General features: G+C 42.8%; 5 protein-coding genes, 2 long non-coding RNA genes, 1 other non-coding gene and 2 pseudogenes across 14 annotated transcripts; 4 read left to right on the plus strand and 6 right to left on the minus strand.

Moving 5' to 3' along the window:
* Positions 1-12,461: 12,461 nt before the first annotated feature.
* On the minus strand, positions 12,462-13,090 carry LOC128596581 (osteoclast-stimulating factor 1-like; annotated as a pseudogene).
* Positions 13,091-19,740: 6,650 nt separating this feature from the next.
* Positions 19,741-19,988, plus strand: LOC128597543 (cytochrome c oxidase subunit 7A-related protein, mitochondrial-like; annotated as a pseudogene).
* Positions 19,989-26,678: 6,690 nt separating this feature from the next.
* Positions 26,679-26,793, minus strand: LOC128597973 (small nucleolar RNA SNORA5). The gene has a single exon (XR_008383505.1). It is a non-coding gene; the product is annotated as a small nucleolar RNA SNORA5 (small nucleolar RNA).
* A 148-nt stretch (positions 26,794-26,941) lies between these two features.
* Positions 26,942-118,637, plus strand: ZNF112 (zinc finger protein 112). Of its 4 annotated transcripts, none has more exons than XM_053606229.1 (5): positions 26,942-27,359; positions 27,757-27,845; positions 106,235-106,361; positions 111,761-111,856; positions 114,187-118,637. In XM_053606229.1, exons 3-5 carry the CDS (start codon positions 106,238-106,240, stop codon positions 116,688-116,690), a joined length of 2,724 nt encoding a protein of 907 aa, XP_053462204.1. In that variant the 5' UTR covers positions 26,942-27,359; positions 27,757-27,845; positions 106,235-106,237; the 3' UTR covers positions 116,691-118,637. The 4 variants fall into 4 exon arrangements, with proteins under 4 accessions (XP_053462204.1, XP_053462202.1, XP_053462203.1 ...); XM_053606227.1 differs by lacking the exons at positions 26,942-27,359; positions 27,757-27,845 and adding exons at positions 96,036-96,114; positions 102,894-102,938; XM_053606228.1 differs by lacking the exons at positions 26,942-27,359; positions 27,757-27,845 and adding an exon at positions 96,062-96,114.
* A 4,463-nt stretch (positions 118,638-123,100) lies between these two features.
* Positions 123,101-129,031, minus strand: LOC128596647 (uncharacterized). Its single transcript, XR_008383119.1, has 3 exons — positions 128,981-129,031; positions 123,565-123,776; positions 123,101-123,487 (listed from the first exon to the last, which is right to left on the minus strand). It is a non-coding gene; the product is annotated as an uncharacterized LOC128596647 (long non-coding RNA).
* Positions 129,032-129,122: 91 nt separating this feature from the next.
* ZNF235 (zinc finger protein 235) lies at positions 129,123-147,104 on the plus strand. 3 transcript variants are annotated; one of them, XM_053606232.1, is made up of 5 exons: positions 129,123-129,177; positions 130,371-130,433; positions 133,389-133,515; positions 136,897-136,992; positions 144,145-147,104. In XM_053606232.1, exons 2-5 carry the CDS (start codon positions 130,419-130,421, stop codon positions 146,118-146,120), a joined length of 2,214 nt encoding a protein of 737 aa, XP_053462207.1. In that variant the 5' UTR covers positions 129,123-129,177; positions 130,371-130,418; the 3' UTR covers positions 146,121-147,104. The 3 variants fall into 3 exon arrangements, with proteins under 3 accessions (XP_053462207.1, XP_053462208.1, XP_053462209.1); XM_053606233.1 differs by having other exon boundaries at positions 129,176-129,247; XM_053606234.1 differs by lacking the exon at positions 129,123-129,177 and adding an exon at positions 129,300-130,040.
* Positions 147,105-165,768: 18,664 nt separating this feature from the next.
* ZNF233 (zinc finger protein 233) lies at positions 165,769-187,631 on the minus strand. The gene is given in 5 exon segments (XM_053606235.1): positions 165,769-165,854; positions 165,857-167,584; positions 168,532-168,627; positions 169,406-169,532; positions 185,960-187,631. Coding segments are annotated over 5 exon segments (1,995 nt in total). The 5' UTR covers positions 185,975-187,631; the 3' UTR covers positions 165,769-165,825.
* A 103-nt stretch (positions 187,632-187,734) lies between these two features.
* Positions 187,735-190,101, minus strand: LOC128596646 (uncharacterized). The gene is made up of 3 exons (XR_008383118.1): positions 190,050-190,101; positions 189,473-189,620; positions 187,735-188,253 (listed from the first exon to the last, which is right to left on the minus strand). It is a non-coding gene; the product is annotated as an uncharacterized LOC128596646 (long non-coding RNA).
* Positions 190,102-197,674: 7,573 nt separating this feature from the next.
* ZNF227 (zinc finger protein 227) lies at positions 197,675-219,076 on the minus strand. Of its 2 annotated transcripts, XM_053606237.1 has the most exons (6): positions 219,035-219,076; positions 212,645-212,714; positions 211,801-211,847; positions 209,365-209,491; positions 207,507-207,602; positions 197,675-200,183 (listed from the first exon to the last, which is right to left on the minus strand). In XM_053606237.1, exons 3-6 carry the CDS (start codon positions 211,843-211,845, stop codon positions 198,082-198,084), a joined length of 2,370 nt encoding a protein of 789 aa, XP_053462212.1. In that variant the 5' UTR covers positions 211,846-211,847; positions 212,645-212,714; positions 219,035-219,076; the 3' UTR covers positions 197,675-198,081. The 2 variants fall into 2 exon arrangements, with proteins under 2 accessions (XP_053462212.1, XP_053462213.1); XM_053606238.1 differs by lacking the exons at positions 207,507-207,602; positions 209,365-209,491; positions 211,801-211,847; positions 212,645-212,714; positions 219,035-219,076 and adding an exon at positions 200,947-201,013.
* Positions 202,566-203,765, plus strand: LOC128596652 (cysteine-rich PDZ-binding protein-like). Its single transcript, XM_053606246.1, has one exon. The coding sequence runs from the start codon at positions 203,262-203,264 to the stop codon at positions 203,565-203,567; it is 306 nt and encodes a 101-aa protein (XP_053462221.1). The 5' UTR covers positions 202,566-203,261; the 3' UTR covers positions 203,568-203,765.
* Positions 219,077-252,595: the final 33,519 nt, after the last annotated feature.

Here is a 252,595-nt window from a genome sequence, read left to right on the forward strand (position 1 = left end):
GAGCTACAGGCGCCAAGCCATTTGCCCTGCTTCTGATATTTCCAAGCAAGTGTTACTAGAAGAGTGTCCAGCTGCCTGTCATTGTCAGCCAATATGTAGAGCTGGGGATAGGTCCACTAAACTTTATTTGTCAGAAGGCCAGTGATTCTGGAGATCAGTGAGAGTAGCCTCTCCAAGGCTGTTCTTCCATTTCCAGAATCACGGTTTTATACATAAAAGTGTGAAGCAAAGACCACATCAACTCTTATTATAAATAATAATAAGGCTTGGCGCCTATAGCTCAAGTGGCTAAGGCGCCAGCCACATACACCAGAGCTGGCAGGTTCAAATCTGGCCCAGGCCTGCCAATCAACAATGACAATTACAACCAAAAAATAGCCTGGCATTGTGGCGGCGCCTGTAGTCCCAGCTACTTGGGAGGCTGAGGCAGGAGAATTGCTTAAGCCCAAAAGTTGGAGGTTGCTGTGAGCTGTGATGCCACGGCACTCTACCCAGGGTGACAGCTTGAGGCTCTGTCTCAAAAAAAATAATAATAATAATAATAAGCATAATTCAGTGATCTGTTACCACATTTCTTTTTCTTTTTTTTTTTTTTTTGTAGAGACAGAGTCTCACTTTATCGCCCTTGGTAGAGTGCCGTGGCATCACACAGCTCACAGCAACCTCCAACTCCTAGGCTTAGGCGATTCTTTTGCCTCAGCCTCCCAAGTAGCTGGGATTATAGGCGCCCGCCACAACACCCGGCTATTTTTTTTTGTTGTTGCAGTTTGGCCGGGGCCGGGTTTGAACCCACCACCCTCGGCATGTGGGGCCGGCGCCCTACCCACTGAGCCACAGGCGCCGCCCCTGTTACCACATTTCTAATTCAAAAGTTAATTTCCTAGATCCTCCTAAAGCAAGGACCACATTAAATCTTATTTTAAATAATAATCAGCATAACTGGCTCAGCGCCTATAGCTCAAGTGGCTAAAGCGTCAGCCACATACACCAGAGCTGGCAGGTTTGAATCCAGCCCAAGCCTGCCAAACGACAATGACAATTACAACCAAAAAATAGCCAGGCATTGTGGCAGCGCCTGTAGTCCCAGCTACTTGGGAGGCTGAGGCAGGAGAATCACTTAAGCCCAAGAGTTGGAGGTTGCTGTGAGCTGTGATGCCACAGCACTCTACACCAGGTGACAGCTTGAGGCTCTGTCTCAAAATAATAATCATCATCATCAGTAGCAGCAGCAGCAACAGCATAACTTAGTGACCTATTACAGCATTTCTGCTTCAAAAGTCAATTCCCTAAATCAATGTTCCTAAAGTACTCAAGATGAGCATCTTTAGCATGGGAGCTAAATTTACAAAAGAATCAGAATGGGAAACCTAAGGTAAAGGTCACTTAGGACCTAAAATGACCAGACCGGCTGTGTCATGTCGGCCTTAGCCTGACTAACTCCATCTTATTCTAACTACATGTGCTCTCACAAGGAGCCAAAGAACCCTCAACCTGATACTTTGGTGTGTCTGGTCATTCTTCAGTCAAGAGCACACCAAAAGCCTAGAGCACACTGCCACCCTGACAAAAACAGGATAAGTCTGACTCTGCTTAAGCCACCAGGCAAATGACAGCAGAAAATAAGATTTGTGTTGTTTTTTTTTTTAGCATCACAGCTCACAGCAACCTCCAACTCCTGGATTCAGGCGAGTCTCCTGCCTCCACCTCTCAAGTAGCTGGGACTACAGGCACCTGCCACAACATCCAGCTATTTTTTGGTTGCAGCCGTCATTGTTGTTTGGTGGGCCCGGGCTAGATGCAAACCTGCCAGCTCAGGTGTATGTGGCTGGTACCTTAGCCGCTTGAGCCACAGGCGCCAAGTCAAGATTTGTGTTTTGATGTCAGTATTTATATAAAAGAACATATTTCTCACAATCGAGCATTGCAGTTCACAGTCTAATTAATATAATTTACACACATAATTTTCCAACAATTTAGCACAATTTAAACCATCAATCATATAATTATCTGGAGCCACATCTTAATAGTTCCAATCTAATTACTCAAATTAGCAACCACCCACCTGTATCAGATTTCTCCAGATGATTCCAGAGAGAATCATACTTACATACCATATTTCTTGACATTTAAAAAAACAAAAGGCCTGGGTGGTGCCTGTGGCTCAGTGAGTAGGGTGTCAGCCACACATACCAAGGGTGGTGGGTTCAAATCCGGCCCTGGCCAAACTGCAACAAAAAAATAGCCAGGTGTTGTGACAGGCGCCTGTAGTCTCAGCTACTCGGGAGGTTGAGTTGGAGGCTGCTGTGAGCTGTGACAGCATGACACTCTACCGAGGGCGACAGAGTGAGACTCTGTCTCAAAAAAAAAAAAAAAAAGCCCTTTCTGCTAACACTGGTAGTTCTTAAACTTTGCCATGGGCTGGGAGTAGTGGTTCACATCTTCAATCCTAATACTTTTAGAGGTCCAGGCTGGAGCATCACTTGAGGTCAGTACTTTGGGACAAGCCTGGGCAATACCCAGGCCCAGTCTCTACAAATAAAAAATAAAGTATCCAGGCAGTGAGGATAGCTGAGGCAGGAGGCTCTCTTGAGTTGGAGGCTGCAGTGAACTACAAGGCCACTGCATTCTAGCCCAAGGTAGATCAAGACCCTATCTCAAGAAAAAGTTAAAAAAAAAAAACAGAAGAGAAAAACCCACCCCCTTGCCATGCATCAGAATCCGGTGGAAGAGTTGTTAAGTTCCTGGAGCTTGACAGTTTTCAATGATGCTGCTTATCACAGGGGGACTATCAGAGCTCATCTGTCCAGCTTTTTTTTTTTTTTTTTTTTTTTTTTTTTGAGACAGTCTCACTTTGTTGCCCTTGGTAGAGTGCCGTGGCGTCCGTCACAGCTCACAGCAACCTCAAACTTTTGGGCTTAAGAAGAGATTCTCTTGCCTCAGCCTCTCCAGTAGCTGGGACTACAGGCACTGCCACAATGCCCAGCTATTTTGTTGTTATTGTTGTCATTGTTGTTTAGTAGGCTCGGGCCAGGTTCGAACCTGCAAGCCTCCGGTTTATGTGGCTGGTGCCCTAACTACTGAACTACGGAAGCCGAGCCCAGTATAGTTCTTGATGGGTTCAAACGTGTAAGTAGAATTAATTTATAACATATTTGGCCCCCAAAAGTTTTAAGTTCTTTGTCACTATTTATTTATTTTTTTGAGACAGTGTCTATGTCACACTTGGTAGAGTGCCTTGTCGTCACAGCTCACAGCAACCCCAAAACTCTTGGACTTACACGATTCTCTTGCCTCAGGTTCCCAAGTAGCTGGGACTACAGGCGCCCACCACAGTGCCCGGCTACTTTTTTGTTGCAATTGTCATTATTGTTCTAGCAGGTCCAGGCCGGGTTCGAACCCGGCAACCTCCGTGTACGTGGATGGCGCCTTAACCTCTGAGTAACGGGCGCCGCCCTTTGTCTCAAAAATTTGAAAGGAAATCGACTAAAGAGGGCAAATTCTATTGGGTGCCTGAGAATCACGTGAAGCTCCGCCCCTTCCTGGAGCGTGACCCACCCAATGCTATATAAAGCGTGCCTTTTTCCGGTCTGCGTACACAGCGTCTCGGAGTTCAGCGTCTGGAGCGTTTTGTGTGCTGTGCTAAACGGCGTTCTGCGCTCTGGAAGCAAATTCAGAAGACAGAAGTACAGAACACTTGGGTAAGCGTATCTCTGTTTGATTTGTGTATTCCCGTTTGTATTTTTAGGAGCACGCCACACGTGCACTACCCTCCATTTCCAGGGGCCCCGGAAGCTACTGGTTTCTCAACCATGTCTGCATCTAAGGACAGGGGGGTAACATCTGGGCCCTCCCATGAGCAGTCCCCCAGCCCTTCCTCCCCAAACCGCATCCCAGCCTCACCCCGCTTCTCCCTTTCTTCTCCCTGCAAATCAGGCCCAAGCAGCAGCACGTCACCCGGCACCCAGGGCTGCCCTCCATCTTCCTCCAGGGCTTCACCACATTCACTTCCGTCATCCCCGGGATCCCACAACTTCACTTTTCCCATTACAAACCAGGACGGACAATCACCAAAACCTCTGTGCTCTGCCATGTCCTCCCCTGGGTTTTCCTCAGACTTATCACAATCGTCAACAATTTACCACATGTTCATACTGCCATCACCAAGCAATTCACCCACCCCCCTCAGTGACCCTCCTATGTCTCCCAGCTGCTCTCCAGCCATCCCCACATTCCTGGAACATTCAGCCCCCTACACCCAGGAAACACATAGAAGCTCACAGACTTCAGTGCGTTCAGCCCCCATGTGTCCCATCTCTTCACCCCCAGCCTTTAGGGAATCTCCTATGTCTCCCAGCTACTGTATAGCCCTCCCCAGATTTCTGGGAAATTCAGCCCCATACACCCAGGAAACACCTAGAAGCTCACAGACTTCACTGGTCTCTCCCGTGTATCCCATCTCTTCATGCTCAGGCTTCAGGGAGTCTCTTGTGTCTCCCAGATACTGTCCCACCTTCCCCGGATTTCTAGGAAATTCTGCCCCCTACACCCAGGAAGCACACAGAAACTCACAGTCTTCACTGGGCTTTTCCTTTATGCCTCCCATCTCTTCACTCCCAGCCATCAGGGAGTCTCCTATTTCTCACACTTCTCCAACTGTCCCCAGATGTCTGGAGGATATAGGATCCAACAACCAGCAAACACCTAGAAACTCACAGACTTCACTGGGCTCCTTTCCCTTGTCTTCCATCTCTTCACCCTCAGCCTTCAGGTTATCTCCTGTTTCTCCCACTTTCTCTCCAACCATTTCCAGATTCCCGCAAGATGCAGCTTCCCATAACCAGGAAATACCTAGAAGTTCACAGACTTCACTGGGCTCCTTCCACTTTTCTCCCATCTCTTCACTCCCAGCCTTCAGGTTGTCTCCTATTTCTCCCAGCTGGTCTCCAGCCATTTCCAGATTTCTGATAGATAGACCCTCTCCCAACCAGGAAACACCTAGAAGCTCACAGACCTCAGTAGTCTCTCTCCCCTCGTTTCCCTTCCGTTTACCCCCAGGCTTTAGAGAGTCTCCTGTGACTCCCAGATACTCTGCCACCATCCCCAGGATTCGGAGAAATTCAACACCCTATGCCAGGAAAACACAAGGAAACTCACAGACTTCATTAGGCTCCTCTACCTCATTTCCCATCTCTTCACCCCCAGCCTTTCGGGAGTTTCCTGTGTCTGCCAGTTACTCTCCCACCGTCTTCAGATTTCTGGGAAATTCAGCCCCCCACCCCCTGGAAACATGCAGAAACCCACAGACTTCACTGGGCTCTTTCTCCATGTCTCCCTTCTATTTACCCCCAGTGGTCAGGGAGTCTCCTGTGTCTCCCAGGTGCTCTCCAGTCACCCCCAGATTTCCGCAAGATGTAGCCTCTGAAAGCCAGGAAACATCTAGAAACTCACAGAGCTCACTGGGTTCATCCCCCATATCCCACATCTCTTCACCCTCAGTCTTTAGGGAGTCTCCTGTGTCTTCCAGCTACTCTTCAACCATCCCCAGATGGCTGGAAGGTATAGCCTCTCACAGTCAGGAAACATATAGAAACTCAGAGAGCTCACTGGGCTCCTCCTCCTTCTCTGCCATCTCTTCACCCTCAGCCTTCAGGTTATCTCCTGTCAGTGCCAGTTGCTCTCCATCCCGTCCCAGATTCCAGCAAGATGCAGCTTTCCATCACCAGGAAACATATAGAAGCTCACAGACCTCACTGGGCTCCTTTCCTGTGTCTCCCAACTTTTCACCCCCAGCCTTCAGAGAGTCTTCTGTGTCTTCTAGATACTCTCCCACCCTCCCCAGATTTCTGGGAAATTCTACCTCCTACACTCAGGAAACACATACAAACTCACAGCGCTCACTGAGCTCCTCCCGTATGTCTCCTATCTCTTCACGCCGAGTATTTAGATGCTCTCCTATGTCTTCCAACTGCTCTCCAAATATCTGCACATTTCTAGGGGAGTCAGTACCCTACAGGCAGGAGACACCTGGTAATTCACGGACATCCACCCATTAGTCTTCTCTGCCTATTAACTACATAGCACAGGATCCTACATACACCACCCCCCACTCCACCCTACCCCGCCCGTGGCTCCAATGCCATCTCCTTGAACATTTATACACTCTCGGACTCACAGCCACTCTCCATTCTTTTCCTTTGGCTTTAAGCCATAGACGAACTATTGGCCGACATGATGCTCTTAGTGGCTCTTTTCTCCACATTCCTGGTCATCATGGTCACTCAGTCATCTCTAGGGGAGACTCTACTGCATTCCACCTTCACACACAGGCCTGCCCTTCTACTTGCTACTGCCACGCACTTGCTGACAGAAGGGGTCACTTTACTGGCTATGGTCACCACCCATGCCATGGTCCCTCTTCAGCTAGGCAATGTGACCATCCTACTTGCAGACAATGTTGCTCCAGGGTGGACCTCAGGTTGTCTGTGTCTCTCTGGGTTATAGCACTGGTGACAGCACTAGCATAACCTCCACCTGTTGCTGACACTGTTGGTATAAACCCCTAGTTTGAGATCCCTTTATAAAATGTGACCATTTTATAACTTTACTATGTCTTTGCCATTCACGTTACTTTCCTTTTCTTGTTTTCCTTTTTCCTCTTCTCTTTATCTTTTCCTCAGCTATTTCTCTTTCTTGTTTGCTTAGTTGCCTGGGCTTAGTTGCCCAGTTGCCTGGACCTCACTTCTTGCTCTGGTTTTAAGCCCCTGCCCTCAACTAGTCCTCCCATCTCAGCCTGCCAAAGTGATAGCGTTACAGGTTTGAGCCACCAAAACTGCCCCACATTATTTGTAATTCTCTGTTTCACCCTCGATTTCAAATTTTTAGTCATTCTTTCCCCCTTTTCTTTGCCTGTTTCTCAGGGATGCCTTCCCTACACTTCACTTATTTATAGTGAACAAGTCCGTGGATTTTAGATGGTGTGGCAACCATCATTGCATCTAAATTTTAGAACATTTTTGTCACCCCAGAAAGAAATCCTGTAAACAGGAATCCTTCCTCATTCTGTCTCAAATCCCTATCCCTTACCTCTACTCTCAGCCATAGCTAACAACTCTAGAGATTCACTTCTTCTGGACATTTTTATAAATGGAATTACATAATATGTGTACTTTTGGGATTGACTTTACAGTTAGCATACATAATGTTTTCAAGGTTTATCCACATTGTGACATGGATAACAACTTCCTTTTATGGCCATATGATATTCCTTGCATTCATGTACCCCTTTTGCTATATCTATTCATCAACTATTGGGCATTGGGTTCTTTCGAGTTTTTTGCTTTTGTGAATAATGCTTCTATGAACATTCATTCACGTCTAAGAGTTGATATGGACATGTTTTCTCCTGGTACATAACCTAGGAGTGTAAATTGGTGAGTCACATGGAACCTCAAAGGTTAACATTTTAAGGAACTTACAGGTTGTTTTTGGAAGCAGTGATAGCATTTTACATTTCTACCAGCAGTATATCAAGGTTACTGCTTTTTTGTAAAGACTTTTTTCCCCATTTGTTCAAAAGACTATCCTTATCAACATTTACTGTCATTTTTTTTTTTATTTTGTCCATCTTAGTGTGAACTGGTATCACTGTTTTGACCTAAATTTCCCTAATGGCTAAAGATGCTGAGCATCCTTATTTTCTACTTGTTTTTCTATAAGCTTATTTTCTACTTGTTGATCTTCTTTGGAGATTTATTTGCAAATCCTTTGTCCACTTAAAAAATTGTTTTCTTTTTTATTATTGAGTTATAAGAATTGTTTATATAGTCTGGTTTTTTCTTTTTTTTTTTTTTTTTGAGACCGTCTCACTCTGTCCCCCTGAATAGAGTGCTGTGTGCAGGCTTTTGTGTGGATGTGTGTTTTTTACTTTCTCGAGTACGTACCTGAGAGTGAATTTCCTTGGGTTATCTGGTAACTCTGTGTTTAATTTTTTTAGGAACTCCTAAATTCTTTTTCAAAATTCTGTACCATTTCACATTCCATCAACATTTATAAGAGTTCCAATCTTGACATATGCTCACCATTTGTCTTTTTTTTTTTTTTTGAGACAGAGTTTCACTCTGTCACCCTCTGTGACCCTGGGTAGAGTGCTGTGGCATCATCATAGCTCACAGCAACCTCAAACTCTCAGGCTCAAGTGATTCTCTTGCCTCAGCCTCCCAAGTAGCTGGAACTACAGACACCCACCTCAACACTCACCTAATTTTTCTATTTTTAGTAAAGACAGGGTCTCCCTTTTGCTCAGGCTTGTCTCGAACTCCTGAGCTCAAGCAGTCCACCCACCTCAGCCTCCCAAAGTGCTAGGATTACAGGTGTGAGCTAGCGTTCCAAGGTATATATTCTAAAAATAATTCTTCTATTAGATATATGACTTGCAAATGTTTTCTCTTGTGCCTTTTTACTTTTGAAACGCAAAAGGTTTTAATTTGGTGAGGAACAATTTTAACCCATTTTTTATTTTGTTTTTTGTGCTTTTGGTGAAACATCATGAGTGGACATCTTTGTCTTGTTCTTGATGTCAGGGGAAAAGCATTCAGTATTTTATCATTAAGTATGATGTTAGCTGTGGGTTTTGTACATGGCCTTATTGTCAGGTTCATGAAGTTCTGTTCTCTTCTTGGATTTTAAGGTATTTGTATCATAAAGGGTAGTGGATTTTGTAAAACACTTTTTTTGTCTGTTGAGATCATTATGTTTTGTTGTTTTTTTTTTTCCTTTAGTAGTATAGTGGACTATAGTTCACATTTAGGACTTAGGTCTCCAGAAACATTTTTTTTTTTTTTTTTGAGACAGACCCTTAAGCTGTTGCCCTGAGCTGGTACTCCAAGCTCACAGCAACCTCCAACTCTTGGGCTTAAGCAGTTCTCTTGCCTCAGCCTCCCAAGTAGCTGGTACAACAGGTGCCCACCACAACACCTGGATATTTTTTGGATTTGAACCTGCCAGCTCTGGTGTATGTGGCTGGTGCCTTAGGCATGTGATCTGCAGGTGCTGAGCCAGAAACTTTTTTTCATGACTTTTATTTCTAGTCATAATGAAAATATCTTTGTATTTTTACTTCTGGAGATATTTCCTCTCTTTGGCCTTCCAGTCGCCCCTATAATTGAAATATGTCCAACTAAATGTGTCCAACCTAAATATTGCATTTAGGTTGTTTCCACATTTTGGCTATTATAAATTGAGCTTCAATAAACAGTCTAGTGCAAATGTCCTTATGATAAAAGGATTTTTTTTTCTTCTGGGTAGATGCCTAGTAATGGGACTATAGTATCAAATGGAAGGTCTAATTTGAGTTCTTTGAGGATTCTCCATACTTCCTTCCAAAATTTGGTTTTTCATGTTGCCTGAATTCTTCTGTTGGTCCCTCCTCATTTAAGTTTTCTTTTTCACATCCTTTTCCTCCTTTTTACTTCTCACTTCCTTCTTTGCTTTAAATTACCTTGTCTCTGAGCTTAGGTGTTGAAGTGGCCTCTTGGCATAAAGCTGAAAGGAAGAGAAGGGTAAAGATCAAGCAAGGAGAAATAAAAGGAAAGTAAAGAAAGAAGAAAAAAGAAAGACAAAAAAAGAAAAAAGGAAGGGGGATGAAAGAAAAGAATTGAAGAACAGGAGAGGAGGAGGACAGGAAGACAGAATGAGAGTGATAGGAGAAATGGTATTGACTGGCATGGTGGTAAGGCTAGACCTGTAACTCAAGGATTTTGAGGGGCTGGGCTGGGTGGGTTCCTTGAAATTAAGAGCTTCTTACCAGTCCGAGCAAAGCCATACCCTATCTCTGCCAAATATTGGAAGAGTAAGAAAAGAGCAACAACAAAAAGTAAGCAAGAAAAAAAAAATGAAAGAAAAATAAAAATTCTGCAGTGTAGACTTGCCAATATTGTCTTCTTAGGGTCAAAGGTAGAAGGGCTCCCTAGACCATGATCCCTTGGCCTCCTTGAGTCAGACTACTGCTGTGACTTCTGGCCAGACCAATGCTGTGCCATGCCAGCCCTCTGAAAAAAGAAAAAAATGATAATAAGAATAGATAAAGAATGAAGAAATAGATAAAATGCAATTGTATCAAATAAAGGAGAGAGAGGGAAGAGGATAAAAGAAAGAAGAAAATCCAAAAGGAGGGGATATCTTAGCTGCTATCTGTGCAAATTTATGTGGGAAAGGTAAGAAAAGTCTCTATCGAAAGAAAGAAAGGAGAGGGAGGAGTACAATAGAAAATAAATGAGGCTGAAATACTGTAACCAAAAATACAGGAGCTGACTGGGCACAGTGGCTTATGCCTGTAAACCTAGCACTCTGGGAGGCAGAGGCGGGTGGATTGCTTCAGCTCAGGAGTTCAAGACCAGCCAGATGGAGGCAAGACCCCGTCTCTTCTAAAAATAGAAAAACTGAGGTAAGAGGTTTTCTTAAGCCCAAGAGTTGGAGGTTGCTGTGAACTATGACGCCACGGCACTCTACCCAGGGCAACAGCTTAAGACTGTCTCAAAAAATAAAAAATAAAAAATTACAGGAGCCCTTACAATTGATGAAAGTAAAAATGGAAGTTAAAACTAGAACCAACCAAACACATTTGCCAAAACAAAACAAAAAAAAGCCCAAATAGCCAAAAACAGCAGCAACCTCAACAACAGTGAAAAGGAAAACAAATACTTAATAAATATATACATAGCAAAGGGACCAACTTTAATAGAAATATATATATGTTGCTGGGACACCAGGTGGTGGTGGTGTTTTAGGAGGCAGAGAACACATCCGGAAACCTCTCTCTAGTTTCTGGGCATGGTCCTGATTCCTAAGTTAATTGACCTCAGTGATCTCCTGATTGTTTCCTCATGATTCAATCCCCTCTGGTTTGAGATCTTTAAGCTCTCCAGAATCCTTTGGAGGCAGGTCTCACAGTGCCCCCTGACAACAGCTCTGGGAGGTGCGGGAGCCACTGAGCCTGTCCCAAGAGTGGGACCCAATCTAAGCAGGCAGAACAGAGAGGGCTCTACTTTAGGCCCCTGCTGAGAGGCCCACCCTCAGGGCCTTCCCACAATGGCAGCCTCCTGGCAGCCAGGACCTTCCCAGTATGGCTCCCTCACTAGCTACCAAACCGCTGGTAAATCCACTCCACCCAGTTTTCAAATCTGGATACTGTATACTGTTTGAGTCTGCCCACTCTTCCAAGCTTTCCACTCAGTGTGCAGCTTCCCTTGTATGTGTATGTGTGGGCCAGCTGTTCCTGCTAGCTCTCAGTTGCTTGACTACTGAGTCAGACCTCCATAGCTCTGCATCACCTGCTGTCTCCTGCAGACCAACAACCTGCTGTGCTCCTGGAGCTATAACTCCAGGTAAGGTCTCCGTGCCAGATATGGCTGGGTTCTCTTTTTTTATCCATTCATACTAGGAGGGGTCAGCTGAAAGATCCTTCTAGTCCACCATCTTGCTCTGCCCCCTGGCTGGAGAAATTTAAACTATGACATGAGATCTCCCTGAAAGTCTTCTCTAGTGAATCCAATGAAGTTCCAGTAAAAGTGAAGGTAGCAGCTGATGAAATGGAAAAAGCAAGTGAAGTTGATGTGGAAGAGGATATCCAGCATCTGATAATGCACATGAAGTCATTTTCTGTGGAGAAATACCAGGTATGCTGAGTGGTGTAGCCAGTGCTGAGTTCTTTCTCAATTTATATTTTAGTAAGACTAAGAAACAGACCAAGACTGACTCTTTTATCAGAAAGAATGATTAAACCAGGAGAAAAAGTAAATGTATTGATTTTGTATGATGCGAATACTATATGTCTTTTACTGTGTTTTGATTATATATGATTTTGCATGATATTCTTTAACAAAAGCTGTACATGAAAGGGAAGTACATGTATGTATCAGTACAGTAGGTCCTTATGCTGATGGATTTGTTTCAGTTCTTTGTGTAAGCAACTTACAGAGGTTTTACTGTAATACTGTTATTTGCTAGGATAATGATAGTATCTTAACTTTTTTCTTTTTCTTTTTTTAAAGTCTCTTAAAAATGTTTATTTTTGTCAGAATAGTTGATGATTTTTTGGTAAGCATTTTCTCCTCTTGAAAGATCCATTCAAAATATCTCAATCCTTGAGGTAAAGAACTTTTAACTAAAAAAAAAATTTTTTTTTTTTAAAGAAAAAAGTCTTAAAATTTCTTTAGTTTGGTAAATAGAAATTTCTTCTTCTTCTTCTTCTTCTCTGCCAAGCCTGAATATATTTATACAGAAAGTATCTAGACACTTATTCACAAACCAAAGATGAGAACTATTCCTTTACATGTTCTACTCAAACACAGTGCAACACTGCTGTGTTGTTATATACTTTAAAAAAAAAAACAAAAAACTGTTACCAGCAATCTCCTGGCAAAGACAAAGTTTTTGAATGGAAAAAGCAGCAGAAACTTAAGATCTTAAAGCTCCAAAAGGAAATTAATCTGAGTCTTTTCATTATCAAGATAGTCGTTGGCATTGCTTAATGTTCGAATAGCATCTGTTTCCTGTTTGTTTTTCAGGAAAGATGAACAGGCAGCGTTATTAGCCATGTTGAAAAGTCTTAAGTCTGTTCTAGAACCTTTTTCCAGAAGCAACTGGATAATGTTTGCATAATCCATCTAGGCAGCAGTATCAAAGCTGGGTCTTCCAACTTCTCTAGGCTCCATTCAATATTTGGTTGAGTAAATAGCACTTCCACTAAATCTTTGTGACCCTCATGACAAGCCCAGTATAAGGCTGTGCTCCCAGCTTTGTCTAATCCCTTAATACCCACTTGGTGTTCCAAACATTTTCTCACCAGCTCAAGTTGCCTCTTTGCAGATTTATGCAGGGGGAATTCTGCCTGCTCAGCCACATGGTTGCTTGGAATTAGTCCAGTCCTGCCTTCAGAGGTGCTCTTCCACCAATTTATATCAGTCATGTCAGTAATATAAATGTTATCACCTTCAAAGTACAGTTCATCTGGAGTTCTGGGTTCAAATATATACAGAGCTGTGGAGATTTTTGCTTGTCATAGTTTGATTGGTTTGGGTGGTAGCTTTGACATCTTTTCCTTGAGTGGTTCCTAAAGACCACACCCAAAAGTCAACTGATCTCCCTGCTAGCCGCCACTCCGGGCATCCCAAAGTTTCTTTTTGTCTGGTTTGTGGTGGTGTGCCTTCAAGACCTGTACCCAGCCCATGCACACAACAGGGGGACTAGGAACTGGATGCTGCCTCACCAAGTGTTTATCGGCTCCTGGCTGGCAGCTGTACCATGGCAAGGTGTGTTGCATGTACAGCTGGGTGGCAGAATGGACCAGGGTCAGTGAGGCCGCATGTGTCCCCCCTTAATTTTTTTTCTAATGATTACGGCTTAAAATGTTTTATCTTGTCCTAATCCCACCTCCTCCTTGAATCTGGACCTGCCTTGTTAATTGCTTTAGTCAATAGAATGTAGGAGAAGTGATGTTGAGCCTGTTCCATGCTCTTGAAACCCTGGCGCCATGTGACCATGCCTCAGTTGGTCTGCTGGAGAATAAGTGATGGTGAAGACAGAGCTTAGCTGATCATGCGCAAAGCTCAGATGAGACTGGCTACAATGTCCCACACCAGAACTTCCCAAATAGGCCCAACTCAGTTTGCCAGCCAGCACATCATGTATCCCAGTGTGAGGCACTCTTCCAAGCTATTTATGTCTGCAAGTATCATGCAGAAATCAAAGATATATTTTCTGTATTTTATACCTTACCACTTTTGAATTTACATGAAGCTCATTGTCCTTTTTGGCCTCCAAACTCCAATCTAAGTAGCAATTATTATTGTCACATGACTGGTATGGGCCCAATAAGGAGACAGAAACCACACAGTGATTTAAATAGGAGATGTTTAAATATAAAGAATTATTACACTTCTAACGAGTTCTTGGTTTATATTCACTGTAAAACAATTAGAACCAGAGTAATTCTAACCTGTGAGCTGCCAATTAGAAATGAGGTGTTTAAGAGAAATCAAAAGAAATCTTAGGAAGAATTTATAAAGAAAAAAGATAGTTTTACCTCCCTGTGTAAAGAGTAGTCAGTGAAAAGCCTTTAATCATTTTGCTACAAAAGATTTGGGGAAGGTTTCCATATGATTTATGTAGAATATGCATATATATTTATACATAAATACATATGAATGATACATATTAATAGGGTATTATATGTTGAGCGTAGTGAGACATGATGGATCACAAGAACCTTTGAAGATACTATATAAAATTTTAGGACCAACCAACAATCCTATTTCCTGATAATGTCCCTCCCTTCACATCACTGTCATGTAGGATAGGTCTGTCACGTACATGCACATACAACCTGCCCAACTGTATACATGGTGGACCTAAAGCAACAGTCGGGACTAAAATGGAGATAATATTGTGAAATGTGGTCCTGGAGGTGAGGGGGAAGCTCACATGTGTACCTTTGAGATAGGCTTTTAAGAGACATCCTTTTTATTTTCCCCAAGGTTCTCTGTCTTTATGAAAAGTCCATTAAGATCCTGCAATCCATTTTCTTAGCTTCTCCCATTGAAAGTTACTACAGAATCTCAAACACCCATGACTGTGAAAACCAGGAGTAGGGAATGTGGCAGTGGCCTGGCACCCTGGAAAACAAGATTGTGCCCTAGAACTGGCTCGGCGCCTGTAGCTCAAGCGGCTTTGGTGCCAGCCACCTACACCTGAGCTGGCAGTTCGAATCCAGCCCAGGCCCACCAAACAACAAACAAACCAAAAAATAGCTGGGCGTTGTGGCAGGCGCCTGTAGTCCCAGCTACCTGGGAGGCTGAGGCAAGAGAATCACTTAAGCCCAGGAGTTTGAGGTTGCTGTGAGCTGTGATGCCATGGCACTCTACCCAGGGCGACAGCTTGAGGCTCTGTCTCAAAAAAAAGAAAAAAATGACATAAATACCAAGATCAAGTCCATCTGGATATTGTTTCTGGTTCAAGGTAGTTTCTGAGTCATTTTATTGAAAGTGAGTTTACTTCATAAAGTATTATAAGAGAAAGAGAGATTCTGAGCGGCCCAGAATTGGCTTACAGCAGTGGTTTCCCAATTATTTTGACTGTAATCCATAATAAGAGAATTTACACTGAATTGGTATGCACATACATAGAAATAGACACAGAATTTTTATCAGCTGATAACTTACGTGGAATATACTCTGATAAATTGTTTTGTGTTCAATTAATCTATTTTGTTTTTTTAATGAAGGCTGATTATGACACAGTAACTTGATTTCAGAAGTTACCAATGGAGTTGTATCCTGCAGTTTGAGAAAAAGCTACAGGGATATACAGATTTAGGCAAACAGTCCCCATGTACAGACTCTAGACATAGTGGCACTTCAGTTTCACGTGATTATTAAAAACACAGGAACTAAAGCCAGATTGGGAGGGCTTGAATCCCAGTTCTTACAAGCTGTGTGATTATGGGCAAGTGATTTACCCACTCTGTGCCTCAGCTGTTTCATTTTTAAAAGGAGATATAATATTGGCAACTATCTCAAACTAAACTAAGGGAACACATAGCTGTATACGGGCTGCTGAGAAATTGAAATGAGGTTATACAGTTATCAAAAAGTAATAAGCTAACACTTAGATTACACTTACTTTAGTACTATTAGTACTATTAATAAGTGTCATCTAAGCCAAAGTTCTCCTTTGGTTTCTTTAACATTTGTTTGAAGCAAACATGGGCTTTTTTTCCCAGAAGAACCAAGGGATCAAGGCCCTTGGCGATGTGTGAACTTTATCAGTCTCACTCTGGGAAACAGGAGGAAAGAATGAGAGCTCAAATAGGAGGGAAGAGAGGATCACTACCTATACCGAGGCCCCGGGCCAGGGAGTGCAGGGTTTGGGGAGAGCCACATGCTCCCATTTATCTGTAAAAGCTCATTAATTGCCTGGTTCTCACCTGCATGTGCATCCCTGAGGAGTTTTCTCTCTGGTGGCCAGAGTTTCTCATTGTGCTCCAATTGGAATGGACTAATTGGAATAGTTTTGTCTGGTTTAAAGCTGTTGATTTCAGGAAACAGGTCCAGTGGTTTAATGCTCATTACTAACCCACTGAGACGAGGTTCCTGAAGTTCTCAGCATCACATCTTGGTACAGGTTTATCTGAGCCTTGTCTAACAGGGCCAGCCCTTCTTCAGTGAAGACTGAAGTGGGGTGAGGCTAAGTTTCTCTCCTGTCCTCCACATTGCCTGCCACCCTGTTAACTACCTGTAGTCATACAAAGAATGTTACAGTAAACATCCATGAACATCTGTCTTTTGAGTGCTTATAAGAACATTTCTACAAATAAATCCCCAGACCAAATATTACTGTATTACTTGGGTAATATGTGTTTTATACTTTGATTGATATTGTCAAAACTGTCCTCTGAAGAGGTTGTGTAAATACACAGGCCAGTAGTGTTTGGGAATTCATTTCCCATTACACACCAAGACTTGGTAGTTTCACTTTTTCATGGCAGATTAATCTATTTCGGTCAGATTATAAAGGATTAAGAAAGGGCTTGGCACCTATAGCTCAGTAGCTAGGGTGCTAGCCACATACACCAGGGCTGGTGGGTTCAAACCCAGCCCGGGCCTGCTAAACAACATTGACAACTACAACAAAAATATAGCCAGGCCTTGTGGCAGTGCCTGTAGTCCCAGCTACTTGGGAGGCTGGGGCAAGAGAATCTCTTAAGCCCAAGAGTTTTAGGTTGCTGTGAGCTGTGATGCTATGGCACTCTACCAAGGGTGACATGGTGAGACTCTCTCTCTCAAAAAAAAAAAAAAAAAAGGATTAAGAAAGAAAAGAAACTAAAAGCATTGGCTCCTGAATTCAAAATATAAAAAAAGAAAAAGTGAAATTATTGAGAGCATTTACATATCAACTAAGGACTAAGAAAATAGAGTGTGAAATTTCTCAAGTGTGTTAAAAGTAATGTGGAAATATAGAAAAAAGCTCTTATTCTTAAAAGATGTAAATGGATTACTTAGGGGTGAATTATAACGATACCTTTAGTTTACTCTCACCTGGGTCAGCAAAATAAAATACAGATAAGCATGTGTTTATATATGTATATTATGCATATGTTTGTGTGTAATTGTTAACTGACAAATCTAGGTGAAGATTATTCTTTCAATCATTCTAAAAATTGAGATTTCTAAAAATGTTGAGGGGAAAAAAGTAGTAATAGCCATCCCCTGACTGAGAAACCAAGTTTTTACATAAAATAATTACTGACTGTATCACAATGCCCATATTTCAGTGTTTGCAGATATGTTCTCTCGGTAGACTCTGTATCTCTAAAGTGGAGCTTTCAAACCAAAGTTGTAAGCAGTTATAAAGGATTTCACAAAGAATTTTTTACTGACAGGGTGGCACCCGTAGCTCAATGGGTAGAGTGCCCCCCGTAGCTCAATGGGTAGATTGCCCGCCACATACACCAAGGCTGGCGAATTTGAACCTGGCCTGGGCCAGCTAAACAACAGTGACAACTGCAACAAAAAAAAATAGCCAGGCATTGTGGCGGGCACCTGTAGACCTAGCTACTTGGGAGGCTGAGGCAAGAGAATCACTTAAGCCCAAGAGTTTGAGCTTTCTGTGATGCCACGGCACTCTACTGAGGGCAACATTGTGAAACTCTGTCTCAGTAAAAAATTCTTTTTTTTTTTTTTTTTTTGACAGTTGCTCAATTCTCAAAATCTGACAGTGATAAAAAACAAAAATTAAGGGAGTTGGCCCTGTTTTCAAAATAGCACCGCTCCCATAGCACTGCTTGTGCCTTCCTCTGTGGGAGGCAATGAAATGGAGTTGAACTAGTCATTTGGGAAATGCAGATACCCTCCCCTTGGGGCATTCCACTGTAGGGAGAAGGGGTTAGGAATAGACGTTCACCCACCTAACAGTTCCTCCTCCCTTCTCTGTCTCAGGGTCTAGGAAAACAAACAGATTTCCCCCGGGTTGCCACAGGATGCAGGTGCAATAATAGTCCAAAAATATCAATAAACAAAATTTATAAATAATTGACACATACAAAAATCTTAAATTGTTTCCTTAGTGCACAGCCCCATCTATGAAGTATTCTTATAAAACCTTGAACTTGAGTCTAATCAACCATCACTTGGTTCCACTTACAAGAAATACTGTGGATAGAGGAATGCGTTGAAAGACACTAAAAAGAAGCAAACAAATAAATCCAAATATAGGAAAGTACACAGGACAATGAACTTAGTTTCTATAAGTCAATAGTATATGGGAAAAGAGGGGCAGACTTCTCTCGATTAAAGATGAAAAAAACTTGGTGCTCATAGCTCAGTGAAGTAGGGTGCTGGCCGCATACACCAGAGCTGGCAGGTTCAAACCCAGCCCGGACCTGCTAAACAACGATGACTGCAACCAAAAAATAGCCGGGCATTGTGGTGGGTGCCTGTAGTCCCAGCTACTCGGGAGGCTGAGGCAAGAGAATCGCTTAAGCCCAAGAGTTTGAGGTTGCTGTGAGCTGTGATGCCATGGCACTCTACCGAGGGTGACATAGTGAGACTCTGTCTCAATGAAAAAAAAAAAGATGATGAAGAGATGGCCGGGTGTGGTGGCTCACACATGTAACCCTGGCACTCTGAGACATCCAGGCGAGTGAATTGCTTGAGCTCATAAGTTCAAGAGCAGCCTGAGCAACAGCGAGACCCTCTCTGTACTAAAAACAGAAAAATCTTGGGTGTTGTGGTGCACGCCTGTAGTCCCATCTACTTGGGAGGCTGAGGCAAAAGGATCTTTTGAGCCCACGAGTTTGAGGTTGCTGTGAGCTATGACGCCATGGCACTCTACCAAGGGCAATGGAGTGAGACTCTGTCTCAAAAAAAAAAAAAAAAAAAGATTGAGAGACATAACAACCAACTATCATATACAGGCCTTAAGACTCTGATTTGAACAAACAAACTTAAAGTTTTTTGAATACTCAGGAAAATTTGATTATTGTCTGGGTATTAGATGATACCAAGAGTTACTGATTATCTCATTAACCCATTAACCCATTTTTTAAAAGAAACAAACACTGAAATATATAGGAATTTTTGCCTCTAAATCAGAGCTCATAGAATGAAATATATAGGGGTATGTGCTAAATTAGGTTGCCCTTTGGAAATATGCTCTTCCACACTCTCCAATCTCAGAATGTATTTCCTTACCGTCTGGCTTAGGATTTGACCATGTGATCTGCTCTAGCTACCAGAATGAGACAGAGGTCAAAATGTCCCAGTGCTAAGCCTAGGCTTTCAGCGATCTTACATGGGTTCACTTGCTCTCGTGCCCCACTGCTATCACAGTAAGAGCACACCTGAGCTAACCAAAACAATAATTGCTACCACCAGCAGAGTGTTTCCAAATAAATATTGATAGCATTGGTTGGGGGTTCCGGGTGCAGTGCTTAAGGAAACTGTTACAAGAGGCTGGAAAATGGTGACCCAGGTGATGTAGTAGTGAACATTTGGTAAAAACTGTTGTTGGCGGTAATTTAAAAGACAGAACATGTATGTAATTAATCTGTGGACTTGAGAAAGATGGTTTCCAGTTAGAAGGATGAAAGTATGAGCTCCTGGAACCTTGGAACTACAGCTGAGGAGGCAGGGTCCTTTTCTGGAGCGGTCGCACAGGTAGTGGGTGAGAAGCCGGGCTCTGGGTGTCATGTATTACAAGTTTAGCGACTTCACACAGAAGTTGATGGGAGCGTGGGCTTTGGACGCCTATAGTCTGCAGGGATTACCACAGAGGCACCACTTATCTTATTTGCCACACCAACTAAACTGACCTCTGATTCCACTGCATATGACTATACTGGGAAAAACAAGGTTCCAAAGCTGCAGAAGTTTTTCCAGAAATCTGACCGTGTGCCTGTCCACCTGAAATGAGGCCTGCCCGACCAAATGCTTTACAGGACCACCATGGCGCTGACTGTGGGAGGGACCATCTGCCTGATCACCCTCTACGTGGCTTCACAACCCAAAAACAAATGAGTTAGGCTGCAGAGGACTGGTTTGCTTTTCGGCATAAACCCTTTGAATTTTCCTTATTTCTGTTAAAATTCTTTTCTTTTACTTGGATGACCCACTTGACTTTTTTGCAAGAAAAACAAAGATATGAACGCAATATTTTGGTTTATGAAATGCTCATTTGACAGTTAAAACTATTGTTTAAAGAAATGACACTATGCTCTTGTGTTTGTGCTCCTGATTTCCCTGGAGGTTCTGGATGAAGGTTGCACACGGGGTCATTAACATCAGTCTGTGCTGAGAACCTCGGGGACTTAGGATTGCATTTTTGAGCATGGGGTGCAGAAGGCTTTCTGGATTTGGATGTGACTAGGGAAGGGAGACAGATGCCAAGGCCAGGTGCATGAAATGAGGGTTCGAGTTAGTAGTCACTTAGGGGATTTTTCCATTTGCAGTAAAATGTTAATAGCAATTATTTGTTGGGCAGTTCATTTCAAAGGGTTATTTGCCTCATCTCAGATCTTTCATGAATTTTATGTGTAGTTGTATATTTATTCCACCACAGGAACAGAGACCACCTGTTTAGTGTTGCACTTTAGTGCAGCTGTGCCACAAATTCTCCTTTATCTTTTAAAATGTGGTGGCTTTAAATTAGAATGTATTTTGACAGTGGAATAAATACGTGAAGAAAAAAAAAAGAGAGTATAAGCTCCTGTATTATAGTTGCATATAATAAGTTACTATACAAAAATGATGAGCTCAAAAAAAAAAATCAATACAATGAAAGCATGCTACCTGGGATATTTTAAAAAATACTTAGGGAAACAGAGTGTAAATGTCTAAACAACAAATAAGTGAGGTGAATGCCATGTTAACCAGTTTGATGTAAACATTCCAAATTGTATATAAAATCATCACATTGTACCCCATAAATGCAGTAATGTACATAGTTATGATCTAATTAAAGAAATGCTTGGGGACAGAATAAGTGAAAAAAAGATGGATAAAGCAAATGTGGCAAATGTCAATTGTTAAAACTGTAATGGACTGTCAATGTTGGTTTATAATACTACTTGTTCTTTTTGTGTATTTTCATAATTAATTTCATGATTAAAAGAAAGTCCTTGCTCCACACTGTTGGTCTTTTTGATGTGTCAACTTGGATAGGCTACATCCCACAGTTATTGACTCAAAAATGAATCTAGTTGTCTCTGTGAAGATATTTTGTAGATATGACTAAAGATCATAATCAGTTGCCTTTAAAGGAGATTGTTCAGGGGTCCTCAAACTTTTTAAACAGGGGGTCAGTTCACTGTCCCTCAGACCGTTGGAGGGCCGGACTATAGTTTAAAAAAAAAACAACTATGAACAAGTTCCTATGCACAGTGCACATATCTTATTTTGAGGTAAAAAAAACAAAATGAGAACAAATACAATCACACCACCTCATGTGGCCCGCGGGCCATAGTTTGAGGACCCCTGTGTGGGTCTGATTCAATCAGTTGAAAGGCCTTATGAGCAGAGTGAGGATTCTCTGGGAGAAGAAGAAATTCTACCCGTAGATGGCAGTTTCAGTCTGCCCAAGAGTTCTAGCCTGCCCTTCTGCAAGGGCTGCCCCACAGATTTTGGACTTGCCTAGTTAGCTCCCACAAACACATAACGGCAATTTTTTTACAATAAATCTCTTACCATATATCTCCTCCTGCTTCACCCTAGCTGGTTGAACTCTGACCAATACATACCCATTCAAATCTTAAATATGAACCAGATCAGTGCTACTCAGCCAAGCATGTATAAACTGACAATGTGTTCTGATGCTAATGTGGTTGTACCACATTACCCTAAAAGTTTCTGAACTCTTAGTCTTGACTCTGCGCTTAGCACTCGGAACAGTGATAATCAGTTTATAGACTGGCACTGGTAAGTGAATCACACCTGGACTAACACCAAACTAGACATTTTGATGTCTCTGTGTCCATTTCTTCATTTCTATGAAGGGTGTCACACCACCTACTTCGCATAGTTGTTATAAACAAAAGAAAGTAATACTTAGCAGTCATTAAAAAATCTGACCTTTCATAAAATAGAGGTGTCTAGTTCCCCAGAATGAAGGCCATTATTTAAAGAGAAAGGAAACTTTAACTTAGCTGGAACTTAATCATACTTCCTTTTGGAAAGGCAGGATTTTGTGAGAGCAGAACTATAAAGAAGAAAGAATCCTTAAGCTCATGGATTCAAGTTGTCAGTGAATATTGGTTCCTTCTTATCTATATATTTTCTCATACCTTCTTCTCTCCTAAGATGTCTTTTCTCATTCTCAACAGATAAAACTCCCAACTCCTCAGAACGTCCCCTCACCCTGGTCCCCAATCCCACAGCCTGTGTAATTCCTGTCATTGTCCTAAAGCTTTGGGATTTAAACCTGCATATTATTTTCCTTCTCTCAGACCTGTTGAAGGGGAATACCCAGGAAAAGTAAAGTCTAAGAAAACAAAGGCTTCTCAGAGAAGCCCAAGGATACTCCTGCAGGGTCCTCCCTATGGTAACCCAGCCCTTAAGAATTTGTAAAACGTAGCTTCCTAGGTCCTCGAAACTAATACTTGCTGCTTGCTTCAGCTTCTGTAAACTCTGCGCATGATTTGACACCTCCAGTGAAAAATAACACAGTAATTCCTTTATCTACTTGTGAGTTGAATAAAAGAACAGGGACAGAGCTGATGGGGGAGGGGGGCTCATTAAGGCTGATGGCCTGCTGCAAATGAAAATTCCTTCCCCTATAATCTTTGCTGAGAGTCCATTGGTTTCAATTCACCAGTCCTGCAACGGATTGACCTCACTTCTAAAAAAGAGACTTCAGAATTGCCAATTTGTAGGGATGGTGCCTGTGGCCCAGTGGGTAGGGTGCCGGTCCCATATGCCAAGGTTGGCAGGTTCGAACCTGGCCCCAGCCAGCTAAAACAGCAACAACAACAACAAAAAGCCGGGTGTTGTGGCAGACACCTGTGGTTCCAGCTACTTGGGAGGCTGAGGCAAGAGAATCACTTTAATCACTTTAAGTCTGAGAGTTTGAGGTTGCTGTGAGCTGTATGCCATGGCACTCTACCGAAAGCAACAAAGTGAGACTCTGTCTCAAAAGAAAAAAAAATTGCCGATTTGTAGAGCAATCTTAGGATGATAGGGACGTTCTTCTGTTTCTATTTTCACATACTTGTTCCTATGTGGCTGGGGCCTGTGGTGTGAAAAACCTGCAGTTGCCTAAAACTTTTAGCTTCCAAAAATCTCTCTCCAGCTATTATCCTATTTCCCGAAGCCCCTTTTTGCTAATATTGATGACACACCTGTGACATAGAAGGTACATCCTCTGCTCTGGAAATGCTCATGATATACAAAGTTACAAACTCAGACTGCAGGTAAACTGAAGCAGGTGGACAGAGACCCTCTAACTTGCCACCATATATACATATATACATATTAGTGGATTCTCTCCTCTGCCAGCTTCCAGCTGGGTTCAGCCAATGGGTAAAGCCAGTAAGAGACCCGAGTAAGGGCAGCACCTGTAGCTCAGTAGGTAGGGCGCTGGCCTCATGTGCCAAGGGTGGTGGGTTCAAACCTGGTTCTGGCCAAACTGTAACAAAAAAATAGCTGGGCCTTTTGGCAGGTGCCTGTCTCTACAAAAAAAAAAAAAAAAAAAAAAAAAAAAAATATATATATATATATATATATATATAGAGAGAGAGAGAGAGAGAGAGAGAGAGAGAGAGAGATCCACGTAAGATAAGAGTGAAGTCAGAATATATACTCCCTCTGATTTTTCCCTGGTGGTTGCTTTGGCCTGGGTATGTTCCATATCCTTTGATCAAGAGTCATGGCCCCTTGAGGGTCAGGCAGCCCTCATCTCATATATAACTCTTTCTCTAGGTTCTGGTAACTACTGTCTCCCTTAGCCCGTCAGTCATAGGGGGAGTAAATTACCCGGTTATTACTAGCTCTGATATGCTGCAGTATCCTTTGTTGATTACCACAATCTGCCTACACCTTTGTAAACTTTCCATTTATTAAGGCCTCCTCAAGTTACTCAATTTGAGTGTGCAGTTCATTTCCTGCTGGGATTCTATCTGGTAAACCCTGTAAAGCCTTCGCAGAGAAACTGACTGTATAAAATTGTCACTTTAGGTACTGGGGAAACTCTGAACATTCAAAAATAAAAGCCAAAAACCATGATTCATCTTATGGATAGTACTTTTCAAACTATCTACGAGCAGTTTATTATCATTATCACTGTTACTTTCAATCTGTCAAGAGACTGATACTGTGGTAGGATACAGTAAAAAAAAAATTACTAGAAAAAGGAAATTAAGCCATATAAACAAAAGCCCAATATTTATTATATTAGATTAATAAATCATACACATTTTTAAACATTTGCACTCAATTATTGAAATTATATGTTCACACACCAGTAACATTTAATTCTCCAGCTGGCACCAGTCCCCAGGTTCCCCTTTGAGTTACAGCTCACAGTATTACAGAATCAGGTTAAGAGGATACAAAACTTCTTTTTGGTAAATTTGTGGATACTTTTCTCTCCTTTCTTGCCTCTCAGAGAGAGCACTAATCACCCCTTATTCAGGGCTTCAACAGAGAATTGTTCAACTCATTGATTCAGCACAAATTATGTAGTTTTACAATAGTTAAAACCTACCAAGAAACACCTTTTCTTTCCCCTGTCAAAAACCACTATAAATATTGAAAAAAATAACCACACCTTGGTCCTTTATCCACTGTACCTGGTAAACATCCTGCTATTTAGCAAGTACTGAATATTCTTGACATTAACAAAAGCACAAAATCAAAGGACAGGAAGCACTTGGGTATGTACCTAAGCACAGGGATTACAGGGGTAGAGCGGCTAAAATGTCAGAAATACCAGTAGTGGCCAAAATCCTGAAGAATCTTGGATGCTATGCTGAAGAATTTGAAGACCGTGTTTCTATTATAATAATTATTATTATTATCATCATCCTTTGGGTCTGGGTTTAGATGTTACTTCTTCCATTCACCCACCACTGATATATCTACATCTATGCAACATTTTCATGAGCAAAGAAATTCAATCAATAATATAACAGCATGTTTAGGCTCAGTGCCCACCAATGGCAGGTTCAAACCAACCGGGCCTGCTAAACAGCAATGACAACAACAACAACAAAAAATAGCCTGGCGTTGTGGTGGGCACCTACAGTCCCAGCTACTTGGGAGGCTGAGGCCAGAGAATCGTTTAAGCCCAAGAGTTTGAGGTTGCTGTGAGTTGTGACGCCACAGCACTTTCTTGAGGGCAAGATAGTGAGACTCTGTCTCAAACAAACAAACAAAAAAGCACCCCAGCATGTTTGGGCTATCAAATTGGGAAAAATTAAAGAAACGATTTTTATTTTTTTTTAGAAACGATTATTTTTAACTTCGATAGGTAGAGATTGGAAGTACAACTTTGCTGGGAGACAGGGTAGTAAAAATTAAATAATCCTAGGCAACTATCTAAAATTATTTCATTGTCTAGTGAGGTGGAAAGTTATCCTCAATAGTACATGAAGTTTGAGGAAAAAGAGGATGTCAAACTATTATGATGCCTTTCAGGGTAGAGGATTTTAAAAAAATGCTTAGGTACTATGTAAATGACGAAATAAATAAGCCAAGATATTAATTATGCCTGTTTGTGAGTGCTAGGATTACAGGAGACTTTAATTTTGTTTTTGTGGGGCAGCACCTGTGGCTCAGTGAGTAGGGCGCAGGCCCCATAGAGCAAGGGTGTTGGGTTTGAATCCAGCCCCGGCCAAACTGCAACAAGAAAATAAAAAAATAGCCGGGCATTGTGTGGGGCGCCTATAGCCCCAGCTGCTTGTGAGAGAACCAGACCAAGGCCATATTTGAGAGAACCAGACCAACGCCATCTTAAGGGTTCAGCCATTTTGGCTTCCCTCAGCCATTTTGTCCAAAACTGATGAGTCACCATGAATTGCTGGTTTTTGTACCTTGAGTCATCAGTGTCCAATCAGAAACTGCCTTCTGGAATGGGCCATATGCAGGACCAGTGGCAACCAATCCAGAAACAATCCCTTTGTTTAACTCATATCCGCCTACTTTGCTGTGCTATCCTATAATATACCCCTGTTCCAGAGCTCGGGGCTCCTGGCTCGGGTCCGTTGTAGCGGAGACCCAGGGAGCCCAAGCTCCAGCTTGCAATAAAACGGCTCTTTCGCTTTTGCATTGGACTTGGCTCCCTGGTGGTCTTTGTGGGGGATTTTTGAGAACTGGGCACAACACTTGGGAGGCTGAGGCAAGAGAATCCCCTAAGCCTAAGAGCTGGAGGTTGCTGTGAGCTGTGACGCGACAGCACTCTACTGACGGTGACAAAGTGAGACTGTCTCTAAAAAAAAAATTGTTTTTGGGATTTAATATTTTTTCCTTACATCAAAATATGCACTACTTTTGAAAGAAACACTTCAATGTAATTTACACCAAAGCATCAATACTACTTTATTCCATGGTGATAGAATTATGAATTTATATGTCTGCGAATATTGACAGATTTGCTACAACACAAATTTAGTACTGACTATAAACATCCTTTTGTGTGTGTGTCAGTAACCAAATTTATTCCTAAGCCGAGACACAGGAACACGGCCGGTGAGTCTGTCTTTCTGTGGCAGCCTTCCGAACAAAGACGGTTAAAGAAGGACGCAGCGCTGCCCCAAGTACCCGCCGCCCTCAGTTTAGCAGGAGGCAGGACTCCAGGCGGCCGTTCCCTTACGTAGTAAGACCGCGACACAGAGGGTTCTGGGAAATGTAGTCTGGCACCCACCAACTCGCTCACTTCCGTTTCCGGCACACCACTTCACCGAGTTAGTTTGTTCAGCAATGCTGAGGAGTATTAGAAAAGGGCGTTTCTTTGGGGGGGGGGGTCACCCATCCGGCCACCGCAATTAGGGTCGACTTTCTGAGACCTAGGGAAAGGGGCGGGCTGTGGCGTTGTGTCGGAGCCAGGGGATTTCGATTTTCGACGAGCCTGGCCTGGAGGATGGGTTTGAGGTGACGGATGCACCCAGCAAATCCGGGCGGGGTGGGAGGGCGGGGCCCGTGCTGGCAGTGCCAGGCAGCCCCAGGCTTGGAAGGAGCAGTTTGAGGGGGGCAGATCGGGCTTTGAGATGAGCATCTCTCAATTTGGGCGACTGTAGTGTGGGCAGTCACAGATCGATGATATGTAGAATTCATTCGGAATAGCCGCCCGCCCACTATGTCCTAATGTCAGAGTTTGGGGTTTGTGAAGTCATTTCTATAAAGGGGTGCAGAAGTTGATTTCCTTGTGTTTTGTATGTATTCCCTTGAAAATCTTTAAACACGATTTAATTCGTGAGAGATGCTCGCTGGCATCTTGCTGGCTCTGCTTTTGGTTTATCATCCCAGACACACAGATTGAATTCCCTTCTTAAGTGTCACACAGCATGTGAGACTTACAGGTCTGAATTCAAATCTTGAGATTGTGTCTTGATTCTCACTGTTTCCTGAAAGCTACAGTGAGTGTAGAATCGTAGACAAGACTTGTGAAGAAAGTGGTAGGGGTAGATTCCAGGAGAAGATTAAGGGATTCTCCCTGTGGTGTGTTGGGAATCATTGATTAAATCCTACTATCTTATGGTTCATTTTTCCTTCACAGCTCTGCCTACTTGAGACTGTTCTTTTCTCCGAGGGATCTGTATAGAAGAGGAAGGAACAACCCCTGATTTCTTGCCAACAGAGCTTCAAGTGAGTAGACTTTTGGTTCTTTTTGCTATTGTTTCATGGCAATGCCTTGTGTCTTCCCAAACAGAAGCTAGCTTTCCTGATTCCATTCTTCATCCCATAGTTTCACCAAATACACGTTTAGGCCCCTTTGGCACAAATGCCATCTCCCGGAAATTTTATAAGTTAGATAGTATTAGTCCTATGTCCTAGCTGAGAGTGCTGAGGCTTGAAAAGGCTAAGACACTTAACAAGTCTGACCTGATCAGGCAAAGTTATAAGCAGAAGTCAGTTCCTCTGCACTTGTACTTCCTTCTGTACTTTTCTCATCTCAGATCTTCATACAGCTAATTTATTTTTATGGGTCTTTGATCACTTGATTTAATGTTGCCCTTCCCACAATTGCCATGTGAGTACTATCTTATAGAACTTACATTCTCATTGCTAAACAAGAATCTGACATATTTGCTTTATTTTCTTCATAGCCCTTTTTGCAATCAAAGGTCACCTTATTTGTAGACTAGTTTACCTATGAGAATGCAAGTAACAAAGAACAAATTCCATCTTATTTACAGCTGTAGCCCCGGTGTTTTTTATTGTGTCTAAGTTGTACTTCATCCCTGAATATATATTTGTTAAGTGAATAAATTCCTATATTTCTAGGTTAGTTCTGGGTTGGATGAACAACAGCAAGGGTAATAATTTATAGAGGATTTTCTATGTGCCAAGTATTGGGATATGAGCTTTATTTATAGAAGTATAGGTGTGTGAAAGAGAGAAAGACTTAATTCTTTCAACTATGCAAGTAGAAATTATCTTTATTTAACAAAACAGACTTATTCACAAGGTTAAGTCATTCTTCCAGTGTTGATACAACTGCAAATTAGTTGAACCAGTATTTGAACCTAGGCCTTTGTGCAATTGCATCTTTGAGAGACAAAAAGTGCAATTTGGCAAAATTCTTTTTCTCCTATTGCTGTATTGATTAATGACATCATAATTTACCCATTTTCCTCAAACTTCAACCACACATTCTCATTTGATTTTTCCTTTTCATCTTTCCACATAATTATTCTTCTGGTCTTATTATTTCTACCTTTGCTATATTACTTCTTTATCCCATTACCCTTCTCCTCAATTATTTCTGTCATCCTCTTTCTCTCCCCCAATGGGAGCTCCACAGTCAAGAAATGTATTTTTCTTTGTATCCTAAGTAAAAGGTTTTTTGTATTCTAAGGTAAGGTTTTTAGTATCTTAAGGTAAGGTTTTTTTTGTACCTAGTTTACTAAATGAACAGAGAACAAAATCCCTTCTGCTCTAAAGTTGGTATCTCATGCCTGTAATCTCAGCCAGCACTCTGGGAGGCCGAGGCAGGCAAATCGCTTGAGCTCACAAGTTTAACACCAGCCTGAAGTAGAGTGAGACCCCACCTCTAAAAGTAATCAGGCATTGTGGTGGGCGCCTATAATCCCAGATACTTGGGAGGTTAAGGCAAGAGAATGTTTTGAGCCCAGGAGTTTGAGGTTGCTGTGAGCTGTGATGCCATGGCATTCTACCAAGGGTGATGAAGTGAGACTCTGTCACACACACACACACACACACACACACACACACACAAAAAGTTGGTATCAAAAGAACCTGGGATGCAGGTATCAACAGGCTGAAATCAGGATAATCCCATTCTTCCATTTAAATATATATATATTTTTTCATTTAAATATTCATTGAGCACCTGCTTTGTACCTGGGGTAGGCCAAAATCCCAGCCACTCTCCTAAGAGCTCACATTCAAGTGTGTTCAGAAAGACAGTAAATAAGAGAAATAGATGGTAAATCAGAAGGTAAGTTTCATAGAGAAAAATGGAGTACAGAAGGGACTTGGGGAGTGCCAGATTGCGATTCTATGTAGGATAATCAGGGATGAGTTTCACTGAGAGGGTGATGCTTAAATAGGGACCTGAAGGAGGTGAGGGGGACAGACTTCTATGGAAAGAAAGTTCTAGGCCAGAGGAACAACAATGAAGGCACTGAGATGGGTGCATGACTGGTCTAGTTGAAAAATAATAATGCAGCCAGAGGGACTGAACTGAATGAGAAAGAAGAAAGATAAATGGGAAATTACGCCTTAGGAAGCCAGATAGTAGTGTAAGGTCTTTTGACTAGAGGAGTGACATAATTTTATCTATTTCATTTATTTATTTATATTTTAGAGACAGAGTCTCATTTTGTCACCCTTGGTAGAGTGCTGTGACATCACAGCTCACAGCAATCTCCAACTCCTGGGCTTAAGTGATTCTCTTGCCTCATCCTTCCAAGTAGCTGGGACTATAGGTGCCCACCACATGCCTGACTATTTTTTTGTTGCAGTTTGCTGGGGCCGGGTTCGAACCTACCACTCTTGGTATATGGGGCTGGCACCCTACCCACTGAGCCACAGGGGCCGCCCACTTTATATATTTTAAAAAGATCTCGGGATGGTGCCTGTGGCTCAGTGAATAGGGCACTGGCCCCATATACCAAGCGTGGCAGGTTCAAACCCGGCCCCAGCCAAACTGCAAACAAGAACATCAACAAAAAGTAGCTGGGCATTGTGGCGGGCACCTATAGTCCCAGCTATTTTTTTTGCTGTTGCAGTTGTCATTGTTGTTTTAGCTGGCCCAGGCAGGGCTGGAACCCGCCAGCCTTGGTGTATGTGGCTGGCGCTGAGCCTTCTTCTTTTTTTTTTTATTGAGACAAGAGTCTCACTAGGTCACCCTGGGTAGAGTGCCATGGCACCCTAGCTCACAGCAACCTCAAACTCTTGGGCTGAAGTGATCCTCTTGCCTCAGTTTTTTCATTTTTAGTAGAGGCAGGGTCTCACTCTTGCTCAGACTAGTCTCAAACTCCTGAGCTCAAGCAATCCACCCACCTCAGCCTCCCAGAGTGCTAGGATTACAGGCGTGAGCCACTGTGCCCGGCAGAAAAGGAGTTCTTGGACTAAGGTTCATGTGCATAATTTAGTGGGTCCCTGAACTTGAATGGGAAAAAAACTTACACTAGCATACTGAAAATTAGACTAACTTATAATCCTGATTTTTAGAATCCTTGAGGACATATTTTATTTTTCATAAACCCCACAGGATTGCATTACAAAACTTTTTCACTCCAGGTCTTTCTTCAGGCCCATATGTTTATGGGGTCTCTCCACCCTTCTGAAGTGCCCTGTATTGCCACAGTGAGACCTCCACAATGCTTCTGTGACTCTCCCTAGCCTTCTGTAACATTCTTGCTCTCTTAGTTGTGAGTCCCTCCAGAGCAGAGACTATATGTAACAGCTACTCAGGAAATATCCTTTTTTTTTTTCTTTTATTGAGACAGGGTCTTGCACTATTGTCTAAGCTGGAGTGCAGTGGCAGAGTCGCAGCTCACTGCAACTTTGAACTCCTGGGCTCACGTGATCCTCCTGTCTCAGCCTCAGGAGTAGCTTGGACTACAGGCATGTGCCACTACATGCAGTTAATTTTTAAGTCTTGAAATCTACAGAATGGATTAGTATCCAGAGGCTGTGAACCATAGCAGAATCGCGGAAGAAAGGGACTCAAAGTTCCCTCTTGAACCTACAGGTCTGCAGAGCATGAGACTCAGTCTCTGGACACAGGAGGTAGAGGCATGTACTTCTGACCTCAGGTATCCATCTGACGCTTCTTAGGGTTTGGAGTATCTCAAGAATGAAGAAGGTCTGGGTTTCTGCTTCTCTAGCTTAGGAAGATCAGAGAATAAATAAAATTGCTGCTGTTCTCAGAAAACCTAGAAAAGACCATGGAGGCTTTGCCCTCAAGGCCTGCAGAAAGAGATGAGAATGAAGGGTTTGGGGTAAGAGAGAATCTGAGCAGGTTATGGAAAGAGAAGGTTGGCTGAATGAGGAATTGCCTTGGGTGAGAAACCAGGCTGTAAGGCAGGCAGGCAGCTAGCCAGACCACCTCCCTCTCATGGCTTCTTTCTTTTCTTATAGCTCTTCATTCTCAAGCCTCAGCCCTTTCCCAAAACATGGAGGCTGAGCCCACATTTCAGGTGGGTCGAGTTATTCTTTCTTTCCAGGAATACTACCTCAGGCATCAGAGAGTAAACATATGTCCCTCCCTTGCTATAAAGAAACCAAAAAAAAAAAAAAAAAAAAGAAAGAAAAGAGGGGGAAAAATGTGATTATATTACATGTTTCATTGGATTTATTCACAAAATAGCTATGTGAGAAAGATGATTAGATTCTGTTTTATTCATGAATAAATAAGCAGCTAATTCTGATTTTAAACCCAGGTCAGCACCACTCACTCCATAATCTGCCACTCTATCCTATGTGCTACCTGTCAATAATAGTTTCCTATCAGGGTCTGAGCCCAAATTATGCCAAAAGATGACTCACCAAAGGATCAATCCTCCTTCTCTGCATGGTTCTTCTCTGCTGTGGGACCTCTTACTCATTTATGGCTGTAATATTCCATGTAATGTACCCTACCAAAGAGTATATCATGAATAAAATTAGAAGACAACATCCTGGGAGTCTGGAATTTTGGTATGTGCTAGTCAGAGGGTACCTGCATCACCAGCCTCCAGTGCAAATCCTGGTCACTGAGTGTCTAATGACCTTGCCTGGTTGACAACATTTTGCATTTTGTCAAATTTAATTTTAGAGGAATTAAACACAGGCCTGTGTGACTCTAGTAGGAGGGGACTCTTGGAAGCTTGCACCTGGTTTCCTCCCTTCTTCAGCCCCTGTATCTTTTCCCTTTCCTGAATGGGCTTTATTTTTTCTCCCACTGTATTGAGCCCTCACCATGAGTGTAACTCTCTGTCAAGTCCTGTGAGTTCTCCTGTGAATCACAGGACCCAGAAACAGTCTTAGGGCCTGCCAGCGCTGCTCCATGAAGGCAGGGCTGTGTCTTTCTCACTTATCTAATTACTGGTGCATAACCTTGTTTTCTAGGGGCTGGATATTTCTTGAATGAGTGATAATGGTGGCATTTATGCACTAAACCTTTATGTATTCACCTTGCCTTCCTTCTTACTAACCATATATCCATGTTTTTTTTTTTTTTAAAGAGTCAAATTGAGGTAGTGCCTATGGCTCAGTGAGTAGGGCACCAGTCCCATATACCGAGGGTGGTGAGTTCAAACCTGGCCCCAGCCAAACAGCAACAACAACAACAACAAAAAAAAATAGCTGGGCATTGTGGCAGGCGCCTGTAGTCCCAGCTACTCGGGAGGCTGAGACCTAAGCCCAAGAGCTGGAGTTGCTATGAGCTGTGACACCATGGCACTCTACCGAGGGCAAAAAAGTGAGACTCCTCTCTAAAAAAAAGAGTCAAATTAGGTAAAAAAAAAATCAGCTCCCCAGAAGGAAAAATACCCTTTTATCATAAAGACACTTGTACTAGACTATTTATTGCAGCTCAATTTACAATCGCCAAAATGTGGAAACAGCCTAAATGCCCACCAACCCAGGAATGGATTAACAAGCTGTGGTATATGTATACCATGGAATACTATTCAGCCATTAAAAAAAATGGAGACTTTACATCCATCCTATTAACCTGGATGGAAGTGGAAGACATTATTCTTAGTAAAGCATCACAAGAATGGAGAAGCATGAATCCTATGTACTCAATTTTGATATGAGGACAATTCATGACAATTAAGGTTATGGGGGGGGAAGCAGAAAGAGGGACGGAGGGAGGGGTGTGGGGTCTTGGTGTGTGTCACACTTTATGGGGGCAAGACATGATTGCAAGAGGGACTTTACCTAACAAATGCAATCAGTGTAACCTGGATTATTGTACCCTCAATGAATCTCCAACAATTAAAAAAAAAAAAAAGTCAGCTCACTCTTAACTTGTAATATCTTGTCACAGATGTAGGGACAGACAAAGATGTTTAGGCTTTCTCGCCCCGAGCCTTGGGTGTGGCATGAGATAAAGCTGTCTGGGCTTTCTCAAGCATGGCCTTGCCAGAAGGTGTCATGTGTTCCTAGACAGCCACAACTGTGTACCGTGATGTCATGCTCAGGAAACTGCTGCTTGACATGTTGCCAGTTTTGTTCCCCTGGGTATAAAAGTGTACAGGACCTTCCCCTTGTGCAGATGGCAGATAATAGATTATGGATGATCTATGGAACTCAGCTCCCTAGCCAGCAGGAGCTAGAGAAGGGCAGACCTCCCTTGAAGCTCGTCAGCTGCTGTGGGCTGAATAAAGCATATTGTACCTACTCTCCATGCCTTGAGTTTCTCCCCGGTCTGTCTATTAGAACACTGGGGCTGGGTACCTGTAGCTGAGTGGTTAGGGTGCTGGCCACAGGCAGCGGGGCTGGTTTTTATTATTATTCTTATTATTATTGGCTAAACAAAAAAATAAAAATAAACAAAATAGCTGGCCATTGTGGTAGGCACATATAGTCCCACCTACTAGGAAGCTGAGACAACAGAATCCCTCGAGTCCAAGAGTTTCAGGTTGCTGTGAGTTATGTCAGGACACTCTCCCGAGGGTTACAAAAGTGAGACTGGTTAAAGTGAGACTCTGTGTGCAAAGAAAGGGAAGAAAGGAAAGAACGGAAGGAAGGAAGGGAGGAAGAAAGAAAGAAAAGGGAAGTAGTGTGAAAAAGCGAAGAATATATGGTCACATTTATAAAGGGATCTCAACTTGAAAGTTTACACCAACATTGTCGGTGTCAGGTGGAGGTCATGCTAGTGCTGTCAGCAGTGGTGCCACCCACAGAGATACAGAAAGTCTGGGGATTCACCATGGAGCAACATCACCTCCAAGCGGGATGGTCACACTGCCTAGCGGAGGAGTGACCCCCGCATGGGTGGTGACCATGGCCACTAAAGTGACCTCTTCTGCCAGCAAGTGCGTGGCAGTAGCAAGTAGAAGGGCAGGCCTGTGTGTGAAGGTGGAATTCAGTAGGGTGTCTCCTACAGATGGACGAGTGACCATGGTGACCAGGAATGTGGAGAAAAGGGCCAGGAAGAGCATCATGTCGGCCAAGAGTTCGTGTGTGGCACGAAGATAGAGGAAAAGAATGCAGAGTGGCTGTGAGCCCCTGGGAGTGTGTGGATGTAGAAAGAGATGGCGCTGGAGCCACTGGGGGGAGGGTAGGCTCCTGTCCTATGTAGCCAATAGTCGGGGAAGAAGAATGGGTGAGTGTCAGAAATCCGGGCATGGTGGAAGAGCAGCTTGGAGGTATAAAAGACTCCCTCAACGCTAGGGGTGGAGAAATGGGAAACATGGGGAAACAGCCCAGTGAACGATGTGAGTTTCTATGTGTTTCCTGGGTGTAGGAGGTGGAATTTTCCAGAAATCTGGGGATGATCAGACAGTAGCCGGGAAGCATGGAAGACTCCCTGACCGCTGGGGGTAAAGAGGTGGGGGCCATGGGAGAGGAGCCCAGTGAAGGCTGTGAGCTTGGAGGAGGTTCCACGCTATGGGAAGCTGCATCTTGCAGAAATCCGGTAACGGTTGAAGAAGAGCTGGAAGAAACAGGAGACAGCGTGAAGGCCGGGGTGGGGGAAGAGAAGGGAGACATGGGAGAGGAGCCCAGTGCACGCTGTGAGCAGGGAGGAGGTTCCACATTATGGGAAGCTGCATCCTGCCGAAAGCCGGTAACGGTTGAAGAAGAGCTGGAAGAAACAGGAGACAACGTGAAGGCCGGGGTGGGGGAAGAGATGGGAGACAAGGGGGAGGAGACCAGTGAGGTCTGAGAACGTCTGGGCCTTTCTGGGGTATGGGAGGCTGCATCCCGCAGATACCTGGTAATGGTCGAAGAAGAGCTGAGAGAAACAGGAGACAAAGTAAAGGCCGGGGTGGGGGAAGGGAAGGGAGACATGGGAGGGGAGCCGAGTGCAGGCTGTGAGCTTGGAGGAGGTTCCACATTATGGGAAGCTGCATCTTGCAGAAATCCGGTAACGGTTGAAGAAGAGCTGGATGAAACAGGAGACAACGTGAAGGCCGGGGTGGGGGAAGAGATGGGAGACAAGGGAGAGGAGACCAGTGAGGTCTGAGAACGTCTGGGCGTTTCTGCGGTATCGGAGGCTGCATCCCGCAGATACCTGGTAGTGGTTGAAGAAGAGCTGAGAGAAACAGGAGACAGCGTGAAGGCCGGGGTGGGGGAAGGGAAGGGAGACATGGGAGAGGAGCCCAGTGCAGGCTGTGAGCTTGGAGGAGGTTCCACATTATGGGAAGCTGCATCCTGCCGAAAGCAGGTAACGGTTGAAGAAGAGCTGGAAGAAACAGGAGACAACGTGAAGGCCGGGGTGGGGGAAGGGATGGGAGACGAGGGAGAGGAGACCAGTGAGGTCTGAGAACATCTGGGTGTTTCTGGGGTATCGGAGGCTGCATCCCACAGAAATTCGGTAATGGTTGAAGAAGACCCGAGAGAAACAGGAGACAGCGTGAAGGCCGGGGGTGAAGAGATGGGTGACATGGGAGACATGGGAGGCGTGGGACAGGAGCCCAGTGCAGGCTGTGAGCTTGTAGGAGTTTCCACATTATGGGAAGCTGCACCTTGCAGAAATCTGAGGATGGCTGGAGAGTAGCTGGGAGACATAGGAGGGTCACTGAGGGTGGGGGGCGAGCTGCTTGGTGATGGCAGCACGAACATGTGGTAAACTGTGGATGGTTGTGGTGAGTCTGAGGAAAACCCAGGGGAGCACGTGATAGAGCACAGAGGTTCTGGTGATTGTCCATCCTGGTTTGTAGTGGACAATGTGAAGTTGTGGGATCCTGGTGAGGATGGAAGTGAAGGTAACGAAGCCCTGGTGGAGGATAGAGAGTAGCCCTGGGTGCCTGGTGACGTGCTGCTCCTCGGGCCTGAGTTGCCGGGAGGAGAGAGACAGAAGCGGGGTGAGGCTGGCGTGGGGTTTGGGGAGACAGCGGTCGGGGAATGCTCCTCCGAGGGCCCAGATGTGACCCCACTCTCCTTAGATGCAGACATGGTTGGGAAACCGGTAGCCTCCGGGGCCTTTGGAAATGGAAGGGTGTGTGTGTGTGTGTGTGTGTGTGTGTGTGTGTTGTGCTTCTAAAAGTACAAAAGGGAAAACACGAATCAGACAGACAGACAGAGAATCACTTACCCAAGTGTTCTGTCCTTCTGTCTTCTGAATCTGCTTCCGGATCGCAGGACGCTGTAAGCACCAGCTGCACGCAGAGCCCCCAGAACGCTCCGAACGCCAAGCTCCTCTGGGAGGATCTGAGCCCAGCGCTGGACAGGTGCGCCTTAAATAGCATAGGGTGGAGCGAGGAAGGGGTGGAGCCTCCGGTCTCCTTTCAAACTCTCAGCTGCCCAATAGAAATTGGCCACGTCATGACCCGGCGACCGTAGCTCAGGGGCTAGGGCGCCGGCCACAGACGCCAGGGCTGGCGGGTTGGAACCCGACCTGAGCCTGCCAAACGACAATCACGAATACTCCCCCCGCCACCAAGTAATCATAATAAGAATAAAAAAAAAAAAAAAATAGCCGGGTGTTGTTGGGGGCGCCTCTAGTCCCAGCTACACGGGAGGCTCAGGCAAGAGAATCACCTAAGCGCCAGAGCTGGAAGTTGCTGTGAGCTGTGACGCCTCAGGATTCTCTCGAGGGTGACAAAGTGAGACCCTGCCTCTAAAAACAAACGAAAAAAAAAACCCAACACTTGTTTTATGTATGTATTATTTTCTTCTTCCATTACAATTCTTTCTTCTTTTCCCAGATTCCTGAGATGACTTATGACTTTTGAAAATTGTACCTCTCTTTCTTTTCCTAAACGAAGTGTTTCCATCTCAAATAAATTTTGGTGAGATGCCATAATTTGCTGTTGTCATTTTATTTTCGGCTTGATGAATATTCTCATTTCCTTAATTGAACACAATACGTATTTTGAAATATTTATTGATTCTGCCACAAAGTAAATGTTTTCTTTGCTACAGAGTGTCACTATGTGGCCCTGGGTAGAGGGCTGTGGCATCACACAGCTCACGGCAACCTCCAACTCCTGGGCTTAGGCGATTCTCTTGACTCAGTCTCCCACGTAGCTGGGACTACAGGCGCCCGCCACAATGCCCGGCTATTTCTTTTGTTCTTGTTGCAGTTGTCAGCCTCGGCGTCTGTGGCTGGCACCGGAACCACTGTGCCAAAGACGCCAAGCCTGCCACCAAAATCTTACGAATTCCCAGTAGTTTCTTTAGACCCTGGAAATAATTCTTTGCTGCTTAGTAAATGATTGATATTACGTCACACCAACATGCGTTTCTGAAGGGTACCCACGGCTTTCATATTAAGATCAAATGTAGTGAAACCCTCTATTCTCATATTCAGCCACATCATTTCTTCCTTACCACAATCGGCACCGTGAATGTCAGTTACATTTTTTATTTGAACGTTTGTTCCTCTAAAATACCCTTTGTGCTCAGGGGCTTGGGCAGGACCATGTGTGTAGAGTGCAAGCTGTGAGGTGGCAGGGCCCCTGAGGCTGGGGAGAACGTCCAGGGGACGAATCCCCCTCTACTAACCCTCCTCAACAGGTAACAACATATTTTCTCTACGCTTCAGCTTTCAACCCAGCAGAAGAAAAACACGTTTTCCTTAAAACTTTAACTTTTAACTTCACAGCTGCACTTCAAAGCAGTCACGTACATCTTCTTGTAGATACGCAGTATTGCCCACAGGTGACAGGTCACGCAGTAATGACAGATTACGTTTCCCTGGCAATTTGTGCCTCTTCCTCTTCTCATAAGGAAGTTGAAAACGTGCCTTACTTCCTTGAAAAACAACTTGGTACTGCCTCCTTCAAAATACAGCTGTTCGTGCACTCGGGTGCTCGGGATACAGGAAAGTATTCCCAATCCCATCTTTGCCTCTCAACTTCATCTCTGTCTCTCCCGTCTTTGTCTCTCGTGTTTCATTTCACTATTTCACACCGGTCCCACTCTGGTTCGTATACTTTTCTGGCTGGTTCACGAAACAACCGGACAAGTCCCTTGGGGAAAACAGTCTTGTCAGGTTTGGCCACCAGAAGTCAGGAACTTGTCCCCTGCTTCTGCGTTCCCGCTACTAAAAAACCATTGCTGATACCACGTCAACGGATTCAATGAGCAAGACAAACAGATGGAAGCGAGTCAGACAGCAGGATTTAGTAAGCACGGGCTAGAGGAAGGATAGCACATTCTCAAAGTCAGCAGAGAGCAGACTGCTCCAATAAGGAACAGCAGCCCCCAAGGGCTGGGGTCTGTCCTTTCATCTTAATCCCTAAGAATAAGCTTCGCTGGGTGTGGAATACACATGGCTATTCCTGGACAAAAGAGAAGTCCCAGAATGGCTAATCCCTCCCTTTTATGTCCTTTTCAGGCAACTTCCAGGTGTTGCTATGGTATGTGTAAACTGCTGTGGGGTTGTTCCTGTGACTGGTTAAAGTGACACTCTGTGTGCAAAGAAAGAGAAGAAAGGAAAGAACGGAAGGAAGGAAGGCAAAAGGAAGGAAGGGAGGAAGAAAGAAAGAAAAGGGAAGTAGTGTGAAAAAGCGAAGAATATATGGTCACATTTATAAAGGGATCTCAACTTGAAAGTTTACACCAACATTGTCGGTGTCAGGTGGAGGTCATGCTAGTGCTGTCAGCAGTGGTGCCACCCACAGAGATACAGAAAGTCTGGGGATTCACCATGGAGCAACATCACCTCCAAGCGGGATGGTCACACTGCCTAGCGGAGGAGTGACCCCCGCATGGGTGGTGACCATGGCCACTAAAGTGACCTCTTCTGCCAGCAAGTGCGTGGCAGTAGCAAGTAGAAGGGCAGGCCTGTGTGTGAAGGTGGAATTCAGTAGGGTGTCTCCTACAGATGGACGAGTGACCATGGTGACCAGGAATGTGGAGAAAAGGGCCAGGAAGAGCATCATGTCGGCCAAGAGTTCGTGTGTGGCACGAAGATAGAGGAAAAGAATGCAGAGTGGCTGTGAGCCCCTGGGAGTGTGTGGATGTAGAAAGAGATGGCGCTGGAGCCACTGGGGAGAGGGTAGGCTCCTGTCCTGTGTAGCCAATAGTCGGGGAAGAAGAATGGGTGAGTGTCAGAAATCCGGGCATGGTGGAAGAGCAGCTTGGAGGTATAAAAGACTCCCTCAACGCTAGGGGTGGAGAATTGGGAAACATGGGGAAACAGCCCAGTGAGCGATGTGAGTTTCTATGTGTTTCCTGGGTGTAGGAGGTGGAATTTTCCAGAAATCTGGGGATGATCAGACAGTAGCCGGGAAGCATGGAAGACTCCCTGACCGCTGGGGGTGAAGAGTTGGGGGCCATGGGAGAGGAGCCCAGTGAAGGCTGTGAGCTTGGAGGAGGTTCCACGCTATGGGAAGCTGCATCCTGCAGAAAGCCGGTAACGGTTGAAGAAGAGCTGGAAGAAACAGGAGACAATGTGAAGGCCGGGGTGGGGGAAGAGATGGGAGACAAGGGAGAGGAGACCAGTGAGGTCTGAGGAGGTCTGGATGTTTCTGGGGTCTGGGAGGCTACATCCCGCAGATATCTGGTAATGGTCGAAGAAGAGCTGAGAGAGACAGGAGACAGCGTGAAGGCCGGGGTGGGGGAAGAGAAGGGAGACATGGGAGAGGAGCCCAGTGCAGGCTGTGAGCAGGGAGGAGGTTCCACATCATGGGAAGCTGCATCCTGCCGAAAGCCGGTAACGGTTGAAGAAGAGCTGGAAGAAACAGGAGACAACGTGAAGGCCGGGGTGGGGGAAGAGATGGGAGACAAGGGGGAGGAGACCAGTGAGGTCTGAGAACGTCTGGGCCTTTCTGGGGTATGGGAGGCTGCATCCCGCAGATACCTGGTAATGGTTGAAGAAGAGCTGAGAGAGACAGGAGACAAAGTAAAGGCCGGGGTGGGGGAAGGGAAGGGAGACATGGGAGGGGAGCCGAGTGCAGGCTGTGAGCTTGGAGGAGGTTCCACATTATGGGAAGCTGCATCTTGCAGAAATCCGGTAACGGTTGAAGAAGAGCTGGATGAAACAGGAGACAACGTGAAGGCCGGGGTGGGGGAAGAGATGGGAGACAAGGGAGAGGAGACCAGTGAGGTCTGAGAACGTCTGGGCGTTTCTGCGGTATCGGAGGCTGCATCCCGCAGATACCTGGTAGTGGTTGAAGAAGAGCTGAGAGAAACAGGAGACAGCGTGAAGGCCGGGGTGGGGGAAGGGAAGGGAGACATGGGAGAGGAGCCCAGTGCAGGCTGTGAGCTTGGAGGAGGTTCCACATTATGGGAAGCTGCATCCTGCCGAAAGCAGGTAACGGTTGAAGAAGAGCTGGAAGAAACAGGAGACAACGTGAAGGCCGGGGTGGGGGAAGGGATGGGAGACGAGGGAGAGGAGACCAGTGAGGTCTGAGAACATCTGGGTGTTTCTGGGGTATCGGAGGCTGCATCCCACAGAAATTCGGTAATGGTTGAAGAAGACCCGAGAGAAACAGGAGACAGCGTGAAGGCCGGGGGTGAAGAGATGGGTGACATGGGAGACATGGGAGGCGTGGGACAGGAGCCCAGTGCAGGCTGTGAGCTTGTAGGAGTTTCCACATTATGGGAAGCTGCATCTTGCAGAAATCTGAGGATGGCTGGAGAGTAGCTGGGAGACATAGGAGGGTCACTGAGGGTGGGGGGCGAGCTGCTTGGTGATGGCAGCACGAACATGTGGTAAACTGTGGATGGTTGTGGTGAGTCTGAGGAAAACCCAGGGGAGCACGTGATAGAGCACAGAGGTTCTGGTGATTGTCCATCCTGGTTTGTAGTGGACAATGTGAAGTTGTGGGATCCTGGTGAGGATGGAAGTGAAGGTAACGAAGCCCTGGTGGAGGATAGAGAGTAGCCCTGGGTGCCTGGTGACGTGCTGCTCCTCGGGCCTGAGTTGCCGGGAGGAGAGAGACAGAAGCGGGGTGAGGCTGGCGTGGGGTTTGGGGAGACAGCGGTCGGGGAATGCTCCTCCGAGGGCCCAGATGTGACCCCACTCTCCTTAGATGCAGACATGGTTGGGAAACCGGTAGCCTCCGGGGCCTTTGGAAATGGAAGGGTGTGTGTGTGTGTGTGTGTGTTGTGCTTCTAAAAGTACAAAAGGGAAAACACGAATCAGACAGACAGACAGAGAATCACTTACCCAAGTGTTCTGTCCTTCTGTCTTCTGAATCTGCTTCCGGATCGCAGGACGCTGTAAGCACCAGCTGCACGCAGAGCCCCCAGAACGCTCCGAACGCCAAGCTCCTCTGGGAGGATCTGAGCCCAGCGCTGGACAGGTGCGCCTTAAATAGCATAGGGTGGAGCGAGGAAGGGGTGGAGCTTCCGGTCTCCTTTCAAACTCTCAGCTGCCCAATAGAAATTGGCCACGTCATGACCCGGCGACCGTAGCTCAGGGGCTAGGGCGCCGGCCACAGACGCCAGGGCTGGCGGGTTGGAACCCGGCCTGAGCCTGCCAAACGACAATCACGAATACTCCCCCCGCCACCAAGTAATCATAATAAGAATAAAAAAAAAAAAAAAATAGCCGGGTGTTGTTGGGGGCGCCTCTAGTCCCAGCTACAGGGGAGGCTCAGGCAAGAGAATCACCTAAGCGTCAGAGCAGGAAGTTGCTGTGAGCTGTGACGCCTCAAGGATTGTCTCGAGGGTGACAAAGTGAGACTCTGCCTCTAAAAACAAACGAACAAAAAAACCCAACACGTGTTTTATGTATATATTATTTTCTTCTTCCATTACAATTCTTTCTTCTTTTCCCAGATTCCTGAGATGACTTATGACTTTTGAAAATTGTACCTCTCTTTCTTTTCCTAAACGAAGTGTTTCCATCTCAAATAAATTTTGGTGAGATGCCATAATTTGCTGTTGTCATTTTATTTTCGGCTTGATGAATATTCTCATTTCCTTAATTGAACACAATACGTATTTTGAAATATTTATTGATTCTGCCACAAAGTAAATGTTTTCTTTGCTACAGAGTGTCACTATGTGGCCCTGGGTAGAGGGCTGTGGCACCACAGAGCTCACAGCAACCTCCAACTCCTGGGCTTAGGCGATTTTCTTGACTCAGTTTCCCACGGAGCTGGGACTACAGGTGCCCGCCACAGTGCGTGGCTATTTTTTTTTTTTTGTATTGTTATTGTTGTTTGGCAGGCCCGGGCTATATTCGGGTCCGCCAGCTCTGGTGTATATGGCTGGCTGCTTAGCCAATTGAGCTACATGTGGTGAGCCGGTGATAGCTATTTGTAAGTGCTGTAAAATTATTAGTCAGCTTGAACCTTTAGGACTAATACAGAATAGTGTTTCAGTAAGATGGGGCTCCTTCTGACTTGGCTTTGCTTGTTAGTTTCTATGTGAGCAATTCCCTAACATATGGATTGTAAGAGGCGGACTATTTTCTGGGCCTCCACGTTCACCAGATTTTACTCCATTGGATTCCTTTTTTTTTTTTTTGAGATAGAGTCTCGCTCTTTTGCTCCAGTTGGTTTTAATGGCATCATAGCTCAAAGCAACCTCAAACTCCTGGGCTGAAGCCATTCTCTTGCCTCAGCCTGGGACAACAGGTGCTGGCCACATTGCCAGTCTATTTTTATACATGAGGTCTCACTCTGGCTTAGGCTGGTCCCCAACCCATGAGCTCAGGCAATCCATGTGCCTCGGCCTCCCAGAGTGCTTGGATTACAGGCATGAGCAACGGGGAGCAGCCTTTCCATTGGATTTCTTTTCATGGGGACGTGGGAAAATTAATGTTTTAAACCTCGATCTTTAGAAGACTTGCAAGCTAGGATAACTGATGTTATTGTTGGTATTACTGAAAATTATCTTGAAAATGCTTTCCATGAACTACAGAATCTGGGGTGGCACCTGTGACTCAGTGAGTAGGGGGCCGGCCCCATATACCGAGGGTGACAAGTTCAAACGCAGCCCCAGCCAAACTGCAACAACAACGACAAGAACTACAGAATCATACCACCCATACTATTTTTTGTATACTTAATGATAGTGAACATGTTCAAAATTGTCAAGAAGAAGAAAAATTTAAATGTTTCTTCTTTTTTTGTTGTATTGAGATTGGGTCTCACTTTGTCCTTCTTTGTAGACTGCTGTGGCGTCACAGCTCACAGCCACCTCAAACTCTTGGGCTCAAGTGATTCTCTTGCCTCAGCCTCCCAAGTAGCTGGCACTACAGGTGCCAACCACAATGCCTGGCTATTTTTAGAGATGGGGTCTCGCTCTTGTCCAGGCTGGTCTCAAATCTGTGAGCTCAGGCAATCCACCTGTCTCAGCCTCCCACAGTGCTAAGATTACAGGCGTGAGCCACCTCACCCAGCCTGAAGTATCTCTTAATCCCATTACCTCCTTATCCCTCCCTTCTCCTCAGTCATTTCTATCATCCATCTTTTTCCTAAATGTGAGCTCCACAGACTTATATGCTTATTTCCTAAGCACTTGACATAGTACAAGTTCAGCATATATGAGCTTCCCAGCTAGAATGTTAGCTACATGAATGCAAAGTCTTTGTCATGTTTACTATTGCATTTCAACCCTCAGCTTAGTCCTTGGCAGGTAATTTATTGAGTGAATGAACTAGAGGAAAAAATCCATTCTGCTCTACAGCTGGTATCCAAAGGACCTGGAACGCAGTTACCAGTAGGCTTAAGTTCAGGGGAGTTCTGTTATCTCATTTAAATATTTATTAATCACCTGCTGTGTGCTGAGAGTCGGCTGAAATCCCATCCCTTGGAGCTCACATTCTAGTGTTTGCAGAAAAACAGTTAACAAGAATAGACCACAGGTCAGATGACAGGTTCACTGAGAAAAAGGAAGCAGAAAAGGGGCTTGGGGAGTGCTGACTTGTAATTTTAAGTAGGATATTGAGGGATGAATTTTAGTGAGACGGTGGTACTTGAACAGGGACCTGAAGAGGGTAAGAGGTCTGCAGATTTCATGAGCCAGTGTGAAGAGTAACCAAACCAGAGTGGGAATGGTGGGGAATGGGAAAATAAGACACACAAGGAAGAGATCACACAAAAGATAAACGTGATGGGGCCAGGAGAGCTGTAGTCGGTCTAGCAGAGCTCATGGCTGCTGCCAGCACTGAACCATGTGAATGGCTTTATTTATATAGTACCTAAACTAGGTTGCTATACTAACAATGTTGCAAATAATCAGGGAAAGTGAGCGGGAATATTTTCATCTTACAAGGTTGACAGATAGTAATAATACACAGGGTAAAGATTCACTTAGGGAGAGAAGGCTATGTGCCTTTTGGCAACAGATAGGAAAGTATATAGAAACTACATGACCTCTGGCAGAGAGCACAAAGAGAAAGAACTATTGTTTTAGGGAGGAGAAGCAATTTGTGGGTCATTCCTTGAACACACCTCCCAGGCTGTGGGGGTCTTGCCACCTCACGATCCACACTCCACATCTCCTCCCTTTTTATTTTTTAGTGTCAATTAGTAAACAAATAATTTTGGCAGTGAAGAAGCTTTTTAGTTTGATCAGATCCCAGTAATGTATTTTTGGTATTGCTTCAATTGCCCTGGGGGTCTTCCTCATAAAGTTTTCTCCCAGGCTAATTTCTTCAAGTGTTTCCCCTGTACTCTTTTCAAGAATGTTTACAGTTTCATGTCTCAGGTTTAAGTCTTTTATGCACTGCGAGTCAATTTTTGTGTGGGTCCAGTTTCAGTCTTCTACAAGTTGCCAGCCAATTCACCCAGCACCATTTGTTAAATAGGGAGTCTTTCCCCCATTTTAAGTTTTTGATAGGTTTATCAAAGATCAAATGACGATAAGTGTCTGTATTCATCTCTTGGTTCTCAATTCTGTTCCATACATCTATCTCTCTATTTTTGTGCCAATACCATGCTGTTTTGATCACTATAGATTTATAATATAGTCTGAAGTCTGGTAGCATGATTCCACCTGATTTGTTTTTATTTCTGAGTAATGTCTTGGATATTTGAGATTTTTTTCTGTTTCCATATAAAATGAAGTACCAGTTTTTCCAGATCTTTAAAGTATGACAGAGGTGCTTTAATGGGAATTGCATTAAATCTGTAGACTGCTTTAGGTAGTATGGACATTTTTACAATGTTGAGTCTTCCCAGCCATGAGCATGGTATGTTTTTCCATTTGTTGACATCTTCAGCTATTTCTTTTCTCAGAGTTTCATAGTTCTCTTTATAGAAATCATTCACATCCTTAGTTAGGTACACTCTCAGATATTTCATTTTCTTTGGCACTGCTGTAAAGGGAATAGAGTCCATGACTGTTTTTTCAGCTTGACTATTGTTGGTATATATGAATGCTACTGATTTGTATTGATTTTGTAGCCCTTGACGCTGCTGTATTCCTTGATCACTTCTAAGAGTTTTGTGGTTGAATCCCTGGGGTTTTCCAGGTATATGATCATACCATCTGCGAAAAATGAAAGTTTTATTTCCTCTGACCCTATATGGATACCCTTGATTGCCTTCTCTTGCCTAACTGCAATGGCTAAGACTCGCATTACAATGTTAAAAAGCAGTGGAGATAGTGGGCAAGTTTGCTTGATTCCTGATCTGAGTGGAAATGCAAAGCAAGTAGACTGCCCTCAAATGGGAGAGGATATTTGCAGGTTACATTTCTGACAAAGGTCTGATAACCAGAATCCACAGAGAACTCAAACTTATTAATAAGAAAAGAACAAGTGATCCCATTTCACTATGGATAAGAGACCTGAACAGTAGCTTCTCCAAAGAAGATAGGTGCATGGTCTACAGACACATGAAAAAATGCTTGTCATCTTTAATTATCAGAGAAATGCAAATCAAAACCACTTTGAGATACCATCTAACTCCCATAAGAGTAGCCCACATAACAAAATCCCAAACTACAGATGTTGGTGTGGATGTGGAGAAAAGGGAACACTTCTCCACTGTTGGTGGGAATGCAAACTAATATGTTCCTTTTGGAAAGAAGTTTGGAGAACACTCAGGGATCTAAAAATTGACCTGCCATTGGATCCTGCAATTCCTCTACTAGGAGTATGTCCAAAAGACCAAAAATCACTTTGCAAAAAAGGTATTTGCACCAGACTATTTATTGCAGCTCAATTCGGAATAGCCAAGTCATGGAAGGAGCCCATGTGCCCATCAACCCATGAATGGATTAATAAATTGTGGTATATATATACCATAGAATACTATGCAGCCTTAAAAAATATGGAGCCTTTATGTTTACATGAAGGGACCTGGAACATATTCTCCTGAGTAAAGTATCTCAAGAATGGTGGGAAAATTATCCAATGTACTCAGTACTTCTATGAAACCAACTTATATTTACTCACACTTTCTTATGAAAGATAGAACACAACTATAGCCCAGGATTAAGGAGAGAAATGGAGTGTGAAGGGAGAGGAGGGAGGTTTGATGGAGGGTAAAAGGTGGGACCACACCTATGGAGCAGTTTGCAAGGGTACAAGTCAAATCTGTCAAGTGTAGAACATAAATGTCTTAACACAATAATCAAGTAAATAGGTGAAAGCTATGTTTGTTTGATGTAATCATGTCAAATTGTATAAAAAAATCAACACATTGTACCCCACATATGCATAAATGTATTCATGATCTATGTGTATGTGACTTAATAAAAAAAAAAAACAAATAATTTATTTGGAGGAGTTCCTTGACTCCGACTCTGCAGAAGCATAACAAGAAACAACAGCTATTATAGCTGTCAAAGGCTTTTCAGAGGAGACTGTCTTGCCACAGCATCGCACAAGATCATTTCCCCCATGGGTCAGCTTCTTTAGTTGTCCCCATGTTGGAGGCTTCTGTCTTCTGCCACATCATGACTTGGCAGTAGATCATTTGGGGTGTCAATCTCAGCTTCTTCATTGGTGGCACGGGAAGATCTTCTGGGTCCATGTGTGAGCAACTGTTCAGGGAGCCAACAAGAGCTGTCACCTGCTCTAGGAAAAACACAAACATGTCCTCTCCCCAATATTAGAACAGGGTTAGGCCCTTTCCAAATACCAGTCAGAGGGTCCTTCCATAGCACCTCAGGATGTTTAGAATTAGGTGCATTCCAAAGTTGCTTTGCTGCTGTGTGCCCCTGGATATCAACATTTCAAAAATTTAAAGTAAAGAGGGTGCGAGAGAGAAGGTTATGAGGTGTATTGGAATACACCTTCTCCTCCTTCTTTAACTTTTCAAGTTGAAATTGAAGAGTGCGGTGTTTTATGTACACTTGAAAAAAATGTGTATTTTATAGTGTAGCAGATAGACTAGACTATTGCCCCCTAGTAGAAAAGTAGCCCCCAGGCCTGACACGGTAGCTCATGCCTGTAATCCTAGCACTCTGGGAGGCCAACGTGGGTGGATTGCCTGAGCTTTCTGGTTCAAGACCAGCCTGAGCCAGAGCAAGACCCCATCTCTAAAAAATAGCCAGGCATTGTGGCGGGTGCCTATAGACCCAGCTACTCTGGAGTCTGAAGCAAGAGAATCACTTGAGCCCATGAGTTTGAGGTTGCTGTGAACTATGACACCACAGCATTCTACCAAGGGCAACAAAGTGAGACGGTCTCAAAAAAAAAAAATCATAAAGAGAGCATGATAGAGAAAATTATGTGGTGTATTGGGGTGTATCTCCCACTTGTTTAATTCTTATTTGAAGTTTGAGAGTATGATGCCACGTTCAACAATTCCTTGTTCTTGAGGGTTAGATGGAATACCTGTTTTTAGGGCAATAGAAAAGTTAGAACAGGCTCAGCGCCTGTGGCTCAAGTGGCAAATGTGCCAGCCACATACACCTGAGCTGGAGGGTTCGAATCCAGCCCGGGCCGCCAAACTACAATGACGGCTGCAAGCAAAAAATAGCCAGGCATTGTGGCAGGTGCCTGTAGTCCCAGCTACTTGGGAGGTGGAGGCAGAAGAATTGCTTGAGCCCACGAGTTTGAGGTTGCTGTGAGCTGTGATGCCACAGCACTCTACCCAGGGGACAGCTTGAGGCTCTGTCTCAAACAAACAAACAAACAAAAGAAAATGGGGATGATATTTATTTATTTATTTTTGGTTGTAGTTGTTGTTTTCAGGCCCAGGCTTGATTCGAAACCGCCAGCTCCGGAATATGTGGTTGGTGCCCTAGCCACTGCACTACAGTCCCTGAGCCAGGTTACTGCTTTTTCATACATGTATGCTCTTCCGCATTTGCTATCATCTGTTTTTCTGTTTTTTTTGACCATTCTATTGAGGGTGAACTGGTATCCTCGTTGTTTTGATGTTCATTTCCCTAATGGCTAAAGAGGCTGAGGATCCTTTAATACGCTTACTTTCTACTTGTTCATCTCCGTTGGAGAAATGTTTTTGCAAATCCTTTGTACCATAAAACATTATGTTTTCTCCTTTTGTTATTGAGTTATAGTGTCTTTTTTTCTTTTTGAGACAGAGTCTCACTATGTCCTCCTCAGTAGAGTGCGTAGTGTCACAGCTCACAGCACCATCCAACTCCTGGGCTTAGGCGATTCTCTTGCCTCAGCCTCCCAAGTAGATGGGACCGCAGGCACCCACTGGCTATTTTTTGTTGCAGTTGTTTAGCTGGCCTGGTCTGGGTTGGAACCCACCACCTTCAGTGTATGTGGCTGGCGCCTTACCCACTGTGTTACAGGCGGCAGGCCAGTCTTTGTTTTGAGACACAGTCACACTCTGTTTCCTTGGGTAGAGTGCTGTGCCATCATACATTACAGTAACCTCAAACTCTTGGTTTCAAAAAGTCCTCTTGTATTTTTCTCCCATGTAGGTGGGACTACATGGGAGAAATGCCTGCCACAATGTCGGGCTAGTTTTTCTATATTTCATAGAGACGCGGTCTCACTCTTGCTCAGGTTGGTCTCGAACTCCTGAGTTCAAGGAATCCACCCGCCATGGCCTCCCACAGTTTTAGAGGCCTGAGCCACCACTCTCAGCTCGGAAATAAATATTAAAATGGAATATATTTAAATAAATATTTAAATGGGGTCTCTCGGTACAGCGCTGTGGTGTCACAGCTCACAGCAACCTTCAAATCCTGGCCTTAAGTGATTCTCTTGCCTCAGCCTCCCAAGTAGCTGGGACTACAGGGGCCTGCCAGAACACCTGGCTATTTTTTTTGTTGCAGTTTGGCCAGGGGCTGGGTTCAAATCCACCACTCTCAGTATATGGGGCTAGCATCCTACTCACTGAGCCACAGGCCCTGCTCTTGTTCTAACTTTTCTTTTCTTTTTTTTTTTTTTTTGAGACAGGGTCTCCAGCTGTCCCCTTGGTAGAGTGCCGTTGCATTACAGCTCACAGCAACCTCCAACTCCTGGGCTCAAGTGATTCTCTTGCCTCCACCTCCCAAGTAGCTGGGACTACAGGCACTTGCCACAATGCCTGGCTGTTTTTTGCTTGCAGCCGTCATTGTAGTTTGGCAGCCCGGGCTGGATTCGAACCCACCAGCTCAAGTGTATGTGTCTGGCGCATTGCCGCTTGAGCCACAGGCGCTGAGCCTGTTCTAACTTTTCTATTGCCCTAAAAACAGGTATTCCATCTAACCCTCAAGAACAAGGAATTGTTGAACGTGGCATCATACTCTCAAACCTCAAATAAGAATTAACAAGTGGGAGATACACCCCAATACACCACATAATTTTTAAGTTAAATTTCTAAAAAGAATATTTCTGAAGTCAAAAAAACTAGATACATCAAGCTTTCTTATCTTTTTTACAAATTCTTCCTATCACATCTACTTACAAAGTTACAACTATTTTAAATTGCACAGGAACTTTGAAGACACTCTGTACTACTTTCATTGAGTAAACAAATCCTCAAATAAGGCAACCTTTGATTGCAAAAAGGGCTATGAAGAAAAGAAAGCAAGGCTGAGCACAGTGGATTACACCTGTAAATCTAACACCGAGAGGTACAGGCAGCAGATCACCTGACCTCAGCAGTATAAGTGAGACCCCCATCTCTACTGATAATAGAAAAACTAGCCAGCAGTTGTGCAGAGCACCTGTAGTTCCAGCAAATGGGGAGGCTGAGGCAAGAAGATTGCTTGAGCCCAGGAGTTTGAGGCAGCTGTGAGCTACAATGCCACTGCACTCCACACAGGGTGGCAGAGTGAGACTCTGTCTCAAATAATAAATGAATACATAAATAATAAATAAATAAAGCAAACATGATAGGTTCTTGTGTGAGAATCTAAGTTGTAGCCAACAGAACATACACGCCAAGTCTGGGAAGGGCAACCTAAAATACTGCCGCGGACCACCCTGTCGGTGGGCTTCAGTCTGAGGGAAAGCAGGGAAACAGAGTCAGGTTGGTTGAAAGGTCGACGCAGGAATGACAGTCTGGCACACTATGGGTGAAGTATGCAGCTGCGCTTTACTGAGTTTTAAGTACGGTTTTTATACAGTTTACACAAAGCATTACAGGTTACACAAAGTATTGTTACAACTTGCTGACCTTTACAAGTTATATTTTAAGTTTGCAAACGTGGGTAGTTATCCATTACTACTTCTCAATGTTCTGTCCTTAAGGGGAACAAAGGTTAGTGGTTATCAGTGAAACCTGCTTGCTTCCTCTTATCTGAGGAATGTTAACATACTGCAACTTCTTATATTTAAACTTAAGTAATAGTAAAGGTATAACTTGTTTAAAAGTTCTTCTATGGTATATAAATGTTAATTTCATGTTGATTATATATATGTTTTTATTTAGTGTTTATTATTAATCATATGTGATTATTCCATTGTGCGTTGATTGATTAAAAAGTAAGTGAAGTAAGATGTTTTTTAAGGAAAGTTTTACTGTGGGTGGTGATGGTGTATATCGTGCTGGAACATCTTGTTTAAACATCTTGTTTGTTGTGCCTGCATTGTCTTAGCCCACTGGCGTTTATGGTGGGGACTTGCTTTTGTGCAGGCTTACTTGGAGCCACTGAGTCTGGCACAGTCATACTTCTAGTGCTGTTTCTGGATCAACTATCATTGTGTTCATTCTGACAAGACTTATTGCTTACTTATCAGGACAAACAGACATTCAGCTTAACATACACGTACACTGTAACAGAAAGCCATACCCTTAGGTTAATGCGACAAAAAACAGCATGCTGGGCAACATCTCTGTCGCTGCGCACACTGGGGGTGCTGGGGGCTTCGCTCCGGGGAGCACAGACCTCCTTTCCGTCGTTTTACAACGCGGACAGCGCCACCTCGCTGCGGCTTGGTGCCGAGGGTGCGGCATATCCCCCTTTTTTGTTATTGAAACGCATTTCAAAGAGTTCTTGGCGTATGGTATTGACAGAAGAAAATAGACAGCGAATAAGACATGGTAACAGTAACACAACACAGAATATCAGGCAAGCAATAATAGCTATGAACACAATATACTGGACCCAGGTTAATGGATTTAGTGCCTTAAAATTATCATTAAGAGACTGAGCCAGAGCATCTAGTGATGAGACAGGTAAATGAGCTTGACTTATAGCTGTAATGTCTTCCCGTAAATTAAGTAAATCATGTGTTATATCATTATCTTTCCAAACTCCTTGAAGATGTGCCTGCACTTTGGACCATGATTCAGACAGGTTATATGGTAAAGGAGTTACACAAATGGCTTGAAAAGCAGAATGGCATTTAGTTTGTAGCTTCTGTTGTATAAATTTAATATCCTGCCCCAACGCTAGAACTACTTCTTCTAATACATTTAGTTTTGCTTCTAGCTTATTATCAATGCTGGCCTGTGTCAGCAAGGCTAGAGTTACATTATTGCTCAAAGTATTGACAAAGTGCGCTGTATGAACTTGTTGTACTAAGGCCGTAGTGGCGACAGCAAAGGTGGTCACTATAGAAATTAAAGCTAAAATGCCTAGAATTAATGCTGCTACAAATCTTTTAGGTCTAATTAGCTCATTAAGTGTTTGTAATACTTGTAAAGCAGAATTATCATACCAAGGATCATCTTGCAAATCTACAGGCAACATCACATAAGAAGGTCTTTTTACAATTAACACAGAATTAAACACCCTTTCTTTAAACAAATCAGTAGAAGTAATGCAGTTTGTTACTTTACATGCAGTACAGGTTACATGGTAAGAATTTTTCAGTTGAGTGATTGTAAGATAAGTGTTAGGAGCCAACAATAATGCATACGGATAACCAACACAGACTCTAACTGATACTGCCGTGGGTTTGCTCCTACCCGGTTTCTTTTCTAATATCATATCAGATGCAGCAACAAGTCTAAACAAATCATAATGTATTTGAGTTTTATTTTGATCTTGTGCAACCCATATGGGCTCGACTAAACCGGGTGAGAACCATCGTCTGATAGGTTGAGAGGCATCAGACCACTTATACTGGTGATATTTCTCTGGATTGTTAAACAAATATTCTTCATAATCATAACAGCAAGAAGTAGCAGAATAATCCCAGATTATTACTTTTGAGTTAACAGGAAAATGTTTACTAGCTGCATTCGAAAATCCACAAGAAAGCCAAGTAGGAGTTTTTGTCAATGACGATTCCCAAAATTGATTTATATCTCTATATTTTTCTTTACAATTAGGAATAGGTAACCAGCTTACATGTAGAAAAGTTTCATCATAAGTGGGAGTTCCTATAGTTTGTAATTCATATTCTCAAATATAACGTTTATCTGCATCATTAGGGTCTGGGGCATCAGTTAAGAACACTCTATAACTGGTAGGTAAACAAAAAGGAGGGGCTTTGCCTCTTAACGTAAAGCAGATGGGTGCAGAATCTGCTCTGCCAGTGAAATTAACCAAAGTCGAGGCGTGACCCCTGGACTCTGAATCTTGTAGGCCTCCCAATCGGAGGGTATCATTAGTTAGAATCTTAATAGGATCTTGATCTAACCAGCCCACCGGGTGGAGTAGTGGTGGGTTGGGAATGTATGCCCAATAGGCTGCACCATCCGCTACAGGACTAGATATCAGAGACATGAAGGCTGTAAAATACATTACAGGAGTCAAAGGGTTATTCTGTGCTAACAATAGTTGCTTAGCTTGTTTAACTAAAGCTCTAACTTGAGTCCACGTGATCTTGGATGCTCCTTGCGGCTGGACTTTTACTTTGTTCATCTGTTGCGCCAGGCTCCGTATCCGACGCAGGCGTCTCTTCTTGCGCCGAATCCTCCGGGGGAGATGGTCTGATGAGTCGATCTGGGATCCAGATGGGGGATTCGGCATCCTGGGGAAACACACAAGCATATCCTCGTCCCGAGGTGATTAAAACATCGGGGCCTTTCCATTGTCCTGATAATAAATCTTTCCACATTACTCTTGGAAACACAGCGGCTGATTTTGGCTGCCAATGAATTAATGCTGGTGTCTGATTGTTAGAATTTATATTTAAATGATTTAAAACAAATAAAGCATGAGATAAAATATGATGAGGAGAGAAATATGTATGAGCCTTTTGCAGGCGTTCAATCTGTAATTTTAATACTTGATTAGTTCTTTCCACAATAGCTTGACCCTGGGGATTGTAAGGGATCCCCGTTGAATGAGCTATTTTCCATTGAGTACAAAAGTTGGTAAATGCTCGAGAAGTATAGGCAGGAGCATTATCTGTTTTTAATTGAAGAGGGACACCTAGCTGTTGAAAACAGTTAAACAAATGTTGAACAACATCCTTGTAAGCCTCGCCAGTTTTTGCAGAGGCACAAATATAATGTGAAAAAGTATCCACAGTGACATGTACATATGTTAATTTTCCAAAACTGGGTACATGTGTAACATCCATTTGCCATAAAACATTGGGGCGGAGGCCCCGAGAATTAACTCCAAATTTTAAAGGGTGATGAGTAAGGGGGCATGCTTTACACCGCAAGACTATTTGTCTTGCCTGTTCTCTGGTAATATGAAACATCTTTCGTAATGCGTTAGCATTTTGATGGTGTAAAGCATGACTATCTTCAGCTTCAGTAATTGATGCCACTACGGTTCGTGTTAAGAGATCTGCAGTGGCATTTCCTTGGGCCAAAGGCCCAGGTAAATTTGTGTGTCCTCTTATGTGGCTAATATAAAACTGGTTATTTCTATGTTGAACTAAAGTTTGTAGTCTTTTTAATAAAGGTAAAATAGTTGAAGTTCCTGTTAAAAGAGCAGTCTCAAGGGCTGGAAAAAGGGAAGCAACATATTTAGAATCTGTATATAGATTAAACTTTTGTGTAAAGTTTTCGAAAGCAGTGATTAAAGCCCATAGTTCTGTCTGTTGAGCAGAAGATTGTGCCACTTCCTTTATGAGAGGTGGCAAGCCTGGGCTAAAAACCACAGCTTTTCCTGTTGAAGAGCCATCTGTGAACAGAGTAATTACTTCAGACAGAGGCTGTCTGGAACACATAAGAGGAAACACAAGTGAAACTGTTCTTGCAAATTCAATTAAAGGATGTTTTGGATAATGATATAAAATTTGACCTGTGTATCCTTGTAAAGCTAAAACCCAATCTTCATTGTTCTGAAGTAACTGTTCTATTTGGTTTTTATTATAAGCAGTTATAATTACATGAGGTTCTTTACCAAATAATTCTCGTGATCTCTTTCTTCCTTTATCTATAAGTAATGAGATTAAAAACGGATAGTCTGCAACAATTTTAGCTTGTACATGTGGTAAATGAATCCATTCTAAAATGCCTTCCTGCCACAGGCAGGCTGTAGGAGTATATTCAGTAGAAAAAATAAGTAAAGACCATGGGCTTTGATAATTAATCTGTTTAACTTTAGCTTGACTAAGGGCTTGTTCAACAACTTCTATGGCCTGTAAGGCCTCCTTAGTTAATTGTCTCGGGGAGCGTGGATTTGGGTCCCCCTGTAAAATTGCAAATAAGGGGCTAAGAGTTCCTGTAGTAATCTTCAAATAAGGTCGAATCCAATTTATGTCCCCTAAGAGTTTTTGATAATCATTAAGTGTTTGTAGTTTATCTCTTCTTATCTGTACTTTCTGTGGAGTGATATAATCTGAATGAATCCACTGACCTAAATAGCTAAGAGGCTTATCTCTTTGAATTTTTTCTGGAGCAACAATTAGGCCAAATTTAGTTAATTGTACTATGGCTTGTTCTAGCATAAGCTGTACTTGTGCCTGGTGTGGATGAGCCAATAAAATATCATCCATATAATGAATGATGTAAGCATCTGGAAATTGTGCTCGCAGTGCTGCTAAAGCAGCGGCTACGAACTTCTGACACAATGTAGGACTATTTTTCATACCTTGAGGTAAAGTTTTCCATTGATACCTTTTAAAAGGTTCCCGTAAATTTAGTGAAGGAACACTAAAAGCAAAACGAGGGCAATCTTCAGGATGCAGGTTAATGGTAAAAAAGCAATCCTGTAAGTCAATGATTATAATTGACCACCCTTCAGGTACAGCTACAGGGGACGGGAGTCCAGGTTGCAAGGCTCCCATGTCTTCCATAATGGCGTTTACTGCCCTTAAATCCTGTAAAAGTCTCCATTTGCCAGATTTTTTCTTTATCACAAACACAGGAGTGTTCCACGGGCTAGTGGATTCTTCTAGGTGCCCTCTATCCAATTGTTCTTGTACTAAAATTTGTAATGCCTGTAGTTTTTCTATTGTTAGGGGCCACTGACTAACCCATACAGGCGTGTCCGTTAACCATCTTATTTTACAGGCATGATTTTCTGCAGTGGCCCCTATGAAAAATGCTGGTCATTTAACTGATCAGAAGTAACTAGTTTCATATCCATAACATGTAAGAGGTCTCTGCCCCATAAAGTATATGGTAAAGAGGGTAGCACATATGGCTGCATAAAACCTGTTTTTCCTTCATATTCCCAAGCAAGATAAGCCGTACTTTGCATAACTCCAGAGACTGAACCAAGACCAACTAAAGAACAACCGGTTTTCTGAACTGGCCAAGCTTGGGGCCAGTCAGAAGCTGCAATACAGGTTCTGTCAGCTCCTGTGTCCATTAATCCTTTAAATATTTTTCCTTCTATCTTTATTTTTAGAAATGGTCGATCATACAGATCATGTATGAGAGCTACATATTCTTGATCAGTAGATCCAAATTGACCTTGTCCTCTAGTTGCCTTTAAATGAGAAGCCGGTAGTGGCACATATGGTAGCAAAAGTAATTGTGCAATTCTTTGTCCTTTGTGTATTTGAGTGGTTTCTACTAAAGCCTTAACCATAACTTTAATTGTGTTTTGTGTGTCTGAATCAATTACTCCTGGAATAACTTCAAAATGTTTAGTATAATTGGAACTTCTCCCTATTATAAGACCAACTGTTCCTGGTAATAACTGTCCTTTGACGGCAGTAGGAATTAAAGTGACACCGTCCCACTTAGATAAAATTACATCTTTTTCACTAGCAAGATCTAAACCAGCACTGCCAGGAGTTCCTCGTGGAAGGTCATGAATAGTAAATTCAGGGGCTTGAGGATTCAATGTAGATAAAGGCTGTGTTTCATTAACTACAGCCTGCTCTCCCTTGGGGTCTGGGCTGGGAGAATGCCCCTTATCTAGTTTTTTGATCTCTGTATGTTCTGCTCTCCAGCAGCAGCATCGCCCTTGTCGGACAAGGGGGTTCCATCCTTATGAAACTTAGATTTACATTCATTTTTCCAGTGTCTGCCCTTCTTACAGCGAGGGCATAAGCCTGGGGGATCCCCCCTTGGCTTATTGGTGTTGGACCGTTTACAGTCCTTCTGAATGTGTCCCGGTTTTCCACAACTGTAGCAAGTAGGTACTGTATGTGGCGGGTCACAACTATAACAAGTATTGCTAGGGTTTTGTTGTCCCCTTCCTCCTTTATTAAAGGAATTTTTCACATATGAGCTAAATTTCTGACCTTGCATTGCTGCAGCAAATGCCATACCTTGGACAATTGCTGGTGAGGCATCTATACATGCTTTAACATAATCTTGTAATGTGCCTGTCTTTCTGACAGGGCGTATTAGATCTTGGCACAGCATGTTGGCATTTTCCCAAGCCAATTGCTTGAGCAATAATGTTGTTCCCTCAGATGGTGGGAGCATTCTATTGATGGCTTCTTCCAGCCGAGAAATAAATTCAGGGTATGCTTCTTCCACGCCCTGCTTTATGCCTGCTAAGGTAGTACTTTTGGTTCCCGGAGGAGGGAGCTTACGCCATGCGGCAACAGCATTTTGTGTAACCAATTCTAGAAATTGGCGCGGGATAGTGGTCTGAGCTTCAATAGAGGCAAAACCATCTGTACCCAGCAACATTGCCATGGTGGGCTGTAATCCTCTCTTTCCCTGATACCGCTTAATAGTTTCTCTTGATCTATCCTCATATTCTGTTCTCCATAAAACATATTCTCCCAGAGAGAGTGTAGCTTTGGCTGTTTGCTGCCAATCATAAGGAGTGAGCCACAGGCTGCTTATTATTTCTACAACCTGAAGAGTATAGGGGGCAGAGGCTCCCGAAGTACGAACTGCCTGGTGCAATTCTTTTAGTGTTTTTAAAGGCAGAGGTTCCCAGACCGGTGTTGCATTTTCGTCAGCAGGCAATTTGACTGGAAAAGCGAAAGTAAAATCACCTTGCTGACGGGCTTCATGCACAGCAGCCTGAAAGCCCGTAGGGGGCAGCGGGGGCCACGGTGCACGTGGGCGAGGAGCCCGTGGGGCTGGTCTGGTCCTAGCCATGTTAATAAATGCTGCCGGGGGATTTTGGCGATGATTGGGAAGATCACCTTCCGCATCTTCCTTTGCCATCTCATCCATCAAATCCCACTCATCATTATCAGACAAATCATCATTTTGTGGCGGTGGCGGCAATAGCTCTTTTAGAGTCGGTGCGGAGGGGACTACTCCCTCAGTACATGGCGCCAGCTCAGGCTCCGCAAGAGCCTCTGGAGGTACTTCATCATAAATGGGTGCTGCTTTAACTTCAGGGCTTTCAGCCTCAGAAGCGGTTTCCCTTATAAATGCCTCCAAAAATGTATTGTCAGTTAAAAGTTCTCTAATTTGCAACCATAAGGAAAAGGCTTGTGGGGGCAAAGTTTGCTCCCCATGCACCTGCACATGAGCTCACATTTCCCGTCCCACTCTTTTCCAATCAGATAGAGATAGCGATCCCTCCTCCACGAACCAAGGACTAACCAATTTTATAAAATGCATAAGCTCCTCCAACCGTTTGAGGGACACATGAAATCCATTCTTAACCAACAAACGCTGCAACATGACACTTAACATGCGTTCCTCCTTAATCAATGCGTGCCCCATGGTACCTGCTGATTGCTCACACTTAACCGGTCAGCCTTTACCGGCGGGACTGCAGCTCCCTGGTGAGAGTCGCCTTCAACCTGAGAAGAGAGAGAAAAAGAGGGGAAAATTACCTGTCCTTCAAGTCCCTGTTCGGGCGCCACCTGCCGCGGACCACCCTGTCGGTGGGCTTCAGTCCGAGGGAAAGCAGGGAAACGGAGTCAGGTTGGTTGAAAGATTGACGCAGGAATGACAGTCTGGCACACTACGGGTGAAGTATGCAGCTGCGCTTTACTGAGTTTTAAGTACGGTTTTTATACAGTTTACACAAAGCATTACAGGTTACACAAAGTATTGTTACAACTTGCTGACCTTTACAAGTTATATTTTAAGTTTGCAAACGTGGGTAGTTATCCATTACTACTTCTCAATGTTCTGTCCTTAAGGGGAACAAAGGTTAGTGGTTATCAGTGAAACCTGCTTGCTTCCTCTTATCTGAGGAATGTTAACATACTGCAACTTCTTATATTTAAACTTAAGTAATAGTAAAGGTATAACTTGTTTAAAAGTTCTTCTATGGTATATAAATGTTAATTTCATGTTGATTATATATATGTTTTTATTTAGTGTTTATTATTAATCATATGTGATTATTCCATTGTGCGTTGATTGATTAAAAAGTAAGTGAAGTAAGATGTTTTTTAAGGAAAGTTTTACTGTGGGTGGTGATGGTGTATATCGTGCTGGAACATCTTGTTTAAACATCTTGTTTGTTGTGCCTGCATTGTCTTAGCCCACTGGCGTTTATGGTGGGGACTTGCTTTTGTGCAGGCTTACTTGGAGCCACTGAGTCTGGCACAGTCATACTTCTAGTGCTGTTTCTGGATCAACTATCATTGTGTTCATTCTGACAAGACTTATTGCTTACTTATCAGGACAAACAGACATTCAGCTTAACATACACGTACACTGTAACAGAAAGCCATACCCTTAGGTTAATGCGACAAAAAACAGCATGCTGGGCAACATCTCTGTCGCTGCGCACACTGGGGGTGCTGGGGGCTTCGCTCCGGGGAGCACAGACCTCCTTTCCGTCGTTTTACAACGTGGACAGCGCCACCTCGCTGCGGCTTGGTGCCGAGGGTGCGGCAAAATACGATGGTGGGCAGTGCCTATAGCTCCGTGGGTAGGGCACCAGACCCATATACGGAGGGTGGCAGATTCAAACACGGCCCCAAAGGGGCCTGAATTCTGGTTATAACATCTCTTGACCAGGCCTTAATTGTTACGTTTCCTAACCTTTGTAAGCATCAGCATTCTCAGCTGTGACACAGGTCTAATGATATCCAACTTAAAAAATTACTCAGCATATCAATTATCTATTCATTCAAATATACGAATGAATAGATAATTATACTACATGACAGGCATTGTTATAGGCACCAGGAGTAGGGTAAAAGCTCTCAGCGTAACACCTCACACGTAATAAGCACTCAGTTAATGGATACCAATCAGTGTAATTACTTTTCCTCTGTATTTCTCCCTTAGTACAGCCTCAAAACTGAAAGTCAGTGATTTATTGACCATATGACTCACTACTAAAAGCCATGGAGAGAATATGACAGAAACTGAAAGATGCTTCAAGCCTTAGAAGAAACACATTTCGGGGGAATGCAGCTGTGGCAAAGGGGCCTGAATGGGCATGTGTGAAAAACGCAGGCTAAAGAATGAAGTCAGGAAAGCTGGCCTCCATTTGGGAGGGCAAATGTCATTACCATAAAACAATAATAAGTAGAAATCAAGTTCTGTTCACCTGAAGCTATGCTGACAAGGGACCATAAGATAATTTTCCCACTTCTGGAAAGATATGAGAAAGAACCAGTCCCACGAAGCAAGGCTGTGAAAGAAAAATGAGACAAGACATAACACCAGTTAATCAAAATTCCCAACCCAACAAAAGGAGAAACCTCTGAGCAACAGCTGGAGGTAATCCACCCCTTCCCTTAATCTATCCTTCCAGTTATCTGCCCCTATAACTTGCGTGAGAAAGTTCTATCCACTATTCTACATTCCCTGTAATTTTTCCAGGGACAAGAATCAAGATGCAGTCTAAAATTGGGGATTTACAGGTGTGAGTCTCACACACTCTGCCACACTTAAGAGTGGAACTAAAGCTGTGTGTCCCAGATGCTACAAAAGGCAGAGCCACCAACAACAGCGAGCACCTCTCACGACTTGTACTGTGCCTATCAATTTTCAAAAACTTACATATATAACATGAGAAATCACCTTCTGCACCCCTTTATACAAATGACTTCACAGAAGGAAAACTGACATTACCACACAAGTGGGTGGGCGGCTACCCTGAACGAATTCTACATGTCATCGACCTGCGTCTGTTCCGCCTGGACTCACCCCAAATGAGAGATGCTCACCGAAAACCCACGTCTGCCCACCTCCGATTGTTCCTTCCGAGCCTGCTACTACCTTCCTTTCGCCCCCCACCCATCTCGACCCTAGACGCTTAGCGCTTCTGCTTCCTCAAACCCACCCTCCACGTCCAGCACGTCGAACATCAAACGCCCCTGATTTCGCGACCCTCAGCCGCAGGGCGCCCTTTCCCGCGGTCTCAGAAAGCCGAACCCTATCCCGGCGGCCACAGGCCCGTCTCCAATACGCCTCAACAGCCCGGCCAGAGCCGAAGAAACAACCCCGGCCGAGTGCGGCCCGGAAACGGAAGTGGGCTGCTCGGTGCTGCTGGACCGCATTCCCCAGAGGCCTCCGTAGTGGGATTTCAGGGAGGTTCGCAAAGTGATTCCTTTAAATCAGCGTATGTCTCCAAAGAGTCTGGCCGACTGCCAGGCAGAGGGAGGTGGGTACGCCCGCGAGGTTCCTGTGATCAGCTCGGGGCCACAGCTGTTCCTGTCTTTTTTATTTATTATTATTTTTTTTTTTTGTAGAGACAGAGTCTCACTGTACCGCCCTCAGGTAGAGTGCCGTGGCATCACACGGCTCACAGCAACCTCTAACTCTTGGGCTTACGCGATTCTCTTGCCTCAGCCTCCCAAGCAGCTGGGACTACAGGCGCCCGCCACAACGCCCGGCTATTTTTTTGTTGCAGTTTGGCCGGGGCTGGGTTTGAACCCACCACCCTCGGCATATGGGGCCGGCGCCCTACTCACTGAGCCACAGGCGCCGCCTGTTCCTGCTTTTTTTTTTAAAACATCTTTACTCACTACTAACACTGGCATTGTAGGAAATCTGACACTGTTCTCAGATGTACAAATGCATGATTTATTCCACAGAAAATATAAAGAATGATTAATTTACCTTTTTTTTTGGACATTTTATAAATTTAATTGCAAGAAAAGGCAAACTCTACTAATAACAAATCCAAAAACAACTTTAAAAGCAAATTTATGATGAATACACGTTAATGAGTTAACATGGCTGATAACAATTCTAACAAATCAAAATTTAGCAACAGTGGTCTGAAGTTTGGGCTGGCTGGGAGATGGCCTTTCATCTCAAAAAACAGAGGGTTTTTTTTGTTTTGTTTGTTTGTTTGTTTGTTTGCAGTTTGGGGCTGGGGCCAGGTTTGAACCCACCACGTCCAGCATATGGGGCCAGCGCCCTACTCCTTGAGCCACAGGCACCATCCTTTTTTTTCTTTTTTTTTTTTCTGGCCAGGGCTGGGTTTGAATCTGCCACCTCAGGCATATGGGGCCGGCGCCTTTCTCCTTTGAGCCATATGCGCCGCCCCATAGAGGGGTTTTGCTAGTGAATCTGCATCTCCTGGGCAGCAGTTCGGGGCTCCAGTGTTCAGAATAGTCATTTCGTCCTCTGTATAATTGATTCCAGAAGTTTTTCAATCTTTTGCGATTTTATAAACTTGACATTATCTCATTCAAACTATTGGCATCTTCATGCCTATCATACATACCCTAGTACACTAAAAACTACATAACAGGTCAAATTTTGAAATGTGCAAAGGATAATTTCTAGTTAATATGAATCACCACTCACAATATGCCTTGGTCAAACTTCTTTCTCTCTCAACCAGCTGTGTTTCAGGCTCAGCACCTACGGCTCAAGCAGCTAAGGCACCAGCCACATACACCTGAGGTGGCAGGTTCGAATCCAGCCCCGCCACCAAACAACAATGATGGCTGCAACCAAAAAATAGCTGGGTGTTGTGGCAGGCGCATGTAGTCCCAGCTACTTGGGAAGTGGAGGCAGGAGAATCGCTTGAGCCCAGGAGTTAGAGGTTGCTGTGAGCTGTGATGCCACAGCACCCTACCCAGGGCAAAGGCTTGAGGGAAAGAAAGAAAGAAACTGTTTCAGAGAAAATAAAAATGAGAACCTTAGTTTTCTCCAGAACCTATTTCTCTCTCTCTGAAATTTTATGCACTCTCAAAGTATCTCACTTTGGTTTGATCTGATTCTTTGTCCACAGACGACTATCATCAGACATTGCATGCACATAAAAAGCCATAAAATAAAAAAGACAGTTTCTATCCACAAAATTTGGTATCTAGTTAACTTGCAACCTACTACTCTCCATTGATTATTTACTACAAGTGTTACTACAGAGATATGTCTGATCATGAAAGCTACTTGGCAGACCGATAAAATTATCCCAATTTACACACTAAAAACTGAGGCTTTCCCAAATATCTCATAGTTATTTACAGACAAACCTAAAATATTTAACACAAACAAATCTAAGTAATTGTTGCTACAGACTCTAGAAAATGCACCTAACAATATTGAACAAATCTTTGCACGGCAACATATTCTCTGGTCCTCGATCTTTCTGACATTTTCAGGCCAAAGATCTCTTTGACTTCTTTATAAAGCTTCCAGGAAGAGCCCAATTTCTCATGGGCAGATTCTCAGGACATCACTGTCACCTTCTCCTATCCCATCAAGAAGGAAAAACAGTCAAAAAGGCTCCAGCGAGGAGATAGGACTGTATATATAAATGAGGGCATAATTTCCAACATCAAAAAACCGGATTTCTTCCATCTTAACATGCAGGAAAATTCCCACATGCTCAAGCCCAGGGCTTGCAAGAATCCTACATTCTGGGATGGAGTTGGCACAGATTGCTCCTGCCTTCATGGTGATGATACAGAACCCATGCTCAGGGGATAAATCGCTCTGCTTTCTGTCAGCTGACTCCCTGCAGACACCCAGAGACCTCTCCCACGTCCACCTCCCAGTAATGTCAGCCAGTGGAGAAGCCGGGTATACCCAGGACACAGGCCATGTGAGTGAATCTCCTAGGATCTTCCATCATGTCCTGATGCCTCTTTGCATGCTGGATGCTCTGTAGGTCCTCAGAGATGGCAAAAAGGGAGCTGGCGGTGGCTGCATCCAGGCTCATATCTTCCCGGAACCGCTGGAGCTCACTGCTCACATGCATCGCGTGCTCCAGGAGGGGCCCGTGCTGCTTGCTGAGAAGGGTCAGTGTTCTCATCTGCCATTCTTCCATGGGAGGTTTCTCTGTCGACGCTCGGCACATGGGGCAGATCAGTTTCAAACCCTGCCTTTCTTTTCTTTTCTTTTTTTTTCTTAAGAGACAGAGTCTCACTTAATCGCCCTCAGTAGAGTGCCATGGTGTCACACAGCTCACAGCAACCTCCAACTCCTGGGCTTAGGCGATTCCCTTGCCTCAGCCTCCCAAGTAGCTGGGACTGCAGGTGCCTGCCACAACGCCCGGCTATTTTTTTGTTGTTGTTGCAGTTTGGCCAGAGCCGGGTTTGAACCCACTACCTTCAGTATATGGGGCCAGCACCCTAAGCACTGAGCCACGGGTGCTGCCTAAAACCCTGCCTTTCTTTTGCCCAACTTCAGATGCAATCAAAACAGAAGATGCGCCCACAAGACAAGGAGACGGGATTGGTGAAGAAATCTAGGCAAACTGAGCAGGTCTGCCTCTGCATACACACTTTTGGCCATGGTCCCTGGGCGTCACTCCTTGGCAGGCAACTGATCTGAAATGATGTTGTATCTGCTTCTTGGGAGTTCTTAGAAATCTTCAATATACAATCTGACCTGAATATCAGGATGTAGTTGTCTGCAGACTTCCAGATGACGTGTTGGCTGGGACCAAAGCTTCTCCTTATGGGGGCCGAGCCCAAATGGGTCTTTAACAGGATCTGGGAGTGAAGTTATGCCCCTAATCCATACTTCTTTGAAAGTCACCTTGAGTTGGAGATTTCCAGTGGAGGTCTTGGAGATCCCAAGGCTGCAGCTCTTTGGCTCCTGGCCTGGTTGCCTCTCGATTTTCTTTGTTGTAAATTCCATTTAAACGTTTATTTCAGAGGCCGAGAGAAGTGGTTCAGGCCTCTAATACTCTGGGAGATCAACACGGTGGATCCCTTGAACTCAGGAGTTTGAGACCAACCTGAGCAAGTGTGAGACCCTGTCTCTATGACATATTGAAAAACTAGCCCGACATTGTGGCGGGGGCGTGTAGTCCCACCTACACGGGAGAAAAAGGCAAGAGAACTTCTCCAAACCAAGAGTTTGAGGTTACTGTGAGCTATGATGGCACAGCACTCTACCCAAGGCAACCAAGTGTGACTGTGTCTCAAAACAAAGACAGGCTCAGCACCAGTAACACAGTGGTTACGGCGCCAGCCACATACACCAAAGGTGGTGGGTTTCAACCCGGACCGGGCCAACTGAACAACTGCAATAAAAATAACCAGGAGTTGTGGCAGGTGCCTGTAGTCTCAGCTACTTGGGAGGCTGAGGCAAGAGAATCGCTTAAGCCCAAGAGTTGGAGGATGCTGTGAACGGTGACACTACAGCAGTCCACTGAGGGCGACACAGTGAGACTCTGTCTCAAAAAAAAAAAAAAAAAAGAACAACAAGGACTACATAACTCAATAACAAAAGGAAAAAATATAATTTCTTAAGTGTACAAAGGCTTTGCAAAAACATTTCTCCAAAGAAGATTAACAAGTAGAAAATAAGCATATTACGGGGTGGCACCTGTGGCTCAGAGGGGTAGGGCACCGGCCCCATATGCCGGAGGTGGTGGGTTCAAACCCAGCCGTGGCCAAAAACTGAAAAAAAAAAAAAAAAAAGCATATTACAGGATTCAAGGCATCTTTAGTCATTAGGGAAATGAAGGTCAAAGCAACGACCTTTGACCCAGTTCACCCTCAGTAGGATGGTCAAAAAAAAAAAAAAAAGACATGATAGCAAATGTAGAAGAGCATACATGTATATAAAAACAGGAACCTTGATACTGCTGGTGAGAATGTCAAATGCTAAAGCCACTTTGAAAAATAGCTTGTAAGTTTAAAATGTTAAGGAACATTAACCACTTAAATTCCTAGGTATGAACAAGGAGAAAACATATCCACAGGAACTCTTGAACATGAATGTTTATAGAAGCGTTATTCAGAAAGACAAAAAGCTAGAAACAACCCCATGCCCAACAGTTCATGAACGGATAGATCAGGGTACACAGATGCAATGGAATATCATATGGCCATGAAAGAAAGGAAGTTACTATACATATCATAATGGGGATGAACCTTGAAAACATTATGGTAAGCATAAAGTCAATCTCAAAAGTACACATATTGTATAATTCCATTTATAAAAATGTTCAGAAGAGGGGAACCTATAGAGTTGTTACCTATGGCTGAGGGTGGAGGTAGGGGATGGGGATTCGATATAGAATGATGAAGGATTCCTGTTGACAGGATTTCTTTCTGGGCTGATAAAAATGTTCTAAAATTTGCTGTGGTGATGGTTGCTACACCATCTAAAATGCACTGAAGTGTTCACTATAAATAGGTGAAGTCAATTTTAGGGAAGGCATCAACACTGAGACACATGCAAAGAGAAGGGAAAAGAAGGAGCAAAACTTTGAAATCAAGAGAGAAATAGAATTACATGTAGTGTGTGGCAGGTGTAGTGTCTCCTGATTGCAATGCTACCATTTTGATAGGCTGAGATGGGAGGATTGCTTGAGGCCAGGAGCTCAAAACCAGGCTGAATAAGAAGAGAGATCCTAGCTCTAAAAACCCCCAAAATATTAGGTTCACATGTGATGCATGACTGTAGTCCCAGCTACTGGAGAGCCTTAGGCAGGAGAATCATATGAGCCAAGGACTATGGGATTGTAGGGATCTGTGATGACACCACTGCACTCTAGCTTCAGCAACCATGCAAGACCAAGAAGAAAGAGAAAGAAAGAAGAGGAAGAAGAGGGAGAGGAAGAGACAGAGGAGGGAGAAAGAGAAGAGAAATAGGAAAAGAAAAAAGAAAAGGGAAGTAGTGTAAAAAAGTGAATAGTAAGTGATCACATTTATAAAGGGATCTCAAACTGAAAGTGTACACCAACATTGTCGGTGTCAGGTGGAGGTCATGTCAGTGCTGTCACCAGTGGTGCCACCTACAGAGATACAGAAAGTCTGGGGATTCACCATGGAGCAACATCACCTCCAAGCGGGATGGTCACACTGCCTAGCGGAGGAGTGACCCCCGCATGGGTGGTGACCATGGCCACTAAAGTGACCTCTTCTGCCAGCAAGTGCGTGGCAGTAGCAAGTAGAAGGGCAGGCCTGTGTGTGAAGGTGGAATTCAGTAGGGTGTCTCCTACAGATGGACGAGTGACCATGGTGACCAGGAATGTGGAGAAAAGGGCCAGTAAGAGCATCGTGTTGGCCAATAGGTCGTCTATGGCACGAAGGCAAAGGAAAAGAATGGAGAGTAGCTGTGAGCCCCTGGGAGTGCGTGAATGTACAAGCAGATGGCATTGGAGTCACTGGGGGGGATGTAGGATCCTGTGCTATGTAGACACTAGTTGGGGAAGAATAATGGTTGGATGTCTGTGAGTTACTAAGTGTCTCCCGCCTGTAGGGTACTGACTCCCATAGAAATGTGGGGATAGCTGGAATGTAGCTGGGAGACATGGGAGAGCATCTGTATAGTGGATGTGAAGAGATGGGAGAAGTGGGGGAGGGGCCCAGTGAGTGCTGTGCATTTGTATGTGTTCCCTGGGTGTAGACGGTGGAATTTCCCAGAAATCTGGGGATGGTTGGAGAGTAACAAGGAGGCATGGAAGATTCCCTGAAGGCTGGGGTTGAAGAGCTGAGAGACATGTGATAGGAGCTCAGTGCACTCTGTGAGCTTGTAGGAGGTTCCACATTATCGGAAGCTGCATCCTGCAGAACTCTGATAATGGTTGAAGAAGATCTGGGAAAAATGGGAGACATTGTGAAGGCCGGGGGTGAAGAGATGGGAGACCTGGGGGATGAACTCCTTGAAGACTGTGAGCTTCTAGGAGTTTCCTGGGTATAGGGGGCTGAATTCCTCAGAAATCTGGGGATGGTGGGAGAGTAGCTAGGAGACAGAGGAGACTCTATGACTGCTTGGGACGAAGAGATGGCAGACATGGGAGAGGAGACCAGTGCAGGCTGTGAGCTTGGAGGAGTTTCCACATTATAGGAAGCTGCATCCTGCAGAACTCTGGTAATGGTTGAAGATCTGGGAGAAACGGGAGACAGCGTGAAGGCTGGGGGTGAAGAGATGGGAGACCTGGGGGATGAACCCCCTGAAGATAGTGGGCTTCTAGGAGTTTCCTGGGTATAGGGGGCTGAATTCCTCAGAAATCTGGGGATGGTGGGAGAGTAGCTTGGATACAAAGGAGACTCCATGACTGCTCGTGGTGAAGAGATGGGAGGGGAGCACAGTGAGCTATGTGAGTTTCTATGTGTTTCCTGGGAGTAGGGTGCTGAATTTCCCAGAAATAAGGGGATGGTGGCAGAGTCTATGGGGGACATACAAGACTCCCTGAAGACTGGAGATGAAGAGATGGGAGACAAGGGAGAGGATACCATGACAGTCTGAGAATTTCTGGGTGTTTCTGGGGTATCAGAGGCTACATCCTCCAGAAATCTGGTAATGGTTGAAGATGAACTGAGAGAAACAGGAGACAACGTGAAGGCCAGGGTGGGGGAAGGGATGGGAGACACAAGCGATGAACCTCCTGAAGACTGTGAACTTTTAGGAGTTTCCTCCGTATAGGGGGCTGAATTTCCCAGAAATCTGGGGAGGTTGGGAGAATCACTGGGGGACATAGAAGACTCCATGACGGTTGGGGATGAAGAGATGGGAGACAAGGGAGAGGAACCCATTGAGTTCTGAGAATTTCCAGATGTTTCTAGGGTATTGGAGGCTACATCCCGCAGAAATCTGGTAATGGTTGAAGAAGTGCTGAGAGAAACAGGAGACAACGTGAAGGCCGGGGGTGAAGAGATTGGTGACATGGGGGACATGGGAGAGGACCTCAGTGCAGTCTGTGAGCTTGTAGGAGTTTCCACATTATGGGAAGCTGCATCTTGCAGAAATCTGAGGATGGCTGGAGAGTGGCTGGGAGACATAGGAGGGTCACTGAGGGTGGGGGGCGAGCTGCTTGGTGATGGCAGCACAAACATGTGGTAAACTGTGGATGGTTGTGGTGAGTCTGAGGAAAACCCAGGTGAGGACATGGTGGAGCACAGAGGTTCTGGTGATTGTCCATCCTGGTTTGTAGTGGACAATGTGAAGTTGTGGGATCCTGGTGAGGATGGAAGTGAATGTTGTGAAGCCCTGGTGGAGGATAGAGAGTAGCCCTGGGTGCCTGGTGACGTGCTGCTCCTTGGGCCTGAGTTGCCGGGAGGAGAGAGACAGAAGCCTGGTGAGGCTGGCATGGGGTTTGGGGAGATAGCAGGGGGGGAATGCTCATCCGAGGGCCCAGATGTGACCCCACTCTCCTTAGATGCAGACATGGTTGGGAAACCAGTAGCCTCCAGGGCCCTTGGAAGTGGAAGGGTGTGAGTGTGTGTGTGTGTTTCTAAAAGTACAAAAGGGAAAACACGAATCAGACAGACAATCACTTACCCAAGTGTTCTGTCCTTCTGTCTTCTGAATCTGCTTTCAGATCGCAGGACGCTGTAAGCACCAGCTGCACGCAGAGTCCACAGAACGCTCCGAACGCCAAGCTCCTCTGGGAGGATCTGAGCCCAGAGCTGGAAAGGCGCTCCTTAAATAGCATAGGGTGGAGTAAGGAAGGGGTGGAGCTTCTGATCTCCTTTCGGACTCTCCGCCGCCCAATAGAAATTGGCCACGTCATGACTCCGGGCCTCTAGCTCAATGGGTAGGGCGCCAGCCACATACACCAGGGCCAGCGGGTTCGAACCTGGCTGGGGCCTGCCAAACAGGCATGGCGACTACAGCAAGAAAAGAAAAAAAAAGAAAGAAAGAAATAGCCGGGTGTTGTGGGGGGCGTCTTCATCCCAGCTGCTTGGGAGGCTGACGCAAGAGAATCTTTTGAGCCCAGTAGTTTGAATTTGCTGTGAGCTGTGACGCCATAGCACTCTATGGAGGGCAACATTGTGAGACTCTGTCTCAGTAGATTTCCTGTTAAAAATTTGTGTCAAAGAACTTAAAACTTTTGTGGGCCAAATATGTTATGAATTAATTCTACTTAAACACTTGAACCCATCATGGCTAGATTGATTGGCTCTGATTGTGCTCCTGTGATGGGCAGCGTCATTGGAAATTGTCAAACTCCATGAATTTACAGCTCTGATTCTGATGCATGGCATGGAGGGTTGGGTTTTTCTCTTCTGTTTTTTGTTGTTGTTTTTTTTCTTGATATAGGGTCTTGATCTGTTACCTGGGCTGGAATTCAGTGGCCTCCTCATAGTTCACTGCAGCCTTCAACTCAAGAGAGCCTCCTCCCTCAGCCAGCCCCTACTGCCTGGCTACTTTTTTTTTTTTTATTTATAGACACTGGGTCTGGGTGTTGCCCAGCCTTGTTCCAAAGTCCTGACCTCAAGTGGTACTTCAGCCTGGGTGTCTAAAACTATTAGAATTACAAATGTATGCCACTGTGCACAGCCCCTGGCAAGGTTTAGGAACCAGCAGTGTTAGAAGAAAAGGCCTTTTTTAAAAAAATGTTCAGGAATATGACGCATACATATACTCTGTTCTGGAGTCATCTGGAAAAATCTGATACAGGTGAGGGCTGTTAATTTGGGTAATTAGGTTATGTTAAATTGTTGTACAATTGTGTGCGTGTGTGAATAAGATATTTATTATACTAAGAATCGCAATACTCATGTGTGACAAATATGTGATTTTTACATAAATCTGGACAACAAAACAAAAATCTTATTTTCTTCTCTTCCTTGCCTGGTGGCTGTTTCAGGGTCAGACTGGTCCTGTTGTTTTCATGGAGGCAGTCAGGCCTCACTTCTTGGTGTGCTCTAGACCGAAGAATGACCAGATGCAAGTAAGTGTCAGGATGAGGCTTCTTTGGCTCATTGCTTGGGAAAAAAATCACAAGCACAGCCAGTGCTGTGGAGTGACCACAGGCAGGAAGCAATTTCATGAGCAGTTTTTAGATAGAATGGAAGGAGTCTGTCTCCTCAAGTGGAGAGAGATAAACGGTCTCACTGACTCCCTGGTGACTCTCCTCAGGAATTCCAGCATTGTTTCTATTCATGGGCCTTGTCTGGGGGAGGACTTTTTTTTTAACAATAATAATATAAGCAAATAAAGTTAAATCATAACTTGTACATTGATGTGTTTATAGGGTTCATTGTACTGCTCTGATATACAATATGAAATGCTTACATTGAACTAAGTAACACATCCATCACATTTATACTAATTTCTTAATAGTTTTGAAATGTACCATTGCATCATACACATTAGGTGAGGTCCCCCCAAATACCCTCCTTCCTCCCATATCCCTCCTTGGTGGGAGGGCTTTGGGAGGTGTGGATGTTACCACATGGTTGCATCTGGGTATGGGAGCTCCCTCTCCAAAAGCCAAGCTGGGGGTGGAGGATGAATTGCAATACAGCCTAAAGATAATCACATGATAATTAGCCTTGGGTTACTCAAGGTCACGTTCCAAATGCTATTATGCCTGGGCTGGAGAAGCTGTTCCCTGGTTCACTCAGGTGTAGACATTGATTGGGATTGGATTAAGGATGGGACAGCACCAAGATGCAGTGCTCTCCCTTCTCCTTCTTCCAAGTAGGGCAATTGCTCCTGGTAGCCCAAAGCAAGAGGCCTGCCCTTATCCCTGGAAGAGCCAGACATCCTAGCTGGATTTATTTGTTAAAATATCTATTTAGTTTGTAAAGATATTTTTCCATTTACCGACTTCTGGTTAAAATTTCTTTTAGAGCCAATGTTTATGACTAGATAAAGGACTCATGCAGGAGATCTCTGACTCAGGCCATTTTCCCCCTGCCAAAAGCTCTGGCACTTTCCACTCCCTCTGCATGCCCCTCTGTCCAAGAAAATGTGATTTTGTCATTCATCTGTGTCCCGTGGGCTCAATTCTCGAATCGCTGAGACCAAGGACTCACTGAAGAAAGAAATTTCAGTAACAAAGACATAACGCAGTCATCTTTTCTGTTTTTTCTTAAAGTCTCCCTAAGTCTCACGTGGCCATGTGGCCGCCAGGACTGGACCTTTGTCCCAAGACAGAAAACTTGGAACACTTAGTTTCTTTCACAATAGGCAGGGGGCAAAGCCGGAGTAGGGAGAAAGGGGCCTTGTGGGCTAGGATTGTGCGCTCTGCAGCTCTTGGCCCAAGTTGGGGAACACATTCTTAGGCCTTACCATAGTCATCTTTTTTTTTTTCTTTTTCTTTCTTTTCTTTTTCTCTTTTTTTTTTTGAGATAGAGTCTCACTTTTTCGCCCTCGATAGAGTGCTATGGCATCACAGCTCACAACAACCTCCAGCTCTTGGCTTAGGCCATTCTCTTGCCTCAGCCTCCCAAGCAGCTGGGACTACAGGCCCCCGCCACAGCGCCCTGCTATTTTTTGTTGCAGTTTGGTCAGGGCTGGGTTTGAACCCGCCACCCTTGGTATATGGGACCAGCACCCTACTCACTGAGCCACAGGCACTGCCCCATAATCATCTTTCTAAATGTCAGAATTCAGAGGCTTAATATCAAGAACATAGGTTCACTGTTAAATTTAGCAAATTCTAGAAATGTTAAAGAAGTGCTGGTTCTATAATCTTTAAACATTTGAACTTTAATAACAGGTTTAAGAATCATTTTATCTACCCGGCTCGGTACCTGTAGCTCAAGCAGCTAGGGCTCTAGCCACATACACTGGAGCTGTCAGGTTTGAATCCAGCCCAGCCCTCCAAACAACAATGACAACTACAACTTAAAAATAGCCAGGCATTGTGGGGGATGCCTGTAGTCCCAGGTACTTAGAAGGCAGAGGCAAGAGAATTGCTTATGCCCAAGAGTTTGAGGTTGCTGTGAGCTCTGACCCCACAGCACTCTACCCAGGGTGACAGCTTGAGACTCAGTCTCCAAAAAAAAAAAAAAAAAATTATCTACCCAAGAAGAGTAAAGTCACTTGAATAAGAAGGGATTTGAGGGTTTTTTTCCTGATAAGTTACTTAATGTAAGCACTTACACCCATCTCCCTTGCCAATTAGTTAGAGTTCTTTTGTATATTTTTGTTGTGAAATACAGGCATATGACATACAGATTTTGTTTGCCAGCTTTTAAACACTTCTAAACATATGTTTTTATTTAGAATATTAGTTTTTTTATTAAATCATAGCTGTGTACATCAGTATGATCATGGGGCACCATACACTTGGTTCATAGACCATTTGACACATTTTCATCACATTAGTTGACATAGCCCTCCTGGCATTTTCTTAGTTACTTTACTAAGACATTTACATTCCACATTTACCAAGCCTCACATATACCCTTGTAAGATGCACCACAGGTGTGATCCTTTCAATGCCCCTCCCTCTACCCACCTCCCCCTCCCTCCCCACCCTTTCCCCCTTCCCCCTATTCTTAGAATATTAATTTTTTAATTATCTAATTTATGTATCTTAGCAATTCACCTACTTTTGCTGCACAACAGACATGGAAACACCAAATTTCTCAAAAACAAAATTAGAGCTAATGAGAATTAAAGTTTTTAGTGTGCAACCAAAATAAAGTACGTGGAGCACAGTGATTGGGGACAACGGGTGTATGGGAGCAGAACCTCAAGACTCCCAGGAGAAATCTCCTGGCAGTGCTGCTAGGAGTGTTGGAGCACTGCACTCCCAGCTCCACTCATTAGGCTTCCCCAACATTACATAGCACTTACTGGAGCAGTCTAGAATCCCTTTCTGGTCACATTTTAAACTATTTGAAGTTAACAGAATTGGAGAATTGAATCTTTCTTTTTTTTCTTTTGAGATGGAGTCTCACTTTATCACACTCAGCAGACTGCTGTATCATCACAGCTCACAGCAATCTCCAACTCTTGGACTTAAGTGATTCTCTTGTCTCAGCCTCCCAAGTAGCTGGAACTACAGGCGCCTGCCACAATACCAGGCTATTTTTTGTTGCAGTTTGGCTGGGGGGGGTCCCTACTCTATATGGGGCCAGCACCTTACCCACTGAGCCACAGGCGTCGCCCAGAGAATTGAATCTTTTGAGAGTGAATAGTGGAGTAAGTTAATTTGTGTCTTAAATAGGAAATGGGTATTTTTGTTTCTAATTTTTCAAAAATGTTTATAGGCATGAAGAATAGTTTAAGCCTCCTGGACAGGAGCTGAAGATGCTGCACAGGCAAATTCTTTGAACTTTGGGGAAGGAGGTTGATGAAGAGAGGTAAGACAAAACAGTTTTAGGTAGATTAGAGATCTGAATTCCAGCCATAGTTACCCGCCTGGAAGGGTCTGTGTCTGCATCTGAGGTGGAAGAGGAACATTTCTTTTCATACTCTCGTTCCTCATTTTGTAACTCTTGTTGGAGTTCATGGGGAAGGGTTTCTTCTGCTGGAGCAGAGGGGATAGACCCAGTACAGATTGGAGAAGGGGTTCTGATTGATTAATATGAACTTAATAGGGTGGCGCTTGTGGCTCAGTGGGTAGGGCGCTGGCCCCATATACCGAAGGTGGCGGATTCGAACCTGGCCCGAGCAAACTGCAACAAAAAAATACCTAGGCGTTGTGCTGGGCCCCTGTGGTCCCAGCTGCTGGGAAGGCTGAGGCAAGAGAATCGCCTAAGTCCAGGAGATCGAGGTTGCTGTGATCTGTGTGACGCCATGGCACTCTACCAAGGGCTATAGAGTGAGACTCTGTCTCTATAAAACATATATATATGAACATGATAGTCACTGATTTTAACATAGATTTAAGCATTTGAATAAAGAGTTTTTGCTCCTTTGAGCCTGATTGCCCCATAATTTGTTACTTCCAACAAAGACTGCCCCCGCACTCCCCAAAATTTACTTACCAACTATGCAGTTTCACCTCTCCATTCTCACGAGGGTGCCTCACCTACTATTTGTAGGTGCACACCTACTATTCTGTGCTCTGGTCCCTGTTCCCAGCACCACCTGTCTGGAACCAGCACGGCAAATGGGAATGAACTAGAATTGAATGGGTGGGGAATGAGGAAAATACAGCAAAAGAGAAGACACAGAGACAAAGGGATCGGGAGGACTGAGCTGATGGCAGCAGCCAGCACCAAAGCACAAAATCAGCTTTGTCTTATAGCGTTGCAGGAAGACGAGGCCCAACGGAGAAAAAGAGCACCCAAACAGCACGTATATAAGAGGAAGAGCTTTATTCACCAGTCGGGGCTTACAGCATAGAAGAATTCCAAATGGCCACGCTCCACGACTGGCGTGGTCTTGCCCTTTTTATTGACAGTCAAAAAGTTTCAACCCATGGGTACCCTTCTCATCGGCCAGTTTGAATCAAGTGGGAGATGCTATTCCAGCCCCAGAACTACAGGATTTCACAGAACTTAGTTAAGTTTACAAATTCCCAAGAGCTGGGTCACCATGGAGAGGACCTTTCAGGTGTATCCTTGTGGTCTCCTAGACCTCACCCTTCTCAGGTATCCTCTCTCATTCCCCCTTTTTGAGACTCCAATATATTTTAATTTGGCGTCTCAATATCAGCTTGTTTCTGCAGGTGCCAATATTAAATACTTTTTAGCACTGAGGTTTTAGGGACTGTGACTCTTCTTGGGTTCTCTACTCAGGCCTTAATAGTACCATGGTGGTGGGCTAATATACATACGAGTTTTTACTTTTCCCTGTGACATTTCCCCCCTTTTCCCAAAGTTCAAAGTCCAATTAAGGCAAGTCCCTTGAGGAGTTTCCTCAAGGTTCAGCCATGTGTTGACCATCCAGCTCCCAGTATGCGGCTGGAGCAGGGCACGTTGACTGTCTTAAAAGTTACCTTTACTTTCCAAGGGGCAGTAAAGCCCTATTCAGCCAGCTGTGATGATTCCAGGTGAGGATTCCTTTCACCTTCACTGCTGTGCATGTGGTGCATGTGTAAAGTCTTTTCTACCTTGGTTTCAGGGGGACCAGGTTCTGATTCTGGACCTAGACTTGGTCTTCTTGATCCTCCAGAGAGAAAGGATGTACAGACACAAACGACTAAACAGAACACAGTTAATTACCCCAGTGGAGATTTTCCTCACTACTTTTTCTAGGGTTTTTGTCTATTCAGTTCAGTCTTTCCTAGTTCTTTTAGGAGTTTCTGCTAAATTGCAGAGGATTAACAGAGACCTCTTTGAACAACACCAGTGGCAAGGCCTGTATCCTATTAAGCTTTGCTTCCTAGCAATTTACCAATTCTGTTCCTATGGTCCTGTTCATGCACTTTACCTTGTCTAAGCTTTGAGGCCTATAAGTTATTCAAAGGTTTCGCTTATTTGGGGGAAGGCTTTTAGCTATTTCAAGTCTGATAGACTATCACCAGCAAGAACTTCTTCCCTCTACACCTGGGCATTTCAGTAAAGTCTAGCTGGAAGTCCTCAAAGGGCATTGCTCCATATGACTGGATTCCTGGGGGGTACTCTCAATCCTTGGCATGCCTTGAACTGGCTGCAGGTGATGTACCATTGACTGACGGTCTCGGCCAGGGCTGCCAGGGGAGAGATGTAGAAGTAATGGCCCAGCAACTTCACCAAGAACTCCTGTCCCATTTGGGTGCTCTCATGCATCGCCATTACCATGGTAGCTCCTAGAAGCTGGGGGACTGCTACTTGTCTGTCTGGTATCTTTATCCATCCTCCATCTGCTTCCTGGATCCCCTCTGCTGCCAACCATTCCTTCTCCTCCCAGGAGTAGATAGGGTTGAGCTCCAGAACCATGGGATGAGGGGAGCTGCTCACAACATCTGGTATGGCTGGGAGGCAGCCCTCTTTGCTTCAGTATCGGCTCTGATGTTCCCCCTTAGTGATGGTGGAAGCATCTCCTTGATGTCCACGTCAGTACATCACTGTCAGTACATCACTGCCACTTTCAGGGGATTCCATACTGCCTCTAGCAACTGAAGTATCTCCTGCTGATACTTAATGTCCTTTCCCCCAGAATTTAAGAGTCCCTTTTCCTTATATAATGCCCCGTGCACTTGGAGAGTCAGAAAAGCACACTTAGAGTTGGTGTAAATATTTACATTTTCCTTGGCTTAGTTCTAAGGCTGCAGTCAAGGCAATTAACTCAGCCTTCTGAGCCAATGTTCCTTGGGTAGGGGCTTAGCCTCTACAGTGTCTGTTAAGGTAACTACTGCATATACAGCCTGCCGCTCACCTTGCACTGTCACATAACTGCTTCCATCTACATACAAGGTCCAGTCTGCATCTGTCCAAGGCTGGTCACGCAAGTCAGGTCTGCTAGAATACACCTTATAACTTCCACACAGTCATGTTCAGTTTCTCTTCCACTGACTGGAAGGAGCAGGGATGGGTTCAGGGCGTTGTTACATTAGAGAGCCAAAAATGTCCCTTAGTGTCCATTAAAGTGACCACAGAGTGGGGTACTTTCACTCTGAGATCTTACCCTAGAGTCAGCTTATTGGCTTCTTGCACAAGGAGAGCAGTAACAGCTAGAGCCCGTAAGCAGGGTGGTCATCCTTTTCCCACTCCATCCAGCTTAGAGGGGTAAGCTACAGGCCTTGGCCAGGACCCAGCCAGCTGGGTTAACACACCTACAGACATCTTTACTGTCTCTGAGATATACAGAGTGAAGGGGCTTGGCCAAGTCTGGTAGCCCCAATACAGGTGCATTTATCAGCCTCATCTTTAGCTAGGAGAAGGCACGTTCCTGTTCTCCTCCCCATTCTAAGGGCTCTCCTTCCTCTCCTTTAGTTGCCTCATACAAGGGCTTAGCCAAGATAGCCAAGATGGTAAAGTCGGGAATCCAAAGGCAACAGAAGCTAACCGGGCCTAAGAATTCCCAAACCTGCTTTTGGCTCATGGGGGTGGGGAGGCTATTAATGACCTGCCTCCATTTCATATCTAGATACCTCTACCTCTGCTGGATAATAAATCCTAGATAATGTACTTGCCGCTGGAAAATCTGGGCCTTTCGTTTAGACACTTTGTAGCCACATACCACTAGATGGCATAAAAGACAGTCCATGCCTCGGGCACAGCCCTCCTGGGTTGGATGCCCTGAAAGGAATTCATTGACATATTGGAGCAGCACACATACTAATTCCTCCAGGAATTTCTGGGGGTCAGGAGCCAGTGCTTCTTCAAAAATCATGGGTGTTTTGAACCCCTGTGGCAACCTGGTCCATGTGTACTGGATCGCAGTTTCCATGTCTGGTCTCTCCACTGGAAAGCAAGCAGCCTGTGGCTTCCTGGAGCCAGCCTTATACTGAAAAAGGCATCTTTTTTTTTTCCTCCTAGAGACAGAGTCTCACTTTATTGCCCTCAGTAGAGTGCTGTGGCATCACAGCTCACAGCAACCTCCAGCTTTTGGGCTTAGGTGATTCTCTTGCCTCAGCCTCCCATGGAGCTGGGACCACAGGCACTCACCACAATGCCCAGCTATTTTTTGTTGCAGTTTGGCCATGGCCAGGTTTGAACCGCCACCCTTGGTATATTTGGCCAGCAAACTACTCACTGAGCTATAGGTGCCACCCAAAAAAGGGCATCTTTTAAGTCCTGGCAAGTGGGCCACTTGGCTTCTGCTGGCAGCAGACTCAGTGGAGTATACAGATTAGGCACAGTAGTATGCATTGTTACAGTTATACCATTTACTGGTAAATTCTCATTTTAGGTTTTAATTTTTCCTGAGATATCTACTTAGACAGAGTAGGTAACATTTAATACTGCACAAAATTTTCCAGTGTAGCCAACAGGTGATCTTTGTTGAGTCTTAAGACTTCAGAGCAAATATAACTAGTATATATAATTCTATACTCTTTGGCCAGTCTCTTAGTCCCATTTAACAGTTCAATTTGGGAAAACAGTTATGTCTCATTTTATGAGTTGACAGTACAGACAAGGCTGGGATTTGATACAGGTGGGCCACAGCCTCTTTGCTCTTTGAATCATTTTTCTCTCTTCAATTTCTCTCTTTACTAAAGACAAAGTATAGCAGAACTAACTTAGTTGCCAATATAAACTGTACCTTCAGTATACTGATTATTTCCATAAAGTGCAGTAAGAATAATTAATTATTAGCCATCTAGGCTCTTCTTTTCTTTAAAATTGACTTTGCTGGAACCTTTTATAAGGAATCTTAGGCTGGAGTTTCCTGAAAGCCTTTCATGAGCCCAGGTTTCATCTGTGCCATTACATACCTGTATGCATTGGGTAAATTCCCGTTCTGTTGAGGTCCCTGTGATAAAGAGTAGCCCTCCCCCAAGAACCCAGGTTTGTCTCAGCCTGTTTCAGCTTTAGTCCCCCACATGTTCCCCCTGGTTAGTGTCAAAGGCAGGTTTCAAAACAGAACAAGGAAGTTCCCGAAGTTCCCAAGAACTCCTAGCAACAGGTAAAATAATGGGAAAGCTTATCCCCATAGAACAGGGAAGTTCTCCCAGTTCCCCGAACCCCCTAGCTATGGTGAAACAATGGTGATAGAAGTTACCTGCGCAAAGTTCCCAAGGAGCTGCATCCCCCTAGTAGCCCCCATGCCGACCACCACATAGTACACCACACGGTCACCATGCGGTCGCCACGCTGTAGCCCCCTGACTGTAACCCCACCTCAGCTAACTGCCACATTTCTGATTTTGTTTCTGCTTGCTTGCATGGCAACAAAAAAGGTATAAAAGTCAACCTGCCCCTCACTTCGGGGCCATCTGCTATCCCAGCAACAGTCCCCTGCACAGGTGTAATAAATCACCATCCAATTTATACTTGAAGTGGGGTCCAAGTCTTTCTTCCAGGTGGCAAATAATTACAACAGTCCTCAAGCACGTTTTGATTCCCATACCCATCAGCAAGTGACTTTTGTTACTTACTACAGATCCCACAGATCAGGAAATGTTACTGATGCGTATCTGCCCAGTTTTCCAAAGGGCTTTTTCTATTGGCCTTATAAAGTCAACCTTAATTCCTTAACTTAGTCTGGACACCTCTGGAAATGCTATTCCAATCAAAGTCTTGGTAGAATAACCAGTGCCTTCATCATGTCCTATCGAACAAAACAGATTCTTATTGAACTTATGCAAATACCTGTATTGTCAGAAATTAAGAATACTTACAAATGGCTTTCAAATTCCAGAGAAATCAAGGAGAGAGGAAAAAATACATGTTTCAAATTCTGCTCATAACTACATGCCTTGCTTGAAAAGCTGCAGATAGCTCAAAAGACAGAAAATGGGTTTTTTTCTTCACTTCTGGAAAACAGAATATAGACAGAATCAACAATATTTTGAACAAAAAGTCATAACAAACTAGCCCAGTTCCACGTAACTGATTTCTGTTCTGTTTGAAGTTAGGTTAGCAATACTCATAGACATGTTAACTTTCCAATGAAAGTTCTAAAAATCTGCTTTTACTCCGAAGATATTCAATTTCCAAAGATATCAGGAATTTGAATTTGAGAGAATTCGTCAGTCTCTCTTAATATTTCTTTTTCTTTTTAGGATAAACTTTGGACTCAGCCAGTTACATAAAAAACACTTTCCTTTTTAGTTGAATTAAAATTATTACCAACAATATATGTTAGGATAGACCAATGCTTTACAGATGAGGACAGACCAATACTTTACAGGTGAGAACAGACCAATGCTTTATAGATGAGGACAGAATAATGCTTTATACATTAAAACAGACAAATGCTTTATTATATAGCAACATATTTATATCCATAACCCATATAAAATGAATCACTATTTCATATTTGACAACGTTTCCTATACATTTTTAATAAATCAAATAAGTAATTTGTTTTCCTATGACCTTTCAGTGGTCTTGATATTTCAAGAAGTCCAAACTACAGTTGTGCTTTTTTGGGGTTTTCTTTTTACATTGGCCCAGGCTGAGTTCGAACCCACCAGCCTTGGTGCGTGTGGCCGGCACTACAACCACTGCGCCATGGGCGCCAAGCCCCAAATTTAGAGTTTTGATTTTGGAAGGTTTGTTAAGTATCAAAGGCCTAAAACATTGGTTCAAATAAGATTACAAGACAAAATATTTTAAAGGAAATACATAGTCAACTGGATAACATGTAAATTCTTTCACAAATTCTCTTTTATGAGCTTCATTTAACCTGAACAGAGAATCTCAAAGCATTGTAAACTTTAACTTTTGCCCTGCCTTTCACTTCCTTACACAACCATTCTGTTTCAGGAAAAAATGTATCACACAAGATTCTTTCTTTACACAATGCCATTCTCCTTTCTGTCTAATTTTTCTTACTCTCTAAAACTCACTTCCCACAAAACAGGATCCCAGTTTACTATGAAGTCACCCATTCACTCGGCCAAACTGATAATTAGAAAGTTAAAAAAGCAAGAATCTTATCCTTTGACAAAGACTCAGTTTCCCCAATAATTTAAACAACCAAATTATTATATTTTACAAATAAGAGACATTTTATGAGATATAACATTGACACAGGATATTCTCACTCTGGGCTGGACAAAGAACCCTCATTTTTCAGGCTCAGGTGAGCTCAGACATCAGACTCTCATCTCTAGGCACAAACATGTTGCAGGCCATGCCCTCTGAGTCCCAGCAAAGTCATGAAGAAAGCAGCCTGAAACCTTTTGGATGCCTGCACCCTGATTAAGGGGCACACCCTAATCCCCTCCCCAGACAAAAACCACTGTAGAGACCTAATAACCTTGTCCAAGGTGAGGGACTGCATTCATTCATTTGCTAGAACACCCATTCAGTTTGTAAAGGTATTTTTCCATCTATCAAGTCCTGGCCAAAATATCTCTCAGGGCCAACTATTTACCCCTAGACAAAGGACTCATGCAGGAAACTTCTGACCTGGGCCTCCTCCCACCTTCCAGATTTACACTCTCTCCCCCAGAGCTCCATCCAGAGCTCACCAGGCTGCCCAAACCGTAACACTTTCCAAGGCATGGCCCCTCTGCCAATATCTCTGGCACTCTCCACTCCCTATACATGCCCCTCAGTCCAACAAAATCCCATTTTATCACTGATCTGTAGCCTGTGGGTTCAATTCTCAAATTTCTGAGACCAAAGACTCACTGAAGAAATTCCAGTAACAAAACTACAACTATCCTTTCTAATGTCTTTTCATTTTCCCCCAAGACCCACATGGCCATGTGGCCACCGCCAAAGACAGAAAGCAGAAAACCTGGAACTTCCAGTTTCTCTCAGAATTGCTAGGGGGCAAAGTGGACCAGGGAATAAGGGCATACTCACACATTAATTTCACCCTGTGAATGTGGGTGGGGGTAGGGGGTTGTGGAGGGTGGGGGGTGGGGATGAAACCCCACCTATTGTTACCCATCTCAGTCATTCTCCAAGCACTCACATGCATATCATTTCTTAACCTGGGTAGCCTCCATTTTCCACTGGAGCTGCCACTTAGCCATAGGAGGCAAACCAACACTCCGCTAGGTGCTGTGAAAGGAGGTCCAACTCCACACTCAGAGTTCTCTCAGTCACACCTCTCAACAGACCTGCTGGTGAGCTAACATCCAACGAGTTGATCAGGAACCTTATTCCACTAAAACTGTAGTGGAACCCCCAGATCGATCATACCTTGCCTTAGATGTCTCCCTGTGTAGGTACCTATTCCTGCATGCCAGTTACTCCTGGTGTTTGATTCCTTGAAGACCCACCACGGGGGTCCTTTATCCACCCAGTCGAGGCATCCACACAGGGAGGCCAAACTGCCTTCCTGGCGCGCTCAGTGGTTCACACTGGCTGGTTACCCAGGCTGATCAGGGGTGTCCAGAGGATTGGCAGCAACTACTAGGTTCATGTTCTCTCCAAGGGTGATCTTGCTTCCCAGTCAGAGAACCAAGATGTTGCAGGAAGACAAGGCCCAATGGAGAGAAAGAGCACCCACACACCACGTTTATAAGAGGAAGGGCTTTATTCACCAGCCAGGAACTTAGGGAATGGAATTCCAAATGGCCATACTCCCCTACTGGCTTGGTCTTTCCCTTTTTATTGACAGTCAAAAAGTTCCAATCCATAAGTACCCTTCTCATTGGTCAGTTTCAATCAAGAGGGAGATGCTGTTCCAGCCCCAGAACTACAGGATTTTTTTTTTTTTTATTGTTGGGGATTCATTGAGGGTACAATAAGCCAGGTTACACTGATTGCAATTGGTAGGTAAAGTCCCTCTTGCAATCATGTCTTGCCCCCATAAAGTGTGGGCACCAAGGCCCCACCCCGCTCTCTCCGTCCCTCTTTCTGCTTTCCCCCTCCATAAACTTAATTGTCATTAATTGTCCTCATATCAAAATTGAGTACATAGGATTCATGCCTCTCCATTCTTGTGATGCTTTACTAAGAATAATGTCTTCCAGTTCCATCCAGGTTAATACGAAGGATGTAAAGTCTCCATTTTTTTTTAATGGCTGAATAGTATTCCATGGTATACATATACCACAGCTTGTTAATCCATTCCTGGGTTGGTGGGCATTTAGGCTGTTTCCACATTTTGGCGATTGTAAATTGAGCTGCAATAAACAGTCTAGTACAAGTGTCCTTATGATAAAAGGACTTTTTTCCTTTTGGGTAGATGCCCAGTAATGGGATTGCAGGATTAAATAGGAGGTCTACCTTGAGTGCTTTGAGGTTTCTCCATACTTCCTTCCAGAAAGGTTGTACTAGTTTGCAGTCCCACCAGCAGTGGTAAAAGTGTTCCCTTCTCTCCACATCCATGCCAGCATCTGCAGTTTTGAGATTGTGTGATGTGGGCCATTCTCACTGGGGTTAGATGATATCTCAGGGTTGTTTTGATTTGCATTTCTCTAACATATAGAGATGATGAACATTTTTTCATGTGTTTGTTAGCCATTTGTCTGTCATCTTTAGAGAAAGTTCTATTCATGTCTCTTGCCCATTGATATATGGGATTGTTGGCTTTTTTCATGTGGATTAATTTGAGTTCTCTATAGATCCTAGTTATCAAGCTTTTGTCTAATTGAAAATATGCAAATATCCTTTCCCATTGTGTAGGTTGTCTCTTTGCTTTGGTTATTGTCTCCTTAGCTGTACAGAAGCTTTTCAGTTTAATGAAGTCCCATTTGTTTATTTTTGTTGTTGTTGCAATCGCCATGGCAGTCTTCTTCATGAAGTCTTTCCCCAGGCCAATATCTTCCAGTGTTTTTCCTATGCTTTCTTGGAGGATTTTTCTTGTTTCATGCCTTAAATTTAAGTCCTTTATCCATCTTGAATCAATTTTTGTGAGTGGGGAAAGGTGTGACTCCAGTTTCAGTCTTTTACATGTAGACATCCAGTTCTCCCAACACCATTTATTGAATAGGGAGTCTTTCCCCCAAGGTATGTTCTTGTTTGGTTTATCGAAGATTAGGTGGTTGTAAGATGTTAGTTTCATTTCTTGGTTTTCAATTCGATTCCAAGTGTCTATGTCTCTGTTTTTGTGCCAGTAACATGCTGTCTTGACCACTATGGCTTTGTAGTACAGACTAAAATCTGGTATGCTGATGCCCCCAGCTTTATTTTTATTACTAAGAACTGCCTTAGCTATACGGGTTTTTTCCAGTTCCATACAAAATGCAGAATCATTTTTTCCAAATCTTGAAAGTATGATGTTGGTATTTTGATAGGAATGGCATTGAATAGGTAGATCACTTTGGAAAGTATAGACATTTTAACAATGTTGATTCTTCCCGTCCATGAGCATGGTACGTTCTTCCATTTGTTAATATCCTCTGCTATTTCCTTTCTGAGGATTTCATAGTTTTCTTTATAGAGGTCCTTCACCTCCTTCGTTAGGGATATTCCTAGGTATTTCATTTTCTTTGAAACTATGGTGAAGGGAGTTGTGTCCTTAATTAGCTTCTCTTCTTGACTGTTATTGGTGTATACAAAGGCTACTGACTTGTGGACATTGATTTTATATTCTGAACATTACTGTATTTTTTGATGACTTCTAGGAGTCTTGTGGTTGAGTCTTTGGGGTTCTCTAAGTATAAGATCATGTCGTCAGCAAAGAGGGAGAGTTTGACCTCCTCTGCTCCCATTTGGATTCCCTTTATTTCCTTGTCTTGCCTAATTGTATTGGCTAGAACTTCCAGCACTACGTTGAATAGTAAAGGTGACAGAGGACAACCTTGTCTGGTTCCAGTTCTAAGAGGAAAAGCTTTCAGTTTTACTCCATTCAGTAAAATATTGGCTGTGGGTTTGTCATAGATAGCTTCAATCAGTTTTAGAAATGTGCCACCTATGCCTATACTCTTCAGTGTTCTAATTAGAAAAGGATACTGGATTTTATCAAATGATTTTTCTGCTTCTATTGAGAGGATCATGTGATCTTTATTTTTGCCTCTGTTAATATGGTGGATAACGTTTATGGACTTGCATATGTTAAACCAGCCTTGCATCCCTAGAACTAAAGGATTTCACAGAACTTAGTTAAGTTTATAAATTCCCAAGAGGTGAGTCACCATGGAGAGGATCTTGCAGGTGCATCCTTGTGTTCTCCTTGAGAAGACCTGTTCTCCTAGACCTCACTCTTCTCGGGTATCCTCTCTCCTTAGTATCTGTACAGGGTTGTCCAGTGGAGAGTAGCATAAACAATATGGGGAAATAGCATAAACAAAAGACATAATTTTGGTCTTACAGTACAATTGGAAGATATAAAGGACTTTAGTAAAGACAAATCATCTTGTTAATGGTTTCTACTCAACTTCATTAACATATGAAAAGAAGTAATAGACAACCTACCCAATGGGAAAGGATATTTGCATATTTTCAATCAGACAAAAGCTTAATAACCAGGATCTATACAGAACTTAAATTAATCCACATGCAAAAAACCAACAATCCCATACATCAATGGGGAAGAGAGATGAACAGAACCTTCTCTAAAGAAGGCGAATGGCTAGCGAACACATGTAAAAATACTCATCATCCCTAATTATTAGAAAAATGCAAATTAAAACCACCCTGAGGTATCATCTAACCCCAGTGAGAATGGCCTATATCACAAAATCTCAAAACTGCACATGCTGGCGCGGATGTGGAGAGAAAGGAACACTTTTACACTGCTGGTGGGACTGCAAGCTAATACAACCTTTTTGGAAGGAAGTATGAAGAAACCTCAAAGAATTCAACCTAGACCTCCCATTTGATCTTGCAATCCCATTACTGGGCATATATCCAGAAGGAGAAAAAAACCTTTTATTATAAAGTCACTTGTACTAGACTGTTTATTGCAGCTCAATTTACAATCGCTAAAATGTGGAAACCGCCTAAATGCCCTTCAATCCAGGAATGGATTGGCAAGCTGTGGTATATGTATACCATGGAATACTATTCAGCCATTAAAAAAATGGGGATTTTGCAGCATTTGTATTAACCTGGAGGGAGGTGGAACACATTATTCTTAGTGGAAGCATTACAGGAATAGTGAACTATGAATCCTATGTATTCAACTTTGATAGGGGGACAATTAATGACACAGTGGGGCATGGGGGAAGGGGAGAGCAGACAGTGAAGGAGGGAGGGGGTGAGGGAAAGGAAAAGAAAAAAGAAAAGAAAATAGTGACTAATTCTCACATAAATTGGATTTAATTTTGACTAAAGTGTATTACTTAAACATTTATTTTTAATTCAACTTGTTAGTACGTGGTTTAGGATATGCATCCTTATTTATAAGTGAAATATGTTTGTAATTTCCCTTTATAATAATATATTTTTTCCGATTTTAATATCCAGATGAAGTAGAATGATTTTGGAGTATTTCTTCTTTTTCTATTCTTCATAAGATGTGGCATGATCTGTTTTTTGAAATTATTTTTTATTTTTATTTATAAATATTAGTTGTCTATTTTTTGAGAGTTTGGGGAAAAAAATAAGAAGAAGTTAACTGATGACTCCATACTGAACCTCAGAGTCAAAGCATTCTATAATAGACATACTCTTATTAGACAATGTGAATGTTACTTTTTTGCATCATTATTATTATTGCTCACTAAAAAAAACATATGAAAAGAAGGAAGAAGGTCACGATCTCAAGGATCTCACCATAGTTGACAAAACAAAGAAAGAACTTTGTGAGTTTCTACTCAACTTCATTAACATATTACAAGAAGTGGGAAGGCAAAGATGAAAAGGATCTCTGCCTAGTTAACTGGCCAAAGAAAGAGCTACTTGACTTCTGGCAGAAGGGAGCATGAACAAAGGAACATGGCTGTTTCAGGAATGGCGTTGAAGCAGTTGGGGGTTCATTTCCTGAATGTTCCCTGCCTTCTCACAGTCTGCTCTCCACATTTGACCACATATATTTAACATGAAAGCATATTTTTTATGAATCAGTTTGAACCATGTGAATTCATGATTATTCAGAAAGAGGGGTATAGATTGTGATGGGAGATGGAATCCAGATAACTGTAAGGAGTTAAACTACAGGAAATATGTACTTCTGACTCTCCTTCTAGGCAGGAAATAATTTTTTAAATGACACTTCTAAAAATGATACCAAAGTATTGAGAATGGTAATGTGAAACAGCAAATACACATATGCTAAAGTCAACACTTACCAACATTTTACCACACAGGCCTCACCTTCTATTTTTGAATTTTGTTACTGAAGAAGTTTAATTCGAATTCATATAATTGCCATTTCCTTCCAATTTTTCTATGGAGCATGTTAAATTAATGATATTTTCTTACATAATCACCAAATCACTACCGTATAACACAAAATTAAAAATTCTCAGTATTGGGTGGCGCCTGTGGCTCAGGGGGTAGGGCACCAGCCCCATATACCGCTGGTGGTGGGTTCAAACCTGGCCCCGGTCAAACTGCAACAAAAAATAGCTGGGTGTTGTGGCAGGCACCTGTGATCCTAGCTACTCAGGAGGCTGAGGCAAGAAAATCAGCTAAGCTCAAGAGATGGAAGTGCTGTGAGCTGTGACACCATGGCACTCTGCTAAGGATGACAAAAGTGAGATTCTATCCTTTAAAAAAAAATTCTCATACCTAATATGCTTCCCAATTTGAATTTCTATTTATTGAAGAAAATGCTGTTAAGGCAGGTTTACTTCAATCAATATCCAGGCAGATTACTTTGTTGCTATGTCACTTGAAGGTCATTTATTCTAAAACTATACCCACACACACACCACTACCATCATTTTGTTTTAACTCATTCAGACAGAGAAACCACAAAGTGGAGATATGATCAAGGCCACAAAAGAGGATCTTTGCCGCATGCACACAGCTGAAGTAACACTATCCTTAAATAAAGTAATCTTATTAACATGGTAAAAAATCACACCCACCAACCCCACACCCATTTACAAATACCATAGCAAACGCCTGGATGTTGCCTTAAGAGGACAGGAAAAGGGAATGTTATACCCAGGAATCTCTCAAAGACCACATCACCAGACAAGTCGAATTAAAGAGTAATTCTTTTATTGAAGAGCCGACCAACAACTGCCTCAGAGTCCCAACATGGGGTTTCTGAGAACAGCCCCGAGTTGTCTGAGGCTCTGAATTTTGTAAAGCAAAATTTTTCCAGGGGGCAAACAAGCATAGTTACAAAAGCGAAAACAGAAGTTAGGAGAAATCACGAGGGTAATGTGGCTTAGTCAGTTTACAATACTATGACCACAAGAGCACTTAATAATTCTTTTTTTTACAAAACAAATAAAATCTACAATGTCCTAAAGTAGTGTAGGGAGGGGGACTCACAGGTGGGGGTCATAAACAGCATGATCACAAAAAAAGCAATACTCACCAAGGATATAATCACAAGTGCAGTCAGTAACTTACATCACTAACAATTTTAGTTGAATATATTCACAGTTATATAATGGAAGGGCAAACAAGGGGTCCCTGTTTCAAAGGTAAGGGAATATAACAGAAAAGGAGTAAACAGTAAAGTGGAGTCAAACGTGCTCTGTTAACATTTCCATATCATCCTCCTCCTTTCTCCCCTCCCCATATTCATCTTATAAGGTTACATGTGAAACTTACTAAATGTAGAATATAAATGCCTTAACATAGACATTTAATGTCTTGAATAGCCATTATAGAATATAAATGTCTTAGTTATTCTAAGAAAATGCCAGGAAGGCTATGTTAACCAGTCATTTAAAAATATGTCGAATGGTATATAAAACCAGTGTATGGAGCCCCATGATTGCATTAATGTACACAGCTATGATTTTATAATTAATTTAAAAAATAAATTTTTTTTTTTTTTTGGTTTTTGGCCAGGGCTAGGTTTGAACCCACCACCTCCAGCATATGGGACCAGCGCCCTACTCCTTGAGCCACAGGTGCCGCCCTAAAAAATAAATAAAAAATAAATTTCCATATCATATACAGATGGCACGAAGACCACCTTAACATAATCACGAAGGATGTTGTCACAAAAATAGCTAGTGACTTTCTACACAACACTAAGAATTCTAACAGTTCTAACCAGGTACACTTAAAATACCATGTAATGGGTGGGGAGGCAAGTGGAGCCAGATTTTTGTTTAAAGCAGTAAAATGTAGCAAAACAATAGAATGGAATCAGGCATGCTTTGCTTTCCCACTGATTCTCAGGAAAAAGAATTATATCAAAAATGGAGTTAAGCTTGATTTTCTTTCACCTTGACAGGGAGATTTGCCATTCTGGGACTTCTCCTTTTTCCAAGAAAAACAACGTATATTCTACCCCAGGGTAGCACATACTTAGGGATTAACATCAAAGGACAGACATTAATTCTTGGGGACTGCTGTTCCTTATTGGAGCAGTCTTCTCTCTACTGAATTTGAGAATGTACTATCTTTTTTCTAGCCTATGCTTACTAAATCCTGCTGTCTGGCTCACTTCTATCTGTTTGTCTTGCTGGTTGAATCCCTTGACATGGTATCAGCAATGGTTCTTTAGTAGTGGGAACCCAGAAGCAGGGGAAATGGGCCTGACTTCCGGTTTCCAAACTGACAGGACTGTTTTTCCTATGAGACTTGTCCGGATGTTTCAGGAACCAGCGTGGGATCAGTGAGAAATAATGAAATAAGACGCCAAAGGCAAAAACACGAGAGACAGAGATAAAATTGAGAGGTAAAGATGAGATCAAGAATATTTTTTAGTATCACCAGCACCCACGTGCACAAACACCTTTCTTTTGAAGGAGGCAGTATCAAGTTCTTTTTTAAGGAAGTAAGACACATTTTTTTTTTTTTGAGACAGAATCTTACTATGTCACCCTCGGTACAGTGCGGTGGTGTTACACATCACAGCAATGTCCAACTCTTGGGCTTAAGCAATTCTCTTGCGTCAGCCTCCCGAGTAGCTGGGGCTACAGGCACTCGCCACAACGTCCAGCTATTTTTGTTGCAGATTGGCCAGGGCCACGTGGAACCTGCAGTCCTCAAGATATGGAGTCGGCACCATACTCACTGAGCCACAGGCATCCCCCGGAACTAAGAAATATTCGACGTATTTATGAGAAAAAATAATTTTCTCATAAATATTCTCCCCTGGCAATTTCTCACATAAACACAATGTATTATTACTGTGTAACCTCTAACATATGGTCAATACTACACATCTACAAAATTAGCTGGAAAATGTATGTGACTGCTTTCATGTGCAGCTGTGAAGTTAAAAGTGGCGTTCGGAGCGTTCTGTGGACTCCGCGTGCAGCTGGGGGTTACAGTGTCCTGCGATCCGGAAGCAGATTCAGAAGACAGGACAGAACACTTGGGTAAGTGATTCTCTGTCTGTCTGTCTGATTCGTGTTTTCCCTTTTGTATTTTTAGAAGCACAACACACACACACACACACACACACACCCTTCCATTTCCAAGGGCCCTGGAGGCTACCGGTTTCCCAACCATGTCTGCATCTAAGGAGAGTGGGGTCACATCTGGGCCCTCGGAGGAGCATTCCCCGACCGCTGTCTCCCCAAACCCCACGCCAGCCTCACCCCCTTCTGTCTCACTCCTCCCGAAAACTCAGGCCCGAGGAGCAGCACGTCACCAGGCACCCAGGGCTACTCTCTATCCTCCACCAGGGCTTCGCTACCTTCACTTCCATCATCATCAGGATCCCACAACTTCACATTGTCCACTACAAACCAGGATGGACAATCACCAGAACCTCTGTGCTCTACCATGTGCTCCCCTGGGTTTTCCTCAGACTCACCACAACCATCGACAGTTTGCCACATGTTGGTGCTGCCATCACCAAGCAGCTCACCCCCCACCCTCAGTGACCCTTCTCTAGCCTAGGCATAATTGGATTTGGAACGTGGTCTTGAGTAACCCGAGGCTAATTATCAGGTGATTATCTTAAAGCGATATTGTAATTCATCCCCCACCGGCAGTTTGGCCTTCAGAGGGGGAGCTTCCATACCCAGATGCAACCCTTAGGTAAAATCCACACCTCCCCAAAGCCCTTCCCCCATACCAGGCACTGGAAAAGAAATAATACTAGAATTCCTGAGGAGAGAGTCACTGATTGAGTCAGTGAGACTGTCTGTCTCTCCACTTGAGGAGACAGACTCCTTCCATTCTACCTAAAAACCTGCTCATGAAATTGCTTCCTGCCTGTGGTCACTCCAAAGCACTGGCTGTGCTTGTGATTTTTTCCAAGCAAGGAGCCAAAGAAGCCTCATCCTGACACTTATTTGTATCTGGTCATTCTTCAGTCTAGAGCACACCAAGAAGTGAGGCCTGACTGCCTCCATGAAAACAACAGGACCAGTCTGACCCTGAAACAGCCACCAGGCATAGAGGAGAAGAAAATATGATTTATGTTTTGTTGTCCAGATTTATGTAAAAATCACATATTTGTCACACATGAGTACTGGGATTCTCAGTCTAATAAATACCTTATTCACACACAATTTTACAACAATTTAAGACAATATAAACCTTTAATCAGATGATCTAATTATCTGGAGCCACACCTTAGGAGTTCTAATCTAATTACCCAAATTAGCAACTTTCACCTATATCAGATTTTTCCAGATGTCCCCAGAACAGACTCATACATATACATCATATTCCTCAACATTTAAAACAACAAAAAGCCTTTTCTTCTAACACTGCTGGTTCCTCAACCTTGCCATGGGCTGTGAATAGTGGTTCATGTTAGTAATCCTAATACTTTTTTTGGTTTATTTGTTTGCAATTTGGGGCAGGGGCTGGGTTTGAACCCACCACCTCCAGCATATGGAGCCAGCGCCCTAATACTTTTAGAGACCCTGGCTGAAGTAGCACTTGAGGTCAGGACTTTGCAACAAGGCTGGGCATTACCCAGACCCAGTCTCTATAAATAAAAAATAAAGTAGCCAGGCAGTAGGGGGTGGCTGAGAGGGTAGGTTCTCTTGAGTTGAAGGCTGCAGTGAACTGTGAGGAGGCCATGGCACTCCAGCCCAGAGAAGAGATCAAGACCTATATCAAGAAAAAAGAAAAAAAGTAATGGAGAGAAGAGAAAAAACCAACTCCCTCCACCCTGTGCCATGCATCAGAATCAGAGCTGTAAGTTCCTGGAGTTTGACAATTTCCAATGACACTGCCCATCACAGGAGCACCGTCAGAGCTGATTAATCTAGCTCATCATGGGTTCAAGTGTTTTTTATTCCCCTTTTATTAAGTCATATACACATAGATCATGAATACATTTATGCTTTTGTGGGGGTATAGTGTGTTGATTTTTTTTGTTTGTTTGTTTTTTGTAGAGACAGAGTCTCACTTTATGGCCCTCGGTAGAGTGCCGTGCCGTGGCCTCACATAGCTCATAGCAACCTCCAACTCCTGGGCTCAAGCAATTCTCTTGCCTCAGCCTCCCGAGTAGCTGGGACTACAGGCGCCCGCCACAATGCCTGGCTATTTTTTAGTTGCAGTTTGGCCGGGGCCGGGTTTGAACCCGCCACCCTCAGTATATGGGGCCAGTGCCTTACCGACTGAGCCACAGGCGCTGCCCATAGTGTGTTGATTTTTTTAATACACTTTGGAATGGTTACAAGTGTTTAAGTAGAATTAATTCATAACATATTTGGCCACAAAAGTTTTAAGTTCCTTGTCACAAATTTTTTCCTTTTTCTTTCTTTCTTTCTTTTTTTTTTTTGAGACAGAGCCTCAATCTGTCGCACTGGGTAGAGTGCTGTGACATCACAGCTTACAGCAACCTCCTGGGCTTAAGTGATTCTCTTTCCTCAGCCTCCCAAGTAGCTGGGACCATAGGCACCCACCACAATGCCCAGCTATTTTTTGGTTGTAGTTATCATTGTTGTTTGGCAGGCCGGGGCTGGATTCAAACCCACCAGCTTTGGTGTACGTGGGTGGCACCTTAGCCGCTTGAGCTACAGGCACCCAGCCATGTCACAAATTTGTAACAGGAAATCTACTGAGGAGGGGCAATTTCTTTTCTTTTTCCTTTTTTATCAAGACGCAGTCTCATTATGTTGCCCTCTGTAGAGTGCCGTGGTCACAGCTCACCGCAACCTCAAACTCTTGGGCTCAAGCGATTCTCTTGCCTCAGTCTCCAAAGTAGCTGGGACTACGGCACCGCCACAACACCCTGCTATTTTTTTTTTTTTTTCTTTTACAGGCAGGGTCTCGATTTGACCTCGGTAGAGTGCTGTAGCATCACAGCTCATAGCAACCTCCTGCTCTTGGGCTTAGGCAATTCTCTTGCGTCAGCCTCCCGCGTAACTGGGACTACAGGAGCCTGCCTCAGTGCTGGGCTATTTTTGTTGCAGTTGCCACTGCTGTTTTAGCTGGCTTGGGGCCGCATTAGAACTCGCCACTTTCTGTATATGGGGCTGCCACCCTACCCGCTGAGCCACAGGCGCTGCCTGAAAAAAAAATTCTTTTTGCGGGGAAAGCGATGTGTTAGGTGATACACTGCTTTCTTTTTTTTTTGACAGAGTTTCACTTTGTCGCCCTTGGTAGAGTGCTATGACATCACAGCTCACAGGAACTTCTAACTCCTGGGCTTAGACAATTCTCTTGCTTCAGCCTCCCGAGTAGCTGGGACTGCAGGCGCCCGCCACAACGCCCGGGATGCACTGCTCTTCACAAGGATGATTACTGAGGCTTTTAATCTATAATCCAGGAAGATAAAGCCATGGAGCATAGAGCAATTAGCTAGACCTAAAACAAACTGACTTCTCATCACAACTACCATGTAAACACTGCAACCCTTTTCTACAAAATGACCCTAAACTAATCTCACATAAAAACAATTAGCGTGGGGGCACCAGAACCTAGCTTTGTGGCCAAAAGGAAAAATAGCAATTCAGGGTTAGTTGATAATAGCAGGAAACTCAGTGTCCTTCCTGTGCTGCTTTACTCTTTTTACTCTTACTCTTTCTGTAAGAGTAAAGAGATTCACCCCATCCATGTTTGAGATTCAATAGGTTTGAATAAGCCATCTGAAATTGATTGCAAATCCTCTGCACCCCATCCATGTTAGCTCTCAATAGGTTTGAATAAGCCATCTGAAATTGATTTCCCTTCCTTGGAACTCGCGACAGTGCTGATCTTTTTTCCACCTGTAGCTCTCAACAGATACTGATCTGCGGGCTCAAAGTCCTTCACAGTGCCTTTCTTTGGAAGGGTTTAGTTCTACCATCATACTTCTTCAAGGTGATGTACACGCTGCGCGACGCCCTGCCCTTCTGAAACAACTTGGTCAGCTCGGTCAGGAACTGCTTGCTCTCTAGGAGCACCATGACAGCGCTGACGGCTCCACTAGGTCCGGTCCATAAAGTCAAGAAATTGTAAAAGAAAAAGGGAGGTGGGGGCGGTTGAGCTCGACTAGCAGTATAGAATTAATTCAGACTGAATATCGAAAAGAGAATAGTAACTATGCAAATACTGACATCTCCGAAACAGAGTGAGCCAATTTGCAGGAAGCACTTCCCTGCAGAAGATTCTGGGAATTGTCCAGAAGATCCACAGCGTCCGAAACTCTTACGCTCCAGGAAAGGCACCTTTAATATACAGTCTTCTGGAGAAAAAAAAAAAAATATATATATATATTATATACATACTCAAATATATACATGTATATATGTACGCGCACATATATAAAATTCACAGCTTTTTTTTTTTTTGAGACGGATTCTCACTTTGTTGTCCTTGGTAGAGTGCCGTGGCGTGATAGCTCAGCAATCTCAAACTCTTGTGCTCAAGCGATCCTGTTGCCTCAGTTTTTCATTTTTCGTGTGGGGGTGGAGGGCTGGAAGGGTGGCTCGCTTTTCATCAGGCTGGTTTCGAACTCCTGAGCTCAGGCGATCCACCTGCCTCAGCCTCCCAGAGTGCTAGGATTACAGACGTGAGCCACCGCGCAGGCCTAATCTCACAGATTTCTGTGTCTGGGAACATTTCGGACCTACGAAGGTAGAGCTACAGAATTCGTCCTGCCCGACCCTCACATTGAGAAATACAATCCAAGTCCTCGGTTTAGAAGTCCGCACTTCTACCCTCGGAAGGCGGAGGGCGGGCGTGTCCCGGGAATTCTGGGAAGTGTAGTTGGGACGCCTGTGGACTGGGATAACTTCCGCTACAGGAGGCTGTGCTGTGTCCCTTTTCCCGTCGGGAATTCTGGGAAGCGTAGTTCAGGAGGTCTCTGTAGACAGAGTCACTTCCGCCCCAGGTACGCGAGGCCGTGGCCTTCGTTCCTCCCAGAAAGGTGAGCCCTCCCCTCCCGGTATCCCTCTCCCTGCGTCCACACCAATCTTTCAGCGTTTTGCTGTGGCCAGAAGTACCCGGGCTGTCGACCTTGGGGAAGAGAATGCACCTACGGCGAAGGGCGGGGCTTGTGTTCCCTTTGAATGAGCCTTCTCAAGTGTGGGGTTGCTTGCGCATCCCGGGCTTAGTGCTGGGACCAGGGGTTGTACATCGGGGGGATTGAGGGTCCCCTGGTTTCTGTACTTTCCCAACCCTTTTCCCGATCAGCCAGCTCCGCGACCTCCTAGCAGCATGTTAGGCAAGTATCCTAATCTCTCACTGCCTGTTTCTCCTTCATTAAAATCGTATTAGCATCTACTTAATAGAGTTATTTTGAGAGTGAAATAAGGACTTAGAACAGAGAAAGCACGTGACCCACAAAGCCTAAAATATTCACCGTTTCTTTACAAAAACTGGTTTACTGACCCCGATCTAGGTGAAAAAGAAATGAAGGAAAAGCACATGCAAGGAAGGGTCTGGAGATCAAGTGATTTACGTGGCTGGAGACTGTAGGGGGAAAAGGGTTTCTAGGGAAAATGAGCAGATAAAAATGGAAGAGTTGGGCAGCACCTGTGGCTCAGAGGGGTAGGGCGCTGGCCCCATATACCGAAGGTGTGGGGTTCAAACCCAGCCCCGGCCAAAAACTGCAAAAAAAAAAGGAAGAGTCCTCTCTATGTGGCTTGCTAAGAATTTCAACTTTATCCCTAAGACAGCTGTGCACATGTTTTAACCACCAGGTGCCTACGAAGGCATCCACAACTCACATCACTGTTCTTTCTTCTTAGTGACAGCTCCAGGAGTATATTATAATAGAGAGAAACAGGGAGCTGGGAATCAGCGGGCCTGGGCCTGCTCTGCTCCTGGCTGGTGTTTTCTCTGTCAGTTTGTTTGTGAGGCTGAATTGCCTAGTGGTTAATTGCATCAGCTCAGCTTGCAAACTATTGCCTCTAATTTATGTTATATTCTGTGGTTTGTAACCCTCTCTGCAAACTGTAGTAGGGAGGGATTCATAAAAGCTATTCTTTGGCAGATCCCGATTTTTAGATCCTGGATTGCCACCTGGGCACTGGTGTTATTTTTAAAAAATTTCCGTGATAACCAGTGATCTGGCAGATTGAGAACCACTGTCCTGGTAATTGAGAACACAAAACTCTGGACTAATAATTCAGGCTGTTCTGCTGGCTGAATGGATAATTATGAGCAAGTAACTTAAAATCTTGGTGCCTCAGTATTCTTAACTGTAGAATTGTCATACAGATTGTCTCACCCACTAGTGAGGATTAAATGAGGCTGTTCCTCTAAAGCACACGATTTGGCTCTTGACTTCTTCTCACCACCTCTTCTGCTTCCTCTTGTTAATGAAAAAGAACCCAAACTCTGCAAAATAATTTCTTTTTTTTTTTTTTTTTGTAGAGACAAAGTTTCACTTTATTGCCCTCGGTAGAGTGCCGTGGCGTCACACGGCTCACAGCAACCTCCAACTCCTGGGCTTAGGCGATTCTCCTGCCTCAGCCTCCCGAGTAGCTGGGACAACAGGCGCCCGCCACAACGCCCGGCTATTTTTTTGTTGCCGTTTGGCCGGGGCTGGGTTTGAACCCGCCACCCTCGGCATATGGGGCCGGCGCCTTACTCACTGAGCCACAGGCGCCGCCCCTCTGCAAAATAATTTCTAGAGATTTTTTACTGAGCCAAGTATGAGTGACCATGGCCAAGTGTCATACCCAGGAAGCCAAAAGCAAGTGGACTTGCTGTGGTTGGGTTACAGTTTGGTTTTGTATATTTAAGGGAGAAAGGAATTACACATAAATTCATAAATCAATACACAGAAAGTAAACATTGGTTTGGGCCTAAGACATCTCAAAGCAGGGGATTATAAATTACAGATGGGTTTAAAGATTCTTTGATTTGTAATTGATTAAAATCATGAAGCTTCCTCTAAAGCAGTGGTTCTCAACCTTCCTAATGCTGTGATCCTTTAATAAAGTTCCTGTGGGTCATGACCCACAGGTTGAGAACCGCTGCCCTAAAGGCTTGGAATGTTTTAAGTTAACGAAGTCTGTTGATGAGAGAGAAGGCCCAGACATAGACTCATTAGATCTGCTGGGTAAATTGAGGACCTGCAGTTGTGGTTCAAGCTTCGTCTTGCATAGCTTGTACCTCCAAGAAGGGAAGACAGCATGACGAGGCATGTCTGATTTTCCTTCTCATGGCCAACAATTGAATGGCCAATAATAGGGGTCCATTCAGTTAGCTGGGAGGAGGGATGCTCAAGATTTTATGTTAGTTCATATTCTTTTGCTCCAGGTATCCTCTAACATTCTGTCATACTCTGCTAACTTCCCTGTCTTTTGAGGGAAGCTCAAATACAGCTCAGTCATCCTCTGGGGTTAAGATCAGGCCTTGTGTTCTCCATTGAACCTTTCCATCCTACTCCTCCATCAAGTCTGGGTTGGGGAGCCCCTTCCATGCTTTCCCAAAGGACTCTGTTCTGGCATCTATCTGGGAACTGTATCCCTCTTAAAAGATGATCTATAAGTATTGGATAAGTGAAAGAAAACAGATCTTTCACTGCTGATTGTGCAGCACGTTCATACTTGGACTTGTTAGTTGTGCATACATCTGGTGGATTCTACAGCAGTGGCCATGTGGGAAGGGTTTTGGGGTGGGGGGGTGTCCTACTGGAGTAGCAGACCTCTCTGAGGTGGTGTTGAAAGGCTCTGCCTTATCCACTCACAGTTCATGATTAGCTTTTGTTTTTTCTTCTTGAGACCAAGTCTTACACTGTTGCCCTAGGGGGGGTGCTGTGGCATTCCAGCTCAATGGTAGCTGGAATCCAGCCCACGCTCAAACTTTTTAAACAGGGGACCAGTTCACTGTCCCTCAGACCGTTGGAGGGCCGGACTATAGTTAAAAAAAAAAGAAAACTATGAACAAATTCCTATGCACACTGCACATATCTTATTTTGAAGTAAAAAAACAAAACGGGAACAAATACAATATTTAAAATGAAGAACAAGTAAAGTTAAATCAACAAACTTACCTGCATTTCAATGGGAACTATGGGCCTGCTTTTGACTAATGAGATGGTCAATGTCCAGTACCATATTTGTCACTGCTAGTCATAACAAATGATGCAAGTGTGCATCAGTTAGTCTAGATCTGGTTGGAGATTTCAGATGTTTCATTCTGGAAAAAGTCTGTTCACAGACATAAGTGCTGCCAAAGATGGTTGCCATTTTGAGTGCATGGTTCCTGAGATTAAGGTATGTCTCACCCGGGAGAGATGCATAGAAATTAGGAAGGCTGCTTGACTTGAATGTGTCTTTCAGAGAGTCACAATTCTGCAGTTCAGCCCGTTCCATTTGGTAAATCGTATCCACATTTTCTTTTTCTTTTTAATTTTAATTTTAATTTTTAATTTCAGCTTCCTTGTTCATTCTTCTTCGTTTGAAGTACTCTTTTTTGTTGTTCATTTTCTTCTTCCTCTGGCAATGTTTTTGATGTTAGTAGAGACAGGGTCTTACTCTGGCTCACTGCTGTTCATACTGGTCTCGAACCTCTGAACTCAGGCAATCCACCCACCTTGGCCTCCCACACTGCTGGGAGTACAGGCGTGAGCCACCACGCCCGGCCTGTATCCACATTTTCAATGTCAATAGAAAATGGGTTACGGAAAAGCTGTTATGTCCTGTTCATGGATATGAAGCTCTTTAAATCTAAATTGGAACTCCTTTTGCAACTTTTCCAGTGAATCCACACATGTTTTATTTGGGAATGCAACCAATGGATTTTCCGCTAACAGATTTTGTGTTGTGGGGAGATGGCAGAAATTTTCCTCCTTCACTTGTTTGATGAGGAGGCCTAATTTAACTTCAAATGCTTTCACACGTGATTGCATATCACAGAAGAGCTTCCCCTTTCCTTGAAGTTGTACATTGAAACTATTGAGTAGCTCTGTTACATCTGTCAGAAAGGCAAGGTGCCATTTCCATTCTGCATCATTGAGCTCTGGTACTTCTTTGTTTTTTGAAAGCAGAAAAGCTGTAATCTGTGGAAGTAAGTCATAGAAATGTTTCAAAACTCTCCCTCAACTCAGCTAACAGACTTCTGTGTGGTACAGAACATCTTCACAGGTAACGTTTAGCTCAGATAGAAATTCCTGAAATTGTCCATGGTTTAGTGTATTACCTGTAATGAAGATAACACAAGATACCACGGTTTTCATAAGAGTCCCACTTCAGTGATTTACTTCACAGTGTTTGTTGGTGGATGAGGCAGTGTATGGCTATTGGATGAGAATGGTTTTGTTTGTCCACCTCTTGGTTAATGTGAGCAATTACTCTTTTTTTTTTTTTGTAGAGACAGAGTCTCACTTTATGGCCCTCGGTAGAGTGCTGTGGCCTCACACAGCTCACAGCAACCTCCAACTCCTGGGCTTAGACGATTCTCTTGCCTCAGCCTCCCGAGTAGCTGGGACTACAGGCGCCCGCCACAACACTCGGCTAGAGCAATTACTCTTTTCTTAGACCCCACCCTGCTAGGAGCACCATCAGTTGTCACACTGGCTAGTTTTGCCCAGTCCAGCTCCAAATTATTCACAGTTTGGCAAAACTTTTCATAAAAATCCTCTCCTGTAGTTGTTCCTTTGATGCTTTGCAGTGCAGCAAGCTATTCCGTGACTTCAAAATAGTCATTCATCCCACGAATAAAAATTAGAAGTTGTGCAGAATCACGAACATCATTACTTTCGTCGAGTGCCAAGGAAAAGTAGGAAAATTTTTTGTGGAGTTTTGCAAATGCTGATGCAAATTGTCTCCCATTTCTTCAATCCTTCATGTAATTGAGGGTCCTAAAAGACTCACTGTACTAAATAAATCGGCCTTCTCTGGACACATGTCTTTGGCAACAGAAAGAAGGTATTCTTTAACAAATTCTCCCTCCACGAATGGTCTGCCAGTACACGCTATTATCTTGGCAACTTGAAAACTTGCTTGCAGTGATGAAGTATTTAGCTGTTTCTGCTTCACAAAAGTATTTTGCTGAGTTGTCAATGTATATTTCATTTTTAATATTTTATCTTTTCTCACTTCTCTGACCAATCATTTATCTTTATGTTGAGCTTGATAGTGTCGACACAAATTGTATTCTTTGAACACAGACACTATATTCTGGCATATCAAACACACAGCTCTTTCCTTGTACTGCATGAAAAAGTCATCATAAGTCCACTGTTCTTTGAATATCCTATACTCCTAGTCAATTTTTCTCTTTCTTGATATCAGTTTCCTAGGGATTCCAAATTGCTACCAATAAAATACACACACATATATATATATGCAGCGCTCCAAAAACAATATACCAGCAATAACTTTGCTCACACAGAGACATATAGACTGCACTGCCCATCAATTCAGCCTTGCCAGTCCACATCATTTCAGCCTCACCAGTGCCCATATGGTGGAACTCCACTTTTACCTCAGGCTTACGCTGGTGCAGTGCGGGAATAGGCACAATTACAGAGCCGGTTCCTCCACCACCTTTCTAGTTCACACTACCCTGTGCGAACTGCACTGTGATCTGTGAACTCGCACAGGAATCTGATGAGAAGGTGAGAAGACCCATGCGATCAGATTCCCCTGCAGGAAAAAAGAAAGCACGTATGCTTTTTTTCTTCCGAATCTAATGCAAGTTCAGCCATAGAAGCATATGGCTGAACTCGCACTGCTCAGAGATCGCAACAGTGTGAACTGGGGCTTACACAGCACACAACATACAACATCATACACAACTGAATAGCAATCAGAATATAAATGCACTTACTGTCAGTTAAATTGGGTTTCCTACTCCTCGGTTGTCTGCAGAGCTGGATTAAGTTCCCATGGGGTCCTAGGCAGATTACCAGTTTGGAGGCCCCCATGCGATAACACTGAGCACTGACCATTTACATTAACACTGACCACTGACAATTTGCATTAATACTGAGTGCTGACAATTTGCATTAACACTGAGCACTTCCAATTATCATTACCACTGAGCACTGACTATTTGCATTAGCACTGAGCACTATTTGCATTACCTCTGAGCTCTGACCATTTGCATTACCTCTGAGCACTGACTATTTGCGTTATCACTGTGATGCAACCCCCCTAGAAACCACCCCCAACCAACTAACCAACTTAAAAAAAAAGCTCTCCTAACTTAAAGAAAAAAAAGGCTCTTCTAACTTCAAAAAAACACGCCCCCATCTGCAAAAAAAGACCTAAATTCAGAAAAAAGGCCCCCCTTAACCCCCAAAATGAAGGCCCTACTAACTGCAAAATTAAAAAAAAACCAGACCTCCTAACTTCAAAAAAAAACAAAAAACCCTAACTTGTTCTTACCTCAGACCTTAGGCAGCAGCAGGCTCTGCACAGGCAACCTGGTGACTCCTCTGATTACACCAGAGACAGAGAGTAGGAGGGGAGTCAAGAGTGTGGGGCACATTCCATACATGTGCACTGCTGGCCGGGACGAGTGGGCTGCTAACCAGGACAGGCAGCTGTGGCAAAAACACCTGGCGGGCCGGATAAATGTCCTTGGCAGGCTGCATGTGGCCCGTGGGCCGTAGTTTGAGGACCCCTGGCTTAGAGGATATATGTGGCCACATCTGCTGGGGGAGAGGCACCTTTTTCTAATTTGCACAAAGATACATTTCACTTTCTCTCATGGCTTCTTTCATATTACCCTGCTCTGCTTTCTTAGGTCTCTGACTTATGCTAGAAAAAGGAGAAAATGACCAAATTCCAGGTGAGTTGATTTTCATTTCTGTCATCTTACATGTTACCTCATTCACATCAGTGAACACATTTTTTTTTCCCCTCTCATTATCAAGGGTAAAGAACAATAGTAGGTATTTAATATTGCTTTTGTTTTTGCCTTTTCTAAAATTTCCTTTTAGTTTTTAATTTGCTTAATTAATTTAATTAAGCAAATTTAATAAATTAATTTGCTTTTTTTTTGCAGTTTTTGGCTGAGGCTGGGTTTGAACCCACCACCGTCTGCATATGGGGCCGGTGCCCTACTCCTTTGAGCCACAGGTGCCACCCCTAGTTTTTAATTTATTTAGTTGTCATTTTTATTTCACAGATAATAGCATAAAAGAGAATACAAATAAATAAATACAAATAAAAAATCCCACTCATTTCTTCTGGTTTTTTATTTTCCCCATGGCATTTTCTAAATATGCATTTCTAACCATACTTGCAGTAATAATTTTGAATTGGGATTTTTTTTCCCACTTAAAATAATAGCACTTTTTTTGAGACGGAATCTCACTTTGTCGCCCTCAATAGAGGGCATGGTGTCATAGCTCACAGTAACCTGAAACTCTTGTGCTCAAGCAATTCTCTTGCCTCAGCTTCCCAAGTAGCTGGGAATACAGGCACGCCCCACAATTCCCGGCTATTTTTAGAGATGGGGTCTCAGTCTGAGTCAGGCTGGTCTCAAATCCAGCCTAGGCCCGCCAAACAATAATGCCAACTGCAACCAAAAAATAGCCGTAGCACTCTACCCAGGGCAACAGCTTGAGACGCTGTCTCAAAAAACAAACAAACAGGGCAACGCCTGTGGCTCAGTGAGTAGGGCGCCTACCCCATATGCCCAGGGTGGCGGGTTCAAACCCAGCCCCGGCCAAACTGCAACAAAAAAATAGCCAGGCGTTGTGGCGGGCACCTGTAGTCCCAGCTGCTCGGGAGGCTGAGGCAAGAGAATTGCAGAAGCCCAAGAGTTAGAGGTTGCTGTGAGCTGTGACGCCACAGCACTCTACCTGAGGGCGGTAAAGTGAGACTCTATGTCTCTATAAAAAAACAAACAAACAAACAAAAAAACCTGGTTTTGGGCTGTGCCTGTGGCTCAAATGGGTAGGGTGCCGGCCGCATATGCTGGAGGTGGTGGGTTCAAACCCAGCCCCGGCCAAAAGAAAAAAAAAATTGGATTTTACTTCTCAAATTTGCTTCTGAATTATCAAAGTTTGTGTGTGTGTGTGTGTGTGTGTGTGTGTGTTTTTAAGTATTTATGTCCACAGGTATAGTCTAAGGTGGAAAAATCTTTTTGGGGGGAAATACCATTATGTTTTCAAAACTTTAAAGGACATTATTTTTCAACATTGCTTTTTTGTTTGTTTGTTTGTTTTGAGACAGAGTCTCAAGCTGTTGCCCTGGGTAGTGTACCATGGTGTCACAGCTCACAGCAACCTCCAAGTCTTAGGCTTAAGCCAATTCTCTTGCCTCAGCCTCCCAAGTAGCTGGGACTACAGGCACCTGCCACAAAGCCCGGCTACTTTTTGCTTGTAGTTGTCATTGTTGTTTGGTGGGTCTGGGCTGGATTTGAACCCACCAGCTCAGGTGTATGTGACCCCAGCCACTTGAGCCACATGTGCCGAGCCTTTGGTATTATTTTGTGGAGATAATCAACAGAGTTCCAGGAACTGAGGTCTATGTAAAAGAATTTTTTCTTAGAGTCTCAAGATGCCACCTGGGAAAAATGCTGTGGCATCACAGGTCAGAGCAAACTCCAATTCTTGGGCTTAAGTGATTCTCTTGCCTCAGCCTCCCAAGTAGCTGGGACTACAGGTGCCCCCAACAACGCCCGGCTATTCTTCTGTTGCAGTCGTCATTGTTGTGTTACCTGGCCCAGGCCGGATTTGTACCCACCAGCCTTGGTGTATGTGGCTGGCACCCTACCCACTGAACTATGGGCGCTGCCAAAAAGATTTTTTTTTTTTTGAGCCAGAGTCTCACTATGTTGCCCTTGGTAGGTAGAGTACTGTGGCATCACAGCTCACAGCTTGCCTCAGCCTCCCAAGTAGCTGGGACTGTAGGCGCTGCCACACGCCCGGCTATTTTTTGGTTGTAGTTGTCATTGTTGTTTGGCAGGCCCAGGCTGGGTCCAAACCGCCAACTCTGGTGCATGTGGCTGGCATCCTAGCCTCTGAGCTATAGGCGCCAAGCTGTAAAAGAATGTTTTTCAACGTTGTTTATAATAGGTAACCAGAAACTAAGTGGGCATTGATTGAATCAGTTAATGATATTCCAGATCATCAATTCCTTGAATTACTGTGCAGCCCTGAAATGAGATAAAAGTCAAGATGAAAATATTAATAATGTAGCTAATGTTTACTGGGTACTTACTACGTGCTACACACTGTTGCTAAATGGTTTGTATGTGGTTACTCATTTTCTTACAAGAACCCTGTGGTATAAGCTTCTCTGCATGTAAATGAGAGAATAAGAAACCTGTCCCAAAGGCTGGGTGTGGTGGCTCACAGGTGTAAGGTGGGTGGATTGCCTGAGCTCACAAATTCAAGGCCAGACTGAGCCAGAGTAAGATCTAGTCTCTAAAACTAGCTGGGCGTTGTGGTGGGTGCCTATAGCCCCAGCCACTCGGGAGGCTGAGGCAAGAGAATTGCTTAACCCCAAGAGCAAGGTTGCTGTGAGCTATGGTGCCATAGCATTCCACTGAGGACGACAAAGTGAAACTGTCTCAAAGGAAAAAAAAGAGAAAAGAAACCTGTCACCGATCACACAGCTAGCACAAGGCAAGAACATTCAGATGTGGACACAGGCAGTCAGGCTCCAGAGCTGTGCCCGCCACCACAGCCAAACACACTGCCGTCCTCAGATGTGGCACAGAGGGGGACTTACCTACTTAAGCAATAAGGGTGACTAATAGCCTGTAAATTTGGCAACTATGTGATGTATATGAATGAGTAAAACAGAGGAAAGGGCTACCATCAGATACTGTTGAAACTAGAGCTTTTGTGGGGAAAATGTCATTATTGGCAAAATTTAAAATATTAGTAATCCAGGATGCAACAGAGTTCCAGGAGCTTACCTATGTGAGTACTAACAAATGACAACAATTTGAGGTGCGAGGATTTTTTTTCTCTTACAGCCCTTTTGATAGATGGAATTAGCAGTATGGAAGGCAAACAGAAGGCAGCTACTTATATTTGACTCAAGTCCTTCCGAATCCAGAATAGGTTCCTATCCTTTACATCTCAGCACTGCCCTGCTCTCATAGTCTGCGTGTGTTTGGTATTGTAGGAGATGGTGACATTCAAGGACGTGGCTGTGGTCTTCACAGAGGAGGAGCTGGGGCTGCTGGATTCTGCCCAGAGGAGGCTGTACCGAGATGTAATGCTGGAGAATTTCAAGAACCTGCTCCTAGTGGGTGAGGACAGGTGCCCTTTGTAACTCAGTGGCAGCCTCCTGAGGTGTCTTTGTGCTCAATTGTTTGAAACTATGACTCAGTTGTTCAAAAATCTAAAAACGATTTCAGGAGTCCCACCTGTGCAACAGAGACAAGATGTTTCTGATGGTTCTCTCCAGGCAAAGGTTTGTCCTTCCTTTTCAACTGTACAATGGGCAAATGGTGGTCCTGCTCCATTGGTTTGTCATCAATCCAGTTTATTAATTTGCTCAGCTTTTTTTTTTTAAAGACAAGGTCTCACTTTGTCCTCTAGGCTGGTGGAATGCCGTCATAGCTCCTGTAACCTCGACTTCTTGGGCTCAAGTGATCCTTCTGCTCTCAGCCTCCTGAGTAGCTAGGATTAAAGACACATGGCACTATGTTCAGCTAGTTTTTTTAACTTTTTTTGTGAGGATAGGAGCTCACTGTTTCCCAGGCTGATCTTGAACTCCTGGCCTCAAGTAATTTTCCCGCCTTGGCTTCCCAATGTTCTGGGATTATAGGTGTGAACCACCATGCCCTACCTCCAGCTTTTTTGTTTTTCAAGGCCCCAGCAACTGTTCATTAACTTGACTTTTTGCTGGGCACAGTGGCTCATGCCTGTAACCCTAACACTCTGGGATGCCAAGGTGGGTGGATTGCCTGAGCTCACAGATTCAAGACCAGCCCTGAGTAAGTGCAAGACGCCTGCCTCTAAAAATAGCCAGGTATTGTGGCAGGCTCTTACAGTCCCAGCTACTTGGAAGGCTGAGGCAAGAGAATTGCTAGAGCCCAAGAGTTTGAGGTTGCTATGAGCTATGATGCCACAACACTCTACTGAGGGTGATAAAGTGAGACTCTGTCTCAAAAACAAAAAACCCTTAACTTTATGGTTTTTAGATTTGTTTATTTGAGACAGAGTCTCACTCTGTTGCCCTAGGTAGACTACCATGGCATCATATTTCATAGTAACCTCAAACTCTTGTGCTCAAGCAATCCTCTTGCCTCAGCCTCCCAAGTAGCTGGGACTTTAGGACTACAAGCACCCACCACTACACTGGCTAGTTTTTCTATTTTTAGTAGAGACAGGGTCTCCGTCTTGCTCAGGCTGGTCTCCAACTCCTGAACTCAGGCAATCCACTTACCTTGGCCTCCCAGAGTGCTAGGGTTATAGGCATGAGCCACCATGCCCGGCCTTATCTTGACTTTTTGGAGGCATTTTTGTTTTTTTCTTTAACAGTGTATTCGTGAATAACTTTAAACTTACAGTAAATTTGCAAAAGTAAAATAACAAGAACACCCGCATAGCTTTGTACCTCGATTTACTGCTAGTAACATTTTAGCCCATTTGCCTTATATTTGCACTCATGTTCTTTCTCTAGATTTATGTGTATATGAAAATATATGTATGTCCATATTTTGTCAAAACTACTTGAGGGTAATTTACATACACTATGGTCCTTTCTCTCTAAATCAGTAGTTCTTAACCATCCTAATGCCACATTGTATTTTCATTGTTAAAAAGGGGTCGTGACCCACAGGTTGAGAACCGCTGCTCTAAATACTTAAGTGTCTATGCAGAGTTGAGAGTCCCCAAATGCAAGTTAGGGACTTACTGCTGACACCAAATGCAAGTTGGGGATTCCCCAAGACCACTCTTAGGCTCAATAATTCAAAGAAGGACTCTGATCTCACTGAAAGCTGTTATCCTCATGGTGGTTATTGCAGGGAAAGGAAACATATTAAAATCAGCCAAAATCAACCAAGAGAAGAGGCCCATAGGGTGGAATCCAGGAGAATTCCAAGCCTAAACCTCTCTCCCAGTCGAGTCATTACAGCATTAACTCTTCCCAGCAACAATGTGTGACAATACACTTGGAGTATTGCCACCCAGAGAGGCTCACCTGAGTCTTGGTGTCCAGAGTTTTTATTGGAGCTTGGTCATTTGGATATGGTTGACCACCTGGGTGCCTGATCTGAGACTCCACCCCTCCAGAAGTTATGATTATACCACATGGCTTAAAGCCCCCATTATAAATCACATTATTTAACTATGTGGCGTGGCCCAAGGCCCCTTGGTAAACAGAAGACACTGTCATCAGGCATGATAGTCCAAGGACTTAAAGATTACCCTCAGGAGCTAAGGGCAAAAGCCAGACCTCTGTTTGGACAAGGTTAATCTTTTCCTGCACAGTTTATTTTGTAAAAAAAAGGAATTTTCTCTCATATGTCCCCAGTATAGCTATAATACATGTACTTTTGTCTAATCTATGACTTATGCTCTCATTTTAATTATGAAATCACTTATATATATGTATATATATATATTTTTTTCTGACAGTCTTACTATGTCGCCTTCGGTAGATTGTTATGGCATCACAGCTCACAGCAACCTCAAACTCTTGAGCTTAAGCAGTTCTCTCTTACCACAGCCTCCCAAGTAGCTGGGACTACAGGCACCTGCCACAACATCCAGCTATTTTGTTGTTGTTGTTGTTGTTATCATTGTTGTTTAGCAGGCCCACACCGGGTTCAAACCCACCAGCCCCAGTGCATGTGGCTTGTGCCCTAACCACTGAGCCACTGAGCACAGGCTCTGAGCCAAGGTCCTTTTATATTTCTTTTTTTTTTTTTAGAGACAGAGTCTCATTTTATCACCCTTAGTAGAGTGCCGTGACGTCACAGCTCACAGCAACCTCCAACTCCTGGGCTTAGGCAATTCTCTTGCCTCAGCCTCCCGAGTAGCTGGGACTACAGGTGCCCACCACAACACCCAGCTGTTTTTTTTTTGTTGTTGTTGTTGCAGTTTGGCCAGGGCCAGGTTTGAACTCGCCACCCTTGGTATAAGGGGCCAGCACCCTACCCACTGAGCCACAGGTGCCACCCTATTTCTTTTTCTTTGAGACAGAATCTCATTCTGTCACCCTCGGTAGAGTGCCATGGTGTCACAACTCACAGCAACCTCCAACTCTTGGGCTTGAGCGATTCTCTTGCCTCAGCCTCCTGAGTAGCTGGGACCACAGGCACCCGCCACAACACCCGGCTATTTTTTTTTGCAGTTGCCACTGCTGTTTTAGCTGGCTGGGGCTGGGTTTGAACCTGCCACCCTCTGTATATGGAGCCGGCATCCTACCTACTGAACCACAGGTGCTGCCCCTTTTCTTTTTCTTTCTTTTTTTGCTGTTTTGGCCGGGGCTGGGTTTGAACCTGCCAAAATCGGTATATGGGGCTGGCGCCCTACTCCTTGAGCCACAAGTGCCGCCCCCCCTACTCCCACTTAAAGCATATTTTTCTCTTTCTATAACAGGATCTAGGCTAGAGTCTTGTCTGATTGCCACGTCTCTTTAGCCTTCTCTCATTTAGGACATTTCCACAGCATTTCTTTGTCTTTTAAGACAGTGACTATTTGGGCGGCGCCTGTGGCTCAGCGGGTAGGGCGCCGGCCCCATATGCCGAGGGTGGCGGGTTCAAACCCAGCCCCGGCCAAACTGCAACAACAAAAAAAATAGCCAGGTGTTGTGGCGGGCGCCTGTAGTCCCAGCTACTTGGGAGGCTGAGCCTAGAGAATTGCCTAAGCCCAAGGATTTGGAGGTTGCTGTGAGCTGTGTGACCCCACAGGGGCGATAAGGTGAGACTCTGTCTCTACAAAAAAAAAAAAAAAGACAGTGACTATTTTTTAAGAGTATTGTCATCCCTCCCCCCTATTTTTAATGGAGCATTACTAATGTTTCCTCAGAATTAGGTTCAGAAGATCCCTGCAAGCGGTAACACTACACAGGTAGAGTATCCTTTTGAGGGAATCACATCTGGAGGCAAATGATGGTCATTTATCTCTCATGCCTGGCCGTGGACTCTTATTCTAAAATGGTTTACAATTGGCTCCGTGCCTGTAGCTTAGCACCTAGGGAGCCAGCCACATATACCAGAGCTGGCAGGTTCGAATCTGGCCTGGGCCTGCCAAACAACAATGATAACTACAACCAAAAAATAGCCGGGCGTTGTGGCAGGTGCCTGTAGTCCCAGCTACTTGCAAGGCTGAGGCAAGAAAATCACTTAAGCCCTTCAGTTTGAGATTGCTGTAAGATATGACGCCACGGCACTCTACCCAGGGTAGCAGTTTGAGACTATGTCTCAAAAAATAATAATAAAATAAAATGTTTACAATTTATTACTGTCATTATTTTCATGGTAATGTTGCCTCAAATTTGGGTCCTCTGAGCCGGCTTCTGTGCCCTTGTAACATGCCCCCAATCTTTTTTTATTTTCTGTGAGCACTTTTTTACTTTATGGCAGTGTATGATGTTCTCTGCTCGTCTTCTGCTTTGTCTCAGCTCTGGAATTATCCTTTGCTTTTATCAGGGAATGGCATTTCACATCGAAGTCTGAATGCTAGGTCTTTGTCTCTTGGTCTCAGGAGACACAGCTAGGAGAGATGTATTTGTGTATGCAGATGTATCACGTACATCCAAATACACATACACACATTTAAATATGTATATATATGCATAATGTTCAGTTTCATTAAAAATAAGAGAAATACCAATTAAAATTCTACTGAATTATCATTTTTCACCCATGAGATTGGCAAAAATTAAAAAACTCAACACTGTACCTATTTTTGGCAAAGTTGTGGCAAATATAGCACTCTCATACATTGAAAGAAATAATGGGAAATGATACAACCCCTACGGAGGGGAATTTGACTATATGTAACATAGCTGGGTTTTCCCTTCCCCAGCAATCCATTTCTAGGAGTTTTCCCTAAAGGCAGTCCATTTCTAGCAATCTGCCCTAAAGATAGTGCAAAAGAGTATTAATAGTCTACTACAATTCATGGAAGAAAGAAGGAAAAATGAGTACCTAACACAGAATTTATGTATCTGCTTATCTTTGTAAGGAGAAATACAGGAAGGAAGGATTAATCAGAAAATCATAGGCTGGGCGTGGTGGCTCATACCTGTAATCCTAGCACTCTGGGAGGCCTAGGCAGGTGGATTGCTTGAGGTGAGGAGTTTAAGAGAGACCAGTATGAGCAGGAATGAGAGCCTGCCTCTACTAAAAATAGGAAAATTAGTCAGGCATGGTGGTGGGCACCTGCAGTCCCAACTACTCAGGAGGCTAAGGGAAGAAGATAACTTGAACCCAGGAGTTTGTGGTTGCTGTGAGCTATGATGCCATGGCACTTTACCCAGGGTGACAGAGTGAGAGCCTGTCTCAAAGAAAAAAAAAGGAAAATCATGAAGCTAGTTTCTTAGAGTGGATGGGAAGTACTAGGGTGGAAGGGATATAAGAGAGAGCCACACTTGGTCTGAGTATACTTATTTGCCAAGTTTTGACAAATTGGGAAAAATTAGATATCATCAAATTTAAAACCTTTTGCTTTCCTTTCTTTTCTTTTATAGCACATCAGCCCTTCAAACCAGACCTAATAGCCCAGTTGGAGAAAGAAGAAAATCTTCTGGTGGTGGAAACAGAAACCCCAAGAGATGGGTGTTCAGGTGAGAACTGTGTAGCAGGAACACAGCAGCCAGAGAGCCCCTTCTAGAACACCAGTCAGAACATGTCATTTCTCTGTTTAAACTCTTCAGTGGGGGCGGCACCTGTGGCTCAGTCGGTAGGGTGCCGGCCCCATATACCGAGGGTGGCGGGTTCTAAACCCGGCCCTGGCCAAACTGCAACCAAAAAATAGCCGGGCGTTGTGGCGGGCACTTGTAGTCCCAGCTACTCCTGAGGCTGAGGCAAGAGAATCGCTTAAGCCCAGGAGTTGGAGGTTGCTGTGAGCTGTGTGAGGCCACGGCACTCTACCGAGGGCCACAAAGCGAGACTCTGTCTCTACAAAAAAAAAAAAACTCTTCAGTGGCTCCCAATTTCACACCTAGTCAATTCAAAGTACGTCAGAGGTACCTGTCCCCTCAACTCCCTTTGATTTTCCACATTCACTTACTATGGCTTGTTCAGTCTTTTCCAGTGGCATTGCCCATTGCTGCCCCTCAGACTTGTCAGTTAGAACATCTGTAAGTTGACCACTCAAGGGACTTTAACAAACTGGTCAACATATGGAACTAGGCCTGCTGTTCCAATACATACATGTAGTACATGTCTGATCTATGAAACTTAGGTCAAATTAGGAGGTGGTCAATATAAGGTGGTCAGCTATGGAAGTTCTACTGTTTATATATGGATATATATTGGGTGGTTTTGATAACACTCAAAACTATAAACGTGGGCGGTGCCTGTGGCTCAGTGAGTAGGGCACCGGCCCCATATGCCAAAGGTGGCGGGTTCAAGCCCAGCCCTGGCCAAACTGCAACAAAAAGATGGCTGGGCGTTGTGGCGGGCGCCTATAGTCCCAGCTACTCGGGAGGCTGAGGCAGGAGAATCGCGTGAGCCCAAGAGTTAGAGGTTGCTGTGAGCTGTGTGATGCCACAGCACTCTACCGAGGGTGATACAGTGAGACTCTGTCTCTACAGAAAAAAAAAAAAAAAAACTATAAACGTTATGATTAACTCTGTTTGGTAGCCCAAACTTCTCATACACTTTATCTGATATGCCTCCTATAAAATATGTTACATATTATTGTAAAAACTGAAAATTTTGCTTTTGAGAAGCCAGAGACATCACTAAACATCTCTTTTTTTTTTGAGACAGAGTCTCACTGTGTCGCCCTTGTTAGAGTGCCATGGTATCACAGCTCACAATAACCTCAAGCTCTTGGGCTTAAGCGATTCTCTTGCCTCAGCCTCTCAAATAGCTGGGACTACAGGCGCCTGCTACAACACCTAACTATTTTTTGTTGTTTCAATTATTAAGCTGGCATGGGCCAGGTGCAAACCTGCCAGCCTCTGTGCATGTGGCTGGCGCCGTAACCACTGTGCTACAGATGCCAAGCCACCTAAACATCTCTTAAAATTACCAAGCTGAGTACTTACGGATATACCTTCAAGTGTTATCCTACAATCAAAGCCCCAGAGCCTAATAACACAGAGTCATCAGCGTGAACTTTCCTTTTCTCCTTTTTTTTTTTTGAGACAGAGTCTCACTAAGTCACCCTGGGTAGAATGCTGTGGCATCACAGCTCACAGCAACCTCCAACTCTTGGCTTAAGCAATTCTCTTGCCACAGCCTCCCAAGTAGCTGGGACTACAGGAGCCCACCATAATGCCCAGCTATTTGGCCAGGCCAACTGAGCTACAGGGTGCTGCCTCTTTTTTCCTTTTTCTTAAGTTGAGAATAGGATGGAGCTTATAGATGATATTATTCAAGAACTCTCTTTTTTTTTTTTTTTTAACTTTTTTTTTTTTTTTTTTTTTGTGGAGACAAAGTCTCACTGTACCGCCCTCGGGTAGAGTGCCGTGGCGTCACACGGCTCACAGCAACCTCTAACTCTTGGGCTTACGCGATTCTCTTGCCTCAGCCTCCCAAGCAGCTGGGACTATAGGCGCCCGCCACAACGCCCGGCTATTTTTCTGTTGCAGTTTGGCCGGGACTGGGTCCGAACCCGCCACCCTCAGCATATGGGGCCGGCGCCCTACTCACTGAGCCACAGGCGCCGCCCTCAAGAACTCTTTTGAGACGAGTTCTTGCTGTGTTGCCAAGGCTGGAGTCCAGTGGCCTCAAAATATTTGGGATTTTAGATAGTTGGATTAGGGGTACTCAACCCATACCTCGTATAACCAAAGAAGAGGCATTTTCTAAGAATTCTTAGAAGTAGTGACATGAATTTTCTTTTGATTCATTCAAGTTTCATTTTATGACCTACGTGTAAAATCTTGAAATCTCCAAATAAAGCATTCACTTGTGTGTGTCTGAATTCTCTTTATCCTTATAGGAAACAAGAATCAACAAAAGATGGAGAGTATTCAAGAAGTGCAATTAAGCTACCTATCCCCCAAAGAGCTTTCTTCCTGTCCTTGGCAACAAGGTGCCAATCGGTTAATCAGGTGTCAAGATTCCATGAAAAATTTTCAAGAAAGGAATTCTCAGTTACAAGAACAAGGTGATTCCCTCTCTCAGGTTCAAGCAGGAATACCAATTCATATTTCTGAAGATGAGAACTATACATTGACTCATATAGAAGATGGTTCTAATTATATAAAAAGTCGAGAGCTTCCTTCTTGGAGGGCCCAACATTGTTGGAGGAAGATGTATCTGACAGAGTCACATAATTGTCAGTGTAGATGTCAGCACATTTTCATGAAAAGTAATTTTTGTAAGTGTAACAGCATCAGTTGGATCTCATGTCACAAAGATAATTTAGGAGTCCACAGAAAAGAAAAAAATTACAGCTGTCATGACTGTGGAGAAGATGCCATGAAGGTATCCTTACTTAATCAGGACTCAGTTCAAACAAGACAAAATCCCTTCCCATGTACTGAGTATAGAAAAGCCTTCAGTAATGACTCCTGCTCTGAAGTTCATCAGCAGTTTCACTTGCCTGAAAAGCCTTATACATACAGTCCATGTAGACAGGTCTATAGGAATAGTTCAGTTCTTCATATTCATGAGAATATTCAGAGAGAAGATGATGTTGTTGAGAGCTCACATCTGCAATCCCATCAGAGAGAGCATATGGAGGAGAAACAGTGTAAATGTAGTGAATGTGGTGAGAACTTAAATCAGTACTCCTCTGTTAACACATACGAACTTACCCACACAGGGGAGATGTCCTATAGGTGCAATATTTATGAAAAAGCTTTTAGTCATAGCTTAGACCTTAATAGTATTTTTAGAGTTGAAACTAGAGAGGAACCCCCTGAATATGAGAGTGGAAATATCTTTAATGAGAATTCATGTCTTCAAGTCCATAAGAAAATCCACACCAAAGAGAAAATATACACAAGTATAGAGTGCGGGAAGGCTTTCATTTGTAGTTCAAATCTTAGCATTCAACATAGACTTTGCATGAAAGGGAGTCCCTATAATTCTGAGGAGTATGGTAATGGCTTCAATCTGGCCTCACATTTTCAAGACCTTCAGATAGTCCACAGTAGGGAACAACCATATAAACATTATGTCTGGAGTAACAATTTCAGTCAAAATTTGTATCTTCAAGGCCATCAGAAAATTCACATTGGAGAGAAAACTTACAAGGAATGTGAGAATGTCTTCAACTGGAGTACAAAACTTAAAGATCATCAGAGAGTTCACACTGGACAGAAGCCATACAAATGCAATACATGTGGCAAAAGCTTCAGTCATAGATCAGTTCTTAATGTTCATCAGAGAGTCCACACGGGAGAGAAACCTTACAAATGTGAAGAGTGTGATAAGGGATTCAGTCGGAGTTCATACCTTCAAGCCCATCAGAGAGTCCACACTGGAGAAAAACCATACAAATGTGAGGAATGTGGGAAGGGCTTCAGTCGGAATTCATACCTTCAAGGCCATCAGAGAGTTCATACTGGAGAAAAACCATACAAGTGTGAGGAGTGTGGTAAAGGCTTCAGCCGCAGTTCACACCTTCAAGGCCATCAGAGAGTCCACACTGGAGAAAAACCATTCAAATGTGATGAGTGTGGGAAAGGGTTCAGTTGGAGCTTTAATCTTCAAATTCATCAGAGAGTTCACACAGGAGAAAAACCCTATAAATGTGGAGAATGTGGTAAAGGCTTCAGTAAGGCCTCAACTCTTTTGGCCCATCAGAGAGTCCACACAGGGGAAAAGCCATACCACTGTGATGAGTGTGGTAAGAGCTTCAGTCAGAGATCATACCTTCAAAGTCATCAGAGTGTACACTCTGGAGAGAGACCATATATATGTGAAGTATGTGGGAAAGGCTTCAGTCAGAGAGCATATCTTCAAGGTCATCAGAGAGTCCACACTAGAGTGAAACCATATAAATGTGAGATGTGTGGGAAAGGCTTTAGTCAGAGTTCACGGCTTGAAGCACATCAGAGGGTCCACACAGGAGGGAAACCATATAAATGTGAGGTGTGCACAAAGGGCTTTAGTGAGAGTTCACGCCTTCAAGCACATCAGAGAGTTCATGCAGAAGGGAGACCCTATAAATGTGAACAGTGTGGTAAAGGTTTCACTGGGTATTCAAGTCTTCAAGCCCACCACAGAGTCCACACTGGGGAGAAACCATACAAATGTGAGGTGTGTGGAAAGGGCTTCAGTCAGAGGTCAAACCTTCAAGCTCATCAGAGAGTTCACACAGGAGAGAAACCATACAAATGTGATGCATGTGGTAAGGGTTTTCGTTGGAGCTCAGGTCTTCTAATTCATCAAAGAGTCCATAGTGGTGATAAATTCTATAAAAGTGAAGTGTATGGTAAGGATTACCCTTCAGCAGAGAATCTACACAGAAATGAAGATTCTGTTTTGTTTTGAAGTCATTAAGTGGGAGCTGACATTTTCCAGTCACTAGTTTTTTAAATAGTAAAATAATCTTGTAAAAATGAAAATATAATGTTTCTGCCAACTTCAACATTCATAATGGTCAGAAGGGTTCCATAAGGGATTTTTGTCAGAATGTTACCATCAATCATTGCATAGGAGATAGGGTTTTCTAAACCAGTAAGTCTACAAAACAGTGACATTTCATAACTCAGTGGAAGTGCTCCATACTTTTTGCTAAATGAGTAAAAAGTATGTAAATGTTGAAAATTGTATTAAGCTATCCTGCAAGCAATCTTAATAAAGTCATTTCAAGTAATAATGTATTTACTTGTAGAACATCAAGCAGTATTGCAATCTGAAATAACATGAATTTGGTTGTAACCTTATTGGAGTTGGTTCCTATCCCATGTACCATCTTTAGCAGGGATGTGCTGAATTTTTGTTTGTTTGTTTGTTTTGAGACAGAATCTCACTTTGTCATACTTGGTAGAATGCCATGGCGTCATAGCTTACAGCAACCTCAAACTCTTGGACTCAAGCAATTCTCTTGTCTCAGGCTCCTGGGTAGCTGGGACTATAGGTGCCCGCACCAATGCCTGGCTATTTTTAGAGGCAGGAGTCTCACACTTGCTCAAGCTGGTCTTGAACCTGTGAACTCAGGCAATCCACCAGCCTCTGCCTCCTAGAATGCTAGGATTACAGGCATGAGCCACTGCATCCAGCTGACATGCTGAATTTCTTAACATTTGGCCTCCAGTTGAAGTTTATGTGGGCATGTATATGCATACATGTGTGCACTTTAAATGATAGCACAAACTAATAATGGTTCTGGTTAACTTTGGAAAAATGGAACACTGTATTTAACATAATTGAATTTCTACTCCTGCTATGTGTATTGAGGCAGAGTTTTACTGTAATATTTGGAAAGTGTCAGAAATAGTTACTGATTGCTATCATTTTTTTAATAAATGTCAAAAAAGTTACAGTACTTGCCTTTTTACTCTCTGTGTTTCTATCAAAGTCTATTTGATCTGACTGATTTCTAAGTGTTGACAAAGCCAAATCTACTTAGGAAAAGTTTCTGACGAGTTTGAAGGACTTTAATTTTGTCACGTTCTCTAGCCCCATACTTCTCCACTCACACAAAAAGGGAAAAGTCTTGGGTGGTGCCTGTAGCTCAAGCAGCGAAGGCGCCAGCCACATACACCAGAGCTGGTGGGTTTGAATCCGGCCCAGGCTTGCCAAACAATGACAACTATAATCAAAAAATAGCCAGGTGTTGTGGCGGGCACGTGTAGTCCCAGCTACTCGAGAGACTGAGCCAAGAGAATCACTTAAGTTTAAGGTTGCTGGGAGCTGTGACACCATGGCATCGACCCAGGGCAACAGCTTGAGGCTCTGTCTCATTAAAAAAAAAAGGAAAAGTCTTGAATTTTTCTACACATTTTGTCAAATATATTGACGATTAGGATAGCATTGTTATTTGCTTGCTAGTCTGTCTTTAAAAGCTATGTGTTTCATTGGTGACAGTGAAAAATATATGCTTGTCATCCAATATATATAAAAATATTTAATATCAGAAAGTAAAATTTACAGATGGAAATAACAGAATGTATGACTAATTTTTATAATGAGGAAGAACTGTACAATACCAGTTATTTTTTGAGACAGTTTCACTCAGTTGCCCTCCATAGAGTACCATGGCGTCACAGCTCACAGCAATCTCCAGCTCTTGGGCTAAGACGCGATTCTCTTGCCTCAGCCTCCCAGAACCTGGGACTAGAGGCGCCCACCACAACGCCTGGCTATTTTTTGTTGCAGTTTGGCCAGGGCCGAGTTTGAACCCTCCACCCTTGGCATATGGGGCCAGCGCCCTACTCACTGAACCACAGGCACCGCCCAACAATACCAATTTTTTAAACTGGAAATAAATGTCCATCAATAAGAATTTGGCTGTTTCTATATGTTCATACATTATGGAGCTACAGAAAATAGGGAATAAGTAAAAAATGATAAGAAATGGTCATGCAGGGCGGCGCCTGTGGCTCAGTTGGTAAGGCGCCGGCCCCATATACTGAGGGTGATGGGTTCAAACCCGGCCCCGGCTGAACTGCAACCAAAAAATAGCTGGGCGTTGTGGCAGGCGCCTGTCGTCCCAGCTACTTGGGAGGCTGAGGCAAGAGAATCGCTTAAGCCCAGGAGTTGGAGGTTGCTGTGAGCTGTGTGATGCCATGGCACTCTACCGAGGGCCATAAAAGTGAGACTCTGTCTCTACAAAAAAAAAAAAAGAAAAAAGAAATGGTCATGCATATTTATTGAAAATGTGAATTCTAGGGCGGTGCCTGTGGCTCAGTGACTAGAGCGCCAGCCCCATATACTGAGGGTGGCAGGTTCAAACCCGACCCTGGCCAAAACTGCAACAAAAAAAAAAAAGAAAATGTGAATTCTACCTTCATGACATCCAGGTAATTTAAGCATTTACATATATGTTCAATACATGCTCACAGACAATGTGTGAAAGATACACATGTGTGCAGTGGGTTTTTTTTTTTCATTTTTGTACTTGGTTTAAAAACATAATGAACATTTGCCAGTTTTACCAAAGAAATGATCAACTATTGAAATATTATTCCTTCTACTTAAGAACTCATCATATGAATGCTCTATTTCATTATTTGGCATTATGGCCAAAATTAAAGAAGAAAATCTCTGACACTAATTTTTAAAATTTTCTGGATTTTTTTTTTTGAGACAGTCTTACTTTGTTGTCCTCAGTAAAGTGTTGTGGAATCATAGCTCACAGCAATCTCAAACTCTCGGGCTCAAGCAATCGTTTTGCCACAGCCTCCTGAGTAGCTGGGACGATAGTCACCCTTCACAGTGCTGGCCTATTTTTAGAGATGGGGTCTTGCTCTTAGGCTGGCCTCAAACTCCTGAGCTCGGGCAATCCACTTGGCTCACCCTCACAAAGTGCTGGGATTACAGGCATGAGGCACTGAGCCCAGCAATTTTCTGGATTTTTTGAGGGTACAGAAAAATTAGCTGTTTACAGCTTTGTGTGAAATTTCTTTGGTCTCAAAGTTCACGGAGCCTAGGATGTGCTACTGGAACCCAGTAGTAGAAATTCATCACGTATTCTTCTGTCAGATTTGCTCCTGTTGGATGAATAGAATGACCAAAGCACTGGCTTAACCTGGTTTCCAAGGTGCTGGTTCAAATCGCACAGTATCATCAGAAAACCAGGGCTTCTAATGCATTTGTTTGCTGTTATCACAAGGAAAGATCATGAGAGCTCATGGAGGATGCTTTTAGTTATAAGGATCAGAAACTTCAGTATTGCTTAAACCAATTTTTTTTTTAGTTCATGTAAATGATAAGACACAGATAGGGTAGGACATGGGTCTGGGTGAGACAGGTGACTTTTATATTGCTTTTCTCTGATTATCTCATTTCTGTCCTTTTGTGCGAACTCTAACCTTCAGCTTGCTCATGATATGGCATTATCATCTACTTTTTTGTTCACAGCTGAGGGAAAAGAGCTTCTGTCTCATGTTAGTGTGTAAAGTTCTGGCTCCCCAAAATGGATAAAATTTTGGCCTTCCAATCCCCTCTTAAGACTGAGACTATGACTCAGCACCCCTAGCACAGTGCTTACAGCTCTGGCCACATACACCGAGGCTGGTGGGTTCAAACCCAGCCCGGGCCTGCTAAACAACAATGACAACTGCAACGAAAAAAATAGCCGGGCATTGTGGTGGGCACCTGTAGTCCCCGCTACTCAGGAGGCTGAGGCAAGAGAATCACTTATACCCAAGAGTTTGAGGCTGCTGTGAGCTGAGCTGTGATGCCACGGCACTCTACAGAGGGTGACATAGTGAGACTCTGTCTCAAAAAAAAAAAAAAAAAAAAGACTGAGACCTACCAAGACAATTGTTATCTACAAATAGGCTTGCCTAATCCTAGTGACAATAGACTACCCTGGGTAAAGGGAAGAATATGAGCAGATAATCCTGTGGCACAGGTACATGTGGTGACCAAAAGCCATGGATTGAGCTGGGACATTGAGAAAAATTCTCTGGTATTCCACCTTCCGCTCTAAGCATGAGGTATAATAACAATAGAGAAATTTGAAGCCGGTGGTACACTTAGATAAATATTGCAACAACAAAACCCAATTTCTGAGTAGATCAATTCAATTCTCCACTCTAACATCCTAGAAGAACAGATATGTCCAGAGAGAAAACAAAACAAAACTATTTACTTCAGTGTCTACTATTCTATATATGTTAGTTGTCATTTGATTAAGAAAAAAGAATAAAAAGTGTGGATGAGCTGCCAAGAGACAGCAGACCAATTAATAAAAATACAGAGATGGGCTCGGCACCTGTAGCTCAAGTGGCTAAGGCACCAGCCACATACACCAGAGCTGGTGGGTTTGAATCCAGCCCGGGCCTGCCTAACAACAGTGACAACCACAACCAAAAAATAGCCGGCATTGTGGCGGGCGCCTGTAGTCCCAGCTACTTGGGAGGCAGAGGCAGGAGAATCGCTTGAGCCCAAGAGTTAGAGGTTGCTGTGAGCTGTGATGCCACAGCCCTCTACCCAGGGTGACAGCTTGAGGCTCTATCACAAAACAAAACAGAGAAATAACCATATTTTGGAATTACCAGGGAATTTTACATAACTGATGTGCTAAGGGCTCCAGTGAAAAGGGCAGACAACATGCTTGAACAGATGGGACATTTCAGTGGAATTTAGTAGTCAAATGGGAAATCCTAGGAAGAAAATTTATCATAATGTTTTTGCTTTTATCAGAATGCTTTTGAAGGATAAATTAGCTCAACACAGCTGAGGAAAGTGTCAGAGAACTTGAATATAAGACAACTGAAATTAAAATAAAACAAACTAAAATACGGACAAGATATGACGAAAACAGAATAGGGGCGGCGCCTGTGGCTCAGTGAGTAGGGCGCCGGCCCCATATGCCGAGGGTGGCGGGTTCAAACCCAGCCGGCCAAACTGCAACAACAACAAAAAAAAAAGAAAACAGAGTAACAAGTGGACATTGTAGGGTCTAATATTTGCATAATTGGGGATCTGAGGTGCAGAAGACAGAGCAAATGGGAAGAAAAGACACTTAAAGAGATAATGGCTGAGAATTTTCCAAAAGTAATAAAATATCTCACCCAGATCCAAGAACTTCACAATACTGAAGCAGGATTTAACACACAAAACTAGGCACATTATTGACTAACAGCTCAAAATGGACAATGCTAAGTAAGTATTAGTGGCAAACAGAGAAAAAGAATACCTTACAAACAAGAAGCCGAGATGAGGAAAGCAGACTTCTTATCAGAAACCATTCAAGCCAGAAGACACTGGAGTTACATCTTTAACTTTTTTTTTTTTTTTTTTTTGAGACAGAGTCTCACTATGTAGCCCTTGGTATAGTGCAGTGGCATCACAGCTCACAGCAACCTCAAACTCAAACTCTTGGGCTTAACCGATTCTCTTGCCTCAGCCTCCCAGTAGCTAGGACTACAGGCACCTGCCACAACGCCCAGGTGTTTTGTTTTGTTTTGTTGTTATTGTCATTGTTGTTTAACAGGTCCTGGCCAGGTTCAGATCCACCAGCCCCAGTGCATGTGGCCAGCTCCCTAACTGAGCAACAGGCATCGAGCCACATCTTTAATATTTTGAATCAAAAGTGCTGCCAACCAAAAATTATAAGCCCAGCCAGGTGCAGTGGCTCATACCTATAATCCTAGCACTACTGGGAGCACTGGTACCACATGTGCTTATACTTAAGGCGGGTGGATCAACTAAGCTCAGGAGTTCCAGACCAGCCTGAGCAAAGAGAGACCCTGTGTCTAATAGAAATAGAAAAACTAGTCAGGTCTGTAGTTCCAGCTATTTGGGAGGCTGAGACAAGAGAATCACTTGAGCCCAAGCATTTTAACTTGCTGTGAGCTATGACATCATAGCACTCAACCCCAGGGTCACTGAGATTCTCAAAAAAAAAGAGAAAAGAAAAAAGAAAAAAGAAGCCCAGTGAAAAAAACTCTCAGAAAATATGCAAAACAAAGACGTTTTCAGGCGAAGAGAAGCTGGTAGACTTCACTACTAGCAGACTTGCACTAAAAGAAACATTAAGGGAATTTATACACACAGGAAGAATAGCATACCAAAAGTAGGTTATCAAAAGATGTGGCTCAAAGGAGTAGGAGTAGCCAGTGCCCCATATGCCGGAGGTGGTGGGTTCAAACCCAGCCCCGGCCAAAACCCACAAAAAAAAAAAAAAAAAAAAGCTATACCAAAAGAAATAAAGAACTGTGAAAATCATTAAGATGAAAGTAAATGCTAGTGGCTTGAGTTATTGATGGGAGTGGCAGATAGCTTACAGGAACTGGAGGTGCTGATTAAACCTGATCAACATGACAGCCTCCCAAAAAGCATCAAGACTTCGTGGCACAGCCCATGAGGGAAAAGCCAGGGCGGAGCTTAGCTGGGGTTGGTGAAGTCCTGGGCAAGAAGCTGGAAGAAAGGGGCTTTGACAAGGCATATGTGGTCCTTGCCCAGTTCCTGGTGCTCAAGAAAGATGAAGACCTCTTCTAGGAACCTCTGCAGAACACGTGTGGCACCAATGCTAAGCAATCCCGAGATTGCTTTGGACGCCTCCAACAGTGGTGTGACACCTTCTCGTGATGCTCTCTGGGGATCCCTCAGTCTCCAGCTCCAGCATTCAGTCTCCAGAATTTGCAGCTGAGAGGGGACTCCTTCCCTGTCCTCTACAAAGGAAAAGATTGCTATTGTTGTGGTCATCTCTGATGTACTCCAGGGTCTTTTGGGAGTTTTCTTCCCTTACCATTTCAACTTTTTTGGAATTCTTGCTCTCTCTTCTCTTTCCCCTACAAGTTTCATGGTAGCAGTCAGCTTTCCTGAGTGGATTCCTGCTCCCTTCCCTGATCTTCACTTTTAACCTCTAGTCTGTTTGATGCCATTTGGCTCCATTTTTGGCAAAACAGTCACTGTCATTTGTAAAGTTTTTTAGATTGATCGAGTCAGTTGCCTTCATAACTGGAATTAAAAGATGAAAGTAAATACAAAATCATTTTTATTTCAATCACTCTAAAATACAATTCACTAAAGCGAACATAGGACTGAGGTTTTATGAGTTTATAACATACATGAAAGATGTTTTGTAACAATACCACAAACAGGGCAGACAGAAATTGGAAATACACTGTTGTATTCTGTGCATGAATTGGCATAATGTTATTTGAAGACAGATTGAAAAGTTATAGGTATTGATATATATTTTAAGCCCTAGGGAAACTATTTAAAATGTTTTGAAGTGGTACATCTCATAAACCAATAGTGGAGATAAAATAGAGTGAGAGGCCTTCCAGTTCCAAACTGGCAGCATAGAAGCAAGCTGGCTTCACCACCCCCCTCCCAAAATATATATATATACAGCACCAAGACTGTCACCAGCAATAACCAACTGAGAACGCCAATATAAAATGGACACAGTTCCCAGGACCACAGAGAAGTAAAAAATCTCCAAGCAGATGGTAAGAGAATTGGACTTCCAGATCTGCAATGCTCTTCCCTTCTGGTGCCTGCAGAAAATCCCCACATACACACACACTCATGGGTTCTACCCTGAAAAATGTGAGATCCAGGTAGACAACCAGCTTCCTCACCATCTTGGGTACCCAAGAGTCTTGTCTCTGCCTCAACTCAAAGGAGCAGTGGAGCATCAGGCGTAACTGAAGAGAGAAATATTCCTAAGGACAGTCAGAGACAAACGGGGAAAGTGGGACTATCATCCCCAGTCCTGGAAACTGCTTTGCAAGTTGGCCAAAGGAGATGCCAAGTCAGAGAGGCTGTTAAGCATCACACTGTAGGTGGTTTGTTCCACAGGTCCCTTGGGCACAAACGACTAGCCAGTCTTATCACACTACCAGGATTTCCCCTTTGGGTTCTCCTCCATTCACCATGGGCAGCAGTGCTCTGATTGTCTACAAGAACCAAGGCAAACCTGGGTTTTGGGTGCCATTTAGCACCAAAAAATAGGCAGAAACCTAACCAGGAAGAAAAGTGAAAGAAAACAATAGGTAAATTACAAAGAATCTCTAAGACAACATGTGAAACAAAAACCAAAATGGCCAGAGAAGACTGGAATAAATAACTAATATTTCAATACAAAGACATAGATGTGTAGCCACAAGAAACATCTAACAGGGAATTATGACCTCCTCCCAAAGACAAAGCAAAGAACCAGTAACTGAGCCTAACAAGATGGCAATATGTGAACTCTGACCAAGAATTCAAAATTCCAATTTTAAGGAAACTCAGCAATTTCCAAAATAAAACAGAGCAGTAATTCAGAAATGTATCAGAGAAATTTAAAATAAAATCAAACAGAAATCTTGGAACTGAAAAGGCTAAAATGACAATAAAGCATTTAGAATATTATATAAACTTAGTTGAAAAAGCAGTGGCAGGAGAAGATTGGGAAGATTGGAGAGATTGACTCCAATTTCAAAAGATGTTCTACTGACTCTGCTTCAAAAGTCAATTGACGGGACAAACTTCACTGTTGCCTTAAGAAATTGCCTGCTTGGCGCTTGTGGCTTAAGTGGCTAAGGCGCCAGCCACATACACCTGAGCTGGCAGGTTCGAATCCAGCCCAGGCCCACCAAACAACGATGGCTGCAACCAAAAAATAGCCAGGTGCTGTAACAGGCACCTGTAATCCCAGCTACTTGGGAGGCAGAGGCAGGAGAATCGCTTGAGCCCAGGAGTTGGAGGTTGCTGTGAGCTGTGATGCCACAGCTCTTTACCCAGGGTGACAGCTTGAAGCTGTCTCAAAAAAAAAAAAAAATTTTTGCCACTTCTTCAGCAACAATCACCCTGATCAGGTCAATAGCCATCAATACTGAGACAAGACCCTCTATCAGCAAAAACATTAAGGTTCACTGAAGGCTCAGATGATGGTTAGCATTTTTTAGCAATTAAGTACCTTTTAATGAAGGTATCACTTTGTTTCATTAGATATAATGCTATCACATATTTAATAGACTACTGCATAGTGTAAATATAACTTTTATATGCACCAGGAAACCAAAAACTTCATGTGCCTTACTTTATTGAAATATTCGCTTTATTTCAGTAGTCTGGATCTGAACTTGCAATATCTCTGATGTATGCTTGTATTAAAACTTTCCCTATCCTGACGTTGTAACTACATATTATTAAAATAGTATAATAGCTACCTATTACTAAGTGGTGTAATGACTTCTGAACCAACTACCCAAAGTTAGGTCAAATTTCAAAATTTAAGGGCACAGACCTTTCAAGATTTCCCTCATTCCAAGCTGCAAATTAGCATCCCAATGCTACCCTCACTTCTGATCACTAATCCCTCAGGTTTGATACTTCACTAGAACTCAGAGAACTCAGGAAAGCACTAAATTTATTAATTATATTTTTGAGACAGAGTCTGCCCTGGTCTGTTGTGGTGTCCTAGCTCATAGCAACCTCAAACTCTTAGGCTCAGGTGATCCCGTGCCTCAGCCCCCTGGTAGCTGGGATTATAGGCACCCACCACAACACCAGATTAGTTTCTCTATTTCTCGTAGATATGGGGTCTAGCTTTTGCTCAGGCTGATTTCTATCTTCTAAGCTCATGTAATCCACCCACCTTGGCCTCCCAGCATGCTAGTATAACCCACATTTTATTTTATTATTATTTTTTATTTCAGGTTAATGTGAGGGCACCAACAACTAGGTTACAATGTGTACATTTTGAAATCCACATTAAAAAATTTAGGGCGGCGCCTGTGGCTCAGTGAGTAGGGCGCCGGCCCCATATGCCGAGGGTGGTGGGTTCAAACCCAGCCCCGGCCAAACTGCAACAAAAAAATAGCCGGGCGTTGTGGCGGGCGCCTGTAGTCCCAGCTGCTTGGGAGGCTGAGGCAAGAGAATCGCGTAAGCCCAAGAGTTAGAGATTGCTGTGAGCCGTGTGACGCCATGGCACTCTACCTGAGAGCGATACAGCATGACTCTGTCTCTACAAAAAAAAAAAAAAAAAAAATTTAAGTTCAGGCTCGGTGCCTGTGGCTCCAGCGGCTTAAGGCGCCAGCCACATACACCTGAGCTGGGGGGTTCAAATCCAGCCCAGGCCCACCAAACAATGACGGTTGCAACCAAAAAATAGCAGGTGCTGTGGTGGGTGCCTGTGGTCCCAGCTGCCTGGAAGGCAGGGGCAGGAAAATCGCTTGAGTGCAGGAGTTGGAGGTTGCTGTAAGCTGTGATGCCACAGCACTCTACCCAGGGCAACGGCTTGAGACTCTGTCTCAGGGAAAAAAAAGATTTAAGTTCAGGGCTTGGTGCCCATAGTACAGTGGTTACCGTGCCACCCACATACACTGAACATGGTGGGTTCAAGCCCCACCCTGGCCAACTAAACAACAATGACAACTGCAACAAGAAAATAGCCAGGCATTGTGGCATAGTAGCTGTAGTCCCAGCTACTTCGGAGGCTGAGACAAGAGAATCACTTAAGCCCAAGAATGGAGGTTGTTATGAGCTGTGACACCATGGCACTCTAACAAGGGCGACAAAGTGAGACTCTGTTTCAAAAAAAAAAAAAAAATTAAGTTCAATAGCTGGGCAAGGTGGTTCATACCTGCTATCCTAGCACTTTGGGAGGTCAAAGCTGGAGGACAGTTTAAGGTGGCAAGTTCTAGATTAGCCTGGGCAATATAGTGAGACCCTATCTCTACAAAAAACAATTTAAAAAATGAACCTGGTGTGGTTTGGTAGTATGCACCTGTTTTCCTAGCTACTTGTAGGCTGAGGCTGGAGGATGGCTTGAGCCCAGTTTGAGATTGCAGTGACCTTTGCTTGGGACAGCAAGCCCTGTCTCAAAAATAGAGAAACAGGGTGGCACCTGTAGCTCAGTGGGTAGGGTACCAGCCATATACATCGAGGCTGGTGGGTTCAAACCCAGCCCAGGCCACCTAAAACAACAATGACAACTGCAACAACAACAAAAATAGCTGGGCATTGTACCAGGCACCTGTAGTCCCAGGTACTTGGGAGGCTGAGGCAAGAGAATGGCTTGAGCCCAAGAGTTTGAGCTTGCCCTGAGATGTGATACCACAGTAATTTACCCAGGGTGACAACGTGAGACTCCGTCTCAAAAAAAAAGAGAAATAAAGAAAAAGAGAGAGAAAGGGAGAGAAGGGAGGGAGGAAGGAAGGAAGTTCGTTCAAGGTATTTCTCTGGCCTAATCAATGTTTGTATAGCATTTTATTTATTGATTGATTGATTGATTGATTTATGTTTGGCCGGGGCTGGGTTCCAACCCACCACCTCCAGTATATGGGGCCAGTGCCCTACTCCTTTGAGCCACAGGCGCCCCCCTGTATAGCCTTTTTGTGGGTTTTTACCATATTGGAATGAATAGCTCATTCCACAAAACACTGCCAAGAGCCCTTACATGCCTTATGGAATAAAGGTGAACACTTTACTCCCTTCTCTCCTCCCATTCCACCCTCAAGACATGCACAGCTTGGACACTAAAGACTGGAAAATTTCCTCCCTCTCCACCTGCAATAGTTTCTACACCAACGTGTAGAAACCATCTTCATCAGCATGCCTTATTCCAGGATATTCCTGCCCAAGCAAACTGCTTGAACGATCATTACAGGAACTTCTATAACGGCCCATTGACTGTTCAATCTCTTCCAAGGATCAACGGATTGAACCTTATGATTCCTTGCCTCAAAAATCCATGTTATCCATGTTATTTCTATCAGTCCTTGACTGTAGTATCATGATCATTACTCAACCCTGATCAGGTCCCCTGCCTTGAAAGACCCACTCGCCTTAAACCTAACTTCCAATTTTCAATACATTCCAGCCTTGTCTTGACTCTTTGTCGAAGTATTGTTCTCCCTTACTGCGATATAAACTGGTTTTTGGTTTTACAACAGGTTGAATTGGTGATATTTGGGGAGCTGGCACTCCATACAAGTTTGAGATACAAAGTTCCTCACGTTCCGTGTCCACCGCAGCTCAGTCTAAGTCATTTTGACGGTTCCATTTTTAGCTTAGCCTTTTGCTTCCCCTAAAACTTTTGGTTTTTAACTTATCTTAACAAGACAAGCTTTGTCTTTCTCCTATATATTTTTTCTTATGAGCTTTTAAAAGTGAATAAAACAAAAAGGAATCTACCAGTTACAGCACAGAACTCACTCACTCCGAACCTTTCGTTGTACAGAAAAAGTCCGCCTGCGCCAGGCGCCATCCTTCGGGCCTTCTGGGAAATGTAGTCCAGGAGGCGCGAGAACGCGCAGGCGCTTCCGCTTAGGGATTCTGGGAAGTGAAGTTTAGTAACTGCGTGCAGGCGGAGGCACTTCCGCTCCAGGAAGGCGAGGTCGGATCCGGAATTGCTCCCGCGGCGGTGAGTCAGTCCCGGGTCCCAGCGACCTCCTCGAGCCTCTTGTCCTGGGCGTGGGGCCAGCAGTGACCTGGTACTTGGGTTGGGTTGAGAGGCTGCGGCCGCAGGTGGAGGGCGGGGCTGGGAAGCGGCGGGAGTTCGCGTCCCTTGGGCGGAACCTGCCGGGTTGGGGGCAGGCTTGCATCGAGCTTGGAGTTTGAGGGGCTCTCGCGCTCTCCCGTGCCCCGACTCTCCTCCCAGACATACCAGCCAGTTCTCTCTCCCCTTTGCTGCAAAATGTTGGGCAAGTTACTTAATCTCTCCTTGTCTTAGTTTCCTCACGGCCGTAAAGGGTTAATGCGTTTCCGATGTTCTTGTGATCAAATGAGATTAGAAGGACAGAGCGCTTAGAAACAGTATCCCGGGCGGCGCCTGTGGCTCAGTCGGTAAGGCGCCGGCCCCATATACCGAGGGTGGCGGGTTCAAACCCGGCCCCGGCCAAACTGCAACCAAAAAATAGCCGGGCGTTGTGGCGGGTGCCTGTAGTCCCAGCTACTCGGGAGGCTGAGGCAAGAGAATCGCCTTAAGCCCAGGAGTTGGAGGTTGCTGTGAGCTGTGTGAGGCCACGGCACTCTACCGAGGGCCATAAAGTGAGACTGTCTCTACAAAAAAAAAAAAAAAAAGAAAAGAAACAGTATCCCATACGTAGCAAATTGTTGGATGCTACCGTTAATTCTGTGGTGGTACTTAACACAGGCGCCTATTGTTTGGAAGGTTGTCGGAGCCCGGGATGAGGTCAGAACTCCAGCTGCAGAATGACTGTCCTTTCTCCATCTTTGCCCCATGTGGGGCTGTACCTGTATTCCTGGACTTTTCTAGCTTAGAAAGTAAGTAGAAATGCCAGAATTCGAAGCCAAGCATTTTGGCTGCATTCCATTATACTGCCTATCTGTCTCTCATTCCTGTAATACACAGGTTTGGAAGGAAGAATCAGGGAGCTGCAAGAAATATTTGGGTTAAGACTGTTTTACCGATATTTCATGAACAAAAGGAATTGGCCCGAGGGTCCACTGTTAGCTGGGATCCAGCTCCTATTCTCACCCAGCTGTGTGCAGCTTTGTCTGCCTATGAAAAGGACTTCTCTTTCTGTTCTCATGAATTGCCATTTGGACTAATGGCATTCCTAGCCTAACTCATGATGTCTTTTCCTCCCCCAGTTTCACCTTCCCAGAACTCTGCCTTTTCCCTGAAGGAAGAGGAGAAAAATGACCAAGTTCCAGGTGAGTTTGGTTTGCCTTTTTGCTCGTTAAAATGACATCTCATTTCACAAAGACTGGACGTGTTTTTCTCTTGCTTGTGAAAAAAAGAAAACAAGGGCATTTGAAAAATTGTTATATGCCAGGTTCTTACCTTTTACTTCCAAATAATATTAATAGTATTAAAATTATATCTTGGCCGGGTGAGGTGGCTCACACCTGTAATCCTAGCACTCTGGGAGGCCGAGGCAGGTGGATTACCTGAGCTCAAAGACCAGCCTGAACAAGAGCAAGACCCCATCTATAAAAAAAAAATAGCTGGGTGTTGTGGTGGGTGCCTATAGTCCCAGCTACTCTGGAGGCTGAAACAAGAGAATCTCTTGAGCCCAAGAATTTGAGGTTGCCGTGAGCTGTGACACCAGGGCACTCTACCAGAGGCAACAAGTAAGCTTTGTCTCAAAAAAAAGAAAAATTATATATTAAAAATGGAAAACAACTCCCACATTCTAAGCATGTTTACATATCATTTTTCCAGAGTCTTTTTCATTTGTATTCAGTTATACATTCATAATCATACTTTAGGTATAATTTTGCAATGTTAAAATTTAATCCTATATCACCTACTTTTTTTTTCTTTCTTTTTTTTTTTTCTTTGAGACGAGTCTTACTCTGTCACCTTGGGTAGAGTGCTGTGGCATCATAGCTTACAGCAAGCTCAAATTCTTGGGCTCAAGCAATCCTCTTGCCTCAGCCTCCTGTGTAGCTGAGACTACAGGCACCCCCACAATGCCAATTATTTATAGATACTGGGTACTCAACTTTTGTTCAGGCTAGTCTCGAACTCCTGAGCTAAGGCAATCCACCCACCTTGGTCTTCCAGAGTGCTAGGATTACAGATGTGAGCCACAGTGCCTGGCCTTCACATAAATTGTTAAATAGTTTCCCATAGTTTTTACCTAATTTTATTTTTTCTAATTCTCCATATTTATGTGGTATATGAATTTTGCCATTTAAAGACATTGGCAATAACTGCGTTCTTTTTTTTGTTTAAGACAGAATCTCACTATGTCACCCTGGGTAGAGTGCTACAATGTCACAGCTTACAGCAACCTCAAATTCCTGGGCTTAAGTGATTCTCTTGCCTCAGCCTCCCAAGTAGCTGGGGCTACAGACACCCACCACAATGCCAGACTATTTTTTTATTGCAGTTGTCATTGTTTAGCTGGCTCAGGTGGGGTTCAAACCTGCTAGCCTGGGTGTAACTGACTGGCGCCCTACCCACGGAGCTATGGGCACCGCCAAGGTGCATATTTTTTAACAATGCAATTACTACTTCTTGGAATTTGTCGTAAGGAAATAACCTGACAAATTGGCTAAGATCTATGTAAAACTGTGTATTTTGCAGCATTATTTATAATTTTAAAATTTAAAACTATTGAATTATGCATTATTTAGAATAATTAAATACCTTTTTTTTTTTTTGTAGAGACAGAGTCTCACTGTACCGCCCTCGGGTAGAGTGCCATGGCGTCACACGGCTCACAGCAACCTCTAACTCTTGGGCTTACGCGATTCTCTTACCTCAGCCTCCCAAGCAGCTGGGACTACAGGCGCCCGCCACAACGCCCAGCTATTTTTTTGTTGCAGTTTGGCCAGGGCTGGGTTTGAACCCGCCACCCTCAGCATATGGGGCCGGCACCCTACTCACTGAGCCACAGGCACTGCCCACTTTTTTTTTTTTTTTTTTTTTACAGTTTTTGCCTGGGGCTGGGTTTGAGCCTGCCACCTCTGGCATATGGGGCCGGCGTCCTGCACCTTTGAGCCACAGGCGCCGCCTATTTTATTTTATTTTTATTTTTATTTATTTATTTATTTTGAGACAGAGCCTCAAGCTGTCACCCTAGGTAGAGTGCGTGGCAACACAGCTCACAGCAACCTCCAACTCCTGGGCTCAAGCAAGTCTCCTGCCTCTGCCTTACAAGTAGGTGGGACTACAGGCGCCTGCCACATTGCCCGGCTATTTTTTGGTTGCAGCTGTCATTATTGTTGGGTGGGCCTGGGCTGATTCGAACCCGCCAGCTCAGGTGTATGTGGCTGGCGCCTTAGCCACTTGAGCCACAGGCGCCAAGCCTTAAATACATTTTAGATCATTACTTTTATGGAATACCATGCAGCCATGAATGGGATGAAATGGATGATGATAGTAATGGCTGATATTTATTGAATACTTACTATAACATCAGACACTGTCCTAATCTCTTACTTATTTAATTCCTTCAAGGACTCTATAATGTAGTTCCTATTATACAGATGTAGACATTGAGGTACTGAAAAATTAGGAAACTTGTCCAAGGTCACAGAACTAGAAATGGACAGAGGCTTGAAGTGTGAAAGCAGTCTCCAGGGCCTGTTCTCTTTTTTTTTTTTTTTTTTTTTTGTGGTTTTTGGCCGGGGCTGGGTTTGAACCTGCCACCTCTGGCATATGGGACCGGTGCCCTACTCCTTGAGCCACAGGCGCCACCCCAGGACCTGTTCTCTTAACCTTGGCTCTCAGTGCTGCTGCAATTGACAGATAAAGCATGTTCTTGAGAACATGGAGAATAAAGTGCCCCAGAGTTTTAATGAAGGCCTGTTGAATTGGCCGGCACTGATAAAGTAGTGGTACTACGCAGGAAGAGAAGGAGATAGGCACTGCCAAACGTTATTGAGAACAAGTTAACATTTTTAATGAAATCTGGCTTTGTCAAGTTGTAAAATGTGCATACACCATGATTTAACAATGGCAGTTCTAGGGACTTAAATATATAAAGGGCACCGTGTTATATGTACTAGATATTTTTCTTTTTTCTTTTCCTTTTTTCCAGTAGTTTTTTTGGTTTGATTATGAAGAGGGAAGAATAGGAGCTCTACTAAAAGAGTGGTTCAGGCGCCAGTGGCCATTGGGTATGAGATTGAGGTTACGTGTGCTCGATGTTGTAGGAGGCAGTGACATTCAAGGATGTAGCTGTGGCCTTCACCGAGGAAGAGCTGGGGCTGTTGGACTCTGCCCAGAGGAAGCTGTACCGAGAAGTGATGCTGGAGAACTTCAGGAACCTGGTCTCAGTGGGTGAGGACAGGTGCCCCCTGTAATTTGGCAGCCTTTCTCAACCCCTGTGCATTTTAAGATGTTTTGTAGCATCCCTGGCCTCTGCCCACTTGTTCAAGGGTTTGGGACTTCTCAGAGACCAGAGTTTTCCCATTCCTTTGGAGCATAGAGAAAAGATATTTCGGTTCTTTCTTCTATGGCAAATGTTTGTTATGTATGAATGAACTGTTGAGCTTGGCTGTTCTTAGCTCCTTATTTCATATACATATATCTTTTTTAAACTTGTGGGTCATGAAATTAATAAGTTTCATCAGCATTTTTGTAATAAAGTAAAATAGAGCAATAATATCAGAACTCTTTCGCCAGAAATGGTGAGCAATAACTGCAGCTACTTGCACAAAGGGACGTGATGAAAACAGACATCAATTAGAACAGGTCCTTTATTATTATTATTATTTTTATTCTTTGGCATTCATTGAGGGTACAAAGAATTAGGTAACACTGATTGCATTTGTTTTTGTTATTGTTGTTGTTGTTGTTGTATTTTTGCAGTTTTTGGCCGGGGCTGGGTTTGAACCCGCCACCTCCAGCATATGGGGCTAGTGCCCTACCCCTTTGAGCCACAGGCGCTGCCCTATTTGTTTGTTTTTTTGTAGAGACAGAGTTTCACCCTAGTGGCGTCACACAGCTCACAGCAACCTCCAGCTCCTGGGCTTAGGTGATTCTCTTGCCTCAGCCTCCTGAGTAGCAGGGACTACAGGTGCCCACCACAACACCCGGCTATTTTTTTGTTGCAGTTTGGCTGGGGATGGGCTCGAACCTGCCACCCTCCGTATATGGGGCTGGCGCCCTACTCACTGAGCCACAGGCACCACCTGCACTGATTGCATTTGTTAGATAATGTGTCTCTTATGATTGTGTCCCACCCACCCCCAAGAGGTGTCCCCCATCCCCCTCCCTACTTTCCTCTCCCTACTTGCTCATTCCCCTACCCTCCCCCTTGCACTAGCTCATCTACTGCCTTCATATTAGAATAGAGTACATCAGATTCTTGCCTCTCCATTCTTTTTTTTTTAGAGACAGAATCTCACTCTGTTGCTCTCGGTAGAGTGCTGTGGTGTCACAGCTCACAGCAACCTCCACCTCTTGGGCTTAGGTGATTCTCTTGCCTCAGCCTCCCGAGTAGCTGGGACTACAGGCGCCCACCACAATGCCCAGCTGTTTTTTGTTTCAGTTTGGCTGGGGCTGGGTTCAAACCCACCACCCTCGGTATATGGGGCTGGTGCCCTACCCACTGAGCCACAGGCGTCACCCTCCTTGCCATTCTTGTGATGCTTTACATCACAAGATGAATGTGTTTCGCCTCCATTCAGATTAATATAAAAGATATAAAGACTCCATCTTTTTTAGTGGCTGAATAGTATTCCATGGTGTACATATACCACAGCTTGTTAATCCATTCCTGGGTTGGTGGGCATTTAGGCTGTTTCCACATTTTGGCGATTGTAAATTGAGCTTTGATAAACAGTCTAGTGCAAATATCCTTATGATAAAAGGACTTTTTTTCTTCTGGGTAGATGACTAATAATGGCATCGCAGGATCAAATGGGAGGTCTAATTTGAGTTCTTTGAAGATTCTTCATACATCCTTCCAAAAAGGTTGTATTAGTTTGCAGTCTCACAAGCAGTGTAAAAGTGTTCCCTTCTCCACATCCACGCCAGTAGCTTTGAGACTTTATGATGTGGGCCATTCTCACAGGGGTTAGGTGATCTCTCAAGGTAGTTTTTTTTTTTTTTGAGACAGAGCCTCAAGCTGTCACCCTGGGTAGAGTGCTATGGCATCACAGCTCACAGAAACCTCCAACTCCTGGGCTCAAGCGATCCTCCTGCCTCCCCCTCCCAAATAGCTGGGATTATAGGCACGCGCCACAACGCCCAGCTGTTTGTTTTGTTTTGTTTTGGTTGTAACCTTCATTGTTTGGTGGGCCCAGGCTGGATTCGAACCTGCCAGCTCAGGTGTATGTGGCTGGCGCCTTAGCTGCTTGAGCCACAGGCACTGAGCCAGTCTCAGGATTTGATTTGCATTTCTCTGATGATTAGGGACGATGAGCATTTTTTCATATGTTTGTTAGCCATTCTTCTGTCTTTTTTAGAGAACAAAGGTTCGATTCATGACTCTTACCCTGTGGTATATGGGGTTGTTGATTGTTTTTTTGTTTTTGAGACAGAGTCTCAAGCTGTTGCCCTAGGTAGAGTGCCGTGGCATTGTAGCTCACAGCAACCTCCAACTAGGACTCAAGTGATCCTCTTGGCTCAGTTTTTCTATTTTTAGTAGAAATGCAGTCTTGCTTTTGCTTAGGCTGGTCTCAAAGTCCTGAGCTCAAGCATTCTACCCGCCTTGGACTGCCAGAGTGCTAGGATTATAAGCATGAGCTATGGAGCCTGGCCACGGTGGGTCTTTGTGTTGATTAATTTGAGTTCTTTTTTTTTAAGAGATAGAGTCTCACTTTATCGCCCACGGTGGAGAGCCGTGGTGTCACACAGCTCACAGCACCCTCCAGTTTCAGGCTTAGGCGATTCTCTTGCCTCAGCCTTCTGAGCAGCTGGGACTACAGGTGCCCGCCACAACACCCGGCTATTTTTTGTTGCAGTTTGGCCGGGGCTGGGTTTGAACCCGCCACCCTCGGTATATGGATCTGGCGCCCTATTCACTGAGCCACAGGTGCTGCCTGATTAATTTGAGTTCTGTGTAGAGCCTAGTTATCAAGCTTTTGTCCAGTTCATAATATGCAAATATCTTTTCCCATTCTGAAGGTTGTCTGTCTGTTTTGGTGATTGTTTCCTTAGCTGTGCAGAAGCTTTTCAGTTTAGTTAAATCCCATTTGATTATTTTTGTTGTTGCAATTGCCACGGAAGTCTTCTTCATAAAAATCTTTCCCCGTACCAAGAACAGGTCCTTTTGTTTTTTGGGTTTTTTTTAGACAGAGTCTCACTTTGTTTCCCTTGATAGAGTGCCTGGGTGTCATAGCTCCCAGCAACAATCTTCTTGCCGCAGGTTTTCATTTTTAGTAGAGACGGGGTCTCACTCTTGCTTAGGCTGATCTTGAACTCATGAGCTTAAGCAGTCTACCAGCCTCAGCCCCCAGAGTCCTAGGATTACAGGCATGAGGCACTGCGCCCAGCCTTTGAGATCAGGTCCTTTAATCTTTTCTTTCAATAGCTTATATAAAATAGTAGTATAGGTCTAGTGATAGTAAATGTATTTCTTACAGTGTGTCATAATAAAAAATGTTCGATAAATACTGCATGGGAGGGCAGGGAAAAGCTTTACATTATGGGATTAGAATGAAATCTTTTGGTACTCTTTGCCTTTAATATTTCCACTTATTGATCTTGTCATAGGATATCAGTCCTTCAAACCTGATATGATATCCCAATTGGAGAGAGAAGAAAAGCTTTGGATGAAGGAGATCCAAACCCAAATGGGTAGACATTCAGGTGAGAACTGGGCAGCAGGAGTCGTTGTAGATAACAGTCCAGTTATTCTGCCTGTATTCTGGATCATCTCTTCTCCACCCAGTAACCAGAGAGACCTTTTGAAAACATCTGTCAAATCATGTCACTTGTCTACTTCAGACCTTCCACTAGGTTCCCATTTCATTCAGAGTAAAATCCAATGTATTTAGGGGCTTGTAAGTCCATCTAAAGTTTGTCCATTCATCTTGCTTTACCAATCTCTATTTTTCTCTCTTGATTTCCTACTTCCCAGTGTCTCTGCTAGGCTCACTTTTTCCTCGGATCTGACAATTACTATGCATTAGAGTCTTTCACTTTCTTTTCTCTGGCTGGAATGATGTTATCCAATAAACGTCCAAGCTCTTTTCTTACTTCCTTCACATCTTTGCTCAGAATTCATTTCATGAGAGGTCTTCCCTGACCAACCTGTTTAAAACACCATATTCCCAGCTGGGTACCTGTGGCTTAAGCCACTAAGGTGCCAGCCACATATACCTGAGCTGGCAGGTTCGAATCCAGCCCAGGCCCGCCAAATAACAATGACAGCTGCAACCAAAAAAATAGCTGGGCATTGTGGCAAGCGCCTGTAGTCCCAGCTACTTGGGAGGCGGAGGCAGGAGAATCACTTGAGCCCAGGAGTTGGAGGTTGCTGTGAGCTGTGATGCCACAGCAGTCTACCCAGGGTGACAGCTTGAGACTCTGTCTCAAAAAAAAAAAAAAAAACAAAACAACATATTCCCTTCACTCTCCATGTCTTTAACTTGCTTTAATTTCTTTTTCTGCAGTTTTTGGCCAGGGCTGGGTTTGAACCCGCCACCTCTGGCATATGGGGCCAGCGCCCTACCCCTTTGAGCACAGGCACCGCCCAACTTGCTTTAATTTCTAAGCACTATACACACCAGACTTACCAGCAAATATGTATAAATGTATATATATATATATATATATATTTTTTTTTTTTTTTTTTTTTAGAGACAGAGTCTCACTTTATTGCCTTTGGTAGAGTGCCATGGCATCACAGCTCACAGCAACCTCCAGCTCCTGGGCTTAAGCAGTTCTCTTGCCTCAGCCTCCCAACTAGCTGGGACTACAGGTGCCTGCCTGAACACCTGGCTGTTTTTTCATTGCAGTTTGGCCATGACCAGGTTCAAACCCACCACCCTCAGTATATGGGGCCAGTGCCCTACCCACTGAGCAACAGGCTCCACCCTATATTTAACTGTGGTAAAATATACATAACAAAAGCTTTAATGTTATAATCATTTTTGAGTATATGGTGGCATTAAGTATTTTCACATTATTTTGCAACCATCACCACCATTCATCTGCAGAACTTTTTCGTTGAATTCTGTACATGTTAAACAATTTCATTCTCCTCTCTAGCCCCTATTAACCAGTGTTCTACTTTCTACCTCTGTGAATTTGGCTATTCCAGGTACTTCATATAAGTGGAATCATATAATATTTTCACTTTGTATTGGGTTTATTTCATTTATCACGTTATCTTCAATGTTGATCCATGTTGTAGCATGTGTCAGAATTTTCTTCTTTTTTTCATGCTGAATAATCTTTCACTACAGTACAGTCGACACTTGAACAACACAAGGTTGGGGATGCTGACCTTCCATCGCAGTCAAAAATCCTAGTACAACTTTTGATTCCCCCCAAAATTAACTGTTGGTAAGCAGCTGTTGACTTGAAGCCTTACCAATAACACAGTTAACACATATTTTGTATATTACATGTGTTATGTTCTGTATTCTTACAATAAAGTGAGATAGAGAAAAGATATTATTAAGGAAATTATGAGGAGAAAACATACATACTATTAAGTAGAAGTAGATCATCATAAAAATCTTTATTTTCTTCACATTGAGTAGGCTGAGAAGATGGAAGAGAAGGGGTTGGTCTTGCTGTCTTAGGTGGCAGAGGCTGAAGAAAATCCTCAGATAAGTGGACACATGGTTCAGATCTGTATTGTTCAGGGGTCAACTGCATATACCACATTTTCTTTATCTGTTCATATGTTGATAGACGTTTACTCTTGGGGTATTATGAGTAATGGTGCTGTGCATATTAGTATACAGATAATCTGTAGAAGTCCTTAATTTCACTTATTTTAGGTGGAAACTCAGAAGTAGAATTGCTAGATCATATAGTAATTTTGTGTTTAATTTTTGAGGAACAGCCACGTTGTTTTCCACAATAGTTGCATCATTTTACGTTCCCACTGCAGTATACAAGGGTTTCAATTTCTACACATTATTGTTAACACTTGTTATTTTCAGGGTTTTTTGGTAATACCCGTTCTAATGGGTTTGCAGTGGTATCTCATTATGGTTTTAATTTGCATTTTTCTAATGGTTAAGCACCTTGTCCTATGCTTTTTGGTTGGTTGTATATCTTCTTTGAAGAAATGTCTATTTAAGTCCTTTGCGCATTTTTGAATCAGAGATTGTTTTCTTGTTGAGTTTTGGAATTCCTTATATATTTTGGATATTAATCCCTTATCAGATAAGGGATCTTCTCTCCCATTTTGTTTGTTGCCTTTTTTACTCTGTTGATAGTGTCTCTTTTTTTTTTTTTTTGAGATAGAGCCTCAAGCTGTCACCCTGGGTAGAGTGCTGTGGCATCACAGCTCACAGCAATCTCCAACTTCTGGGCTTAAGCGAGTCTCTTGCCTCAGCCTCCCAAGTAGCTGGGACTACAGGTGCCCGACGCAGTGCTGGGCTATTTTTTGGTTGTAGTTGTCCCTGTTGTTGGCAGGCCCAGGCTGGATTTGAACCCACCAGCTCAGATGTATGTGACTGGCGCCTTAGCCACTTGAGCTACAGGTGCCGAGCCAATAGTGCCTTTTGATCCATAAAAGTTTTTAATTTTCATGAAATCTAACTTGTGGTTTTTTTCTTTTGTTTCTTATGTTTTTGTTGTCATACTCAAGAAGTCTTTACCAAATTCAGTGTTAGGAAGCCTTTACCATATGGTTTATTTTGGGAATTGTACAGTTTTAACTCTTAAATGTAAGTCTTTTATGAATTTTGAGTTGATTTTTGCATACAGTGTAAGATAAGGGTCCAGTTTCATTTTTTGCACATGAATACCTTGTTTTTCCAACACTATTTGTTGAAAAGACAATCCTTTCCCCATTGACTGGCTGGTACCCTTGTCAAAATCATTTGCAGGGTTTTTATTTCTGGGCTTTCTAGTCTATTCTATTGGTCTATATGTCTTTTTTTTTTGTTTTTTTTAAGTAGAGACAGAGTTTCACTTTATTGCCCTCGGTAGAGTGTCGTGGCATCACACAGCTCACAGCAACCTCAAATTCTTGGGCTTAAACGATTCTCTTGCCTCAGCCTCCCAAGTAGCTGGGATAATAGGCACCTGCCACAATGCCCCACTATGATGTTGTTGTTGTTGTTGTTGCAGTTGTCATTGTTTTAGCTGGCCAGGCCAGGTTCGAACCTGCCATCTTTGGTGTATGTGGCCAGCGCCCTACCCACTGAGCTACAGGTGCCACCAAGTGTTTTATTCTTTTTGATGCTATTATAAATGGAATTGTTTCCTTAATTTCCTTTTAGATTGTTCATTGTTAGCATGTAGAAATGCAACTGATTTTTGTGTATAGATTTTGTGTACTGCAACTTTGCTAAATTTGTCTATTGGTTCTTAACAGATTTTTTTGGAGGGGGTGAAATCTTTAGGGTTTTCTACATACAAGATCATGTCATTTGCAAATAGGTAATTTTACTTTTCCTTTCCCAGTTTGTTTTTTTTCTTGCCTAATTGCTCTGGCTAGGTCTTAACAGTAAGTAGTGCTGAAAACAGGCATCCCTGCCTTGTTCTGATACTAGAAGAAAAGTTTTGTCTTTTATCCTTGGTTATAATGTTTGCTGTGGGCTTTCATATATGGTCTTTATTATATTGAGGTAGTTTTCATCAATTCCTGGTTTGTTGATTGTATTTTATCATCCCAGGATGTTAAAAATCCTGGGATGCGCCTGTGGCTTAAAGAAGTAGGGTGCCGGCCCCATATACCAGAGGTAACAGGTTCAAACCCGGCCCCAGCCAAAAAAAAAAAAAAAAATTATGTCTTTATATATCATGTACCCTTAATATAGATTTATAATTATTTTATATGTTTTTGTCTTTAAAATTGGATAACAGTATTAAAAGTGAAGTTAGGAACACAAATTAGATAATACAGGGCGGTGCCTGTGGCTCAGTGACTAGGGCGCCGGCCCCATATGCCGAGGGTGGCGGGTTCAAACCCAGCCCCGGCCAAACTGCACCAAAAAATAGCCGGGCGTTGTGGTGGACGCCTGTAGTTCCAGCTGCTTGGGAGGCTGAGGCAAGAGAATCGCATAAGCCCAAGAGTTAGAGGTTGCTGTGAGCCGTGTGACATCAGGGCACTCTACCCGAGGGCAGTACAGTGAGACTCTGTCTCTACAAAAAAAAAAATTAGGTAATACAAATTTTTATATTTGTTCATAGATTCACCTGTAGTCAAAACCTTTATATTTTCATATGGCTTCAAGTTACTATGTAATGAAAGTCCTTTAATTTCAATTTGAAAAACTCCCTTTAGCATTTCTTGTAGGACAGGTCTAGCACTAATGAACTCTCTTAGGTTTTGTGTATTTGGGAATGTCTCAGTTTCACTTACATTTGTATATTTCACTCACAGTTTTGCTTCATATAGTATTCTCAGTTGACAGATTTAGAGGCATTTTTTTTGTTTGTTTTCAGCATTTTTTTTTTTTTTTTTCTAGAGACAGAGTCCCACTTTATGGCCCTCGGTAGAGTGCCGTGGCCTCACACAGCTCACAGCAACCTCCAACTCCTGGGCTTAAGCGATTCTCTTGCCTCAGCCTCCCAAGTAGCTGGGACTACAGGCGCCCGCCACAATGCCCAGCTAGTTTTCAGCATTTTTTTTTTTGGCCAGGGCTGGGTTTGAACCCGCAACCTCCAGCATATGGGGCTGGTGCCCTACCCTTTGAGCCACAGGCACCGCCCTAGTTTTCGGCATTTTGAATATATCATCCCATTGCCATCTAGCCTGCAAGGTTTCTGCTAGAGAGAGCCACTGATAATATTATTAAGGATCTCTTGTATGTGATGAGTTGCCTTTGTCTTGCTTTCATGAGTCACTCTTTGTCTTTGAACAGTTTGATTTTAATGTGTTTCAGTGTGGGTCTCTTTGGATTAATTCTAAGTGGAATTCACTGAGCTTCTCATATTTGTGTATCCATTTCTTTCCTCAAATTTTTTGAGTTTCATCCATTATGTTTTCATTTAGCTCTCTTCCTGTTTCTCTCTTCTTCTGAAACTCCTATTTGTACAATTGTTTGTTTCATGATTAGCCATGAGTCTAAGCTCTGTTCACTTTTCTTCATTCTTTTTGATACTTTCAAATGATTGTCTTCAAGTTCGCTGATTCTAATACAGTTTTTACTTGCAGTAGTTTTCAATTCTGTTACTATATTTTTCAGCCTCAGAATTTCTCTTTTGTTCCTCTTTAATAGTTTCTGTCTTTGCACATCATTCTCCTGATTTAATTTAAAGGTCTGACCGTATTTTCCTGTAGCTCCTTGAGCATAACTAATATAGTTGTATGAAAATCTTTGGTAAGTCAGTCAGAGGCTTGTGCCTCTTTAGGTTTGATTTCTAAAGATTTATTTTGTTCCTTTGAATAGATTCTATTTCTCTATTCCTTTGTATGCCTTGTGTCTTTTGTTGAAAATCAAGCATTTGAAAAGACCTCTCCAATCTTTGTAGACTATCCTTTCCAAAGAAGACTTTAACTAATTAGGAGAGCATGTTCTAAGCCATGGGATCTGTTGGGGTGAGGGTTTAAGGTCTTTTCTGAGCATGTATCTTGCCTGAACATGTGTGTATGTGTCTGTTCTACACACATGAATGCTTTTAAAGATCTTAATTTTCCAAAGAGTCTTACCCTGGCTTTTTGGGATTTTATGTGTTCTATTATATTTCTACACACATAATCACTTCTCTAGGCCTTTGGAAGTCTGTAGTGTCCTTGCAGATTTCATGAGCTGTGCCCACTGATGCATTCCATTGCTTTTTCTCATCTTGGCTCTGAGTCAAGAAGACAGACTAGTTTCTCATACAACCCCCAGACAGGTTAGCATATTGCAAATAGAGTCTAGTCTACTCTGTTCGTTCTGGTGGAGGTTATTGAAAGCTAGGCCACTGCTTACTTGATTCATGTCATGCCACAAGAAAAAAATACAAAAACATTGAAAAGTAGGTCTATAATAAAAGAAAAGTAGCTGTGTATACTAGAGAATGGAGAAAAGCACACCTACAGGCCCAGCAAGACACATGCTCAGAAAAAGACCTGAGAAGAACTTAAACCCTCACCAGTTTTGGCTAATACCAAATTTTCTACTATTTTTTGTTTGTTTGCTCGTTTGTTTTGTCATGAAAATTTTTTAATTTATTTTAAATTTTCTTCCGTTTTAGATATGGCCTTTTTTTTTTTTTTTAGCGAGAGTGAGTCTTACTTTGTTGCCCTTAGAGTGCCTTGGCATCATAACTCACAGTAACCTCACACTCTTAGGCTCAAGCGATTCTCTTGCCTCAGCCTCCCAAGTAGCTGGAACTATAGGTGCCTGTCACAATGCCTGGCTATTTTTAGAGACAGGGTCTTGCTCTTGCTCAGGCTGGTCTCGAACCCGTAAACTCAGGCAATCCATCTGCCTTGGCCTCCCATAGTGCTAGGATTACAGGCGTGAGCCACCCCACCTGGCACCTTTTTCAGAGTCCTTGTAAATTTATTTTACCCAGTCTGTAGTTTTTTAATGTTTCCATGGGGAAATGAGAGCTTAGAGCAGGCGTCCTCAAACTTTTTAAACAGGGGGCCAGTTCACTGTCCCTCAGACCATTGGAGGGCCGGACTATAGTTTAAAAAAAAAAAAACATATGAACAAATTCCTATGCACACTGCACATATCTTATTTTGAAGTAAAAAACCAAAATGGGAACAAATACAATCACACCACCTCATGTGGCCCATTGGCTGCTGTTTGAGGACCCCTGGCTTAGAGCCTCTTAGTTCACTACCTTGCTGATGTCAGTCTCTCTGTCCTTAATTCCTTTTCTCTCTTCTTTCAGGGGATAGGAATCAAAATGAGGTGGAGACTCTTCATGAAGCAGGATTAAAGTGCCTTTCACTGGGAGAGTTTTCATGCTGGCAAATCAAGAGACACGTTGTGAGCAAATTAACCAAAAGTCAAAACTCCATGATAAATATTCAAGGAAAGAGTTCTCAGTTCCCCAGGCAATATGATTCCTCCTGTCAAGTGGGAGCAGGAGAATCTATTCAGACTTCTGTGGATGACATCTGTCTAGTGAACCTTACCAGAGATCATTCTAATATCACTGAAAATCAAGAATTTCCAACTGAGAAAGTTCAGAATTCTTGGAGTAAAATATGTCTGAATGAGACACAGAATTATCAAAGAATCTATAAGCAGACTCAGATGAAAAACAAATTATGTATTTTTGCTCCATGTGTTGACATTTTCAGTTGCATTTCACACCACCATGATGATATGGTGCACAAAGGAGATCAAGCTCTTAGCAGCAGGGATTATAGCAAAGATATCCTAAATGTGTCACCTCTTACCCAGTGTAGTATTCACAAAAGACAGAAAACCTACCAAGGTAATGAATGTGAAAAAACCTTCAGTAATGGCTCTAATCTTGAACTTCACAAGCAGATACACTTGGGAAAGAAGTCCCCTACATGTAGTCTACATGAGAATGATACCAGTTACAGCTCAGGTATTCCTGTTCAACAGAGTGTTTGCACAGGAAAAAAACGCTATTGGTGTCATGAATGTGGGAAGGGTTTCAGTCAGAGCTCAAATTTGCAAACTCATCAGAGAGTCCACACAGGGGAAAAACCCTATACATGCCATGAATGTGGAAAGAGCTTTAATCAGAGCTCACATCTTTATGCTCATTTGCCTATTCACACAGGAGAGAAACCATACAGATGTGACAGTTGTGGGAAGGGCTTTAGTCGCAGCACAGATCTTAACATTCATTGCAGAGTTCACACTGGAGAGAAACCTTATAAATGTGAGGTATGTGGGAAAGGCTTTACTCAGAGATCACATCTTCAGGCCCATGAAAGAATCCACACTGGAGAGAAACCATATAAGTGTGGGGATTGTGGTAAACGCTTTAGTTGTAGTTCAAATCTTCATACCCATCAGAGAGTGCACACTGAAGAAAAACCATACAAATGTGATGAATGTGGTAAGTGTTTTAGTTTGAGCTTTAATCTTCATAGTCATCAGCGAGTCCACACAGGAGAAAAACCGTACAAATGTGAAGAGTGTGGTAAGGGTTTTAGTTCAGCCTCAAGTTTTCAGAGCCATCAACGGGTCCATACAGGAGAGAAACCATTTCAATGTAATGTGTGTGGTAAAGGCTTCAGTCAGAGTTCATATTTTCAAGCCCATCAGAGAGTGCACACTGGAGAGAAACCATACAAATGCGAAGTGTGTGGGAAGCGCTTTAATTGGAGCTTGAATCTTCACAATCATCAGAGAGTACACACAGGAGAGAAACCCTATAAATGTGAGGAATGTGGTAAGGGTTTCAGTCAGGCCTCAAATCTTCAAGCTCATCAGAGTGTTCACACTGGGGAAAAACCTTTCAAATGTGATGCATGTCAGAAGCGATTCAGTCAGGCCTCACATCTTCAAGCCCATCAGAGAGTCCATACTGGAGAGAAACCATATAAATGTGATACGTGTGGTAAGGCCTTCAGCCAAAGGTCAAACCTTCAAGTCCATCAGATTATTCACACTGGAGAGAAACCATTTAAATGTGAGGAGTGTGGGAAAGAATTTAGTTGGAGTGCTGGTCTTAGTGCTCATCAGAGGGTCCATACAGGAGAGAAACCCTATACATGTCAGCAGTGCGGGAAGGGCTTTAGTCAGGCCTCACATTTTCACACACACCAGAGAGTCCACACTGGAGAGAGGCCTTACATATGTGATGTCTGCTGTAAGGGCTTCAGTCAGAGATCACATCTTGTCTACCATCAGAGAGTCCACATTGGAGGGCATCTATAGTAGTATGAAGTGTAGTATACCTTTCATCTCCATTTGGAAGTCCAAGTTGATTATGGAAAGCTCCTTCAGAACTCAGAAGCTTCAAAGAATCTTCCCAGGAAGGCTCTAAAATGCTATATTTTAAGGACTCAGTTGGGGGATGAATTCTTTACAAATACCAGATTTCACAGATGAGAGAAAACTTTGTTCTATCAATATGGTTAGCATTTATACAAGAGTTCCAAAGCATCCCAATTACTGAGATGCAACACAGAAGAGTCTTACTGGAATCTACCCAATAGGACTTTAACGGAAGTATATACTTTAACAAAAGTATGTGATTGACAGATGAATTAATGTCAAGTGAAATGTAATCTCCGTGTAGGAAGATGTTTTTCACCTCTGTATATCTACCATGTAGAACTATGCTTGGCTTGTAATAGAGCCTAGCAATTATTGAAGAAAATGGATAAAATCCATATAATTAGGACAAATATTTGGAAATTGTAGTCAGTTCCTTATCCTAAATTTATATTAATTTATAAATCAAAAGGAATTCTGCAAGTAGCCTTAATAACAAACATTTCAGGAAACAAGTACATAAAATCATGTAGTACTGCCATCCACAGTGAATCAAGTTTGGAGGAAAGACAGGAATGGCTGCCATCCATCCTTCAGCCTCAGTTCTCTGTACAGTGTTATCAATTGTGTACAATATAATTTTTAGTATCATTAGTTTATACATGGTGGATTGAAAAATACTGTTTTATGAATAATGACACTGCAAGTTATGCAGTTGGAATTTTCGAACCCTGATATATTAAGGTAGAGTTTTACTGTAACTCAAAGTATTAAAAGAAATTACTAGTGACAAAAGGTTTCTTAGTAAACTTGGATTGCTAATAATTGGTTTCTTACTGTTTTCATGCAGGCTTAGGTTAATTGCTTTGTTCTCTGTAGTCCTTCCATCAAGACTTCTTTAAAAAGAGCTTTGGCAGATTTCAAGCACATTTTGTCATTCTTCTCCCTAAAATGGGGGTGGGAGAAGAAATTTGTTGAGTTTTGATTAAAGTATTAAATGTAATGATTTAGATGGATTGCCATACACTGTGCAATATTCTGTGTTGAGCATTCTGTGCTCAACAGTTTCTTCTGGTATGTGTGAACAACATAAGGTTTTTTGGAGACTGGCTGGTGAAAAATATCAAGATACCCTTGGGCCTGGCAGTCCTAGCACTGGAAGTTTTGCTTAGCATATTATAACAAAAGAGAACAATTTTATAATAGGATATTTATACTAAATTTTTAAAAAAGAAAAATGTCAGTAAAATGTTTAAAATGTATCTTGATGTGTTCTTTTATGGCCACTAAAATGATAGAGATCTATAATGACAGGGAAAGTACTCTAATTTTTCATGAGAAAAGTAGGCTTGAGCTTTCCTAATATCCAATTAAAGTCTATATATCTAAAGACGTGATTAGAGGCATTGAGACAATGTATATGTGTATTTTCATTAATATGCTAACAATGCGTTTACTCTGGCAGGGAGGACTGGGATAATTGTTACTTTTTCAAAAAAATGATTTACAGTGACTATTAGCAGTTTTACCAAAGCAGTAAAACTGAAAACTATGCATAAATGAAGAACCCTTAGGTCTGAATCTTAATTGCTTTATCTCATATGATACGTAAACCTGGGTGATGGATGTACATAAAAGTATGTCTGTTGTTGCATTGTTGGTAATAGCAATCTAACTTTCATCAGTTAGATTGTCAAAATATTTTGTGGCTTATCCAAATAATGAATTACTATGCAGAATGAAATAAGATAAATTTATAATTATTGAATTAGCAGATACCCAGAATCTGGATACCCACTTTGGAAAAGTGGGCAGAGATAGAATTGTGTATGACTGAGTATATTGTGTGTGTGATACGTATGTGCGCATGTGATCTTGTTACTTTTCTTTTTTTAAGACAGTCTCACTCTGTCAACCTGGGTAGCGTGCCATGGCATCACCATAGCTCATACAACCTCAAATTCTTGGGCTCAAGGGATCCTCTTGCCTCAGCCTCCTGAGTAGCTGGGACTACAGGTTCCCACCACAACACTGGGCTGGTTTTTCTATTTTTAGTACACATGGGAAGGGGGGGTGGTCTCACTCTTGCTCAGGCTAGTTTCTAACTCTTAAACTCAAGTAATCCACCTGCCTCAGCCTCCCAGAGTGCTAGGATTACAGGTGTGAGCCACTGCCCCCAACCTGACCTTGTTACCTTTAAGGGCACCAGCCACATATGCGGGGGCTGGCAGGTTCAAACCCAACCTGGGCCTGCCAAATAACGACACCTACAACAACAACAACAAAAATAGCTGGGCATTATGACAGGCACCTGTAGTCCCAGGTACTTGGGAGGCTGAGGCAAGAGAACTGATTAAAGCCCACCAAGAGTTTGAGGATTCTGTGAGCTGTGATTCTATGGCACTCTACCAAGGGCATAATGAAACTCTGTCTCAAAATAAATAAGTCCCTAAGCAGATGCAGTAACACCCAACTTGATAAGCAGAGTGTGAGCTATGATGAGGCCACTTTGAGATGAGAACAAGAAGCTATGACCAATAATGTTCACATAAGTAAGTCCTCCCCATATCTTTCAGGTCAGTCACCAGAGTGGATGCTGAGGCAAAAATGCCCAAGCTCAAATGATAGGCATGCTACTAACTGGTCAAATAATTTTGGTTAAGTTAATTATGTCATCTGCGAGTTGAGGATAACTATAGCACCTCTCTCATAAGATTGTGGGAATTGGCTCAGCACCATAGCACAGTGCTTATGGCGCCAGCCACATACACTGAGGCTGGCAAGTTCGAAACCGGCCCAGGCCAGCTAAACAATGACAATGCAACAAAAAATACCTGGGCATTGTGGCGGGTGCCTTTAGTCCCAGCTACTTGGGAGGCTGAGGCAAGAGTTTGAGGTTGCTGTGAGCTGTGATGCCAAGCACTCTACCAAGGGCAACATAATGAGACTCCATCTCAAAAAAAAAAAAAGAATGTGGGGATTGAACATGTGCACAGAGGGAGGCTGTTGTAGCTTCACTGAGGGGGAGCCCCATTTCCTGGCAGCTGCGGAGGAGAAGCTATTCTGCACCCTAAGGCCATCCTTGCAAATGTGCTTGTACGGGTGGCCTGTGGCTCAGTGAGTAGGGCAAGGGCCCCATATACCAAGGGTGGTGGGTTCAAACCCAGCCACGACCGAACTGCAACAAAAAAATAGCTGGGTGTTGTGACGGGCGCCTGTAGTCCCAGCTACTTGTGAGGCTGAGGCAAGAGAATCGCCTAAGCCCAAGAACTAGAGGTTGTTGTGAGCTGTGATGCCAAAGCACTCTACCGAGGGCAACAAAGACTCTATCTCTAAAAAAAAAACAAACATACAAGCAAATGTGCTTGTAAAAAGCCTAAACTTGGGAGACTTTCATTTTTTATAATTGTGAAATTCTGACCAGCAGCTTTGTGTATTTTTCACTTAGTACTTTTTTTTTCTTTTTTTAGTGACAGGACAGTTTATCAGCAAGGAAAGATTGGTAGAAAGATTGATAAGCAAAGAAATGAGAACAGAACCTGCAGCAGCAAAGGGGGCGGAATCAGAGTGGAAAAGCCCCACTTAATACTTTTTTTTGACATTCCTTATTTGATATTTACTTCTTATATTTTTGAGACACTCTCACTCTGTCACCCTGGGTAGAGTGCTGTAGCATCATAGCTCACAGCAAGCTCAAAATCTTGGACTCAAAAGATCCTCTTGCCTCAGCCTCCCAAGTAGCTGGGACTATAGGCATCCACCACAATACCCTGCTATTTTTAGAGATGGGGGTCTCACTCTTGCTCAGGCTGGTCTTGAACTCATGAGCTCAAGAGATTCACCCACCTCGGCCTCCCAGAGTACCGAGATTACAGGCATGAGCCACTGTGCCCGACCAATAAATTCTTAATGAGTAACGATAATGGACTCAGCACCTGTGGCCCACCAGCTAGGGCGCCAGCCACATACACCGGAGCTGGTGGGTTCAAATCCAGCCCAGGCCTGTTAAACAACAATGACAACTCCAACAACAACAACAACAACAAAAATAACCAGGCATTGTGGCGGGAGCCTGTAGTCCCAGCTACTTGGGAGGCTGAGACAAGAGAATCGCTTAAACCCAAGAGTTTGTGGTTGCTGTGATGCCACGGCACTCTACCCAGGGGGACAGCTTGAGACTCTGTCTCAAAAAAACAAAAAATAAGTAACGATAATGGCTGTTTTTCTCATTTAACAGATGAGGCTGAATTTTCAGTGAGATTAAGTTACCACGGTTATAGAGCTAGCAAGTGGCGTAGCTGGACCCAAATCCAGCTCTGGTTTTAGAACCTGTACTCCTCACCCTATCACTGGGCTTCTCTAACAACAAATGTAGAGTGGATCAGTTTCCCATGTCTGCTGTAAAAAAACAGCACAGTATTTGGCCCAGTTGGTAGCCGGTAATCATAGCATTCTGGGAGGCTGAACTGGGAGGATCCCTTGAGGTAAAGCACTCCAGACCAGCCTGAGCAAAAGTTGTACTAGTACAAAAATTAGCCCAGCATTGTGGAAGGCTCCTGTAGTCCCAACTACTTGTGAGAATGAGGAAGGAAGATCCCTTGAACCCAACAGTTGGAGGTTGCTGTGAGCTAGGCTGACACCATCACACTCTAACGTGGGCGACAGAGTGAGACTCTGTCTCAAATCTAGTGGCTCAAAAGAAACAAATTTATTCTCACAGTTTGGCTGCCCTCCAGGTATCAGCAAAGCTGGGTCCTTCAGGGGTCCTTGGGGAGAATCTGTGCTTTGCCTCTTCCAGCTTTTAGACGCTGCTTGGGGGTCCTTCCTCAGTCTCCAAACCCAGCTGCACAGAATCTTTGCTCTGATTTCCTGACTTCCTTTTAGAATGCCCTGTGATTACACTGGGTCCACCTGGGTAATCCAGGATACTCTTCCATATTTAAGATTCTTTTTTTTTTTTTTTTTGTAGAGACAGAGTCTCACTTTATGGCCCTGGGTAGAGTGCTGTGGCCTCACCCAGCTCACAGCAACCTCCAACTCCTGGGCCTAAGTGATTCTCTTGCCTCAGCCTCCCGAGTAGCTGGGACTACAGGCGCCCGCCACAACGCCCGGCTATATTTTGGTTGCAGTTTTGGCCGGGGCCGGGTTTGAACCCACCACCCTTGGTATATGGGGCCGGCACCCTACCGACTGACCCACAGGTGCCACCCTCTTTTTTTTTTTTTTTTTTTGAGACAGAGCCTCAAGCTGTCGCCCTGGGTAGAATACCGTGGCATCACAGCTTACAGTAACCTCCAACTCCTGGACTCAAACAATTCTCTTGCCTCAGCCTCCCAAGTAGCTGGGACTACAGGCGCCCGCCACAACGCCTGGCTATTTTTTTTTTTTTTTTGTTTCAGCCATCATTATTTGGTGGGGTCAGGCTGGATTCAAACCCGCCAGCTCAGGTGTATGTGGCTGGTGCCTTAGCCGCTTGAGCCACAGACACCAAGCCCATATTTAAGATTCGTAATTTCAGCTGGGCACAGTGACTCACACCTGTAATACTAGCACTCTGGGAGGCCGAGGCAGGTGGATTGCTTGAGCTCACCAGTTCAAAACCAACCTGAGAAAAAGTGTGACCCCCGTCTCTAAAACACAGCTGGGCATTGTGGTGGGTGCCTGTAGTCCCAGCTACTTCTGAGGCTGAGGCAAGTGAATCGCTCGACCCTAGGAGTTTGAGGTTGATGTTAACTCTGGACCCCAAGGCACTCTACCTAGGGCAACAAAGTGAAACTCTGTCTCAAAAAAAAAAGATTCTTAATTTCATCACATCTAGAGTCCCTTTTGCCATAAAAGGCAACATATTTACAGATTCTGAGGATTAGAACATTGATAGCTGAATAACAATCCATTGTATGTTACGTGCCACATTTTGTTGATATTCATCTATCAGTGGACACCTGGGTGTTCCCACTGTCTAGCTGTTGTGAATAATTCTGGTATCCATATGGGTGTGAAAATCTCTCTTAGAAATTCTGTTTTCAGGCAGCACCAGTGGGCTCAGTGGGTAGGGCGCTGGCCCCATATACTGAGGGTGGCGGGTTCAAACCCAGCCCCAGCCAAACTGCAACAAAAAAATAGCCGGGCGTTGTGGCAGGCGCCTGTAGTCCCAGTTACTCAGGAGGCTGAGACAAGAGAATCGCCTAAGCCCAGGAGTTAGAGGTTGCTGTGAGCTTTGATGCCACAGAACTCTACTGAGGGCAACAAAGTGAGATTCTGTCTCTAAAAAAATAAATAAATAAGAAAGAAAGAAATTGCTAGATCATATGGTAATTCCATTTTTAATTTTTCAGAAACCACTTGCTTTTTTTTTAGAGACAGAGTCTCACTTTGTCACCCTCAGTACAGTGCTGTGGCATCAGAGTTCACAGCAACCTCCAACTCCTGGACTTAGGCGATTCTCTTGCCTCAGCCTCCAGAGAAGCTGGGACCACAGGCACCCACCACAACACCTGGCTATTTTCTTGTTGCAGTTTGGCTGGGGCTGTGTTTGAACCCGTCACCCTCAGTATATGGGGCTGGCACCCTACTCACTGAGCCACAGGTGCCACCCAGGAACCACTTGCTTTTTCTTCATAGTGGCTGCACCATTTTACATTGCCGTGATTTTACATTGGCTACATTGTGCTCAAAGGTTGCAATTTCCTCACATCCTTGCCAAAAGCCTAATTCTTGGGGGTGGAGACAAGATGGCTGACTGAAGCCAGCTTTCCACAGAGGCTCCCGTCCAGAAGGAGAGTTAAAGGACAGAAATTTAGCAAGTAACCTGGCAGATTTGAGCTGCACCAAGAGAGAAGGTTGAAGAACGTACATCAACCCTGCTGAGGCTAGCTGAGACCCAAAGGATACAAACAAAAGGTACAAAATCCATCACCAAGCGGATGGGAGTCCCCTCCCCCCATGAGAACAGCTCAGAGTACCCCATAAACAAATGAGCAGAATTCAAAAATCCTCCCATTATACTCCATGGGACAGACCCTCTAAAAATGAACCTACTTCCCCTACTAGGGTGCCATGGCACTCTTCTGCCAGGCATAAAACTGTAAAACTGTATATGTTATCTACCTGCAATTCTGAGCTCCCAGCACTCCCCTCCACTCTCACTCTGAGGTCTGGAGGCCTGTCCCCCAGGAGTCCGGATTCTTGGGTGATTTCTCAAGGGGTGTGGACAGGGCCTGGACGGCTGCTGGTCAGTGCTGATTCTGCAGCACGGGAGTGAAGAGAGGATGGTCTGCTGAGAGGGAACTACGCTGGAGCAGCGGTGCCCTGAGGTGCAGAGCAACAGCCGTTTGGGGCAACAATGGGGCTCACCGCTGGATATTCTGGAGTCACAGCCCCTGTCTCTCTGGGCAACCAGAGGAGGCTGGGCATCTTCTCAGGTGGCAACCACTGGCTGAACAGATCTGGGACAGAAACACAGGCCCCATGAGTAAAGGGTTTGCCTGAGGCAGGACCGGCCTGGGTGGAGCGGGGGACTAGAAAACACATGTGCAGTGCTGCAGATTCCCAGGATGGAGCTGATCCAGAGGACTGCTTTACTGAGCCTAAGACGCAATCGGCCCTCAGGGGATCGTCAGCCTAGACAAAGGAGGGCAGAAGGCTAGAACTGACAGCTAATCGTGCTGCGAATACAAACCTGCAGGAGCAAAGACAGGACCTGAGGCACAGGTTCTATGAATTCAACACAGCTTCTCTTCTGCAGGGGAATTTAGCCAGGACAGAAACAAATTCTGCAAAGTAGTTCTGTTCTGTCAGTAACATCAATCAGGGGCGGGGCTGGAACTGAGTGAACACCCCAGCCTCCATCAAGCGCCCGAGGTTGTCAGGCCTCACCTCCCCCTGCCAGATAGAGGCAAAGAGCAGTGGCCTGGCTGAGGAGACATAGATTTCCTTGTGACTCAGGCAGGTGCAAACCCCTGGAGTATCTGCTCATTGGAAGCAACTGGGTCACAGCCTTGTGGGGTTATCAGTGACTGGGTGTGACAGAGGTGCAAGGTTGGGAAGGAGGCATCAACCTTCCCAGACTAATCTATTTGCTGGGTGGGTCCTCCTGACTTTATGCAGCACTGGAGCAAGTCATATTTGAGTTGTCAGCAGACCCCTGCGATCTAGTTGCCAGACACCTTTTAAACTCTTCCACCTGAGACAGGTGCTGACTGAGACAATGGATTTGGACCTTTTGATCTGAGCCAATCGCCTGAGGACTATCCAAGTGGTGCCCTGGATGTGTGGTTATAGGAATGATTTTCCAATTGTTGCCTGTGGAGGGCGGAGTGACTTAATTGCTACTATTTCTCCACAGCTGAGACTTCAACCCAGAGTAACTGTTTCACTAGGGTCGGACAGAGACCAGCTGAAAATAAGACAGAGCCACTTAGCCTCACCATACCAAACAGGTCCCCAGTTTCTCAGGCCGTAGCGCTATACAGGTCCTCTGCAAAGCTCCAGGGGAAAAGTCAAATAGTATAAAAATAATCATGGGGGGGAACAAGTGGAAAAACTCTGGTAACATGAATAACCAGAGTAGATCAACCCCCCCCAAGGAAAGAAATGGCAGATGTAACTGAAGATCCCCTTCATAAACAGATGGCTGAGATGTCAGAAATCGAATTCAGAATTTGGATTGCAAACAGGATTAATAGAATGGAGGAAAATTTGTAACTAGAAGTTCAAGGAGCAATTCAAAAGTTGGAATTAGAAACTCGAGGAGAAATTCAAAGTTGTCTCAAGAATTCAACGAATTTAAAGACAAAACCACCAAAGATTTCCACACATTGAATCAAGAATTTTCAGTCCTCAAAGATCTGAAAAATACAGTAGAATCCCTCAGTAACAGAGTGGAGCAAGCAGAAGAAAGGATTTCTGACATTAAAGCTTTTGAATGCTCCTAAACTCTCAAAGAAGAGAAATGGAGAGCAAAAATGAATCATTCTCTCAGAGAGCTCTGGGATAATTTGAAGAAGGCTAATATTTGCCTCATTGGAATCCCTGAAAGCGATGAAGAGGCTTCGCAAGGCACAGAGGCCCTTCTCCATGAAATTATGAAAGAGAATTTTCCAGACATGCCAAGAGATTCTGAAATTCAGATAGCAGACAGTTTCAGAACCCCAGCATGACTCAACCTGAATAAGACATCCCTCAGGCACATCATAATTAACTTCACTAAAGTTAATATGAAGGAGAAAATTCTGAAAGTAGCCAGACGTAAGAAAACCATTACCTACAAAGAGAAGAATATTAGAATGACTGCAGATCTCTCTGCTGAAACTTTTCAAGCCAGAAGAGGGTGGTTATCGACTTTTAATCTCCTAAAACAAAATAACTTTCAACCCCAGATCCTGTATCCAGCTAAACTGAGTTTCATTTATGATGAAGAAATTAAATACTTTAATGACATTCACATGTTGAAGAAATTTGCCATAACCAAACCAGCTCCTCAGGATATTCTCACTTATCCTCCATAATGACCAACCCAATCCTCTACCACAAAAGTAAACTCCAGAAATTTTACATCAGAAACTTTTGATCAAACTCCAACTTCCACACTTTCAAAAAACTTGATACCCAAAATTTTTACCAGACTTATCTATATCCTCCATTAATGTGAATGGCTTAAACTCTCCTCTAAAGAGGCACAGGTTGGCTGACTGGATACAAAAACTCAGGCCAGATATTTGCTGCATACAGGAATCACATCTTACTTTAAAAGATAAATACAGACTCAGGGTGAAAGGATGGTTGTCCATATTTCAGGCAAATGGTAATCAAAAAAAAGCAGGTGTTGCAATTCTATTTGCAGATACAATAGGCTTTAAACCAACAAAAGAAAGGAAGGATAAGAATGGTCACTTCATATTTGTTAAGGGTAAGAATACGATGAGATTTCAATTATTAATATTTATGCACCCAACCAGAATGCGCCTCAATTTATAAGAGAAACTCTAACAGACATGAGCAACTTGATTTCCTCCAGCTCCATAATAGTCAGAGATTTCAACGCTCTTTTGGCAGTGTTGGATAGATCCTCCAATAAGAAGCTGAGCAAAGAAAGTTTAGATTTAAACCATCTAACATTTGGATTTAGCAGACATCTACAGAACATTTCATCCCAACAAAACTGAATACACATACTTCTCATCAGCCCACAGAACATACTCCAAAATCAATCACATCTTAGATCACAAGTCTAACCTCAGTAAATTTAAAGGAATAGAAATTATTCCTTGCATCTTCTTGGACCACCATGGAATAAAAGTTGAACTCAGTAACAACAGGAATCTGCATACTTACACAAAAACATGGAAGTTAAATAACCATATGCTGAATGATAGCTGGGTCAGAGATGAGATTAAGAAGGAAACTGCCAAATTTTGTTGGAACAAAACAACAGTGAAGACACGAATTATCAGAAACTCTTGGATACCTCAAAGGCAGTCCTAAGAGGGAAATTTATAGCACTGCAAGCCTTCCTCAAGAAAACGGAAGAGAGGAAGTTAACAACTTAATGGGACATCTCAAGCAACTGGAAAAGGAAGAACATTCCGACCCCAAACCCAGTAGAAGAAAAGAACCAAAATTAGAGCAGAATTAAATGAAATTGAAAACAAAAGAATTATACAACAGATCAATAAATCAAAAAGTTGGGTGGCGCCTGTGGCTCAAAGGGGTAGAGCGCCAGTCCCGTATGCCGAAGGTGGTGGGTTCAAACCCAGCCCCGGCCAAAAAAAAAAAAAAAACAAACAAAAAAAAGATCAAACCTAGATTTCCAAATTAAAAAAAAAAAAAAAGGGCGGTGCCTGTGGCTCAGTGGGTAGGGCGCCGGTCCCATATGCCGGAGGTGGCGGGTTCAAACCCAGCCCCGGCCAAATTAAAAAAATAAATAAATAAATAAATAAAAATAAATCAAAAAGTTAGTTTTTTGAAAAGGTCAATAAAATAGATAAACCTTTGGCTAACCTAACCAGGAAAAAAAGAGTAAAATCTCTAATTTCATCAATCAGAAATGACAAAGACGAAATAACAACAGACTCCTCAGAAATTCAAAACATCCTTAATGAATATTACAGGAAACTTTATTCTCAGAAATATGAAAATCTGAAGGAAACTGACCAATACCTGGAAGCATGTTACCTTCCAAGACTTAGCCAGAATCAAGTGGAAATGTTGAACAGGCCTATATCAAGTTCTGAAATAGCATCAACCATACAAAATCTCCCTAAAAAGAAAAGTCCGGGAGCAGATGGCTTCACGTCAGAATTCTACCAAACCTTTAAAGAGGAACTAGTACCATATTACTCAACCTGTTCCAAAATATAAAAAAAGAAGGAAGACTACCCAACACATTCTATGAAGCAAACATCACCCTGATCCCCAAACCAGGAAAAGACCCAACAAGAAAAGAAAGTTATAAACCAATATCACTAATGAATATAGATGCAGAAATATTCAACAAGGTCCTAACAAACAGAATCCAGCAACACATAAAAAAAATTATACATCATGACCAAGTCAGTTTTATCCCAAGGTCTCAAGGCTGGTTCAATATACATAAATCTATAAATATAATTCAGCACATAAACAAATTTAAAAAACAAAGACCATATGATTCTCTCAATTGATGCAGAAAAAGCTTTTGATAATATCCAGCATCCCTTCATGATCAGAACACTTAAGAAAATTGGTATAGAAGGGACATTTCTTAAACTGATAGAGGCCATCTATAGCAAAGCCACAGCCATATCATATTGAATGGAGTTAAATTCAAATCATTTCCACTCAGGTCAGGAACCAGACAAGGTTGCCCATTGTATCCACTGCTCTTTAACATTGTAATGGAAGTTTTAGCCATTGCAATTAGGGAAGAAAAGGTGATCAAGGGTATCCATATAGGGTCAGAATTCGCTCTTCGCAGATGATATGATTGTATATCTGGAAAACACCAGGGATTCTACTACAAAACTCTTAGAAGTGATCAAGAAATACAGCAGTGTCTCAGGTTACAAAATCAACATTCATTAATTGGTAGCCTTTATATATACCAACAACAGTCAAGCAGAAAAAACAGTTAAGGACTCTATTCCATTCACAGTAGTGCCAAAGAAGATGAAATATTTGGGAGTTTATCTAACAAAGGATGTGAAAGATCTCTATAAAGAGAAGTACGAAACTTTAAGAAAAGAAATAGCTGAAAATGTTAACAAATGTAAAAACATACCATGCTCATGGCTGGGAAGAATCAACATTGTTCAAATGTCCATATTACCCAAAGCAATATACAATTTTAATGCAATCCCTATTAAAGCTCCACTCTCATACTTTAAAGATCTTGAAAAAATAATACTTCATTTTATATGGAATCAGAAAAAACCCTGAATAACCAAGACATTACTCAGAAATAAAAACAAAGCAGGAGGAATCACACAACCAGACCTCAGACTATACTATAAATCGATACTGATCAAAACAGCATGGTACTGGCACAAAAACATAGAGGTAAATGTATGGAACAGAAGAGAGAACCAAGAGATGAACCCAGCTACTTACCATTATTTGATCTTTGACAAGGCAATTAAAAACATTCAGTGGGGAAAAGATTCCCTATTTAACAAATGGTGCTGGATGAACTGGCTGGTGACCTGTAGAAGACTGAAACTGGACCCACACCTTTCACCATTAACTAAGATAGACTCTCCACTGGATTAAAGATTTAAACTTAAGACATGAAACTATAAAAATACTAGAAAAGAGTGCAGGAAAAACTCTTGAAAAAATCAGTCTGGGCGAGTATTTTATGAGGAGGACCCCCCAGGCAATTGAAGTAGCTTCAAAAATACATTACTGGGACCTGATCACTAAAAAGCTTCTGCACAGCCAAGAACACAGTAAGGAAAGCAAGCAGACAGCCCTCAGAATGGGAGAAGATAATTGCAGGTTATGTCTCCGACAGAGGTTTAATAACCAGAATCCACACAGAACTCATACATATAAGCAAGAAAAGAACAAGTGATCCCATCGCAGGCTGGGCAAGGGACTTGAAGAGAAACTTCTGTGAAGAAGACAGGCGCATGGCCTACAGACATATGAAAAAATGCTCATCATCCTTAATCATCAGAGAAATGCAAATCAAAACTACTTTGAGATATCGTTTAACTCCAGTAAGATTAGCCCATATCACAAAATCCCAATCCCAAGATGTTGGCGTGGATGTGGAGAAAAGGGAAAATTTCTACACTGCTGGTGGGAATGCAAACTACTACGTTCCTTTTGGAAAGATGTTTGGAGAACACTTAGAGATCTAAAAATAGACCTGCCATTCAATCCTATAATTCCTCTACTAGGTATATACCCAGAAGACCAAAAATCACATTATAACAAAGATATTTGTACCAGAATGTTTATTGCAGCCCAATTCATAATTGCTAAGTCATGGAAAAAGCCCAAATGCCCACTGATCCATGAATGGATTAATAAATTGTGGTATATGTACACCATGGAATATTATGCAGCCTTAAAGAAGGATGGAGACTTTACCTCTTTCATGTTTATATGGATGGAGCTGGAACATATTCTTCTTAGTAAAGTATCTCAAGAATGGAACAAAAAGTATCCAATGTACTCAGCCCTACTATAAAACTAATTTATGGCTTTCATATGAAAGCTATAACCCAGTTATAACCTAGGAATATGGGGAAGGGGGAGAAGGAGGGCAAAGAGGGGGGACGGAGGGAGAGTGATTGGTGGGATTACACCTATGGTGCATCTTACAAGGGTACATGTGAAACTTAGTAAATGTAGAATATAAATGTCTTAACACAATAACTAAGAAAATGCCAGGAAGGCTATGTTAACCAGTGTGATGAAAATATGTCAAATGGTCTATAAAACCAGTGTATGGTGCCCTATGATCGCATTAATGCACACAGCTATAATTTAATAATTAAAAAAAAACTAATTCTTGAGCAAGCAGTGTTCAAGACCCTTCCAAGTCTACTTGTTTTTCTCTCCACACCTAAATGTCCAGCCATTCTCTCCCACAACAGCCTCAAAACTTTTATCCATATTCTTTTTCGATCATGTACCAAGGCTTGGGTGCCTGCCCTTAACTTTCAGCTAGAGTGCCCTGTTTTTTCCTCACCAGACCAGAATGTTGTGCCTGAGAATACAGGTATGGAATATGGCCACCAATGTTTAAGTTTTGGTGCTGCCACTTAAGGGGTATGTGACCTCATACAGGTATGTGAACCTCTCTGTTTTGTCACAGAATGACATAGAATGTCATTTTGTTGTAGAATCAGGCTAATACTGAGGATATTATGAAGAATAAATGAGTTAATACATGTTCAGCTGTGGAAACAGTACTTGGCACATAATAACATAAGCCACATGGCCTGCTCAGTAAATGTTAGCCATTATTAACCTCAGTGGGGTTATTAATACACAGGAAATATTTATTAGAATTACTTTGTTTCTAAGTAAACTCGAATAGTACCTTAGATTATTAAACAATTATCAGTAATTCCATCACTTTTGAGTACTGCTGGTTTCTGCATTCCCTGAAAAATAAAATAAGAGATGCCGATCTACACATGCTTTGCTTCTGTTTTATTTTTTAAAATCATATTCAGGAATTCCAGAGACAATCTCATGGAGCCACCAGCATGTTTCCAGCTGCCTCCTGGCACCTTGCTAAGCTCCTCTCTGCTGCGGAACATTCAGGGAACATAACCTAGTCTCTGCCCTGCAAGACCTGCAGCCCTGGGGTGGAGACAGATCAGAACCAAGAGCTACCAGACAGTCTTAACTCCAGGACAAAACACTCATCACGTTATCTCTCCATTCTCTTCTTTGCCCCTTAGCATACTCATAAAAGTGCCATCAAATCTAAGATTATTTAATTTTTTAAATAGATTTCTGTTCTCTGGTAAAATATCCCTTTTTTTTTTTCTGTTTTCTTGAACATGAACATAAATAACTGTGTCCATGTCTGAAAACACCAAATATGTGGATCACCTGGGGGGTCAGGTTCTATTGTCTTGCACTTGAATTTTGGTCATTTAATCTTTTTGTTCTGGAAAGTCTGATTAATTTTGGCTATACCTGTTGACATTGCTTATAACAATTTGCGGAGGCTCTGTAAGATATCTTTATCCACAGAGGATTTATTTTCTTCTGGTAAATAAGAGTATCAATACACCATTTTTATCCAGTTAGGTTGCATATCCATTACTCATGAGGGTTAGGGAAATGAGCCATCTCCATGTACCTTTGGGAAGACAGCTGCACAGTATACACCAAATCTGAAAATGACAGTTCTTTGATACAGCACTAACTCTAGAAATTTCTTCCAAGGAAATAACAGTACAAGTCCATGAAGGTGAGTGTTACTATTCTAATTTTCTTTTCCGTTTTTTTTTTTTTTGGAGAGACAGAGTCTCACTTTATGGCCCTCGGTAGAGTGCCGTGGCCTCACACAGCTCACAGCAACCTCCAACTCCTGGGCTTAAGCGATTCTCTTGCCTCAGCCTCCCGAGTAGCTGGGACTACAGGCGCCCGCCACAACGCCCGGCTATTTTTTGGTTGCAGTTTGGCCAGGGCCGGGTTTGAACCCACCACCCTCGGTATATGGGGCCGGCGCCTTACCGACTGAGCCACAGGCGCCGCCCTATTCTAATTTTTTTTTTTTTTATCAAACTGCTGTTTAGAAGACACAAACTGAGCATCTCATCAGTAGAAAGTTAACACATAACACAGTATATGGATAGTGGAATACTGCACAATTAACATACAGATCTGCGTTGACAGAAATTATTTCCAACATATCAAATAGTGAAGAAAATTAGGTTACAAAATAGTATGCATATTACCCTAGCTTTAAAAAAATAGAATGTGTATTCATAGGCATAGCGGGACGTTCTGAAAAGTGTTCAGTTTATACATGTCAATAGTGTTTCTATTACTCATAATAATGCCTTTTCTGAATTATTTTGCTTGTTTCTAGGCATATATCTAAAAGAATGGAAATAAGCATATTGAAGAGATATCTGCACCCCGGTGTTTCTTATAGCATTATTCACAAATATTCAAGATACAGAATCAATCTGAGTATCCATCAAGGAATGAATGGATAATGTGGCATTATTCAGCCATTAAAAAGAATGAAATTCTGTAATTTGCAGCAACATGAATGGAATCAAAGTCCTTTACCTTAAGTGAAAGAAGCCAAGCATAGAAAGATAAACATCCTGTCATCTCACTCATATGTGGGAACTAAAAAAGTTAATCTCATACAGATACAAAGTAGAATGGTGGTTACCAGATGCTGGGAAGGGCTGGGGGTGGGATAACGAAGAGAGGTTGGTCAGTGGGTACAAAAACAGAGTTAGACAGAAGGAATAAGTTCCAGTGTTTGATAGCACATTAGGGTGACTAGAGGTAAGAATATAATGTATATTTCAAAATAGCTAGAAGAAAAAAAATTGGAATGTTCCCAAGACAAAAATATGATTAATGTTTGAGATGATGAATATTTCAACTACCCTGATATAATCATTACAAATTATATACATGTATCAAAATATCACATGGACCCCATACTAGGTACAAATATTACATTAATATATTTTTTATTTTTTGGTTCTAGCTTTATTTATATAGTATACATATATATATATGTATGTGTGTGTGTGTGTGTGTGTGTGTGTGTATTTTTTTTTTTTTGCGATTTTTGGCCGGGGCTGGGTTTGAACCCTCCACCTCCAGTATATGGGGCTGGCACCCTACTCCTTGAGCCACAGGCACCACCATAATATATTAATAAAAAACAATTTCAAGTATTAGTTTCATTTTTAAATAACTGATCCAAAGCCCTCTTTCAGTCAGGCCTATGTTCTGTCCTACCTGTTTTCTTTTTTTATTTCTGGCCAGGGCTGGGTTTGAACCTGCCACTTCCAGTATATGGGGCCAGTGCCCTACTCCTTGAGCCACAGGCGATGCCCCCTACCTGTCTTCTTTTTAATTATGTATACCAATGCATCCTCCTTTTTGTTTCAACCAGTTTGAGTTGGGTTTTCTATTTCTTAGAACTGAAAACATCTGAACTAATATACCCAACTGTGTGCTCTAGGGGTCTGCCCCAATATCTGATGGTGACAAAACAGAGCATTATTGGCCCTGTATTTCTTAGGGTAAAGTGAAACTTGAGATATCATGGAACTTAAGTACCTATTGTCCTGGAAGGTAAGGTCTGGGAAAAATATTGTGGGAATACCCTCCACACACACACTAAATAGACACCTAGCTGAGTAAACCCTCCAACCAAGCAAACCTGAAAACCACAGAAGCATCTGAGAAGTATGGGGTGTTGTCCAAAACGCTCTGCACCTTTAACAGCTTAGTTCAACATCCAGATTGCACACTAGGAGATGCTCCCCTTCTTTGCACAGCCTTTTCTCATGAAGCTTTATGGAATGAAAAACCAGTTGGGGCCGAGCACAGTTTCTCACTCCGGTAATACCAGCACTTTGGGAGGCCAAGGCAAGAGGAACACTTGAAGCTATGTGTTCAAGACCAACCTGAGAAACAAAGTGAGACCAACCCTGTCGCTACAAAAAAAAAATAGAAAAAATTAGCCAGGCATGGTGAGGCCTGTAGTCCCAGCTGCTCAGGAGGCTAAGGCAGGACTGCTCAAGCCCAGGAGTTTTGAAGTTTTGAGGTTGCCATGACCTATGATGCCACTGCCCTCTAGCCTGGGCATAAAAGACTATTTTTCGTTCAGCCTGTTTCTATCACAAAAGCCACTCAAAAAGAAAGTCTGTAAAACTTACACTATATACTGACAGTACACTGTATAGAGGAAGTCTTAAATGATAAGATTAAAACTTAGTCCATTACTATTTTAAAAGTGAAGCTGAGACTGGCCAGGCCCAGAGGCTCACACCTATAATCCTAGCACTCTGGGAGACTGAAGTGGGTGGATCGCTTGAGCTCAGGAGTTCCAGACCAGCCTGAGCAAGAGCAAGGGCAAGACCCCATCTCTAAAAACTAGCTGCACGTGGTGGGATGGGCTACGATGGGCTGTAGTCCTGGTCTACGATGGGCTTAAAGATGGGACGTGTGGCTGAAGCTCTTACTATACATGTCACACTATGTATAAGTGTAAGTTTTGCAGACTTTCTTTGGGGGGGGGTGCCTTTTGCGATAGGAAGAGGCTGAAGGGGAAAAAAAGCCTTTTTTTGCCTGAGGCTAGAGTGTAGTGGCAGAATCATAGCTTATGGCAACTTCAAAACTTCAAAACTGGGCTGGGCTCGGCACCTGTGGCTCAAGCGGCTAAGGCACCAGCCACATACACCTGAGCTGACAGGTTCAAATCCAGCCTGGGCCCGCCAAACAACAATGACGGCTGCAACCAAAAAATAGGTGGGTGTTGTGGCGGTTGCCTGTAGTCCCAGCTACTTGGGAGGCAGAAGCAGGAGACTCGCTTGAGCCCAGGAGTTGGAGGTTGCTGTGAGCTGTGATGCCACAGCACTTTACCCAGGGCGACAGCTTGAGGCTCTGTCTCAAAAAACAAACAAACAAAAACTTCTAGGCTTGAGGCAAGAGGATTGCTTGAGCCCAAGAGTTTGAGGTTACTGTGAACTACAACAACCATTACACTCTACAGAGGGCGACAAAGAATGTCTCAAAAAAAAGTGAAGCTGAGCCAAGGACAGAAGCCAATTGCGAAAATATTACTCGAATTGTAGTTTTTGTAATTTTGTATATATTTTTAAGTGATCACTTCCTTGAATTCATTTTTAAGGCTTTGTACAAGAATCCTTTTCCTATTACAATTAATATGACTAGTTGGGGTTGAACTCATTAAAATTTGCAAATATTTGTCCTATCCAAGAGCACCTGCTATTTGTTAGGTACTGGCTCAAGGTCATAATTGTACACCAGTAAACAAAGTTCCTTACATTCTAGCAGAAATGTATTTTGTTTATGTTCATTGTTATACTTTGGTTAAAGTCCCAACCTTACTTATAATTTTTAAAGGTCTCTCTACTGTGTAGTCTCTATTAAATGTGAAGACTCTGATTGAAACTCTTACTGTACCATTCTTATAGAGATTCTCTGCTATGTTTTCTTTCTTTCATTCTTTTTTTTTTTAGACAGTCTCACTATGTTACCCTTGGTAGAGTGCTGTGCTGTCACAGCTCACAGCAACCTCAAACTCTCGGGCTTAAGTGATTCTCTTGTTTCAGCCTCCCAAGGAGCTGGGATTACAGGCGCCTCCCACAATGCTTGGCTACTTTTTGTTGCAGTTTTCATTGTTATTTAGCTGGCCCGGGGCCAGGTTCAAACCTGCCAGCCTTGGTGTATGTGGCTGGCGCCCTAGCCACTGAAGCACCGACCCCTTTGCTATGTTTTCTTGACAACTGTGACATTTTTGTCTCTGCATAAAGCACTGGTCATAGACATACAAAAAATGTCTACACTAACGAATTCTTAAAACATGACATTTTATAAATATTCCCTGCTGTGTGGATTTTCTAAGGGAAATGAGAAGTCCAAGTCTTGAAGAACATCTTTACCACATTCATCATGTATACTGGATTCATGACCATTATGGACTCTCTGATGAACCTGAAGACATGAACTCTTACTAAAACCCTTACCACACGCACATTTGTATGGTTTCTCTCCAGTATGGACTCTCCGATGGGCCTGAAGATGGGACGTCTGGCTGAAGCTCTTACCACACATGTCACATTTATAGGGCTTCTCTCCTGTGTGGATCCTCTGATGAACATGAAGGTAGGAGTTCCAGATGAAGCCTTTCCCACATTCTTCACATTTGTATGGTTTCTCTCCTGTGTGGACTCTCTGGTGAGCCTGAAGATGTGAACTCCAACTGAAGCCCCTCCCACATTTATCACATTTGTAGGGTTTCTCTCCAGTGTGGACTCGCTGATGGTCTTGAAGATGCGAACTCTGACTAAAGCTCTTCCCACAGGTCTCACATTTGTATGGCTTCTCTCCTGTGTGAACTCTCTGATGGGCCTGAAGATGAGCGATCTGACAGAAGTCCTTACCACATGTGTCACATTTGTAGGGTTTTTCTCCTGTATGGACTCTCTGATGGGCTTGAAGGTGGGAATTACGGCTGAAGTTCTTATCACACACATCACATTTGTAGGGTTTCTCTCCAGTGTGAATTCTCTGATGGGTTTGAAGATTTGAGGCCTTACTGAAGCCCTTCTCACATACCGTGCATTTATATGGTTTCCCTCCAGTGTGAACTGTCTGACGCAGACCAGAATTCTGATTAACCATCCTGTCATGTGCCTCCCATTTGTATGTTTTATCTCTAGGGTGGGCTCTCTGAGGGGCTTGAAGTTGTGATGTCTGACTGAAGCAGACTTTATCATACACATCAGTTTTACAGGTTCTCTCTGCAGTATTGTGTACACACTGAATGTTAAGATCAAAGTTATGATGGAAACTCTTCTCATGCTTGCCAGATGTATACAGCTTCTCTCCTGGGTGAATAAGCTCATGGGTGGGAAGAGAGAAGTTCTGAGCATATACCTCACATCTGTGGGTTTTTTCTCCTGTGCTGAATCTCTGAGGAGGGTGCAGATGCAAGCTCTGACTGAAGCCTTCAACAAACTCATCATTCCTACAGCACTTTTCTCCCGTGTAAACGTTCTGATGCTTGGGAAGCACTGAACCTATGCCCTTCCCATGCTCAATACATACAAGGGGCTCCTCGCCTAACAGCAATTGCTGGTGAAGTTCAAGATGACACCCAACATTGAAGCCTTTTCCATTCTTATCAGAGGTTTGCTTTCCTGACTGGATTACACTACACTGGGATGATTTCTTCATGAAATCTTTCCCACAATTATTGGTGCTAAAAGCTTTCTCTCTTTTGCATACTCCCCTATCATCACGGTGGTGAGAAATCCTTCTGCTAATTACACAGCGATCGCATTTGTAGAATTTATCTTTCACATCAATTTGCTGACACCTATTCTGATAATTCTGGGACTCTCTCAGATACATTTTCCTCCAGAAATCCCAGGTAGTACTAATTGGAATCTCTTGATTTTTGATACTATTGGAACTCTTCCCTCTAAGTTTTATTGTACAGTTCTCATCTTCAGGGACCTGAATATTTTCTCCTGCTGATTCCCTCCAGAATGGATCACTTTGTTTTAGCCACCTGGATCTCTTGCCTTGAAGATTTATTATGGAGTCTTCATTTCTGGTTAATTTACTTGTAAATTGTTCCAATATTTGCCAGCACATAAGATCTTCATGTAAAAGGTATCTTAATCCTACTTCTTGAAGAGACTCTATTTCATTTTGATTCCGGTGTTCTAGAAAGATAAAAGAGAATTTATAAACAGAGCCAGGTGTGGTGGCTCTGGCCTATAATCCTAGAACTCTGGGAGGCTGAGGTGGGTGGATTGTTTGAGCTCAGGAGTTCGAGACCAGCCTAAGCAAGAGTAAGACCTCATCTCTACTAAGATAGAAAAACTAACTGGGTGTTGTGGGAGGCACCTGTAGTCCTAGCTGCTCAGGAGGCTGAGCCAAGAGGATCACTTGAGCCCTCACGTTTGAGGTTGCTGTGAACTATGATGCCACGGTATTCTACCCAAGGTGACAGAATAAGACTGTGTCTCAAAAAAAAAAAAAAACCACCCAAAATATAACACATGAATATGTCATCGGGTGATGAATGATTAGTCACAAAATCAGGTTGAGTAAGGAGATGAGTCTTTTCAACATGGTAGTCAGCAGAGGCTTCTGTGATGAGAGGATAGCTGAGCAGACACACACGAAGAAGGTGGGGAGCTGAGAGGACGTCCAGGCCAAGAACATCCCAGGCAGAAGGACAAGCAAGTGACAGGACTGTAGGAAGAAAGATGCACTTTTGGCAGTTCTAAGAAACAGACAGCAGTCCCATGTGGCTGGAAGAGACTGAGTGAAGGGCAAAGGATAGGAAACCAGTTCAGAGAAGGAGTGGCCAGGTCACATTAGGATCCTGAAGGCTCCATATGAACTTGGGACTTAAGGAGTGAGATGGAAAGTCATGGAAGGGTTTTAAGCCAAACAATAACATGATTTGACTTACAGATATGGCTGCTGTGTGGAGAAGGGGCTGTAGGAAGACAGAAGTAGAGGCAGGAAGGCAGTGAGCAGATGCTGCACTAAAGCACTGTGGGGAATTCTGGGGGCCTGGGCCAGGCTGGCAGCCAAGGAGGTGGTGAGAAGGGAGCACTGGGCTAGACCCTGCAAACACTCAAAGCTGCATGGTTCTCACCTGAACACCCATCTCCTTGGGTCTCTGCCTCCATCATCCAAAGCTTCTCTTCGCTTCCTAACTGTAACAACATATCTAGTTTGAAGGGTTGATAGCCTATGAAAAAGAAATAGCATATGTATAAAGTGAATGCATTATAGGCAAAAATTTTAATCACAATACTACAATCTTCATATGCTCTAAGTAGTATTTTTTCAAAACTCTGATCATGAAACATTGTCTAAATATATTTTAAGTTGTGATCCAGTAGACTAATACAAATAAAACTCACTGAATCAAGTGATCAGATGATCTGATGCTAACCATTATCTACTTTTATCATATCTCCTTTTCTGTTTTACTCACTCCTTTTTGAGAGAGAGTCTTACTTTGTCGCCCTTGGTAGAGTGCCATCATGTCACAGCTCCCAGCAACCTCAAACTCTTGGGCTTAAGTGATTCTCTTGCCTCAGCCTCCCAAGTAGCTGGGACTACAGGTGCCTGCCACAATGCCCTGCTATTTTTTAGAGATGGGGTCTCGCTCTAGCTCAGGCTGGTCTCAAACTCATGAGCTCAGGCAATCCACCAGCCTTAGCCTCCCAGAGTGCTAGGATTACAGGCGTGAGCCACTGCACCCAACCCTACTCACTACTTTTATTTCACTGTAGGTAGCTCCATTTCATTAAACACAATAATGATGTAACTCATCAATTGATTTTAAAACTCACCAAGATGTCACAACTATAATTTGATTAAAAAAAAAAAAAAAAAGACAAAGTATCCCACAGGAATTAAGAAATTCAGACCCTCAAGTTCAGGGAGCATTTCAAGAATCTCAGTGAAACTAAGACACTCCTACAGGCTGACATTCAGTTACAGAAGGTGCCTATCCTCACCCACTGACAGCAGGTTTCTAAAGTTCTCCAGCATCACATCTTGGTACAGCTTTCTCTGGGCAGGGTCCAGCAGCCCCAGCTCCTCCTTGGTGAAGACCACAGCCACATCCTTGAAAGTCACTGTCTCCTACAACATCAAGCACATGTACCTCCATTTTATGACCAGCATCCACAGGGAAAGGGGTAGTATTCAGTGGGTGGAAAGGACAGGTGTCTGAGGGTCTTAAGACAATTTGAAGAAGTTTCCTCCTCTTCTCCAACCACATGGCAATACCATACACTAATTTTCCAGTTATACCAAAAGTATACACAATTAAAAAATTACCCACTGTATATTTAACTTGGTGCTGTTTGTTAGTATTCCAATCGCAGATGCCCTAAAACAAAACTATAATTTTTGTAAATCATGGGGTATATACGTTCTATAACTTCAATGATACTACCAAATTGTCCTAGAAATTGTAGGTCAATTCAGTTCCAAAAGGGTCTGATAGTTTTAGACTTTCTTACCCACCTTTACTAAGCCTGCGTACTCTTTGTTATAGTTTCACAAAGCCTTCCTGGGGAATTATGCAATTGGCCCTCTGTACTCTCAAGATACATGGCACCTATCTAAGACATTATCTGTGACAGGAAGGACACAAAATCATCATACAAAACTCAGTAGCATCTCTATACACCAACAACAAACTAGTAGAAAAAGAAATCAAGAAAGCAGCTCGGTGCCTGTAGCTCAAGCGGCTAAGGCGCCAGCCACATACACCAGAGCTGGCAGGTTCAAATCCAGTCCAGGCCTGCAAAACAATAATGACAACCAGAACTAAAAAATAGCCAGGTGTTGTGGCGGGCACCTGTAGTCCCAGATACTTGGGAGGCTGAGGCAAGAGAATGGCTTAAGCCCAGGAGTTGAAAGTTGCTGTGAGCAGTGACACAATGGCACTCTACCCAGGGCGATAGCTTGAGGCTCTGTCTCAAAAAAAAAAATAAAGAAAGAAAGAAAGAAAGAAATCAAGAAAGCAATCTCATTTACAATAGCTACAAAAAAAAAAAATATTTAAAAGAAATTTAACCAAGAAGGTAAAAGATCTTTACCAAAAAGCTATAACACTGATGCAAGAAACTGAAGAGGAGACACACACAAAAAGAAAGACATTCCACATTCATGGATTGTAAGAATTAATATTGTGAAAATGCCCCTACTTCCAAAAGCAATCCACAGATTCAATGCAATCCCTATTAAACTACCAATAACATTCTTCACAGAAATAGACAAAACAATCCTAAAATTCATATGGAATCACAAAAAACTTCAAAAAGCAAAAAACAATCCTGAGCAAAAAGAAGTAACCTGGAGACATCAAACTACTGGATTTCAAAAATACCCTACCAAGCTATAGTAACCAAAAAAGCACAGCAAAAATAAAAAAAAACAGATACATATGCCAGTGGAACAGAATAGAGAACACAGAAATAAATACATGTATTTACAAACTTTGGCAAAGGCTCAAGAACACTCACTGAAAGATAGTCTCTTCAATAAGTGATGCTGGTGGCTTGGCACCTGTAGCTCAGTGGTTATGGCGCCGGCCACATGCATGGGGGCTGATGAGTTCAAACCCAACCTGGGCCTCCTAAACAACAACAACAATAACAAAAAAATAGCTGGGCACTGCAGTGGGTGCCTATAGTCCCAGCTACTTGAGAGGCTGAGGCAAGAGAACTACTTAAGCCCAAGAGTTTGAGGTTGCTGTGAGCTGTGATACCACCGCACTCTACTGAGGGTGACATAATGAGACTCTGTCTCAAAAATAAATAAATAAATAAATAAATAAATAATAAAATAAAATAAAGTGATGCTGGAAGAATTAGATATCCATATGTAGAAAAATGAGACTAGATCCCTATCTCTCACTTAAAAAAATAAACTCCAAATTGATTAAAGACTTAAATGTAAGACCCCAAACTATGGAACTACCAAAAGAAAACATACAGAAAATACTTCAGGACATTGGTCTGGGCAAAGATTTCATGGACATTTCAAAAGCACAGGCAAAAAAAAAGTCAAAATAGATAAATGGGGGAGTATGGAAAACTAAAAAGCTTCTACCCAGCAAAGAAACAATCAACAGCATGAAGAGGCAACCTACAGAACAAGAGAAAATATCTCTCTCCAACTATTCATCTGACAACAGGATGATATTGAGAATATACAAGGAACTCAAAAACTCAATACCAAAAAAACAAACAGTTTAATTTAAAAATGGACAAATGAGCTGAATAGATAGATATTCTTCAAAAGAAGACATATAAATGGAAACAGGTATTAAAAACATGCTCAGCATCATTAGTCATCAGAGAAAAGCAAATCAAAACCACAATAAGGTATCATTTCACCCTAATTAAAATGGCTATTGTCAAAAGGAAAAAAAATTAAAATGCCAGTGAGGAGCTGCATTACTTTTTTTTCCCCCCATAAAACAGTATGGAGGTTCCTCCCAAAAAACTACACATAGAACTACCATATGACCCAGCAGGACCAATCCTGAGTACATACAAAAAGGGAAGGAAATCACTATGTTAAAGAGACGTCTGCACTCCCATTTTACTGCAGCACTACTCACAATATATGCAATCAACCTAGGTGTTCATGAACAAATAAATAGAGAAAATGTGATATATATACACAATGGATACTATTTAGCCATAAAAAAGAACAAAATTCTGTCGTCTGTGGTAACATGGATGAGCTTGGAGGACATTATGGGACGTGAAATATGCCAGGGACTGAAAGATAAATACCATGTGTTCTCACTCATGGGTGGAAGCTCAAAAAGTTGACCTCATAGAAGTAGAGAGTAGAGTAGTGGTTACCTGAGATGGGGAAGGGTAGAGGAGATGAAGGCAGGGCCAAAGATTTATTAATGGATACAAAAGTACAGATGTATAGAAGGAGTAAGTTCTACTGCACTATAGCACTACATAGTGACTACAATTAACAATAGTTTATTGTATATTTTCAAATAGCTAAAAGAGCATTTTTTCTTTTTTCATTTTTTTTGTGTTTTTTTTTATTGTTAAATCATAGCTATGTACATTAGTGCAATCAAGGGGTGCAATATGCTGGTTTCATATACAATCTGAAATAATCTCATCAAACTGTTCAACGTAGCCTTCATAGCATTTTCTTGGTTATTGTATGTAGACATTTGTATTCTGCATTTACTAAGTTTCACCTGTACCCATTCTAAGATGCACTGTAGGTGTGGCCCCACCTATTACCTTTCCTCCACCCTAACCTCCCCACTCCCTTCCCCTTCCTTGGCCCTTTCCCCATATTCTTGTGCTATAGTTGGGTTATAGCTTTCATGTGAAAGCTATAAATTAGTTTCATAGTAGGGCTGAGTACATTGGATACTTTTTCTTCCATTCCTGAGCTACTTTGCTAAGAAGAATATGTTCCAGCTCCATCCATGTAAACATGAAAGAGGTAAAGTCTCCATCCTTCTTTAAGGCTGCATAATATTCCATGGTATACATGTACCACAATTTGCTAGTCCATTCATGGGTCGATGGGCACTTGGGCTTCTTCCATGACTTGGTGATTATGAATTGGGCTGCAATAAACAATCTGGTACAGATGTCTTTGTTATATTGTGATTTTTGGTCTTCTGGGTATATACCTAGTAGAGGAATTATAGGATCGAATGCCAGGTCTATTTTTAGATCTCTAAGTATTCTCCAAACATCCTTCCAAAAGGAACATATTAGTGTGCATTCCCACCAGCAGTGTAGAAGTCTGGGAATGTACACTAACATCCACGCCAACATTTCTGGTCTTGCGATTTTGTTATGTGGGCTACTCTTACTGGGGTTAGGTGATATCTCAAAGTAGTTTTGATTTGCACTTCTCTGATGATTAAGGATGATGAGCTTTTTTTCATGTGTTTGTAGATCGTGCGTCTGTCTTCTTTAGAGAATTTTCTCTTCAAGTCCTTTGCCCACACTGAGATGGGATCACTTCTTCTTTTCTTGCTAATACGTTTGAGTTCTCTGTGGATTCTGGTTATTAAACCTTTATCAGAGGTATACCCTACAAATATTTTCTCCCATTCTGAGGGCTGTCTGCTTGCTTTACTTACTATGTTCTTGGATGTGCAGAAGATTTTTAGTTTGATCAGGTCCCAGTAATGTATTTTTGATACTGCTTTAGTTGCCTGGGGAGTCCTCCTCATAAAGTATTCACCCAGGCCGATTCCTTCAAGAGTTTTCCCTGCACTTTCTTCAAATATTTTTATAGTTTCATGTCTTAAGTTTAAATCTTTTATCCAGTGAGAGTCTATCTTAGTTAATGGTGAAAGGTGTGAGTCCAGTTTCAGTCTTTTACAGATCGCCAGCCAGTTCACCCAGCACCATTTGTTAAATAGGGAATCTTTTCCCCACTGAATGTTTTTAATTGCCTTGTCAAAGATCAAATAATGGTAAGTGGCTGGCTTCATCTCTTGGTTCTCTATTCTGTTCCAGACATCTACTTCTCTGCTTTTGTGCCAGTACCATGCTGTTTTGATCACTATCAATTTATAGTACAGTCTCAGGTCTGGTAGTGTGATTCCTCCTGCTGTGTTTTTATTGCTGAGTAATGTTTTGGCTATTTGAGGTTTTTTTCTGATTCTATATAAAATGAAGTATTATTTTTTCAAGGTCTTTAAAATATGACAATGGAGGTTTAGTAGGAATTGCATTAAAATTATATATTGCATTAGGTAGTATAGACATTTTAACAATGTTGATTCTTCCCAGCCAAGAGCATGGTATGTTTTTCCATTTGTTAACATCTTCAGCTATTTCTTTTCTTAAAGTTTCATAGTTCTCTTTGTAGAGATTTTTCACGTCCTTTGTTAGGTATATTCCCAAATATTTCATCTTCTTTGGCACTACTGTGAAAGAAATAGAGTCCTTGACTGTTTTTTCGGCTTGATTATTGTTGGTATATATAAAGGCTACAGATTTACAGGTGTTGATTTTGTAACCTGACACATTGCTGTATTCCTTGATCACTTCTAAAAGTTTTGTAGTAGAATCCCTAGTGTTTTCCAGATATACAATCATATCATCTGTGAAGAGTGAAAGTTTGATCTCTTCTGACCCTATGTGGATACCCTTGATCGCCTTTTCTTCCCTAATTGCAATGGCTAAAACTTCCATTACAATGTTAAAGAGCAATGGAGACAATAGGCAACCCTGCCTGGTTCCTGATCTAAGTGGAAATGATTTCAATTTAACTCCATTCAATATGATATTGGCTGTGGGTTTGCTGTAGATGGCCTCTATTAGTTTAAGAAATGTCCGTTCTATACCGATTTTCTTAAGTGTTCTGATCATGAAGGGATGCTGGATATTACCAAAAGCTTTTTCTCCATCAATTGAGAGAATCATATGGTCTTTATTTTTTAGTTTGTTTATGTGCTGAATTACATTTATAGATTTACGTATGTTGAACCAGCCTTGAGACCCTGGGATAAATCCCATTTGGTCCTGGTGTATACTTTTTTTGATGTGTTGTTGGATTCTGTTTGTTAGGATCTTATTGAATATGTTTGCATCAATATTCATTAGTGATATTGGTCTATATTTTCTTTTCTTGTTGGGTCTTTCCCTGGTTTAGGGATCAAGGTGATGTTAGCTTCATACAATGTGTTGGGTAGTATTCCTTCTTTTTCTATACTTTGGAAGAGGTTTAGTAATATAAGTACTAGATCTTTTTTTAAAGGTTTGGTAGAATTCTGACATAAAGCCATCTGGTCCTGGGCTTTTCTTTTTAGGGAGATTTTGTATAGTTGATGCTACTTCAGAACTTGATATAGACCTGTTCAACATTTCCACTTCTTTCTGGCTAAGTCTTGGTAGGTGGCATACTTCCAAGTGTTGGTCGATTTCTTTTAGATTTTCGTATTTTCTTGTAATATTTGTTAAGGATTTTTTTTTTTTTTTGCAGTTTTTGGCCATGGCTCAGTTTGAACCTGCCACCTCCGGCATATGGGGCCAGTGCCCTACTCCTTTGAGCCACAGGCGCTGCCCTCATTAAGGATTTTTTGAATTTCTGAGGGGTCTGCTATTATTTCGTCTTTGTCATTTCTGATTGATGAGATTAGAGATTTCACTCTTTTATTCCTGGTTAGGTTGGCCAAAGGTTTATCTATTTTATTGATCTTTTAAAAAAAACCAACATTTGGATTTATTGATCTGTTGTATAATTCTTTTGTTTTCAATTTCATTTAATTCTGCTGTGATTTTAGTTATTTCTTTTCTTCTGCTGGGTTTGGGGTTGGAATGTTATTTCTTCTTGAGTTGCTTGAGATGTCCCATTAAATTAATTTCCTCTCTTTCCGTTTTCTTGAGGAAGGCTTGCAGTGCTATAAATTTCCCTCTTAGGACTGCCTTTGCAGTATCCCACAGGTTCTGATAATTTGTGTCTTCATTGTTGTTTTGTTCCAAAAATTTGGTGATTTCCTTCTTAATCTTGTCTATAACCCATCTATCCTTCAGCATACGGTTATTTACCTTCCATGTTTTTGCATGGGTATGCAGGTTCCTGTTGTTATTGAGTTCAACTTTTATTCCATGATGGTCTGAGGAGATGCAAGGAATAATTTCTATTTTTTTAAATTTGCTGAGGTTGGATTTGTGGCTTAGGATGTGGTCAATTTTGGAGTATGTTCCATGGGCTTATGAGAAGAATGTGTATTCAGTTTTGTTGGGATGAAATGTTCTGCAGATGTCTGTTAAGTCCAGGTGTTGAATGGTTAAGTTTAAATCTAAAATTTCTTTGCTTAGCTTCTTTTGGGAGGATCTATCCAGCACTGCTAGAAGGGTGTTAAAATCTCCAACTACTATGGAACTGGAGGAAATCAAGTTGCTCATGTCTGTTAGTTTCTCTTATAAATTGAGGTGCATTCTGGTTGGGTGCATAAATATTAATAATTGAAATCTCATCATATTGAGTATTGCCTTTAACAAATATGAAGTGTCCATCCTTATCCTTCCTTATTTCAGTTGGTTTAAAGCCTATTGCATCTGCAAATAGGATTGCAATGCCTGCTTTTTTCTGCTTTCCGTTTGCCTGGATATAGATGACCATTCCTTCACCTTGAGTCTATATTTGTCTTTTAATGTAAGATGAGATTCTTGTATGCAGCAGATATTGGGCTTGAGTTTTTGTAGCCAGTCAGCCAACCTGTGCCTCTTTAGAGGACAATTTAAACCATTCACGTTAATTGAGAATATTGATAAGCCTTTCGATGGTCCGGTGGACATTTTTAATCCTTTTGCAACTGTGGAAGTTGGAATTTGATCAAAATTTTCTGGGTGTGTTTACTTTTGTGGTGGAGGATTACACTGGTCTTATGGAAGATAGGTCTGAGGATATCCTGGAGAGCTGGTTTAGTTATGGCAAATTTCTTCAACATGTGAATGTCGTTGAACTATTTAATTTTGTCATCATAAATGAAACTCAGTTTAGCTGGATACAGGATCCTGGGTTGAAAGTTATTTTGTTTTAGGAGATTAAAAGTTGATGACCATCCTCTTCTAGCTTGAAAGGTTTCAGCAGAAAGATCTGCAGTTATTCTAATATTCTTCCCCTTGTAGGTGACGGTTTTCTTTCATCTGGCTGCTTTGAGAATTTTCTCCTTCATATTAACTTTAATGAAATTGATTATGATGTGTCTGGGGGATGTCTTATTTGGGTTGAGTTGTGCTGGAGTTCTGAAACTGCTATCTGAATTTCAGAATCTCTTGGCATGTCTGGAAAGTTCTCTTTCATAATCTCATGGAGAAGAGACTCTGTGCCTTGTGAAGCCACTTCGTTGCTTTCGGGGATCCCTATAAGACGAATATTGGTTTTCTTCGAATTATCTCAGAGCTCTCTGAGAGAGTGATCTGTTTTTGCCCTCCATTTCTCTTCCTCTTTGAGAGTTTGGGAGCAGTCTAAAGCTTTGTCTTCAATGTCAGAAATCCTTTCTTCTATTTGCTCCTTTCTGTTATTGAGGGATTCTACTGTGTTTCTTGGATCTTTGAGGGCTGCAACTTCTTGTCTCAATGTATCAAAATCTTTGGTCATTTGGTCTTTGAATTTGTTGAATTCTTGAGATATCTTTTGGGTTACTGCTTGGAATTCTATTTCGATCTTATTTGCTATCCAGATTCTGAATTCAATTTCTTTTTTTTTTTTTAACAAAAAAAATTGTATTTACTTAGAAGCATTCAGAATGTCAACAAAACAGCTGCAACTTTTTTTTTGCAATTACAGAGTGGTATTCAGTTAACAGAACAACAATTATTTCGTATAAGCTGCATCAGAGACAACTGAAGATGAAAAAACTACCATCCCCATATATAACTAATTTGTGCTGTGCACCAACAAGAACCTGCTTTAAATTTCCATGCCAATTTACAACCCCCATACTGTACCAGGCAAGGTTAGTGGCTATTGAAAATACCACCAGGACAGGGCTATCTAAAGACACAGTCGGTAGTGTGTTAACTATACAAAAAAAGACACTGTACAGTTTAAAAACAAATCTTACACAGCCTTACCTTTCAATTTTTTTCTTTAAAAGGAGTGAGTTGTGTACAGGGGGGTTAAATGCTTTATAGACAAGAAAAAAAAACTGCACTAGAACCAACTTATTCATCATCATCATCTTCTTCATCTTCATCTTCTTCATCTTCCTCCTCCTCTTCATCCTCTTTGTCTTCCTCATCTTCCTCCTCTTCCTTCTTTTTCTTGCTTTTTTCAGCCTTGACGACTCCCTTTTTCGCTGCATCAGGCTTTCCTTTAGCTCGGTATGCAGCAATATCTTTTTCGTATTTTTCCTTCAGCTTTGCAGCCTTCTTTTCATAAGGCTGCTTGTCATCCGCAGCAGTGTTATTCCACATCTCCCCCAGCTTCTTTGCAACATCACCAATGGATAGGCCAGGATGTTCTCCTTTGATTTTTGGGCGATACTCAGAACAGAACAAGAAAAAGGCCGAAGGAGGCCTCTTGGGTGCATTGGGATCCTTGAACTTCTTTTTTGTTTCCCCTTTAGGAGGGATATAGGTTTTCATTTCTCTCTCATAATGGGCCTTGTCCGCCTTTGCCATATCTTCAAATTTTCCTTTCTCTTTAGCAGACATGGTCTTCCACCTCTCTGAGCACTTCTTAGAAAACTCTGAGAAGTTGACTGAAGCATCTGGGTGCTTCTTCTTGTGCTCCTCCCGACAAGTTTGCACAAAGAATGCATATGATGACATTTTGCCTCTCGGCTTCTTAGGATCTCCTTTGCCCATGTTTAGTTATTTTTCCTCAGCGAGGCACAGAGTCGCCCAGTGTCCGTCCGGCTCTCACTTGCCCCGGCGCTGTCTCTATGGAGCTCAATGTACTGCAATGGCTGTGAGAGCCTGAATTCAATTTCTCACATCTCAGCTATTTGTTTGTGCGTGGGATCTTGTGCTGTGTCTGCCCCATTGATTCTTGGGGAAGTTGATCTACTCTGATTATTCATATTGCCAGAGTTTATCCATTGATTTCATCTCATGATTGTTTTTCACCGTTGCCTCTAGCTGTCCTCAGAGTTGAGGAGGTGCCTCTCCAAGATTAAACCCCAGTGGGATCACTCTATTGTTGCTGGATCTTTGTAGGGAGTGACCCTGTGTACTCCTCTGGGGCTGCCCCAGCCAGGGAGCTCTGGTTGTGGGAGCAGCTCCGGAGTGTGAAACACCCGGATCCAGCAACAGGGCTGGAGTGGGGGTGGGGGTTGCACACAGTTCTGGGAGTGCCTGGTGCCCAGTGACTTTGGCTCAGAGAGCCCAAGGCTCCAGCAGTCTCTGGCCAGGAGAAGGGCTCTGCACAGAGGCAGGAGGGCCCTGGAGGGCACGAGGCTACCAGAGTCCCTGGCCAGACGAGCAGGCCGGTGTGGAGGCAGGGAGGGTACAGGAGGGAGGACACGGGGTTGCACTGCTCCTGGAGTTCCTGGTCAGGGCATGTGGAGGCCCAGTGGGTGCAGCTTTTACCAGGGTCTGGGCGGGGCAGATCGTGATGGTGGCACAGCTCTTACCAAGGTCCTGGCTCTGATCGCTGATTGTGCGCAGCACTTACAGAGGTCCGGGTGCCAATAGCTGATGGTGCGCAGCTTTTTAGGTCCAGGTGCCGCTACATGTGGTGTTTTTACTTGAGGTTCTTCGGATACTTCATATAGGATACTGGTCTTTAGTTCCAACCACGTTTCTACTACACGACCCAGCAATTCCGCTCCTAGATGTTTACCCTGGCTTGCCCAAAGTTCCCGATTTCCTCAGTTTCATCAGATAGATCCTCTGCTTTTTGACATTCAGAATCTGATTGAGGCAGTGGAGGTTCAAACTGGCGTGGTGGGGCGCGCGGACCGCGGCGGTTCCCAGCCAGAGGCCCCAGTGGCAGCAGAGTGGCGTGGACTCCACCAGCCACCGGGCAGGGGTGAAGGCCTGGGCTGGGCCTGAGAGCGCCAACTGAGGCAGGAGACCCCAGCTGCGTGGTGCCCGAGCTTTTTTTTCTTTTTGAGACAGAGACTCATTTTGTCACACTCAGTAGAGTGCTGTAGTGTCATAGCTCACAGCAACCTCAAATTCTTGAACTCAAGCAATTCTCTTGCCTCAGCCTCCCAAGTAGCTGGGACTACAGGTGCCTACCAGAACACCTGGCTATTTTCAAAGATGGGGTTCTGCTGTAGCTCAGGCTGGTCTCAAACCTGTGAACTCAAGCAATCCACCTGCCTCGGCCTCCCAGAGTGCTAGGATTACAGGTGTGAGCCACTGTGCCTGGCCCCTAGAAGAGTAGATTGTGAATGTTTCCAACACAAAGAAATAGAAAAGGATATATAAATAGCAAAAAAAATATATATATATATATGAAAAAGCATTTGACATTATTTATCATGATGGTAATACAGATGACAATCACACTGAGATGTCATTTCACACAAACAGCTAAAATTAAAAAATCTACAACATCCAATGATGGCAAAAATAGATGTAATGAAGCTTATATGCTGCTGGTCAGGTTGTACAATTGTATACATTCATCTCTTCTATAAACCCAATTATTACACTTCCCAAAGTTTACCCAAGTGAAAACCTACACACAAATCCTCACGAGAGACTGGGAATGGTGGCTAATGCCTTGTAATCCTAGTACTTTCGGAAGCCAAGGCCAGAGGATTGCTTGAGAGCAGGAGTTTGAGACCAGCCTGAGCAGGACCAAGACCTTGTCTCTACAGAAAAGTTAACTGGGCGTGGTGACATGCACCTGTAGTCCCAACTACTCAGGAGGCTGAGGTAGCAAGATCACTTGAGCCCAGGAGTGGGAGATTGCAGTGAGCTATGACTATGGCCCTATACTCCATTCATGGCAGCAGAACAAGAATAAATAAATAATAAATAAATAAATATAAATGCTCACAGGAGCTTTATGCGTAACAACAATCAAAAGGTACAAACAATCCAAATATCCTTTAAAAGGAGAATTTTGTTTATCCTTCTCAATATACAAACTAATATATTCATAAAATGGAATATAACTTCACAGTAGAGAGGAATGAAATACTGACATAAGCAATGACACAGATGAATCACAGATGATTCTCAAAATGCTTATGCTAAGGCTGGGCACAGTGGCTTACACCTGTAATCTTAGTACTCTGGGAGGCCAAGGCAGGCAGACTGCTTGAGCTCAGGAGTTTGAGACCAGCCTGAGCAAGTGAGAGACCCTGTTTCTACTAAAAATAGAAAAAGCAGCCAGGCATAGTGGCAGATGCCTGTAATCCCGGTTACTTGGCAGGCTGAGGCAAGAGGATAGCTTGAACCCAAGACTTTGAGGTTGTTGTGAGCTACTGTGAGAGGATACCCTGAAAAAGTAAGGTCTGAGACAGCAACTCTCAACCTGTGGGTTGCGATCCACAGAAACTGTATTAAAGGGCTGCGGCAAGGCGGCACCTGTGGCTCAGTGAGTAAGGCGGTGGCCCCATATTCCGAGGGTGGCAGGTTCAAACCCAGCCCCTGCCAAATTGCAACAAAAAAATAGCCGGGCATTGTGATGGGCCCCTGTACTCCCAGCTACTCAGGAGGCTGAGTCTAGAGAATTGCCTAAGCCCAAGAGCTGGAGGTTGCTGTGAGCTGTGACGCCACAGTGCTCTACCAAGGGTGACACAGTGAAACTCTTGCCTCTAATAAAAGGGGGTGGGGGGCTCTGGCATTAAGAAGGTTGAGAACCACTGGTCTAAGAGAACAGGTCTTCTCAAGGAGAAGGGGTAGACTTGCGAGGTCCTCCCCGTGATGACTTAGCTCTTAGGAATTTGTAGAAACTTAACTCCCTGGGACCTAGAAACTAACACTTGCTTCCATTTCTGTAAAAGCCTGTGGCTCTGTAAAAACCAGAGCCAGCCTCTTCAGCTTGATTCAAACTGACCAGTGGGAAAAGTAACCATGGACCAGAACTTTTTTTTAAGACAGAGTCTCACTTTTTCTTCTGAGACAGTCTGAAGTTGTAGCCCTCGGTAGGGTGCACTGACATCACAGCTCACAGCAACCTCAAACTCCTGGGATTAAGGGATTCTATTGCCTCAGCCTATCAAGTACTGAGAGTGGCGGGTTCAAGCCCGGTCCAATTGCAACAAAAAAATAGCCAGCCATTGTGGCAGGTGCCTGTAGTCCCAGCTATTCGGGAGGCTGAGGCAAGAGGATCCCTAAACCCTCCAAGAGTTGGAGGTTGACATGAGCTGTGACACCACCGCACTCTACCAAGGGTGACAAAGTGAGACTCTGTCTCTAAAAAATAATAATAATAAATAAAGTTAAGAAATACTAATGAGTGGATACTAAAAAGAAAAATGGAATACTTTCAACTCAAGACATAAATCAACAGTATATAAATCTTTTTTAAAAAGAAATTTTAGACTTTTTTTGAAACTCAGAATGCTGCTGAAATTTTTGTGGATTTTCTTTCTTTTTTTTTTTTTTGTAGAGACAGTCTCACTTTATGGCCCTTGGTAGAGTGCTGTGGCCTCACACAGATCACAGCAACCTCCATCTCCTGGGCTTAAGTGATTCTCTTGCCTCAGCCTCCCGAGTAGCTGGGACTACAGGCGCCCGCCGCAACACCCGGCTATTTTTTGGTTGCAGTTTGGCCGGGGCCAGGTTTGAATCCGCCACCCTTGGTAGGTATACGGGGCCAGCACCTTACCGACTGAGCCACAGGTGCCGCCCTGGATTTTCAATTACCATAAAAACAAGGGTGGCTTGGCACCCATAGCTCAGTGAGTAGGGTGCCAGCCACACATATCAAGGCTGGTGGGTTTGAGCCCGGCACAGGCCTGCTAAACAACTGCAACCAAAAAATAGCTGGGCTTTGAGACAGGCACCTGTAGTGCCAGCTACTCAGGAGGCTGAGGCAAGAGAATCGCCTAAACCCAAGAGCTGGAGGCTGCTGTGAGCTGTGACACCACAGCACTCTACCCAGGGTGACATAGTGAGATTCTGTCCCCCCCAAAAAAAACTCAAGGGTGATATATTCCATAAACATAAATAAATTTTAATGGCTTAGCAAGCATTATAACTGTATCTACAAACACATGATGAATGTGCTTATATTGTATGTATTATAAAATATATTATGGAATTATTAAAGTATGATTTTCAATTATAAACTATGCTGCTTTTTTTTTTTTTGAGACAGAGCCTCAAGCTGTTGCCCTGCATAGAGTGTCATGGCATCACAGCTCACAGCAACCTCAAACTCCTGGGCTTAAGCGATTCTCTTGCCTCAGCCTCCCAGGTAGCTGAGACTACAGGCGCCCACCACATCGCCCGGATGTTTTTTGGTTGTAGTTGTCATTGTTGTTTGGCAGGCCAGGGCTGGATTTGAACCCGCCCCCTCTGGTGTATGTGGCTTGAGCTACAGGCACGGAGCCTACACTATGCTTCTTGAGGGAGAAAGATTTTGTTTTATTTTATTTTATTTTTTATTTTATTTATTTTTTTTAGATACAAAGTCTCACTTTATCACCCTTGGTAGAGTGCTGCAGCATCATACACCTCACAGCAACCTCCAGCTCTTGGGTTTAGGCGATTCTCTTGCCTCAGCCTCCCGAGTAGCTGGGACTACAGGCGCCTGCCACAACGCCTGGCTATTTTTTTGTTGCAGTTTGGCCGCAGCCAGGTTTAAACCCGCCACCTTTGGTATATGTGGCCGGCGCCCTGCCCACTGAGCCACAGGCACAGCCCAATTTTATTTGTTTTAAAGTAAATTTATTTCAGGTTGATGTGAGAGTACAAACAACCAGATCAAAATATTTGATTTTGTTAGGTAGAGTCCCTCTTGTGGTTATGTCCCGCACCCCATGCCCAACCCTCTCCCCACCTCCATTGTTTCCCCTCCCCCCAACTTGAATCTAAATGAGTTTTTCTCCTATGTAGGCATGCATCAGATTGTTTACTGGCTTTGTATTAGTATTGAGTACACTGGATAATTGCTTTTCCATTCTTGTGATACTTTACTAAGAAGAACATGTTTCAACTCCAGCCAGGATATTACAAAAGATGTGAAGTCACTATCATTTTTTATGGCTGAATAGTATTCCATGGTGTGCATGTACCACAATTTGTTAATCCACTACTGAGTTAATGGGCATTTAGGTTGTTTCCATATATTGGTGATTGTAAATTCAGCTCCAATAAACAATCTAGTGCAAATATCCTTATGATAAAATTTCTTTTTCTTCTGAGTAGATGTTAGTAGTGGGAATGTGGGGTCAAATGGGAGATCTAATTTGAGATCTTTGAGGATTCTCCATACTTCTTTCCAAAGAGGCTGTGTTAGTTTGCAGTCCCAGATATGTGTATTTTTGGTAGATTTTTCTTTTTTTTTTTTTTTTTTTGAAGTTTTGGCCGGGGCCAGGTTTGAACTCGCCACCCCTGGTATATGGGGCCGATGCCCTACTCCTTGAGCCACAGGCACCACCCAGATTATCTTTCCTTTTTAAAAGCCCATGCACAAGTGTTACAAATCAAAGCACTGTTTACCAATCTGCATGCTTGTTTGTAGCTTCTGAAAGATTAGACAAAAAAGGGAAACCCTTCTGAAACGAATACATAAAAGAATACCAAAGCATAAAAAATAATACTGAGAAAATTGAACATTATGCTTATACTGTGGTTGAATTTTTTCCTTTTTATTACTACTTGGGGTTAGAATAGAATTAGGTTACACTGATTGCGTTTCTTAGATAAAGTCCCTCTTATAACTGTATCCCACCCGCAAGAGTCACCCCCAAGGGAGATGCCATACATCATGACCCCCCCCACCTCTATTCCCTCCTCCCCACTGTGATTGTTGTTGTTATACATAAAGATGTATAAAGACATAAAAATAGTGTGAGGGAAATATTAACAGATGATATTTATTTATGTATTTACTTATTTAGAGACAGAATCTCACTTTGTCCCCCTTGGTAGAGTGCTGTGGAGTCATAGCTCACAGCAAGCTCAAACTCTTGGGCTCAAGCAATCCTCTTGCCTCAGTTTTTCATTTTTAGTAAAGATAGGGTCTCAGGGCAGTACCTATGGCTCAGTGGGTAGGGCACCGGCCCCATATACCAAGAGTGGCGGGTTCGAACCTGGCCCTGGCCAAACTGTAACAAAAAAATAGCTGGCCACTGTGGCAGGTGGCTGTAGTCCCAGCTACTCAGGAGGCTGAGGGAAAAGAATCGCCTAAGTCCAAGAGCTGGAGGTTGCTATGAGCTGTAACGCCACAGCACTCTACTGAGGGCGACAAAGTGAGACTCTATCTCTAAAATAAAAAAAAAAAGGCTCAGTGCCTGTGGCTCAAGCAGCTAAGGTTCCAGCCACAGACACCTAAGCTGACGGGTTCAAATCCAGCCCAGGCCCGCTAAACAACGACAGCCGCAACCAAAAAAAAAAAAAAAAATAGCCAGGCCTTGTAGCAGATGCCTATAGTCCCAGCTACTTGGGAGGCGAAAGCAGGAGAATCGCTTAAGCCCAGGAGTTGGAGGTTGCTGTGAGCTGTGATGCCACGGCACTCTACCCAGGGTGACAGCTTGAGGCTCTGTCTCAAAAATAAATAAATAAATAAATAAAAGACAGGGTCTCAAGCAATCCACCAGCCTCAGCCTCCCAGAGTGCTAGGATTACAGGTGTGAGCCACCACATCCAGCCAATAGATGATTTTTAAATATTAATGTGGGTTTTAAACATTTTTGTATCTGAATTTTTAGACTATTATTTATGAAACAAAAATGACTATAAACCACCACTATTATTTATGAAACAAAAATGACTATAAACCACCACTAAAAACAAAAGTAAAGACAAAAACAAAAACCAGAACCAATAAAAAAACAAGTAACTGGGCAGACCAAAAACACCTATTTTCTCTCCTTATTCTGCCCAACAAAGAGAAAAAAGATACATCTAATCTTTAAGAAAAGAGATGTCATTTTAAGAGATAAAAACCAAAACTCAACTCACCTGAAACTTGGTCATTTTCTCCTGCTCCTTCTGAGGAAGGCAGAACTGGGGAAAAAAAAAAAAAAAAAAAAGCAGTGAAGCTGCTCTGTGAGAATTTTTAGACGGTGACCCCCTCCTTTGCTACATAGCACTAGTCCTTCAGCCAGGGCCCCTTATGCAGGGAACAGCCTGCCTAACTGTAAGTGGCAAGTCTAACACAAGAGTCCTTTGCAGCTCCCAGGCTTGTTATTCTCATAGTGAGTATTATGGGAAATGAAAGGCAATAAATGTACTGGCTATAAAAGTATTCTCTGGGTCCACTTTGATTCCAAAGGTCTGGAATAGAATCCTGGCACAACTACTAACTCAGTTTTTTTTTTTTTTTCTAGACAGAGTCTTACTTTTTCACTCTACACTCACTTGTAGAGTGCTGTGGCATCACATCTCACAGCAAATCAAACTCTTGGGCTCAAGTCATCCTGTTGCCTCAGCCTCCCAAGTAGCAGGAACTTCAGGCACCAGCTATTTTTAGAGATAGGGTCTTGGTCTTGGTCAAGCTGGTCTCAAACTCCTGAGCTCCAGCAATCCACCCAACTCAGCGTCCCAGAGTGCTAGGATTACAGGTGTAAGCCACCACACCCAGCCACTACTAACTCAGTTAAAGCTAACTAACCTCCCTATGACCAAACTGGTCACCTACAAGATGAGAATAATAATTTCCTTCAAAGTATTGTTGAGAGGGTCAAATATGGGAGTAGATGGAAATTGTTATCATTGATTTTCTTGCAGAAAATCAGGTAATATCATGCATCATAAAATCGTCCTTGCAAGTATCTTTTCCCATCATTTCCAATTAAGGATTCTTTTATAACTTCCAGATTTCAGAAACTATACAATGCTTTGTCTTATGAAATTTCACCTTCAGGAGTCACCAGTAGCTCAGTGGGTAGGGCGCCAGCCACACACACAGAGGCTGGCAGGTGTGAACCCAGCCCAGGCCAGCTAAAACAACAATGACAACTGCAACAACAACAACAACAAAAACAAAATAGCTGGGTGGTGTGGCGGGCACCTGCGGTCCCAGCTACTTGGGAGGCTCAGGCAAGAGAAGCGCTTTAAGCCCAAGAGTTTGACGTTGCTGTGAGCTGTGACATCACAGCACTCTATCCAGGGCAACAGCTTGACACTCTGTCTCAAAAAAAAAAGTATGAAATTCACCTTCATCTCTGAAAAGTAATTCTGATTGGCTATATTACTTAATACACCTTGTTGTCCTGTAATGTTATTTGACACCAGCATCTGGTTTTGTAAAAGGTATAAATACATGTAAATTTTTTTCACATAGCCAGAAAAAGATTACCACCTTCACTATGACCTAGGGATAATTACGGGAATAATGTATTAGTCCTGGTTTGTTCTTAAGTACATTTGAAATATTTCATGTTTGAGGACGTGAAAGTATTATTGCTAACTGTACATCAACTTGTGAATACTCTGAAAAAGCTGTGGCTTCTGGCTCGGCGCCCATAGCACAGTGGACACAGTGCCAGCTACATACACTGAGGCTGGTGGGTTCGCACCCAGCCCCAGCCAGCTAATGACAACCGCAACGAAAAATAGCTGGGCATTGTGGTGGGCACCTGTAGTCCCAGCTACCTGGGAGGCAGAGTCAACAGAATCGCTTAAGCCCAAGAGTTTGAGATTGCTATGACAGCACTCTACCAAGGATGACATAGTGAGACTCTGTCTCAAAAAAAAAAAAAACAAAAAAACAAAACTGTGGCTTCTTTATATAGCCAAAAGTCACTTGAGGCAAAGGACAAGAAAAATCTATATGAATCATTTTTTTTTTTTTTTTTTGGTAGAGACAGAGTCTCACTGTACCGCCCTCGGGTAGAGTGCCGTGGCGTCACATGGCTCACAGCAACCTCCAACTCTTGGGCTTACGCGATTCTCTTGCCTCAGCCTCCCGAGCAGCTGGGACTACCAGGCACCCGCCACAACGCCCGGCTATTTTTTTGTTGCAGTTTGGCCAGGGCTGGGTTTGAACCCGCCACCCTCGGCATATGGGGCCGGCGCCCTACTCACTGAGCCACTGGCGCCGCCCTATATGAATCATTTTTATTGTTTGTCACCTAATCCATGTTTAGGATTTCAGTAAACAGTGTACCAGAGCTATATGCCCCTGTATCCAGCACCAAGTTGAACAGCTACACCAGCCATAAACACTTAACTGAATAACTTCTCTCTGTAAACCATTGGTGGGCACACTAGAAAGAATATGACATAGTTCCTGCAATAGAGAAATCAGCAGCCTAGGAAGGAAGATCAATTGGAAATCAAGAGCAAGTCAAATTCCAAATGAGCAAATAAAATTTATCACCATCTCTTCCTTAAACTGCAATTGTTTGTTACAAGGCCTAGTTTTCTCACTCACAGACCATCTCCTAGTTAATATGGGAAAACTTTGGAATTGTCATTAATATCCTTTCTCCCTTGGCCTCTGTATATTTATGATAATCTATTATAAATCCTCCTGACTCTATGTCTGGGATTTGCATTAAAATACTCAAGCAACGCTCGGCGCCTATAGCACAGTGGTTAAGGCACCAGCCACATATACCGGAGCTGGTGGGTTCAAGCCTGGCCCAGGCCTGCCAAACAACGACAGCTACAACCAAAAAAAAGCCGGGAGTTGTGGCAGGTGCCTGTAGTCCCAGCTACTTGGGAGGCTGAGGCAAGAGAATCGCTTAAGCCAAAGAGTTTGAGGTTGCTGTGAGCTGTGACACCAGAGCACTCTACTGAGAGAAACACAGTGAGACTCTGTCTCAGGGCAAAAAAAAAAGAGTATGAACATAATGTCATATAACAAGAAATTAATTAAATAAGCATAGTCTTCAGGTCTTTTATGTAAAGTCCTAAGTTATCTTTTTAATTTATTACCAAATGACTCTCCCTCCGTCATAGGGACCACCATTTCTTAGGGCTGAAGGAGAGTACGGCATAAAGGCCCAGGCTGCTTGGGTTCAAAGTGCCAGTTCAGGTTCTTTCGTATCAGTAAAATAAATTCTTTGCCATCAGTACCCTAATCTGTAAAAGAGGAATACTAAAGTTATCTTTGTCTGTAAGAGGATTAAATTAATTAATGCATATAAGGCCTATAGAAAAGTATCTGGCACTCAGCATGTTAACAAAATATTATTCATCAACCTCCTGATTCTACAAATATGTGAGTATTTTTCCAGTAGAATTTGCTAATGAGTAAAAGAAATCTGTTCTTCAAACTAAGAGAAATGACACCCAGCATGCTAAGTCCTCTCAGGTTGGGACTATGTTACTGGGAGCAAGGGGGTTAACTCTCTCCTCCTCCCTGCAGTCCATTTTGGCATGCTTTGGTTGCTGCATTTATTTATTTATATATTTATTTATTTCAGAAAGTGAAGGAGGCTGGAAGATATCAACACTGTGTCTCTGGTCCTGGATAAAATTAATAAAAGAACCCAAGCACCAGGTGGAGGTATGACACACTCATACCTTTAAAGGGGAAAAAAAAAAAGATGAGAAGAGAGTTGACCCCTAGGAATCCAGGAACAGCCGCTCTGGATGCAAGTGGCAGAGAAGGGCTGGATGTAGGCCAGAGGTGTTGCACCAAGAGCTCAGAACCAAGCCGGATGCGCGCTTCCTGGGGAAGAAATAACAGATTGGCAACAACCGGCCACCTTTTACCATCTGCCTCTATCGGCCTAAGTATTTTTACATCTATTTTATGCAAATCTCACAACACCCCTGTATATTACTACTAAACCCACTTTACAGAGGAAAGAGTGAGAACTTAACTCAACTCAACACTATATTGACAAAAGGCGGCAAAACGTGTGGAAGGTGGGGAAAGCGAAGGAACTTCAGAACCCGGGAGACCCTCAAACTAGGAGATGTGCTAGCGGGGGTCGTCCCCAACTTGGGGACAGGAGAACAGCCCTAAAAACCAAGGGACGCAAACAGTAGTTCCCAAATTCCGTGGCATCTCTTCCCCGAGGGCGAGGGCTGACACCTGCGGATCCCATGGCCCGGCCAGAAAATCTTGGAGTAGAAACAGGGGCTGGTCACTTACCTCCCAGAAGAGATTGACGCCAGCAGCTTTGACCTCCCGCAGCGGAAGTAAGATTGTGCACAGCTCCTGGACTACATTTCCCAGAATTCCAGGGCAGAGCACTGGCTACAGCACCGCCCCCCGACGGAAGTGGCTCTGGCTACCCGGCACTCCCGGACTACAATTCCCAGCATCCTTATTAAGGCGCTCGCTTAATCTAGTAGGTTGCTGTTTTTATTTACTTATTTTTTTAATATATAAGCAGATTCAGTTCTCAGGTGCTTATTAGCCTTTTATCTTTCTCTTCCCTCTTCCTTCTCTTTCCATCAAATTACACTACTAATAAGTGTGACCGTAAAGTGAATGTGGATGTTTGGAGAAAAGGGCAGAGTCATAAACTTTTTATGATTCTATTGCCTTCTTAACTTTGCTTGTATCCGGATGCATCTAAACCCTCCCCCCCCCCCATGTTACCTGGCATAAGCTATTCATTCTAAGATGCTAAAGATTCGCAAGAAGGAAACATACCCTCTGATCAGGCCACAAAAAACTAACAAAAATTTCCCACTTCCGTTTTGTTTTGTTTTTTTAAGAGTCAGAGTGTCTCACTTTGTTGCCCTCGGTAGAGTGCCGTGCCGTCACTGCTCACAGCAACCTCTAGCTCTTGCGCTTAGGCAATTCTCTTGCCTCAGCCTCCCGAGTAACTGGGACTACAGGCGCCCGCCACAATGCCCAGCTATTTTGGCCAGGGCCGGGTTCGAACACGCCACCCTCGGTATATGGGACCGGCACTCTACTCACTGAGCCACAGGCGCCACCCTGTTGGTTTTAATTGTTCATTTTGTCTTACTGTTTTTTAATTCTTTTTGTTTTATATTTATCTGTTTATTTTTAAGACAGAGTCTCAAGCTGTCACCCTGGGTAGAGTGCGGTGGAGTCACAGCTCACAGCAACCTCAAACTATTAGGCTTAAGTGATTCTCTTCCCTCAGCCTCCCAAGTAGCTGGGACTACAGGCGCCTGCCACAACACCCGGCTATTTTTTGGTGGTAGTTGTTATTGTTTGGCAGCCCCGGGCTGGGTTGGAACCCACCAACTCCAGTGTATGTGGCTGGTGCCCTGCACAATGAGCTACAAGCGCCGAGCCTGCCCAGCCATTTTTGTTGTTGTTGTTGCAGTTGTCATTGTTGTTTTAGCTGTCCTGGGCCAGGTTCTAACCTGCCAGCCTACGTGTATGTGGCCCACGCCCCACTGAGCAACGGGAACCACCCTATTCTTTTTGTTTTAATTGCTCATTTTATTTTCTATTTATTTTTTATTTTTGTTTATTTATTTATTTTCGAGACAGAGCCTCAAGCTGTCGCCCTGGGTAGAGTACTGTGCTGTCACAGCTCACAGCAACCTCCAACTCCTGGGTTTAAGCGATTCTCTTGCATCAGCCTCCCAAATAGCTGGGATTGCAGGTGCCTGCCACAACGCCCGGCTATTTTTTAGTTGTAGTTGTCTTTGTTGTTTGACAGGCCCGGGCTGGATTTGAACCCGTCAGTGAGCTGCGATGCCACAGCACTCTATGGAGGGCAACATAATGAGACTCTGTCTCAAAAAAAAAAAAAATCATGAGGAATAGAAAACACTTTACAGTACTTGCACTGCATTTATCAATACCAAAAGTTTATGTTGTCTGTCCCATCTGTAGATGTCATGAGTATATATTATGTGATTTCACATTTTCTTTTAATGTCATGATTTTTCTTCACACTTCTTTTGAATACTTCTAGTATCACTAGTGTTACATTGTGTTATCCGAAGTTTACTGTGCTAATCATGAAAAATATGTGATCACCTCAAGCTATCACTTTTACTGCGAAACAAAACTTACAGAAGAGGGCAGCGCCTGTGGCTCAATGAGTAGAGCGTTGGCCCCACAAACCGAAGGTGGCAGGTTCAAACCGGGCCCTGGCCAAACTGCAACAAAAAACATAGCCAGGAGTTGTGGTGGCCGCCTGTAGTCCCACCTGAGGCAAGAGAATCCCCTAAGCCCAACAGCTGCAGGTTGCTGTGAGCTGTGATGTCACAGCACTCTACCGAGGGTGACAAAGTGAGACTCTGTCTCTTAAAAAAAAACTTACAGAAGACATGAATTGTTCACATTAAGATCATCAGTTAAGCAGCAACACTTGAGCTCACTGATAGAGTCAAATGGAGGGACCCGCCCAAATTGAACCCATATGCCCAGGAAGAAATGAATGCATAGAATGCCCCACCAAGGAAAGAGGGAATGTGCCAATCTCTACCCTTCCAACCTTTTAAAATTCCCATCCACCTTAACCCCCATGCTGACTTCCTTCTAGAACTCAGTTCACCTGCACCCAGGTGGGAATAAAGGCTGCTGTTGCCCACACAGAACCTGGACTTCATTTCCTTTCATTCATGTTTTGGAATAATCTCTTACTTTCGGTCTTTGACTTCTCACCATAATAGCAACAGGTAGCAGCTACAGAATTATTAGTGTAGGAAAGTCTGTACTATAGTTGATTCTATGCGATTATAATTTAATGTACATCTATATATGTTTGTTTACATTTTTTTCAATGTTGACAAGCTATGTTATGGCTGCAGGGGCTCTTTAAACCCTCTAACAGCAAAAACAGCACCTCTGATAAGAGTAAGCAAGCATGCAGGTAATGATACCGGAATTTCTTCTTCAGTAGATCCTTGATCTCAGGGATTCAAAGAATGAATCCACCAACCACAGATCAGGGGTAGGACAAGATGTATTTTATAGAAAAGAATACAGAGAAAAAGTACCAAAGCTCCTGGCACAGGGAAAACTCAAGTCATAAAAAATCTCCCCTCTGGGTCCTTTTGATACCAGAATTTCGTCTTCAGTAGATCCTTAGTCTCAGTGATTTGAAGAATGAATCCACGGACCACAGATCAGTGGTAAGACAGGATTTCTTTTATGTTGTTTTTTTTTTTGTTTGTTTGTTTTTGGCCAGGGCTGGGTTTGAACCCACCACCTCTGGCATATGGGGCCAGTGCCCTACTCCTTTGAGTCACAGGCACTGCCTAAGACAGGATTTATTTTACAGAAAAGAATACAGAGGAAAAAAACACCAAAGCTTCTGGCAGAGAGAAAAACCCAAGGGGAAAGAAAGCTCTCTCTGGAACCAGAAAAAACCTTGTATAGCTAGGGCAGTTCTTAGTAATAAAAACAAAGCTGGGGGCATCAGGATATCAGATTTTAGGCTGTACTATAAGGCCATAGTGGTCAAGACAACATGGTACTGGCACAAAAATAGAGACATAGACATTTGGAATCAAACAGAAAACCAGGAAATGAAACTAACATCTTACAACCACCTAATCTTTGATAAACCAAGCAAGAACATACACTGGGTGAAAGACTCCCTATTCAATAAATGGTGCTGGGAGAACTGGATATCCACATGCAAAAGACTGAAACTGGACCCACACCTTTCTCTACTCACAAAAATTGATTCAAGATGAATAAAGAACTTAAATTTAAGGCATGAAATGATTAAAAAAACCTCAAAGAAAGCATAGGAAAAACACTGGAACATATTGGCCTGGGGAAAGACTTTATGAAAAAGACTGCAGTGGCAATTGCAACAACAACAAAAATAAACAAATGGGACTTAATTAAACTGAAAAGCTTCTGTACAGCTAAGGAGACAACAACCAAAGCAAATAGACAACCTACACAATGGGAAAGGATATTTGCATATTTTGAATCAGACAAAAGCTTGATAACTAAGATCTATAGAGAACTCAAATTAATCCATATGAAAAAAGCCAACAATCCCGGGTGGGCGCCTGTGGCTAAAGGAGTAGGGCACAGGCCCCATATACCAAGGATAGCGGGTTCAAACCCAGCACCACCAAAACTGCAATAAAAACAAAAAAAGCCAACAATCCCATATATCAATGGGGAAGAGAGATGAATAGAACTGTTTCTAAAGACGATAGAAGAATGGCTAGCAAACATGAAAAAATGCACATCGTCCCTAATTATTAGACAAATGCAAATCAAAACCACTCTGAGATATCATCTAACCCCAGTGAGAATGGCCCACATCACAAAATCTCAAAACTGCAGATGCTAGCATGGATGTGGAGAGAAGGGAACACTTTTACCGTGCTGGTGGGACTGCAAACTAATACAACCGTTTTGGAAGGAAATATGGAGAAACCTCAAAGAACCCAAGCTAGACCTCCCATTTGATCCTGCAATCCCATCACTGGGTAACTACCTAGAAGGAAAAAAAATCCTTTCATCATAAGGATAGTTGCACTAGACTTTATCAGAGCTCAATTTACACTCACCAAAATGTGAAAACAGCCTAAATGCCCTCCAACCCAGGAATGGATTAACAAACTGCGGTATATGCATACCATATTCAGCCATTTAAAAAAATGGAGACTTTATAGCCTTTGTATTAACCTGGATGGAAGTGGAACACATTATTCTTAGTAAAGCATCACAAGAATGGAGAAGCATGAATCCTATGTATTCAATTTTGATATGAGGACAATTAATGACACGGTGGTGAGTGGGGAAAGGGGAGAGTAGAGAGAGGGAAAGGGGGTCTAGGTATGTGACATACCTTTTGGGGGCAAGGCACAATTGTAAGAGGGACTTTACCTAACAAATGCAATCAGTGTAACCTGGTTTCTTGTACCCTCGATGAATCCCCAACAAAAAAAAAAAAAGAAAAAAAAGCTCGCTCTCTATCTGCCTGGATTCTTGGTCTAGGATAATTGCATAGGTCCTTCGTAGTTACATTAGGCCGGGACTTGTAACAAATGAATGGATACAGTCCCTTCCGCTGGGGCAACAAATGATGCATTAATGAATGGATATAGTCCATTCATGAAATTGACCAGGCCTAGGAAACTGGGGGGTTCCCTGTTTACCCACAAGTGCAAAAGGAGAGAGACTAAGGCCTGCAGCCTTCCCAGCAGTTGTCAAGCCCCTCACACTCCTGCTGGGCTCCACCTGCCTACCCTCCAACCCGCTGGTTCCTCTGCTGGCTGCCACGGCACCAACACCGCCAGGGCAGAGGCAGCTAGAGGGGTATATATATAGCCCAACAAATAAATAGATTGTTCCCAGGCCTAGGAAACTTACATGAAATTGAACAGGCCTGTGAAATAGAGGGTTCCTGGTTCAGCCAGTGCAAGGGGAGAGAGACAGAGGCAAGGAGACACCAGGAGGGGCTCCCTGAGCTGGCAACCTGGAGGTGTCCTCCCTAACAATTGTCAGGCACCGGCACCTCCCCCAACCCTCTGGTTCCTCTGCTGGCTGCTGCAGCATCAACACCCCCACAGAGGAGGAGGAGATGGCAAATCCTCCCCTCAGCTCGGCTGAGCTGGCTGGGGGGCACCTGCCCTGTATCAGTAACAGAGACCAAAGGAAGACTGTCTCTTAAAAGAAGATTAAAAAAATATATATGCGTATTTTTTTTTTAAGTAAAAGTTTCAGGTGTTGCAGAAAAAATATCCCAAAGTGAATTCGGTTCCATAAAAAACAGCATTTGGCAGTCTATGCTGCCTTAAAAAACCCCAGTCAGGATAACCCTAGGAGAAAATCACCCCCTCCAATTAAAAAACAGACAAGAAAAAACCCCACCCTTTATACTCTTCCTTGTTCAACTTCCACTGCTTATTCCTTGAAACACATCACGAATAACAAGATAAACAACATCCAGCTCACTTCTTTGCCCCTATTACCAAGGATTTTGGCTTAGGAATCTTCACCTCTACTACAACCAAGGAATTGGGTGTAGTCACTCTTATAAGACCAGTGAGCTGCCCAGACCAATAATTTCTGGGTCAGGTGTCTAGGAACCTGCAAATCATCCTCGTGCTTCCTTTGAGCGGGCTAAAGGCTCCTCAAGGGGACGGTACACCTGGCCGAGCCCAGAATGCTTCCTGGGTTGGGTACAGGGGGGCTCTTCCAATCAAAAATAAAATACCCCAACACCTATAACTGAACGTCTAACAAGTAGCAGCAGGCACAGAAGTATTGGCTACATCAGAAAGATGCACATCTACCCCCTTTGCGTAAAGCTAAGGGAGGTGAGAGCCAAGTGAGCATCTGACCCCTCAGTACACTCTTCAGACTGAAGCCGCAGTGCAGAGAAAGACGTTCGGTCCAAGGGTACTGTCTGCTGTATCTGGATAAATGAAGCTGCTGGGCAGCCTGGTTCATGGCGGTTTTATGGAAGCTTCTCCCGCTTGTGCAGTTTTTAAGTATAGGTTACTGTTCAATTCAACTTTGGCCCATAGCTCTTTCCTAGTCAGTGGGCTTCTTGCAGCAGCTCATTGGTCTTAGAGGAGTGTCTACACCCGAAGAAGCCTCTGTACACTCCCAGATTTTCACCCCCTTGGGAGACAGTACTTAGCGTTTGTGGATCCCTTGATAAATCGCAGCGACTCCTCCAAAACGCCCTTCCAGAACGCACGTTTGGTTGTCAGCAGAGGTAGCTCATCTCCCAGGCTGCAGCTACCTGCACGCCGAACGCCAACAGGGTGCCGGTGCCGGTGGGAGCCGCAGCCGGAGGACGCGGTCGATTTGCCCCAGGTAGGGCAGCTCCCTGTGGGCGGCCGCTGCCCGGCGCCGGCTCTTGGGCGAGGTGGGGGCGGGGGGTCAGCGACTGGGGAGGGTAGCTCTGAAAGTTATTTTTTCATCGATGAAAGGAGTTTTAAAATCCCTAAATTGTATTTGTCTGTAGATAAGGCGTGATACTGTGTTTTGAGCCACACAAGTTTATGTGTGTGTGTGTATCTGTATCTTTCTTTCTTTTTGGAAATTCTGTAATATTAAGTAGTTTATTTTGTCAATTAATTAGGGTGGGATGGTAGAGGATTTTGTCAACTATGTACACACAGTAACTACTGTTTCTTAGGCAAAGATGAGTAACATTTTAACATAGTTGTAAGATTCCATGGCCAAAGAAACATAACTTTGTACGGCTATAATAAAAAGCAACTAATTTTTTAAAGAATAAACATTTTAAAGTCAGCAAAACAATAACCCAAACAGATTATCAACTGGTGAATAGGTGAGAAAGGTATTTGGGAGATTTTACATAATTTTTCTGAAAGTTTTAAACTTCAAAGTAAGTTTAAAGAAATGTAAAAATATTTATGAAGGAAAAAAATCCCATTGTTTAGTGACAACTAGAAATACCTATTCATCTATGCCTTTTTTTTTTTTTTTTAATACAGAGTCTGACTGTGTCGCCTTTGGTAGAGTGCCGTTAGCAACCTCTAACTCTTGGGCTTCAGGGATTTTTTTTTTTTTTTTTTTTTTTTTGTAGAGACAGAGTCTCACTTTATGGCCCTCGGTAGAGTGCCGTGGCCTCACACAGCTCACAGTAACCTCCAACTCCTGGGCTTAAGCAATTCTCTTGCCTCAGCCTCCCGAGTAGCTGGGACTACAGGCGCCCACCACAATGCCCAGCTATTTTTTGTTGTAGTTTCATTGTTGTTTAGCAGCCCCAGGCTGGGATTGAACTTGCCAGCCCTGGTGTATGTGGCCAGCACCCTAACCATCGAGCACAGAGCCAGGAGGAAAGATTTTTTTTTTTTTGGAGGAAAGATTTTTAAAGTAGACCTTTGCAGTCAGTAATTTTATTCATTTTTATAACTTTACAGCTTTAGCAAAAATAATGGCAACTGTAAGTATAATATCAAAGGAAAAAGAAAATCCAAAACCCTTCCTGGGAGACAAAAAACGAGTTAGCATATGGCAAATATCCTTTCTCACATTACATTCAGGCAACACATTCGCGTTGACAGATGATCATTTATACTAATTGGATCTTACCAAGAGGGTCATGTTCTTTATTTCTCCTCTATAAGTTCTATTCCTGTGACAATGGCTGTCATCATTTTGATGGATTTGTATAAGATTCTGACTCTGAATCTTTCAATATTATTACAGGTCTATCACCAGCACGAACACTCCAAAAACTTGAACATGTGTATTCTGATAAAACTTGGTAATACACTTTTCATTTCTAAAGTTATTTGCCAGTATGGACTTTCTGATGATAGGTAAGACGCGAACGGTGACGGAAGTCCTTATCACATATGTCACATTTGTATGGTTTTTCTCCAGTGTGGACTCTCTGGTGGGCTTGAAGGCGTGCACTCTGACTGAAGCCCTTACCACACTCTACACATTTAAACAGTTTCTCCCTAGTGTGAACACCCAGGTGGACTCGAAGATTTGAGGGAAGACTGAAGGCCTTACCACACTTTTCACATATATGGGGTTTCTCCCCCGTGTGGACCCTCTGATGATGGCGAAGATTCAAGCTCCTACCAAAGCTCTTCCCACACTCCTCACATTTGTAAGGTTTTTCTCCAGTGTGGCCTCTCTGATGGTATATAAACTGTGAACTGTATCTAAAGCCCTTTCCACATACGTCACATTTGTATGGCTTTTCCCCAGTGTGGACTCTCTGATGGGACTGAAGACCAGAGGACTGACTAAAGCCCTTACCACATATACTGCATTTGTATGGTTTTTCTCCAGTATGGACTCTCTGATGTACTCGAAAATCTATAGCCTGACTAAAGCTTTTATCACACTCCTCACATTTATAGGGTTTTTCTCCAGAGTGAACTCTCTGATGAGCGTAAAGATTTGATCTCCAACTGAAGCCCTTCCCACACTCCTCACATGTATATGGTTTTTTTCCAGTATGAATCACTTGGTGTAGTTTAAGATTTGATCTATAACTGAAGTCCTTACCACACACATCACATTTATATGGCTTTTCTCCAGTGTGGACTCTCTGATGGGTTTGAAGCTTTGAAGACTGACTGAAGCCTTTCCCACATGTTTCACATTTGAATCGTTTCTCTCCAGTGTGGACATTTTGATGGACTTGAAGATTTGAAGCCTGACTGAATCCCTTGCCACACTCCTTACATTTATAGGGTTTCTCTCCAGTGTGAACTCTGAAATGGATATGAAGATCTGTATTACGGGTAAAGCCTTTCCCACATGCCTCACATTTGTATGGCTTCTCTCCAGTGTGGACTCTCCGATGGCATATTAACGGTGAATTGTGACTAAAGCCTTTACCACATATGTCACATTTGTAGGGTTTCTCCCCAGTGTGGACTCTTTGATGTATGTGAAAATGTGCAGCCTGAGTGAAGCCCTTACCACATTCCTCACACTTATAGGGTTTCTCACCCCTGTGCACCCTCTGATGGACACGGAGATTAACACTCCAACCGAAGCCCTTACCACACTCCTCACATTTGTATGGTTTTTCTTCGGTGTGGACTCTTTGATGGCATTGAAAATTTGAACTTTGACTAAAGCATTTACCACATTCTTCACATTTATAAGGTTTTTCTCCAGTATGCGTTCTGTAATGAATGATAAGACCTGTGCTGCTACTGAACCCCTTGCCACAACTGTCACATCTATAGGACTTTTCTCCTGTATGATGAAAAGAATTCTTACTGAAGCAGTCCCCAGATTCATGACATTTATCAAGTTCCTCTACTGGGTGAATTCTCTGAGTTTGTAGACGTGAGCTTGGACTGAAGCATTTCTGTCCTATATGAACATTCAGATGTAGAGGAAGTACTGGGCTATCACTCAAGCCCATTCCACAATCACTATGCAATTGGGGTTTCTCTAACAGTAACTGCTGATTAGTGCCATCCCTAGTGTTTTTGCCACATTCTTTACATGTGTAGGGTTTTTGTTCTGTGTCAGTTTTAATATGCTCATTAGATGATGATTTCTTCATGAAGTCTTCACACACATGAAGGTTATTTTTCAAATCAATTTGCTTACCTCTACTCAGATTCTGTGACTCACTCAGATATGTACTCATGAGAGGATCCTGGGTTCTTAAAATTGAAAACTCTTGATTTTCAATATAAATAGAGCTATATCCTTTACAATTGATTATAGTGTTCACATTTTCAGAAACCTGAATACAGGCACCTTGTAGTAAGTGGGAACTCTTCCTCTGAAGACACCTGGTTAATTCACTTGCAACCTGTTTCCAGATTTGCCAGCAGGATAGCTCTTCATGTGAAAGATATTTTAACGCAAATTTTTGAAAAGTCTCCATATTATCTTGATTCTTGCCACCTATTTAAAAAAAGGCAATATTTAGAGATAAGTAAACTCTTCGTTCAGAAATATCAGGATTTCACACTTAGGACAAGGCCTTAATAAATCAGGGAAAGGGTCAGCTTGTCCTTTAGTCATCAGTCTCCTTTCCACTAAATGTAAATGTGACCCATTTAGAATCATAAGTCTAAGCCAGGCGTGGTAGCTCATGTCTATAATCCTAGCACTCTGGGAGGCTGAGGTGGGGGGATCACTCGAGCTCAGGAGCTTGAGACCAGCTTGGGCAAGAATGAGACCTGTCTCTACTAAAAAATAGAAAAACTCCTAAGTGTTTTTTTTTACCATCAACCCATAAATGGATCAACAACTATGGTATATGTATACCATGGAATACTATTCAGCCATTAAAAAATACAGACATCTCTTTTACATTTACTTAAATGGAACTGAAATATGTTCTTCTTAGTAAAGTATCGCAAAAATGGAAAAAAAATCCAGTGTACTCCATACTAATATGAAATCAATATATTAACAATTATAGGGCGGCGCCTGTGGCTCAGTCGGTAAGGCGCCGGCCCCATATACCAAGGGTGGTGGGTTCAAACCCGGCCCCGGCTGAACTGCAACCAAAAAAAAAAAAAAAAAATCAAACAAACAAAAAAAACAATTACATGATCATAAGAATAATACAACACTAATATAGACCAGTTTGAAAGTAGAGAGAAGCAGGAGGTGGGAGGATATTTGGCAGAAGGAGGGCAGCCATGAGGCAGGATCTCACCTAATGTGCACATTGTGAGGTGGTATAACATGCCCCCTGGGTGAGGGGCTCTTCTATAAATGGAACTTTACCCTGGAAGTGAGAACAACATAACTTAAAAATTGTACTCTCATTTTAATTTGATTTAATTTAAAAAATTAAAAACGAGGCAGCGCCTGTGGCTCAAAGGAGTAGGGTGCTGGCCCCATATGCCACAGGTGGCAGGTTCAAACCCTGCCCTGGCCAAAAACTGCAAAAAAAAAAATTAAAAATTAGCCTATTATAGCAAGGGCCTGTAGTCCCAGCTGCTGGGAGGCTGAGGCAGAGGGATCTCTTGAGCCCAAGAGTTTGAGATTGCTGTGAGCTATGATACCATGGCACTCTACCCAGGGTGACAGAGTGAGACTCTGTCTCAAAAAAAAAAATAAGGCACAGTGCCTGTAGCTCAAGCAGTCTTGGGATATGGATTACCCAAAATAATCAAATAGTCTTTATAATAATTTTATAGTCTTTAAAATAATTAAATAGTCTTTAAAAAGGGAGGTAGGAGGGAACCCTCACAGATTTTACCTTATGCATCTCTCTTCCTTTTGCTGGTTCTAATTTGTATCCTGGCTGGGTGCAGCGGCTCACACTGGTAATGCTAGCACTCTGGGAGGCCAAAGCAAGTGGATTGCTTAAGCTCAAGAGTTGGAGACCAGCCTGAACAAGAGTGAGACCCTGTCTCTACTAAAACAGACAAATTAGCTGGGCATTGTGGCAGGCACCTGTAGTCCCAACTACTTGGGAAGCTGAGGCATGAGGATCACTTGAGCCAGAGAGTTTCAAGTAGTTGTGCGCTACAATGAAGCCATGGCACCCAGGTTGACAGAGTGAGACTATCTCAAAAAAAAAAAAAAAAAAAAAAGTATCCTTTTTGCTATAATGAAACTGTAATTGTTTCTCTTCTGATTTGCTCAAGCTTAAAAAAAAAAAACAGACTGTAACTGTGAATACACTACTTTCCCAAGTTCCATAAGCCATTCTAACAAATTATCACAGGAACTCTCAAATTTATACCTAATTGGTCAGAAGTGGGCCAAAATATCTGAGTCCTCAAACTTAAAGCTGATGTTCAAGGCTATCCTATGAAGGACTATGCCCTTAGCCTATAAGAGTATGGCCTAGCTTCTGGTGTTTAGTGTCAAGTAATTGCAACATGTAAATAGCTTCTCATATTACTTGTGTTATCAGCTAAGATTAATACCATTAGGATGTAAGTTGTACAGGAAAAATGATTTAGAAATTCTGCAATTTTCTTTTCCTAATCAGAACTCTCCTCATCTCCATAGGCATATCAGTCCCTTTGGACTTCCAGAAATGTTTGCTTCACAACTGCTAAATAATTATTACATGTAGGTGACACCATCGTTTAGGTATTAGAGGGAAGGGAAAGTAAGTGCGAAGTTGGCTGTATGAATGAAGCTGTTTTCACCAAGAAGCCAAGCTGAAATTGCGAGAGGGGAACTGCCTGCCACATTAGCACCGATAATTTTTTTTGAAGACAAAGCCTCAAGTTATTGCTCTGGGTAGAGTGCTGTGGTGTTACAGCTCACAGCAACCTCCAACTCCTGGGCTTAATCGATTCTCTTGCCTGATTCTCTTGCCTCGGCCTCTCAAGTAGCTGGGACTACAGGCAATTGCCACAAGGCCCAGCTTTTTCTTGGTTGTAGTCGTCATTGTTTGGCAGGCCCAGGCCAGATTCGAACCGCCAGCTCTCATGTATGTGGTTGGCACCTTAGCTGCTTGAGCTACAGGAGCCACCAGCATTGATATTTTCTTTCTTTTTTTTTTTTTTTTGAGACAGAACCTCAAGCTATCACCCTGGGTAGAGTGCCGTGGCATCACAGCTCACAACAACCTCCCAACTCCTGGGCTTAGGCAATTCTCTTGCCTCAGCCTCCCGAGTAGCTGGGACTACAGGTGCCGCCACAACACCCGGCTATTTTTTGTTGCGGTTTGGCTGGGGCCGGGTTTGAACCCACCATCCTTGGTACATGGGGCTGGCACCCTACCCACTGAGCCACAGGTGCCACCCAACTATGAATAGCTTTTACTTCCAAGGTTAGAAGGTTTAAATCGTTACATATCCAAAGATGTCTAAGAAATCAGGGTTATGTTAGACATTCACTGGAAGACAATGTTACAAAATAATAATCCACTAATCACACTAGTGTGTTCTAAACCTAAGGGCTATCTCTACCTAAGGATATGACACCCACTTGTCTCCACTCTCCCTAAGATTTTAAAGAAATCTTTATAGGGGCTTCTGCAGGTAGGGGAGTGATGGCGGAAGAATGGTGTGCGAAAAATGTGAAAAGAAACTTGGTACTGTTACCACTCCAGATACATGGAAGAATGGAGCTAGGAATACCACAGAAAGTGGTAGAAGAAAGCTGAATGAAAATAAAGCCTTGACTTCGAAAAAAGCAAGATTTGATTCATACGGAAAGAATAAGTTCTCCACTTGCAGAATCTGTAAAACTTCTGTACACCAACCAGGTTCTCATTATTGCCAGGGCTGTGCCTACAAAAAGGCTATCTGCTCCATGTGTGGAAAAAAGGTTTTAGATACTAAAAACTACAAGCAAACATCTGTCTAGACATATTGATGAAGTTTCTGGATTTCTATGTGATTTCACTTTTCTGCTTTGAATTTTCAAGGCATAACATAGATGTTCAACTTACAAAATAACACGTTTTTAGACAAATAATTAAGTTTAAACCAGAATGACTGGTATTCATTCTTTTGCTCTCAAGACTTTCTGAACAGCAGCAATGTAACTAGTCTTCTGCCTTAAGTGGTTTTCTTTCTTTCTTTTTTTTTTGTGAGACAGAGCCTCAAGCTATTGCCCTGGGTAGAATGCTGTAGCATCACAGCCCACAGCAACCTCCAACTCCTGGGCTCAAGAGATTCTCTTGCCTCTGCCTCCCAAGTAGCTGGGACTACAAGCGCCCACCACAACGCCCGGCTATTTTTTTTTTTTGGTTGCAGCTGTCATTGTTGTTTGGTGAGCTCAGGCTGGATTCGAACCTGCCAGCTCAGGTGTATGTGGCTGGTGCTTTAGCCGCTTGAGCCACAGGCACCGAGCCTGATTATTTTTTTTTATAAGCATTTTATTGAACTAGAATAAGTGGCAAATTTAATGAAAAACATTTCCCAATTCTGTATTCTGTATGCATTTTATTTAAGATTATTCATGTAATTCTTATCCCCTCTCCCCTATTTATAAATAATACAAAAGTGAGAAGAAGATTACAGATATTTTGCTCTAAACTTGGCATGCAGACTTGAAATTCTTCTCTCCTTTTGTTATTGGTGGCATAGTTCTTAGAATCAGTGGACTCTTTTTTTGAGACAGAGCCTCAAGCTGTCACCCTGGGTAAAGTGCTGTAGCATCACAGCTCACAGCAACCTCCAACTCCTGGGCTCAAGTGAGTCTCTTGCCTCCGCCTCCCAAGTACCTGGGACTACAGGCGCCTGCCACAACACCCGGCTATTTTTTGGTTGCAGCCATCATTGTTTGGCAGCCCCGGGCTGGATTGGAACCTGCCAGCTCAGTATGTGGCTGGCGCCTTAGCCGCTTGAGCCACAGGCGCTGAGCCAGAATCAGTGGACTCTTAATTAATTGCAGTTTCACAGGATGATTAAAGGTTTGAAGCCATTATTCCTGAATGGCTCATTAATAATTAGCCCAGAACCAAATCAAAGACAAGTTGGATTCTTCCCATATATGAACAAGAGCACAAACGAATACACTGGATTTCAGAAAAACATGCATGTATAGTACACATATTGAATTGTCATGAAAACCAAAAGAACAGTGTCTGTCCATATTGTCATGTATAATGAAAATGAATCACCACTCTTTAAGAAAAGCTCTTTGAAGTAAAACCAAACTTTTTTTTACCTCCTCCCTTGCCTTTCAAAAAGAAATAAATGGAACAAAGCAAAAAAAAAAAAAGTCTTTATAGGCTGGGCATGGTGGCTCACACCTGTAATCCTAGCACACTGGGAGGCCAAGGCAAGTGGATTGACTGAACTCACAGGTTTGAGACCAGCCTGAGCCACAGTGAGACCTCTAAAAATAGCTGGGCATTGTGGTGGGTACCTGTAGTCCCAGCCACTTGGGAGGCTGAGGCAAGAGAATCATTCAAGCCCAAAACTTTGATGTGGGCTGTGATGCCACAGCACTCTACTGAGGGTGACAAAGTGAGCCTCTGTCTCAAAAAAAAAAAAAAATTTTATAAAAACAAGTTCTTTTAATCTATGCTTCTTTGACCTATAAAGAATGTTTTTATCCTCGTTAGTATAGTGGTGAGTGAAAAAAAAAAAAAGAATGTTTTTAGGCCAGGTGTCATGGCTCCTGCCTGTAGTCCTAGCACTCTGGGAGGCTGAGGCTAGGGGATTACTTGAGCTCAGGATTTCAAGACCAGCCTGAGTAAGAGCAAGACCCCATCTCTAAAAAAATAGCCAGGTGTTGTAGTAAGTGCCCGTAGTCCCAGCTACTCAGGAGGCTGAGGCAAGAGGATCGCTTGAGCCCAAGAGTTTGAGGTTGCTGTGAACTACGATGCCATGGCACTCTACCCAAGTGAGACTATGTCTCAAAAGAAAAAAAGAATGTTTTTTTTTTTTTTTAATTTTTTTTATTGTTGCAGTTTGGCCAGGGTTGGGTTTGAACTCACCACCCTCAGTATATGGGACCAGCACCCTACTCACTGATCCACAGGCACTACCCGAAAAAAAGTATGTTTTTAAATATTATTTTTCCATGGAATATGGCTGCAAAATCCTGAAACATGTTGATGTTAAGAGGTAAAAAAAGACCTTTGAGAAAGAATTGCAGAAAATACTATCAGACTTGTTAAAAGAGACTTTGTCTGTTATGCAAAAATGATTAACTTAGGATAATTCCCAAGACAAAGCCTGCATATAAAAATGCAACCAGTAAAGTGAAGCAAGTATCTAACACTCCCAAACTCATCAAACACGAAACAGCATGTAGACCTAAAAAGGAAAGATGGACAAAAAAAGATGAATTCTACCTACCAACTGCTGACAGAATTTGGTGTCTAGTTTGTCATGTTAGCAGGTAAGCCTCTCTGTTCTATTCTGGGGGTGGGGAGAGATTATATAAATTTATATCCTCTAGAAATAATTTTTACTTTTAGTTTTTAAATGGATAGGCCTGAGGAATATGCAAATCAAAGAGAAAGGCAAGAAGGAGAAAGGAAAGGGGGACAAAAAAGTGAAGTGAAAAGGGCAGCTGAGAGAAAGAATGGAGGGCATGGAAAGGATAGGTGGAGAGAGAACAAGCTAGCTGCGTGCACAGAAGAGGTACTCTTCCTGAACGGAGAAGGCTGGTATCATGGGTTAGGAGAAGCTAGGAGGAGAGGGTCTTCACTCCTATTCAAAAGAATAATTATTTAAATTATTCATTCATTGCTCGGCACCTGTAGCTCAGTGACTACACACCAGCCACGTACACCAGAGCTGGCAGGTTGAAATCCAGCTCAGGCCTGCCAAACGACAATGATAACTAAACCAAAAAATAGCCGGGTTTTGCGGTGAGCACCTATAGTCCCAGCTACTGGGAGGCTGAGGCAAGAGAATCAGTTGAGCCCAAGAGTTTTAGGTTGCTGTGAGTTGTGATGCCACAGCACTCTATTGACATAGTGAGACTCTGTCTAAAAAAAAAAAAAAAAGATCATTCATTCATTCAACAAGTACAGGAGAACCTCTGTAAGTTGAACAACCAAAGGCCTGTACCAAACTAGTCAACATGTAGAGGTGGTCTATATAAGGAACTAAGCACACTCTACTGATACATAACTGTAGTATATGTCCAGGCTATGAAAATTAGGTCAACATAAGGATGTGGTCAATATAGGGAGGTCAACTATGGACGTTCCACTATATTATTAGGTCAGAAGGTGATTAGTGAGTGCTTAGATAACAAAACAAGGCAGGATAAAGGGATGGAGAATGAGAAGATGGTATTTTAAATATATACAGTAAATTTAAACACAGAAGGCCTCACTAATAAGATAAAACTCAAGTAACAATTTGAGTGGAATAAAGGAGGGCTGGGGAAACTCTATACTAAGGCAGAGAAAAGAGCTAATCAAAGGCCAAAAAACAGAGGAACTTAGGGTATCTAAGATACACTCTATGGGCAGCCAATACAGCCAGGATGATCTAAGCAAAGGGAAAGGGATAGGAGATCAAAGAGAAACTTGGTGAGGAGACCAGATCAGACAGGGTCTTGTGGTCTTGTATAATGACTTTGTGTGAAATAGGAAGGGTTCTGAGCAGAGGAATGGTATGATCTAATTGTGCTTTTTATAGCACCACTCTGGCTACCATGTGGAGAATGAATGAATGGATTACAGAAATGCAAGGAAGGAATCATGGAAACCACCATGGATGCTATTGTCATAATCCAGGTGAGAGATGACAGCGCTCAGACAAGGATGGTAATTATGGGTGTGGCAAGATGCAGATTAGCTAGTACCTGAAAGAAAAGCTACATAGTTCTCACCAGAATGCCCATTTCTTTGGGTTTCTGTTTCCATTACCCAAAGCTTTTCTTCTACTTCCAACTGGGATACCATATCTGGTTTGAAGGGAAGATGCCCTGTGAAATCATAGAAAGATAAATATATACTTAAGATGAAAACACGACAGAAATATATTGTTGTCTGTATCTTACGATCCTTAGAACCTTTAAAGTGATATTTTAAGAACTTTTTGGATCATGAACTGCAATAAGCAATTTAGGTCATGGCCTAGTTCATATACATATATATATATGTGTATATATATATATATATATATATATATATATGTATATATCAAATTAGATTTAGCCAATGTTTGTTGTCATTGAATTTCCAACTCAATCTCATATCACTCAATGAAAATGGTCAGTGTTTTTTTTGAAATGTGTGTGATTCTTGAAAAGGAACTCTGATATTGTCTATTTTATTCTATTTCATTGGAAAAAATCAATAAAATGCATAAAGTTGATTTCATGGCCCACCAATGGGTCTCAATCACAATTTGAAAGACAAAGTATTCAAAAGAAAAAGTATAGAAGATAAATTATCCGTTTAAAACAGGGTTTCTCTAGGCTGGGCATGGTGGCTCATGCCTCTAATCCTAGCACTTTGGGAGGCCTAGGCAGGTGGATTGCTTGAGTTCAGGAGTTCAAGACCAGCCTAAGCAAGAATAAGACCCTGTTTCTACTAAAAACAGAAAAACTAGCCGGGTGTTGTGGGGAGTGCCTGTAGTTCCAGCTGCTCAGGAGACTGAGGCAAGGGGAGGGCTTGAGCCCAAGAGTTTGAGGTTGCTGTGAGCTAAGAGACCACCATGGCACTCTAGCCTAGGGCAACAGAGTAAGGCTCTGTCTCAAAAAAAAAAAAAAAAAAACAAGAAAAATAGGGTTTCTCAGTTGCAGCCCTACTGTTTTGGACTAGTTAATTCTCTGTCGTGGAGGCTGTCCTGTGTATTATACAGAATGTAGTAGCAACCCTAGCCACTACCCAATAGATGCCAAGAGTACCCTTCCCCCAGCTGTGACAACCAAAGTCTCTAGATATCGCCAAATGTCCTTTGGGGAAAAAATCATCCCTACTTGAGAACTAGTGATTTAAAAGACAGAAAAGTGCCTAAGCAGAAAGAGCAGAAAAATCTATCCCTATTATCCTAGGGATTAGAAAAACTTTTGTCTTTAAAAGCAGGGAACCAGGCTCAGCGTCTGTGGTTCAAGCAGCTAAGGCGCCAGCCACACACACCTGAGCTGGCGGGTTCGAATCCAGCCCGGGCCTGCCAAACAACAATGATGGCTGCAACCAAAAAATAGCCAGGCATTGTGGCAGGTGCCTGTAGTCCCACCTACTTGGGAGGCGGAGGCAAGAGAATTGCTTAAGCCCAGGAGCTAGAGGTTGCTGTAAGCTGTGATGTCACAGCACTCCACCTAGGGTGACAGCTTGAGGCTCTGTCTCTACAAAAAAAAAAAAAAAACAAAAGCAGAGAACCATTTCAAAAGATCCAAAGCTTGAGGACGGCTCAGCGCCTGTGGCTCAAGCAGCTGAGGTGCCAGCCACATACACTTGAGCTGGCAGGTTCAAATCCAACAGCCTCGGCCTGCCAAACACAATGATGGCTGCAACCAAAAAATAGCTGGGTGTTGTGGCAGTGCCTGTAGTCCCAGCTACTTGGGAGGCAGAGGCAGAGAATCGCTTGAGCCCAGGAGCTGGAGGTTGCTATGAGCTATGATGCCCCAGCACTCTACCCAGGATGACAGCTTGAGGCTCTGTCTCCAAAAAAAAAAAACCTGAGGACACAGAGACTGTCAAAGCAGTTGAGGTTAAGTGTCAGAGGGTTCCTATCCTCACCTACTGCAACCAGGTTCTTAAAATTCTCCACCATTACATCTCGATACAGCTTCTTCTGGGCAAGGTCCAGCAGCCCCAGCTCCTCCCTAGTGAAGACCACAGCCACGTCCTTGAATGTCACCGCCTCCTACAACATCAGGCACATGTACCTTAATCTTACAACGAACCTCCACTGAAATAAGGATGCTACCAACTGTTACAGATTCTGAGAGTCAATTTTTAGTTCCAACAGTTGTCCTACTCTGTTTGTCTCCCCATGTTTCCAGAGTTCACAGGCCTTCGGCAATCTTCCAGGACAGGTATATAATAGCTCTTCCTCTGTTTTCATTCACAGCTAGTTAAGGCACAGGCTCTGGAGTCAGGCTACCTGATAACAAATTTCAAGGCTATGTCCTTTATGAGTTACAGGACCCTGGGCAAATTCCTTAATCTCTCACTATCTCAATTTCCTCTTCTCTATGACAGTATCTAAATCATAATGTGTTTGAAAGGATTAGATTAGTGAATATATGTAAGATACTTAGAATGGTGCCTGGCACATCACAAATGTTCAATAAATTTGAACAATTATTATCCTAATATTATGATCTCTTTCATCTCATTTTATGATTGCATAAGTATAGTCCTTGGAAATGATAATTTATCTTTAACCAATCCAAATCATATATAATTAATTAGAGATTTTTAACTTGTAATCAGTATCGCAAAAATCATTTTAGAGAGATCTTAGTCAAGAAGCAGAAATTATAAAGTCCTGGAATATTTACTTTTAAAATTTTGAAAGCAAGCCTGGCCTGGTGGCTCAGCCTGCAACCCTAGACCTCTGGGAGGCTGAGGAGGGTGGACTGCTTGAGCTCAGGAGTTCTAGACCAGCCTGAGCAAAAGTGAGATCCTGTCTCTACTAAAGATAGAAAAAATAGCCAAGGGTGGCGCCTGTGGCTCAGTGAGTAGGGCGCTGGCCCAATATACCCAGGGTGGTGGGTTTAAACCCAGCCCCGGCCAAACTGTAACAACAACAAAAATAGCCAGACATTGTGGCGGGCGCCTGTAGTCCCAGCTACTTGGGAGGCTGTCACAAGAGAATCGCTTAAGCACAAGAGTTTGAGGTTGCTGTGAGCTATGATGCCACAGCACTCTACCAAGAGTGACAAAGTGAACTCTGTCTCTCTAAAAAAAAATAATAATAATAGTACTACACCAACTCATACTTCGGATGATTTGTTTACAAAATACCTGAGGGAACCATCATGAAATTTAGACATGAATCTCTTCAACTTAAAAGAGTTACTAAAACTGGGGCAGCACCTGTGGCTCAGTGAGTAGGGCACCAGCCCCATATACTGAGGATGGCGGGTTCAAACCCGGCCCCAGCCAAACTAAAACAAAAAAATATCTGAGCGTTGAGGCGGCTGCCTATAGTCCCAGCTACTCGGGAGGCTGAAGCAAGAGAATCGCCTAAGCTCAGGAGTTGGAGGTTGCTGTGAGCTGTGTGATGCCACGGCAAAAAAAAAAAAAGTTACTAAAACTTTTTGAGGACATGGGCGGTGCCTGTGGCTCAGTGGGTAGGGCACTGGACCCATATACCGAGGTTGGCAGGTTCAAACCCAGCCCCGGCCAAACTGCAACAACAAAAAAATAGCCAGTAGTCCCAGCTACTTGAGAGGCTGAGGCAAGAGAATAGCCTAAGCCCAGGAGTTGGAGGTTGCTGTGAGCTGTGTGATGCCACAGCACTCTACTGAGGGCGATAAAGTAAGACTCTGTCTTTACAAAAAAAAAAAAAAAAACTTTTAAGGACAAACAATGCAGAATTCCACTAGAATTGCATTTCAAGGGCAAAATTTCTATGTAGCAAAAGTATCAACTGCATTTACTTTAAAGTAGTAAAATTCTTAAGTCTGAATAAGGAATAGTTTTTATTTTATTTTACAGGCTATTGCAATTCAATGGCACTTAAAATGCAGATGATATAATAAAGTGAAGAAAACACAATTTAAAATTTCATCTATTCCTACATTGCAAATACACAGTTACAAATCCATATGAAAAAGACTTATGGGAAAGTGGAAAAGGCTAATTTAAAAGTAGGGTAGTAGTGTAGATTATTTTTGACTGTTTAAGTTTCTATTTTTGTTGTTGTTGTTACAATTTTTGGCCAGGGCCAGGCTTGAATGGGCCACCTCCGGTATTATGGGGCCGGCTCCCTACTCCTTGAGCCACAGGCGCCGCCCAAGTTTCTATTATTTTTTTCTGAGATTGTTTGTAAAATAATAAAGGTGATAAACGAAAACAAACAGAACATACACATATCTGCCATACAACATACACTGAAGATCTGTTGTTTTCTTTAACCATTCCAGAAAAAGAGAAAAAAGATGTGCCTAATCTTTGAGAAATAAAGTTACATCTGCAGGGAATAGAAAGGAACATCTTACTTACCTGGAACCTGGTCATTTTCTCTGGGTCAGAGTCACAAGAAGGCATTACTGGGGAAGACCAAAGAAGCCATGAGTTACAGACCTAAGCTGCCATTAGTGTGTGTGTGTGTGTGTGTGTGTGTGTGTATTTTTGTGGAAATTATACAAGACATCCAGACAACATCCAGACAGATGCAGTCACATATAGCTTCATAAGCACAGTATGAACTAAATTCCGGCTACTAATAGGATTTCAGTTGAATACCACTGGGCAGTGAACCATCTGCATAGCCAAATGCAGTATCTCTACTATAAGAGTTTCTGATCGTGGGGATGGTAGGAAATGAAAGACAATGTGAAAAGAAGTTGCCTCTAGAATGAAGTGCCTGGGTTTAATAGCTAGAAATGATACTTACCATCATTGTAACCTTAGGGATATTAAAAAAACCTCTGTGCCTCAATTTTGTCATTTATACAATGAGAACAAGATAAGAAGTGCAAATTGAAGCTGGGCATTGTGACGGGCACATGTAGTTCCAGCTACTCAGGAGGCTGAGGCAAAAGGATTGCTTGAGCCCAACAGTTTGAAGTTGGCTTAGCATCAGCCACATACACGGAGGCTGGTGGGTTCGAACCAGGCCTGGGCCTGCTAAAGCAGCAATGACAACTCAACAATGACAAAAAAAGCCGGGCATTGTGGCAGGTGCCTGTACTCCCAGATCCTTGGGAGCCTGAGGCAACAGAATCGCTTAAGCCCAAGAGTTGGAGGTTCTCTGAGCTGTGACACCACAGGCACTCTAGCGAGGGTGACACAGTGAGACTGTCTCAAAAAAAAAAATAAAAAAAGAAGTGTAAATTATACCTACCTCATAGGATTGTCCCAAGAATTAAAAGAGTAGATGCAAAGTTCTAAGAACCAGGAGTCTTCTTTTGTAGCTACAAAAAAAGCAGATGATACAGTACATCATAAACTTTGTTTGCAACATTGCTTTCTTATGAAAGTCACCTTTAATTTCCAAAAAGCCTAATTTGAACTTAAAATGTCTTCTTACTTTGTAATTTGTTGCCTAGCTAGTAATACTTTATTGATACTGGTATTACTTTTCTAGAATCATTTCAGGTCAATTTACTTCATGAAGACAGAAAAGGATCACTGGTAAATCCTTTTTATCCTATGAGCATGGAGATAAAAATACATACCAAAGAGTAAGAACAAACCAAAAAAAAAAATCAAGAAAGGCCAGGCACGGTGGCTCACGCCTATAATCCTAGCATTTTGGATTGCCTAAAGTGCTCACAAGTTCAAGACCAGCCTGAGCTATAATGAGAACCCATTTCCAAAAATAGCCAGGGGTTGTGGCGGGCGCCTGTAGTCCCAGCTACTTGGGAGGCTGAGGCAAGAGAATCACTTAAACACAGGAGTTTGAGGTTGCTGGGAACTGTGACGCCACAGCACTCTACCCAGGGTGACAAAGTGAAACTCTGTCTCAAAGAAAGAAAAGATCAAGAAACATTAAAGATAAATTAAGAGGCTATGACATTTGTCTAATACGAATGTGAGAAGAACAGAATGGAGGAAATGACAGAGTGCCTTAATTTCAAGAGATAATTGCTGAGGATTTCCTACAACTGATAAAAGACATGAATTCACAGAAATTCTGAAGAATATAATACATTCTGAATTAAATATATAAAATTCTGAAGAATCAAATACATTCCTAAACAGAACAAATCACAGCACAATTTAGGAATGCAAAAGACTAAACAAACACAAAAAACTGAAAACAACAAAAACAATCTTACCTACAAGAAACAACAATTAGAATAACAGAAATAAGGTAACAGAATGGAGACTTAAAACAAGTGAATATTGGCTCAGCACCTTTAGTTCAGTGGTTAGGGTGCCAGCCACATACACGGGGCTATGGGCCTGCTAAACAACAATGACAACTGCAACAACAACAAAAAAATAGCCAGGCATTGTAGCGGGTACCTGTAGTCCCAGCTACTTGGGAGACTGAGGCAAGAGAATCACTTAAGCCCAAGAGTTGGAGGTTGCTGTGAGCTGTGATGCCATAGCACTCTAGCAAGGGTGACATAATGAGACTCTGTCTCAAAAAAAAAAAAAAAAAGAGGGCGGCGCCTGTGGCTCAGTGAGTAGGGTGCCGGCCTCATATGCCGAGGGTGGCGGGTTCAAACCCAGCCCCGGCCAAACTGCAACAAAAAAATAGCCGGGTGTTGTGGCGAGCGCCTGTAGTCCCAGCTACTCGGGAGGCTGAGGCAAGAGAATCGCGTAAGCCCAAGAGTTAGAGGTTGCTGTGAGCTGTGTGACATCACGGCACTCTACCGAGGGCGGTACAGTGAGACTCTGTCTCTACAAAAAAAAAAAGAAAAGAAAAACACACACACACACACAAAAACCAAGTGAATATTATCCCCAAAGTGAAGAAACAAAATAATTGTCACCCCTGTATTCAATGAAAAAAACAATATTTTAGTTGAGCAGAAATGAAGAAAATGTATAACTATGTGAACCCTGAAAGGTGAACTTCAAGAAGTGATGGTAAAAAAACATTTGTAAAATACTGGCATCATCATCTTTGTTTAAAAAAAAACTCCAAGGGGGGCAACACCTGTGGCTCAAAGGAGTAGGGCGCGGCCCCATATGCTGGAGGTAGCAGGTTCAAACCCAGCCTGGGCCAAAAACTGCAAAAAAAAAACAAACTCCGAGGGTGAGGCCTGTGGCCCAGTGGGTGGGGCGCCGGCCCCATATACCGAGGGTGGCAGGTTCAAACCTGCCAAACTGCAACAAAAAAAATGGCCAGGCGTTCTGGAAGGCGCCTGTAGTCCCAGCTACTCGGGAGGCTGAGGGAGGAGAATTGCCTAAGCCCAGGAGTTGGAGGTTGCTGTGAGCTGTGACACCACGGCACTCTACCGAGGGCGATAAAGTAAGACTTTGTCTCTAGAAAAAAAAAAAGGAAAAAAAAAAACAACTCCGAGAAGTATAATGACAAATTTTGAGGGTGGTTATACTAAAACAGGGACCAAAAAACCTAGCCTATATTTTAAAAAAAGGTACTTCATTTAATTGTAAGTATTTTTTTAGTCTCTATATTTTTCAGAATAAGAATACCTAGTGAATAAATTTAGCATTTGTTGAGAAAGAGTAAATTTTTTGTTTTTGAAACAGATTGTCATTTTGTTGCCCTCAATAGAGTGCCATAGTGTCACAGCTCACAGCAACCTCAAACTCCTGGGCTCAAGCAATTCTGTTGCTTCGGCCTCCCAAGTAGCTGGGACTACAGGGGCCCACCACAAGCCTGGCTATTTTTAGAGAGGGGGTCTCACTCTTGCTCAAGCTGGTCTTGAACCTGTGAGCACAGGCAATCCACACACCTCAGCCTCCTAGAGTGTTAGGATTACAGGCATGAGCCACTGCACCTGGCAAGAGAGTAATTTTAAAAAATTAAAAGAATGACACAAAACCATATAAATTCAAAACCAGTTGAGAACGAATAAAAGGGAATAACTGAAGACGAAAAAAACAAAAAGGAATGCAAAGCATGTAAATTAAAAACACACACTCATATATGGTAGAAACATACACATGCATATTAACAAACAGATTTTTCCAGACTGCATTAAAAAAAAAATTCAACTATATTCTAACAGACACTGTTAAAATATGATAAAAACACCTGAAAGAGGCTCAGCACCTGTGGCTCAAGCAGCTAAGGCACCAGCCACATACACCTGAGCTGGCGGGTTCCAATCCAGCCCGGGCCACCAAACAACAATGACAGCTGCAACCAAAAAAAAAAATAGCCGTGCATTGAGGCGGGCACCTATAGTCCCAGTCACTTGGGAGGCAGAGGCAGGAGAATCGCTTGAGCCCAGAAGTTGGAGGTTGCTGTGAGCTATGATGCCATAGCACTCTACCCAGGGCAAGGGCTTGAGGCTCTGTCTCATTAAAAAAAAAAAAGCCTGAAAGAAAAAGAACGTAAAAAGATAAATAATGTACTGAGTAAATGCCGAAACAAACCTTTAGTTTCAGAAGTCATGGCAGAATTTACAAAAAGGTGACCTGACACCTACGGTGCATCTTACAAGGGTACATGTGAAGCTTACTAAATGTAGAATATAAATGTCTTAAAACAATAACTAAGAAAATGCCAGGAAGGCTATGTTAACCAGTGTGATGAAAATATGTCAAGTGGTCTATAAAACCAGTGTATGGTGCCCCTTGATTGCATTAATGTACACAGCTGATTTAATAATTAAAAAAAAAAAGAAAGAAAGAAAGAAAAGGTGACCTGGCCAGGTCGGTGGCTCACACCTGTAACCCTAGCACTACTGAGAAGCTGAGGCAAGTTGATTGTTGGAGCTCACGAGTTGAGACCAGCTCTAAGCAAGAGTGAGACCTCATCTCTGAAAAATAGCTGGTTGTTGTAGTGGGCACTATAGTCTTAGCTACTCGTGAGGCTGAGGCAAGAGACTCACTTGAGCCCATGAGTTTGAGGTTGCTGTGAGTAGTAACACCACAGCACTCAACCCCAGGGAGACTGAGTGAGATTCTGTCTCAAAAAAAAAAAAAAAAAAAAGAGCAGCACCTGCAGCTCAGTGGGTAGGGCACCAGCCCCATATACCAAGGGTGGCGGGTTCAAGCCCAGCCCCGGCCAAACTGCAACAAAAAAACAGCCAGGCATTGTGACGGGTGCCTGCAGTCCCAGCTGCTCCGGAGGCTGAGGCAAGAGAATCGCCTAAGCCCAGGAGTTGGAGGTTGCTGTTAGCTGTGATGCCATGGCACTCTACCGAGGGCTATAAAGTGACACTGTCTCTAAAAAAAAAAGTGCCCTGATATTTGGGATATGTCTAAAATACTCTAGTAAAACATAGGGAGAATAGATAGTTTGCAACAAATTTTGAAATTAAGTGTTGATTACATGGGATTCACTGTATTATTCTCTTTAGAGTTGTATATGGTTAAAATTTTCCATAACAAAGGGAAAAAAAAAATAACTACACAGAATACTAAACCCGTTTTGAGAAACATCTATACAGCACATATTAAAGAAAACCACATGAGGTGGCACCCATAGCTCAGCTGGCAGGGTGCCAGCCACATACAGGTTCAAACCCACCAGGCCCAGGCCTGCTAAGCAATAATGACAACTGCAACAAAAAAATAGCTGGGCATTATGGCGGATGCCTGTAGTCCCAGCTACTTGGGAGGATGAGGCAAGAGAATCGCTTAAGCCCATGAGTTTGAGGTTGCTGTGAGCTGTGATGCCACAGCCCTCTACCCAGGGCGACAGCTTGAGATTCTGTCTCAAGAAAAAAAAAAAAAGGAAACCACAATAAAGTGTTAACGGTTTCATTGTAAGTAATTTTGTTATTGTTTGTTCATTTTATATTACCTGCATTACCTATAACATTACTGTCCAATATTGAGTCATATGTGTAGTTTTAAATTTTCTAGCAATGACATTTTAAAAAGGCAGAAAAAAAAGAAACCAAGGCTCCGGGCCTATGGCTCAACCAGCTAAGTCACCTGCCGCATGCACCTGAGCTGGTGGGTTCGAATCCAGCTAGGCCCGCCAAAACAACAATGATGGCTACAACCAAAAAAATAAAAATAAAAAATAGCCAGGTGTTGTGGCAGGCACCTGTAGTCCCAGCTACTTGGGAGGAGGAGGCAGGAGAATCCCTTGAGCCCAGGAGCTGGAGGTTACTGTGAACTGAGATGCCATAGCACTCTACCCAGGGCGACAGCTTGAGGATCTGTCTCAAGAAAAAAAAAGAAAAGAAAAAAGAAACCAAAACAAGTGAAGTGAACAAAAATAAAAATTACTTTTAACCATATATTTTATTTAAGCCAATTATCCAAAATATTACCATTCCAATTACTCAATACAAAAAAGTACTGCTGAGCCAATTTGCATTATTTGTACCATCTTTAAAATCCACTGTGTATTTCACATTAAAGACTATGTTAGTGTGGACTAGCCAAGTGTCCATAAGGTATACGTGGCTTATAGCTACTGAACTGGATAGTGTACCTCTATAATCATTTCTGCTATAACTAGGATGTGACATATTTTATTTGACATGGAATGAAATTAAATAAACGAGATCTTTTTTCCCTAAAAGTTCAAAATTCATCTACGCAGCTTTCCAGGTCTTCCACAGTAAAGTCTATACCCACCTTCCTAGGGCTGATTTCCTTTGGCTATATGGATTACCTACAATTTGACATAATTTTAGATGACTATATCATTTGGGGTTAAAAATCACAGGCTCTGAAAAAAAAAAAAAAGCTGCAGCTCAATTCCAAAACCACTCTTAATAACTAAGTTGAATGACTTTGGGAAAGTAATATAAATCTCTCTGCCTCATTTTCCTCATCCTTAAGAGAAGGACCTACTTCATCAATAGTCCACAGAAAAACGCCTTAAAATAAAAATGGTCAGGGCGGTACTTGCGGCTCAGTGGGTAGGGCGCCGGCCCCATATACCGAGGGTGGCAGGTTCAAACCCTGCCCCAGCCACATTGCAACAAAAAAATAGCCGGGCGTTGTGGCGGGCGCCTGTAGTCCCAGCTACTCGGGAGGCTGAGGCAAGAGAATCGCTTAAGCCCAGGAGTTGGAGGTTGCTGTGAGCTGTGTGAGGCCACGGCACTCTACCAAGGGCCATAAAGTGAGACTCTGTCTCTACAAAAAAAAAAAAAAGAAAGAAAGAAAAGAACATAACAGAAAAAAAAAGAAAAACAGTAAGAGTTCGGGAAAAGCTGGTTCTCCTAATAGATGTGACAGAAGGGCCCTGGCTTTCTCCTCCATCCATGACCTTATTTCTCTCTTCACTGGGGTCTCCAGTAAAAGGGGCGCTTGTGCGGGAATTACTGTATCGATAGCAAAAGACACCTTGTTATCAGGGGCCACCACTATGCTTTCCAAATGTATTGTTTCATTTAATTCTAATTACATCTCTACCCAGCAACTACTCTTTATTGACGTTTTACAGATGAGAAACTAGAACGCAGAGATAGTAAGTAACCGGCTCTGGATCATACCGACACAGCAGCGCAGCTCGGTAAGTGGGGGAGGACAGATGAGGGAATACGAACTTCCACCCTCTGCCTCCCTGCCTCCGCCGGCGGCCGCCACTTCTCCATCCTAAGACTGACAGCTGGGTAGCGATTAGTCTCACGCTCAGGCTGAAAAGGCGCGGAGTGATAACCTGGGTGCAGTGTTGACTCACCTCCCGAACCGAAAGACGGTGGCGGCCTTAGTTTCCCGGGGCGGAAGTGGCTCTCACTACCCAGAGCCCCCGAACTACATTTCCCAGAAGGCCCGAGGGGAACCGGAGCCACAGCCCGCCCCCTAGCGGCCCGTTTATTACCGACTACACGTCCCAGAAATCCAAGGGGCGGAAGAACCCTCTGTGCCCCGCCCCCTTAGAGATTAACCGAAAGCAGGGTGAGACCAGAAAAACAAAAAGACAAAAAACGGAGAAACAAAGCCAAAAGAAAACCTTCTACACGCCGGGCGCGGTGTGTCACGCCTATACTCCCAACATTTGGGAGGCTGAGGCGAGTGCATTTCCTGAGCTCAAAGGTTCGAGACCAGCCTGAGCCAGAGCGAGACACCCCCCGCCCCCGAAAATAGCCGCGTGTTTTGGAGGGCTCCTGTAGCCCCAGCTACTCAGGAGGATGAGGCAAGAGAATCGCCTCAGCCCAGGAGTTAGAGGTTGCTGTGAGCTGATGATGCCAAGACACTCTATCCAGACCTGTCTCAAAAAATAAAGAAAGAAAAGAAAACTAATTTTACGTAAAAAGAATGAAAGACCAAAGGGGGGGGGGGGAAGCAAGGAGTCAGAATACATTGTGGATGACCACTTTTGTTAATTGCACAAATAAGATTTGCCAGCTGCAGAGAACTAGATACTGCATAAAAATACAAGCTTTGGCAAAGACTTGGATGACCAACTTCTCAAAGCAATTGAGACCATCATAATCATTTCTCAGGGAGTTTCTGAATTTGAAAGATGAACAAATGTTTTACTTTAACGTTTAAGGCATGGTCATCATAGAGTATTAAAATTAGCTGAGTGTGGTGGAACACAACCTTCCAGCTACTTGGGAAGCTGAGGTGGAAACATCACTTTCTTTTTTTTTTCCTTTGAGACAGAACCTCACATTGTCACCCTCGGTATGCCATGGCGTCATAGCTCACAGCAACCTCAGATTTGGGCTCAAACGATTCTCCTGCCTCTGCCTCCCAGGTAGCTGAGACTACAGGCTCCCGCCACAACGCCTGGCTATTTTTAGAGACCGGGTCTTTTTCTTGCTCAGGCCAGTTTCAAACCCCTGAGATCAGGCAATCCACCCGCCTCTGCCTCCCAGAGTGCTAGGGTTACAGGTGTGAGCTGCCAGGGACGGTGGGAAGCTGAAGTTGAAACATCACTTTCTTATACACCTAATGTGTTCCTGTACCTATTCCAAACTATTTAAATTCTGGGAACTTCACTACCTTTTCACCACAACTTCTTAAAGTAAATACTATGATTTCTTTTGTTTTTCTGTTAAGAAACCAGACGCAGAAAAAGGTTAAGTAATTTATCCCATGTTACTAAGTTATTATGTATTAGAGACCGGTTTCAAAATTTGGCGTTTGACAGCCAGAGCCTGACCGCTAACCACTGTATTAGCCACATCTTGTATAACAAACATGAACAGAATATTTCACTTCAATCAACTATTTTTCCTTCCTGATGCCAGAGAGATATGTCCTAAGATGGTAAGTCTATTATTTTCAAGTATCTATCTTGTGCCCTTAAGGTCCAACTTTACCAAGTCAAACAGGAATCTTCCCAATGTTGTTTCCCTTCTCAAACCCACTTTCCACTCTACATGTCCACCATACCAAATCGTTTGTACTCCAACCAAAAAAAAGGCCTCTAACTCTATCTACTGTTTCTTCCTTCCTTTTCACATATTCCCTGCTACGGTGAGAATTCTTGTGGGTTTTTGTCTTGTAGATTAATAAAGCAATGTGCAGTGGCCCAGATTATAGACTTGGGATCAAATTGCCTAACTTAAAATACTAGTTCTGCCATTTATTCTGTTCATTTTTTTTCATCTGTAAAATGGAGATCATAATAGGGTTGAAACAAGGAACAAAGAATAAATACTTGACAAGAACTAGAAACTCTGCCTCATTCATGACTACCCTATAAAAAGTTATCAAATATTATCCTCAGATAATAGAACACATAAATTAGCAATAGTAGATTTCTAAATAAATTTGTTTGGGGCTGGGCACCTGTAGCTCAAGGGGCTAGGGCGCCAGCCACATACACCAGAGCTGGCAGGTTCAAATCCAGCCTGGGCCTGCCAAACAACAATGACAAATACAAACAAAAAATAGCCAGCGTTGTGCCTGACGCCTATAGTCCCAGCTACTTGGGAGGCTAAGGCAAGAGAATCACTTAAGCCCAAGTGTTGGAGGTTGCTGTGAGCTGTGACACCACAGCACTCTACCCAGTGCAACAGCTTGAGACTCTGTCTCATAAAAAAAAATTTTTTTGAAAAAAATAAAATAAAAAATTTGTTTTGGTATCAAATACTGTATTATCAATAATTTTACATCGGCTCGGCACCCATAGCAAACTGGTTATGGTACCAGCCACATGTACCGAGGTTGGCGGGTTCCAGCTTGGCCCTGGCCAGCTAAACAACAATGACAAATGGAACAAGAAAATAGCTGGGTGCCTGTAGTCCCAGCTACTTGGGAGGCTAAGGCAAAAGAATTACTTAAGCCCGGGCGGCGCCTGTGGCTCAAGGAGTAGGGCGCTGATCCTATATGCCGGAGGTGGCGGGTTCAAACTCAGCCCCGGCCAAAAAAAAAAAAAGAATTACTTAAGCCCAAGAGTTTGAGGTTGCTGTGAGCTGTGACACCACCGCACTCTACCCAGGGCAACATAGTGAGACGCTATCTCAAAAAATAAATAAATAAAAAATAAAATCAAAAATAATTGTACATCAACTTTTTTTTTTTTTTTTTTGAGACAGTCTCACTCTGCTGTCCTTGGTAGAGGGCTGTGGTGTCATTGCAGTTCACAGCAACTTCAAACTCTTGGGCTCAAGTAATCCTCTTGTCTCAGCCTACCAAATAGCTGGGACAAGAGGCACCCCCCACAACACCCTGCTAGTCATTTTTCTGTTTTTAGTGAACAGGAGGTCTTGCTCGTGCTCAGGCTGGTCTCAAATTTGTAAGCTCAAGCCATCCACCCACCTTGGCCTCCCAGAGTGCCAGGATTACAGAAGTGAGTCACCACACCTGGCCTGTACTTTTGAATGTTGTTAGAAAATTGGAAGATTCTGTATCCCATGAAAAGTGAGATAAAGAATCACTAATATAGGGCGGTGCCTGTGGCTCAAAGGAGTAGGGCGCTGGCCCCATGTACCGGAGGTGGTAGGTTCAAAACTGCCCCGGCCAAAAACTGCAAAAAAAAAAACAAAACACCACTAATAGATACTAAAAAACCCAGAAATAGATACTATTTCTCTTTATTGTTTCCTAATTCCATTTCAGGAATTACAAACACAATCTGAATTGAAGGCCCACGTTTCAGGATATTAGGCAGCTACACCAATTGTAAAGACTGAAAACTCCTTGCCAGTCTTCTATTGAGGGCTAAGCGCACAGGCACAGTAAAGAATGGGAGATACTCGCCTGCAACAAAGTGACCAGCAGACTAAGGGAGAAACAGAAGATCTAAAAGATCTTAAATAGGCTTGGCTCCTATAGCTCAGTGGCTAGGGCACCAGCCACATACACCGGGGCTGGCAGGTTGGAACCATGCCGGGACCTGCCAAACAACAGTGACAACTACATCAAAAAAATAGCCAGGCATTGTGCGGGGTGCCTGTAGTCCCAGCTACTTGGGAGGCTGAAGTAAGAGAATTGCTTAAGCCCAAGAGTTGGAGGTTGCTGTGAGCTGTGACGCTACAGCACTCTACAGAGGGTGACTTAGTGACACTCTGTATCAAAAAAAAAAAAAAAAATTCGGGCTGCGCCTGTGGCTCAGTTGGTAAGGCGCCTGCCCCATATACCGAGGGTGACGGGTTCAAACCCGGCCCCGGCCAAACAGCAACCAAAAAATAGCCGGGCGTTGTGGCGGGCGCCTGTAGTCCCAGCTACTCAGGAGGCTGAGGCAAAAGAATCGCTTAAGCCCAGGAGTTGGAGGTTGCTGTGAGCTGTGTGAGGCCACGGCACTCTACCGAGGGCCATAAAGTGAGACCCTGTCTCTACAAAAAAAAAAAAAAAAAAATTCTACTGACTCCTTGACTGGGATTTGGTTTTGGATTCCAATATTCAAGCTTCCCCTGTCCCTACTTGGCAAAAAAGGATTTCCTATAGAAGAAGAGAAATTGATACAAAAAGATAGGCAAAATATTGACAATGGTTGAAGATGACTGATGGTTAGAGGTTAGGTTTTATTACACTATTTTTTCCATGTTTGTGTATGTTTTGGAATAAAAATTTTGAGGAAATATCATATGTAATATGGCACCAATGCACAAATACACTGAAAATGTTAATTAACCAGGCTTCCAAGCAAGGTGGGGGTGAGTAATAGCTTCTGTGCAACTGGGCGCAGTGAGATTGGGGACAGAAGACTCCAGGCATCTCTGGCTGGTGGAATCTGCCCAGAAACTTCCCTTTGGTGACATAGGGAGTCAGCGAGAGACTTCTGGACCCCACAAGGAGGACAAAAATGGTGGGCAACTGGCAAGTATAGGTGTGTTTGTTCGGTCAGAGGCAGCCTGCAGCTATAACCATAGCAACAGCGAGACTGCAAGCAGGAAAAGCCTTACCTGTGGGCTGTTTTGAATTTTTTGGACTTGGGCACTCAAATGAACTGCCTTGGGAGATCTTGAGTCAGTGTGCGGACGACTTTGGGTGTTGTCTGGGCCCGGGACTGAACTGCTGAGCTGGAAAAGAGCTAATATCATTCAGCTATGGGCTGCCTGCACACCTCTGTGGGGGAGTTGCCCTTGCAGGTTGCTGTGCAGGGATCATCTGGGAGATCTAGGACACAAAATAAGCCTCAACAGAATCAAAAGAACTTAAATTTTACCGTGCATCTTCTCAGACCACAAGGCACTAAAAGTGGAACTCAACTCCAACAAAAACATTCAACCTCACACAAAGGCATGGAAGTTAAACAACCTTATGCAGAATGACAGTTGGGTGCAGGAAACAATAAAAAAGGAAATCATTAACTTCCTTGAGAATAACAACAATGAAGATACAAGTTACCAAAACCTGTGGAATAGGGTGGTGCCTGTGGCTCAGAGGAGTAGGCGCTGGCCCCATATACTGGAGGTGGCAGGTTCAAACCCAGCCCCGGCCAAAAATTGCAAAAAAAATAAAAAACCTGTTGGATACAGCAAAAGCAGACCTGAGAGGAAAATTTATCATTTTAGAAGCTTATATTCAAAAAACAGAAGGAGAGTGCATCAACAAACTTATAAGCCATCTCATGGAATTGGAAAAAGAAGAACAATCTAAGTCTAAACCCAGCAGAAGAAAAGAAATATCCAAAATTAAACAAGAGATTAATGAAATTGAAAACAAAAGAATCAGTCAGAAAATTAATGAAACAAAGATTTGGTTTTTTGAAAAAATAAATAAAATAGATAAACCTTTGGCAAGACTAACTAGAAATAAAAAAGTAAAATCTCTAGTAACCTCAATCAGAAATGATAAAGAGGAAATAACAATTGATGCCACAGAGATTCAAGAGATTATCTCTGAATACTACCAGAAACTCTATGCCCAGAAATTTGACAATGTGAAGGAAATGGATCAATATTTGGAATCACACCCTCTCCCTAGACTTAGCCCAGATGAAATAGATCTTAGCCTGAATGAAACAGACCAATTTGAAGCACTGAGATCAAAGAAAGAATAAAAAATCTCCCAAGAGGCTTGGCATTTGTAGCTCAAGAGGCTAAGGCTATAGCCACATACACCAGAGCTGGTGGGTTCGAAACCAGCCCAGGCCTGCCAAACAACCAAAAAATAGCCAGGTGTTGTGGTGGGCGCCTGTAGTCCCAGCTACTTGGGAGGCTGAGGCAAGAGACTTGCTTAAGCCCAGGAGTTGGAGGTTGCTGTCAGCTGTGATCCCACAGCATTCTACGCAGGGTGATAGCTTGAAGCACTGTCTAAAAAAAAAAAAAAAAAAATCTCCTGCCCCAAAATGCCCTGGTCAGATGGCTTCACACCAGAATTCTATCAAAGCTTCAAAGAAGAGCTTATTCCTATATTGCAGAAATTATTCCCAAAAATTGAGGAGGAAGGAATCTTCCCTGCCGGGAGCCAAAACATATCACAAAAATGCCCCTTACTATCTTGATTTTACAGGCAAACTGTTCTCAGGAATTCAACCGTAAACAGCAACGGTACTTTCCCCTTGCGTATCTCCTCAAAAATGCACCCCCCGCCTTAGGGTCCTTCTCCTAGTAATTTTCCAGAAACTAGCCCCCTCCCCGCCCTGTTAGGAATAGCCCTTAGTTACTTCCTCGTTTGAATGCTTAGAAGCCCAGCTGAAACAATAAACTCTTCGGAGCTTGATCAGACTCTTGACTTGCTCTCATTCTTTCGTGTCTCTTGTCCCCTCATTCGACTGACCCCTTTGTTTCCCAGGTCCCCGTTGAATTCCCCGCGGGCCGGGGCAGTTGGGTTTGAACCCACCACCTCTGGCATATGGGACTGGTACCCTACTCCTTTGAGCCACAGACGCCACCCATAAGGTTGTTTTTTTGCCTTTTTTTTTGCAGTTTTTGAACCTGCCACCTGGCATATGGGGCCGGCGCCCTACTCCTTTGAGCCAGAGGCACCACCCCAAAGTATGACTTTTTTGATGATAAGCTATAATCTATTGGCTAGGATTTTGTTGAGAATTTTTGCATGCATATTCATTAGTGAAATTGGTCTGAAGTTCTCCTTTTTAGTTGGGTCTTTTCCTGGTTTTGGTATCAGGATGATGTTTGCTTCATAGCCCCATATGCCAGAGGTGGTGGGTTCAAACCCAACCACAGCCAAAAACTGCGAAAAAAGAAAGAAAGAAAGAAAGAAAATATTACACAAAAAAGTCATACGTCATGATCAAGTAGGTTTCATCCCAAGGATGCAAGGCTGGTTTAATATACATAAATCCATAAATGTTATTCACCGTATCAACAGAAGCAAAAACAAAGCCCACATGATCCTCTCAATCGATGCAGAAAAAGCATTTGATAAAATCCAGCATCCTTTTCTAATTACAACACTGAAGAATTTAGGCATAGGTGGCACACATTTGTTAAACTGATTGAAGCTATCTATGACAAACCCACAGCTCATATTTTACTGAATGGAGTTAAATTGAAAGCTTTTCCACTTAGAACTGGAACCAGATGAGGTTGTCCTCTGTCGCCATTACTATTCAACATAGTGCTAGAAGTTCTAGTCAGTATAATTAGGCAAGACAAGAAAGGGCAGAGGAGGTCAAACTCTCCCTCATTGCTGATGATATGATCTTATACTTAGAGAACCCCAAAGACTCAACCACAAGACTCTTGGAAGTCATCAAAAAATACAGTGATGTCTCAGGATATGAAATTAATGTCCACAAGTCAGTTGCCTTTGTACACACCAACAATAGTCAAGATGAAGGACACAACTCCCTTCACCATAGCCCCAAAGAAAATGAAATACTTATGAATATACCTAACAAAAGAGGTGAAGGACCTCTATAAAGAAAATTATGAAACCCTAAGAAAGGAAATAGCAGAGGACTATAACAAATGGAAGAACATACCATGCTCATGGCTGGGAAGAATCAACATTGTTAAAATGTCTATACTTCCCAGAGCAATCTACAAATTCAACACCATCCCTATTAAAATACCAACGTCAGGGCGGCACCTGTGGCTCGGTGAGCAGGGCGCCAGCCCCATATGCCGAGGGTGGCGGGTTCAAACCCGGCCCCGGCCAAACTGCAACAAAAAAATAGCCGGGCGTTGTGGCGGGCGCCTGTAGTCCCAGCTACTCGGGAGGCTGAGGCAAGAGAATCGCTTAAGCCCAGGAGTTGGAGGTTGCTGTGAGCTGTGTGAGGCCACGGCACTCTACCGAGGGCCTTAAAGTAAGACTCTGTCTCTACAAAAAAAAAAAAAAAAAAATACCAACGTCATATTTTCAAGACTTGGAAAAAATGATTGTGCATTTTGTATGGAACCAGAAAAAAACCCGTATAGCTAAGGCAGTTCTTAGTAATAAAAACAAAGCTGGAAGTATCACCATTCCAGATTTTAGGCTGTACTACAAGGCCATAGTGGTTAAGATAGCATGGTACTGGCACAAAAATAGAGACATAGACATTTGGAATCGAATAGAAAACAAGGAAATGAAACCAACAACTTACAACCACCTAATCTTCAATAAAACAAACAAGAATGTACACTGAGGGAAAGACTCCCTATTCAATAAATGGTGCTGGGAGAACTGGATATCCACACATAAAAGACTGAAACTGGACCTGCACCTTTCTCCACTCACAAAAATTGATTCAAGATGGATAAAGGACTTAAATTTGAGGCATGAAACAATAAAAATCCTCAAAGAAAGCATAGGAAAAACACTGGAAGATATTGGCTTGAGGACAGATTTTATGAAGACTGCCATGGCAATTGCAACAACAACAACAATAATAAACAAATGGGATTTAATTAAACTGAAAAGCTTCTGTACAACTAAGGAGACAACAAGCAAAGCAAATAGACAACCTACACAATTGGAAAGGATATTTGCATATTTTGAATAAGACAAAAGCTTAATAACTAGGATCTATACAGAACTTAATTTAATCCACATAAGAAAAACCAACAATCCCTTACATCAATGGGGAAGAAAGATGAACAGAACCTTCTCTAAAGAATTCAGAAGAATGGCTAGCAAACATATGAAAAGATGCTCATTATTCCTAATTATTAGAGAAATGCAAATTAAAACCACCCTGAGATATCATCTAACCCCAGTGAGAATGGCCCATATCACAAAAATCTCAAAGCTGCAGATGCTGGCGTGGATGTGGAGAGAAAGGAACACTTCTACACTGCTGCTGGGACTGCAAACTAATACAACCTTTTTGGAAGGAGGTATGGAGAAACCTCAAAGAACTCAATTTAGACCTCCCGTTTGATCCTGCAATCCCATTACTGGGCATCTATCCAGAAGGAAAAAAAAAAAACAAACATTTTATTATAAAGACACTTGTACTAGATTGTTTATCACAGCTCAAATTACAATTGCTAAAATGTGGAAACAGCCAAATGCCCCTCAACCCAGGAATGGACTGGCAAGCTGTGGTATATGTACACCATAGAATACCATTCACCCATTTAAAAAATAGAGGTTTTCAGCATTTGTATTGACATAGATGGAGGTGGAACACATTATTCTTACTGAAACATCACAGGAATGGAGAAGCATGAATCCTATGTATTCAACTTTGATATGAGGACAATTAATGACAATTAATGACATGGTGGGTATGGGGGAAGGGGATAGCAGACAGAGAGAGAAGGAGGGAGGAGGTGAGAGAAAGGAAAAAAAAGAAAAGAAAGGCTCGGCACCTGTGGTTCAAGCGGCTAAGGCGCCAGCCACATACACCTGAGCTGGCAGGTTCAAATCCAGCCTGGCCCGCCAAACAACAATGACAGCTGCAACCAAAAAATAGCCAGGCCTTGTGGTGGGTGCCTGTGGTCCCAACTACTTGAAAGGCAGAGGCAAGAGAATTGCTTTAGCCCAGGAGTTGGAGGTTGCTGTGAGCTGTGATGTCACAGCACTCTACCCAAGGCGACAGCTTGAGGCTCTGTCTCAAAAAAAAAAAAAAAAGAAAAGAAAATAGTGGCTAATTCTCACATAAATTGGATTTAATTTTGACCAAAGTACATTATTTGAACAATAATTTTTAATTCAACTTGTTAAAATGTTGTTTAGGATATTGCATCCTCATTTATAAGTGAAATATGTTTGTAATTTCCCTTTATAATAACATATTTTTTCCAATTTTAATATCAGGTGTATCCAGATGAAATAGAATGATTTTGAAGTATTTTTTTCTTTTTCTATTGTCTATAAGATTTGACATGATCTGATTTTTTTGGAAATTACCGTCTATTTTTATTTATAAATATTAGTTGTCCATTTTTTGAGACTTTTGGAAAAAAACAAGTTAACTGATGACTCCATACTGAACCTCAGAGTCATAGCATTCTATGATAGACATGCTTTTATCTGACAATGTGAATGTTTTTTTTTGCATTATTATTATTATTATTGCTCAATCGTCTCATTACTTTTCCAAATGTATTTATCTTCATTTGTTCTTTACAAGGTTTTTATTTCTAGTCCTTATCTTAAACATTGTTATTGTTATTAAATTTTAAGCCTTTTTAATTTTGTGAAGGAAAAAAGTGAAAACCAAACAAACACATGTATATGTATAGAGAAAATTAAAAAATAAATAAATAAAATGCTAATTAACCACAAATAAATACATTATTTAATTAATAAAATGTCAACAGTGGTTACTTCAGATTATGGCTAATTTCAATTCTTTCCTTTTTACATTTCTGTATTTACTTTTTTTAAAATTTGAGACAGAGTCTCAGTATGTTGCCCTCAGTAGAGTGCTGTGCTGTCACAGCTCATAGCAACCCCAAACTCTTGGGCCTAAGCAATCCTCTTGCCTCAGCCTCCCAAGTAGCTGGGACTACAGGCACCTGCCACAACACCCGGCTATTTTTTTTATTGTAGTTGTCCTTGTTATTTGGCAGGCCCAGGCTGGATTCGAACCTGTTGTTGTTGCAGTTGTCACTGCTGTTTTAGCTGGCCAGGGCTGAGTTCAAATCCACCAGCCTTGGTGTATGTGGCTGGCACTGTAACCACTGTGCTATGGGAGCTGAGCCACATTTCTGTATTTTCTAATCTCTGTAAAGGGCATGCATTATGTCTATAATGAGAACATAAGCTATAAAACCTAAAATCACCTCTCAAACATGATTTAAAAAAAAAAAAAAGACTTCCACAAACCATATACATGAGTATTTCATATCAAATAAAAAAAAGTACAGCATGGAGATTAAGAACACATATTTAAGTTACGAACTCCTTAGATTCAAATGGCAGTTCTGCTACTTACTGATTCTAGGTCTTGGGCAAATAATTCTCTAAAGTAAATGGGGAGAAATACTCTTTTTTTGCCAAAAGGGCCTGTTTTCCTTTTTCTCAGATAATTTCTATTAGAAACCAGTACTTCTGAATCCTTTCTCTAACCTTTTGATACGCATGTAAATTTTATTACTGACTAAGTAAACCTCTGGCCAGGATTACAATCTGGAAGTATTTTACAAAGATCTGGAAATTTGTCCCTTCTGAATGTAAGCATCTGGAAATTACACTCCAGTGTTTTGTAATGTAAATATTTTGAATGTAAACACCTGGAATTACGCTCCACGGTTGATGGAATATCTTTCTGCAGTAGGTCCTTGGTTTTGAAGATTCAAAGAATAAACCCATAGACCACAGAGATCAAGAATAAGGTAGGCTTTATTTGATAGAAGGGAATACAAGGAATGAGAGACACCTCTGGCAGAGGGAGGGAGACCCAAGTCAGAAGGAGTTTCATATTGTTTTGTAAATAGGGAGATCTTGAGAATTACATTTGACTGGGACTTGGCCAACTTCAATGTTGATTAGTAATGAATGAGTGTATTATCAAATGAATGTAGTTCTTCCAGCTCAAGGCAAAAAATGACAGGAAGTCTACTGCAGAAGAGGCCAAACAAAATATGAAATACTGGAAAAACTGTTTTTCTCTTGTCTTGCTTGTATTCAGAGGTGGCAATTTGGAGATAAAAAGTCTGTTTGTTGGGTGGCGCCTGTGGCTCAAGGAGTAGGCGCCGGTCCCATATGCCGGAGGTGGTGGGTTCAAACCCAGCCCCGGCCAAAAATAGAAAAACCACACACACAAAAAAAGTCTGTTTGTTTAGGCCTGGAAAGCAGGGGCCCTTGTTCAGCCCTGAATGGGGGGAACTGTGTAACAATTCTCCCTCTCTCTAACTGATGACTTGATCGTAACTGTTTCTTGCTGCATTAGGCGATGATAAAAGGGGGTAGTTAAATGTTCTTCAAAAGAGGGTGATCTATGGGGTTCATAAAAGAATCAGGTCTCTGGCTGGAATTATTTTTACTGTTTGTAGCCTGGTGATGTCATCTCTGACAGAAGTGTCATCTCTAGAAGACACAAATTGATTATATTAAAAGACATGGGTAGAAGACCAAGAGGAGGGGATTAATTACAGTGTCATTATTGTCAGGATGGAAATAACCAAGCCAGTGATTTTGAAAGAAAACTACATGAACACTTCTCTTTCTGGTTTCTAAATAATAACTTCAAATTTTCTTTAGGCTCACAGGTGTAAGTCAACTATGATCCATTTCTGTAGGAAGTGGTGAGTTCTAGAATTTTACTCATGAACAAAATCCATTTGCCAATATTCACCTGGCTATTTACTTTGTCTTTTTTTTTTTTTTGAGACAGAGTCTCAAGCTGTTGCCCTGGATAGAGTGCCATGGCATCACAGCTCACAGCAACCTCCAAGTCAAGGGCTTAAGCGATTCTCTTGCCTGGAACTACAGGCGTCTGCCACAACGCCCAGCTATTTTTTTTTTTTGAGACAGAGCCTCAAGCTATCACCCTGGGTAGAGTGCTGTGACATCACAGCTCACAGCAACCTCCAATTCCTGGGCTAAAGAGATTCTCTTGCCTCAGCCTCCCAAGTAGCTGGGACTACAGGCACCTGCCACAACACCTGGCTAGTTTTTGGTTGTAGTTGTCATTGTTGTTTGGCAGATCCGGGCTGGATTTGAACCCACCAGCTCTCGTGTATGTGGCTGGTGCTTTAGCCACTTGAGCTACAGGCGCCGAGCTGGCAGCTATTTTTTCTTAAGTTGTAGTTGTCATTGTTGTTTGGTGGGCCTGGGCTGGATTTGAACCCACCAGCTCTGTTGTTGAGAGAGGATACCCAAGAAGGGTGAGGTCTAGGAGAACAGGTCTTCTCAAGGAGATCACAAGGATACACCTGCAGGATCCTCTCCATGGTGACTCAGATCTTGGCAATTTGTAAACTTCCAAGTTCTGTGAAATCCTGTAGCGCTATAGGGGCTGGAATAGCATCTCCCGCTTGATTCAAACTGGCCAATGAGAAGGGTACCTGTAGGGTGGAACTTTTTGGCTCTTGATAAAAAGGGAAAGACCAAGCCAGTCAGGGAGCGCGGCCATTTGGAATTCTTCTATGCTGTAAGCTCCCGGATGGTGAATAAAGCCCTTCCTCTTTTAAAAGTGGTGTTTGGGTGCTCTTTCTCTCTGTTGGGCCTCATCTTCCTGTAACAGTGTAAGTGGCTGGCGCCCTAGCCACTTGAGCTACAGGCACCAAGCCTAACTTGTCTTTGTATACCTGGAGGAGGTAGATGATAGTATTTTTTAATTTAATTTGGACCAGTTAAACACGTTTTGCTCTTCCTACCTTTTGGTAGTCAATATTTCTGGGTTAATTTCTGTCTCTATTAAGGAAAAGCATAATATAGATTTTTTAAATTTTTTTCTAAGACAAAGTCTCAAGCTGTTGCCCTGGGTAGAGTGCGGTGGCATCATAGCTCACAACAACCTCAAACTCTTGGGCTTAAGCGATTCTCTTGCCTCAGCCTCCCAAGTAGCTGGGAATACAGGCACCTGCCAGAATGCCTGGCTATTTTTGTTGTTGTTGTTGCAGTTGTCATTGTTGTTTTAGCTGGCCTGGGCTGGGTTCAAACCCACCAGCCTTGGTGTATGTGGCTGGCACCTTACCCAATGAGCTACAGGCACCACCCATAAGGTAGATTCTTCTTTCATACTCATATAAGTGGTTGTTCCTGCTTTATTTTATTTATTTATTTTGAGAAAGGTTTTACTTTGTCGCCCTCAGTAGAGTGCTGTGGCGTCACAGCTCACAGCAACCTCCAGCTCTTGGGCTTAGGTGATTCTCTTGCCTCAGCCTCCTGAGCAGCTGGGACTATAGGTGCCCACCACGACACCTGACTATTTTTTTGTTGCAGTTTGGCCAGGGCCAGGTTCAAACCCGCCACCTTTTGTATATAGGGCTGGTGCCCTACTCGCTGAGCCACAGGCGCTGCCCCTGTTCCTGATTTAGTTAGTATGTCCCTTCCTAAAAGAGGAACAAAACTTTCAGGCATGATTAGGAAAGTATGAGAGAACAGCCAGTCTCCCCGAATTACAGCTTAAAGGCTGAGCAAAGAATTTGGTAAGCAGCTTTCCAGATACCCCCTGGATAGTTACAGATTTGGGAGATAGAAGACCACAGTTAGGAATACAGAAAAGAAGGCTCTAGTGTCCAGGAGAAATTCTATCTTCTGGCTCTCTGCAATGAGGCAGACTCAGGGCTCTTGGGTGATGACATGAGCACTCTATCCAGGGTGACAGCTTGAGCCTCTGTCTCAAAAAAAAAAAAAAAATTGGCCCTGGGTGGTGCCTGTGGTTCAGTGAGTAGGGCACCAGCCCCATATACCACGGGTGGCAGGTTCAAACCCGCCCCGGCCAAACTACAACAAAAAATAGCCGGGCATTATGGTGGGCACCTGTAGTCCCAGCTACTCAGGAGGCTGAGGCAAGAGAATCGCCTAAGCCCAAGAGCTAGAGGTTGCTGTGAGCTGTGATGCCACAGTACTCTACTAAGGGCGACAAAGTGAGACTCTGTCTCTCTAAAAAAATAATAATAATAAATAATAATAATAAAATAATAATAATTTGGCCCTCTAAGGAGCTAGGTGTCAACATTGCCTCACTAAGCTGCTTTAAAAAAGCTGAGGGAGTTTCATTTTGCTCCTGGTAAATAGTAGACAATTTAGAATAATTCATAGGTTTTTTTTCCTGGGTTGATGTAAACCTTCTAGGATATATGTTAGGAAATGTTTATGCCACCAGTCACCTTGTTTCTCATGGTCCCATTCAGGATCATCAAGGGAAACTTCCTGTCTTCTCCTAGGGTAACTGCTCTTTCTTCAGAGGACACACTGCTATAAGTATTGGACATGAACCACAGTTCACTTTCTAGCCTCATCTAAGACTTCATTTGTCTCCTTTAAAGTCTGATCTAGTAGTACCATTACATCTCTCCAAAAGAGGTAAAAGTTTTGCCCTAACCTTTAGAGAGTATCTATGTACTTATTTGAGTATCAGAAAATTTTCCTAAATTAACCTTGATTTGTTAAATCAGCCAGAGAAAATGGAGTGAATATTTGTATATTTTCCCTTTTGCTACATGCTGTCTTGACCAAAGGACATAAAGAAAGATACAGTTGGGCGGTGCCTGTGGCTGAAAGGCAGGGCACCAGCCCCATATGCCAGGGGTGGCGGGTTCAAACCCAGCCCTGGCCAAAAACCACACACACACACCAAAGAAAAAAAAAGAAGAAGAAAGATACAGTTGCTTTCTTGGGGTCCCAGAGGGACCTGGAAATTCCTGTAACAGACTTCTTCTTGGGGCTTTCTAAAGGGACAGAGGAAGGTGTGGGAGATGTGAGTGACAGGTTTGAATTAGGTGCTGACAGCGTCTCTCATGAGAATACTGGCCATTTGGGGAAGTCACTACAGCCAGGAGAGCTAGGTCTGACAGATTTTACAAAATGATAGAGTCAAATGTAGGGATGTGCCGAAATAGAGCCACCTCGCCCAAACAGAACTGACCTGCCCAAATAGAACCATCCCACCCAAGAAAGAGTGAATGTACCAATCCTTATTCCTCTGACCCTTTAAATTCCACCCACCTTAACCCAGGTGCTGACTCCTTTCTAAGACTTGGCTCACTTGCACCGGGGTGGAAATAAAGGCTGCATTGCCCACATAGAACCTGGACTCTGATTTCCTTTCATTCACATTTCAGAATAATCTTTTCTTTCCAGTGCTTGACCTCTCATTTTTGGTGTGGAGAACCAGGACAGGGAGAAGCCCCATTTGGGGGCTGAGATACCTCATGGACTCTTGTTCTGACGAGATGAAGGGAAACAGGGGGACCCCGCCAACCCCCACCCCAAATTCAACCTTTTAATGGTGAGGTGAGCATTTGTCTAGAACCTCTTTCTGAACTTTTTAAACTTTTCTTTCCTTTTCCCCAATCCAACTCCTCTTTCCTTCTCTCTCCATCTCTGGACCTCTTAAACAGTCATACATTGCCACTCTCCAAGCTTTTAAAAAAAAACTTCTCATCCCTTTCCCTCACTCTGGGCCAGAAAATTCCAGTGATCCAGGCCTTCTAAATCCATACGGACTAACCCCAGTGACTCAGACTTGTCAGTCCAGTGCCTCGTGTGTGTGGGATGCCCTCCCATGGGCCTGGGCCACTCTTCTTGGACTGGTAAAGATCAGCCACAGAGGCCTGGTAACCTTCCTTGGCCACCTCCCTCCTGCCCCCTCCTCCTCGAAAGTTTTCTTTACATGCTCCCATTAGCCTAATTTATTTTTTTAACTCCAATTTCCGATATGGGAACTGCTCAGTCATGGATTACCCCTTCTTCACCTTTAAACTGCCCTTTAACTCACCTCAAGCCTCTACAGCTCTATCCTGACTTTAAACCTAAACCCCTCATCTTTTTCTGTAATTCTGCTTGGCCTATGTACAAACCGGACAATGGCCCACAATGGCCTGAAAATGGCACATTTGACCTCACCATCTTCACTGATCTCAATAATTACTGTCAGATTAGGCAAATGGTTGGAGATTCTCTGCATCCAGGCTTTTCTCCTCCTCCAAAACATTCCTTCTCTGTGCCCATCATGTGAACCCTCTCAGATTTTCCTTGCGCAGGTCAAACCGGCTCCCCCTAAACCATCTGAATCTTCATTATCTTCTTTTGACCTGGCAGACAACCTTCCCACTTCTGCCCTGTTACAGCCCCCCTCCCTCAACCTCATTCTTACCTGCAGAATTCCACCCCATCCCTCCTCTCTCCACCACACCCGACCCGCCTTCCACTCCATGTGGTAGAGAAAGAAAAGATGGTGGACCCAATTTCCTCCCTCTATACAAGGTCTGGCCACACCTTTGGGCCTTCCATTGGTCAAACGAAAGGAAGCATCCTTCTGATGTTTGGGGAACAATTCCTGACCAGTGTGGCCTCCACAGCCCCATGCTTGTCTGGATTTAGTCACAATTACCAATGTAATTTTTGTACCTACAGGCTCTGCTCGCCTGTGCTTATTGCAGCTGACAGCATATAGTATGAAAAATCAGGTATCTGGGAGCCTGGTCTCACCTGATAAAAGTTCTGCCCCGGCTCGCGTAAGTTAGGAGGCGGAGCAAGATGGCAGCTGAGTAACAGCTTCCTTGCATCTGGGCACCGTGAGTCTGGGGATATAGGATTCCAGGCATCTCTGGCTAGTGGGATCTGCCTATCATCACTCCTGACAGGATACAGGGAGTCAGCAAGAGACTTCTGGACCCCAAGAGGAGGACTAAAACAGTGGAAAACCGGCAAGTGGTTGCGTGTGTTCAATCCGTCTAAACCCGCCCGCACTGTAAGTTCAGTAGCAGCGAGACTGCAAACCAGAAAGGCCTTACCTGTGAACTGTTTTGGTGTCTTTGGACTTGGCACTCAGCTGAACTGCCTTGGGGAGAGCCTGAGCGGGAGTGCGGAGAACTTTGGCCTTTGCCTAGGGCCCCAGTCTGAGCCGCTGAGCCAGACAGAGCTAATAGTGTTTGGCTCTGGGTCACAGGCAGACATTGTGAGCAATCTGCCCCAGCAAGCTCCGCCCTCAGGGTCGCAGAGCTGGAATTGGGTGGGAGCTGGTAACCCAGCGACCAAGTAGCCTAAGGGCGGGGACTGAGCCGCCTTGCAGCCCTAATCCTCGGGGGCAGAGGGAGACCAGTTTTGACACACAGGGTAAGTGGATAGCCACTTCAGCAGTGATTCCAGCGACAAGCACTTCCCTGAGAAAGCTTCTGCTCAGTAAGTGAACAAGTTCAAAGTGCCTTTTAAGTGGGCTGAAGAGAGATTTAGGGTGTTTACCTGCTGGGGTTTGAGAAACTAGCAGCCTCCAGTCGTATCAGAACTGTGAATAACATCTCATACCCCAGAAGACCACGTGTTGCCCAGACAATATTCAATAACATATACATACTGCTTTGTTTTTGGTTGTGTTTTTTTTTTTTTTTTTGGTTTGGTTGGTTTTTTTGTTTATTTTGATGTTGTGGATTGTTGTTTTGTTTTTTAAGTTCAACCTTTTCCATACAGATCCTTTTTCTTTCTCAATATTTCTAGTTTAATTATAATTTCCCATTGCTGCCTATTTCAATAATTAGAACTTCATTTTTGTTAGTGTTTCCACCACTATTATTTGGTTTTTCCAGCCAATTTTATCCCGTAAAGTTTTCTGTTTGCTTGTTTTGGTTTGATTTATAGCATTTTTGTCTTTCCTTTCTACTTGGTGGAGGTGGGGTACTGTGTCTGATCAGGTTAGCAAAGAGCTGCTGACCTCAAGGGAAGCACCTAACTGGGCACCCCCAGAAGGTGGTTTTTTTTTTTTAAGGTTGTATCAAAGTACCCTACTGTACACCTATATTGCTCTGTCTCCCTCTTTCTGTGCCTCTCTTCTTTTTGTCAATATTCCTTTTACCCACCCCCTCTCCTTTCTCTATTTTTCTTTTTTTTTCCTTATCACTCAGCCCTCCTTTCTTTCATCCCTTTTTTGCTCTTAAACCTTCTCACCCTTCTGGTCCTGTAACCCTTAGTCCACAGGCACAAGAACTTAAAGAGCAAGAGGAAGTGAAAGGAAAATTAGGGCAAGGAAACAGATAAAAGAAATCACCCATGAGGAAGAATCAGCAGAAAACTCCAGGCAACATGAAGAACCAGTCCAGAACAACCCCGCCAAGAGACCATGAGGTAGCTACTGCAGAGGATTCCACCTATACAGAAATGTTAGGAATGACAGAAAGGGAATTTAGAATACACATGTTGAAAACAATGAAAGAAACGATGGAAACAATGAAGGAAACTGCTAATAAAGTGGAAAATAACCAAAAGGAAATCCAAAATCAGAGATGAACGATATGAAGAATATAAAAAGGATATAGCAGAGCTGAAGGAAATGAAACAGTCAATCAGGGAACTTAAAGATGCAATGGAAAGTATCAGCAACTTAGACCATGCAGAAGAAAGAATTTCAGAGGTAGAAGACAAAGTTTTTGAGATAACTCAGATAGTAAAAGAGGCAGAAAAGAAGAGAGAGAAAGCAGAACGTTCACTGTCAGAATTATGGGACTTTATGAAGCGTTCCAACATACGAGTTATAGGAATTCCAGAAGGGGAAGAAGAATGCCCCAGAGGAATGGAAGCCATACTAGAGAATATTATAAAAGAAAATTTCCCAAATATCACCAAAGATTCTGACACGCTGCTTTCAGAGGGCTATCGGACCCCAGGTCGCCTCAACTCTAACCGAGCTTCTCCAAGACACATTGTGATGAACCTGTCCAAAGTCAAGACAAAAGAAAAGATTCTGCAAGCTGCCAGGAGTAAGCACCAGTTGACCTATACAGGGGCAAATCCATCAGAGTGACTGCAGACTTCTCTAATGAAACTTTCCAAGCAAGAAGACAATGGTCATCTACCTTTAATCTACTTAAACAGAACAATTTCCAGCCCAGAATTCTGTACCCTGCTAAGCTAAGCTTCAAAATTGATGGAGAAATCAAATCATTTACGGATATACAAACATTGAGGAAATTTGCCACAACAAGACCAGCTCTACAGGAAATACTTCAACCTGTTCTGCACACTGACCACCACAATGGATCAGCAGCAAAGTAAGAACTCAGAAATTAAAGGACAGAACCAAACCTCCACACTGATGCAAAAGATAAAACTAAGCAATGGACTCTCACCAAATAAGACGATTAGAATACTACCACACTTATCAATTATCTCAATAAATGTTAATGGCTTGAATTCCCCACTGAAGAGACATAGATTGGTTGACTGGATTAAAAAACACAAGCCATCCATCTGCTGTCTGCAAGAAACACATCTGGCTTCAAAAGACAAATTAAAGTTCCGAGTCAAGGGTTGGAAGACAATTTTTCAGGCAAATGGAATTCAGAAGAAAAGAGGAGTTGCAATCTTATTTTCAGATACATGTGGATTTAAAGCAACTAAAGTCAAAACAGACAAAGATGGTCACTTTATATTGGTCAAAGGAAAAATACAACAAGAAGACATTTCAATTCTAAATATCTATGCACTCAATTTAAATGCTCCCAGATTCTTGAAACAGACCTTACTCAGTCTGAGCAATATGATATCTGATAATACCATAATAACAGGGGACCTTAACACTCCTCTTACAGAGCTGGACAGATCCTCTAAACAGAAATTAAACAAGGATATAAGAGACTTAAATGAGACCCTAGAACAACTGTGCTTGATAGATGCATATAGAACACTCCATCCCAAAGATAAGGAATATACATTCTTCTCATCACCCCATGGAACATTCTCCAAAATTGATCATATCCTGGGACACAAAACAATTATTAACAGAATCAAAAGAATTGAAATTTTACCTTGTATCTTCTCAGACCATAAGGCACTAAAGGTGGAACTCAACTCTAACAAAAATGCTCGACCCCACCCAAAGGCATGGAAATTAAACAATCTTCTGTTGAATAACAGATGGGTGCAGGAAGAAATAAAACAGGAAATCATTAACTTCCTTGAGCATAACAACAATGAAGATACAAGCTACCAAAACCTGTGGGATACTGCAAAAGCAGTTTTGAGAGGAAAATTCATCGCTTTAGATGCCTACATTCGAAAAACAGAAAGAGAGCACATCAACAATCTCACAAGAGATCTTATGGCATTGGAAAAAGAAGAACAATCTAAGCCTAAACTCAGTAGAAGAAAAGAAATATCCAAAATCAAATCAGAGATCAATGAAATTGAAAACAAAAGAATCATTCATAAAATTAATGAAACAAGGAGTTGGTTTTTTGAAAAAATAAATAAAATAGATAAACCATTGGCCAGACTAATGAGGAATAGAAAAGTAAAATCTCTAGTAACCTCAATCAGAAATGATAAAGGGGAAATAACAACTGATCCCACAGAGATACAAGAGATCATCTCTGAATACTACCAGAAACTCTATGCCCAGAAATTTGACAATGTGAAAGAAATGGATCAATATTTGGAATCACACCCTCTCCCTAGACTCAGCTAGGAAGAAATAGAGCTCCTGAACAGACCAATTTCAAGCACTGAGATCTAAGAAACAATAAAAAATCTTCCAACCAAAAAATGCCTGGTCCAGATGGCTTCACTCCAGAATTCTATCAAACCTTCAAGGAAGAGCTTATTCCTGTACTGCAGAAATTATTCCAAAAAATTGAGGAAGAAGGAATCTTCCCCAACACATTCTATGAAGCAAACATCACCCTGATACCAAAACCAGGAAAAGACCCAAACAAAAAGGAGAATTTCAGACCAATCTCACTCATGAACATAGACGCAAAAATTCTCAACAAAATCCTAGCCAATAGATTACAGCTTATCATCAAAAAAGTTATTCATCATGATCAAGTAGGCTTCATCCCAGGGATGCAAGGCTGGTTTAACATACGCAAGTCTATAAACGTTATCCACCATATTAACAGAGGCAAAAATAAAGATCACATGATCCTCTCAATAGATGCAGAAAAAAGCATTTGATAAAATCCAGCATCCTTTTCTAATTAGAACACTGAAGAGTATAGGCATAGGTGGCACATTTCTAAAACTGATTGAAGCTATCTATGACAAACCCACAGCCAATATTTTACTGAATGGAGTAAAACTCAAAGCTTTTCCTCTTAGAACTGGAACCAGACAAGGTTGTCCTCTGTCACCTTTACTATTCAACGTAGTGCTGGAAGTTCTAGCCAATACAATTAGGCAAGACAAGGAAATAAAGGGAATCCAAATGGGAGCAGAGGAGGTCAAACTCTCCCTCTTTGCTGACGACATGATCTTATACTTAGAGAACCCCAAAGACTCAACCACAAGACTCCTAGAAGTCATCAAAAAATACAGTAATGTTTCAGGATATAAAATCAATGTCCACAAGTCAGTAGCCTTTGTGTACACCAATAACAGTCAAGATGAGAAGCTAATTAAGGACACAACTCCCTTCACCATAGTCTCAAAGAAAATGAAATACCTAGGAATATACCTAACGAAGGAGGTGAAGGACCTCTATAAAGAAAACTATGAAATCCTCAGAAAGGAAATAGCAGAGGATATTAACAAATGGAAGAACATACCATGCTCATGGATGGGAAGAATCAACATTGTTAAAATGTCTGTACTTCCCAAAGCAATCTACCTATTCAATGCCATTCCTATCAAAATACCAACATCGTACTTTCAAGATTTGGAAAAAATGATTCTGCGTTTTGTATGGAACCGGAAAAAACCCCGTATAGCTAAGGCAGTTCTCTGTAACAAAAATAAAGCTGGGGGCATCAGCATACCAGATTTTAGTCTGTACTACAAAGCCACAGTGCTCAAGACAGCTTGGTACTGGCACAAAAACAGAGACATAGACACTTGGAATCGAATTGAAAACCAAGAAATGAAACTAACATTTTACAACCACCTAATCTTTGATAAACCAAACAAGAACATACCTTGGGGGAAAGACTCCCTATTCAATAAATGGTGTTGGGAGAACTGGATGTCTACATGTAAAAGACTGAAACTGGACCCACACCTTTCCCCACTCACAAAAATTGATTCAAGATGGATAAAGGACTTAAACTTAAGGCATGAAACAATAAAAATCCTCAAAGAAAGCATAGGAAAAACACTGGAAGATATTGGCCTGGGGAAAGACTTCATGAAGAAGACTGCCATGGCGATTGCAACAACAACAAAAATAAACAAATGGGACTTCATTAAACTGAAAAGCTTCTGTACAGCTAAGGAGACAATAACCAAAGCAAAGAGACAACCTACACAATAGGAAAGGATATTTGCATATTTTCAATCAGACAAAAGCTTGATAACTAGGATCTATAGAGAACTCAAATTAATCCACATGAAAAAAGCCAACAATCCCATAGATCAATGGGCAAGAGACATGAATAGAACTTTCTCTAAAGACGACAGACGAATGGCTAACAAACACATGAAAAAATGTTCATCATCTCTATATATTAGAGAAATGCAAATCAAAACATCCCTGAGATACCATCTAACCCCAGTGAGAATGGCCCACATCACAAAATCTCAAAACTGCAGATGCTGGCGTGGATGTGGAGAGAAGGGAACACTTTTACACTGCTGGTGGGACTGCAAACTAGTACAACCTTTCTGGAAGGAAGTATGGAGAAACCTCAAAGCACTCAAGGTAGACCTCCCATTTGATCCTGCAATCCCATTACTGGGCATCTACCCAGAAGGAAAGAAATCCTTTTATCATAAGGACACTTATACTAGACTGTTTATTGCAGCTCAATTTACAATCGCCAAAATGTGGAAACAGTCTAAATGCCCACCAACCCAGGAATGGATTAACAAGCTGTGGTATATGTATACCATGGAATACTATTCAGCCATTAAAAAAAATGGAGACTTTACATCCTTCGTATTAACCTGGATGGACATGGAAGACATTATTCTTAGTAAAGCATCACAAGAATGGAGAAGCATGAATCCTATGTACTCAATTTTGATATGAGGACAATTAATGACAATTATGGTTATGGGGGGGGGAAACAGAAAGAGGGAAGGAGGGAGGTGGGTGGGCCCTTGGTGTGTGTCACACTTTATGGGGGCAAGACATGATTGCAAGAGGGAGTTTACCTAACAATTGCAATCAGTGTAACCTGGCTTATTGTACCCTCAATGAATCCCCAACAATAAAAAAAAAAAAAAAAATTCTGCCCCTTTCTGGGCCTGGCATTGTACGTACCTGTCAATCAAAGTGGGGGTAAGCCCCCCTCGGGAGAAAATGGCTGGGTGGTGCTCACACCTGTGACCTTTATAGAAGCTTCTTCTAAATTCCCAGTTACAAAGGAAAATAGGCCTTTTCTCTTGAGCAGATCTTATATGCTACTCATTTCTTCCTGAAAAGTTAGCAAGGCAGCAATAGTTAAACTCAGTACAAAATCAGGGTTGAGAGAAATGGATTTGAGATTTTTTTTTTATTTGAGATATTTTAAAATGTTTGCATTAGTATTAGTTACAACTAGCTGAAGTCTTAGAGAAACCTGGAATGCCTTTGAATTTTCCCACTTACACTAATAGACCAGAAAAGACTACAGGGTGTCCAGGATCATTTTGTCTGTCTTCATTTTTTTGGCTGGGGCTGGGTTTGAACCCGCCACCCCCCCTTCCCCCTTATATGGGGCTGACGCCCTGTTACTTGAGCCACAGGCGCTGGTGCCACCTGTCTTCATTTTTAAAGGTTTCTTCTTTTTTTTTTTTTCTATTTACAAAAGAGACTGTAGTCTAGCGTTTAAGATATGGGTTGGTCGAAATGTGTTGCTTATGGGTATAGCTTGTTAAGGCATCAACCTCTGAGCCAGTTCCACCTTTGTACATGTCTCAGTTTTTCTCTCCGGAAGTCTAAAACTTCCAAGAGAGCTCAAAATGCTAAGTGATCAGCTCTTACATGTGTTTCCCGGACAAATCATCTTTTAATTAATTTGTGGGGGAATTCCCTATAGGTCCACTCCACTCTCATCTTGGGGAATCACCTCAGGCTACCCCATGCAGTTCCTGGACACTCAGAGAAAAGCTGTAGGGGAGTCATTTTGCCCTTTTTCTTTGGACCTGACTTTGGTCTCTCATTTTTCTAACCATTAACACAGTTCAGCCTCTTTCATAAACATGTGGAAAAGTGAACTGAATTTAATTTTGGAGTTCATTGAATAGGACTCCCCCCCCTTTTTTTTTGTGACACAGCGCCTCAAGCTGTCACCCTGGGTATAGTGCCATGGCATCACAGCTCACAGCAACCTCCAACTCCTGGGCTCAAGCAATTCTCTTACCTCAGCCTCCCAAGTAGCTGGGACTACAGGCGCCTGCCACATCTCCCGGCTGTTTTTTGGTTGGAGTTGTCATTGTTTGGCAGGTCCGGGCTGGATTTGAACCCACAAGCTCCGGTGTATGTGGCTGGCGCCTTAGTCACTTGAGCTGCAGGCACCGAGCCTGAAAAGGACCCTTTTGAAACTTACATATGAAATATAACTGAGAGAACCAGTACAAACTTAAATACACAAAGCAATCTTTCACGGACATTCAAACCATGCAAACCACAAAGGGAGAGAGTGTGCAGCAGGGGTCTGTAGAGGTAACATTACAGGCTTAGGACCAGGATATATGAGCAGATGGTAAAATAGCTGGGAGAGCGTATTTTCAGAAGGCCCTCTGGTGCCGTTAGGTTCACATTTCCTGGAGCCCCTAGGACCTCTTCTGGTGCTACTTCTGTTTGTTCTTCAGCTCTCAGCCAGAGAAAGAGAGTGGATACTGAATGGATTTAGAAGCCCTCTAACATTCCCTATGTGCTTTTAGGGGCTTAATGGGTATCTGAACTATTAGTTTCCATTATTATGATTATAGAAAAAAAAACAGGATAGAGTTAAGTGGTCCCATTGCTTACCAGATCTTCAATCCCAAACGAGGTGGTCCCCAAAATATGTTGGTGAAATATCTTTTTGAGGTAGGTCCTTGGTGTCGGAGATTGGAAGAATGAACCCACAGACCACAGAAATCACTGATAAGACAGGCTTTATTAGAAAGAAGGGAAGAGAAGGAATGAAAGGCTCTACAGCAGGTGTCCTCAAACTTTTTAAACAGGGGGCCAATTCACTGTCCCTCAGACCGTTGGAGGGCCAGACTATAGTTTAAAAAGCAAAACAAAACTATGAACAAATTCCTATGCACACTGCATGTATCTTATTTTGAAGTAAAAAATAAAACGGGAACAAATACAATTCACACCACTTCATGTGGCCCGCAGTTTGAGGATGCTTGCTCTAGAGCCTCTGGCAGAGGAATGGAGACCCAAGTGTGAAGTCCTCCCACGAGTCTTTTTGTCTAAGAGATATATACTGTTTTGTAAATAAGGAGAACTTAACAATTACGTTTGGTTGGGACTTGGCAGATTTCAATATTGATTAGCCAATGAATGAGTGTATTACCAAATGAATGTAGTTCTTCTAGATCAAGGCAAAAGATGGCAGGAAGTCTACTCCAGAAGAGGCCCAGCTTATGTGAAATAATACTGGAAAAACTACTTTTCTCTTGCTTGTATTCAGAAGGGGCAGATTGGAGAGAAAAAGTCTGTTTGCTTAGGCCTGGAAAATGGAGCCCCCTGTCCAGCCTCAAATGGGGAGAACTCTATCATTATCACTATAAGAGTTTGACCAAGGTCCTTTATCTAAGCTGTAAATCAGCTACCAGGAGAGGTAAAGATTCCAAATGGGAGACTCTCAGAGGGGAACTCCAACTGCTCCCATCCCCATTCTCCACAGGTGATCACAGCTTCCTGGTGTTTCCTCCAGAGAACCAGAGCTCTGATGGCTGTGTGTCCAGGCCCAGAAAGCGCCCCCTGTGGATGTATGATTTGTCTCCCTCACCCCTCCTAGAGCTAAAGAGCTTCCGTGAGACCTAGACCACCTCCCAGAATTCCCTAGCCCTAACATCCAGAAGCATAAGTGCCCTGGGGCCACATGGACTTCAGATTACATTTCCCAGAATTCTCCAGAGGAAAAAACTGACCAAGCCCCAACCGCTGGAAAGGAACTGCATCCTAGTACCTCAAGCTTCTGGGTATTCCTAGAATCTCAGCCAAGTTTTAATAACTTTTGAGATGGAATATCTGCTTTGGTGGCATCTGCCAAGTTTGTTACTGAAGCTTTAGCCTTCTTCAGGAGGTTCAGGGAGGAGGTCAGGAGACATGTTCCTGGTAAAACTCCAAGGAACTGAATAGCAGGAATAAGAATAAAGGGGAAATAGATCACCTTCAGTAGGGAAGGAAGCAAAACTTTCAGGTCACCTCAGTCACTGAAAATAGAGTGAACCTTTTTTGTTGGTATCTTCAGGCACCTGACAGAAACAAAAATCCTCTCTAGAGAAAGACTACCATCTGAGGCCTGGTATTTTTTTTCTTTTTTGAGACAGAGTCTCATTATGTCCACCCTCAGTAGAGTGCAGTAGTGTCACAGCTCACAGCAACCTCCAACTCTTGGACTTAAGCAATTCTCTTGCTCAGCCTCCTGAGCAGCTGGGACTATAGGTGCCCACCACAATGCCCGGCTATTTTTTTGTTGCAGTTGTCATTGTTTAGCAGGCCCTGCCAGGCTCGAACCTGCCAGACTCGGTTTATGTGGCCAGCGGCATACTTATTGAGCTACGGTGCTGAGCCACGAGGCCTGGTATTATTTCCATGATTTAAAAATATATTCATACTGGACTCAGTAGACCCGGAAGAAAAGAGCATTATAAGATAGGCAATGAAAGACTTCATAATAATTAAAAGTGTCAAGGTACCAAGACATAAAGAAAGCAAAATTGACACAAGTATAAGAGAAAAACACAAAACTCCTAATCAGGAGATTTTAATATATACTTAGAAGAAAACGTCAACAGTCTTAAAAGCATATACGGATGGTCACAGACTTATGATGGTTCCCTTAAGATTTTTCCACTTAGATGGTGCAAAAGGGATACACATTCAGAACAGTACACATAAAACCATTCTGTTTCTTCACTTTCAATAAGTATTCAATAAATTATATGAAATAGTCAACACTTTATTATAAAATAAGCTTCCTTATTTTAGATTACTTTGCTCACTTGTGGGCTAATGTTAATGTTCTTTGCATGGTTAAGGTAGGCTAGGCTAAACAATGATTTCTGTGGGTTAGGTGTATTAAATGCATTTTCAACTTATGGTGGATTTATCAGCACATAAGTTGAGGAATATCTGTACTCAAATAGAAGAAATAGTGGAAATAAAAATAGGAAAACATTCATCTCAAGAATTTAATAGAAAAATACCCAAAATCACAATAAATAGATGGACAGAAATGATCAAGAGAAGATTCATGAAATAGAAAACAAACAAAATAGAGTGGACTTTATAAAAGATCATTCAATAAAAATAAATGACGAAGTCCAGTGAGAGCAACCAAAAAAAAAGACAATGATATATCAATTTTAAGTAAAAATGAAACACTAAAGATACAAACATTAGTGAGAAACATTACAATGATACATTTGAAAATATATATGAAAGTGGATATAAATTCCTGTTAAATGATCCTTGTAGTCAAGGATAATTGTTTAAAAACAATTTAAATCACCTGTAATCCTAGTACTCTGGGACACCAAAGCAAGGGAACTGCTTGAGCTCAGGAATTTGAGACCAGCCTGAGCAAGACCAAGACCCTGTCTCTAAAAAATAGCCGGGTGTTGTGGAGGGTGCCCGTAGTTCCAGCTAGTTGGGAGGATGAGCCAAGGGAATCGCTTGAGCCCAAGAGTTTGAGGTTGCTATGAGCTATGATGCTATTGCACTCTACTGAGGGTGACAAAGTGAGAGTCTGTTTCAAAAAAATTTTTTTTAATGAAAACTTAAATAACCCTCATTTTTTTTTTTTTTTTTTTGTAGAGACAGAGTCTCACTGTACTGCCCTCGGGTAGAGTGCCGTGGCGTCACACGGCTCACAGCAACCTCTAACTCTTGGGCTTATGCGATTCTCTTGCCTCAGCCTCCCGAGCAGCTGGGACTACAGGCGCCAGCCACAACGCCCGGCTATTTTTTTTTGTTGTTGTTGCAGTTTGGCCAGGGCTGGGTTTGAACCCGCCACCCTCGGCATATGGGGCTGGCGCCCTACTCACTGAGCCACAGGCGCCGCCCCTTTTTTTTTTTTTTTTTTTTTTGAGACAGAGCCTCAAGCTGTCACCCTGGGTAGTGCCGTGGCATCACAGCTCCCAGCAACCTCCAACTCCTGGGCTCCAGCAATTCTCCTACCTCTGTCACCCAAGTAGCTGGGACTACAGGTGCCCGCCACAATGCCTGGCTATTTTTTGGGTGCAGTCGTCATTGTTTGGCAGGCCCGGGCTGGATTTGAACCCACCAGTTCCAGCATATGTGGTTGGCACCTTAGCTGCTTAAGCCACAGGCACCAAGCCAACTCTTATTTTTCTTTTTTTTTTGTAGAGACAGAGTCTCACTTTATGGCCCTCGGTAGAGTGCCATGGCATCACACAGCTCACAGCAACCTCCAACTCCTGGGTTTAAGCGATTCTTTTGCCTCAGCCTCCAGAGTAGCTGGGACTACAGGCGCCTGCCACAATGCCCAGCTACTTTTTTGGTTGCAGTTCAGCCAGGGCCAGGTTTGAACCCGCCACCCTCGGTATATGGGGCCGGCGCCTTACCAACTGAGCCACAGGCGCCGCCCTCATTTTTAAAAACCAGTTATTTTCTCCCTGAATATGTGGACAGTATTCCCACTGCAATATAAATATAATTTTTAAGAAAGCCTCTGTTAGATGGACATATATTTGGTGTCAAGAGCAGGACCAAAGTGAGCTCACCCCCCACAGATTAGAAACACCTGGAATCTAACGAAGTATCCACATTGAGCTCCTTTGAGAAATCTTGCTTTGTGGCTTATCTTTTTTGCCCTTGCAAATCTTCTCTTGAAATTTCAGTCTGATTTATGGTAGTATAAATCTGTTTATGCAACATATCAGGGTACTTCCTGTAGGGAACCTAACCTGTTCATTCAAGGTACTCTGGCAATAGGAACTTACATTATGGAATTGGCTGAGGGAATACAACTCTCTCATGTTGACTTACCAGATGTAGAGATTTTCCACTTATTAAAATCAAGTAGGATTTTGAGAGGCTTCTAATATTTGTGTATTAAACTATTCTGAGGATCTCTTTGACTTTGCTGCTCATTAAAATACTTTGTTTTCACTAATGAAGTGCCTACACTTGACTCCTGACACTTCATGAATCTCATCTTCCTCAATGAATTCCATGAGCTCAACTTGATGTCATAATTTTCCTTTCATTCCTGCTCTGCAGAGAAGAGTCTCTACAGAGCTCGCCAAGACTGCCAATGCACCTTTTACCAATGAATTTCTCAAATATTTGGCAAAGAGTGTTCTGTGTACTTTCCCAAGACACATAGGGATTGGGTAGTCTTACATGATAAATCCACTCCAGTATTCAGGCATTCTTATTTATATGTTCTTCTATAACAGTTTTCAGTTGGGGGCAATTCTGCCCACTCCTCCATTCCACCCCACCCCAGGGAACATTTTGCAGTGTTTGAAGACATTTTTGCTGTTATGACTGGTGTGTGTGCACATGCATGTGTGTTACTGGAATGTAGTGATTAGGGGTCAGGGATACTATAAACATCCTACAATGCAAAGGACATCTCCCAAAGGCTCATCTCTCAATGAGCCATTCTGTCCAAAATGTCACTTGTACTGAGGTTGAGAAACTTCTACAACATACTTAACAAAGTTCTGGCATTTTGACTTTAAGGTAGGCTAGCTTTGTATTCAGGCTTCACTCACTCAATTGAGGAAACTGTTGAAGGCATTCCCAGTGGCTCAAGCTAACACAGTGAACCTGGATTGACTGTTCAGTGCACCCATAACAACAAACCTGGTAATTCACCATTATGTTATAACTGGCAGCTGATTCAGTATCCTTCTCAAGCAAAGGGGGACTAACCTCAGACAGGGGAGGAAGGGCTCCTCTAACAGGAAAGGAGGGTCTGCCAAATTTAGTGGTAAAGTCCTCGGCTTTATTGGAATCTGCCCATATGTTCCCATCTTAATTTTTCAGGATTTCACCCTTTCTCATTGACGCACTGTAACATAAGCGACTCTACAGGTTTTGAATTCAATGCGTTGTCAGTCAACCACTGAATTTGACTTTGGGTGCCTCTTTTTTCAAAAACTAAGAAATGCTAATACATAACAAATTCCCCAAAATGTTACTATGTAGCCAACCTCAAAGCTAAAATAGGAAAAGTTCCTAGAGGACCAATATAAAGAATTCTAGCCCACAGTGGCAAATGGGAGTTGAAACTAGCCCACATAGGTCAAGGGTACTGGATATACACTTAGTTTAATCCTGAGTGTAAATGGGAGTCAAGTTCATAGGAGCCATGAACAAAGGGATTGAGTAGTGAACTACCCAACACTACAAATGTAAGAGCATCTATTCTGTTGGCTGTAAAAAAGTTCCGTGGTTGCTAGTGTTATCTTTAGACCAATCTAACAACAAAGGTCAACCAGAAGGGCAGACATGAGAATCAAAAGGCAACCATTCTGGAATCCTGACTGAAGCAGGTCTAAGGCCTACTCTACCTGGGGTTGTTTCAGTTATGGTAGATAAATCATTTTTGCTTAACATAGCAGTCAACAAACTTTTTCTGTAATGTGCCAGGAAGTATTTTAGATTTTGTGGACCATAGTATTTGTCCAAAACTGTTACTGCACTGAGAAAGCGACCATAGACACTACATTAAAGAACAGGCATTGCTATATATTTGGCCCACAGGAGGTAGTTTGCCAAGCCCTGGCTTAACCCACAAAACTACAAATTACCTTGAGAAATGGTGAGCTATACTGATATCTGTAAGAGCAAACTAACTAGCAAACGCCCAGGATTTCTAATGCAATTTGAGGTAGCATGGACTTTACATACTTACCAGTGAAGGAAAGAAACCACAGCAAATTGTAGAAACCTGCCCCTCACATTATACAAATACTTTGCTGAGTAAAGCTCTTTAACCAAATAATTTTAAACATCATTGAAACGCCTAAGAAGGGTATTCAATCCTGCTTAACTGCTTATTCCCATTAATCTCTCCTGGCATCATTTGGTTCCCTCCCTATGCACATCTTTTCTTCAGGGAATCTTCATTAATTTTGCCTCCAAAACTTATTTCTACTCTGTATCTTTAGGATTTGCACTCTCCCTGTTACTTTGTAAGTTTTTCACCATTCCTTTTTACCACAGCTGAAGATTTTTTTTGCCATGAAAAGTGCCTAGAAAGACTCAGCCACTTCTCCAATCAGACCAAGCACTTGAAAGAACAAGGTGATCCACTTAGTCACCAAGGAAGTCTGACAAGAATGAAGACGCACCAATTCCTACTACTGAAATTACACTAAAACCTTGTAGGCTGCATGTATCTGAGCCTAAGAAGCTTCAAATGCATTAATTGTAAATATATACTCACACCAATGTTATCTGTATCTTTGTTTCATAAAGTTTTTTCCTGAAATAAATGATTTCCAGAATTCCATTCCTTAATTTTGGCCTTATGTGCCAATTAAGGATCCTTTGATTATAAGGAATATTCTTTTTTTTTTTTTTTTCTGGCCGGGGCTGGGTTTGAACCCACCACCTCCGGCATATGGGGCCAGTGCCCCACTCCATGAGCCACAGGCGCCACCCGGAATTAATATTCTTAATAATTTTTCAAATTATATTTTAAATACTTTTACAACCTGTTAAAGTAACTGTATTTTACTAAATCAATGCTCACTGAAAACATCAATACAGACATATGAAAAAGATCTCTGTAGACTGTCCTTGCCACTGCATACCTAAGGGTGGCTAGCCTGTCACACATGACCAGAAGTGCTACTCACGCATCCATCTGGACACACCTGAGTTTGATTTGATATGTGACGCTCCTTAACCACGTCTGTTGTAAGTCTGTCACTTTCACAAATCCCTATTATTGAATGAGGGATATAAAAAATTTCCACTTTTAACAAAATTCAGCAATATCATTCATGTGCTACTCACCTTTTCTATTTGAATCTCCTAATTTAAGATTTCCAGAGCAAAGGGATGCACATTATATAATGATACATACTAACTCCTCTTCCAAGAGCATTTTTCACTCTCATTGCTAAAAATTATGTCAGTCATGTCTTAATTATGTGTTTGATAAAATTAATCAAACCAACAATTTTTGTCCTTTTTTTCACAGAATAGGAAAGGAGAATATGGAGTGAATATGGGGTAGAGAACTTGATTTAATTTATCTACTGCAAATGGCCTTTACCTATGTTTTGATGGATGTAATGTTAACACCCTTAGAAGGCAATCATGTCAAATACCTGAATAAAAAATGTGCAGAAGAAACTAATCATCAGCTCAACATTTACTACGAAATGTTTTCATTATTAACATTTCTGACACTTAAATGCCTGCCTTAACAGTGATGATAATGTCCCATTATTGCAAAATAACAAAATTGATTTCTCAGTCTGCACTTCATAAACAGTAACTGAATCTATATAAAACCAATAGAACATTAGACAAAAGTCCAGAAAGACAGGACTCAACTTGAGAAGACAGGCTAGCAAAGAAGAAGAGCTAATTATAACAGGACAGTGCCAAATTAAGATTGCAGTATTGAATAGTTTTCTACATTCCTACTCTTGTCTCTCTGAATTAATTTTCTTAAGGCTACTTTCAGGTTTCCTGTTCTAAATAAAAATTTATATTCTGGAGGTAATCTCAACACAATTTTCAAATATTGTATATTTTTTCCATTTATTAAACAACTATTGCACACCTATTAAAGCATTTAATGGTAATACCTGATAATGTGAG

Source organism: Nycticebus coucang, chromosome 10, assembly GCF_027406575.1.
Source record: "Nycticebus coucang isolate mNycCou1 chromosome 10, mNycCou1.pri, whole genome shotgun sequence".
In the NCBI taxonomy this organism is placed as follows: domain Eukaryota; kingdom Metazoa; phylum Chordata; class Mammalia; order Primates; family Lorisidae; genus Nycticebus; species Nycticebus coucang.

What these genes read in the sequence shown, in the direction of transcription:
- ZNF112 (XM_053606227.1), top strand. An exon ending in CAAGAACCTGCTCCTAGTGG is followed by an intron (nt 106,362 to 111,760) that starts GTGAGGACAGGT and finishes TTTCTTTTATAG; the next exon opens with CACATCAGCCCTTCAAACCA. An exon ending in CCCAAGAGATGGGTGTTCAG is followed by an intron (nt 111,857 to 114,186) that starts GTGAGAACTGTG and finishes TTATCCTTATAG; the next exon opens with GAAACAAGAATCAACAAAAG.
- ZNF235 (XM_053606232.1), top strand. An exon ending in CAGGAACCTGGTCTCAGTGG is followed by an intron (nt 133,516 to 136,896) that starts GTGAGGACAGGT and finishes ATCTTGTCATAG; the next exon opens with GATATCAGTCCTTCAAACCT. An exon ending in CCAAATGGGTAGACATTCAG is followed by an intron (nt 136,993 to 144,144) that starts GTGAGAACTGGG and finishes CTCTTCTTTCAG; the next exon opens with GGGATAGGAATCAAAATGAG.
- LOC128596652 (XM_053606246.1), top strand. Translation starts at nt 203,262, where the DNA reads ATGGTGTGCGAAAAATGTGAAAAGAAACTTGGTACTGTTACCACTCCA.
- ZNF227 (XM_053606237.1), bottom strand. Translation starts at nt 211,845, where the DNA reads ATGCCTTCTTGTGACTCTGACCCAGAGAAAATGACCAGGTTCCAG. An exon ending in AGAAAATGACCAGGTTCCAG is followed by an intron (nt 209,492 to 211,800) that starts GTAAGTAAGATG and finishes CTGATGTTGTAG; the next exon opens with GAGGCGGTGACATTCAAGGA. An exon ending in CCAAAGAAATGGGCATTCTG is followed by an intron (nt 200,184 to 207,506) that starts GTGAGAACTATG and finishes TTTTTTAAATAG; the next exon opens with GTGGCAAGAATCAAGATAAT.